The following is a 248,139-nucleotide window of genomic DNA, read 5'->3' on the forward strand; positions in this document are numbered from 1 at the left end:
TGCACTGTGCACTGGTAGATCGCGATCGACTTATTGGGCACCCCTGCTCTCAGAGGTCACAAGAGCTAACAAGTGCAAACATGGAAAACTCATTTGCAAAATGGCAGGAATCTCAAGATACACAATCTGCTGCTGTATTCATCATGTAACCACTAGCGCTGATATTCTACCTTCTGCACCTTGTAATGAAAACACTTAAATGTTTTAAATGTTAAAAGTTGTAATTCATGCCTTGGAGCTCCAAATATCCTTTGTTTTTTCACGTCAATAGTGTGCAAATGTAGTCCTGGACTTAATACGTGTGATTTAAACACCCCTGCTGTATAGAATGTATATAATAGATATTTTAAAACCTGTTTTTCATTTGTAATGGGTGTAGGTGAAACACCTAAACTCGGGCGGCATGGTGGCTAAGTGGGTAGCACTGTCGCCTCACAGCAAGGTCCTGGGTTCAGGTGGGGCAGTCCGGGCAACCTCGTGTGAACTGATGAATCTTGTGTAATGAGTAACTACCGTTCCTGTCATGAATGTAACCAAAGTGTAAAACATGACGTTAAAATCCTAATAAACAAACAGTGTAACTCCAAGAGATTTTTTTTGCTGCTGTACATCCTTTTTGATAAGGAGCATCTTTCTAATATTGTACACAGTGCATGTTTAGTACTAAAATAAAGCAAACTGTGGTTAAGTGTCTGAAGTTGCATGTGTGATACTGGTTTATTATTTCACTTACAATGATAATTTTTTCATTTTTCCCCCTAAATAGTTGTGTTTATCCGAGTTGTTTTTTACTTCTTTAATAAGTGTGAGTCCAGTGTATTATTTATATGTCCATAAACAGATTCATCCATTAAAGAAATAATACACAATCTGCACCATAGGCAACTGCAACATTACTATTAACAATAATAAAAGTAATGTTTGAAAAAGAACCAATGAACACTGATTCATTCAGACTGGGTCAAGTCAAAAATCTTTAAACACTGAGAATCAGAAATGGGATTATTTAGCTGTTTAAAACAGTGTTCCCTCAACACACTTTTATATGGGTTTTTTAATAGTACAGATGTAAAAGATAGAACAGATAAAACAGTGTAGCATGCCTTCCAGTGATTACTGCTCTATACATTCACATATGATGAACACTGTACCCAGAACAGTTAAGTTGAAGAAGAAACAGGGCTTTCGGTTTTCATTACCATTACATTGCATTTACACCATTAGCAGACGCTTTTATCCAAAGTGGCTTACAATTGTGACTGAATACAACTCAAGCAATCGCTCATGGGCCCAGCAGTTGCAACTTGGTGGTGGGGTTTGAACCAGCAACCTTCTGATCACTAGTCCAGTACCTTAACCACTGAGCTACCACTGGTTTTCAGATCAAAAGTAAATTAAACATGGACAAAGATGTGGTAAAGCTGACAGGTGATGATTACACCTCTCAAATGTATAAAACAGACTAAAATGAAACAAGTTGTAAATACACATACCATAAACCTTAAAACATAAGTAGCTGCATGTTTCTTGACCTATACCATCACAATAAAAGTTTATATAGACATCCCGGCAGATTATATCATTTTATTGTAACACATTTATTAAGTGCAGTTGAGGATGAAGGTAATATTTAGTTAGTGAAAGCATTACTGTGTATCATGAAATGACTGTGATTATGTATGCTTGTGTATATGTGTAATGGCTTTGTATTCGTTCGGTTCTGATTACTAGTGCTAAAGCTCTGTGGCTCACGTTCTTTTTCTTTTTTTTTTTTATAAAGAATTCTGATCATGTCTACAGTACAGAGACAAGCAATGACTGCAGATAACAAAAAATGGCTCTTTTGAAAATGTAATATATGTACATAAATATAGAGCAGATGTATTAAAATTATATATTAGGAACTTACTTAAAGCAACCACAATAATATAAGAAATAGATGACAAATATTTCAAGTTCTTTTTGGTCACAAAACACAAAAAATGATGATAAAAAAAAAAAGAAAAAAGGCATGTCACATGGACAAAATCCAACAAAATATGGCTATGATTAGAAATAGCTACATCATTGCTGTTCTGATCGTCCCTTTGTCCTGTCAAGAGACATTGTCCTTTTAAGTGACTCAGCTGAAAATAAAAAACAGCAAACAAGCTTACAAGACAATATCTGACATAAAAACAGAACACATACCATTACAAAACTTAAGACGATTAACGCTTTTCACATGGACTATCCAGCAGCGCTGCATTGTTTTATGTAAAGTACAATGAATATTTTTCTGTCAAAGTAATGCATTATCATATTATTTTACACATTTAATACATTATCAATGTCTTAACTAATGACATCTCTGTATAGTGAAGAAAAAGTGTTAGCAAAGCACTGTGCAGTCAGTTGAAGTCAGGTGACCTCGAATTGGCTCAGTTGTAAACAATGATGGAAAGCTAAAAGTTAAGCAGTGAGAATAGGACCAGTCCAGCAGGTCCACTCTACAGCAGGTGGATCACATATAGTTGAGGGATTTTGCTTTGGCAGACTTACTCATTGCACTTTTTTTTTCTCATATCCCTCCATCCTACTCATCCATAACCTCTTTTTATATTCTGATCACAATCGCCGACGTCTTTCTCTCTTTGTTCAGAGAGCTTTCACAACAACATGGTTCTGAATACCAGCTTCAGCCTGTATGGTACTCGCTCTCCAGTTCACACCATGAACTCTTTGCTGCCGTACAGCACTAGAGGCTGCACTGGGCTAAAGTCATTGTCTCTTCTTCTCCCCTCCACTTCTTCAGACTCTCTGGGATGAGGAGGGCAGCTCTGGTTGCCTCTGGTCCTCTGCCGTGTTCTATCTGTGCTAGAGGCGCAGCGAGTGGTTAGCATTGCACGCTCGGTTTCCTCCTGCTCGGGAAGGAGCAGCTGCTCACCCCCTGAAGGTAAAGAGAACAGAGGGCCAGAGGATAAAGAGCGGAAGCGGTAGTGAGGAGTGGAGGAACTAGAGGAAAGAGAGGCAACAGCAGAATCTACAGAGTCCAAGGACTCAGGCTGGCGTCGCAAAGCACGTCTGCTTTTGGTCTCGGATTTTCGTGAGTGCATTATGGAGCGCATTTCTGCAGGAAAAAATAAAAAAACATGTTTCATGTAAGACGAGCAGAAATCAGTTTAACTAAGTTTTTAAAAAGCTGCACATTTTCAATTAAATCTGTGGCAATCACAATTCCTGCTAATAGCTGTAATTATTACTATTAAATCCTTGTAGCTAATTAACCGAGGGATTTTGAAAAAGTTTCTGCACTTTTATAATTTTGTTGGAAACGGTGAGGGTGGGAGGAGTAGTAATTGGTCGTGTCTAAGAGACAGAGAGAGAGAGAGAGAAGGCTTATAGTCCGGATTTAGAACCATCTGATTTCCACCTTTTTGGACCGCTCAAGCTTTAAGGGGAAAAAGATTTTCATGTGATGATGTGAAAAACATTTTTGCTGATGGCATTAAAAAGGTGGTATTATGCTTGGAAAATTCATCGGAAGGTGACTGTAGAAAAATAATGTTAAAGTTAAAAAAAAGTGCGGAAACTTTCTGAAGAACCCTCATATTTATTGCTTGTCATGGCACTAGGAAGGGTTTTCACATTTTTTTACATGGTATTGTTATTAATGTTGTAAAAAAAAAAAAAAAAGTACTATAAAATATATCCTAATTTCTTTCATTTTTGCATATCCGCTGCTCATATGTTTCAGATCATCATACAACTTTTAATATTAAAGATAAAAAAGACAAAACATTTAAATGAAGGTTTCATTTACTGAAGGGAAAATGCTGTTCAGCCCCTCCTGGTCATTTGTCTAAAAGTAATTAGCCCTTAGTTACTAAATCAACCAGTTAACCAAATTAATTTGACATTTGGGTTCTATTTCACTAGCCACGCCCAGACCAGACCTGTTGAATCTAAACATCACTTAAATAGAACCTGTCTGGCAATGTGAAGCAGCCTATACAAAGTCATTAAAATCTACCAGTTTGGTAAGGTTAACAAAGCCATTGCTAATGCTCTGAGAATCCAGCCAACCACAGTAAGAGTCATTATCCACAAATGAAGAAAATCCGGAGTAGTGGTGAACCTTTTTAGGAGTGGCCGGCCTACCCTTATTTCACTAGGAACAAATTACTGATTCATCCAGAAGCTCACAAAAGAATAACATAAAGTCGCATGGTGCAAACCACTGCTGACCAAAAAGAGCAGGAAGGCTCGTCTCACATATGCTAAAAAAACATCTAGATGACCCCCAAGACTTTTGGGATAGTAGTCTGTGGATGAGTCAAAGGTGAAACTTTTTAGAAGACATGTCCCATTACATCTGGTGTAAAGTGAACATCGCATTCAACCATAAGAAAAATGTACAGTCAGGTACTAGTTGTATATTGGTCTAGGGCTGCTTTTTTTTGCAAGAATTGGACAATTTGTCCAATTTATTTATTGGTAAAACCTTGAATTCTGCTCTCTATTAGAAAATCCTGAAGGAGAATGTCTGGGTGTCAATTTGTCTTAAAGGCACAGTTGGGTTATGCAGCAGGACAATGATCCAAAGCACACAAGCAAGTCCCACTGAGATGTTGTGGCAAGACCTTAAACAAGCAGTTCATGCTTAAACAATCTCCAGTGTAGCTGAATTAAAACAATTATGCAAAAAAGGGTGAGTCAAAATTCCTCCACAGCAATGTAAAAGACTCATCACAAGTAATGACAAACATTTGATTACAGTTGTTACTGCCAAGGGTGGCACAACCAGTTATTTGGATGAGTTAATGGGCTTTTAAAGCTGCATCCTGTGATTAACATTGCTTTATTTTTCTTATATTAAAATAGTTAAAAAATCTGAATGTAAAACACTAACTGTCGTTGTAAAAAAGTAATTGCCCTTAAACTTTTACACCACGTGTATAAATGTCTACTAGAGCATAAAGTGCTGCTTGTTAGACCCTTAAACATACTTTACACTGCAGTGATGGGCTAGCATAAAAGACAGATGCGCCATCCGAGCACCTTTAAAAAAAATAATTCCACAGATTGTACTTTCCACTGGGGTGTACACACACTTATTCTTACTGAGAATGTAACTAGATATGAAATTTTGCATATTATTTAAAATAGTCTTGAGCACAATATATGTATGTCAAGTATGGTATATATTAAGCTATTAGATTAATTATTATTTATTAATAGCGATCATATTTCTTGCTCGTCTGCACAAGAAAACTTTACATCAATTTTTTATTCTTCAGCAAACACAATTAGAAAAGTTCAGTCATGTTGGGGTTAATTATGTATGCATATTTACCCCAGGCCTCAGATGTTGCTCCTTCATGTTCTGCTAATAAATTCTCTGAGCTGTCTGCTGTTCCTATAGAAGCCTCAGATTCCAGCATCTCATCATCAGATGTTCGTGCCTCCAGTGCCAACATCTCATAAGTCAGCTCCTCCCTGCAGTCACAGAACGATTGTATAGTGTATTACTTAGTAGTCAAAATACACAAATCAGTGTTTATTTGATGATTACAAAGACATTGTGATCCCCCTTTTTATTACAGAGTATTGTCTGTAAAAATATGATTTTATTTTGCGCTCCTTCTAAAATAATGCTTTACAGTGAACATACTTAACATACAATATTTGATCATAAGTATGTGGACACCTGATCATGAGATTGTTGGCTGTCCCGATCCAAAACAATGGCATTTATACAACTGGATGCTATATGAGATATCTATATGATCTCTCATATACACCGATCAGCCATAACATTAAAACCGCCTCCTTGTTTCTACACACATTGTCTACAGGGTGGGCCATTTATATGGATACACCTAAATAAAATGGGAATGGTTGGTGATATTAACTTCCTGTTTGTGGCACATTAGTATATGGGAGGGGGGAAACTTTTCAAGATGGGTGGTGACCATGGCGGCCATTTTGAAGTCGGCCATTTTGGATCCAACTTTAGTTTTTTCATGCGTCATGTTGGTGCTTTCGGCGGTGGACAGGGGTCAGCATGGGCACCCTGACTGATCTGCGACTATGCAGCCCCATACGCAACAAACTGCAATGCTCTGTGTATTCTGACACCTTTCTATCAGAACCAGCATTAACTTCTTCAGCAATTTGAGCTACAGTAGCTCGTCTGTTGGATCAATGAGCCTTGGTTGACCCCGTCGCTGGTTTACCACTCTTCCTTCCTTGGACCACTATTGATAGATACTGACCACTGCAGATCGGGAACACTCCACAAGAGCTTAAGTGTTGGAGATACTCTGACCCAGGCCTTTAGCCAATTTGGCCCTTGTCAAACTCGTTTAAATCCTTACACTTGCCCATTTTTCCTGCTTCTAACACATCAACTTTGAGGATAAAATGTTCACTTGCTGCCTAATACATCCCACCCACTAACAGGTGCCGTGATGAAGAGATAATCAGTGTTTATCACTTCACCTGTCAGTGCTCATAATGTTATGCCTGGTCGGTGTATGATTGGGTAATTAGATACGACTAGATTGGGAAGAAAATTCTACTGATAATTGAACTGACAACAGTGACAAAAAGTGATACTGACTTCTCCTTCTGTAAGTTTTCTATTTGCTGGGTCAGCACTTTTTCTTCTTGATGCATGGATGACTCTTGCTGTTCAGTCAGGCCTGAAGTTGCTCCACCTTCATTCAGTCCCTCCTCCACAGGGCTAACCGGTGACTGCAGGCTTGTGGGTGGAGACAGGGCACGAGAACTGCTTTTACACAACTGGCTTTTACCCTAGTAAGGAAAGAAAGAGTGAGAGAATTAGAGAAAATCCAAAATGTTGAGATATATGCAGTGATAATTAATTTAGGAAGCAGAATCAAATTAAATAATTATATGGACACTTAAAATGACAATCCATTTAAAACCTCAACCTAAAGCTATGGCCATACGAGGAGTAGCATTTATGTCAGTATTACCACAACAAGAAGTATTATGGTGAAGTAAAGTGAAGTATAGTACAAAATGGTAACATGGCCTGCCACATATCAGAATATTGCCTTAATTGTCTGAACTAATCACAATTATTTCAGATCACTGGAATAACTGAGAAAAAAGTAAGACAAATTGAGAAAAAAAACCAACTGACCATTGTAATAAAAATAATTGCAATTAATTAATGTGTGATAGCTAGATAAAACCCATGGTAGACTGCAGCTTCCATTATAACACTAAATATCCTACAATATACACTACAATCCTACAAGCATTTTAAGCTTTTGCAATGAATTGCTGTACATCATTAAGCAGATACGCAAAAGTATGAAAATACATAAGCAAACACATAAAAGAATTAGTAAGGTTAGAGCAGCACAGCATGCACACTAGCCTACTAGGAAGAAGTAGTACAAAGCTGGATTCTTTGGTCACTAAGGGAAATTATGCTTGGCTAAATTATACTTAGCTTTATTACACTAATTAAACTTAAATTAGGACTCAAATAAATAATTGAGTTCAATGCAAATATTTAGTACTGCTTTAAATAAAGCTTAATATAATGATGTCTTATACCTAAACACAGAATTAATAAAGAGGACCGTGATTAGCAGGAAAACCCATAAATCCAGCATTGTTGCTAAGCTTTCTGCTGCAAGACAGACCATGAGGACAGTGATAATCATCTGGCTTAGACATGTAACCTACAGATCAAAATGCAGTAATTCTTCTATATGTACAGTTGCTTAATTTAACAACCAATTATTGCATGTAAGATGCTTTGTAGTTGCTACAGACCAGACAGGTGACAAAACAAATGGTTTGTAACACTGGCAACGAAGCTACATTGATGTTAATTAAGACTATATAGCGGCAGGACATCATATTGCGCGATCATACATACCGATGTGATAGTTCGGCTTATGCTCAAAAACCTAACAGCAATTAGTACTGGTTTCTGAAGGGGAGGAGGTGAGGGGAAAGGGTGAGAGAAGGGTTATTGAGATTGTACTTTTTCAAACACATGCATTAAAAGTGACCATTTCTGTAGCCAATATATAAAAATGCTTAATCAGTTTAGGAATTAGTAAATTAGAACATGTGCAATAATCTGCATGGCCCATCTTAGATCTGCTCTACAGTTTGGAAGTTTTGCTCTCAATGATTACACATACCAAAGACCGTCTGATGTGTGTGAGGCGGAGCTTGGCTTTGCTCTCGGCAAACTCCAGAGTGTTGATGTCTTTCAGTCTGGCTTTGTACTTATTCACCTGCTCACAGATGATAAGCTCCACACAGCTATAAAGTAAATCAATTACACTTTAAGATTAAGTAAAACATACATTTTTCATTTAATTTTAATGTTTTAAATCAACAGTTTATACTGGTCAGGATCATGGTGGGTTTGGAATCCCCTGAATCATTGAGTACAATGCAGTAACACACTCCAGACAAAATGCCAACACAATGCGGGGCCTTGAACATCTTTCACTTAGACACAGCTAATCGTGTTTGTAGACGTATATGTATTTGAACCCAGCATCCCAGCAATAGTGGACCACTGCAATTTTTCGCTGTGTGACCTAAGCACCCGTAAACATGCATAATTCATATAAAATCAGAACCAGATTTTTGCTTATGACCTTATTTGAACATTATATTACTTAGAATTGAGGTTTCAGAGGGTTTGTTTCCAGAATGTAAAATCCTCTATAAAAGAGCAGTTGTAGCCAAGCGGTAAAAGTACTGGACTAGAAAGCATAGGGTTGCTGGTTCAAACCCCACCACTGCCAAGTTGCCACTGTTGGGCCCTTGGGCAAGGCCCTTAACACTCAATGATTAGACTGTATACTGTAAGTCACTTTGAATAAAAGCATCTGCTAAATTCCGAAAATGTAAATGTTTGTATTACATATGATGGTGTGAAAATTGTATGAATGTATAGCAACATACTGTATATTTACTGATCATGTGTGGTTTGCTTTTAGATCAGCCTCAGTTCTTTCTGGTGAAAAGATTTCTTTAGTATTTTAGGACATGTTGACATGGAAGCATTTTGTGACTTACATGCAAACCTCTTATTATGCCATATCACAAAGGCGCTGTATTAAATGTATGTCTGAAGTGAAGCAGAACTGACTTATGCTTTGTGACATGGTACAATATTATGCTGGAAGTAGCCATTATAATATGGATAAATTGTGGCCATGAAAGAATGCAACAATACTGATACTAAACTAAAACTAAACTAAAATTGCCCAATGTGCACCAAATAATATTTGATAACTGTTGACACAAGCCAGGTTAGGCCCTTAAATTAATGCTGTGTACACATAGTTCAAGCATAATTAAAGCATTCAGCATTTTTTCAATCTTAAAAGCATTTAGTTTTGATGAATCTATCATCACTGTAGCCTCAGACTCCTGTGTTTGACTAACAGGATCGCCCACTGACTCTCTAATACAATGAAGAAAGTACTGAGTATCCATCACTTTGTGATTATTCATTTGTAAATAGGTGCACGTACAAAAGGCAGAATCTGCCTATAAAAACCAAGAAAGTCTATTCAAACAGATCTAAAATATTTAAACCACCCTTGATTCTACTAACCACATTTTGTAGAAGTAAAAGACATAATGATACTGCTGATCTAACTGGAAATAAAAATCCCATCCCTCCATGTAAAACTTATACTGTGTGATATCTTACGCAGTAGTCTTGCCAATGTCCTGCACACTTTGTAGAGGATCAGTGGTGTCGGGACATCGTAGGACACAAGGAGCAAACACAATAGCCAGAGCATTAGCAGACATCCTGTTTGTTTCCTCCTGCAATGAGATCCTGAAAAATATTAAGAAAGCATATAAAGATTAAAGGGTTATAAGAAAAGCAATGTGCAGCTATTTGTCGTCATTAGAATGATGTGTTTGGATTTACCTGACCAGATGAAAGATGAGTCTCTCCAGGGTGCTGAGGTAAGTCCTACTGAGCAGATCAATTACTGTGTACACACCCCCCACCACTTCTTTCTTGTCCTGCAAAGCTGCACCAAGCAACCATGCCAGTACACAGTTAACAGTGAACAAACCAAATACATAAAGAATGTGGATACGTCTGATAGGAAGAAAAAAGACGCATTATCATACCTGCAGCCCTTAAAAACTCCTCATAAAGCTCAAAAGTCATGAGGGGATTGGGGAGGTCCCGTAGCCACTGCTTTAACACACTGGCAATGACGTGGATGTTATAGTCATCCAGAATAACACTGTTTACATCTGAAATAAGAGGCAGAAAGCAAGCTGACTAAACATGATGCCTCCTATACTGCATGTCACACTAAATGATGTCAGATCATTATACAAACAATCAAATAAAGAAAGAAAACTTTAAAAACACATGTAATACAGTACTCTTGTGGGAAAAATGCCACATTACATTTAATCAAAAACACTGCATGTATGCATTTGACTATTTATAATGCCTATCAAGCACTACTGTTTCTCTAGGCCAGTAGTGGTGTTCATTTGGCCATCAAGACTGACCTTGCTAGAGACAGCTATAGTTATGCTGAGCCCTTGAAGATACCTCAGCAAACCAGCTATGTCTGTGTAGATTCACCACAGTTCCCTTCATAAAAATAGGCCCTAAACACTTAGAAATTGCTTTGTACCTATACAGACTGCTATATTTTAAGAACTTCTATTCATTTTTCCAGTACATTTCATGTCTCCAGTTTCACTGTCTAGGACTTTTTATTGCTACCATCTTTTTCCTTTGTTTTTATTTGTAACCACTACTAACATGCTGAAATAATAATACACACGCTCAGACTTTCTGATAACTGTAAAGCTATGGTCATATTAGATTTTAGCCAGTAAATTGGAATGGAGCTCTGTGAAATTAAGAAAATTTTCTTGTGAATTTAGCAGGGCCCTAATCATAGGCTACGATACTGCTTTGGTTTTACATTACAGACTTTCACATCATAACAGAATTCATATTTGAAACTTAAGAAAAGTTAGTTTTAATAGCACACCTGCTATGCTCTGTTGACCTCTAAAGGGGGTGTACAATGCATTCAAAATAACTTTAGCAGTGTGCAGGCATGAAATGGATTACATGCAGAAATTATAACTCAATTATAACATTTACTATGTGCATCAGGACAGGTAGGCAAGCAAAGCGGATTGCGGATTTTTTAGTGTTCTTGGGAAATTAATATGTAGAATGTCTAAATTAATTCTAAAAAGGTGGCTAAAATCAAAACTGAACTGCACAATAGTGAAAGACATTTTCTTTTGGCAAACCAAGCTTGATCATGCCAACATGTTTCCTGTTCTGACTAGCTAAAACATATCAGTTTACCAATTACAATACAAAGACATATCACAGCACAATAGTAATTAAGGTTTTAGTGAAATGTAACTGTTGATGTATGTATAGTTTGCTAGATTGGAACGTCTTCACCAGAAATACGACTCACCTGTGTCCAGCCCCAACTTGAGCTCTTTGATTTTATTAGTAGATCCAGACTTTCTGTAAATGCCCTCTGTATAGAGACCATGCATCTCTATGTAGTTGATTAGCTTCTCCACTACCAGAGGTACAGCCCGGTCATCACTGGTCAACTGGGACAGTTCTACGCCAAACTGCCGAGAAGATAGTTCTGGATCAAACTGCATAAGCACAGACATACATACAATTTATAGTTTAGAATGAATACATTCTTCTGTCATGTAGAAGAAACATGAAACTTGTCTTTTTCTGTTCCACAATTTTCTTACCTTCTTGCTACATTTAGTGGTCATCCTTAAGCAGCATTTCCTATGACATGCATAGCGACACACTGGGATAAAAAAAAAAAAAAAAACCCAATAACTTATTTAACCAATAACACAATAAAAGTCTGTTAGAATTATTCAGAATGTGAAAAACATAACACCTATCTATTAAGCATTGTCAAAATAAGTAGGGGAAAGAAAGGAGGAAAATAAAGAAAAAGAGAAATCTACATATGTATTAGCAATTTCCATTTTTTAAAGTAACTGAAAATTTGGTGATTTTATATAGAATATGCACGCACATAACTATTTGTAAAACAAGCCAACCACAATATTTAGAGGGAGCTGCATCCCTTACAGTCTATGTATTAGGCAGCTAAAAAAAACAGTAGGCAATTTGCCGACACCTGGCAAGCTACTCACTTTTATCAGAGATATGAACAAGTAAGAATCAATTACATGATTATCGTTGGAAAGCACTTCAGTGAGAAGTGGATGATATTACAAAAAACTAGTTATTATTACATACAAAACTATGCACAGAATTAGATAAAAAAAACAAAAAAACTTACATTTGCAGACGCATGCTCTATCCATCATCCAAATGAGAGAGGAACAATACTCGCAGTATGTGGGAATGCTGTACTGAGTGGATTTGAAAATGTGGCCCAAGTGCTCCTCTACCTGCAGAGTGCAGCAGATACTGTTTTAGGATCAGCAGATAAACATGTAGACTATGCCTTATAATCCTGGTTGATATAGCTGGTTATGTCTTGCTTTGGTAATTAATTTATGATACAAGTATATAATAAATAAGTATAATGTGGATAAATTGTATGCATAACATTTAAATCTAAGTTGTGCTTGTTTTAATAATAAAGGATCAATACAAAAGGCAGGATCATTTACAATAGTGCTGAACAAACTACAAGTGGCAGGTGAAAACTTACAATGTCTGCCTCCTTTTTTCTTCTTTTCTTACGTTCTGGTTTAGGAGCCTGTAAAACAAGGTGTCACACAAATAAAATAAGTGAGGATGTCCTGACAGGAAATCTTTCAGGATAATAATAAATTTATAAACCTGACCTTGCTTATGGTGCCATCCATGGGCTTGTACTCGGTCATAAACTCATCCAGGAAGACTTTAAAGGTGTTGACCCAGACTTTAACAGGTGATTCAGACCAGTCTCTTTGCTCCAGGCGCATGCCCTTCTCCAGGATGTGCTCAAAAAGTGCATACAGGTCCTTATATCTAATACTCTTTCCATCATCCATCTGTGAGGAACATGAAAAAGAGGAGAGTGAAAAAATGACAGCAGTTTGTATGAGTGTCCAAGGGAGGTGATGTGATAGCAATTGACTGATAGCAATTTATAGCATTTACTAAATATACAAATAAATTGCAGTCAAACACAATGTAGAAATGAATGGGATTGACAGTAAGATGCTCACAGCCAGAGCAGTGGAGTAGGAGTTGAAGATATTAAGGCGAAACTCTCTTAAAGCCTTCTTAAAGACCACATCCACAGCAGTGTCCTTTTTACTGTCCTCAGTCTCCAGATCATTTATCTGTTAGACAAAAATATACAAAAACAATATTGAAAAGAGAAAGTTCTAGAATGTGTTTACATTGTAGATTATATGTGGTGTTGAGTTTTTGATGAGTAACTTCAATGATTTACAGGCAGATGGTGGAAAGTGCCAGTAAAGCATTGGAATTCCATGTTGTTTCATGTTGACTTAATTAGATGGTGGATCATTCTCAGTGCTGCAATGACATTAACATGGTTATAACACTGTAGTGTGTGTTGTTTTGGTATGAATGTATCAGGTGCAACAGTGTTGTTGGGATTTATAAATACTCCTTAAACTGGCCTCTTTATTAACAACACATACCCTGTTGGCACTAGTACAGCTTTTTGCTGTTGCACAACGTGTGTTAATCTTCCTCTAGTTCATCAGTGGACACATTCTGATCATGCTGTGGATTTTATACGTGTTTGGAGCTGTATTCTCCTGACAGCATTGACACTGAGATGCTTTAAAACTCCCAACAACATTGTGACACCTAATACACTCATACCAGAACAGCACACACTACCATGTCTTTACTACATTTGTATCATTGCTAAGATGCAAATGGTCAGTAAGATTCTTATGGGGGGTCCATTTTGATTAATAAATGGGGTACAGTTGTACTACGGCTAGCAACAAATGTATGAATAAATGTTGACCAGATAGGTGTACCTAATAAAATGCTTGCTAAGTGTATATTCAAACATCTGGCATTTATTGCAATACGAGTGCACTAACCTGCAGACATTATATTAGTCAATAAATCATAACACAACTGACTTATACATCTTTGTCTATTATAGTAAAAACTTAAGGAATCCTGAAGCTACCTTTTTCATGAGGAAATCGTTCATGCTGAGATAATCTGCAGTGCAGGTGAGTATGTGAAGAGAGTCATTCTGCCATGCAGCCGGTTCCTGGGTCACACTGCTAATCTTTACACTCCGTCTCCTCTTCATCGTCATCATCCGAATTTCTGGCTCCCGGTTCTCCTTACTGTCCCGGACACGCTCAGGGCTGCCAGAGGGAGAGTCTGATAAAGAGGAGAAACAAAAAATGAGAAAACCACATTGTAGGAGTATGGGACAGCAGTAATTTCAGTAATATACAACATGACATAAATCATTCTCACCATGCACAGTATGTACACTAAATTTGTTCCTAGGTTACTACTGCGTTAGCATGTCTAATAATAAGCTAGTATGGAGGTTTGTAAGGGGGATGTTGAAAACGGTTGGTCGTTTTTAGCTTTATGCAACCATTTCTTTTTCTGAATCACTTGAAAGCCCACGTACCGTTGCGTGTTTTTGTAAGATCTGCATCTGCTGAGCGCCCTCTTATGGACAACTTTTTCTCACTTTGCTTTCCCTTTGCCCAAAATCGCATCTTACGACTCACCCTGCTGAGCAGGCCAAAAAAGAGCAAAACATTACACAGCTGTGTATGGACAAGAGAAATGTCACACTTACGCTGATGAGCCAAAACATTAGGGGACCATCCCCCAAAAATGTACTGCAATGCTTATTTCATAACGATTGTGCAGGTCATGGTGAAGGTGTAGTTACTCGTGGTACACATGCTAAACACAGCAGATATGATCAGGCATAAAAACCTGAGTGACCTTAATAAGGGACAAATCCTTGTGGCCAGACGAAACAGCAAGAAGGTGCTCAGAGGCAGCCATCATAAAAACTCACTAAGGAGGGACAAGCCATGAACAGCCGACAGGTTGTTTGGCGGCCAGCACATGCCAGAGGACATGAAGGCTATGGGGTCTGGTATAGACTAACAGAAGAACTGCTCCTCAAAGTGCAGATAATTTGATGCCTCGAACCCTTTTGTGTATGGGGCTGCATAGTCACAGGCCAGTAAAAGTGCCAGTGCTAACTTCTGTACCCCCTTTAAAGCACTTGCAATGGGTATCAAAACAGGACATCAGAGCAAGAGAAGGATCAAAAGGTCCACCAAATCCAGTTTTATCCAAGATCGAAAAAAACGGCACCAGGATGCACTGTGGGACAATCCAACTCGCAACATACAAAAGTTGAAGGACCTGCTGGTAATGAAGGACCGGCTTTTACCCGGTACCAAAGAACTCACTCTTTCAGTCCATGTCCCGGTAGGTCAGAGCTTTTTTGCCAGCATAGTAGGTCCTAATGTTTTGGCTCATTGTGTATCTAAGAATAAAAAAAGAAAATACGGCCTCTAACCTGCTATCCGGTTGTGATAAAGACTTCCTCAGTGCATCTACCTTTCCCAGATCTCCTGAGGACATGGCCTTCTGCAGTCGCTTCTGTTCTTTCTGAGAGGGCTGCAGAGAAATGGGGGAGGAGTATAAAGAATTACATTCACAAAATTATATGCCATCATGTACAAAGATACAATGTACTGTTTATGTTCTGCAGTGTGAGCACTATCTAGAATTTTCCATAAAGGATTAGTCTTGTATTAATAGTGAAACAAACTCTACATTCGAAAGAAATTTTGAGACATTTCCTAAAGGAATAGAGGGGTACTAAGTGCTTATTAATATCTACTTCATGCAGGTTATCAGTGTCAAAGTGCAGAGCTGTTAGGTTCTCAGTGTAGAGTCCTTATCCTAAAAAACAAGTGAGGTGAGCATATACATTGGAAGAAAGGATGGGTTGGCCCTTATTAGAGTAGTAGAGTTGGCCATATTTCCCAGTTAATAGATCAGAAATGCCTACAACATTCCCAGCAATCAAAAGAGGTTGACCAGCCTGGAGGAGGTTAGGAGAAAAAATGCCTACACACCAAACCAAAATTTCCAATTAAACAAAGCAAACCTAATGTGAAGCATTTATATATATATATAGTCCGAACACAATAAACTAAATAATTGTAAATGCATTTTAATCCCTCAACTTTCAGTTTTATGTTTAACATATGTGTACCTAATAAATAGGCAAACGAAATGTGACCATATATGGAATAATATCATCCTAAAGGTCACTTCCCACTAAGAATGTATTCTAAGGACTGCTTGTATAATTGTAAAAGTAAATGCTTTTAGAATTTTACAAGTGTTACATTAAGTTTGGCATGATAGAAAAAGTTAAGTTAGTATCAGCTGTTAGAACCAGTGCCCCGAAGCAGCATACTAGATTGGACGGTGCAATAGACTTTAGAAAGAAGATGGTATCTCCGCTGTAGTTTAGTTTACCATCTCAGAGTCACTGTGGGAGGCCTGCTCAAGGCTGGGAGAGTCTGGGGACTCTGGGAGGGGCCGTGTATGATGGAGGACAGGTGTGTACTCATACTCTTCATCATCCTCATCGTCAGAATCAGCCTCTGTGCTACAGGCCCGGGTCAGGAAGTCGGAGCGGGTTCTGGCCATGCGAGCTTTCTTTGGGCGGCCGGCTCGGGCCACCTGATCGTTTAGTGTTTCAAACCATTGAAATCAAAGCAAAACATAATGAGAAAGCTGTTGTTTCTTAAAAAGTGTAACAAGAATAAATATGTGGAAATGCATGCTTTTACAAGTCAGTTCAAGTAAAACATACAGGCCACTAATCATTTGGCATTGTGTTTCATCTTTGTGTACTTTGTGTTATGATCATCATAAATATATGAGGTGTTGCTTTTAAACATAGTCTTCTAATACTGTGTTCTTCCCATTGCCAAGCAAAAGGTCAATGCTTTACATATTGCACAGGTATATAGCAAAGGGTAGATTTATTTAGCCATTGACGCCAAACAACACTAATGCATCAAACATAATATGGTACACTATAAGTTTAAAAGTATCAGTACATCTGACCACAAACTTGTTTGCCATCCTATTTCAAAACCACAGGCATTGATACAGAGTTGCCTGTGACAGACTAACATACGAGATAACAAAGGGTGTCACTATTATACAATGCAAACCAGGGTGATAACATGTTAAAGCAACCCCAAGTACCCTAAGATAGCATAGTATAAAACTGTGGCTGTGTAATAGTTACAGTTGCAATCACAAATATTCAACTCCCTTCACCTAAAAAGATATTGTGGTAATGTGTATAGAATTAAAGTCTCAGTAATCAGCAAAAGACTATTTATACACAATTTTAAGTTGAAATGAAAAACATGTACTTGGTGGACCATCCTTTCTTGCCTCGCTCTAAAAAGCGATTTTAGTAAGTGATTTTGATATGTCACTTCATAGTACTGCGTACAGAATTCTGTAGGCCTATCAAAATTCCTTCTGACATATTCCAATCAACCCTTCTTGTTCAAGAGTGGTGTTCATCATGGTGTCAGGCCATAAAGCCCATGGTTGTTAAGTGATCATCATATGGTTGCCACCTACACATTTGTCCCAGCCCTCATCAGGTCATCAGTAACATGCATGTTTTTCTTTGTGGTCCTGATGAGATTGCTAATGCCAAGTTCACACTACACGACTTTCCAAGTCATCTGGTCACTGTACAGTTCACACTACACAGCTGGATCTCTTGTAATCGGGAGTCTTTCAAGTTGGTGTGGCTTTCACACTACACGACTGATCGGCGATAGGGTGTTTCACACTACACGCTCCATCACCAACTGGAATCGCAGGCGAGCTTCTCTGGTCTCCCAAACTACGTTTCGTCACGAAAACAAACGCGAGAAGTGACGAGGGGTTTAATGATACCACGTCCAGAAATGCACGTCAACAAGTAGCGAGCGATCAAAGTTTGTGCGCTGATGTGCAGCGTAAAATCAAGTAGGAAAAATAGGAACAGCATGGATTGTTCTATAGAGAGTTGGAGGTTAATAAATATTTTTTGCAATGCAGCATTGGTGTTACGTTTTGTAGAGAACGATTGTGTATGCCCATGTATTCTGATATAAACTATATTATGCCCATGTCCCACCTTTTTACAACTCCTCCCCTGCGTTTCCCCTCACACCGTATCTTGCGTTCTCATTGGCTGTTCGACATAGCACTCATTGCCAGTCAGGCAACTCAGATCCAGATATTTGACAAGCTAGAAATCTCTCTTCGGCGAGCCGCTCGGATCGAGTTGTTGGATAGTTCACACTTAGGGATTGAGAGCTCAGTTTCGATCACCGAGCGAACACCGAGTTGCTCCCGAGACGGCAAATCTAGCACTGACCAGTCGGCAAGCAAAGATCAGGGCAAAAATCGTGTAGTGTAAACTAGGCATAAGGCCTCTGGATGAAATTTTGAGCTTTCTCCGACAGCCAGGCAGGTTTGCTGCTGCGCCATAAGTTGAAACTTGCAGACAATACTCCCAATTGTGTCTCTAGGAATGTTTAAGGTCTTGGAAATCTTCTTACACCTATTGCTCTTTTGGTGCAATAAGATTATTTCCTTTCTAAGCTATTTGTGGCAGCTTTTTAGTTTTCACCATGGTTGCAACACACTTAGAACACTTGAATGTCTGGGTGGTGTTTATATAACACATCACAGCTGGAGCAAATGAAGGGTTGTTATTAAGTTACCAATGATTTAATCATGTTGAAACCCAACTTTAGGTCTTACAGACCTGCATTAGGATTTAAGATCAGCAATATTATGTAGGGGTTGAATGACTGTAACATGACATTATTAACAAAATGTCCAGCTTCTCTACGCTATAAAATAAATTTACTTTGTTTTACTTCATTTAAAGCAAGTTTAAAATTATGAATATTGTGGTTAAATATTTTGATTGCAACCGTAAATATGTTTAAAAAAAACACATTTACTATGAGGCACCACAGAGTGGCACAATTAGGAGTAACCTTAATGTATTAGAGTAAAACAAAAAATCTGGAATAGGTAACGGTAAATGTATTTTGAAAAAAAGAATAGTGTGTATGTGAGATATTATCTGCACCTCTTTGCTTTTTAGAGATCTGAAACCTGATGTCCTCTCTCGCTGCAAGGCCATAGATCGCTCCTGATTCACCAGATCTTTATCAGACCTAAGGAGAAAAAAAAAAATAAAATCCCTGTAACTTAAAAGAAGAAAAAAAAAATCACAACACACAATAACCCTTGTATAATTCCAAGTATGGCTATTACCTACATTTCTGACAAATTGTGAGTGTTTTCCGAACTATACAAACTACAGCCAAAAACAATTATGAGGTAATCACAAACTAATGTGACTTACAATCCTAAATGATTTTTAAACAACTTAAGTACATTTAGTACTGGTGCTATTCTCCCTAAGAGTGGGTGTCTGACAAAATGCCCAAGGAGTAAGCGTACCTTTAAAGTCTGGCTACTTCTTTACAATAGGGCAGGAAAAACATGGATAGGATGCCAGTCCTTAATAGGGCTTTAGCCACACCCCAGACATAGTCAATGATGTCTATGTAGACTCCTGCACTGGATGATCTGAACCCAGATCTCAGCAGTAGTGAAACAGCGTAACACACAGCTGACACCAAATGCCTAATGAAATTTTATCATTAATTAATACAAAATCCCAGCCATTCCAAATGGTTCTCAAAGTGTTTAACTGCAGCTGGATGTCTGTAGTAGAAATACAGATTAGCTTTATTGATAATGTGTCTGTGGAGCATCATTATGCTTTAGTACACATCATCACTTACTTAGAGAAGGTCAGTCTGCTGCGTTTGGGAGAGAAGGCCAGGCTAGTAGCTTTGTCCTTCATGCTGATACTGAGAGTCACTGCCTTTTTCGGAGTTTGCATTTTAACCACCTCCTCTTCTTTCCTGACTTGTGAAATCGCTCCCTGTGCTGTACCTCCTGTGGGTGTACTCGGTGATGGAACTGGAGATGGCTGAATGGTTGGATGATTAAAGCGAGTGCTTTCTGGTTGTCTGCTTGATGAAACCTTCTTCTGCTTATCAGAGCTTGCTCTGCACTCTGTTTCTTTCTCTAATTTTTCCAGAGCTTCCAGACTACTCTGGTCTACAGGACTCTCCTTCTGCATGCTGATGACAAACACTAGAGACTCCTTTCTGTCTTTGCCAGACTTTTTAGATGGTGTATGTGGCTCATGGCAAGGACTGCTAGCTTCATCTGATATATAGAACAGAGCCTTTGAGGTCCGTTGGCCTGCCTGAATCGGACTTGATGGTTCTGTTTCTCTCCGCTGTGCCTTCTCTGTTTCCAGAACCGTTTTCTTATTCACTTTAGTTGGTGTGGACTGTTTATTAGGGGACAGATCATGATGAGGAAGGTCACTTGTCTCCAGCTCCATGTCATCAATGTTAGGGGGGTCAACGCTTTCATGGCTGTCCAGAGAACTTTGAAGGGAGAGGGAAGCAGCATCTGAGGAGACTTTATTTTCAGTAGAGTGGGATAAAGGACTGGATCGCACCTTTAACAGTTTTAGGCTAAAAGAAGCCTGCTCAAGCTCTCTTTTCCTCCTGCTTTCTCGCTTGGCTCGGCTCTTTAAAGTACTATCATCAAAAGACTTGGAGAGTTCCGATGGCAGAATGTCGCTTACATCCATTCTGCACTCTTGTGAGGCTTCAAAACTTTCATGTAATACTGGGGACTCCTGACACCTGGACTGGGCATTGGTACAGATTTGCATGTTTTGTAAGCTTTCTTCTGTGTCATCCTTTTCATGGTTCTGTGTACTGTTTTTCATCTCTTTTCTCAGGCATCCACACCTTGGGAAGAACAGTAATACAAATCATTTAATAGAAAAACCAAATATTTCCAGAGTTTCAGTATTTTCAGTATTATGCTAAGTTGCTGGGCTCCCAACACATACAATATGAACTTAACAGAAATATTTATTTTATTGAGTGTGCACGTGAAGAATCACTCTGGTCACTGTCTGTGAGGAGGGTTATATATCAGGTATATAAAACAACTTATATACTTCCAACTTTGTGGCAGGAGTTTTGAAAGGCTGTTTTCTGTGCAAAAAGTGGAGTCTATAAAGGCCTGCACAAAACCCTGACCTCAACCATGATAACCATCTTGGGTATAAATTGGAAAATTAAACGAGAGCCAAAGTTTTTTTGTCCAGCATTAGTTCCAAACTTGACAAACGATCTTTTGACTAAAAGCCTTTTTTTTTTAAGTCAATTTGTCTTCCGCTGCTGGGGGATCCCTGATTGCAGTTGAGGTGGGTATATTGCTGCTCACACTTCCTCCGACCCACGTGCAGCACTTAGCAGAACCCTTTTTCACCTACGCACTCTGCACAGGCGCCTCTCTATCTCCCAATCAGGGTCCTTGCACAGCGTTTGAAGACCCTACCCACATAGTCCGGTCATCCCGCCCTAGCAGAACCGTGTCTGCTGAAGGCACTGCCAATTATGCCCACTGGATGGTTCCCAGCCGACCAGTGGCAACGCCGAGTTTCAAACCGAGGAGTTCAGAATCTCGGTGCTGGTGTGCCTTTACAAACCCCTATTTATTTATTTATTTTATTCGGATTTTAACGTCATGTTTTACACACTTTGGTTACATTTATGACAGGACAGGTCATTACTGGTTACACAAGATTCATCAGTTTTGAACGTAAAACACAGTCATGGACAATTTTGTATCTCCAATTCACCTCTCTTGCATGTATTTGGACTGTGGGAGGAAACCGGAGCTCCTGGAGGAAACCCACACAGACACGTGGGGACATGCAAACTCCACACAGAAAGGACCCGGACTGCTCCACCTGGGAATCAAACTCAGGACCTTCTTGTTGTGAGGCAACAGTGCTACACACCAAGACACTGTGCCACCCCACTAAACACCTAAAATAATGCAGCTTTATTCAATATCACTCTAAAAAAAGCTGTAGCCTAGTGGTTAAGGTACTGAACTAGTAATCAGAAGGTCACTGGTTCAAGGCCCACCACTGCTAGGTTGCTGCTGTTGGGCCCCTGAGCAAGGCCCTTAACCCGCAATTGCTCAGACTGTATACTGTAACTGTAATGTAAGTCGCCTTGGATAAAGGCGTCTGCTAAATGCCGAAAATGTAAATGTAAATGTCAAATCTCAGCTTAAATTAAAATCAAGAAGATCTTATCTGCTGATAATGATATTGGTGGGTAATTTTTGACCCATACAACAACACAAGGGTTAATTTACAAGAGTGGATGCTGTTATAGCCATAATGGGGGAATTCCATATTAATGCCAATAGTTTTGAAATACAATGTCCAAGTGTTCACATACGTTTGTATCAGAATTAGTTGGAATTGATTTTATGTATGTTTCTATTAACAATTTCTCTTTTTGTGGAAAGGTGTCAAAATTTAACATACTTGTTTAGAAAGCTGCCTTTAACCAAATGTAATACTTTTATTTTAACAAAAGTACTTAGACCTGTCTGACATAAAGTCCTCTCATTTCCATTCTAAAGCAGTCATGAGAAGCATGTTACCTTTGCCGAGCCTTATGCCCCCTCCAGGCTGCCTGCAGTGTTATGACAGCTCTGCACTGCCGCTGGTATCTCTGCCTCTGTCTGTGTGCTCTCCACAAAGCCTGGATTAGACATGCAGCTTCATGTCTCCGTCTCTGTGTACATCTCCTCCAGCTTCTCTGCAGCAGCAGCACTGCATCCCTCTGCAGGAGGTAGAGTTTTCTCTCCCTGTAGCCTCTCCACGCTGCCTGCACACACACAGCTGCTTCATGCTGCTGCTCAGAAACTTCATCGCTCTCGCTGCCGTGGGTTAGCAAACACTTGCGCCACCAGCGCTGTAAATGGACAGACACACAAAAGGAGACTAAGATATCTACAAACATGCAATATACGTTCACCTGGGCATGTTCATACATACGGTAGTAATTAATTTATTGTTTTGGTTCTACTCTTGCACACAGGATGCTTGATCCCATTATAAACTAGACTTATAATGAGTTACACATTAATATTAAAGCAGTTGACAAATTTCATCATGTATTATTAATCAAATGCTTGCATAATTAACATACTCATCTATGCTTTCAAAAATGGAATTTAACCCAGTAGCTGTTTTGACTGCATGTATACACTTAAATATACACCGGTCAGCCATAACATTTAAACCGCCTCCTTGTTTCTACACTCACTGTCCATTTTATCAGCTCTACTTACCATATAGGAGCACTTTGTAGTTATACAATTACTGACTGTAGTCCATATATTTCTTTGCATGCTTTGTTAGCCCCCTTTCATGCTGTTCTTCAATGGTCAGGACTCTCCCAGGACCACTACAGAGTAGGTATTATTTGGGTGGTGGATCATTCTTAGCATTGCCGTGACACTGACATGGTGGTGGTGTGTTAGTGTGTGTTGTGCTGGTATGAGTGGATAAGACACACCTCACTGTCACTGCTGGACTGAGAATAGTTCACCAGCCAAAAATATATCCAGCCAACAGTGCCCCGTGGACAGCGTTGTCCACTGATGGAGGTCTAGAAGATGACCAACTCAAACAGCAGCAATAGATGAGTGATCGTCTCTGACTTTACATCTACAAGGTGGACCAACTTTGTAGGAGTGTTTAATAGAGTGGACAGCGAGTGGACACAGTATTTAAAAACTCCAGCGCTGCTGTGTCTGATCCACTCATACCAGCACAACACACACTAACACACCACCACCATGTCAGTGTCACTGCAGTGCTGAGATAATACCTGCTCTGTGGTGGTCATGTGGGGGTCCTGACCATTGAAGAACAGCATGAAAGGGGGCTAACAAAGCATGCAGAAAAACAGATGGACTACAGCCAGTAACTGTAGAGCTACAAAGTGCTTCTATATGGTAAGTGGAGCTGATAAAATGGACAGTGAGTGTAGAAACAAGGAAATGGTTTTAATGTTATGGTTGATAAGTGTATTTTGTAATACTGTAACCGAGCATGTAGTAAGACCATTGTTGGTGTCCTACAAATACCATAAAAGACACAAAAAACATTAATGTTTTCTTTATACTGGACAGGGTCAGGTTTCCCAAGAATTACTAGACACAATGCGGTAATACATCCCACTCCAGATAGGATGCCAATCCACTGCAGGGCCCCAGCCAACCCCCCTTCCTCAGACATAGCCAATCATGTCTATATGTAGATGTCCGACAGGCTGATAGCATCGCTGGGATTTAAATCATGGATCCCAGCGGTAGAGGGCTAGTGTAATTTACAGCTGTGCCATCCAAGCAAAAAAAAACATACACTATATAAAAACATACACTTTTAATGTTGTTGTATTATTTGCTTCGGTTGTGGCAACATACTAACAAGTGTATTGTCGTTTATTTAAAACCGCTCAGGCTGTCCAAATTTGCATGCTACATTACAAAAGGTTCAGGGAGAACAATACAAGTGATATAATTACTATGCTAACATACTTTTTAGAAAGTAGTGCACTGCATTTGGGACACAAGTCTAATTCACAGACTTTTTGCTTGTTTACATTCTGCCTGATGAATCACAGCACTTTGTCAAATACTGTCAGAACTTTATAAATATTAGTCTTCCATGTTATATGATATCATTAACTTCTATTAAACATCTGTCTTATTTGTAGGCCTGTTAAACAGTATGTTTATATTGTTGCTCTTTAGGTGTCACTCACATTCACTCACTAACTCACAGCCGTTATTCAGAGTAGCTAATTCACCAAAATATCAGGGTTTTTTGTAGAACTGGGGCACACACCTGGAATATCCAGTGGAAACCCATGTTGATACACAGAGCACATGCTGAGCTCTTTACAGACAGTGACAGAAGGAAAGGTTCAAACACACTATTTATCGTGGCAGTGTGGTTTGGAACAAAGACCCTACCGCCTCTCCTTTATTAATAAAAACGAGTGTGTAGGAGGACAGTTTTGTACAACTTACAAGTGCAAATGATTTTTTGTTATCTGGAACAATGAGTTGTGTTAGACTATTAAGTGCCCAGTGCTTCAAATACACAAGCAAAAAAATGATGCTTCGACTCCTACAGAAACATCCTTTCATGTGCAAGTCTGTGAGGATGCGTTTTGTTTCCAAAATGTGTCACTGCACAAGCTAGGTTTGTTTGTGTTTATTGCCATTCCAGCTCAGCACAAGCTAGGATCAATTCCATAAAAATAAAAACAGAAAATATAGAATTAACTGTGAACCAGGGTGATAAGACCAAGTAATACTGGGGATGCCTAACAAATGCAGCATTAAATAAAAATGTTAAAAAATTAATTAATCTCATTGTAGCATGACACAAAGGTTTCTTTTTACACATAAGTTTATTCAGGCAAGCAAAAGAAAGTTTCACTTCCCATAAAGTGGAATTTTTATTGTCAGTGGAAACTCCCTGCTCTCCTTCCCCAAATATGTCAAGAACTACACGTGTTTCTACTAACTCTGTATTTTTATTATTGCCTTAGCAAACCTCGACAATCTAATTATTGAATTACTTGTTAATTTTTGTGTACTTTGTACTAGAATGTTATTAACAGCAGTCTGTTCTAAAAAATAAATGACCTCATACTGAGAAGGGGCATTTTAAAGTCAAGTCTAAGTTCTGGAACATTACCAAGAATGTGAATTACACATTTTAATCTTAATTAAACTGGAATTCCTTTATGATTTGTGAGCAAGAAGCCAAGAAGGCTGTTACGCACCTGTAAGATGCATGCAGCACGTCTCTGGCTGGTAAACTGACGTCTCTCCAGCACGGCTCTGAATCTCCTTTGCAAAGCCACAATCCTCCTTAGGACTTCTTGATGAAGCACATTCTGCAACTTCTGCCGCTGTGCTTCTCGCAAAAACACCTGGACAAAAAAAAAGAACAAGATTTTAAACACCAAAGCCTGAAATGTTAGTCTTAATGTAGTCCTTTTATAAGGGAAAAAAAGTCCTGTTGGCCAAATTTAGTAGCAAAGATGCTTTATAAATCCATGAAATGAAGGGGGAGAACACAGCTCCCAAGAACCAACATGAAAAAAGCAACAGGTATCACATCATTTCAATCCCCCTATTATTCATGTAACATTAGCTAGTTTCAGATGTGAGATTGACTAATGTTCTGGTTGTGTAAACTCATGTGTATGGTTAAAGGCAGGTGCATTCATCCAGTGCCATCTACAGATGCAATGGTTTGTCCAATGACATTGAATAAGCCATAGCTCGCACAGTGGCAATTATTGCCCTCACTTGTGCCGGAGGGAGTGTGTTAGCCTTGTTTTTCCATTATTGGTGATTGTCCTGGAAAGACTCAGTGGGTAGGAACAGTCAATGTCCAAACTGGGAAGAACATAGAGTAAATATCCAAAGCATTAATTAAATTAGTTTAAGTAATGCTGATTTTAGCTCCTGCAGATTAGCTGTATTGATCACTTCTGAGTCCACAAAGTTGAATCAGTTCATCTGGACACAAGTTTGTTGTAGAGATACGTTTCGTCACTCAGTCCGAATGACTTCTTCAGTCTGAAGAAGTCATTCGGATTGAGTGACGAAACGTATCTCTACAACAAACTTGTGTCCAGATGAACTGATTCAACTTTGTGGATTTGTGTACCTGGATTATTGAGCATGCATCAACAGATCACTTCTGAGTCTGGAAGTTTGGCAATGTCTTTTGTAAAAGATTGTAAAAGAGTTTGTAAACGATTTCGATTTGTGAAGAGGAGACAGAGGAGAGATGAATGCACCAACAGACCAACAAGGCCGTGAAGTCCAGCTGCACCAATAACAAAGACCATTTAAGGCTGAAAGCTAAAATGTAGGTGTTGTCAGAAATACTGTGGGTCTAAAACAACTAGCCTAACTTATCACTAAAGTAGTTCTAGCAAAATTGTAACTTCTGAGGGCATTACAAATACAAATGCCTTAAATAATATCTATTTAAAATTATATATGTTATAAGAATGCATTACGGATAAACAAAAGTCACACCATGGTGTTGCCAACTTGATACCCATCTGGGTCAAGGTCAGCTCCCTTCAGGAACTCTTGAATGCCAGTCTTACTGGTACTCACACCGCTGGGCAACAGGACATGAAAATGATGAGCAAAGTCCTAGAAAGACATAAATACAATAATCAGATCTGACATAGAAAAAAAGTTCATTTCCAAGATATCAGAAATGTCAAAACTATCGCATTAGTGTAAGCATGTGTGAGTGTATGTTGCACACCTTAAAGGTGTACTTGATGCTGTATCCAGACTGTCGTATTCTTACTGTCTCTAGCATACCAGTGTACCGCAGCTGCCTCAGTACTAAAGCATCATTAAATCGCAGAGGAAGCTGAAAAACACACACACACAGAAAAAGACAGTTAGATGTCATACTGAAATTCCTTCTTTCTATAGTAAAGAACAAAATCGACCAGCAGTACCTTTTCTGCGTTTGAGCGAATGCATTTCACAAAGTAAGGCTCAGACTGACCCAGGGTGTCCATCAGTTTGTTAAGTGAGGCCTGCACAAAAATGGACAAAAATATTGCGACACTTTTCTTCTTTTCTTCTTTTCATTGACTTGACTTAAAAATAATTCTTAGTTCTGCAGAAAAAGGAATGGAGCTGGTGTCTATGACTGACCTGAAACTGTGCACTGATGCTGGGAGGTTTCTTCTTTTTGTGCAGGTGCAGGAGTGACTTGGTGATGCGGTCATGAAGTGTCAGGCTGCTCAGGTACTTCAGGGACTTTACGTTTAACAGATGCTACAAAGAAGTATCAGAAATAAGGAAAAATAAGCACCCAGTTGGCAAATCTTACTGGTAGACTGGTGGACTTTCGAATAGGTCACTTTATTCATTTTTTTTAATTTTTTTTATGCATTTTCTCCCTTTTTTCTCCAGATTTTTAGCGCGTTAATTTTAACTACAAATTAAGTATTATTGCTGGAGGTGTGCTTATACCTTGGGAAGGGCGAGCTTGGCCTTGTAGTTTTTGTTGCGCCTGTGCAGACAAAATACCAATCAGTACAGTACAGAAAGGCACTCAATTAAATTTTACTATGTACCAAACGTCTGACCAACACTTACATAAGAATGCCCTGTGCTCTTTCTAACAGCTTGCTACTCATGGCGTTAACAAAGATCCCATCATCTTCGTGTGAGGAGCAAACGGAGGTCAGACGACTAGGCCTTGAGTTACGATTATTACACCCAGAGAGCCCGTCTCTAAGAACAGAAGAGGAGCACAGTTAAGCAGTAAGAGAAAGAGATATTAATACAGTCATTTGTATAGTTTGTGCATCATAAGGGCATGCTATTCATTTAAAACAACAAAATGACTATGTGATGACCGTACCTAGTGGATTTTTCATTGACCGTGTTGGTGCCCTGAAGATTTGACAACGAGCTGCGTTGATTTTTCCATGTGGTGCAAGGATCTGTTAAAGGTTAAATCATAAGCAATTAAATAGTGAGTACAGCGCATTCAAACTGGCCTTAACTAAAAGCAGACTATATTAGTAAATGTATGTAAGACATTTGTGGGTACAGGCAGGATGTATCTGTTCCAGTTTCCAACCTCGCTAAAGCTCTTGTAATTAAACAGAAGTGATATTATGCAGAAGTGCTCCAATATGTAGTGAAAACTATTCATCAGAAAAGTGTAGGCGGATTTAGCAGCATACTGGGAATCTAAATAAATGCGTAACGTTTTGGATGAAATGTTCAACAGGCATATATAGATGTGGTGGCTGCATATTTTTGGCTAGTTAGTGTATAAGAACAGTAATTTACAGACTGTAAACAATATTGTGAAATACACTAATGGAATTAAAGCAGATTTGAACTTAGAACACCCTGCTGAGACCTACTGTCTACAGGAAATAATTCCAGACAGTGTATAACCTCAGGGTTACAGGGGGTGATCTGTATTGTGTTCATTGCCCATCTGACACATCAAGTAATTTCCTCTGAAAATTCTTGACTAGATACAGCAGCAGTTACAGGAAAAATCATTTTACCAAAATGCCCTTGTAAAATTTTTTATACAAGTCAAATTATGACATTATGAATCACCTATAAATACAACTTTGGAATATTTGTAAATAGGACATTGTGTGAGTATGTGTGTGGATAAACCCAATTCCCAAAAAAGATGGGACATTTTAAAATGCAGTGAAAAGAATCTGTGAATTGAAAGAAAACATTTCCAGTGCTTTCACTGATCAACTTTACTGTATTTTATAAATATAAACACATTTAGAATGTATTGCCTGCAACACACTTAAAAAAGGGGACAGATAAATTTTCCGCACTGCTCTACCAGCTTTCCTATTAATGAGACTATTCATGGTTTGGGAACTGAGGACACTTAACTTTTGCAGTTTTGCAAGTAAATTTTTTCTCCATTCTTGCTTGATACGAGACTTCAGCTGCTTAACAGTCAATTGACCAATTCTTTACTTCATGCTACACTATACATTTTCAATAGGACACAGATCTGGACTGCAGGCAGGCCTGTCAAGCACACACACATTGTTGTAGTGCAAACAGAATGAGGCCTGGCATTGTCTTCCCAAGAAAGGACGTCACTTAATAGCAGCATGTCTCTCTAAAATCAAAATTGACGCCTTGCATCAATGGTACCTTTACACATATGCAAATCACCCATGATGTGTGCACGGATGCATGCTATACCATGACAGACGTTGGCTTTTTCAGCTTTTGGATAAACATTGCATTTCTGTTTTTTTTTAACCATGGACCACAAAACACAATTCATTTGTCTTTCAGTCCATCTGAGATGAGCTCAGGCCCAGAGTGGTGTTTCTGGACAGAATTAATATTTGACTTTCTCTTTGTAAGCAGATTTTCAGGTTGCATTTTCCTGATGTGGTGGTGGAACATGTTCTCCTGAGTCCATGTGGCTATATTTATCACAGCGACATGATGGTTTCTCACACATTGTTGTCTGAGGGCTCGAAGATCACACACATTTAGTAGTGGTTTGCGTTCTTGCTCTACATGGACTGAGATATCTCCAGATTCCTTGAATCTTTTTACAATATTATGTAAAGTAGATGGGGCGGCACGGTGGCTAAGTGGGTAGCACTGTCGCCTCACAGCAAGAAGGTCCTGGGTTCGATTCCCCAGGTGGGGCGGTCCGGGTCCTTTCTGTGTGGAGTTTGCATGTTCTCCCCGTGTTTGCATGGGTTTACTCCGGGTGCTCCGGTTTCCTCCCACAGTCCAAAGACATGCAAGTGAGGTGAATTGGATATACAAAATTGTCCATGACAGTGTTTGATATAAACTTGTGTACTGATTAATCTTGTGTAATAGTAACCGTTTCATGTCATGAATGTAACCAAAGTGTAGAACATGACATTAAAATCCCAATAAACAAACAAACAAACAAAGTAAAGTAGATGGTGAAAGATACCTTACTTAATATTGTACATTTACATAAACACCTGTTTTTACTTTCATTTGCACCAAAGCAGGTGAAGCAAATCACAATCGCTTATGCTTGCTAACTAGAAATCTAGATTCCAAACTAGATTGATAAACTTAGTGACTTGGTTTTATATTGTGATGTTAGAGTGTAAAAGTAGAGGTAGCTCAGTGATGAAGGTACTGGACTAGTAATCAGAAGGTTGCTGCCCATGCCATGTTGGGTCTCTGAGCAAGACCTTTTACCCTCAATTGCTTGAATTGTATTTAGTCATAATTGTAAGTCGTGCTACAAATGTAAATGTGTTTCCTTTAATGTTTTGAGCAGTGCATATTAAATGTCAAGAGAATAACTTGTAGTCTTACTGTATTTGTCGTCTTTACATCTCTGAAGTATCTCAAGGCTTCGCTGGTGCACAGGGTGATGCAGAAAACTAAAGCTATCCACACGTTTCATTACTGTACACTGCACTGCAGTGTCAGATCCCACTGAGAGAGAAGAAAAGAGGCAGAGACAGCTATTAAACTCTTTAATTAAATCTTTAACATACAGGCATTTTACAAGTCCATGCAGGTAATGCACATGGTGGTAGTATATCATCCACTCAACATGTGTAGAATTACAATTGTGTGAGTATACATGGACTTACCACTCTTCTTCTCCCCATGCCTTTTTCCAGCTGCTCTGAATGCCACTATAGCTCTGAAGTACGCTCTGAGCACAGCCCAGCGGAAGGTGGCCACAGGATCAATCCCCATCAGGCTACAGATAAAGCCGATTTTACTGCTCTTCAGCAAAGCTACGATGTCCGGCCGCATGTGGTCTGTGTTCTTCTCCCGAAAATCCTATTCATAAAGATAAAGGAAGTATAAAAATATAGATTAGATATATAATAGAATCTATGTATAAGCAACCTGGAAATGTTCCTATGTATTTTGGCTGCATTTCAAATGCCATTCTATTGTAATAAATAGTACATCAATTTAGCAGTTGGCATTCTAAAACCCTATGTAGTATGTGGTACAAGACTTCTGTAGGAAGCAATGTTTAGCACAGAATACACATATTTAATAAGTCCGTTTCAAAGTTTTCCAGGAAGATTAAAGCAAAAAAAAACTTGAATTCAGATTTTTTTTACATTTAGAAATGAATGGAATTCTGCTACCGGCAGGATGGGCACCTACCCGAACAATGATTTACTTGTTCAGGTAGGGTGCTGGAGGGAATTCCTCATAACTGATGCAATTACAGCCTCTGCTGGCTAATTGATGGCCTGAACAGAGACGAGGGATGATGATATCAGGGTGTGGCTAAGCTGATCCACATATGAACTCGCCTTGCGAAAGTGAAAAGATGCAGTCGGCTACTGCACTCATGTCGGAGGGGGCGTGTGTTAGTCCTGGCTCTCCTCAGTCAGAGTAGAGATCAACATCAGTAGAGAGGATGCGTAATGCAATAGGGTAATTGGATTCGACTAGATAGATAGAAAAATGTAGGGTGCTCGTGTGGTGCAGCAGTGTAACACGCTACCCAACCACTGCTGAGATCTCAAGTTCAAATCTCAACTCTGCTATCGGCCAGCCGGGCACCTACACAGACACAATTGGCTGTGTCTGAGGAAGGGCGGGTTGAAGGGATTTCTCATTGCTGCTCCAATTGCGGCCTCTGCTGGCTTGTTGAAGGCACCAATACAGACAGAATAAATAATGGAGATCAATGCATGACTCTTCTTAAGTGATACTGATCTCTGTGTGATCCTGCCTCATGCAGGTGAAACTGCACACATGCTGAGTGGGCGTGTTTTAGGTTCGACCCTCTACGTTCAAAGTCAAACAGTCTGTGTGAAGCTGTGAAATTAAAATACAGACCAATGCAATATAACATAAGTTAACATAATATAACAGGTAGTTACACCAGATTCATCACTTCACAAGTTTAATGTCAAACACAGTCAGGGACAATTTTGTATCTCCAATTCACCTCACTTGCATGTCTTTGGACTGTGGGAGGAAACCAGAGCTCCCGGAAGAACACAGGGAGAACACTGTTCCACCTGGGAATCAAACCCAGGACCTTCCTGCTGTGAGGCAACAGTGCTACCCACCGAACCACCAAACCGCCCTGCTGATTAGTTAAATTAGGCGTGTTAAATAAGACATGATGTTGATACTCCAGCATAGAGACTTGCATATTAGTGTGGGGAACGTGTTACCCAAAATAGCGGCAGCAGCATGTGAAGAAATGTAAGTGCAGATGGGAGATGGATAAAACAGACATAATAGCTAAATAACATAAAATTGCTTAATGGTTATGTGTTATTGTTACATGATGAAATAATCAGTACAGCCTAAAAAGAGGGAGAAAACAGAATATTAGAGTTCGATTTGTCCATTAGTTTCAGCACATGAACCCGGCTTCCTCTGCTTTTTGCTGCTTATGCCACGTGTGGCTTTAAAACACTCCAGCAATAAAGGCTGTTAAAACAAATAAATGCAAATGTAAAAACTGGAACATGTATTGCAGCCAGCTCAGATGCTAAACATGTGCTTCAAATAAACTCACGGCTAAAGGCAATTTCAGCCAATCAGATTAAAAAGCAAAAATAGGTCAGTGGATGTGGTATGTGCACTGCTTCCTTCCTAAAAGACTCGTTTACTTACGTGCACACACAACATGGAATGCACAATACAAGGTGAACTGGTATTGTTAGTATTTACTCAGGTAAAAAAGTGCTCTTTGGGACAAACAGAGAAGTTTAAAGCAAATTCAGAAAGACTCACAGCACAAAACACAGCAATAGAGTACAATACAGCTGCACTTGTAAATCCTGATGGCAGCAATGAGGTTTAGGATTAAAAAAGATTTTGCATTAAGATATTTTACCTTGACACTGTATTTGACCTTGCCGGCATAGTGGCGAATGATGAAGGCTGGCTCCATGACTGCAGGAAACTCAATGTAGCTGTTCCCTTCATGTTGCCTCTTGAACTTATCCAGTAGAGTCTGGTTACTTGCCTGGGGGAAGCTAAAGAACCAGAAAATAATCTATTAAAATATTCCCTTCTTGTTGTAATGCATGATGTACTGTACTAACAGGTGTGCGACTAAAAAGCTGTTTGATTATTTTCATCTAATTTCCATGTATTTTGGTGTGCTGAAAACGAAAAAAATATTGAACAAAATCCTGGACGTCAGGATTTGCCACAAAATGAAAAATTCTCTTCAAATTTAGTAAATTTTTCTCAATTTTTGGTATTTTTTGATCTTAGGGTTTTTAACCAAATTTAAAGTCAAAATTACTTTTAATTAATTCACATCAGTGCATTCAAGATATACAATGCCAAAAAAATATAACTTTCAAAGAAATGAACTTTCACAGTGAGCTAATGAAACCAGCATCAACATGTTGCAAGCTGAACGCGCAGGCTCTGACATGCCCGGGCTTGATTCAATAGTTTTTTCTTGGTTCTCGCCTGTTCACACTTTTTTATCTCAGTTCGTGTTAGCTCGTCATTATTCAACCATGTTTCTTAAAATGAGCATTATGGCTCAGCAGAAGTGTATTAATTCGCCTGACAGTTTCTGTTACATTTGTGGTGAATATACAGTGTTGAAGCAACAGCTGAATATTACAGACTTTGTGAAAAAAGTATACTTCGCATACTTCGGACTAAAGCTTGGAGATCAAGATAAAGCTTGGGCGCCTCATAAAGTGTGCAAACGGTGTGTTGAGGACCTCCGAAATTGGTTCAAGGGTAAGAAAAAAGCTTTCCGCTATGGGATTCCTATGGTATGGCGAGAGCAAAAGAACCATAGTGACGATTGTTACTTTTGTTCATGCGATGTGAAAGGGTATAATTCAAAATGGAAGCATTCCATTTCATACCCCAATCTTCACTCAGCAATTCGTCCCATCCCCCATGGCACAGATATACCAGTACCCAAGGCCCCTGCTACCTTGGAAGAGATAACTAGCTCCGATGAAGATTCGGAGTCATACCTGAACCAGATGATGAATCAAGTTCTGACTTTGAAGATGATACAAGACCAAAATTGTTTTCCCAGGAGGAGATGAATGATTTGGTAAGAGACTTGAATCTTCCCAAAGATGCCGCTGAGTTACTCGGATCAAGGCTCAAAAGCAGGAATTTATTGTTGCCAGGAGTGTCTTTTTCATGGTTCAGACATCGTGAAAAGGAGTTCGTTCCTTACTTTGCCCAGGAAGATAAGTTGGTTTATTGCATCGATGTCGAAGGTTTGATGGGTCAATTCAAAATCCAATATGATTCAGCGCAATGGCGTCTTTTTATAGATTCTTCAAAAAGAAGTCTCAAAGCAGTTTTACTCCACAACAAGAGCTTATCAACACAAGAGTTTATCAATACCATGACAGATCCTCAAAAAGAAGGGTGGATTGCATTTACAGAAGTCATAAAGACATTTTTACGCAATAACAAAGATCCTGACTACAAAAAGATCGTCGGACGAATGCTGAAATCATTTCAAGCTTTAGGTTGCCTGATGAGTTTGAAAGTGCATTTCCTCCACTCCCACCTTGACAACTTTCCTGAAAATTTGGGAGCTTTGAGTGAAGAGCAAGGTGAACGATTCCACCAGGACATTAAAGAGATGGAAAGAAGATACCAGGGAAGATGGAGCATTACAATGATGGCAGACTACTGTTGGACGCTTCAGAGAGACATTCCAGATGCTACTCACAAGCGTAAATGTACCAAGAGGAGCCTCACAGGGAAGAAGAATCGATTTTAGTGTGTGTTAGTGAGCTCATTCCAGTTAAAAAAATGATTTTCATGAAAAATTTGTAATAAAAAATTAATTTTATAAGTCTACTTTCATTTATTTCGAGGTATTGCCTTATTTAACATAGTTACCTAAATTGTCAGAAAATGTGATGTCCTATGACAAAACGGAGGTCATTTTCGGATTCAGCGCACCCAAAAAAAAAAGATTACGTGGAATAACCAAAACAGCTCTTGAAAAAATTTTTTTTGCAGACCTGTGAGAGTGACAGTCCAAGTATCCAATTATTAAGCTAATATTATGATAAACAAAGTCATTCTTGGCTTTTTTTTCCAAAATGTAAAACATCCTGTTTTAAAAATCTTAAAAAACATTTTAGACCAGGGGTCTATTATAAACTGTTAAAACAGTAAGAATGCAATCGACATGCTCTACTGCACTAAATAGCAATCCATGATTTATTCAATGATATTATTTTATTGTATTTTCATGTTTTACCACTGCTTTATCATGATCAGGGTCACAGTGGGTCTGCTTTCCCCTTAATCACTGGGCACAATGCAGTAATACACACCAGACAGGATGCCAGGCCATCACCAGGCCTTGACCATCCCCCTTTCTCCCTTAGACATAGTCAATCATGTCTGTATATAGACAGATGCCTGGCCAGCCGATAGCACTGCTGCGCATTCAAACCCTGGATCCTAACAGTAGGGAGTATTATCCCTTTTATTGGCCTTGCAAAAAATTTTGTCAGAAGATCTCAAACCATATGTGTAAGTATAAATACAGTGAAAATAAGACTGCTAGTAGAAATGCAAATATTTGGTAGTTTTTTATAAGAATATCAGAACTTCATAGTATTTGCTATGATTTCCCTATTTCTGTAATGCAAGCATACGCTGGAGCTGGTCACCATAATTAACCTCCCTATAAATGCTTAACAAAGTTTAAGTCATGTGAGGAAAATTCACACAGTCAGCACACCTTGGCATACTTTTGTCATAAGGTGGGTCTGAGTCATAATCCTGCTACAGTATGACCCACAAGGATCCAAACCAGTGGGTATAGAATGTCTTTAAATAATGGAGTGGTACTTCTCTTTGTCAGAGTATAGATGATTCTGTACATGTGCTCAAATCCAAAGTAAGTTAAAAAAAACTTACACCAAAAACTTTTTTTAATAAATCAACCCTTTTGTACTGCCCAGCATCTCAAACTTCATTTGTCAGTAAATGAGCCTTGTCAAGAATTTTGCCTTGTTTATCTTGATGGGCAGTGGTTTAGATCCTACTTGTCCTTTAAAACCAGTACTACATGCCTTCTTTTCACAATAGTTCTGATAATTGAAAGAGATGTGGTCATAATTGGTCTGCCTAATTGTGAATTGGATACAAATGGTGTAGTTTCAGAAAATGCCATGCACTGGAACCCTCAGTTCAGCCACAATTTGATACTGAAAAAACCCTCCTTTTTAGAAGCACTATTTGATTTCTGTCACATTCACTTAATTCTGATTCTGTATTCTTTACAGTCACAAGACAACTTAAAGAGCACCCTTATATATAGTAAATGAACACTGACTGCAAATGTATTAAATTACATAAGCAAGTGTCTGATGAGTAGATCAAATTCACATACTCAAATTAACTCAATAATATCCTACTGCTTTTCAGCAGTGTCAAATACCAAGTAAGTCTTTTTTAGTAACACCTGTTTTTTCTGTGTTGTCCTAATGAGATTGCTAAGACCTCTGGATAAAATATAGGGCTCTCCCACTAGGGTGCAGGGTTGCTGCTCCACTATAAGCTTGAAATTTCAATAATGTCTCTTGGAATTTTTTTTATACCCTTTGCCCTTTTGGTGTAAGGAATAGATCAGCTACTTAGTTTAGGACACATCTTGAACACTTGAATGTCTGGGCGGTTTTTATATAACACATCACACATCTTTATTTACTTGCTGCAATATATTTAAAAACACCCACAAGTTTCAAATGTACTCACTTGCACTCCTCGTCCAGCAGGTGAAGCAGTGCTGTGGGTTTCTTGCTGATGAGATTGATGCAGCTTGTGTTGTCAATGTACTCAATCATATGCCAGCTGATGCCCTCTGCACGATATTCCTCCTGTACACACAAAATATAACTTTCATTAAAACACTGACAGCCACATAAATACTGCACTGCTCTGAAAGACACCATTTATAACTAAGGCATCTTGACAGAACGTTGTTTTTGGCTGAAATTACCTTTCACCCAAATTCTGCCTTGCTTACATGCAGACTCTGATCGACCAAGATTTTATTCCTTGGGTACTGCAATGAAATGAGAAAGGTTGCTGCACCACGTAGCATGTAATTCCCTTCACACCACAGTCCGAGACACACCAAGTCTTTCCAATGTCAATATTCAAGTTTTCTTAGTCATAGTTTCAATCCTTCAAAGCAGTGGGTAATTAAATGTATTAGTGGATGTATAATTTTTGTGTTAAAATCTGAACTGTAATCTAATATGGGTTAAAATATGGGCATAACATTTTAAAATCTGGTGCAACATAAGTGGCACAAATACAATATATCAGCAAGTGCTAGTACAACCTTTTGTATTACTTAAATATTTGTCAACACTACTTGCCACTCTTGACTACAAATGTGCATACTGTAGCTTTACATTCGGTTAATACCAATCATATTGATTTATTGTCAACTGTAACTAGTGTTTTTAATACATTTAACACAAATCTAGACAGAGGGCCAACCCTACTGAGATCACAAGCTTTTAATCTCAGCTATGTTATCGACCAGCCAGGTGCCCACACAAACATGATTGGCAGTGTCTAAGGGAGGGTTTCTGTGCAGTGCTACTGAACTGATGGTTGGGATGGTTGATTCACGAATAGCAGTGCGTGAGACCTCTGCTCTGTAACCTCTGCTGTCAGGTTGAGGTGACTGCACAGGAGATGGAATGCATAGTGTCTGGTGTAAAAAGTGGCTAGTGAGAACGCATGTGATGGGGTACATGCTATTCTGTGGCTCTTCTTGACAAGATGGTCTAACCCAGGGGTTTTCAACCTTTTTGGACATGCGCCCCCTTCTGTGTGGCAACCTCGAACTTGCGCCTCCCAACTCAACCCCCCCCCCCCCCCCCCCACCACCACCACTTAAAACTTGCCCATTAAACCTGCGTGAGTGTGTGGTAAGCGAGACAAATGCCCCCTGGACAGGTACTCGCGCACACCACAGGTTGAAAACCCCTGGTCTAAGCAACAAAGGAAGTCCAATTAAGAATTGTAAACATCTATTGGCATAAAAGTAAATACACACAAAATAGCAACTGATGGCTGATGGCAATTGATATCAGTGATTTGCAAATACTTTTGAAGTGTATTTAACTGAATAATCAACTGCTAGCAAGAAATCATCATACATACAGTGGGGCCAAAAAGTATTTAGTCAGCCACTGATTGTGCAAGTTCTCCTACTTAGAAAGATGAGAGAGGTCTGTAATTTTCATCATAGGTACACTTCAACTATGAGAGACAAAATGATAAAAAAAATCCAGGAAATCACATTGTAGGATTTTTTAAGAATTTATTTGTAAATTATGGTGGAAAATAAGTATTTGGTCAATAACAAAAGTTCAACTCAATACTTTGTAACATAACCTTTGTTGGCAATGACAGAGGTCAAACGTTTCCTGTAAGTCTTCACCAGGTTTGCACACACTGTAGCTGGTATTTTGGCCCATTCCTCCATGCAGATCTCCTCTAGAGCAGTGATGTTTTGGGGCTGTCACTGGGCAACACGGACTCCACAAATTTTCTATGGGGTTGAGATCTGGAGACTGGCTAGGCCACTCCAGGACCTTGAAATGCTTTTTACGGAGCCACTCCTTCATTGCCCGAGCGGTGTGTTTGGGATCATTGTCATGCTGGAAGACCCAGCCACGTTCCATCTTCAATGCTCTCACTGATGGAAGGAGGTTTTGGCTTAAAATCTCACGATACCTGGCCCCGTTCATTTTTCCCTTAACACGGATCAGTCGTCCTGTCCCCTTTGCAGAAAAACAGCCCCAAAGCATGATGTTTCCACCCCCATGCTTCACAGTAGGTATGGTGTTCTTGCGATGCAACTCAGCATTCTTCTTCCTCCAAACACGACGAGTTGAGTTTTTACTAAAAAGTTCCATTTTGGTTTCATCTGACCACATGATATTCTCCCAATCCTCTTCTGGATCATCCATATGCTCTCTGGCAAACTTCAGACGGGCCTGGACATGTACTGGCTTAAGCAGGGGGACACGCCTGACACTGCAGGATTTGAGTCCCTCTCGGCGTAGTGTGTTACTGATGGTAGCCTTTGTACTTTGGTCCCAGCTCTCTGCAGGTCATTCATCAGGTCCCTCCGTGTAGTTCTGGGATTTTTGCTCACCGTTCTCATGATCATTTTGACCCCACGGGATGAGATCTTGACCCCAAGGGAGATTATTAATGGTCTTGTATGTCTTCCATTTTCTTACAATTGCTCCCACAGTTGACCCCACTGTAGGTTTTATTATCATGGCCAGTCTCTACACCATGGTATTTCTTTTAATGCATCACTAAAAAGCAGTAAAAGGCAACAAACTGTGCTTGTGATTTGTAACTTTTATTGTCAGCCTATTGGTAGTGCTCCTCCTTGGTACACACAAAACAGCCAAATTAGAGAGTAATTGGCAATGGGAGTGCAAACACTGGACTGAGGCTTTACAGCCTGTGGCAGGGAGGTTTGTGTGTATTTGCTTTGGCCACTATCCAAAGGGTACACACTATCTTAAGATAAAAGTGGTTGTGTGTGTGTGTGGGCAAAGGCATGATGTTCACTCCTCTGCATGTGCTTCCTACACTATCTACTGATACGACTGAACACCCTGTGTAGTTCCTCTACAAACAGAATACATTTGCAGATGTAGTGAACAAAAAGTAAAACTGTTCCAAAAAGTCCTACATATACAGTATCAATAAAACATCAATAAAACAGACACAGAGTCACGCCTACCAGTTCTAAGATTAGTTCGAAACACTCACTGTTGATATAAATCTTCCACCTAGAGTGCAGGTAGGATGATGATGATCTCACACTAGTGTCACAGAATCAATCACCCCTGAGGTAGTAATAGATGTCCCCATTAAAAAAAAAGTGTCAGAACAACTTGGTTAAATATTTTATAGATTTAATGCCACCTTTGGTAAGGACGAGTTAAAAAAGCTTATTACAATGTATTAACAAGTAAAACCTAATATTACACTGACAACATAAGAGAAAGCTAACCTTTATCTAATGTAATTTATACCAATTTTTAGGAATTTTTAGGAACTTTTAAGAACTGTTTAAGCAGCCAGCTATGACTTTCTATTTCCCTGGTCATATTTATATCCTAGTGAAACAGTAAATTATTGACAACTTCTTCAGTTCCTAAACAGTGAAATTAAATAAAAAAGCAAAACATAAAAACAGAAACATGCTTCATGGCATGAATTATTATTATTATTAAAATTATCATTACTGCTAAGTGCTAGATTCCGACTCCTGGCAGCCAAAGGATAGTGTTTCTACAGAATATCTTGTCTTCTGTTTGGGCCTTCAGACTTCTTTATGGTTCGTTTATTATTTCTCTGTTATTTGTTGATCATCTATGCCATCCAAGATACTCCTTCATTAGCACCAAAGTTTAAAGGCTTTTTTATCGTCCAGCATAGTGTAGCCAATCACGATGTTTGTTTGGAGACAAATCTTATACTTGAAGATCTTTTCCAGTTTCTTCGTTCTCTTAGGTGCCAGTCTATGTCGAATTTCCCAACTGCTGTATCCTTTGCTGTTAATAACTGATACAAGTAGGCAAAAATATGTCTCCCACTATAACATGTTCTCCATCACTGATAAAGTAAGTGATCTTTCCTGTTGTCATGACTTTTGTCTTCTTCATATTGAACTAAAGTCCCATCTGTTCACTCTGTTTTTTAACATTACTTACAAGAGTCTTCAGGTTTTCCTGATTTTCTGCTGTGAATGTTGTGTTATCCGCATATTAAAGGTTATTGTTGTTTCTCATCCTTATGCCAATCTTGAATCCTCCAGTCCAGCAGGACTTTATCCTTCAGTGTTAGTCCCCTTATTAGATGTTTAGTGTACAGGTTGAAGACAGAATCTTGACAGAATGCAGCCTTGTCACCCGTTGCTATTGTGAAAACAGTCTGTTTATTTTCTCTCATGACTGTGGCTTGTTGATCAGAGTAGAGACTCCTCATTAGAACAATGAAATGCTCTTGTACTTCCATTTTCTTGAGGATGTTCCATAATGCTGAATTGTAATGGGACCTATTTTTTTGTGTACATTATTGGGATATATATATATATATATATCATATATATATATATCATATATATATCATATCAATATTTCATAGAGCAGCATTTATATATATATATATATATATATATATATATATATATATATATATATATATATATATATATTAGGGCTGTCGAAGTTAACGCGATAATAACGCATTAACGCAATCTCAATTTAACGCGATTTAAAAAAATAGTGCCGTTAACGCAAATTCTAGTTCATGTTGAGACTTGACTGGTAGAACCAACGTTTTAATGTCGGACTTGCCACCGTTGTTCATTTGCGGTTTGTTAAAATAATATAACTGAGCGTCGTAGGGATGCACTTGCATAATAAAGAAATAAATACACGGTATATTCACAAGTTGTCGGGAGCAAAACACTTTATTAACTTAATCTGTTACGGCACAGAATACCGGAGTCAAGCACGCTAGTCCATGAACTATGGAAGCCCCAAAAGGGTCAAAACACACTCACTTCGTGTAGAAACGTCCACTTTTCACATTTCACTTAAAAATCCTTGTTTTCTATAACATTTACACAGATTTTATTTAATGCGATTAATCGCGATTAACTATATGAAATTCTGAGATTAATCGCGATTAAAAAATTTAATCGTTTGACAGCCCTAATATATACAGGGGTTGGACAAAATAACTGAAACACCTGTCATTTTAGTGTGGGAGGTTTCATGGCTAAATTGGACCAGTCTGGTGGCCAATCTTCATTAATTGCACATTGCACCAGTAAGAGCAGAGTGTGAAGGTTCAATTAGCAGGGTAAGAGCACAGTTTTGCTCAAAATATTGCAATGCACACAACATTATGGGTGACATACCAGAGTTCAAAAAAGGACAAATTGTTGGTGCACGTCTTGCTGGCGCATCTGTGACCAAGACAGCAAGTCTTTGTGATGTATCAAGAGCCACGGTATCCAGGGTAATGTCAGCATACCACCAAGAAGGACAAACCACATCCAACAGGATTAACTGTGGACGCAAGAGGAAGCTGTCTGAAAGGGATGTTCGGGTGCTAACCCGGATTGTATCCAAAAAAACATAAAACCACGGCTGCCCAAATCACGGCAGAATTAAATGTGCACCTCAACTCTCCTGTTTCCACCAGAACTGTCCGTCGGGAGCTCCACAGGGTCAATATACACGGCCGGGCTGCTATAGCCAAACCTTTGGTCACTCGTGCCAATGCCAAACGTCGGTTTCAATGGTGCAAGAAGCGCAAATCTTGGGCTGTGGACAATGTGAAACATGTATTGTTCTCTGATGAGTCCACCTTTACTGTTTTCCCCACATCCGGGAGAGTTACGGTGTGGAGAAGCCCCAAAGAAGCGTACCACCCAGACTGTTGCATGCCCAGAGTGAAGCATGGGGGTGGATCAGTGATGGTTTGGGCTGCCATATCATGGCATTCCCTTGGCCCAATACTTGTGCTAGATGGGCGCGTCACTGCCAAGGACTACCGAACCATTCTGGAGGACCATGTGCATCCAATGGCGGTGCCGTGTATCAGGATGACAATGCACCAATACACACAGCAAGACTGGTGAAAGATTGGTTTGATGAACATGAAAGTGAAGTTGAACATCTCCCATGGCCTGCACAGTCACCAGATCTAAATATTATTGAGCCACTTTGGGGTGTTTTGGAGAAGCGAGTCAGGAAACGTTTTCCTCCACCAGCATCACGTAGTGACCTGGCCACTATCCTGCAAGAAGAATGGCTTAAAATCCCTCTGACCACTGTGCAGGACTTGTATATGTAATTTCCAAGACGAATTGACGCTGTATTGGCCGCAAAAGGAGGCCCTACACCATACTAATAAATTATTGTGGTCTAAAACCAGGTGTTTCAGTTATTTTGTCCAACCCCTGTATATATATATATATATATATATATATATATATATATATATATAAATGCTGCTCTATGAAATATTGTTTCTGCTGTATGTAAAGATGTTCAGCTCTATGAGTTTTTAAAACACACTTTTAAAATGCACTTAATTTTATCACATCAAGTATCTGTGAAATGACGCATCATTTCCATAAAGAAACCCTACTGCAAGTCTCAGTGGTTTAGGTGTAATAAACTGAAAAAACCCTCTTTAGGTGATTTTAATAGCTCTTTTCCCAGGCTTGTAAAGAAAAACCACAAATGGGTTTAGGTCACAGCAGAAAGCAAAGAGACACAGTGTCATTTGTCACTGGCAAAAGTGCATCAATGTCACTGGCAGAGTGAGTTATCTTCCTTGACAGTTAAACCACACATAAGTCAGATAATGCACCCACTCTGCCTTTAACCACACACTGCAGCTAATGGGACAATGACGCACAGTCATTATTCCTCCAAGGCATTTTAATAGACCCAGGGTGTATAACAGTGTTTGTCTGGAGAGTTCCATGTAGCCGTGGTCCTTAGAGCAGCTGTCATCATGTGTCTGGTCTGATTAGAGCCTCTTGAGGATTTCTGCAGTCATCCATGCTTTATAAAACCACTGAGGCTAACTGTAATGAAACTAATTCTAGCCTAATAAAATTAAACAGCACTGACAAGGCAAGACAGCAAACATGATCAAGTGGTTGTTGAGAATAAAATGCTGTATTATTAATCTTTTATTAATTTTTAAACAAACACAGACATGAATCTGTTGTGAAATGTACTGAGCTACAAATTTCATGGATAACATAAAAAAATGCATGAATCAGAAGAAAAGCAGTACTTTCACATACTGTAAGGACATAAAAGCCTACTACACCTTTCACAGCAAATTCCTACACATCCCTACTGTTCATTTTTAAAATCATGCATCTTTATCAGTGCTTTAACAATGCAATTTCCCAGATCATCAATTCTTCTCTCTCAGCCTCTCAGGAGGATTGAAATTATATGTTATGTCAATCATGTATTGTGGGCTTCCAAACAATCCCAGTGAATTTCAGCAACAGCTAATGAATGCAACATGGTCATAAGTTAGAGATATTTTGTAACCTGGTGCCACACAGTCCCAGGGATGATTTGTGGTTTTATTCACTTCTCTTGATCCATCGAATAATTTTTACTAACAGGGATGTTTAAGTTTTTTTATTTTTTAACTCTGTTTATTATGAAGTTCAAAAACAAACGCCATCACTTTTCTACAGTCACCTTTTGATGCATTTTTCCCAGCACCATACCAACTTTTTAATGCCATCAGCAAAAAATTATTTTGGGTGAGCGCTTAGCCACTGATGCACCGCTGCTTTCACATCATCATCACATGAAAATCTTCCTCCCCTTAAAAAAGCTTCTTTGAGCAGTCCAAAAAAATGGAAATCAGATGGTGCTAAATCCGGACTATAAGCTCTCTATCTCTCTCTCAGTCTCTCAGACACGACCAATTACTACTCCTCCCGCCCTCACCATTTCCAATGAAAATATAAAAGTGCTGAAACTTTTTGAACATCAATCGTAGTATTCTTTCATCACTTTGCCTATAGAACTTAGCAAAGTAAAAGGTTAAATGTTAAGCCAAGATTCTTCCATTCCAAAACGACTGAGGCCAGTGTAATCTTGGGAACACACCTTAATATTGTCTTGATTTCTTGTCTGCATGGTTAGGTTTTTGTCCTGACAATTTTGATACCCAAATTTAGTTTGAAGCAGGCTGGGGTAAAGAAACTGTATGTTGTCAGGATTGATGATATAGGGATGGTGCAGTTTGTAGCACCTTAAACACATTAAGTAAGAGATTACTCATATTTCAAGACAGCCAACCGACTGATAGACCCGCTGAGGATTCAAACCCTGAATCACAGCGGTAGTGGGCTAGTATAATAAGCAGTGCCACCCATGTGCCTGCATTCCCTATAACGTCAGGTTTAAATAAGAAAGTGAAAGGGTTAAAGACAAGAGAGAGACATACCTGCTCTAATTTAAAGACGTGTTGGTTAAAGTAGTGTTGCAGTCTCTCATTGGCAAAGTTGATGCAGAACTGCTCAAAGCTGTTGTTCTCATAGTCCTCAAAGCCAAAGATATCCAGCACCCCAATAGACAAGAGCTGAAAGAGAAGTTATTGCAAATAAAGTTAATAACAATGACTTAGTAATAATTATATACTGCATCCATTAAAAACTGTATTCTTAGCTGATTCACCTTTTTAAAAGATTTCTTTAACAAATCCATCATAAATGAAGTTGTGAGGACACATCTGATATCACTATATTTGATAGAGTTTAAATGAAAAACAAGTAAAAACTTAAGTTATGTAATTAATGAGATAAACTCTATAAAAAAATCATAGTTCAAATAACGTGCTTGCCTTGTAAAACAGCCTTTTATTCCACTCTAAACTAATATTAGTTTTACTCAATTATCATACACTCTATGGCCAAAAGTATTTGGACACCTAACCATAAGCTTGTTGGACATCACATAAAAAAAAAATTATATTAATATAGATATTAAATCCATGTGATCCAACAAATGTAAGAAGTCACTCTTCTGAGAAGCCTTCTCACAAGACTTTGAAGTATGGCTGTGGGAATTTGTGTCAGTTTAGTCAAAACAGCATTAGTACGGTTGGTCAAGAAAGCCTCAATTGATGTTTCAGTTCAATCTAAAGCTGTTCAGTGGGGCTGAGGTCAGGGTTCTGTGCCGGTCACTGAAGTTTCTCTAATCCAAGCTTTTCTTCATGTCTTTTTAGAGCTTGCTTTGTGCACATGGGCACAGTAACCCTAGAACATGAAAGGGCCTTCTATAAACTGTTGCTACAAAGTTGGAAGCATATAATTGATTTATTACACCTGTACGCAACTGATGTGGCTAAAACACATGAACTCAATAATTAGAAGGGGTGTCTCAATACTTTTGTCCATATAGTGTAGAATTCACATATCTGTGTAATAAACACAGCGTAGGCTAATCCTTTAGCTTTAACCTCTCTTTCCCCAGCATGATGACAAATACCACAGTACTAGGAAATCCCCAAGCTGTTCACAAAGAAAAAGTACAAGGGGTCATAATGACTATTCCACAGACAGAGGGAAACAACCACAAGAGAGGAGAAATGGTTTTGTCCACCGGATGCTCACTGAGCATAAATCGCCACACACGTCTGCACATCTGCCTGGAATTAAGTTCAACTGATTAAGGTATTATGTAAAGCAAGACATAATAGCCAGTGATAGCTCAGTGGTTAAGGTACTGGACTAGTAAACAGAAGGTTGCCGGTTCAAGCCCCGACACCACCAAGTTGCCACTGTTGGGTCCCTGAGCAAGGCCCTTAACTCTCAGTTGCTCATTGTGTAAGTCGCTTTGGATAAAAGCGTCTGCTAAATGCTGAAAATGTAACTGTAAATGTAAGCAAGACAAGAAATAGCTAAAAGGGAAAAAGGCATAATGGTGCTGAAAGAATTGCATAAAAATCCTCAGCATAACAGATGTCCCAGCTACAAAAGATCAGTATGAGGGCATGTGTGTGAATATTTAAATAAATTTACTTTTAATAAATCATTATTATCTACATTAAGATAGCTGGTTTCTAATCCAATATAATGTTTCCTTATTCAGTTTACACTGGTGTTGTGTAGAAGTGTCTAACAGCAGCGCTGCTGTGTCTGATCCACTCATACCAGCGCAACACACACTTACACACCCCACCACCATGTCATTGTTACTGCAGGGCTGAGAATGATCCACCACCTAAATAATACCTGCTCTGTGGTGGCCCTGACCATTGAAGAACAGGGTGAAAGCAGGCTAAAAAGGTACAGTAGTGTTCAAAAAAATAGCAGTGATTTTAAAAAAGCGAATAAAGCACAAATTCATTATAATAACTTTTATTTCCATAAATGCAAACACACTGAAAATACTACACTTTCAATTCTAAATCAAAACATTAACAACATTTAGCCAGTTTGTGTTCATCCTTTACAGAAAGTTAAGAAAAATGAATATTAGGCTGTTCAAAAAAATAGCAGTGCAGCATTTTTCTTTAAAAACTCTTGGTTTTTAAAAAAAGTTTATAGAAAATTATCTATAAACTGAAAAAAATGTTTGAGGTTTCACTTTACTTTAAATGACTGAACTAATATTTAGTGGCATAACAATTTTTTTCTGAGATCTGTGTTGCATGGCGTCGACCAACTTCTGGCACCTCTGAACAGGTATTCCAGTCCAGGATGATTACACTACATTCCACAGTTCTTCTGCATTTTTGGGTTTTGCCTCAAAAAACGCGTTTCAGATGTCATAACACCAGTTCTCTCTGGGATTGAAGTCAGGGGATTGGGCTGGCCACTCTATTACCTCAATCTTGTTTGTCTGTAACCAAGATGTTTTGGGTCATTGTCATGTTAAAACACCCATTTTAAGGACATTTCTTTTTCGACATAGGGCAACATGATCTCCTCAAGTATTCTGATATATTTAAACTGATCCATGATCCCTCGTATGTGATAAATAGGCGTAACACCATGGTATGATAAACATCCCCATATCATCATTTTGTACCACTACCTTCACAGTGAACTTTGGCTTGAATTCAGTGCTCGATGGTCGTCTCACATACTGTCTACGGCCACTAGACCCAAAAGGAACAAGTTTGCTTTCATCAGTCCACAAATGTTGAGCCATTTCTCTTTGGACCAGTCAGTGTGCTCCTTGGCAAATGTTAACCCATTCAGGGTGTCTTTTTCTTAACAACGGGACTTTGCAAGGAGTTCTTGCTGGTAACTTGGCTTCACTTAATCATCTTCTGTACTCACTGGTAACTTCAGATGTTCCTTGATCTTTCTGGAGGTGATCATTGGCTGAGTATTTGCCATTTTGGCTTTTCTTCGATCCTTTCGAACAGTAGTTCCACGCTTCCTTCTGCATCTTCCAGGTTTTGGTTGTCACTTCAAGGCATTTGAGATCATTTTAGCTGAGCAGCCTATAATTTGCTGCACTTCTCTGTATGTTTTTCCCTCTACAATCAACTTTTTAATCAAAGTACACTGTTCATCAGAACAATGTCTGGAACAACCCATTTTACCCAGTATTTCAGAAGGAAATGCGCTATGACCAACCTGTGCAACATTTGCCACCCTCCTACATTAATTAAATAAGGGCCAAAATTGACACCCGTTCTTCTGCAGAATGAATGACTTCACCAATTGAACTCCTCACTGCTATTATTTTGAACAAGCCCCTTTCAATCAATGCTTCGATTACTCAGAATGAACGGCATGCATGTCCTAATTGTTGGGTTTGTTTTGTTTTCATTACTCTACTACACTTTCAAGTGAATTTTTTGCTATGTAGAAATATCACTTCTACTAAAAACAGTGATTTGTCAGGTTAATGGCATTGGACTGCTATTTTTTTGAACACCACTGTATGTAGAGAGACAGCTGGACTACAGTCATTAATTGTAGAACTATAAAGTGCTCCTATATGGTAAGTGGAGCTGATAAAATGGACAGTGAGTGTAGAAACAAGGCACCTCCTTTTAATGTTATGGCTGATCGGTGTATACTGGTGACATATGTTGGCTGTGTAGTAGCGTCATCTGATTTTGCTAGTGGTGTAATACAGTTAGCTGTTTGTGCTGGTGGTGTACGCTGGTGGTTAGCTGAATACTGGTAACAGGTGCTAATAGAGTAAACTGTGCAGCTGTCTCATCATTTAAATTATTTTAACCATAGAACTACAATTGCCAGATACTCATTATTTTTGTATTTGGATTGAGATTGGGACAAAAAAATAATTGGGGCTACTTCATGTAATTAAAATAAATCCCCTCCTATTTGACACAGTTGTTATAAAAGAGATTATGTTTCTATGTAAGTTGCAGGGCTAATTAACTGAATTAATTAATTAGGAGATGAATGAAACAGAAAAGCATTTTTACCTTGGCCGAGTCCTCCAGGGCTTTGTTATTAAGAAGTGCATGATTAGTGCGAAAGACAATCCAGTCAAAGAGAGCTCCATACAGAGATTTAGCCATGGAATCTCGCACTGTAACAGCCTATAACACAAACACAGCATGCCTGTTAATATAATTTTTAAAAAAGTTAAAAAGATAAAGAGCTGTAATCGCTAACCGTGCGCCTTACCTTTTAGTTTGCCTCCAATTCCTTCCTACATTCATACTTCTATAGCACTACCCATCAACTCAACAATGCACAAACCCCCCTGCTCATTTCTGGATTGTGGTCAGTCACATTCATCTGAATTGTAACAGCTTTTTTAACACCTCCCAAACATGGGGGAGATTTTAAAACACTTAAAATAGTAAAAACAGACCACGGTCTTCTGGATTATGTCTATTATTTCTCTCTCTTGCATTCCCTTTCATGTTTTTAAGGTAAGATCAAAGCTGTAGAATTTAGGAGGATTTAATCCGATCATATGAACATTCTAAAAATTAAAGAGACTGAAAACTAAGTTTAAATGTGTGATTGAACTTCAGGATTTATGTCATTGCCATTCTGTTTATCTAAGACTCCCCTGGCTTTAAGTTTAGATAGACATACAAAACACCTTGTGGACTGCTGAGCAGCATTAACTTGCTAAGTTACCACACACCCTTCCTTTTTACAAATGATAAAAGAAGAGCTGAACTATAAATAAAGAAGTAAACTGAAATAAGAATCTGCCCGATCTTCTTTTTTGCCCAAGATAAAAGAAGATGAGTAATGAAAGACATGAAGATAACTATACTGAGCAAGTCATTTAGAAAACATAATAAATAAATGGAAAGTTTCAGTATTGTGTGTTGTGTATTAGTATGTGTGGGCATCCTATAAATATCTGGGTGTTCACACTGATGCCAAACCTGGATAAAGTAGGGGCACAAAAAAATTAGAGAAAGATTTTTAGATTTTTATGATTTACCAAAGTGTAATGAAGTTTACTGTTTTAACTATATCTTTTAACTACTTTTTTTTCTCCTGCCCTGTCACATTTTTGGTTTAGGTGCTGCTACTGGCATTTTATTTCTCCCTATTACTTAACAAAGTATCTATCTATCCATCCATCCATCCATCTATCTATCTAATTCCTGTTGTAACAAAATTAGTTTTTAAATAGGGTAGTAATGTAATGAATACTGGAGTATCTCATTTGGCTGAATGGATGTACCTCGTTGACCAGAGCTGTTAAACAAATATAACATTTAGTCTCTTTGTCCTGTCAGAATTATTTTGGCTGCTCTCATATTTAGAAGTTGTCACAGTGTATTATTCTGGTCCACATACCTGACAGTTTTTACATTGGATACCCTTCCTGGCGTAACCCTCCTTTTTTATCTAGGCTTGGGACCGGCAGTGATAACACAATGACAGGTGCACCTTCCAGTGGCTATACTAGTAATAATAAATAATACATTATTTAATATTAATTACATGCTTTAAACAGATTGTGATAAAGTAAGGTCCATAAAGACATGGTGTGATGAGTTTGGTATACAGGAACATCAGTGGCCTGCACAGAGCCCTAACCTCAATACTATTGGACCATTAATAAATCAGTGCTTGACCTCAAAAATACTTAAATTACTTAAATTGACACACATTTCAACTTTCCAAAATCTCACAGAAAGCCTTTTAAGAAAAGTGGAGCCTTATTTAGCAGCAATGAGGGGGTAAATTTCATATTATTTCCTATACTTCTATAATGGGCTGCCCCTCATGATTTGCTGTCCACATACTTTTGGACTACAGTGTATCTTCCTTTGACATTTAGTGAAGATGTCATGTACTGGGTGGAAAAGTGTTTGGTGCATACTGTGCATATTGTTTTGTGGTTTAATGAACATTTTTGTTATTTTATTCAACTACTCAATTTGTTCTTGAGAACATACTCAGAACAAAATCTTTCCAACTAATAGTAACATCTTTTATGATTAAACATATTCAACCTTCACACCCAGACATTTTTAAAATGGCATTGCTTTTACTGTCTATTAATTTATAATGACATGCTGTTTAACAAGCATTATTCACAGCACTTTATTCATTATTTACTTTACCGTTCCAGATAACAAAAAAATCTAACGTTTTGATGTGGGTAGGTGCACTGGAAGTACATTAACATACCAAAACAACAGAGGTTGAATACGGACCGGGCAAAGGAGCAACCTTACATGTGGCTTCATGTGAGCTATTGTGTTCCTAGCTGGGGCACAACCTACAAAGCGATTACAGACATGTAGCATACTAATGATCAAGGCTGTATGAACACAAGCCCTTCAACAAACCATTACTCGGATAAAAGGCTAGAGTAAAGTACTGTGTGATAGTGTAGAATTACAGTAAACCTTGTAAACAGAGACACCAAGCAAATTTACAATGAGAGAGCCATATTTAAAATTAGAGATGCAGTTTTGAGACAGAGATTGCTAGGAAAGCAACAGATCCCTAAGCAACTCTCAACCATTAAGTTTCTCAGCCTTAGTTTGGTGTGGATTTACTTCATGTAACAGGATTGTTAGACTCTATCCCAAAAAGACTGAATATTAGATTTTATGCAATGAGAATAAAAAGTTTGGCAAAGACAATGTAGCAATACAATAACCTAAGAGTCAGGACAAACTGTAAGCCCACCTTAGCTGGCAAAGCCAATCTAGCTAGGACTCATGTCACTTGCTTAATAAGTACCCATATGTGTCCAACAATTTTTGCAGAATCAGAATCAGACTTTTTTGGCCAAGTATGCTCACACAAGGAATTTTGTGTCTTTTACACACACACACAGACACACACACACACACACACACACACACACACACACACACACACACACACACACAGACAGACACACAGACACACACATACTCTCTCTCTAACACACACATTCATACCTGTAAACATTAGCATGTGTAATTCACATCATGGGTTAAAGGAGCAGTGTTCTGTGCAATATAAAAACTATAGAAAAATATATAAATAAGAAATGAAAAATGAATGTGAAAGACCAGTGCATGCAGTGTTGTGAGTCATTATATAAGTTAAATAAGTAATTTGAAGATTTACAAGTGTCCCGAGGATTAACAGTTCTGTAGTGTTCAATTGTTCATGAGTAAAATGGATTGTGGAAAAAAGCTTGTTTGTAGCCTGGTCGCTCTGGTTTTTATGTGGCTGAAGGGTCGGCCTGATGGAAGGCGCCGAAACAGGTTATGGCCAGGGTGATGATTTTAGTACATGGTTTAGTTTAGTACATGGTAGAGGAATAAAAAATGTGGCCAATCAAATGTACCTGGTTGGAAACATGGTATTTAGGAGGATATGTAGTCATTCATTCTAGTTCTCAACAGCCTATGATTACATTATGTTGGCAAGCCAACATGTTTCCTTCACATAGAATCTTTCTTAAACTGGCTGAATCATTATAATCATTACAAATGTCATTACAAAACCCTTGGCAAAAACATTTGCATTTAAACGTTTGTGATGGGTCTTTTACATCACTGTGTAGAAATTTTTGCTTACTCTTCTTTGCAGGGGTTTTGAACACAAACTGCCCTATTAAAGTCTTACTACACCATCTCAAAGGGATTTCAGTCAGGACTTTGACTTGGCCACTCTAAAACCTACATTTTGTTGCTTTTGAACTATTCAGAGATGGACCTGCTTGTGTGCTTTGGATCATCGCCCTGCTGCATAACCCTACTGTTCCTGAGAATAAAACCAATCTGACAGCCGGACATTCTCCTTCAGGATTTTCTAATAGAGAGCAGAACTAATGGTTGCATCAATCATGACAAGTTGTCTAGGACCTGGAGGAGCAAATCAGCCCCAGACCATCATTCTACCAGCCCCATGTTTGACTGGTGGTATGATGTTCTTATGGTGGATTGCAGTGTTAGTTTTAAAAATGGGATCCATGTCTTCCAAAAAGTTTCATCTTTGACATATTGGTCCACAGCATACTATCCCAAAAGTCTAGGGGTCATGTAGATGTTTTTTGGCAAATGCAGGACAAGCAGTTGTATTCTTTTAGGTCAGCAGTGGTTTGTGCCTTGCAGCTCTCCCATGAGAGGAGAGTCGAATGGGAGAGTTTGCCCAGTGTCTTTCTAATTGTGAAAATGTGTGTTTGTAAGGTCATGTATGTACATCAACTGTGAGGATCTGCCATGAACTAAAAGCTGCTGAAAAACAGGTTACACTCTTTACTAGAAAAACGATCTTTACTTTGCCGTGGGCTTAAAGGCTGCTGCACAGGAGAAATGTTTATGTCCATGTGATTAGCAACAAACGAAACAGGTTAAAATTTAGCCGTCCATATATTTAAATCTGCAATATTGCCGAGTAATAGTAAAATAAGACCAATGCTCCAATATTCAGCTTTGCAGATTCACAAAGGCACAATTTTGTTTAAGCTCAAGCAGTTCTGCTGCCGTATTTATTTTTCTATTTTCAGCTGAACTCTGGAAGCCAACCATGCCACATCCACCCCTGACATTACATAAAACGCCCCCCATTGTGAGTCAGTACCTACAACTTTAACATCAAGGTTTCAAATTATTTAATCAAATGTTCAGAACTATAGAAACACTCAACATCATATTATGTACTGATTAAACTACCAATTTTGTATATAATGCATTGTTAATAAATGAGGGAACATTGTTAATCCTCCCACTCTACATACACATTTTAGAGTTAAAAATAGTAAAAGCAATCAGTTTAATATTCAAACCAAACACAGAAGCCTTGATTACCATGTGATTGTAAGTGCATGCTTGAATCAGACAGGCTAGTGCTGGTTTTCACTGGACTGAGAAATGTGTAGGTTCAAAAGTAACAGTGCCGTCTATAGTATTTTTTCAATTTTTCAATTTTTATTGCATTTTCCCATCTGCCGCCATTACCCTGAACAATTACGCTCAGCCTCTGACATAAGCACAGTTATCTACCGCTTCTTTCATCTGGAGTCTCACAGACAGCGTCATGTACTGAGAGTCACACACTACTTTTCGTAATCAAACATCCCTCATGCAAAACCTAGGCCAGCCAGCAGAGCCAGCAATTGCAGCAGCAATGATGAACCCTTATGACCGTTCTTCTCCTCACACATTGCCAATCATGTCTGTGTAGACACTGGACTGGCCAACAGCACCACTCACATTCGAACCACAGATCTCAGCAATAGTGGGCAAGCGTGATTTACCACAGTGCCACAGAGCTGCCTAATAACACATTGTATTATTAGTCTTTGCATTCTCATGCTCTTTAGTGTGCCGTCATCTCTCTCCAGGGAATCGGTCAATGGATCGCTGTTCCACCCGAAGCCTCGACCGAAGAACAGCAAATAGATCGTAGTGCTTCGGCAGCGGCATCGCCAGTCACCGTGGCAGATCATGGAGAAGAGGCAGGGCTTATACTTCAAAAGTTGGACTGGCATCCATTCTGTGGTTTTGGGTCATTCTGGCGTTACCTCTGCTTTCCTTGTGGTTTGCTTTAGTTGATTAGTTGCATTTCGTGTTGTTTGTGCTTTCTGTGTATCTAGTGTTGGGGCCTGTGTTAGTGTGAGAGAGCCTGTCCTGTCATCTGTCTCCTATTAGTTATTTGTTTTATATAGCAATTGTAAACAGTCGTCCTCTACCCCCCCCCCCCCCCCCCCCCCCTCTGTAAATATCTGCACTTATCACCCATCTTGTTATTGCCTTCCATTATTATTTACAGTTTGAAAACCTGTTATATTTAAAACATTTCCACATCACCTTCACATTTTCCCTAGACTGGGTCGTAACATTATAAAATAATATTGCATTATTATGAACCTATAACAATTGTGGAACTTCAGAAAAGCCATTGCCAACATGGGACTTTATAAGAATCCCGTCATCTCTTCAGATGAAACTCTAGATTTTACTCAGAATGCATCAGTGTGTTGGAAACCATTATCTTTTCTGTTACTAATTCGATTGCTGATAGACTCACAAAAAGTCTAGGATCCATTTCTTTAGGTGTGTCTACAAGACTACAAGATATTTCTAGTCTACTGCTAAAGACTGCAAAGAAGCTCACTCAGCCTGGTGCCATTTTTTTTGTCTATTATTGGACCTGCATGTTTTCCACCCACAAAAAATGTCATCACACCAGTCCTAAAGAAACTAAGTACAGTTGACAATAATTAATACTGACCTTTAGCTTGAACGTCTGTCATAATAAAGTGTTCAGTAAAATACTGTACAAAGTGTCCATAGTCAAAGTCAATGTAAATCTGTCTTTAGACCTACTTCAGTTTGCTTATGGACAGTGGCATGACACTGAAGCAAATAGCAAAAAAATATCACTTTTTTGATCATGCTTTGTAGTTGCAAACCCACGTATTGTTACTAAAACTCAAAGAGATGAGTGTAAACCCTTTTGGTTTAGAAATGGGAATTTTCTTCCTAACCACATCCAGCATATAAACGTTAACAATTGCCCCTTTGACTCTAAATCTATCAGCACCAGTGCCATCCATGGTTATGTGAGCACCTGTTCTATTTATACTGTATATAATATGACTGTATAAACAGGTACCCACAATTACAATTGATACAAAGACTGTGGCAAATCAGACTAGTATGATAAAAGAGATAATAAAAGAACAGGTTCTGCCTAGTCATGTGATCCCAACAGTCTCATTCTAAACTTAAGCAAAATGAAGCATATAATCTTAGGTCAGTGGGTGACTGCAGTACAGTTATTACCCATGTCACCTATTAATTAGGCATGTTCTTATATATAGCTTAAAGTGTACATAGCTAACTCTTTGGCCTGTAACTCTAATTCTGAAAGGTTTCCTAGGTAACATCAGATGACATATTTTTTAAAAGACTGTAATAAATTGTCTAACATTGTCTTTTCGTTCTACTAAGTAGTCTTAGGGCTTGATCAGTGATGCTGCACAGGCACGTAATGACCGTTTATTTATTCTCCAGCCACTACTCATTTTTCCTTATAAGCTTTATGGCAACATTTACAAAAGTGACAAGTTTATGAACCGACATGGCTCGCCCATCTTATGCACTTTACCCCGTCAACTCCTACTCCCTGAAAGAAGGTATATAGTGACAAAGTGTTACCATTTTAAAAGAATTGTGTGTGCTTGTTAAATATTGTGTATTGTATAATACTGTACAATCTAGCAGGAATATAAAATGTATACACTTTTACATGCATGCATGTTTGTATGCATGTCTGTGTATGGGTGTGTGTCTATGTATGGGACTGTCTAATGTAGCAATTCCAATAATCTTTTCCCTAACTGTAGGAGCTAATTATTACCACTAACTAAGAGTGTGGGACTTTCTCTACAAATTTTACGTCATGTCCCAAAGCAACTTTAATTAGAGGTAGAGAAATATTTAAATTATTTTTGAAACTAACCCTAACAGTATCATCATAGAGGTTTGAATCCCAGCCTAGGCTTACAAATACAGAAGTTGCAACCTGAGCGCCGGTCCCAAGCCCAGATAAAAAGGAGGGTTTCATTAAGACAGGCATCTGGCGTAAAAACTGTGCCAAATCAAATATGAGAATGAATGGTCTGCTATGCTGACCCCTAATGGGAGCAGCCAATGGAATCACTTATTTATTACTTATATAATTTCTAGAAATAATACCCAAGATGCTGATATCTGAAAGTACAATAACATGTGGTGTTAGTTATTTAATACAGGGTGCAATGCAGAGCTGAATAAAGAACATGAATTAGGTTTCTGAATAACGGCTGACTAAAATACTTAGTAAGCCACAGGAGGTATTAGATCATACAGCATGGGAACAGTCTACTAATGGCACAATACAAAGACACTGCACACTGTGGACTAGAAACCATTACGGTTTTTTGAATTTATTGCGTATGTGTGCATCTAAAAGCTTATATAAACCTTGTGTCTGTGTTCTTTGAAACTGGTTCAGACTTTAGCAAAAGCATCAGTCTAGGACTGTCTGGGAAATTAACAGTTGACCAGAATAGTAAAAAGATGCTTAGCTGTGAACAAACAATTAAAAGCATAATTTGTGTGTATCATAATGTTACAAATGTTTAACAAGTGTTTTAAATTCCTTTTAGGGTAGTGGGTAATACTGCATTTTACAGCTTGGAATGCAGTATGTAATACTGTATGTCTCAGCTGCATTTATATAAACACAGCAGTGGAGAGGAAGCTCCACCCACACTGCTTCAAACACCACTCAGTGAGATGGGTAGTGAGTTTGAATGTTTCCTTTTCAAAAGTCCCATTTTGTATCAAATAAAAGAAGAAATATATAACTGTACCTCAGCTAGTTTATAAGGAACAATGAGACGCTCTCCCACTGTCACTGTCTTTCGTGTGGTCAGGGCTTCCAAAAGCATCTCTTCTTTTACCTGTATAAAGAAATGCATTCATATGAAACAGAGATACATACAGCCTGGTCATTCCTGCAGTCACCTTATTTTATAACAGTGAAATGTGATAAATAAGAGCAGGGCATTGGTAGCTCAGTGGTTAAAGTACTGTACTAGTAATCTGAGAATCGCTGGTTCAAACTCCACCACCACCAAGTTGTCAATGTTGGGCCCCTGAGCAAGGCCCTTAACCCCCAGATGCATGCATTGTACTCATTGACAATGTTTTCTAAATGTCATGTTTAAGGAACAGTTTTTTTTTAAATACATAATGAGGAGAAAATCTGTAATAAGAAATTACGCACAGATAGTCTCCTCAAAAATTATTGCCACTCCTGGTAAAGAAGGGTATTAGGCATATAAGAAATACACAAAGAAATTCACCTTTGGTGATTAAGCCTAATATAACATTAAAAACATGGGAAACATCCAACCTTTAATTGAAGTGAATTTATTCCAAGGCAATCATGGACTAATACCTGGAAATTTATATTGAATCTGTCTGCCGCTTAAAGTAAACCAAAATGTGTCACCATTCCAGCAGGACAATGATGCAAAACTAATGTCCAGATCAACACAAAACTGAAACTGACACTCAAAATTAAAGTTCTTTTCTCTAAAGTTCTTTCTTAGATTAATTAAAGTTAATCTAAAGTCTATAGAAAACCTGTGGTGTGAGCTAAAGAGTTCAGAAGAGAGGACCTAGGAGCCTAGACAATCTGGAGCAATACTGTAATTAGGAATGTCTCAAATTCCCTGCATTTGAGTATTTTCCAACCTAAAAAATAAGTGAGAAGGAATAAAGGAAATAATTAAGTGTTGTTATTTTGGCAAAGAGAGGTTGTACAAAGTAATTGCAGAGGTGCCATTAATTCAGACACGTGTTTTTTTTTTAAACATAATTATTGTTGCTTGCTTTATCTCTTAATAAACTGACTTTAATTAAAGTTAGTATGTTTTAAATTTTTTCAGTGTGATATTATGGTAAATCACCAAAAGGTGAGTTTCCTGGCTCTCTCTGCTTTGTTTTTTAGGCACCTTATTAATATTTGTCTGTGGCCTACAAAGTACTCCTTTAGTCAAAGATTTGTAGGAAACTTGGCACAGTGCATTTCTGTGGCTGGCATAAGAGGGAATTTGAAAACAAAAATTGTGCAAAAATGAAAACAACATACTGCTCAAGCTCCAAAAACATTTCATTTATCTAAAAAATATTTAAATATTTATATAATAGTTCAGACATTCTGGCCATAAATACAGCACTGGTTTTACTGCCTGGAGTGCCTAAACCAAAATGATGCCAACATGCGTAAAGCTACCAGCTTGTGGTAAATTAATAATAAGAACGATGTGCCCTATAACGATGTGCCTGGAAAGCACAAAAAATATTGCTCTAATTATGCTGAATGATTTCAAATATTTTGAACCAGTACATTTTAAAGGATCTTATAAATGACCATCATCAAAAACTCAGCATTTACAAGCCTAGATCATTTAATGGCTTCAACAACTTACATAAAAACATGTAAAACAAAGTTACTCTCAACTCCTTAATTAAAGCTAATTAAATAAAACTAAGATAGCTAAACAAAATGAAAATGAAATTAGGCTAGTGTCAAAAAGTGTTGGTAAAATGTAACACTGAATAGCCTTTATCACATAAGCAGCATATATAGCTCCACTGTATGCAAAGCCATGTAAGAGTGTCTTATTTGAAACATAAATCTGGGGATCTGTTTAATTCATTCCATTTTCACCAACTGCTTTATCTTGGTCAGAGTTAGACGTCAGCTGGAAACACTGACTGCAGGGCACGAATACAAGCCAGACAGGGCAATGCATTTCCTCCAATTTTCATGTTTTAAAAGGTATGGAAATATCAAATACATGTGGACCTACGTGGACCTGAGCAGAAAATACAAAATGCTTCTCAGATAATAACCAGGGTTAAGGAACCTTCTCTGGTAATAAGTGTTAAGATTTAGTTTTTGTGGGATAACAATATTCTAAGTTAAATTATACAAATTAGATGGTGAATTACTGTGGAGAAAAGCCATTTTCTTCTTCATTAAACCCAAATGTTTTACATTTAGTATTATATACGCCTGCATAATTTTGTTTCCATTTATGACTGTTCTAAAATGTACATCTGACCCAGTATAGCAAATAATGCATTTACTTTTTGAGACAATTTTTACTATACTGAAGTTAATGACTTCATCCTGAGTAACATTTTACTGCTCTTTTACACACCCATTAAAATACCAGATTAAGTTGGGTTTGGATATCTAGATGTTTCAATTAGCGTGTCCATTCTGGAAACACCTGAGCCAGGATCAAAGCACATCATAACAGTATATAATTACAACATAAATACATCTTACCTCCAGCAGTTCAGAAATGGTTGGAAGCACTTCAGAATTACAGATATCAATGGAGTCATCTCTGTAGGTCTTTTTCTTGTAGCGTATGTTCCCCAGAAGCAGAATAGCAGAGAGCAGTGAAAATATTCTGACAGAAAACAAGAAATAATCAAAATGAAGAAATACAGATTAATTATTGGATTATATTATACTGCATCAATCTGATACATGTCAATCACATCCTTTAAGAATAAAATAACAACAATATACATTAAGTAAGTCCCGAATTTTGATAAACAGTGATCTATTTATTTATGTTAATTGTGCACTGGATCAGAATATTTAATTGTTCCTAATAGTACAAATAACAGAAAACATAGGGAAATTGAGGAGACTGAGAAGAGACCATCTGAAAACAGGGCCTGGGCTGGCTTGTTTACATTTCTTCTGTTAGTCAAGATACAGACAATTTACCAGTGCTTAAGACTTGCACTACATTTTAGAACTTTAATGTAACTTTGTTAGACAGATTTTGTATGCTAATTTTTGATTGGATTTTTTTGTTGGCACGGTACTGAGCAGGTTAAAAAAGGGCAATTTAATATTTACTCAGACTGCTGTACTGATGTAACAATGGTAAATATAACATCACAAACATTGTGTTATCTCAAAAAATTAAGTATCATAATATGCAGAGCCTGCCATGTTTTTATTTGTGAGCAGCAATAACTGTAGTGGAGTGAAAGATTTTTGGGTGCATGTCTATGACCCGGCAAGCAGGAAGAATGTAAATAAGCAAGTCCAGTTCTGTCTTTTTTTGGATGCTGTTGTCTTAGTGTTATGAAGCACCTCCTTCTGACATATTTAGGCTTTCTTTTATTGCATTTTATTGTTTCAAGACATTTAAAACCCTCAGTGGTTAGGGTACTGGAGTAGTCATCAGAAGGTTGCTGGTTCAAGCCCCACCACTGCGACCTTAACCCTCAATTGCTCAAACTGTATTCAGTCATAATTGTAAATCACTTCAGATAAAAGCGTCCACTAAATGCTAGAATTCTAATGATATGTGAAGTTAAACACAAGTGGTGATGTGTATTGAGTGACGAACAGTAACTTAAGTTCTTCCTACTGTTTACGGGTGGCTGGCAGGAAGCCCACCATCTCCATAGCTAGCTGAAGCCTCTCAAAGTCGTGCTTCAGATCTTCTCCTTCCACAGTGAAACAGTCCTAAAAAGCCAAAGAGTTAACACATTAGAAGAGTTCAAGCACTATCTACAAATGTTTCATGTCTACTGCCTGTTTAATGATTCTCCTGATTCTTGAAATTGGATTTGTAAATTTTTCTATATTTCAAAAATCTAAAGATTTTTAAACATACCAAAGTCCTTCCATTGCTGTTTTTCGGTTACTATGTTTTAAAAGGTCAGTTTGGTTGCTGAATATTACATCAGTATTACATCAGCATTGGTATCAGTCAATAGTCAGAGAGTGGAAGAGTCTGTGAGAGTGTGTGTGTGTGTGTGTGTGTGTTTTAGCAGCATTTTGTTGCTTAACATTAGTTAGAGCATGTACATAAACAGTGAGTGTATGTATATGATTGCACATTTTCCTCAGATGGCTTACCCACCCAGGTTATCATTATCACATACCAGGGCTCCTGTTAAAGCTTGAGCTCTGGCCCAGAAACCTTTTTACACCTCATCAAAACCTATTCATTTTCTCCTTTCATGGCGTAACATAGGGAAACCCAGTTCTGTTAGTTTATACATACTCTTCCAATTTAAACGCTGACTTGCAGAGTTCGTCGGCCAACTGACAGTATTGCATACATTAAAACGTGTTGGAAAAACAAAGCCTGTGTGTCTGGGAGAAAGAGATTGAGCTACTGGCAAAACACCAAACCCTAATAGTAGTTTATCAAAGAGAAAGAAGGGAGGTTCTTGATGTTTATGTTGGTGCTGAACGCTATGTTCTTCTTTCATTCAATCTTTTCTTTTCATGCTTTTCTTTCTTTTTTCACTTTTCCTATCCACAAAGACGACTTCTTTTAAACCTTAACCTGGTTTAAAGACTTGGATTTAAAGGTGACATGAGAATATTAAAATAAAGAAAACATTATTATTGTACGACACATATATTACATGGCCAGAATTATGTGAAAAACTATTCAAATATTACAACTACCCCCACTGCTAACATTGTCTTAAAAGCATGCATAGAGTCACACAAGCTTGCTTAAAGAAAGCAACCTTCAAAAAAGCAAAAAACCCATTAAATTAAATGCATACCAACAAGTTCCAAATTGTGCATGTGGACCATGCTGTATTATCTTTTCTTGACTGAGCAAGCCACAGAAAAGCCTAGGTGGCATAAAAGCACACTGCTACTGGACCCTGATGCTGATAAACTAGGTTTTCAGAATGATAAGTCATGCTGGTGAGGTGGATGCCAAAAGGCTAACCTCTTGTAGAACAGAAATGTGACTATTGAGTTACAAACTTTTTAAAATTAGAAGTTCATAAGCAAGTATGGCTGTCAAACATGCATCAGTGTCTACATACATCTGGCCATGTATTTATTTATTTTCATTTAAATTTTTAGCACTGCATTATCCTGGCCAGGGTCACGTTGGGTTTGGTTTCCAGTGGAATTAATGTGTGCAGTGCAGAAACACACATCAGGCAAGATGCTAATCCACTGATCCACTGCTGGGCCTTGCCCTCAACCCCCCGGGCATATCCAATTATGTGTACACACCCAACTGGCCAATAGCACCACTGGGGATTTAAACCCTGGAACCCAGTGGAATTGGGCTATAACAGAATTACTGAACCAGACTAAGGTTAAAAAGAAATCGTCTTTGTGGATAATACACAGATTATTATAAGTATTTCATCACTTTTGCTCTGGTGCTTTCCACAATGGACAGGACGGGGTTTGTGGCTTCTCTGTCCTAGGACCACTGTCATAGAGAACTCACAACGGCTGTCTGTGAGCACCTCTTGTTGTTTCAATGGTATTTCAACTCAAGCATCTGGCCGGGATCAATAAAGTATTCTGATTCTGATTGATTCTGATAATGAAGTCTCTCAGGTCTTTAATCTGATCATATCTGCTGTATTCACATGTGTACTATGAATATCTACCATCACCCCAACGTTTATAATATATCTGTGACCTTGACATGCAAAATTATTATAGGCAGAGCAACACCCAATTATTTATTTTTTTGGTGTGGATATATATATATATATAGACTTGGCTAAGAGCCAAATCATTATGGCCAGATGCTTGAGTTGAAATACCATTGAAACAACAAGAGGTGCTCACAGACAGCCGTTGTGAGTTCTCTATGACAGTGGTCCTAGGACAGAGAAGCCACAAACCCCGTCCTGTCCATTGTGGAAAGCACCAGAGCAAAAGTGATGAAATACTTATAATAATCTGTGTATTATCCACAAAGACGATTTCTTTTTAACCTTAGTCTGGTTCAGTAATTCTGTTATAGCCCAATTCCACTGGGTTCCAGGGTTTAAATCCCCAGTGGTGCTATTGGCCAGTTGGGTGTGTACACATAATTGGATATGCCCGGGGGGTTGAGGGCAAGGCCCAGCAGTGGATCAGTGGATTAGCATCTTGCCTGATGTGTGTTTCTGCACTGCACACATTAATTCCACTGGAAACCAAACCCAACGTGACCCTGGCCAGGATAATGCAGTGCTAAAAATTTAAATGAAAATAAATAAATACATGGCCAGATGTATGTAGACACTGATGCATGTTTGACAGCCATACTTGCTTATGAACTTCTAATTTTAAAAAGTTTGTAACTCAATAGTCACATTTCTGTTCTACAAGAGGTTAGCCTTTTGGCATCCACCTCACCAGCATGACTTATCATTCTGAAAACCTAGTTTATCAGCATCAGGGTCCAGTAGCAGTGTGCTTTTATGCCACCTAGGCTTTTCTGTGGCTTGCTCAGTCAAGAAAAGATAATACAGCATGGTCCACATGCACAATTTGGAACTTGTTGGTATGCATTTAATTTAATGGGTTTTTTGCTTTTTTGAAGGTTGCTTTCTTTAAGCAAGCTTGTGTGACTCTATGCATGCTTTTAAGACAATGTTAGCAGTGGGGGTAGTTATATATATATATATATATATATATGTAAGTTTACCCCCTTACAAAGACTTGAACAGTCTATAATTTTTATGGAAGGTTGATTTTAACAGAGAGAGACAGAATATCAACAAAAAATCCAGAAAAAAAACATTAAATAAAAGTTATAAATTAATTTGTATTTAATTAAGGGAAATAAGTATTTGATCCCCTACCAACCAGCAAGAATTCTGACCCCCACAGACCGGTTATGTGCCCATGAGGCACACAAATTAGTCCTGTCCCTGTATAAAAGACTACTGTCACAGAATCAGTTTCTTCCATTCAAATCTCTCGACCACCATGGGCAAGACCAAAGAGCTATCAAAGGACGTCAGGGACAAGATTGTAGACCTGCACAAGGCTGGAATGGGCTACAAGACCATCAGCAAGAAGCTTGGTGAGAAAGAGACCACTGTTGGTGCGATAATTCGAAAATGGAAGAAATACAAGATCACAGTCAATCACCCTCACTCTGGAGCTCCATGCAAGATCTCACCTGGTGGGGTAAGAATGATTCTGAGAAAGGTGAGGTCAGTCCAGAATTACACGGGAGGAGCTTGTCAATGATCTCAAGGGAGCTGGGAGCAGAGAAATGCTGGATATGACCCCAAGAACACCACCCCCACCGGGCATTTCTTTGCCTCCAAACACGGCGAGTGGAGTTGATGCCAAAGAGCTCAATTTTGGTCTCATCTGACCATATCACATTCTCCCAAGCTTTCTCTGAATCATTCAGGTGTTCATTGACAAACTTCAGACGGGCCTGTACATGAGCCTTCTTGAGCAAAGGGACTTTGCGGGCACTGCAGGATCTCAATCCATTACGGCGAAGTGTGTTACTAATGGTTTTCTTGGTGACTGTGCTCCCAGCTCCCTTGAGATCATTGACAAGCTCCTCCCGCGTAATTCTGGACTGACCTCACCTTTCTCAGAATCATTCTTACCCCACCAGGTGAGATCTTGCATGGAGCTCCAGAGTGAGGGTGATTGACTGTGATCTTGTATTTCTTCGAATTATCGCACCAACAGTGGTCTCTTTCTCACCAAGCTTCTTGCTGATGGTCTTGTAGCCCATTCCAGCCTTGTGCAGGTCTACAATCTTGTCCCTGACGTCCTTTGATAGCTCTTTGGTCTTGCCCATGGTGGTCGAGAGATTTGAACGGAAGAAACTGATTCTGTGACAGGAGTCTTTTATACAGGGACAGGACTAATTTGTGTGCCTCATGGGCACATAACCGGTCTTTTCTGGATTTTTTGTTGATATTCTGTCTCTCTCTGTTAAAATAAACCTTCCATAAAAATTATAGACTGTTCAAGTCTTTGTAAGGGGGTAAACTTACAAAATCAGCAGGGGATCAAATACTTATTTCCCCCACTGTATATATATACAGTGTATCACAAAAGTGAGTACACCCCTCACATTTCTGCAAATATTTCATTATATCTTTTCATGGGACAACACTATAGACATGAAACTTGGATATAACTTAGAGTAGTCAGTGTACAGCTTGTATAGCAGTGTAGATTTACTGTCTTCTGAAAATAACTCAACACACAGCCATTAATGTCTAAATAGCTGGCAACATAAGTGAGTACACCCCACAGTGAACATGTCCAAATTGTGCCCAAATGTGTCGTTGTCCCTCCCTGGTGTCATGTGTCAAGGTCCCAGGTGTAAATGGGGAGCAGGGCTGTTAAATTTGGTGTTTTGGGTACAATTCTCTCATACTGGCCACTGGATAATCAACATGGCACCTCATGGCAAAGAACTCTCTGAGGATGTGAGAAATAGAATTGTTGCTCTCCACAAAGATGGCCTGAGCTATAAGAAGATTGCTAACACCCTGAAACTGAGCTACAGCATGGTGGCCAAGGTCATACAGCGGTTTTCCAGGACAGGTTCCACTCGGAACAGGCTTCGCCAGGGTCGACCAAAGAAGTTGAGTCCACGTGTTCGGCGTCATATCCAGAGGTTGGCTTTAAAAAATAGACACATGAGTGCTGCCAGCATTGCTGCAGAGGTTGAAGACGTGGGAGGTCAGCCTGTCAGTGCTCAGACCATAGGCCGCACACTGCATCAACTCGGTCTGCATGGTCGTCATCCCAGAAGGAAGCTGACGCACAATAAAGCCCGCAAACAGTTTGCTGAAGACAAGCAGTCCAAGAACATGGATTACTGGAATGCTCTGTGGTCTGACGAGACCAAGATAAACTTGTTTGGCTCAGATGGTGTCCAGCATGTGTGGCGGCGCCCCGGAGAGAAGTACCAAGACAACTGTATCTTGCCTACAGTCAAGCATGGTGGTGGTAGCATTATGGTCTTGGGCTGCATGAGTGTTGCTGGCACTGGGGAGCTGCAGTTCATTGAGGGACACATGAATTCCAACATGTACTGTGACATTCTGAAACAGAGCATGATCCCCTCCCTTCGAAAACTGGGCCTCATGGCAGTTTTCCAACAGGATAACGACCCCAAACACAACCTCCAAGATGACAACTGCCTTGCTGAGGAAGCTGAAGGTAAAGGTGATGGACTAAACCCAATTGAGCACCTGTGGCGCATCCTCAAGTGGAAGGTGGAGGAGTTCAAGGTGTCTAACATCCACCAGCTCTGTGATGTCATCATGGAGGAGTGGAAGAGGATTCCAGTAGCAACCTGTGCAGCTCTGGTGAATTCCATGCCCAGGAGGGTTAAGGCAGTGCTGGATAATAATGGTGGTCACACAAAATATTGACACTTTGGGCACAATTTGGACATGTTGACTGTGGGGTGTACTCACTTATGTTGCCAGCTATTTAGACATTAATGGCTGTGTGTTGAGTTATTTTCAGAGGACAGTAAATCTACACTGCTATACAAGTTGTACACTGACTACTCTAAGTTATATCCAAGTTTTATTTCTATAGTGTTGTCCCATGAAAAGATATAATAAAATATTTGCAGAAATGTGAGGGGTGTACTCACTTTTGTGATACACTGTATATATACACACACAATTTTGTATGTCAGGATTAGGCATGTACACTTGGGATGAATTAGAGCGGAGACTGCGAGCCCGGCCTTCTCGTCCAACATCAGTGTCTGACCTCACAAATGCGCTTCTGGAAGAATGGTAAAAAAAATTCCCATAAACACACTCCTAAACCTTGTAGAAAGCCTTCCCAGATGAGAAGGGTGGGTTAAACCCTATGGATTAAGAATGGGATGTCACTCAAGTTCATACGCGTGTGAAGGCAGACGAGCGAATACTTTTGGAAATATAGTGTAGATTGTTAGACATTGTGAGTACTCACAAACATTGGTCCTAGAACAGATATGTCACAATCCACTGACATCACTGCTATATTCAGTATTAAAGGTTTTTTTTTTTTTTTTTTTCATTTTAAGGCAAAAAAACTCCTTGCAGCAGATTTTTTAAGCTATACCTGCAATGAAGATGATGATGTTATACAGTGACTAATTTTAGCCCATGTTTTTTATGAAATGGGGTTGTTTCTCTGCAAATTATAACAAGTTATAATTGTTTTAACAAGACAACAAGCCCAAACATAATGCCAAAATAACTTTACTTAAACCCTATCAAGTCCATCTCAGGGGAATAAAAGATAATTTCCCAAGAGAAATTGATCAAAATTGAACCACAATGCTACAAATTATTGTAATTTTTGTTTAAACATATCTTTGATTACACGTACAAAATCAAAAGACAAGATGTGTGTGTGTGTGGGAACTAGAAGTAGATAAACGCTCTGGAGGCATGTTCAGCAGCAAAAACAAAAGTGGTTGAGTACTTGTTTCCTCCCACTGTATATACAATGCATGATAAAAGTAGGTGATAAAGAAAATAAGCATGGTGAAGAAGCTTTTTATTCAGTTTAAAAGCACACACAAAGTACATGCACATTGAGACGATACTGACCAGCTCACTCTCATAGTAATTTTCCCAGTGTAGTCTGTGCACTTTCTTTGTCATCTGAAAGTACATAATTAGGATACACAAAATCATATTTTCTTTTTTCATTACGCACACTTGAACATGAATAGGTGTATAGGTGTGTGTGTGTGTGTGTGTGTGTGTGTGTGTGTTTGTTTGTCTGCCGGTCTCTATACATGCATTTATAAAATAAAGATTGAAGTGATAGACACACTGGCACCATTAAACTATTTAAGGTCATTTTACTAAGAAGGAGAAATATAAATATATAAATTGTACTGCAATACTTAGAGCTGTGGTAGCAAAGTGGTTAAGGTACTAGACTAGTAATCAGAAGGTTGCTGGTTAAGAACCATAATTAACAATATTAAAATATTCAAGAATCCAGAATTATCTCTGTGCTCAAAGCACAAGACCGAAAACCAATAATGAGGACCCTGGACTGTTTCAATTGTTAAGCAGCTGATATCTCTGTTTGTCAAAAAATTACAAACATTTGGGGGGAGATTTTGGGAGGAAACCAGATTTTACAGCTATAGCAAATGGTGTCCTCAGTTTTCAAATGAATACAAAATGTTGAATACAAATCTAAAGGTGATGTAACAGTGGTAAACAAGCCCCTGTCCCAACTTATTTTGTTCTTAGAATACAATTTGTAATAAGCATACATTTACAAAATATACTCTTTTTTCAATTAAATAGAGATTTAAAAAAATTGCCTTGGTTTTCACAATCAGCAACTTAGAATTGATTATTACTAAATATGTGAAATGATTTTGAGCCAATCATAATTAACAGGCAAATCCTTATCCAATTATGACGCCCTTTCAGAGCTGCAATGCTAATGTGCGCTAATGCAGGCGTTCAGGTGGTGCAGCGGTAAAAACACGCTTGCACACCAGAGCTGACATCTTGAACTCATGAGTTCAAATCTCAACTCTGCTACTGGCAGGATGGGCGCCTACATGGACAAAGATTGGCTTGTCCATTGAGTTGGATGCCAGAGGGGATAATGAAGATCAGTGTGTTACTCTCCATACAAAAGACTGAGCCACATATGAACTCGTCTCATGCAGGTGAAAAGATGCTGTCACGTACTGAACACATGTCGAATGGGGCGTGTTAGTCATGGCTATCCTTAGTCAGGGGTGGAGATTAGCAGCAGTACAGAGGAAGCAAAATATAATCGGGTAATTGGACATGAATAGGAAAAATAGGGGGAAAAAATCCCAGTGTGCTTATGCTATCTGTGTAGAATATTTTAATGTTTGCATACTATTAAGTAAATCGCTTGCAGTTATTGATTTGAGGGAGAACGTTTTGTATATACACCGATCAGGCATAACATCATGACCACCTTCCTAATATTGTGTTGGTCCCCCTTCGCTCCCCACGTGCATCAAGGAGCGTTGGCTGCCCATGATCCTGTCGCCGGTTTACCACTGTTCCTTCCTTGGACCACTTTCGATAGATACTGACCACTGCAGACTGTGAACAATCCACAAGAGCTGCAGTTTTGAAGATGCTCTGACCCAGTCGTCTAGCCATCACAATTTGGCCCTTGTCAAACTCGTTCAAATCCTCACGCTTACCCATTTTTCCTGCTTCTAACACATCAACTTTGAGGATAAAATGTTCACTTGCTGCCTAATATATCCCACCCACTAACAGGTGCTGTGATGAAGAGATAATCAGTGTTATTCACTTCACCTGTCAGTGGTCATAATGTTATGTCTAGTCGGTGTATTTTGGTATTGTTCATGTAGTTTTAGATGAGAAGACGATGATACATAAACCAAGGTTTAAGTTTCAGCATTGCCATGAGCATGGTTGGGAGCTCTACAGAAACAATTTTAAATATGTGGCCATAGTCGAATGGTACACAGAGAACACGTCATGCTGCAATATCAGTGGGGGAAACGTAACTGGGAAGTGAGAGTGTGTGGCTTTGTATGTTTGTAGCTATTTGTCATGACTGGAAAGGCAGTTAGTTACCCAGCCAGAACGCGACCAGTCACACGCCCCAGCTCACACTTATTCTGCCCCTGTTGTCGACCAAGAGTATTGTCATGGCAACAGAGGCACCCAGCAACAGGGAGCGTCATCCCGTTCTTTGTGTGGGAGGGATTATAGGGCGTGTGCCGTAGCAACAAATATCTGAGAAATAGCTTTTCTTTCTAAAAATAAAAAAGTAATAAAAAAAGATTGAATTCACTCCAAAGTTTACATGTGTGTGTGTGTGTGTGTGTGTGTGTGTGTGTGTAGCCCTAAAGAAGGTAAAAAAAATAAAGAGGAGCACTGTAATATTGCCTATTGTTATTTCCATACAAAAAAAAACTCAAAATTAATTGTTCTCAAATAATAAACAATCACTTTTACACTACATTGAACACTCCTCCATTTATCTTGTCCTGTTCTGCAGTAGAAAAGAAGAGAGAAGGTCCTACCTGATTAAGGTAATGATACTCCTCTGGTTTAAGCAGGTGGAAAGCTTTTCTTTCGTCCTCACTTGCTCCAGCCAAAAGGTAATAAAACACATGGTAGTTCCTGCAGGGGGAAAAATTAAAGAAAAAAAACCAAGATGTGTAAGTAAAAAGTAAAATTACTCAATACAGTTTGGAATGATTTAGAGAAAGTATATGCACAGATATCAACCAACATTTTTCCACTCTGAGAGCTATGTTAGGATTCCATCCTGTTACATTCAGTAAATGTGTACAGAACTTTAGAATTGGAAATGTGCTGATCAACAAACGCAATTTCCAGACAGGTTAGGATGTTTTGTAAAACACAGTAAAAACATTCAATTAAATGTTTATTTAATCGTCAAAAGTACTTTTCACTATTTCCACTGATCATTTTCACTGTAGTTTGTAACAATAAACACATTAAGAATTAAAGGCCTGCAACACACTCTCACACATACTAGTAAAAAGTTTATAGAATACGTTGATGGGCTTTGGCTCATTGTGTTCCAAACTTCAGGAGAGAATTGCCAATCAGTTAAAAAAAACACTTCTCAATGCAAGATGGCAAATAATTTAGGTTTTTCACCATCTACTGTACATAATATTGTGAGAAAATTTGAGGAATCTGGAGAGATCTCAGTATGTGTAGGGCAGGAACGGAAACCACTACTGAAAGTGTATGACTAGCAAACCCACAGACGACACTGCGTGTAAAACCATCACAATACATTTACATTTTCAGCACTTAGCAGACGCTTTTATCCAAAGCGACTAACAGTATTGTGACAGTATTCTGTCTAAGCAATTGAGGGTTAAGGGCCTTGCTTAAGGGCCCAACAGTGACAACCTGGCAGTGGTGTGGCTTGAACCAGTGACCTTTTGATTACTAGTCCAGTACCTTAACCGCTAGGCTACAACTGCCCTGCCACATGGGTTCGGGAGTACTTTAGAAAGCTGTTGTCACTTAACACAGTCTGTCACTGAATAACACAAAGAGAAAGCCAGACATCAATTCCATAAAGACATACCACAGAGTTTTCTGGGCAAGAGCTCATCTCAGATGGACTTAAAGACAGTGGAAATGTTCTGTGGTCAGATGAGTCCATGGTTTAGCTTGTTTTTAGAAAAAGTTTTCTGTGATAAGGATGAAAATGACCATGCAGACTGTTATCAAATCTGAAAAGGCCAACAACCGTCATGGTATGGGGTGCACCAGTGCTTACGACATGAGTCACTTGCTTATGTGTAAAGGTACCAGTGTTTGTTTGTTTGTTTATTTGGATTTAATGTCATGTTTTACACTCTTTGGTTACATTCATGACAGGAAAGGTAGTTACTCATTACACAAGATTCATCAGTTCACAAGGTTATATAGAACACAGTCATTGACGATTTTGTATCTCCAATTCACCTCACTTGCACGTCTTTGGACTGTGGGAGGAAACCGGAGCACCCGGAGGAAACCCATGCAGACATGGGGAGAACATGCAAACTCCACACAGAAAGGACCAGGACCGCCCCACCAGGGGATTGAACCCAGGACTAAAGGTACCATTGATGCAGAGCCATGAAATTTTGATTTTAGAAAGACGTGCAGCCATCAAGGTGACGTTTTTAATATATACACAAATGTTCAAAACGGTAACGTTTTATTTAAAGATTTATCTCATTTAGGGATCATAACAGCAATGATAGTTTTTTAGGGGGGTTAACTATTTAAAACAGATCAGACAATCACAATCAGTATCTGCCATATTGTTCTTAAAACATGCAATCTACAGTTCATCACTTTATATTTTAAATATAATATTGTTTTACAGTTTGTGATTGTAGCTTCTGAGTGGTGCAACAAATAAAAGAAGCTTATTACATACACTTTACATAATGTGGAGTATATGTCGTATAAATAAATCCATCTACAGTTCACCTAACTTAACCTGTAAGCTACGTGTTGTACAAAAGAATGTGTTAGGTTACATTTTGGAGCACACTATCTTTTCGACTGCAATAGATGCATTGCAAGGTTACTGTTTAAGCTTATCTTGTTAAATCATTTAAAAAGCTGGCATGTCAGCTTTAATAAAAAACAGATTTCAAACAGCCTGCCATGACTTTGCATTTAAGCACAATCTGTTAAAAGAAAAATGCATGACACAAAACAGAATTGTACAACCTTTAATCACTGTTAGTTGTAAATGTTATTTGTTAAATACACAGCCAAAAAGCAAATATTAGTTAAAGACTGTGTTTAAATATTGTCTCAACAGGCTAGAATAAAATAATACAATACAGAGATTATGGTGGAATGTCAACAGCTGTGTGTAAAGACATCTGTATATAATTAAGCACTAACAGCAAAGTTTTTACTGACCAACTTCATCATATTTTGTAAATATAAACACATTTTAAATTTCAGGCCTGAAACGCCCTCAAAAAGTTGGAAAAGAAGCATGTTTAGCACTGTGTTTCATCACCTTTCATATTAATGACACTTTTTAATTATTTTTTAAAAAGTTGTTGCAGGTTTGCAAGATAATTTTTGTCCAAGCTTGCTTGATACAAGACTTTCAGTGGTCACCATTTTCCGATTCTTCTCTTCATGATGAAGGCAGGCTAGTCAAGCACTGGCACTCTTTGTCTATGAAGCCATGCTGTTGGAGTCTGTGTAGAATAAAACCTGGCACTGTCCTGCTGAAATAACTATTTCCTCCCAGGGAAAGGACGTCTCCTTGATGGTAGCATATGTCTCTTTTAAAATGTCAATATCAGTGGTACCTTCACATATATGCAAGTACCCCATGTCATGAGCACTGATGCACTCCCAGACCATGACAGATATAAAATTGATGAATGGCAAATTGTAAATTGTTAACAGGTTTGGGGACCATGATTTGGGAATAAACGAAAGCTCAGTCAGTACAAGCAATAATGGGTTGTGGCTCAAGATTTCATGTCAAACTTCATAAGAGAACATTTCTCAATGCAAGGTTGCAAATAGGTCTATCACCATCTACTGTACTCAATATTGTAAAAAGATTCAGGGAATCATGAGAGATCTCAGTCTGTGTTGGACAAAGCTGGAAACTACTGCTGAATGTTCTTGACCACTGAACCCTCAGATGGCAGTGCATAAACACCATCATGACACTGTAAAAATATATAGCCACATGGGCTTGGAGGTACTTCAGAAAACTGTTGTCACTCAAAACAGTCTGCCACTGCATTTTTACATGAAGAGAAAGCAAGATGTAAATTCTATACAAAAAACACAGCCAAGTTCTCTAGGCCTGAGCTCTTGTAAAACTACAACAATTATTGTCCTCAGTTCCCAAACTAGTGTTAATAATAGAAAAGGTGATGGCACACAGTATTAAACATGTTTCTGTTCCAACTTTTTAATAGATGCCAGATCTTCATTTACAGTTAAATACAAAACCACGAATTCATGCTGTGTGTGATATTAATGATGCATGAAGCTTAGCAACTTATAATGAATGTGAAACTTGAGACCGTCACAGTACTGCAGGTTTTATCAGGCAAAATAAACCAAGTGAATGTAAGTTTTCCTTCTTTATACTGCACTCAGTATATAATGTATGCTGCATACTGGTCGCTACAGTATTAAGCAGTACAGTATTGTGTATGCAACAAAAACATTTTTGAGTATTTATTTATGCATTTTTTTTTACCCCCCTTTTCACAACAATTGTATCATGGTATATTCGCCTGACACACGCTCCTACCAATGTGTGCGTAGTTCACCAATCCCTTCTTATTTTCCCATACTTTGGTGGATTTGCGCATGAGGTCGGCTTCGCGTACAGAGAGCCACGCCCGATCTCTGTGCTCCTCCACTTTCTGTAGAGGCGCCCTGGGAAATCAAGCCAATTGTGCCTGCTAGAGGGCTCCCAGCTGGCCTGTATAAGAGCCGAGACTCGAACTCGGGAGCTCAAAATCTCAGTGTGGTGTGATATCAAATTATTCTGCTGTGCCACCTGGGCGCCCTGTGTACTGGAAATTTTGGCCAGAGTGAGAGCATCTTTCGCATTCTGAAAAAAAATAATAAATTTGGTGGCATAATGTATACTCTATACTGATTTAAGGCCCCATCAGTACGCAAGCAGTATGTAATAAGTAGTATGTAAGAAATACTGAAGAAAAGTGAAAAAGCGAGGTCATCTTACCTCTCGTTGTACTCCTGATAAACCAATCGAGATTTCTCTAGTAGATACTTTTCAACGTAGGCCCTAAAACAGACATAAATATCATATACATTACAAATCAACTAATGAATACAGTAGTACACAAAAATAGGCACTTTAAAGTGTGGAAAGAGTGAAGCAGAAGTGGCAGAAGAAGAAAGGCAACAAATAAAAGTAGAAACATGAGGACAGTGGCCGTGTGCTTGCTTACCCTCTCACTGTGCCGTTCTCTTGATAGTTCACTTGGATAAATTTGCCAAAGCGACTGGAGTTGTTGTTGTGGGCTGTTTTAGCATTTCCAAATGCCTGTGAACAAAAACACATTTAGAAAACAGGTCAATCAAAACATCAAAAAAGAAGCAAAGAAAAGTGAAGTGAGTGGGGATTTATGCATCATAAACACTGGAAAAGTACAGTGTGTGTAGTGAAAGTGTGTGTGTGGGTCAGGAACTCTTTGGCCTGTATAGATAATGTGGCCAGAGATCGGAAGTGCTTGCAGACAGGAATGTGTTTACTGACCACAGAGTTCACTGATCTGAGAAAATTATGCTCCGGCATTCAAGCTACAGCATGTAACCACAGACATTCAAACAATCATATACACTTCAAAAAATTAGGTTTGTAAACCTTTAATTGTGCATTCACATGATCAGCGGCAAAACTGTGCTGACTGTAACATTGTTTCCTATGGAGCGAGGTGGTACCATTTGCTGTGACCCTGCGCTACCTTAAACTCTACTTTTCCCGATTTTTTTGAACAAAATGAAATTGAAGACAAATTATGACAAAGTTTCCTTTTATTATTTCTCTTTAAAAAATAAAATACTGTATTTGTGCTTATCTTTTATTTATCTAAATAATGAATGCCCTTATATTTCTGAGGTAGGTACAAACTATGCCAAATAATGCTTATTGTGTAAAAAAAAACTGAAATAAAATTTTAAAACAAATCCAACATTATATAAATAAATGAATAATACAAATAAATTAAGTATTCTCACATAAATACATTTGGCTGGAAAAATCCCCTACCTGGCAACTTTGTGAAGTGCCGTCAACCAGGCAAGGTGAATAGTGCCAGTGCTCTCTGCTGTTTAAAGTGAATATTGATTCATCTTGAATAACCGATTCGAATCGATGCACATGTGCACAGATTTTTAACTGTCTTGTGGTGCATCGTTACATCCCTAGTTTTTACCACTTGTCACTGCTCTTAGAGTTTCATCTGCTGCTGACCTTTTCAAACTGGCGCCTATGAGACAAACTTTATACTACATAGACAGAAGTGAAGCACAGACATAGCAAACCAAAACTGATTCTCATGTTTTACAGAACTCTGAACTGTTGTGGTCTACTTTCATTAGCACAATGACATTGTGAGAAAAATATGGCATGGAGACTAGTGAGCCGTAATATATAGAGAACTGGTTTGCATTACAGATAGCAAGTTTCCTAATCCCAGCATGTAAATAAACTGTCAAGATGGTCAGTCAATATCGTCAATATTGTATATTATTTCAAGCTCAGACCTGCCAACCTTGAAAGAATTTTATGAGTACAACCCCCCGGGGCTCAACCCAATGTTTTAGTTTGTTTGTTTGTTTATTAGGATTTTAACATCATGTTTTACACTTTTGGTTACATTAATAACAGGAACAGTAGTTACTCATTACACAAGATTCATCAGTTCACACAAGGTTATATCAAACACAGTCATTGGACGCAGACACGGGGAGAACATGCAAACTCCACACAGAAAGGACCCGGACCACCCCGCATTTTGTTTTTAGTAACCAAGCTGAAGATCCTTTCACAGTCTGCGCTACTGTGAAAAATCACACAGACCCCGAGCATAACTATGGGGGGATTACCATTTGAACAACATATTTTACATCATTGATAAAATCTGATAAAAACCTCAGGAACAGTTTGTAGCGTCTTTCTCGCAATTGGTTATTGGCGACTTTCAGAAAGTCGCCAACTTTCTGCAGAGTCAATCACTACAGACCTCCAAACTTCATGTGGCCTTCAGATTTGCTCAAGAACAGTGTGTAGAGAGCTTCATGGAATGGGTTTCCATGGCCGAGCAGCTGCACCCAAGCCTTACATCACCAAGCGCAATGCAAAGCGTCGGATGCAGTGGTGTAAAGCACACCGCCACTGGATTCTAGAGCAGTGGAGACGTGTTCTCTGGAGTGACGAATCACGCTTCTCCGTCTGGCAATCTGATAGACGAGTCTGGGTTTGGCGGTTGCCAGGAGAACGGTACTTGTCTGACTGCATTGTGCCAAGTATAAAGTGTGGTGGAGGGGGGATTATGGTTTGGGGTTGTTTATCAGGAGTTGGGCTCTGCCCCTTAGTTCCAGTGAAAGGAACTCAGCTTCAGCATACCAAGAGATTTTGGACAATTTCATGCTCCCAACTGTGTGGGAACAGTTTGGGGATGGCCCCTTCCTGTTCCAACATGACTGAGCACCAGTGCACAAAGCAAGATCCATAAAGACATGGATGAGCGAGTTTGGTGTGGAAGAACTTGACTGAGTCCAGACCTCAACCCGATAGAACACCTTTGGGATGAATTAGAGCGGAGACTGTGAGCCAGGCCTTCTCGTCCAACATCAGTGTCTGACCTCACAAATGCACTTCTGGAAGAGTGGTCAAAAATTCCCATAAACACACTCCTAAACCTTGTGAAAAGCCTTTCCAGAAGAGTTGAAGCTGTTTTAGCTGCAAATGGTGGGCCGACATCATATTAAACCCTATGGATTAAGAATGGGAGTCACTCAAGTTCATATGCGTGTGAAGGCAGACGAGCGAATACTTTTGGCAATATAGTGTAGATTCTATCATTCTTCTCAAGTGCTGTTCTTATATTTTGTTCTTTAAAAGGCCTTTTTTTCAGAAATTAAGGATTGTTTTCATTTTGGCTTGGTTAAAGATACAGTATTTGTCACAGTCTTTGGTATTGCTAGAAATTGCCGTTCCTGTGAGTATTTAATACATTCAGTCAGTATGTATTTAATAGAAACAGGTATACTGCAGATATCACAGAGTGGGGAATACCTCCCCATTACAAGATATTAATACGTTAATCCTGTATGTCCAATGCGGCATCTGGTACAGATTCGTTTCTCTGATTGTGTTTTAGTTGGTGTACAATGTCAGGGCATATTTCATGAAGTTTATTTTCACTTTGTGCGTTCCATTCTATTTGCCACATATTTTAATGTAAAGAGATATTAGTGGTTTGGCATCTGATGGGGAAAGTTTACAGTCTGTTGTTTGTTCTCCTGCTGTGCTTCTTGCTAATATGTCTGCCTTTTTATTACCAACAATACCGCAGTGTCTTTTAATCCAGTAAATTTTTTTTTTTTTTTTTTTTTACTGCATGTACACTAATCAGCCATAACATTAAAACCACCTCCTTGTTTCTACACCCACTGTCCATTTTATCAGCTCCACTTACCATATAGAAGCACTTTGTAGTTCTACAATTACTGAATGTAGTCCATCTGTTTCTCTGCATGCTTTGTTAGCCCCCTTTCATGCTGTTCTTCAATGGTCAGGACCCCCACAGGACCACTACAGAGCAGGTATTATTTAGGTGGTGGAGCTCTCCACAGATGTGCAGTGAGGTTTAAATTTGGGTTTTGGCTTGGCCTATTCAGAGACTTGTCCAGTGTTGTTTTGACTGTATGCTTCAGTTTGTTGTGGTGTTTAATGTTCTAATCTAAGTTTGTGTTTTGTGTGCATGTTTCGCCACAGGAATGATGTAGCCAGTTGTTTTTTTTGCCATACATAGTGCTTACTGTTCTGCCCAAAGAATTAAATTTTCCTCATAATGCCAACGTTGTTTAAATACTGTCCTCATTGGCTTCTGGCAATTACGACCTCTGCTGGCTAATTGATGGCGCCTGCACAGAAATGAGAAAAGAGTGCTGTCAGGGTGTGTCTCTCCGTACACAACGCTGAGTTGCACTGCACTCGTCAAGGTGTAGGTGATAAGATACATACGGCATGCTGGCCATGTGTCGGAGGGGGCGTAGGTTAGCTTCGTTCTCCTCAATCAGAGCAGTAATTGGCATTGGTGAAGAGGAAGGATCATTCTCAGCACTGCAGTGACACTGACATGGTGGTGGTGTGTTAGTGTGTGTTGTGCTGGTATGAGTGGATGAGACACAGCAGTGCTGCTGGAGTTTTTAAACACCGTGTCCACTCACTGTCCACTCTATTAGACACTCCTACCTAGTTGGTCCACCTTGTAGATATAAAGTCAGAGACGATCGCTCTTCTATTGCTGCTGTTTGAGTTGGTCATCTTCTAGACCTTCATCAGTGGTCACAGGATGCTGCCCACGGGGCGCTGTTGGCTGGATATTTTTGGTTGGTGGACTATTCTCAGTCCAGCAGGGACAGTGAGTGTTTAAAAACTCCAGCAGCGCTGCTGTGTCTTATCCACTCATACCAGCACAACACACACTAACACACCACCACCATGTCAGTGTCACTGCAAAGCATGTAGAGAAACAGATGGACTACAGTCAGTAATTGTAGAACTACAAAGTGCTTCTATATGGTAAGTGGAGCTGATAAAATGGACAGTGAGTGTAGAAACAAGGAGGTGGTCATAATGTTATGGCTGATCGGTGTATATGCTTAACTGGATTTCTACAACTGTACATGAGAAGAAACATTGTTAATTTGAGACTGCTTTCCAAACCGTACTAAATGTAAAGCTTTTTTTCGCCAACTGCATGCCTAATTCAGCTCAACTCACAAGAAGAAAGTGTTCAGACCATGAAACTTCAGATAAAAGCTGCCCACTGATGCTAATGCCAAAACCAGAAACTTGACTGTTATGAGCCAAACAGTAAGACAGCTTCACAGTAACCAGAGCTTAAAAAGAGATTTGATGCCTACATTATATTTATTCATAATAAATCTCGGAAATAAGACCTACTGTTGCTTAAAAAAACTAGCGGTGGATCCACACAGCCAACAAATACACATACTATTCCCACAGATTCTTGGTGCTTTCAATGCCCAGTCAGCATATGTGCTGTTCAAAATAACTTAAAGGATAAATCTCTCTCTCTAAAAAAAAACACAACCTTTTCCTGGTTATCCATCTCCTGTACTGACAGGAAATGCCGCCACTCAGATCCAGCAGGCCTGTTTCAATTAACGCTTCATGGTGTGGAACCACAGGATCATATCACTCGTATCATGGCGGCTATGTTGATTCTGCATATCATGCAGAAAGACACAAGCATAATCATGGCTCGACGGCCTCTGGGAAGTTTAAAAACGGCTGCGGGAAAATTCTGAGAAGAGAAAAACAACCAAGTAGAGCAGGGTTTACATTCTATTACACTGTAGGCAAATTCACCAAAATTTTTTGGCTGAACCACCAATCAGGGGTAAGTAGCAGCACTATAACAACTAGCAACTCTTTAGTGTCAGACCACCTGCTGCTCTGAAAGCTTTCCATGTTTCCCATCAGTGAAAGTGTGTCCCACTGCATGTGAGCATGCTGTTTAAAGTGACAGCAGGTAGTTACGAGTAAAAGCTGGAGGTGAGAACATGTGGTAAAAGTAAATCTTGTAAAAACAGGTTCCTCAGTAAAGAAAGGAGTAATTAATAGCAGGGAATGTGTGGATGGATTCCAGTGGACCTGAACAGGGCTATAAAACTCTCCAGAACCTTCCAGAGGGTAGGAGACAACTGGGAGTCATCAGACGTGGAGCAGGAGGTCGAAGCCGGTCCACTCTGGAGTACTGTACTGTAAACTGTGGTCTTACTGGTTCTGGTATGTTTAACTGTCCATCTGGGACTAATAAAGCCAGACAAGTCGGGGGACAAGAATGCCATAAGAAACATGTTTTCTTTAAACACTTCTAACAGAAATTGATGGTGCAACCAATGTGCTGTTTTTACGAATTCAGCAAAATTGTGGATTGAAGTATAAAGAGTTTCACACTGGTTAAAAGTTTATATTTAAGCAATAGAACACGAGAGGATAACACACAACCTCAAGTGTTCTATTGCTTTTATACAACAGTTTTTACAAAATAAAGAAAGAAAATAAATCAAAGAAGCCCTGAATTTCATATGAAATATGCTTTAATATTGACAATACCTTCCACCAAAAAGTAGTTCCACAAGGAATATAAAGTTTAACACTACAAAGCAAACATCCCAAGTTGCAAAAACTCATTTCAGAGAGGTAAGAACAACAAGAAGAAGAAGGCAAGAACCACCGAAGGGAAAAAAAAGAAATAAAAAACCTCTTGCACACACCAAAGGATATGGGTGATAACAGAACTTTTAGGAGCTGCTAACTGGGCTATTAAGCTAACTGTTCGCGTTACAAACACATTAATGTTCCCTACATAGTGCACTAGAATGTGTATCAGATCACGCATTCATGTTCACTAGGGATGTCCCGATCCGATCTCAAAGATCGGGATCGGGGCCGATCAAGGCATTTTTTAACTGATCGGAATCGGCTTTACTAAACCCGATCTTAATCCCGATCTTTTGTGTTACGTCAGCATGTCCGCTGTGTGGAAATACTTTAAATTGAAAAGTAAAACAAGTCCAAGAGTGAAGTGTAACGTCTGCACTGTGAGCGTTTCACGAGGCGGTGGGAGCAGAGCGGCGTTCATGTGTGAGAGTGTGTGTGAGTTAAGGATCACACCGGTTTACAAAACAACGTAGTGATGCACTCGTTTAATAAAGAAATAAATACACGGTATATTCACATATTGTCGGGAGCAGAACACTTTATTAACTTCTGTTACGGTACCGAATACCGGACAGTTGTGTCAAGCACGCTATTTCATGTTCTATGGAAGGCCTAAAGGGTCAAAACACACTCACTTCGTGTACAAACGTCCATCAAACCATTGTCACAATACAAGCACTTTAAAAACTGGCTTTCCTTCATAACAAAAGAGCCTTTCCATTTTATTTTGGTATTCAGGTTTTACTGTAATGCTTTTAAGTAACTTTTTTTCTTATATTCAAGTTAAGCTGCTACACAGATTTCTGTTCATTTTTAGTGTATCACTGCATTAAACAGATTTTTTTTCTTCGAATGTAAAGTTTAAAGTAAAACTGTAATTATCTCACTCATTTTGATTGATTTTGTAAAAATACAAAAACATTCAGCAATAGCTTGGATGCAGCATTTTTCCCTACAGCACTGCAGAGCTATTTAGTTGTTAAACATATAGTACATTGGATTAATTTGAATAATTGTAATGTACTTGAAGTGTGCACTGTGTGAACAGTATTATCCAGTTCTTATCTAGACAATATCTAGAAAATACAAGTATCGGTTTGAGACTCGGTATCGGATCGGGATCAAAATTAATAATCGGGATCGGTATCGGGAACAAAAAAACGTGATCGGGACATCCCTAATGTTCACTACATAGTGCACTAGACAATATATTACACAATTGATTCATGTTCACTACACAGTGCGTTAGATTGTATATCAGATAACGGATTTCATACGCGATCGGGAAAAAGGCTGTGTCGCCTGCGTGCGCGTTTGTGTGCATGAAGATTGTCGTTATTGGCAACGCGTCAGCGGAGTAATACATTTGTGGTGTGAAAAGGCCGTGCTGTTATCACGAATATCAGCACGGTTAGAACGCTTCTCAACCAATCAGATTGTAAGGTCACAACTAACTGTTGTATAATACAAAGTAAAGCAACAGTGACTCCATTATTACTATTTATTAGGATTTTAACGTAATGTTTTACACACTTTGGTTACGTTCATTACAGGACAGATAGTTACTCATTACACAAGATTTATTAGTTCAAGTCTTGTAATGTCAAACACAGTCATGGACAATTTTGTATCTCCAATTCACCTCACTTGCATGTCACTTGCATGAAACCGGAGCTCCCGGAGAAAACCCACACAGACAGAGGGAGAACATGCAAACTCCACACAGAAAGGACCCGGACTGCCCCAACTGGGAATTAAACCCAGGACCTTCTTGCTGTAAAGCGACAGTGCTACCCACCGAGCCACCCATGTGACTCCCTTATAAATGCAACAGGTTTTTATTTTGGGCATAAATGAACAGCAATACAAACAGCATGACATAGGGCCGTCACAATGTTTTCACCCACATACACAAATGGGCAAAAACATTAGGAATACCTGCCTAATATTTTGTCAGAACGGCTTTGACCCCCTAAGACATGGACTCTGCAAAACATTTGTAGGAGTTCTGTGCTATCAGGTAAAAGCACATTACAAACAGATCCTTCAATTTCTGTAAGATAAGAGGTGTATCGTCTGAAAGGGCATCCGGTTGGGTTGCACATGTGCAAGGCTATTCACACAAAACAGTATTCATGAGCCAGTCAACTTTCTTCCAATGCTCCGATGTGCAGTTCTGATGCCTGCATGCCCTGTGTAGGTGCTTTCAACAGGACAGGATTTAGCATGGGCACTTTGACTGGCCTACAACTAAGCAGCCCTATACATAGAAGAGTTTGAAGCACTTTGTGTTATCACCAGTATTCAAATGATCTGCAATTTGAGGTACAATAGCCCTTCTATTGGTCTGTACCAGACACTATAATCTAGCACTCATGCGAATGAAGGGTGAGTAAGGGTGTGTTTCCAATCGGCGCTCTTACTCTGTACAGACTGTAGCTGCACTTTCAACTGGAATTTAATTGCTATTTTTAGCATCAAATGCCTGCTTCTTTGTCAGATATCAGTTAACCAGTATATCACTGACATCCATAATGCAAACATTAAAAAAGCTGATTTTTTTAGCAGTGTGGCCTTGCAAATTAAGTGTCTGTGCTATGCTGGCTTAAGTTGGTTTTAGTGATGGCTCAGAACAGCAGAAGCTAATTGTGTTAGCTGGTAAATTTAGCTAAAATCTTTGATGGGTTAGCTACTTATTAAACATTGGCTGATCTACTAACTGATCTACTGTTTTGGTATCAGGACAGGTAAGGGCCTAAAATGTTGGCTACTAAGGGGTAGTGGTTAAGCTCATAATTGGAAGGTTGCTGATTTAAGCCTCAACACTTCCAGGTTGCCATGGTTGTGCCCCTGAGCAAGACCCTTAACCCTCAAATGCTAAGATTGTATACTGTAACAATTGTAATTGGCTTTGCATAAAAGACTTTGCATAAAAAAAATAACTGTTAAAGCATACAGTATAAATGTCTGTAATATGTTACATGCATATACTGTAGAAAATTATTATCAGTATATCTTAGCAACATATCAAATGATACAAAACTGATACAAAAACATTAATACCGGAATGAATCTAATCAAAAGATAATCAAAATGGACCATTTCTATGTCTGTAAAAGACATATTTGACTTGAGAGTTACTGTGGTAGTTTGCTGTTAAGAACACTGCATTTTTGCACAAGTGCTAACGTTAATTAAGCCTATTTTTCAAGTATTTTTTAAGAATGTGAATGGCCACAAACACGGCACAAAATAGGTCACAGAGAGACAAAGCGAGATCATTTCTGGCCCTGCTGCTCCAAAAACGATGAACTAATTCCAGAGCTGAGCCGTAAGTTATTCAAAGAAGCAGAAATATGTGGAGGCCTAGTCATTCTCTCCCATTGGGCAGTACACAGCAACAGCGCCTTAGGAGCTCAAGGACATTTGGAAGGACAGGATGCCAAGGCTATCTTTCTCTCTTCCTCCTGCTCATACACTTAGTACAGCTGAATCATATAAGGAATAGGATATTACCAAAATAATGAAAGAGAGACTATATAAGAAATGTCACCAACACCAATTGATTTCGTTTTTTCTCAGATGGTCCCATATTTAGGGGTGGCCACATTTCTGGTTTGCATACCTGATTAGGCACAGTTTTATTCCGGATGCCTTTTCTGATGCAATTTCTCCCTCCTTATTTTTATCTGGGCGCGGCAACAAGAGCGGCAACAAGAGCACACTGACAAGGTCTAAAAGGTCTAAAAGATGACCAACTCAAACAGCAGCAATAGATGAGCGATCATCTCTGACTTTACATCTACAAGGTGGACCAACTAGGTATGAGTGTCTAATAAAGTGGACAGTGAGTGGACACAGTATTTAAAAACTCCAGCAGCGCTGCTGTGTCTGATCCACTCATACCAGCACAACACACACTAACACACCACCACGTCAGTGTCACTGCAGTGCTGAGAATGATCCACTATCTAAATAATACCTGCTCTGTGGTGGTCCTGTGGGGGTCCCGACCATTGAAGAACAGGATGAAAGTGGGCTACCAAAGCATGTAGAGAAACAGATGGACTACAGTCAGTAATTGTAGAACTACAAAGTGCTTCTATATGGTAAGTGGAGCTGATAATATGGACAGTGAGTGTAGAAACAAGGAGGTGGTTTTAATGTTATGGCTGATTGGTGTGTATACACACTCTCTCGAAATGATGCAATATCCACATAAACCACATTCATACAGATGCTAAATAGTTTGATTTTCTGAAATTTTGATGCACATTACTTCAGTTGTTCAAATTTAAATAAAATAAATGCCAAACAAGTTATCTTGTTGGAATAAGAATCTTCAAAGGTGCCTGCAAACATAAGTGGGCCTTAGCTCTGAGCATGGGTGAGGGTGTGTTTCAAATCAGCACTCTTTTTCTACAGAGATTTGTAGCTCTGCTCAGTTGAAAATAAACATCAGTTACTGGAAATTAATTTAACTAACTTTAACAGACAGCAGTATTTCAACAATGACTTATCAGGTAACCATTGATATTTCGAATATACTACAATTTTTCTAAATCAATCTGAGGGATAAATTTCTGTGTGAATAAGTTTAATATAAGTCTTAGGGTTAACAAATCTTTTGCCTTAAAAAAAGGGGAGTCTGCTAGCTTGAGCAAGGCCCGTAACCCTCAATTTCTCGAATTGTACTCAGCCATAATTGTAAATTGCTTTAGATTAAAGCATCTGCAAAATACTGCAAATGTAGATCTGTAATGTAATCTAAGAAATGTAAACAGATATGTAATCTAAGAGGCTTGCTCTAAATACAGAGTCATTCCAAAACTCCATTCAAACTAGGGCTGCACGATATTTCGTTTCAGCATCGTCATCGCGATGTGTGCATGCACGATAGTCACATCGCAGGACGTGCGATGTTTCTTAATGCAAATTATATCAAATACGTCATGCTACAACTTTTTTGCTGCTTGACACAAAACAAAAATTCACACCGTTCTCATTTTGAATGACGGCTCACACGCCTTGTGTACTGAGCAGCAGCCAGTCAGAGGACTGGACATTGAGATTTCGGACTCGTGATTCCTGATTCAGTACAAAGATTCAAATCATTAACCCGGGTGATTCAGGAACCGCCCAGCTCTAGTATTGAACAGTCTAATCTGCAGCATTTCTCTCCCATTGATAAAAATACGGAACAAAGTGCATCCCGTATCAGTTCAATACGGAACGCGACATTTAGTTTTCAAATACGGAACGATTACGTATTTTGCGGGACGGTTGGCAACCCTAGTCACAGCGCTAACATGTCAATATAACATCTCGATTCGTGTACAGAAAATGCTAATAAAAACACTCAATAATTGTTTATTTACATTTGAAAATAACTTTGTCCGCTCCGTCAGCCATGTTTATTTTTCTGTGAGAGAAGAGATATTGAAGCTTTCTTAGTTTAATGCTCAGTTTCAACCAAGTACAAAGATGTAGCTTGTCATAATCTTTTGTATCCCTTGTAGGCACCACCCTTTTTCACAGATGAGCCCCTTATTTAGAGTAAGATACATGCATAATTAATATTATTAATAATGTGGTGAAAATTCCTGCATTTTTTTAATATCGCAATATATATCGCAGGGGGAAAAAAAATCGCAATGTCAGTTTTTTTCCAATATCGTGCAGCCCTAATTCAAACCTTAAATTAATCATATGGCCCTGGCTGGTATGATACTTTTCATTACTTCAGAGTAAGTGTAGGGTAGACAGAATGATGTCTAGTGCCATGCAGCACAGGAACAGGTGCATTAGTAAGGCTGACAGGTTATTTGTGGAGTATGATTACCATTACATCTTGCTTTGGCAGACTTCCTATGCCACACTTTTAAACTGTGGCATGGCCAGGATTAAATGCTGTTAACTGCACACACACACAAACACACTAAGTGATGCTATAAGGATCTCTGCCGGGGGGAGTGTCACTTCTGTTTGGGCTGTAGAACATGTATGTGCATGCCTAGGTTTGTGATCTTGGAGAAAATTGCAGCAAGCTTCTGCATCTGTAATTTGTTAATAAAAGAATCAGGTGAAAGGCTTTTATGACCCCATAATTCATACATTATTCATACGCCAGACGTAATGCATTAGCATTGCAAGGCTTTTACCATCCACAGTAAGACAATTAATTACTGCTGCAGATCATCTAACAAGCTCAACACTGACTGCCAACTTTTTCATTCCACATTTTAGAAAAATGCTTACGAGTATAAACCATCAAATGAAAGCAATGCATGGCATAAAAATTACATTCCAAATTCCTTTTTTTCTCTTTCAGCTGCTCCCATAAATTTAGTGTGTGACACAGTGGATCATTCTGGTCTGCATATCTGATCTGGCACAGTTTTCATGCTCATCCTGACACAACCCTGTTTCTTTATTATTATTATTATTATTCAGACATGGGACCGGCACTCCTAATAGCTAGTCTGTTTGGCCATCCCTTCCCCTCAGACACAGCCAATTATTTTTGTCTGGACATCCGACCACGCCATAGCACCACTGAGATTCGAAGCCCGGATGTTTTACTGCTGCACAACCCAAGCTACTATATGGGCCTGTGATGAATCAACAGTCACTTAGCTCTTTGTTTAGCAGTATGAGAAAAATGCTAGGAGTTTACTTCAAAATGAAACTGGCACAACATACCAATCACCTGCTCATGTGTTTATATTACGCAGATCAGTAACAGGTAAGTAGGTGTACGATGCTATACTAAATGTGGGACTCATCATAGGGCTTCTCACTGGAACCTTACAAGCACAACTGTTCTTTATATTCTCACTTCTCACTTTATATTCAATTTGGTTAGTTAAAGAAAATGCTTGGCAAGGCCTTAACAGCTAGCACAATTTTTCATATGTTCTAACACATTTTCAGGAAAAATGAAACTTCAATGGGAAGTAACTCCACCATTCCAAGAGAAAACCATGGGTCTGTCTGAAAACCTAGTGATCTCTCTACATGGACAGCATTTTACGTCATCATGTGCTCTCCCAAGAAGAAGGCTGTCCGAATTCTTAGATACCTTAAAATGCTGCCTAATGAGGTACCTTATTTTAAGTGATAATCTGAATGAATAATGAGGGGGCATCCGATGCTTCCTTAGCGGTGAAGGCAATCCCAGCACACAGTGCGGCACAACTTTCCTCACAACAAATTATAAATATGGTTGCTGGATGCAGAGCAATAAACAGGTTTCTTTTCAAATGTACATAATTTTTCATTGTTGTGCTAGCATGTATTAGCTTAGTAAGGGAAAACTGCGGTGACATGATCGCCATAATCACTGTCTAAGTAGTGTGTCTAAAAAACCTGCCTGATGAGTGTGATGTCTTATTAGAATCTTATTATAACAAGTCAGCTCACTAGGTTTTTAGACAGACCCCATTTCAACCATAAAACCCCTATATATAAGCTTAAGCAAGCTGCACTGCCTGGTACACAGACATGTGATGATGAGTATTTTAATTGGAATAAAATTTGCTAGCTTCCAGATGTATAGTCATTTGAAAAGTGGGTCAATGTTCAGGTGTATTTGGTTGGAAATGTCTACTTACACATGGTTAAGTGGATGCCTAATTGGTGGTTTAATAAAGATGTAAATATGTGTCTCATCAAACTCAAATTTGGAACTTAACTAGACTATCAGCTTCTTTGTGGTTCTTTATTTATATAACATCTGGCCAATAAAAAAGCACTTGATGACTTTTGATAGTAACAAACAAATCAAACCTAACCTCTAACTTCAATCCCAGATAACCAAACCATAGTTCTCTTATTTTGGAACACATTAAGAACCATTTCATTAGAAGACACTAATGCTTAGAAGAGCTGAAGGTAAAAGAGGAAGCCGACAGCCAGTAAGAAGTTAGACTGATACAGCTAGAGGAACATTAAATGAGCCATTATGAAGCCTGAAGAACTGAACAGAAAACAGGATGTTCTAGAGAAAAACTATCCATATGGCTGCCAGGAGTCGGAACAGACTTGGCGGCACTTAGGAAAGGCCTAAAGGAAGGAAGTGATGCCATTTTAGGCCTATTTTACTCATTCATTTACTCTCTTTAGAGTTGCTCATGAAAGCAAATTCCAGAATCACAACTGTCTCACATCACTAAGCTGCCTGGCTTGCGATTGTGATCTGACTATACAGAGCAGAATGTCTCTAAGCTCTCCTCAAGCAGTCCTTCCTGCTGCATTCCACTGGCCAACAATAGTGCTAGTGTTTCCTGTCCACACAGTTACAAGAAAAAGTACAGAGACGTCGAGAGATAAAGTATGCTCAGGATACATACCCTCGCTTCACTAACTCACTTCAAAGCGCAAAGATATGGACACTTTTAAAAATCCTCATCCCCTATGTTTTGAAAAGGAACAGACCAGGGGTAAAGCTCAAGTTAAAAAGCCTGGCCGCGGTGGCACAGGAGGCAGCTGCCAAACTCAATGACTAAAGTTATGTAATAATCAAAGATAGCTTAACTCCAAACACAATGGCTGACCTGTGCCATGTACTTCAGGGAGGCTCAGAATTCACATGGATCTAGCGTCTCTAGGTGCTGACATGGGATCAGATTTCTCTCAGGCTTTAATAAGCACAATTAGATTGATGTTGGGTTGGTCCTACAATAAGTCATCTATTTACAGGGGGAAAAAATTAGAACTGTCAGTCAGATAAACATCGTTAAAAAAAACACCAAAGCCTTGCGATGGAGTGGCTGGGTATAGCCTAGTAGGATGAAGAGGTTATTAAAAATGAAAGAAAATTTTAAAAATACTTCACAGTGTGCACTTCAGACCTTCTATAAACTTTACATTATAATAAAATCAGATTCAATCAGAGTGATCCTGGTGTTCATCAAACTACTCCTAAATCATTTAAGTGTAATCATGGTGGAGGCATTGTTGTACTAAAATTTAAAAACGTCATTAAAGACAGAGAAGGCAATCACTGGATCAAAGGACTTTCACTAAATAGCTGTCAATGCCATCATGGATCAACCATTGCAACTTTTTTCCTTAAATGCTTCATCCTGGTCAGAGGATGCGACCGGTTCCACATGGGCCGGTTCCCATGTACCGGTTCCACATGGAAACCCTGGGCATAAGGCAGAAATACTCTGGACAAGAAGCCAATCCATTACAGGGCTTTGCCACCCCCCCATGCCCCAGACATAGCCAATCCTGTTTGCATGGACGACCAGCTTAAGAACATGACATATGTTGTATGATGTGTCCAACAAATTTAATAATCACAAGGTCCAAAAAAGTCCAAAGACTGTAGAAAATTGTATAAAACAACTTTAATGGGAATTAATAACTGAAGAATAAACAAGGTAAAAGTAAGAAAAGTAAGATTGCAAGTTAGCATTATTCTGTACAGCACTGTACTCAAACTGCTGAGTAAATCTAATCATAAAAAAACTTGATTCATGCTTTACTTGAAGCTGTTGGTATCTCAGTAGCACAGTAAGAAATGATTTGCTGCTGGTTCCACTTTTGTATTCTGTTCCAATACTCTCACCTATTCACCAGCATCAACCTGTGCTCTTATTTCCTTTCCTAGCCCCAGCTTATAGAAGAAAAGAGGAAGTCAAAGTCACAATAATGTCGAGCCCAGCTGGACTGCAAATACTGGATTACAACGTAGTTCAGACTTTTTTTCACCCTGTGCAGTTCATTTGCAGGCTTCAACCTAATTTCCTGGTTGTATGCCACCGAGAGTCTGTGACTGTGAGGTACTCTCACAAAGTGGAAGGGGCTGGCCTGAAAATTAGAGCAAAGGGTGCTGAGGTGGCGAGAATTGCTAATCTGGGGTGTACATTTTTTTTAAAATGGGAAAAGGTGCTAAACTGACCGACATGATCAGACACAATCACGAGTTTGTGGTACAAGCTGTAAAGTGTTGTAGCAGCTCTGCCAAAGCAAGAGAAGTGAGACAGGAAAGCAGAAGCAATACAGATGGATATAACACACACACACAATATATATATATATATATATACAGTGTATCACAAAAGTGAGTACACCCCTCACATTTCTGCAGATATTTAAGTATATCTTTTCATGGGACAACACTGACAAAATGACACTTTGACACAATGAAAAGTAGTCTGTGTGCAGCTTATATAACAGTGTAAATTTATTCTTCCCTCAAAATAACTCAATATACAGCCATTAATGTCTAAACCACCGGCAACAAAAGTGAGTACACCCCTTAGTGAAAGTTCATGAAGTGTCAATATTTTGTGTGGCCACCATTATTTCCCAGAACTGCCTTAACTCTCCTGGGCATGGAGTTTACCAGAGCTTCACAGGTTGCCACTGGAATGCTTTTCCACTCCTCCATGACGACATCACGGAGCTGGCGGATATTCGAGACTTTGCGCTCCTCCACCTTCCGCTTGAGGATGCCCCAAAGATGTTCTATTGGGTTTAGGTCTGGAGACATGCTTGGCCAGTCCATCACCTTTACCCTCAGCCTCTTCAATAAAGCAGTGGTCGTCTTAGAGGTGTGTTTGGGGTCATTATCATGCTGGAACACTGCCCTGCGACCCAGTTTCCGGAGGGAGGGGATCATGCTCTGCTTCAGTATTTCACAGTACATATTGGAGTTCATGTGTCCCTCAATGAAATGTAACTCCCCAACACCTGCTGCACTCATGCAGCCCCAGACCATGGCATTCCCACCACCATGCTTGACTGTAGGCATGACACACTTATCTTTGTACTCCTCACCTGATTGCCGCCACACATGCTTGAGACCATCTGAACCAAACAAATTAATCTTGATCTCATCAGACCATAGGACATGGTTCCAGTAATCCATGTCCTTTGTTGACATGTCTTCAGCAAACTGTTTGTGGGCTTTCTTGTGTAGAGACTTCAGAAGAGGCTTCCTTCTGGGGTGACAGCCATGCAGACCAATTTGATGTAGTGTGCGGCGTATGGTCTGAGCACTGACAGGCTGACCCCCCACCTTTTCAATCTCTGCAGCAATGCTGACAGCACTCCTGCGCCTATCTTTCAAAGACAGCAGTTTGTCAGGATGTGACGCTGAGCACGTGCACTCAGCTTCTTTGGACGACCAACGGTCTGTTCTGAGTGGACCCTGCTCTTTTAAAACGCTGGATGATCTTGGCCACTGTGCTGCAGCTCAGTTTCAGGGTGTTGGCAATCTTCTTGTAGCCTTGGCCATCTTCATGTAGTGCAACAATTCGTCTTTTAAGATCCTCAGAGAGTTCTTTGCCATGAGGTGCCATGTTGGAATTTTCAGTGACCAGTATGAGAGAGTGTGAGAGCTGTACTACTAAACTGAACACACCTGCTCCCTATGCACACCTGAGACCTAGTAACACTAACAAATCACATGACATTTTGGAGGGAAAATGACAAGCAGTGCTCAATTTGGACATTTAGGGGTGTAGTCTCTTAGGGGTGTACTCACTTTTGTTGCCGGTGGTTTAGACATTAATGGCTGTATATTGAGTTATTTTGAGGGAAGAATAAATTTACACTGTTATATAAGCTGCACACAGACTACTTTTCATTGTGTCAAAGTGTCATTTTGTCAGTGTTGTCCCATGAAAAGATATACTTCAATATCTGCAGAAATGTGAGGGGTGTACTCACTTTTGTGATACACTGTATATTACTGACTGTAGTCCATCTGTTTCTCTGCATGCTTTGTTAGCCCCCTTTCATGCTGTTCTTCAATGGTCAGGACCCCCATAGGACCACCACAGAGTAGGTATTATTTAGGTGGTGGATCATTGTCAGCACTGCAGTGACACTTGCATGGTGGTGGTGTGTTAGTGTGTGTTGTGCTGGTATGAGTGGATAAGACAAAGCAATGCTGATGGAATTTTTAAACACCTCACTGTCACTGCTGGACTGAGAATAGTCTACCAACCAAAAATATATCCAGCCAACAGTGCCCAGTGGGCAGCGTCCTGTAACCACTTATGAAGATCTAGAAGATGAGCAACTCAAACAGCAGCAAAAGTCTCTGACTTTACATCTACAAGGTGGACCAACTAGGTAGGAGTGTCTAATAGAGTGGACAGTGAGTGGACACAGTATTTAAAAACTCCAGCAGCGCTGCTGTGTCTGATCCACTCATACCAGCACAACACACACTAACACACCACCACCATGTCAGTGTCACTGCAGTGCTGAGAATGACCCACCACCTAAATAATACCTGCTCTGTAGTGGTCCTGTGGGGGTCCTGACCATCGAAGAACAGGGTGAAAGGGGGTTACAAAGTATGTAGAGAAACAGATGGACTAGTCAGTAAATGTAGAACTACAAAGTGCTTCTATATGGTAAGTGGAGCTGATAAAATGGACAGTGAGTGTAGAAACAAGGAGGTGGTTTTAATGTTATGGCTGATCAGTGTACTATAGTAGCTATTTTATAAAAACATTTACCTTTATATATCATGATAAACAGTTTTGGTTTAAGTGGTAGTAACAGTTTGTTATAGTAAAAGTTTATTGGGCATAGTATGAATGCATGGATCAGTCTTTTCAAACATTTTGAACTTTCACTAGAACAAACTATTTTTAGCAATAAAACCAAATGTTTCTAAGAAAATAGCTACTGTTTGTATTTGCAATTAAGCTAATTACTTGTGATGTAATATGCAGAATGCTTTAATGATTCTAGGTGGGCTAGCTCACAGCCCAACTAAGAATAAAGACCCCTGGTTCTAGTGATACACAGTGCATTTTAATTTCATCATGGACTGTGTTCTTGTGTTGGAGAAAGAAAAAAAACTCTTAATAGCAATACTATGGCAGTTGTATCACTCACACTGAGAGCTGTTAGAGAAGCAATGGACTATTAAAAGGAAGAATTTATGAAGTGTTAAAAGATTCTTAGCTGATATGCAATGGAGGCAATGAAAGCTAGAAATAAGGGCAGTAACAGGCAAAGCATGAAAAAGGCCCAGGGCCTTTGGGAGTGTGTGTTTGTGTGTGTGTAGACTAATGACAGCATGTAGAGCAGATTTGCACCAGGCAAGAGAATAAACAGCATCTAATTACAACGTTCAGAACTGAAAAGCAGTGTCAACCAATATCTCACGACACCAAAACAAAAGCTCTCTGAAGGTAAAGCATACCTCTGTGTGTGGTGCATGTGGAAAAGCTTCTTTTCTCTTTCTAAGCAATGTCTGAACAGGCACAATCCTATATATAATCCATATACATACAAAACACAGAACCCTAGCTGCTCCATGTATATACATAGTATATATTTTATTCCTTTTTCACTTTAAAATGTACCTTTTAAATAATGCAGACCCAGATCCATGTGTTTTCCCTAAGCATATACATCAGGTGCATTATTTTACAGTCAATAAAATGGTCAACACATGTTTAATACACTTAAATACCACTTATTTGGCTTCATGAACCGCATTATTTTGGTCAGGGTTGTTATGGGTTCAAAGCCTGTTTAGAAAAACAATGAAGCACACAATGGACGGGGTAGAAGTTCATCACCTTGGTGAACAAAACTGTGTGTGTTACTCCTTTGTTCTTCAATAACACATGTAACACTTCAACATGGTGTTCAAGCATTTCATACCCACACACACACACACAGTAGTTAAATATAAGTTGACAGGTATTGGTAAGCTTGTTGCCTGATCTGTGTTGCGTTGATACTACTGAGTATGGTTGGGAACCGAAACTCCGGTTCAAATTTAGAACTGAACATAAAACGACCGGTCCCGGATACAAACAAAATTTCGGTTCTACTTATCGGTTCCTAAATGCGACAATCCTTTATTATTGCAAACATTAATTAAGTCATTAATTCATTAATTCACTGTCTTTTAGTATCTCCAATTAACCTGACTGCATGTCTTTGGGCAGTGAGAAGAAAACCCGCACAGATACGGGAAGAACACGCAAAACATGCTTGTCCTAATTTTTAAAATCTGGATCTAAAAGATTAAGCTGAAATTAATAGGTTTAGTCAACTGTTTATATTTGAAATCAGATATAACTGAAATTAGATATACACACACTTTATTCATTCATTCTTGAATCTGGTTTTCCTGGAATGCAATAACACACCCCAGGCAAGACAAGACGCCAATCCACCGTGGGCCCTAGGCCATCCTGACATCCAAACCCAAACATAGCCAATATATGTCTATATGTAGACGTCTGACTGGCCGATAGCACAGCTAAGAATTTGAAATTCTGGAAACACTGGAAAAACAAGGGCAGGCAAGGCATGAATACCCTCAACAGTGTGCCAATTGATCTTTTAGGTAAGTCGCTTGAGTGGGGCAATGATCTGTCATGCTAGCTTTCCACCGCTGAGATGTAGTTTTAAATAAAATGTCATACTTTGATATATTTTGACAAAATAATAATTGTGAACATTGGCTGATAGAAAGTGGCAGTGGCAGTGGCATTTGGCAGTTGTAGCCTAGCGGTTAAGGTTGTTGACTAGTAATCAGAAGGCCCTTGAGCAAGGCCTTTAACCATCAATTGCTTAGACTGTATACTGTTCCAGTACTGTAAATCGCTTTGGATAAAGGCGTCTGCTAACAGTTTAAATTGGTTTGTTGGGCGTCTACATACACATCTCAGAGAAGGGACGGCAAAGACAGCAGAATGGATTGACGTCCTGGGCATTGCACTCAAAGATTCAAAGGAAGCCGTACCTGCCACAACCATGACCAGCATAAAGAGATAATACAACATTTTTGCTTGTTGTTTGTGTTTACAATTAAAATCTTGGTATTGTGACATTTCATGTTTGTTTGTTTAATTCTTAATGCCATGTCAGCTGCTTTGGCCATTATCATGGCTGAATATATCAAAAATGGCTTTAAACTAGGGATGCATCAATACCATTTTTTCCAACCGAGTACAAGTACAAGTACATGTATTTTTGTACTTGCTGATACCGATACTGATACCAATACCTCTTGGATCAGATATCTGACATGCTAGAAAACTCGATCCGGTCGCCGAGCGCTCAGTGAGCCGGTCGGATCGAGTTGTTGGATAGTTCACACTTAGCGATCGAGAGCCGAGTTTTGATCGCCGAGCGAACGCCGAGTTGCTCCCGAGCCGGCAAATCTAGTGCCGACCAGTCGCCGAGCGAAAATCAGGGCAAAAATCGTGTAGTGTGAACCAGGCATAACGCAGCAACTTGCACTAGGCACACGGTATCGGATGTTTCGTATCGGAGCCTCGTTTGCGAGTACGAGTACGAGTTAATGAGCGCGGTATCGGGCAAATACCCGACACCAGTATCGGTACTCATGCATCTCTACTTTAAACATTAAAGTAGGGGGTTGATTTGCTTTCTTTTCTTGTGTGTATAGTGGTTAGTGACATTTTATGTAACATCATAAAGTCCACAAAGTAAATGAAGCAAAGTATAGTACAGGAAGCAAAAGATAAAAGAAATAAATTCCAAAGGCTTGTTTCAGACTAGAGCAACAATTTCCTCTCTGGCGTGACCCCAGTGGGAAAAGAGCTTCTGTTCCACTTTCACTAAAGGAAGTGATAAAACTAACCAAACTAGCAGCAAGGGTTTACAGGGGTAATAAGACTTAAACTATTTAAAAGAGGAGATACAGTTCATTTGTGTCTGTAAGTGTTTAGACAGACAGACAAACTGCCAGACAGACAGCAACTTCACCCTGACCCACTTCTCAAAGCAAGCAAAGTCTTTGGGTTTTAAAGTTCCATTACAGCATCATGACTACTTATTTAAATACTGCTAACATGCATGTGTGTGTGTGTGTGTGTTCGAGTGTGTGGTCGGCTGCACATGTGGTCAAGTATTTGAGGTTGGACATGACGCGCACTCTGAGCAATCTAAAATTCTGATCTAATTTGCCGCTGCAAGCCGATCCCTTTCACTTCCAACTCCCTTGTGCAGTTGCTCACAGTCCCGAGAGATGAGAAAGAGGGGAAATGGAAAAGCAGCAAATAGAAAGAGAAAAAGAGATACCATTACTGATCGTGCACCGTTATTGGACAGCGCTAATCCTACAATTCTGGATGTTAATGATTTACTGATTAACCACCAAGCAAATAAAGCAAATAGTCTAAAAGTAAGAAAAGCAGCATGATGGGGTGTGCAGTTACAGTCGTAATAATCAATGACCTGGTAGCATGAATAGCAAATTACAAATAATGCCACATTTTTACTTTGCCAGAAAACAAGTAATTTGTATTTGTTACTTTTAATGCCAAAAACTTAAAAACTACTTTCAATTTCCTCGTATATGTCCCTGAAAAAGTAACAGGCCCACTGTGGCACCTGTCAGCCATCACTAGAGAACTGCCCTGTATGACCAAGCTGCCTCAGTATGTGACATCGAGCTCCACATTTGGACCCTTGCTGGACGTGGACTACGCCAGTGGGATGCTGCTCATGCACTGCTGTCCCTGTCTGTCCTTTACTTTTCCAAGAACTTGATTGTCACAGGTGCTCTAAGCAGTTTGATATAATGTGAGAACCAGTTTTCATTTCTGCTCTGTCCCTTTTCTATCCACTTTCTCTGCTATGAGCTTTTGTGTCTTTCATTTATTACTATGTTTCTGTTATTTTGGTCACTGCGTTTATTTTGCCTTTATGTTTTTTAGTCTCTCACTGTCTTCAAAAGACGATTAAAGACCCACCACTTTATTAAGCACTTACGCTGAGCAATAACATGCACTTCTTAACCTTCTATAGCATCTCATTTTAAAAAGAAAAAAAACCCCACCTTTGTTCTAACAGGGTTTCAGCAGATTTGTATCCTTGGACTGTTGTCTACTTACTACTAGGGATGCATCAATACCATTTTTTCCCAACCGAGTACAAGTACAAGTACATGTATATTTGTACTTGCCAATACCGATACCGACACCAATACCTCTTGGATCAGATATCTGACATGCTAGAAAACTCGATCCGGTCGCCGAGCGCTCAGTGAGCCGGTCGGATCGAGTTGTTGGATAGTTCACACTTAGCGATCGAGAGCCGAGTTTTGATCGCCGAGCGAACGCCGAGTTGCTCCCGAGCCGGCAAATCTAGCGCCGACCAGTCGCCGAGCGAAAATCAGGGCAAAAATCGTGTAGTGTGAACCAGGCATAACGCAGCAACGTGCACTAGGCACACGGTATCGGATGTTTAGTATCGGAGCCTCGTTTGCGAGTACGAGTACAAGTTAATGAGCGCGGTATCGGGCAAATACCCGATACCAGTATCGGTACTCATGCATCTCTACTTACTACACAACTAGAGTAGGTAAATGCTTACTGTGGCAGCACTTCTGTAAGTCATTAGTCACAGTATTGTTCTACCTTGTTTGAGCATCCTGCAAATTGGGCTCATTTTTTATTCTTGCAGGTGCTGGGCTACACCGTGCATCTCAAAAACTATCCTATTTAAATACAACTGAGGTTTAAGCAGCTGGTAAAGCCACTGCTGTCATTTTTAGGATTATTTTGGTGCAAACCACTGGCTGCCTCAATGCAAAAGAATTAAAAAAAGACTTCAGTTAGAAAGAGATTAAGAAAGCAAGTGATGGAATGTAAGATAATTATCAAGACGACCTGCATTTACACTGATGCTGGTATTACGGTTATTAATAAGTGAGCTGCTTTTTTGAGCTTAAAGGCCAGAACACAATTTGTGTTACTATCTCCAAGCACATGCTTCGTTGAATATGAGTGCATAAATTGTGTCCTGTCTAGTCATCCTGTAATAAAAAAAACTCTCTGACCAACGAAAGCAAGCAGCTGCTAAAGATAACTGTTAAGTAGAGCACATTTTTCACCTTGATGTTTCCCCCATCGCTGTTTGCTCAGTTCCTCTGAATGAGCAGGCTAAAATGAGCAGGGTTGGCGTTACAGTTATGGTAAAGCTGATATTAAGTGTATTTAGCTAGTGCTCTGTCTGTGTGATTTTATTTCTGAGTGTACAATGTTTCTTCATACAATAAATACAGTTTGTACAATCTATCTAATATGTAAGTCTGGGGTATAAGATACAGAATAGTGGTTTAATACAACTAGAGTCTGTTACTGGCTGTTTATGCGGTCATCAAGCTAACCTGACTGCATGTCTTTGGACTGTGGGAGGAAACTAGAGGTCCCGGAGGAATCCCACGCAGACACGGGAAGAACATGCACACTTCACACAGAAAGGACCTGGACCACCCCACCTGGGGATCAAATCCAGGACCTTCTTGTTGTGAGGCCACAGTGCTGCCCCCAAACATTATAATTAAGGCCCTACCTAATTTACGGCTGTAAAAATCACATCACGGACCATGAAATGAGGCTTTTCCCATGTAATATACAATTTGCTTTGAAATTAAAAATGTAAGGTTAGTGTTTAACCATTTAACATTTTTATTTGCGTAGCATTCAAGTACCTTACCTAGCAAGCCTACGGCAATTCAGTTAGAAATCGGTTAGTCAAAAATGTCCAAGATGAAGTGTAAAGCACCTAATAACTTTACTCAGGTAACTGAACTTGGAAAACTCCCAGACAATTCTGTGTACACAAGGGGGTACGTCAAAACACGGATGAGAATTTTCATATTTGAGACAACTTGAAGCCTCACACTGTTGCTGGATGTTCTACTTTACATTCAAGCGTTATGGTAGGCTGTGCTGTATATTGTAGCTTCCATTTATTCTATCATTCAATTTATTAATGTAATTTAATGACTGTCGTATAATGTGGCACTTTTCTTAAAACATCCATGAAATCTGTGATTTTTAAAAAGTGGTCCATGAAATTAAGCACACTTTCTTGTAATATTTGATTGACTCAGTGCAGTAATTTGAATAGCTTCTCCTCCAGAGGAGAGAATATCTACTAGGATTATGGTTGTTAGGATTATTTCTGAACATTAGGAATCATCACTGAACATTCAAATTGAAACTGGCAGAGATAGAGCAAAAGAACAAAGAGAATGTACGAGCATGTGCTAGTCACAAGGCCTAGAGACATATCATGCCACAAGAGCCTTCAAGCAAAGTCTAAAAATACAAACACATTCATCATGTCTAGTTTTGTTTTTAGCCGTGGTCGGCTAATAAACCAGGAAACTGAAAACTCATTTAATACGTGTCACAACACAAAGCTTACGTTTCCCACTAGAGTAACAAAATTACTCTCCAGTAACCTGCTAGTCTTTGCTTGCCAATTGTAAATTCCTGCTTTACTTTTCTTCTCATACTGACTCATGTCACAAGCTTTACATCAGCAAACAAGACAGAATATGTGACCTTTAAGAATGAACACAGACTAATATTGAAAAGTCAACTGTAATATAAAGCCTTACTTATTTTGGGATAGATCTTTACTAGGTTAAAAAAAAAAAACTTTACTGCAGTACTGCTTTACTGCTGGGTGATAAGGCCTAGCTCTCACTCAGCATTCAAATTCATCCCATAGGTGCTGGATGATTGTTAAGTTCAAAAGCCTTATGCAGCCCAGTCAAGTTTGTTTTCAGAATTGAATTAAGCAAATCATTTATATATGGAATGTATGGAATATAACATCATATAGCATTATAACATAAGATCATTAGCATTATTCACTAAAACAAATGTGCCCAGCCTAAAGTCCAAAAACTTCCTCAGACCGCTTTCTTCCTTCACAAAACTTTTAGTACTGGAGGGTGAGTGGGAGAATAGGAGATTATAAGAAATAGATGAATGTGGGTGTGTTTAATACGAGGAGCAGATGTTTTAGCATTGCATATTTTGTGTGGACAAACGTAGATTATCCAGTGTGATGATAAGAGATGAAGATTTGTGGAAAGATTTGGTATACACTGATCAGCCATAACATTAAAACCACCTTGTTTCTACACTCACAGTCCATTTTATCAGCTGTAGTAGTTCTACAATTACTGACTGTAGTCCATCTGTTTCTCTACATACCTTTTTAGCCTGCTCTCACCCTGTTCTTCAATGGTCAGGACCCACAGGACCACCACAGAACAGGTATTATTTAGGTGGTGGATCATTCTCAGCACTGCAGTGACACTGATATGGTGGTGGTGTGTTAGTGTGTGTTGTGCTGGTATGAGTGAATCAGACACAGCAGCGCTCCTGGAGTTTTTAAATACCGTGTCCACTCACTGTCCACTCTATAAGACACTCCTACCTAGTTGGTTCATCTTGTAGATGTAAAGTCAGACACGATCGCTCATCTATTGCTGCTGTTTGAGTTGGTCATTTTCTAGACCTTCATCAGTGGTCACAGGACGCTGCCCACTGGGCGCTGTTGGCTGGATATATTTTTGGTTGGTGGACTATTCTCAGTCCAGCAGTGACACTCCATCAGCATTGCTGTGTCTTATCCACTCATGCCAGCACAACACACACTAACACACCACCACCATGTCAGTGTCACTGCATTGCTAAGAATCATCCACCACCTAAATAATACCTACTTTGTAGTGGTACTGGGAGAGTCCTGACCATTGAAGAACAGCATGAAAGGGGGCTAACAAAGCATGCAGAGAAACAGATGGACTACAGTCAGTAATTGTAGAACTACAAAGTGCTTCTATATGGTAAGTGGAGCTGATAAAATGGACAGTGAGTGTAGAAACAAGGAGGTGGTTTTAATGTTTTAATGTTATGTTCAAGATATTTCTCTTCATTGGAATGGATTTATCTTCACATACAAGACGACTATGTGAATCTTCCTGACTCTAGCCCCTCCACCCAACAGTTCCCTGCAGCAATGAGCATTGACAAGCAAATACGTGCACAGGTCTCAGCTGTTTAATGATTTTGTTGTCAGGACCAATACATTTTCTTTTTGCCCAGGAGTGTACTCTGTAAGCTTTTAGCACATGTGAACACACAAACACCGATATTACAGACACATCAACATTCTTCCAACAGCTGTCTGACAGATCCTATCATTCCCTCACCCACATACCCACCCACACACCCACATTTATCTAAAGTCTTGAGAGACAGAACTGGTCCAGAGGACTCAGCTTAGTGACATTTCCATTCACACCATCTGCTAAAGCTTTAGTAGGTGTCAATGAAGAAACAGAGGAAAACATCAGAAACAGAGACATCATTGAGCCAATTACACCTAATAATACACATTAGTGAATTATTCCTGTGTAAATGAATTACTAACAATAAATTCAGTAACATCTTAACGCTTTATTGGCGCCAAATGAGCATTAAATGATCTCAGAGCATGGACATTTAAACCATAACAACAATCTATGTACAATATTACATTGTTTAGTATGTATCTTTCTGTATCTAAATGGCAACTTGGCATTTAGCAGCGTAGTCATTTTCATTTCCACAATTGTAACTGTCTCTGCTGGAGATCTTAACATTTACGGGCTAGTACACCTTGGTGCCACCAAGCCCGCTGGCTCTAAATCTAAAGATTTCCAATGTTTAGCTTTCCTATTAATAAGACTTTTTAATCATTTGGGAACTGAGGACACTAACTGTTGCAGTTTTGCAAGTGAAATTTTTGCCCTTTCTTGCTTGATGCTCAACAGTCAGTGGTCAATGTCGTCTGATTCTCCTCTTTATGCTGCACCATACAATTTTAATAGGAGACAGATCTGGACTGCAGGCAGGCCAATTAAGCACACACATTACGTGTCCTTGATTGTAGCTCATACAACTCTTTCAGGAAAAACATTGCCTTAATGGCAACATGTGTTTCTCTACAATCCCAACATACACTTCTGTGTTAATGGTACCTTCACACACTCTGATTCACCCCTATAAGACAGATGTTGGCTTTTAAACACTTCACTGATAATAGTCTGGATGATCCTTTTTATCTTACGCATATTGAAAACAAGCTGAAACATGGACTTATCTGGTCACAACACACATTTCCACATCTGAGATGTGTTTGGGCCCACAAAACTCTAAGGCGTATCTGCATAAAATTGACGTGTAGCTTTCTCTTTGTGAAATAGAGTTTAGGTTGCATTTCTTGATGCAGTGGTAGACTGTGTTAAGTGACAGTGGTTTTCTGAAGTACCCTCAAGACCATATTGCTCCTTTCACAATATCTTGAGCAGTAGATGGTGAAAGACTAAATTATTTGCAATTTGACTGGCAATTCTTTCCTGGAGTGTGGCATAAAGTGGTGAGCCATGACCCTGATCCTTTGGTGGATCCTTCTTTTATACACAAAAATGATTCCCTTACTTGTTACCAATTTACTTACTTGGTAAGGAATGCTGTAACTTAAGTATTTATAAACTTTTCACTCTTTTTTTGGCCTTTGTCTCAACATTTTTAGAGTGTGCTGTAAGCGTCAAATTCTAAATAGTTTTATATTTGCAAAACACAATGAAGTTGATTGGTAAAAGATTGGAAATCTTTTCTTTCTGCTTTTGTTACTTAAATAAAGATTCAGGGTTAACAAATCACAGATTCTTCTTTTCACTGCATTTCAGTTTTTCGGAAGTAGGGTTTGTATTTCTAAATACAATTATTAAATTAAAATGATCCTGAAATAAATATTCTAAATTAAACCAAAGCATTATAGAGTGTGTCATACAATACCATTAGATTTCCACTCACATTAAAAAAAGAATGTATGAATATTTAATGACCATAATTTTTTTTAAATGCCCCTCTGTCCCTCTATTTGTCAAATGTATAAGTGCAGCTATGAGTGAAATTTTAGTACTGTATCTAGCAACTGGTATCTAACTGGCCCTGTGTAAAAAGTAAATGCACCCTTAGATACCAAATCAATTGACAATTGGATTCAATTTCACTAGTAACACTAGGCATGATTACTGTCAGACCTGTTCAATCTAAACATCTCTTAAATAGAACCTGTCTGGCAATGTAAAGCAGGCTAGAATGTCTCAAAAAGCAGCACATGATGCCACATGACGTCTGACGTCTAGATTTGAAGAGCGGTGCTATCGATCAGACAGAAGACCCTGACCAGGACGAAATAGTTGCTGAAATTACATTAAATTCAAGTCATGCCAAGTCAATTCAAAGTTATTTGTGTAGTGCTTTTTACAATAGACATTGTCTCAAAGCAACTATACAGCATCCAGGACCAACAGACCAAAAACCCCTGTTAAGCAAGCCAAAGGTGACAGTAACAAGGAAAAACTCCCTTAAAATTACAGGAATAAACCTGAAGAGGAACCAGACAAATGAAACTAAATATATGACATGCCAAAAAAAATTGAGACACTAATAATAAAGCATGTTAGATTAAACTGAGTCATCGGGGGATGGGGAGTAGTCTCAGAAAAAAAAGAAACTGCTCTCATATTCCTGTAAAGCAATTGATAGATTATTCCAGTCAGCACTGTAATACCCCCCAGACAGAGATTTCCAACTGCCCCAGCAGTTAGGATGAGATCAGATTTACCCATTAGAGTTCTACAGCCACCACAGCCTGAGTTAGAAGACTTTTATAGAAACCAATGATGGCTGGAATTAAATACGATCTGAGAGGACAGTTAGATGTTACGGTAGGAATGATGTCATGTTGATGGTAGCAGAAGCTTGGGTATACGTATTTCCAGGGCATACAAGAACAAAGGATGAATAAGCACAGCATAAATTGCAAACAAAATGTGAAGGCGAGAATGTGAGACAAGGCTGTGTCCACTATGTACAGCGGCAGACAAAATACTAAACACCACATTAAAAAGAGCTTCACTTTGAAGTGGCTAAATCCCAGTTTGAGAAAATGCTGTACAGACGGCCCTTTTAGGCTGATAGCAATTACCAGCCCGTGTCACCTTTCAAGGACTTTATTTTTTGGCACAACAATTAGTATTTATATAGTAGAAGCAAAATTACTTGTGAGCGGCACAAAACCTGGAAAGTTTGGTGGTGAATCTGCACAGATTTGTAAGAATCCAAAGATCTTTTATTTATTTATTATTTATTAGGATTTTAGGGTCATGTTTTAAACACTTTGGTTACATTAATGACAGAACAGGTCATTACTGGTTACACAAGATTCATCAGTACAAGTCTTTAATGTCAAACACAGTCTTGGACAATTTTGTATCTCCAATTCACCTCCCTTGCATGTCTTTGGACTGTGGGAGGAAACCGGAGCACCCGGAGGAAACCCACACAGACACGGGGAGAACATTCAAACTCCACACAGAAAGGACCTGGTCGCTCCACCTGGAAATTGAACCCAGGACCTTCTTGCTGTGAGGTGACAGTGCTACCCGCTGAGCGACTCTTCAAACCACAAACTGCTGCAAACTGGTAGGTACAGTGGGGGATCCATTATGATATAAACCTGTCCTTTGGTAAAAAAAAAATCCTTAGGTCTGTCGATTGTTCTACATGGTCATTTAACAGCCAACAAACATGAGGTAATAAAACAGGACCAGGTACACCCAATGGTGTAAACAATTTGCCCCAATGCTGCTCTATATATTCCAGGATAATACATGTGCCATCCCACCAAATGGAAGCCATTTGCGTGTAGTAACTTGATGAAATTAAACCCAGGTGGTGCAGCGGGATATTCCTCTAGCACACTCGGGGTTGCCACCGGTCAGCTGGGCACCATCTAGCGGGCATAATTGGCAGCGCCTGCAGCAGACAAGTTTCTGCTAGGGCGGTATGACCGGACTATGTGGGTGGGGTTTTCAAACACCGTGTCGGGAACATGATTGGGAGATAGAGAGGCGCTTGTGCAGAATGCATGGGTGTAAAAAGGGTTCCGCTGAGGGCTGCGTACAGGTCGGAGGAGGCGTGAGCAGCAATATACCCACCTCGACTGCAATCAGGGATCCCCCAGCAGCGGAAGACAAATTGACTATGCTAAATTGGGAGAAAATGGGAGAAAATGAATAAATAAAATAGAAAAAAAAACACTGAATCTAGTAACACTATAATACAATATCCTGGGGATGGAAATGGCACTGACTCAGCGGAATGACCCACAGTTCAAAAGTGATTCAAAGAAACACAAGAATATAGTCATGTGTATGCTTTCACCTCCCTCACCACATCTTAACATCACTGGACCTTTATGGGAAGTTCTGAACATGAACAAGGCAGATCTCCACCTCCTTCATCTCTTAAAGAGCTGGAGGACTTCCAAATAAATGGGGGGAAAAGCCCACCCAAACAATTTAGGGACCATATGACAGCATTCATGATTAAAGCTGCTCTAACCCATATAAATATTAGCTCATAGATAAAACTATACTATTAAAGGTTTCTGTACATTTTTTTGTACATCCACAGTATCTACTTTTTATTTTTCAGTGAACCAGGGTAACCTTCTCCCACATGATGACTAACAAGATCTGCACAGCACTGTGCAATATAAATAGAATGACACAGTAATTTGAAGAGATGGGTTGCCATAAAGGCGAGGGAGAGAGTCATGTTTAAAACATCAGGGTGTGAGGCCGATGGTCCACAGGCACGTTGTTTTTTCAGGAGTGTAATGTCAGCAAAGTTGAACCTCCACTGAGAAATGAAAGTGTCAGTTCATGGCAACATTAAATGCTCCAAGAGTTTGCAGTGTGTTTGTGTATGTGTGTAGGCATGGTGCAGTATAGAAGATGGCCAAGATTTGATCCATGAATCGCACCATATTATGACTTGATATCAATGATGGACGAGCAGGCAGAAGAATAACATTCATTATTTTTGGTTCTGTACTTCCAAGAACATAAACTATATGATATATGGCCAAACGGATAAGAACACCTGAGCACAAGCTTGATAGAACTCTTGTTTCAAAACCATAAGTATTGTGTAGGGTTTATCCCCTCATTATAATAGCCTCCACTCTTTTGGAAAGGCTGTCCACAAGATTTGAGTACGTCTGTTGAAATCTGTGCCCATTTGCCCCGACAAGCCTTTGTGTGGTCAGACACGGATGTTGGACAAGAAGCTCTGACTTTTAATCAATGTTAAGGTTATATTTACATTTTCAGCATTTAGTAGATGCTTTTATCCAAAGCGACTTACAGTGACAGTATACAGTCTGAGCAATTGAGGGTTAAGGGCCTTGCTCAAGGGCCCAACAGTGGCAACCTGGCAGGGGTAGGGCTTGAACCAGCGACCTTTTGATTACTAGTCCAGTACCTTAAACGGTAGGCTACAACTGCCTCTTAGGGCTCTGTGCAGGCCACTGGAGTTCCTCCACACCAAACTTGACATACAACGTTTTTATAGTGTCTGTCCGAAAACCAAGTGAGCTCTCTAAATAGATGCATTTTATGTCATCCTACTCGTGCTCCTGATAATAAGGCTGTCCAAATTCTTAGATACCTTAAAATGCTGCCTACTAAAATGCCTTAAACGAGGGAGCATCTGATGCTTTCTTAACAGTGAAGGCAATCCCAGCATTCAGTGCGGCACAAATTTTCTCACAAAAAATTACGATATGGCGGACAACGCGGAGCAACAAACGTAGTTCTTTTTAAATGGAAATAAATTCGCATTAATTTTTACTAGAGATGCATGAGTACCGATACTAGTATCGGGTATTAGCCCGATACCGCGCTCATTAACTCACACTCGTACTCGCAAACGAGGCTCCGATACTAAACATCCGATACCGTGTGCCTAGTGCACGTTGCTGCGTTATGCCTGGTTCACACTACACGATTTTTGCCCTGATTTTCGCTCGGCGACTGGTCAGCACTAGATTTGCCGGCTCGGGAGCAACTCGGTGTTCGCTCGGCGATCAAAACTCGGCTCTCGATCGCTAAGTGTGAACTATCCAACAACTCGATCTGACCGGCTCGCCGAGCGCTCGGCAACCGGATCGAGTTTTCTAGCATGTCAGATATCTGATCCAATAGGTATTCGTATCGGTATCGGCAAGTACAAAAATACATGTACTTGTACTCGGTTGGGAAAAAATGGTTTTGATGCATCCCTAGTTTTTACTTTGTATTAAGGTGCAGAAGTGTCATTTTTTTGCAAATTTAGGAGTGTCAGTGACAATTTAACCATTTTCGGTACATGGAGGGAGATGTTAGCTGGCATGCTAGCATTTTGTGCTGCCTCAGCCCATTGGTTTGAATATCCTGAGACTAACTGTGTTAGCTTAGTAAGCAAAAACTGCGGTGACGTAATCACCGTAATCGTTGTCTAAGTAGTGTGTCTGAATAACCTGCCGTATAAGTTTGAAGTCTTATTAGAATCCTCTGTACTTAGAAAGTAGAAAGGTAGAAAGTAGGCAGCAAGGCAGCTTACTATGTTTTCCAACAGACCCATGGACTTCTTCATGCTGAAACAGGAAAAGGTCTACTAAATTTAGAGGCATATTTTATTTTCTATAATCCATTGCAGGTGTGGCTGAAACAGCAGAACTTAATTATCAGCAGGAGTGTACACATACTTTTGGCCATATAGTGTACATACACTCAGTCATGCTAGCTTGACTTTGCCATGGGCTATAGACTTTTGTGAAAGCTTCAGCTTCTTGTCAAGCTTTAAGGTGCGGATTATAGAGTAGGGGCTTCTTCCTTGTGCATCCATGGCCATGAAAAAGTAAAGCCTGCTTCACTTTGGACAGTGTCACCCATGTTCTTGTATCATCTAACTCATGGCAGACTTGTTTTTATTTTGTTTATGGCCATATGGGTTTCCCTCCTGACCTGCCAAAAAAGACCACTGTTCCTATATTCTATCAAATTTGCCCTATTTATATGAGCACAGAAAATCACCAGCTACAATCATAATTACTGACAAGAGAAATTAGGAGGCCCTTCTTTAGCACAAAATGAATAATAAGAATTTCTGATATGCAAACACTCAGATAAACAGTGGTAAATTACGCTAGCCTACTTATTCTGGGATCCATGGTTCGAATCCCCAAGAGTAGAGAATGTATGGAACAGGACTGGCAACAAGTGTCAACTGCTTTGTGCCCTGTGATTCCAAGGAAACCACACACACTGGGACCCTGACCATTAAAATGGAATGAAATTTCAATGTGACTTCAAATCATCTCCTCCAATTATTCAATCACAGACAAAAAAACAGTTGCAGAAATCAATGACATCCCAAAACTGGCATGAGTAACTTTCAACTTGAGCTATGTGAATTAAGTGTTCTAAAACTAATGCATCAATAGCACACACTACTGTGGCAAGTATTAATATTAGGGCTGTCAAACGATTAAAAATTTTAATCGCATTTTTTTTTTTTTTAAAGGAGGTGGTTTTATTGTTATGGCTGATCGGTGTACATACACTAACATACACAAAAACTCATTCACAATCAACACAGTCTTGTTCCCTGGGTTCTGACAACTCATACTAGTGACTATATTACTTGCATCTTTGCACAATATTGCATGTTTTTGCTCCTTATTCTCACCTTATTCTACCTGCTGCTATATAAACCCTACGCTGCTAACTGGATATCAGAATACGTTTTTATTAGTGCTGTCGAAGTTAACGCGATAATAATAACAACGCGTTCCAGTGTTGCCAGATTGGGCGGTTATCCGCCAAATTGGGCGGATTTTGTTGGAAAACAATTTAATAGCATTTAAATAACACTTCTGTTTAAAAGAAAATATTCAGTTTTAAGAAGCACCAGCATTGTAGAAGGCTATTAAAAGTAAAGTAAATTTTCAATGCTGATTTGGCTTAATAGTGTTGGTCAGTCTGTATCATATTCTTGAAATGATTCTTGAAATATTCTTGAAAGTATTGCAAAGGAATATCTTTGAAATTCTTCCTCATAATGTTAAGGTTGCTATATTTAGTTTTTCACTTGTCAGGGAAAATTAAGAGAGAAAAAAGCTTATTATTATCATGCGTGTGATATATATCATTTACGTGATCTGCGTATCACGTTACCACTGTGTTGTACAGGGGTTGGACAAAATAACTGAAACACCTGTCATTTTAGTGTGGGAGGTTTCATGGCTAAATTGGACCAGTCTGGTGGCCAATCTTCATTAATTGCACATTGCACCAGTAAGAGCAGAGTGTGAAGGTTCAATTAGCAGGGTAAGAGCACAGTTTTGCTCAAAATATTGCAATGCACACAACATTATGGGTGACATACCAGAGTTCAAAAGAGGACAAATTGTTGGTGCACGTCTCGCTGGCGCATCTGTGACCAAGACAGCAAGTCTTTGTGATGTATCAAGAGCCACGGTATCCAGGGTAATGTCAGCATACCACCAAGAAGGACAAACCACATCCAACAGGATTAACTGTGGACGCAAGAGGAAGCTGTCTGAAAGGGATGTTTGGGTGCTAACCCGGATTGTATCCAAAAAACATAAAACCACGGCTGCCCAAATCACGGCAGAATTAAATGTGCACCTCAACTTTCCTGTTTCCACCAGAACTGTCCGTCGGGAGCTCCACAGGGTCAATATACACGGCCGGGCTGCTATAGCCAAACCTTTGGTCACTCGTGCCAATGCCAAACGTCGGTTTCAATGGTGCAAGGAGCGCAAATCTTGGGCTGTGGACAATGTGAAACATGTATTGTTCTCTGATGAGTCCACCTTTACTGTTTTCCCCACATCCGGGAGAGTTACGGTGTGGAGAAGCCCCAAAGAAGCGTACCACCCAGACTGTTGCATGCCCAGAGTGAAGCATGGGGGTGGATCAGTGATGGTTTGGGCTGCCATATCATGGCATTCCCTTGGCCCAATACTTGTGCTAGATGGGCGCGTCACTGCCAAGGACTACCGAACCATTCTGGAGGACCATGTGCATCCAATGGCGGTGCCGTGTATCAGGATGACAATGCACCAATACACACAGCAAGACTGGTGAAAGATTGGTTTGATGAACATGAAAGTGAAGTTAAACATCTCCCATGGCCTGCACAGTCACCAGATCTAAATATTATTGAGCCACTTTGGGGTGTTTTGGAGAAGCGAGTCAGGAAACGTTTTCCTCCACCAGCATCACGTAGTGACCTGGCCACTATCCTGCAAGAAGAATGGCTTAAAATCCCTCTGACCACTGTGCAGGACTTGTATATGTCATTTCCAAGACGAATTGACGCTGTATTGGCCGCAAAAGGAGGCCCTACACCATACTAATAAATTATTGTGGTCTAAAACCAGGTGTTTCAGTTATTTTGTCCAACCCCTGTACGTCACTGAGCTGATATGTGTATCAGGTGACCGGCGGGTAACGGCGTGTTATGTTTAAGTGTGATGCTCCAAGTTGTGGATTAAGCAATAAAGACAACACGTTCTCCACATAACTAGTGTCATTTGTATTTCGTGGTTAAGTACAAAACATAACAATGCAGGTCTTCGTGATGTAATTCTACATGGCACTCACTGCCTGTATAGGTACATTTTTCCTGTGAACACTCTGCAGCGATGTGCTAGCATGTTCGACCGCTGTGCCACCAAAGCGATATTTTTTTACCAGTGGTCAAACGAACAGGGACAGTTCATCATGCCTACAATGATTTATTAATTTATAACTAATTGTTAACTTGAAACTAATGTTCATATGCAGACATTGAGGATCATTTATGAAGTTCTTTAAAAATGAGGCCTAGGATTGTGTTCTGTCCTGTTTATAAACCTCTGGCTTAGTGCTTGTCAAAAGTATAAATACAAGCCGAGTTGCTTTGTCACCTAAATAAACTTGACTCTTGCTAATGCCAAACAGGAAAATAATTAGCAGGCTATCTACCCTGTATGTTTGTTTCTGGTGTTTGTTTCAAGACTTGCTCATTAATTATTTGGGTCTTTAGCTTGTCTGGGAATGTATACAGCCCTCCTTCATGTCATGGATGGCTTTGTCACTGGAAGCCAGTGTGTAATTCCTCTGCAGCAACTACTGCTATATACCAACCAGCCTTATCGTTCCCACGCTCTCACGACAGCATCTCAGCTGTGTTACAGGTCCGGCCCTTCCACCACCTCCAGCTCGTGGAAAACCTCAAGCTCTAATTACAGCGCCTGGCTGGAATGTGCTGTTTTCCACACTGAGAATATAATAATGTTAAATTCTTAAATGCATCTCAAAAATAATAGCAGAAAACTCCAACATGGGCAAAATATTCTTTAATCTTAAAATAAACATGAGGTGTTAGCATAATTAATCCTAAAACAATGTCTCCACAAATACCTCAGTCATAGGAAGCAACAACCAACCCAAAATGAGTGACTTAACTGTATGTAGGAAGAACATGTGGCGTCTTTTTGGTGTGTTTTTATAGTGCATGGTGGGCCACACACGTTCACACACACAAGTCAGAAAGCTTCACACTAGCAAAAGAAATTCTTAACCAATTAGACAAACAAGTAGCATGTGCAAGCAGCCAATCTCTTTACACAGAAACACAGACTCTTAACAGCTGAACCATGCTGGGAATTTAGCCTGTTGTAAATCTGGTTTAGGTTCTTTCCCCCCAAAAAAACACAAGCTGCTAGCTGTCTGCAGTTCTGGAACAGCTGGATCTGTGGCTGCTTGCATTGGCCCAAGGGCCTTAAGCAGCTCACAAAGAGACAGTGGGACTGTGACTGGGCAGTGTGCTCAGGGATTTGGGGTTGTGTGTTTGAGAAAACGCAGCAGACCCATAACCAACTTGATGACATTATTTAGCACTTGCACATGAGCACTAGTTTATTTTGTGATCTGGAATTCTAAAAGCTAACCACATAGACTGAAATGCAAACCGATCAAAGCTGTTGTCTGATTAGTCAGCCCTTATGTTGTATATGAGAACCTTTTTCTTTTTTTACAGCATAAATGTCTAGAACGTATGTTATCGTAAATAATACTGCTATTGGTTCAGAAGATTTCACACAATCATGGTAAAGGTAAAGGACATTAGTAGAAACAAAATTTTTTTTTAGAGATAAAGCAAACATTAGAGGCATAGCAAACACCTTATAAAATCCCTGTCGAGGCGCCTAGATGGTGCAGTGGGATAATTTGCTAGTACACCACCGCTGAGATTCTGAGTTCCCGAGTTCGAATCTTGGCTCTTCTACCGGTTGACTGGGCACCCTCTAGCAGGCACAACTGGCTAATGCCTGCAGCAGACAAATTGGCCTCCAGTTTGATGGGTGAGAAAGAACTTTTGGTTGGAGTTTGGTTATGAGTGATGTAAAAGAACCTTGGTTGCCCAGGGCAGCTGTACAGAAAGTGGAGGTGCGCAGAGATCGGGGCGTGGCTCTCCGTGCGCAAAGTCGACCTCAGGCGCAAATCCACCGAAGTATGGGAGAACAAGAAGGGATTGGTGGACTGCGCACACATCTGAGGGAGTGTGTGTCAGGCGAGTATACACCTGCTTGTAACATACATTTCTAAGGTGTAGTGTGCTGACAATGTTTGGTATGTGTATTTACATATTGAGTGCATTTTGTCACTTTGGGGATTAAATAGTCAATAAAAGTGGTAATTGGTCATTGGTTACAGGTTACAGAATTTCTATCTGTGTGTTGTGAAAAAAAAAATGTCTAAGAATGAGTGAGGCATTGCAGTTAGGCCCTTAAAGATTGCGTACAAAACAAAAGGTTGGTAGGACTTACCTCCAGGACAGGTCCAGCTCCCAGTATGATCTGCTCTACTCCACTTGCAAAGCCCTTTTGGCTAAGTGCGGTGAGGTGATGGATCAGAAAGTTAGTGCTCTGGGTCTTGCCTGAACCACTCTCTCCGGATATTACAATACACTGATTGCTGTGCTTTTGCAGCATGGCATGGTATGCCACATCAGCAACAGCATAGATGTGTGGCTCCAGCTTGCCCAGCTGATGGTTGTCATACATTTTGACATATTTGGGATTGTATATAGGGAGAAACTTGAAGGGGTTAACAACGATTAAGATTCCACCAGCGTAAGTGTAGATCTTCTCCTGCCTGAAGCGCGAGCGCAAGTTTTCGAGTAGCGTCTTTTCGTTTAGGTCCGGTAAAGTGCAGAGATCAGCAGGGAGCTGTTCTGCCGGGGGCTGAGGAAGAAGTCCGCGTTCAATCAGCCGCCTCCTTTCCTCCGTGACCCTGAGCCACATCTGCACGTTGCCGTAGTGAATCGAGCCATCGATGTTTTTCTCGCGCAGGAGGAAGCGGTAGTCATCGCCGCTGAAGCGGTTCTCCAGTGCTGTGCGTGGCCACAGCATCATGCGCTGCACAGGGCAGTCATTAGGGTTCAGGATCCATTCCTCGCCGCCAAACTCCTTGACCTCTGCCAGGACATAGAGCCTTGTGCGGTCCAGCCGCAGACGCTCGATGACCTGCTCGATTACCTCGGCGGCCGACGTAACCTTGCGTGCCGATACCGGGCAGTAGACTGTGCCCTCAGCCAAGGCGCCCGGGTACACGCGCACGGTGAACTCCGAGTCTTCGAAACGCCGGCGATGCCCTCCAGCGCCATGGCAGCTCATCATGGAGCAGCAGCTCCCATCGGTGTCCACCTCAGCGCCTCCTATACAGAGCTTAGGGGGTGGAGTCACGACATTCCAGCTGGAGAGAAAAAAGAGAGAAAAAGTTGTTACTTTTAGATCTTTCATACAAGCTACATTTATGTTATGTACATAATACATAATAGCAATACCCATTCAAATGTAGCAAAGGCCGACCTTAGGGTCCAGGTCTCTATACACAAAGACACCCACTAATGTTGTTATTGTGTTAGCGCCATTGCAGTGCTGGTCAGTGGGGGCCCTAGGGGGTCCCATTTCAGTGATGGATGGAGTAACAGTGTACAGTGTTTAATGCTTATAAACTCTGTGCACTGTATTAGATGCAACAATCTGGTGCATACATTTATTCAATATTTAATAAGCTATATCTACTGTAGCCTGATCTGTTGCCCTTTACACTTCAGAAGACCCACCATTATATGCCTTTTACGTAATAGTAGATTCTATTTTGTCAATGTGCCATAAAGGCCTGATTTATGGAGTGCTGTAGAGATGGTCGTCTTCCCAACAGGTTCTCCAATTTCTGCATGGGACTTTTGGAGAGACTGTTGGGTTCTTTCGTACCTCACTGACCAATTTGGCCAGACTTAAAACTTAAGAAAGGTTACACATTGTGCCAAGCTTCTTTTATTTCAAAATAATTGAGGCAACTGTGGACCTGGGAACACTTAAAGCCTTAATAGTGTTTTATATCTCTGCTCTGATCTATGCCTTGCGACAGTTTGCTAGTGGAGATCCAAAGACAATTCTCTGGACTGCATGGCCTGGTTTTTGTTTTGACGATGCCGTGTGAATTGTGGGCTCTTAAAGACCCAGCTGTGTGACTTTTAAAACTATGTCAAATCAATTTAAATTTCAGCCGCACATATTGCTAACAGCTAAATAAAATTAATTACTTGGAATACAATTGTAGTACTCTGGTATCACAGTGGTCTAACATGCTAGCACAACACTGCGGAGTGTTCCAACTCCCGAGTTCAAATCTCAGCAGAGCCACTGACCCGGCCGAGCATCCACACAAACACAGTTAGGTATGTTTGAAATAGGGAAGTGCGGCCAGAGTCTCCTCCGGTTGCCGCTGCGATATGCGATCTCCAGCACTGGTATCCTGCACCAGCAGGGGTGGGGGGTGTTACATGAAGCTTGGCGTGGCTCTGTGTGGAGCCCCTACGCTGCGGCCGCAGATTGGACATGTCAGAGGAGGCGTGTGGGGACCTGGCTCTCCTTGATCAGATCTGAGGTTGTGCAAGTGGCAGTGGATTCACAATCGGGAATTGGAAATGGCTAGGCTGGGAAATAACGAAGGAAAAATCTGGTGAAAAAAGTAAAATGATATGTTTTAACACAGCTATGCCCCTGTGCACAAAGCAAGGCCCATAAAGACAAGATGAATGGTTTAGGGAGTTTGATTTAGTGGAAATCCAGTGGACTGCAGAGAGCCCTGAACATTCTAATGACTTAATAACTGTAAATAAAAAGATTTGTTATATGCACTTATTGATGGTAATGTGTATTTGTAAGTATATAATGGCTTTATTTGTCATATATACATATACACGTGTACAGTACAACGGAGCTCTTACTTCAAAAACCCAGCTTGTTTGGAAGCTGGGGTCACAGAGCAGGGTCAGCCGTTGTACGGTGCCCCTGGAGCCGAGAGGGTTTAGGGCCTTGCTCAAGGGCCCAACAGTGGCAGCATGGCAAAGCCGGAATTCGAACTCTCAACCTTTCGACTGATAGCCCAAAGCTCTACTCACTAATCTACCACTGCCCCAAAAGTAAACACCATCAGCAGCGACACGTTGGCTATCTTTATCTTATTATAAAAAAAAAAAACATATTTGTAAAAGGGTTGAATATGAACAGATTCATATAGTGTGTGATGGCCTATGTGTTTTCTCTAGATATCTTCAGTAGTTCTCCATCTGCAGCCAAGTTCTCCTTCTGACATGGTCTACACAGACATGTCTCTCAGTGGCACAATACTGCAATTCATATACGTCCTGTTTGTGTTAAGCCTTAGGATCAACATTCAGAAACTAAAGACTGCACAGCACGGCTAGGCTTCCTCTCACCAAAAAAAAAAATCACCACTATAATTACACAATGTTATAGCTGTTACAGATTTAAATGATACTATGATTTTAAGAAAGAACAGAACCATAACTACAGCATATGATCTTGTAATAACCTGTCAGACCATTTCAAAACGCACGGTACTTGAATTTGCTTTAATAAGCTTTTTGCATGCATGCTTACAGCAGAATCCACATTTCATTCTTTCCGACGCCGCAGAACAAGTTGAACTCAATGACACAGACGAAGATATAGCACGCCAGTCTCTCATGCAGATCATGACAGAACTGGCTCTCCTTACTGGGACATAATCCATCAACAAAATGGACCGTCTGTGTTTCTTGATTTGTTTTAACTCTCATGCTGTTGTGCCATCTTTGACATACAATCCACCTCAGAAACAGGGCTTTAGTTATTCTTAAGGCCCTAACTAATTCACGGCCGTGAACATTCCATCACAGACCGTGAAATGTTTATTTATTAGGATTTTAACACTTGTTTCACACTTTGGTTACATTCATGACAGAAACGGTAGTTACTCAGAATTATCAGTTTACAAGTTTAATGTCAAACACAGTCATGGACAATTTAGTATCTCCAATTAACCTGACTGCATGTCTTTGGACTGTGGGAGGAAACCGGCGCTCCCAGAGTAAACCCACGCAGACATGGGAAGAACATGCAAACTCCACACAGAAAGGACCCAGATCGCTCTACCTGGGAAGCAAACCCAGGACCTTCTTGCTGTGAGGCGACAGTGAATCCCACTAAGCCACCGTGCTGTGTAATATGCAATTTGCTATGAAATTCTAGATTTAGGGTTTGTGTTTAGCGATTTAATGTTTTTAATTCGCAGAGCATTCAAGTGCATCATGTTTACTGGTTAATTTGCACTATAAGGCAGTTCTAGGAAATCTTACAGCAATTCAGTTAGCAATTGGTTAGTCTAAATATCCAAGATGTTGAAGTGTAAAGCAGTTAAAACTTTACTCAGATAACTGAGTTTGGAAAACTCCCAACCAATTCTTGGGGAGGGGCAAAACACAGAAGAGAATTTTTGTATTTGAGACGGAGCCTTGCACTGTCGCTAGATGTTTTAAGTTTACATTCAACCATTAAGGTAGGCTGTGCTGTGTATTGTAGCTTCCATTTATTCTATCATTCAATTATTTAATGTGTTATTAAATGACTGGCATGCAATGTGGCACTTTTCTTTAAAAAATCTGTGAAAGGACATATTTAGTAGGGCCCTAATTATACTAGATATGCCTGTGGTGCCCTGCAAGTTTGAAGTTTCATGGCTACCCTGCTCTAAACAAAAAAATTTTTTTCTAAAACTAAGACTTAAACTTGACCTACTATTAGCTACAAGGCAACATAATACATCCAATCTGAATGTACTCAACCAGTTGTAGGTTTGACATTGCACAAATCTCATGCCTATCCTTTTTTTTCCTATCCTCCTTTCTTCTTTTATTCAGAACTCTTTTGACTCTTAATCTAGCTGCATCCGGCTCTGGCCCAGAGCCAGCTCTTCCAGGTGTCAATAAACCAGACAGACAAAGATATAAGCATTCCAAACACATCTCTCCTGCACATATATTGTGTGTGCACCTGAGGTTTCCGGTGCAGCAAACAATACACTACAGCGCTTGAGATAAACAACCAAGTATGTGTTACTTTGTTAACAAAACTATTCACAAGTTTTAATCATGCTTTGGTATCACAGCTTTAATACTTCAGCTTCCATCCCTGTCAGTCAAAGGGTGGTTTATAATACTTTAAGTACGGCCCTACTAAAGTAATTGGAAAATGTGCTTAATTTCACTGACCTCGTTTTTTAAAAATCACAGATTTTTTTTACACATTTTTAAAGAAAAGTGCCACATTTCATGGTAGTCATTTAATTAAACTCATAAATTAAATGATAGAATAAATGGAAGCTACAATACACAGCACAGCCTTCCTTAACGATTAAATGTAAACCTAAAATATTCAGCGACGGTGCAAGGCTTCATGCTCCGTCTCAAATACGACACACCCCCTCTGCGTCCACAGAATTGGTAGGGAGTTTTCCAAACTCAGTTACCCGAGTAGCGTTTTTAGCTGCTTTACATCTTTGACTTTTTGACTATTCAACTGCTAACTGAATTGCCGTAGGATTGCTAGGAGAGCCTCATAGTGCAAATTAACCAGTAAACATGAGGCACTTGAATGCTATGCAAATGAAAAACACAAACTTGAAATTTTTACAGCAAGTTGCATATTACATGGGAAACGGCTCATCTCACGGTCCGTGACGCGATTTTCACAGCCGTGAATTAGATAGGGCCTTAACTATGAAATATGAATGATCAATAAAATATGCAGATGCAGTCATCCTGAAAGCAGTTAACACACTGCAGGACAAGAACCAGATATACAAAGCAGTACAGCCCACTAGCAAGCCAGGTATTTTTGCAAGAAAATAGCATGTGTCCGGGCACATCAGAATCCTGAATTACTAAATCAAACATTATTAGAGGCCCAACATGGAAATATACCATCACAATCACAATTGTACGTATCAGGCATGAAGCAAGCAGAGCAGGCCTACTAATTAATTCTCAGGTCACAGGTCTCCAGGGAACCTGTCAAACTCCTTAGAATTGTAGCTGAGTTGTGGAGCTTCGAGTTAGAGAATCTTAGGCTGACATATTGCTTTGCTGATCATGCAGTTCAAATTCTGTTTTTGACTTTTGATCATTTATAGCTACCCTTTACCTAACAGTAAAAAAAAACTTTCCTTCCTAATATAATAAATCAAGACTGACTGAGAATCAGGTAAAGTATGCAGGTTGTGGGAGCAGTGGATATGTATAAAATCAGTGGCATTTTTAAAAGCCCTCTGGATGTTTGAAAGCAGAGCATATATATGTACACGTATGCACTTTTCTGCTTCTGCTTAAGGTTCCTTAAAAGAAGCAAACTGAAAACTGAGTCAAAGGCCAACCTAATACCAATAAGAACTTCGCTGGGTGGCTGAAGATAATGATTCATGTCAGGTGAAAGGTCAAGTTAGGGCGCTGAAGGGGAATGCCAACTCGGCCTCGACAGGCATTGACATCACACCCTGCTCTCAGAGCTACCAATCAACATCTCTTAAGTGCACAATGACTTCTAAGTAGGTAATCAGCAACCTTTACACTTCAGTTAATGGGCCATTGGAATGAGGTGCATGTATGTGCAGAAACTAAATTAAGCGCATGTGTGGACAACAAGACGTCCGTTTGGTCTGAAAGGGTGGAAGTATGGGAATTTTGGTACCTTGTTTGGTTAGAGGCCACACAATGAAGAGTGTATGAACATTTTCTAAAAGCACTGAAAGCTAATGCATCATAAATGATACTGTTTATGGAGGTGCAGGTTAGAACACAATACACAGTATTTAACAACCAGTCAAGCCAGTTAGAAATCATGATGTGCTTAATGAATGGGCAAGGACTAATCACTTAATTACTTTATACGTAATAATTTGACTAGAGACTAGCAGACACTAATTTTCTTCACAAATTTGTAAGTCACACATGTTGTGGACACTGATGTACTGCCACACCATTACAGATGTTGGCTTTTGCAACTTTCACTGATAACAGTCTGGATGGTCCTTTTTTTCATTGGCACAAAGAACTCGACATCCGTTATGAAGGAAAATTTTGTTTTTGTTTTATCTGATGACAGCACACATCTTTCGGGTCATCTGAGATGGGCTCGGACCCAAAGAACTCTAAGTAGGGATGTAACGATACACTCTACCCACGATGTGATGCGATTCACGATACTGGGTTCACGATACGATTTTTTACCGATTTTTTTAAACTAAAATTGAAGACAAATTATGACTTTTATTATTTCTCTTAAAAAAAAGAAAAGAAAATACTGTATTTGTGATTATCGTCTATTTATCTAAATAATGAATGCCCTTTTATTTCTGAGGTAGGTACAAACTATGCAAAACTATTTCGAATTAAGCCAAATTTGGCTGAAAAACCCCGAATTTGGCAACCAGGCATATAGCGCCAGTGACGTCAACAAGGCGCTGTATATAGCGCCAGTGCCCTCTGCTGTTTAAAGTGAATATTGATTCATTTTACATGTCAAATTGATTCGAATCGTGGAATTTTTTAATCGGTTATTACATGTATTGTGGTGAATCGTTACAAGTCTTTTTTTGCATAGACTTAATTTATTTATTTATTTAACCTTTATTTAACCAGGCAAGTCATTATATGATGATATCTGTAATGCATGGCTTTCTCCTCATGTAACAGGGTTTCAGGTTATATTTCTTGATAAGGACTGTGTTAAGTGACAACAAAAGTGGGCGTGACAGTCCCCTCCATACAAGAAATTGTCATTAAGCTTTACTACATTTATCATTGCATCTTAGACAGCCTTCACTTATACTGGAGGCTTCATCAAAACTCACATTCTATGTGCTACCATTGGTAGTTGACAAATACTGACCGCACCCATTCATGTGTCTTAACTGGCAGGTCATTAAGGCGGTAGGCAAATAGTTCTGATTATTCTATTTCTGAGCTTGACATTTTTATTGCTTTACACCCGGCAGTCAAAAGAACATCTCTAACAATTAAAAGGTTTTGAATTTCTGTTACTCCTGAAGAACAGCGCAGTTTTTGATCATTTTTTCCCCAAAATAGTTGTTTTAAAGTTTTTAAATTGATTTTTCACCAGGCAACTTTTTTAATGAGCTACTTTGGTTAATGCCAAGCATGCTTGTTTTTATGATCTAGCTCTGTCTTCTGCTTTTTGCCTTGTGTATAAATATGGAAAGAAGGAACTTCATAAAAAATGCATTTATAAAGGCCTGTTTGTCTAAAGAGGGTGACACGGTGGCTAAGTGGGTAGCACTGTCGCCTCACAGCAAGAAGGTCCTGGGTTCGATCCCCAGGCGGGGCGGTCCTGGTCCTTTCTGTGAGGAGTTTGCATGTTCTCCTCATGTCTGCGTGGGTTTCCTCCGGGAGCTCCGGTTTGCTCCCACAGTCCAAAAATATGCAGTCAGGTTAATTGGAGACACTGAATTGCCCTATAGGTGAATGTGTGTGTGTGTGTGTGTGTGTGTGTGTGCGTGTGTATTTGTGTCTGCCCTGCGATGGACTGGCACCCCGTCCAGGGTATTACTGTGTGCCTTGCACCCATTGAAAAGCTGGGATAGGCTCCAGCACACGGTTAAGACAGTGAGTGAGTGGGTGAGTGAGGGAGTGTTTGTCTAAAGAGATGCATATACATCTGAGAAGAACATGAAAGTGTACACTCATTACTCACTTGTTCATTATCTGTTAACATATTCACGACTCACTATTGGTGTACACTGTTTATAACACATTAGTAATGCAGTCATTAATTGATAATAATACAGCAATTCATTGTGAGAAGTCAACAGATGGTCTCTAAATTGTATTCTCATCCCTCCAACAGTAATAAACACTCAGTCCCAGCATTTCACTGCTTCTGTCAGCGTGTCAGAAAGTCTTTCTGTCAAATTGTCATCTATAGTGACAGCTTTTTTTTTTTAAATACATTTTTACGCTGACAAATGCAATGTTTTTAATAGATCTTTCCTTATTAGGATGTTACAGCAGTAAAAAGGGGTAAGTAAATGGAACAGAAACACCTCTAAACACTTTTAGCTGCAAAAATCAAGCAAATAATAAGTTATAAAAATGTAAATTATAGAATAAATACATTTAATACATAATACATAACGAATTTAACACATAAAGAAATATTACTATGAGCCTGCTGCCCAAGCAAAATTCAGTGCATCAACTTACCCCTTGACCTGAAGGGTAATTACAGGCATGGACAAGAACTGTAACCACGTTGACACTCCAAGAGATTTCAGTTAGACCTAGTAAAGCGTTTATAGTTCCTCTGGACTATAAAGTTATGGTCTGTAAAAAAAAGCTCCCAGCTCAGGCTTACATCAGCTTTGAAAAGTCATATTCATAACTGCTACACATTCCGCAGCCCAGAAAAAACACAAACACACAAATACGACACAGCTCTTGCTTGACTGGGAACAGTCAGTATGACCCTGGGTCCAGACACTTCAGCCTGGGCGGAATAAATGCTGATCCTGTTTGCTGAGCTCCAAACCAGGACGGACAAACGATCCAATGAGCTCACCATCCTACAGCTGTCCAGTGAGATAAGCGTATTTCTGTTTTATGCCTCACTGAAGACCCTATGCCAATCATTTCATTCCACTTAACCATTAAAGAAAAGCAGAAAAAGAAATGTGCACTATATCTGTGCACGTCCGTATCAGTTTCTGCAAGAAACAGCTCCCGAGCTCATATAAACCACTCCCTGTCTTCGTCCGTCCTTCATTCTGTCCCTCTCAAATCCAGCCAGTCCTCTAACCACTGGGTGCAGAGGCAAGCTGAGGTTTGTGTATGTGGTTTGGCAGCTGGGACAGGGAGGGGGTGGAGGAAAAGGCGGAGAGGAGAGGGGGTTGTTGTTTCCTGAAACGTGATCACAGCCAGAGAGAGGAACAGGGTAAAAGACAGGAGGGGAAAGAGAGAGACAGAGCAAGAGTCAGGGGGTGATGGCAAAACTGCTAATGGCCACAGAATGACCAAGATTTTTGTTAGGAAAAAACACACACAGGAGTAAACAAAACTGTCTGACAGAGCAATCCTGAACAACTCTGCATCTGATCCATCTCATAATGGCAGTGCAGGAGAAGTTGGAGAAGAAAGAGTTTAAATATTTACAGAAAAATACATATCAGCCTCCAGTGTATTCATAAATCTTCTATGAGGTCAGTGTGTCAAAAGAAATGCTTTAAGAAGGTGATGAATCACTAACAATTACATTAAGAGATCATCAATCTGCACTTCCACGAAAAGCAGATGGTCAGTCCTGGGAAGAACTAGAATCCCATAGCTAAGATTAACTGATGCAACAAGAACTAAAGAGTATATTGGTTGGTTCTGACCGCTACAAGACAGAGGCTTTTGTCTGAGGTGCTTCTGAGAAGCCCTGAAGGTACTCATTTTTTAGCCTTTTAAGAATGTCTGTTGAGTGGCGCCCAGGTGGCGCAGTGGTCTAACGTGTGAGTTCAAATCTCAGCAGAGCGACCAATTGGCCGTATTTGAGGGCAAGAAGAATAAACAGGCTCTGTTCCCATTAGGCATGGTCCAGGTTCAGTGGTAGCCTAGTGGGTAGAACGTTGAACTACCAGTCAGAAGATTGTCGGTTTAAATCCAGCCTCTGCTATTCAGCCACTGTTGGGCCCTTGAGCAAGGCACAACCGTACAATGTCTGACCCTGCGCTCTGACCCATGCTTCCAAACAAGCTGGGATATGTGGAAAAAAACATTTCATTCTACTGTACACTTGTAAATGTACAGGGTGGGCCATTTATATGGATACACCTAAATAAAATGGGAATGGTTGGTGATATTAACTTCCTGTTTGTGGCACATTAGTATATGGGAGGGGGAAAACTTTTCAAGATGGGTGGTGACCATGGCGGCCATTTTGAAGTCGGCCATTTTGGATCCAACTTTAGTTTTTTCAATGGGAAGAGGGTCATGTGACACATCAAACTTATTGAGAATTTCACAAGAAAAACAATGGTGTGCTTGGTTTTAACGTAACTTTATTCTTTCATGAGTTATTTACAAGCTTCTCTTTGTTTACAGCCATTGACATGTCGCAGAGGTTAACACGTGAGGAGCGGATAGAAATTGTGTTGATGTCTGGTGAACGCAGTACCCGGGTCATTGCAGCAGGGGGATTTTTTTACTTCTAAAACTAAAGCTATTAATTTTTCACCCACGGGAGACAGATTGAATTATTCTCACTGACCACGCTCACACGCACGTTTAATGTTATTTAGTTCCGTTTGAAAAAAAACAACAAACCTTCAAAATAGAGCTAACAGCGAAGATAACCGGTTACAAAAGCAGCGACCGCTGTTATAGGACGTGTGTGTGTCTTTAATACTCTGTTCACAGTGTCGATACAAGTGATTTAGGAGTCGACTCATTTTAAGCGCAGTTTCTTTTCTCAGTCATCTCTCCGTTTTTACTGTTATAATGAATGATGCGGTTGTAAATAAACACCAACTACTACAGAGCATTTTGTGTGACTCGTTTACATTATAAAGCTCAGGCTTAATTATACTGGTTTTTACCACAGAGCGGGAGCCGACTCAGAGTCGTTTACGATTTACCGAGGTGAACCACGAATGTATGTGCTGATAGAATCGGCTCAGATGGGATCGGACTGTATTATCCTTTTAAAGTAAATATTTCAATCAGCAGAATCGCATCGCATGTATGATGTGCACAACGTTAATTACGTGCGTTTATTAATTCACGTTAGCTTGTCAGAAGCTTTCTCAATGATGTCTGTGCGGTGTTTTTTTTTTTACAATTAGTGATGGCAACCCAAGCAACTACACTATTCCATAATGCTCCAGATTGCATCATTCTAAATAGGTATCGGTATCGGCGAGTACAAAAATACATGTACTTGTACTCGTACTCGGTTGGGAAAAAATGGTATTGATGCATCCCTAGTTAAAACCAAGCACACCATTGTTTTTCTTGTGAAATTCTCAATAAGTTTGATGTGTCACATGACCCTCTTCCCATTGAAAAAACTAAAGTTGGATCCAAAATGGCCGACTTCAAAATGGCCGCCATGGTCACCACCGATCTTGAAAAGTTTTCCCCCTCCCATATACTAATGTGCCACAAACAGGAAGTTAATATCACCAACCATTCCCATTTTATTTAGGTGTATCCATATAAATGGCCCACCCTGTATATATAACAAATAGAGGCATTCTTTATTCTCAGGTGCCTGCATGGTAAAAAGGGGGTTCACATGGAGCCTATTGCGGCTCTTCATATGTAATATGACTCTATGTGTGAATGCAATACTGACAGGTGATGAGAAGTGGCTACAGACTGGACACATGTCAGAGGGAATGTGTAGTGATCAGGCTCTTCTTGATCAGATGGAGATTTGTACAAGCAGCAGTGGATTCACAGTCAGGAACTGGAAATGACTAGATTGGAAGATAAAGGGGAAAAAATTCCAGGGAAAAAAACAATGTCGGTCGGGTTCAGACCACAGGATCACAAAGATATACAACTAAGCAGTAGTACATAATCCCAGCCAAACTGCTGTACCTGAAAGCACTGCCCACATACACTACCATGTCCTTACAATGTCATTGTCACTCATTTTAGTGAGCAAATGAAAAAGTGAATAAACACAGGTCAGTATTTAACTTATTTATATTCAGTAACTTTTTGTTATACATTCTCTAAATCCATCCAAAGTACACAAATCCTTCTCATATGAAGCATGTATTAGAAAAAGAAAACCTACATCCAAGCTGAAATTAAAGAAGATAATATTAGATTAGAACCAGGGAGGCAGAATTTGGTTGGTCAGGTGTCTGGGGAACGTTAAGAAAAAGAAGATAAAGAAGAAGAATGTCTTTATGGCCAAATATACATATACAGTGTATCACAAAAGTGAGTACACCCCTCACATTTCTGCAAATATTTTATTATATCTTTTCATGGGACAACACTATAGACATGAAACTTGGATATAACTTAGAGTAGTCAGTGTACAGCTTGTATAGCAGTGTAGATTTACTGTCTTCTGAAAATAACTCAACACACAGCCATTAATGTCTAAATAGCTGGCAACATAAGTGAGTACACCCCACAGTGAACATGTCCAAATTGTGCCCAAATGTGTAGTTGTCCCTCCCTGGTGTCATGTGTCAAGAACCCAGGTGTAAATGGGGAGCAGGGCTGTTAAATTTGGTGTTTTGGGTACAATTCTCTCATACTGGCCACTGGATATTCAACATGGCACCTCATGGCAAAGAACTCTCTGAGGATGTGAGAAATAGAATTGTTGCTCTCCACAAAGATGGCCTGGGCTATAAGAAGATTGCTAACACCCTGAAACTGAGCTACAGCATGGTGGCCAAGGTCATACAGCGGTTTTCCAGGACAGGTTCCACTCGGAACAGGCTTCGCCAGGGTCGACCAAAGAAGTTGAGTCCACGTGTTCGGCGTCATATCCAGAGGTTGGCTTTAAAAAATAGACACATGAGTGCTGCCAACATTGCTGCAGAGGTTGAAGACGTGGGAGGTCAGCCTGTCAGTGCTCAGACCATACGCCGCACACTGCATCAACTCGGTCTGCATGGTCGTCATCCCAGAAGGAAGCTGATGCACAAGAAAGCCCGCAAACAGTTTGCTGAAGACAAGCAGTCCAAGAACATGGATTACTGGAATGCTCTGTGGTCTGACGAGACCAAGATAAACTTGTTTGGCTCAGATGGTGTCCAGCATGTGTGGCGGCGCCCTGGTGAGAAGTACCAAGACAACTGTATCTTGCCTACAGTCAAGCATGGTGGTGGTAGCATCATGGTCTTGGGCTGCATGAATGTTGCTGGCACTGGGGAGCTGCAGTTCATTGAGGGAAACATGAATTCCAACATGTACTGTGACATTCTGAAACAGAGCATGATCCCCTCCCTTCGAAAACTGGGCCTCATGGCAGTTTTCCAACAGGATAACGACCCCAAACACAACCTCCAAGATGACAACTGCCTTGCTGAGGAAGCTGAAGGTAAAGGTGATGGACTAAACCCAATTGAGCACCTGTGGCGCATCCTCAAGTGGAAGGTGGAGCAGTTCAAGGTGTCTAACATCCACCAGCTCCGTGATGTCATCATGGAGGAGTGGAAGAGGATTCCAGTAGCAACCTGTGCAGCTCTGGTGAATTCCATGCCCAGGAGGGTTAAGGCAGTGCTGGATAATAATGGTGGTCACACAAAATATTGACACTTTGGGCACAATTTGGACATGTTCACTGTGGGGTGTACTCACTTATGTTGCCAGCCATTTAGACATTAATGGCTGTGCGTTGAGTTATTTTCAGAAGACAGTAAATCTACACTGCTATACAAGTTGTACACTGACTACTCTAAGTTATATCCAAGTTTCATGTCTATAGTGTTGTCCCATGAAAAGATATAATAAAATATTTGCAGAAATGTGAGGGGTGTACTCACTTTTGTGATACACTGTACATACATTTCCACATATCCCAGCTTGTCTGGAAGCTGGGGTCAGAGCACTGGGTCAGCCATTGTACAGCACCCCTGGAGCAGACAGGGTAAAGGGCCTTGATCAAGAACCAAACAGTGGCTGCATAGCAAAGCCTGATTTTGAACCGACAATTAACTAATTGAGAGCTTAAAGCTCTTCCCACTAGGCTATCACTGGCCCAGCCCTAAATAAAGAAGCTGCTTTGTTCATGTTTGGTCACATAATGCCAAAAGGCAATCAGTATTTCTAGTGTAGTGAGTCACATGTCAATTGCAACTTGGTTTATGAGTCAAATTTGTCTCAAATAGGCAAATCCCCATTATATATGGAGATGTCCATGACCCGGACTTAAGGAGTCAAGCTTTCTTCAACTCTCTGAAAGCTTATACTAACAACCACTCTTAGTTTTATAATACCTCCATGGTAAGGGCACACATTTTGTTGTCTGTTTACTTTACACTCAGGTATGCTCTTATTTTGCCATTTTTGCTATAAGAGAATCGTCCAGTTTTAGAAGCATTTGGCTGCTTGCTTGAAAATATGCAGTTGTAATTGCTGCCAAGCAGTCGTCTACAAAGTATTGAATATAGGGTCTGAATACTTTAGATTAAGTCCCGATGTTGAAAATTTCCAACATTGTCATTCAACTTCAATACAACCTTCCAAAAAAGTTTATATCCACAAAAAAGTTTTCAATCCACAATGTAAAGGGGCACACAAAATCAAGGGGTCTGAATACTTTCTGAATCCACTGTAGATGTTCCTCACAAACATATGTAACTATGACTTTCAGTGTAGTAAAGTGGTCCTGCTTTTTATGTTCAACCCAATTCACTTCAGGCTTTTCTTGGGTTTTCTTCACCTCCAACATTCACCCAGTTGCTAGCCACTTCTTATTACCTGGCAGTGTTGGGATCCCACACATACCCGTATCACATACGGAGAGCCATGCTAAGCTTCAGTTGACCACCCCCCACACACACACACACACACTTGTGCAGGGGGCCTGGACCAGTCACAGAAATCACACCAAGCGCCCCAATGTGGCTTTTTTAACCACATCCTTTTTTATATGGAATGTTTACTACTGAATAAAATAAGCCAATTGAGATTTGGGGTCTGTGCAATCATACACAATTGAAAACATTTTGTGAAACTCGGAGACAATGGGGAGGAAAAATAAAGACAAGTTTTCTCCTCAAGCTCTGTTTCAGCCAATAGCAACACCATCATATGATAGAAACAATACTGCATTGCCCAGCCAAGAGCTGAGTTCTGACATCTAAGCTGCACTTAAATACGAGCATTTTCATACAAACGGAAACTTTATATGTTCGGTACCAACTATGCCAAGCCCGCCATATATGCCAAGTTACAGCCAGCATCAAATCTCAAAAAACTGCTACACATGCTGTAAAGTATGACAAAATCCATGCAAAACTGGTTTAATGGGATTTAGGTATTAAAATTTGCTGCAACCTCTCTCTCGCTTGGAGCATTTTTATTTCTGATTTACTCCAATAACATTGTTCTTGCCAAAGTATTTATGTGACTTTTAATCTCCTTTAACACCTTTTTAAAAAGTAGAAACAGGGCATGTTAACTACTGTGTTACATCATCTTTCCAAAATTTGTTTGGGAATCGAGGACACATTGCTGAATTTGTGAAAATGGACTGCAGTTGTGCAACAGTCCAGGTTCTCCACTGATCTATACTGTGCTTAAAACAGGTCTGAACTGCAGGCAGGTAAGTCCAGCACCTGCAATTTCTTACTGAGAAGCCACACCATTGTAAACTCTGAATGTGAATTGGCACTGTCTTGCTGAAAGACATTGTCTAGATAGTAGCCTATTAGCACATGCAGCTACTAAGCATGGTGCCTTCACAGACGGTTACCCGTCACTAAAAATTGGAATTGTTGTTTTGGACCTGGAGGCTGTTATTTTAAAAGCTATTTAAAATGTGGATTGGTCAAACCACTCACTGCACATGTTTCCACTTTGCTGATGTCTCTAATTCTAAGATCATTTTAAATGGACTAAAGCAGTTCTCAGGGATTGAATGTCACAGACATTTAATATTCTTTTTTTGGTCTTGCCCTTTATAAACAAAAAAGTCTCTAAACTTTATAAATCTTTAAATAATGTTATAGATTGTAGGTAGTAAATTCATAAATGCCTTGCAACTGTACATTAAGAAAAATTATATTTATTTATTTATGTTTTATGCATTTTCTCCCTTTTTCTCCTGATTTTTAACACGTCCAATTTTTACCCGATTGCGATATGCTCTCTCTCTACTGGTGCTGACCCCCGTCCCGATTGAGGAGAGCGAGACTGTCACACGCCCCCTCCGATACGTACGTGTGCAGTAGCCAACTGTATCTTTTCACCTGCACGAGGCGAGTTCATATGTGTATCAGCCTTGTGCACGGAGAGCCACACCCTGATTGCATTATTCCTCTGCTCTGTGCAGACGCCATCAATCAGCCAGCGGAGGTCGTAACTGCACCAGTTATGGGGTCCCTCCCTGGATCCAGCTCCCTCCCTGGATGAACAACAGCCAAACGTTGTTCATATAGCCACCCAGCCGGATGTATTCGAAATCCCAGCTCTGGTGTGCTAGCGTATTTTACCGCTGCGCCACCCGATCGGCCAAGAAAAATTTAAAACTGAATCATCCTAGTGTCTAAACTACTAGACTTTTACAGTAATGCTGCTTTTACACCCAATTATGACAGCTTCACCAAAAATGTGCAATAGGTTGCACAATCGCAACTTGACACACCTATACAAACTATGACGGGTAACAACAGACAACCCGTTTTTACCTAGCCCATCACAGTGAAGGATTATGATTCATTATTGAGCTAGCACTGAGCTATTTTTGAAGGAATCCTAAAAATGATACATTTGTCGAAAAGGACGGCACGTCATGTGCAAGTCCTGAGAGCCTGTACACAAATTGTAAAAGCTAATATAAAAGCATAGCTCAGGAAGCTTATTTTGGTTAACACTTCCTCGTAAATTGTGCACATGCTTACTGATTACCATGACAAGTCAACTGCTGGGATCAAAGCAGAGTCTGGCTTTAATAATGGACCTGACCTGCTTGTGCCAGAAAGAAACGAACTACCAACTGCATACAAAGAGAGAACTCATAAGTCACACGTTCAGGTAGGATTCAGCTAACCTGATCTTATTGAATGCTGACAGCCTATGCAGGGTCAAAGCTATTTGCAGTGTGCACGCTACATGATTACAAACCTGCGTCCCTAGTCAACAACCAATTTAAAATGCATGAGAAGGGTAGAAGTGTGCTCTCAGTGTGATGCAGTAAGACTCGCAAGCTACATTCGAATGTTTTATATTTAATCCTACAACAGTTAGTTCCTACCTTACAATCTGATTGGTTGAGAAGCATTTTAACCATGTTGATATTTGTGAAAGCAGCCCTGGTTTTTATTTAAAAACGGTATCACTTAGCCTATGCCCGGCCAAGTAACGAGAGACGTGTGGCCAAGTAACAACAAGCTCTATTTGTTTTGCACTTGTATGCTTATACAAAACAAGAAATTGAGAAAATGAGTGGCTTTAAGATAAGATCCTGCAGTCCGTTTAGCCAGACTCAGGAGAAGAGCATGACTGCAGATGTACATCAAATTCTGAATCTGCCATTACCATTAAAACTGTTGGGTCAAGGCCCGATTCATTGCATCGAATCTCAGCTCTGCCTGCCGGCTAGGCTGAGCGGCCACATGAACAACGATTGGCCTGTTGTTCAGATATGGGTGGGATTAAGCCGGATTGTGTCTCTCTCTCATAACTAATGCAATTACGACCTCTGCTGGCTGATTGGTGGCGCCTGCACAGAGACGAGAAAAGAGTACTCTCAAGGTGTGTCTCTCCGTACACAGTGCTGAGCTGCACTGCACTCGTCAAAAGTGTAGGTGATAAGATGCATACGACATGCTGCCCAGGTGTCGGAGGGGGCGTGGGTTAGCTTCGTTCTCCTCAATCAGAGCAGGGATCGGCATTGGTGGAGAGGAAGCATGACGCAATCGGGCAATAGGATGCGCGTAAGGGAGAAAAAATGAAGAAAATGCATAAACAAAATAAAAAATAAATAAATAAATAGAAAAAAAACAGAATACAACATAGTTGAACTGTACAAATGAACATATACAAATAACACAATAACGAAACTAATAAATAACTAAACTCTATCTTTTTTTTTAATTCCACCCCACTTGTCTCCCAATCTAGTCGTATCCAATTGTCCGATTTGTATTTTCACCCCTGCTGCAGTAGACCATCACACCCCCTCAGACACGTGTGCAGTAGACAGCCACCTTTTTTACCTGCACAAGACGGGTTTATATGGAAATTCGTAATGCATACGAAGAGTCACGTAACGATCTTCATTATCTCCCGTCTCTGTACGGTCACCATCGATCAGCCAGTAGAGGTCGTCATTGCAGCAGTTGTGAGGGATCTCTACGGCCTCCCTACCTTGGACCAGCCAATCATTGTCCATACAGGAACCCAGCCATCCATAGTCCAATCATCTTCACTTATTTGCACTAACATTACTTGGTAGTGATATAGAAAACATATGCCTTAATTGTTAATTGTTACTGGTGCATAGCAACAACTGTTTGTTTTGAAACTACTTGTTTTGGTGGAAGTCTTGTCAGTATTAAAGCATACTTAGTATTAAATAATGGGTTTGTTTGATTTATTTTGTTTCTTTATTTCATACAAACTCTTGTATTAAAGCAATAGAACTCTTAAGAGAAAGTGTGTTATCTCAAGTTTATCAATAAATTTTTGATTGATGAATTTGAGATAACACACTGTAATACACTTCACACTAAAATGAATTTTTTCGAGGCTATAATTAAGATAACATGTTTAGAAGATAGGAGGGGGCAGTATAGATAATCAGCTGTGTTGTGGGCATGTTTGCATTTATTCCTTTGACAGTATGGGCAAAAATCCAAAGTGAAATATATGCCCCTAATCATGTATGCAACACTTTGTCTGGAGCTGATTCCTGTAAGGGTTGGTCCAAGGAAATTCAAGACCTCACCTTCAATGTCAATGCCACTTCAGAGTGCCTCCAACAGCTTTTGACGTGACAGCAGCAACAATGCAAACAGATGTGCTGACCCATTTTGGCTTTCAGTTTTTCTATGGTCAGCAGACTCAGCCAGTTTTCAAGGGTAACATTTTATATCAGACAAGCTTGAGTACAATCCCAAGGCCGTTCCACTTAAACACGGCAGCACTTTATTGTCCGGTACTTCCTGAGAAAACTATCAGCATGGTAAAACTGTGTTTAGTCAAATTACTTTGTGTAAGCAAGTCCAGGGTCACAAAAATCTCTCGTTTCTTTTGGCATACTTTCCATGCTTAAGAAAGTTGTCTGTTACAAAATATGCCATCTATCCGGACTTCTGACTTTCAAAGCTGCATCGGTTTGCAAAAACAAAATACCATTATTAGGAGAAAGTATTCATAACTTGAACTTTATGAGCTAAATACACTGCGATAGGTAGTAGGCTGAGATAGATGCATACTCATATGTCCATAAAAAGGGGAAACTCCTAGCTGCTGCTTTTAAATTGAGTCACAACAACCTAAAAGAATAAACCAGGCTCATTTTATTCATTACTCATTTTATTGTTAATCAACCAATTAGGGTTGTGCTGGGTTTGGTAAGTAGTAAGTAGGGTACAGTATTATTAGGAACACAGACAAAGGTTCAAAGCCAGTGAAAACCAAATGACAGGGAAGATGATTCATCAAAATAATTACTTACCCAATGTATTTTATTTATTTACTGTATTTTAGAATTTTAAAGTCATGTTTTACACACTTTGGTTACATTCATGACAGAACAAATAGCTAGTAGTTACACAAGATTCATCGAAACACAGTCATGGACAATTTTGTACCTCCAATTCACCTAACTTGCATGTCTTTGGACCGTGGGAGGAAACCCACACAGACACGGGAAGAACATGCAAACTCCACACAGAAAGGACCCTGGCCGCTCCACCTGGAAATCGAACCCAGGACCTTCATGCTGCGAGGCGACAGTGCTACCCACCGAGCCACTGTGCCGCCCACCCTATGTAGCTTTGGCATTAACAGAACAGTTGGTGCCTTTGGTGTCTAAGCAGTTATGTGTTTGGGGATCCTATTTCAAAGTGCTGGACAGTCAATTCCTAGTTCTGATAAACCATGTACAGACAAAGAATAAACTAGGCTTAACATTTTATATCCTACTACTAACCAAACCCAAAAGCACCTACCTAAATTTAATTTTCAGCAGTGGCTCAAGTCGGGATTAACTAATAAAGCAGCATTGCACTTAGTAAGACTCACACCCTTTATACAATATATTCTTCCAAGAACATGAATAGAAGCCTTACATAGTGAGAAAAAAGACAAAGATACAGTGGTCATTCAGTACAATTGCTGTTCCTACTTCTGTTTCAGTGCTTATTCTCAGTGCTCAAATAAATGGCTACTTCATGGCGCCTTCGATAGACGCTGGTTGTTTTACACAATATTCCATTATGCACTCTGGCAACAGACGATGCTAGTTATTAGTCCACATCAGAACTTTTGTGTATTCTAGAACAACAAAAATAGACAGAGGACTGAATGTGGTATAGTAGTTTTATGTTTCAGTACTCACTGTACTGACTACCAGTGTTTTCAACCACAACAACAAAAGAAAGTTGTCTAAATTAGCCAGGGTTTATGATAAACCTTAATTATGTAGAGCACAATAGACAATCGTCTCTCACAGTTTAGCAATATTCCCTACTGTTTAACTACATGTTTATATTGTACATGCTATATAAAAAGCTATGATGATAAATGTGGTGCATTGTAGTCAGATATCCCATTTCACTAAAGTGAGCTAGTCTAAAAGACACAAAATTAAGTTTAAAGCACTAATTTCATACAGGCTTGCCAAGCCTCCCCCCCCAAGAGAATTACCATGAGTGCTAACTTGGGTTGAGGCTTTTAGCAGCTCTGTTCATCTCCAACAGGATCCAAACAACACAACCACCTCCTGTTCTGTGGGCAGATCAAAGGCTGTTTATAGACTGAACATGTCAGTACAGCACATCGACAGACAAAAACGTCCAGGGCGGCTAAACAAAAAAGAAAAACAAAGCTTTGCAGGATTTGAGCAGAACTATATACTGCATATGATGAACAATAATTAAAGAAAGCAAGGTGAATAGACTGCTGTTATAAAAAAATATATATAATTCACAAAATAACTCTTTTGTTACATAAACGCTCTAATGTGATGGGAGCAGGTTGTGTGGTTATGCAGGAACACAAAGAAGCTCCAGTTTTTGATGAATTTAAATATAATATAATATGCTGGCTAACCTACACATCACCCATAGGCTCAGCTTTGACAGCCACAAAGATTTATTTGATTTTAGATTAAGCATTTAGGAACTGTCAAACAAACTGTACAAACCTAGCATGTAGGATAAATCCTTAAAGGCTTTGAATAGTGTGTTAGTCTGTAATGCTCAATCTTATGTAGCTCATGAGAGTATACCATTGTGTCTCACTGTGGATAGAAAACTTTAGGAAACTGACTATGTCCCAAACACATTTACTTTTTCAGCATTTAGCAGACACTTTTATCCAAAGCAACTTACAGTACACAGTCTAAGCAATTGAAGGTTAAGGGCCTTGCTCAAGGGTCCAACAGTGGCAACCTGGCAGAGGTGGGGCTTGAACCAGCGACCTTTTGATTACTAGTCCAGTACCTTAACCACTAGGCTACAACTGACCTGTGCCAACTGTCAAACACAGCACTGTGGAGGGTTCAAACTTGGCAGTCACCGACCTGGTCGGGTGTCCACACAAACACAACTAGCTGTGTTTGAGGTAGGGGAGGTCGGACGTGGCCTGACCGCTGTTGATGTATTCAGGCTTACTAAAGGTTTTTAAAGCATAGACTGCGTGTTTAAGATCTAGCCACAGAATATCAATTGAGGTTTAAGTCAGGACTTTGACTACACCACTTCGAAAGCTTAATTTAGTTTCATTTCAGCTATTTAAAAGTGAACTTAATGATGTGCTGAGGATTGTTGTTATGTTGCCTAACCCAATTGGCCTTATGTTGCAGTTTCCGGACTGATAACCTGAATTTCTTCGGTAGAGAGCAGAAGTCAGCAAAAACATAAGTGTTACATAACTTTTAGATGGAATCGCTGTTAATGGCACAGCATGACTCCACGTAAGCCACATATGACAGTCAGTTCCCCTACTGTGCTAGAGGAATGCTGCTGGGGTTCATATGCAGGAAGAATATGTTGCTGCTTGAAAGAAAACATTGTTCAGCAGGATTGGGTAACAGCAGATTGTAGACTTTGTAACTGAATCGTTTCTCTTCCCACTCACTCAGTGTCCATCTCATATCCTTTACTGTAAAAGTGGAGAATGATTGGAAAAGGAACATCGTCTGGCATGGCTAGAGTATTAACTAAAATGTGCTTTAAATATTCTCCGCATTTACATTAAAGGATATGAGATACACACTGAATGAGTAACATACACTGATCAGGCGTGACATTCTGACCATCTTTCTAATATTGTGTTGGTCCCACTTTTGCTGCCAAAATAGCCCTGCAACTGTGCTGCACTGTGTATTCTGACACCTTTCTCTCAGAACCAACATTAACTTCTTCAGTAATTTGAGCTACAGTAGCTTATCTGTTGGATCGGACCACACGGGCCAGCCTTCACTCCCCACGTGCATCAATGAGCCTTGGCCGCTCATGACCCTGTCACCGGTTTACCACTGTTCCTTTATTGGCCCACTTTTAAGAACACCCCACAAGAGCTGCAGTTTTGGAGATGCTCTGACCTAGTCCTTTAGCCATCACAATTTGGGCCTTGTCAAATTCGCTCAAATCCTCACGCTTACCCATTTTTCCTGCTTCTAACACATCAACTTTGAGGATAAAATGTTCACTTGCTGCCTAATATATCCCACCCACTAACAGGTGCCGTGATGAATCAGTAAATCAGTGTTATTCACTTCACCTGTCAGCGGTCATAATGTTATGCCTCGTCGGTGTATATATAACATTTCATTTATTTATTTATTCACTCATATATGTTTTACCACTACTTCATCCTGGCCAGGGTTGGGCTAGGATACAAATGCACCACTCAAGCACCCCAAAACATTTGTAAACCCCAATTTATAAACTTTAATAACTTTTTGAACATTAGTTTTTCACAGCGCAGGCAGGAAACCATAAGTGAAACTCAAGACAAATAACTTTTCCAGTATTGGTTTGTAGGTGTCCTACCCACAAACCCTGAGTCTGCTCATCTTATTTAAATCTGTTTACAAGAACCCAGTTTAATACAAATTTTAGACGATCCAAGCAAATTACAGAGATGTATTAAGTCAGAAAGTGGCTACAAAATCATTCCTTAAAACTATAGGATTCATGAAGTTACAATCACAGTGTCAAAAAATAAGAACAAATGAAGCAACAAATGAAGCAAGCGGGATAATCCGCTAGCACACCAGTGATGGGATTCTGAACTCTCTGTTATGTCCTAGCGGGCATAATTGGCATAGCCTGCAGCAGACAAAATTGGTCATTAAAAGTCTGCCGGGTGGGAAAAGGCCAGACTGAATAAGTGGGTAGGGTTTTCAACACTGTGCAAGGACCCTGGTTAGTAGCCTAAGGCACCTGTACGGGAAGTGGAGGAGTCTGGAATTCAGGGTTTGGCTCTTTGCAAACGGATTCTGGCATAACGTGCACATTCGCAGAATGTGTGGGTTATAGACTGTGCACAAGTCGGAGGCAGTGTGAGGCAGGCAAAACTACCCTCCTTGTACACGACCAGAGTCTCCATCAGCGGAAGACGAAATGACTAACTAACTAAGAAATTTCTGAAAAAATGTAGTGAAGCAACATGAGGGTAGCTTTAGGGTAGCTTTGTTTGGGGTCTGGATAGCTTGCAATTAATAAATGGACAATTGATAAAGAAAACTGTATAAAGACCCTGTGTTAGAGGATGACCGGATAGCTGTCCATCCCCTAGAGCAGGGGTGTCAAACTCATGGCCTGCGGGCCAGATCCGGCCCGCCGCGTCATTTGATCCGGCCCGCGAGAGCTTAAACGACTGTATGATTGTTGTGATGGTTCGAGTCGTTACAGAGACGCACTTATAATTTAATGCGCTCCTGCGCCTTTAAGAGACAACGTGACATCGTAGTCATGGCAACTAACTTTAACCTTCGCTAAGAAGCCATGTGACTTTTACAGCAAAAGAACGCGGGGTAGCGTAGTCAGTAATGTAAACAATAATAAATAAATACAAATAATTATATTGCAGTATAATACCCACGAATCGTCTGTAAGTAGTGGCGTTTATATTCTCAGCTGTTAGTAAATGTTTAGTGAGTATATCACAGCGTTTTAGTTACAAATTTACCGTAATTAAATACTGTTGTTACGTTACTATAGCAATTAGTAACTTTACACACAATTTTAACTCCTTATTTTACGTTTGGTTAAATCTCATATTGTACCAGATGTAACACTTGACTACAGCTGTGTGCTTTTACTGTATTAAGTTATTTATTGTTTTTATTGTTTGTATTTTTACTTCATTCTGGTGCACACAGTGTATCACACAGCTGGGGAGCAAATAAACCGACTGTATTCTGAAGGGAGCTGTCTGTCTGTCTGTCTGTCTGTCTGTCTGTCTGTCTGTCTGTCTGTCTGTCTGTCTAGCTGAGAAAGGGGGATAAACTATTAGTGAGGGCAGAATGATTGTCTTAAAAATACACTGTAAAATCCTAAATAAACTGCATCTTTCAAAATGCAGGCTGATTTTGTGACCTGCAAAGTGACACATCCCGCCAGTAGATGATGTTACACATATTTACACATGATCCTAAAATGTACAAGAAGATAAGTAAGAAAATTAAGCAGAAGGAGGAAATTTAATGAAAGTGAAAACAAGTTTGTGATTCAGGAAGAGAAACCGGTGCGTCTCTTGTGTTATGAGGCTGAGTCTGTGGTAAAGTAGGACAATATAAATGAAGAATTCAGCCTCCAAGAAAAACAGCAATGTGACTGCAATCACAGCAGGATACGTTACAATCGGCCCTTTGAGGGCCACCATAATGCCAATGTGGCTCTCGGTGAAAATGAGTTTGACACCCCTGCCCTAGAGCTTAACAGCAGATGAACTATGCAACAAAACAATTACACAAAGGAAATTAACTACATAATGGCTTAAGAGGCCAGAAACATGAAAAAGAACCAATGAGAAGTAACCCAAGGATAGTCATTAGGTTGAGGAGGCAAGGAGCCTCTGAGGTGAACAGTGTCCTCGATTACTTACATACTCCATTTAGTATCAGACACAGACACACACACACACACACACACACACACACACACACACACACACACACACACACACACACACACACAATTTAAATTGTTGTGTTCAACAGAGAGCAACCTATAGGGGCAAATGCTTCAGTTATGTCTGCAAAAGATGCACAAATCATACAACATCATACATACATACAAATACAGCTAATCAGAATTGTTCAGTGTTGTACTGCTACAGCCAGTGTAGTCAATGACAACAACACTTTTTGTTATATAATAGCAATTTGTTATATAAACCAGCAAACGAGCAATGCCCGAGCTGGGCACCGTGTTTGCTGTCAAGCTTTTCTCCTGTTTATGTTATTGTGGGTAGGTTATGTTTAGTTTTGGATTTATTTAGTCTGATAAGTCTTTGTTTGTATTTGACCAGGTCCACCCACTTCCTGCTGCACAGCACTATAAGAACAGCACACATAATAAACAGAAACGAATTACAGTGTGTGTATATTAAATCCTGTGTGTTCATTTTTGTCAGAAGTACATTTTCAAGTTGTTTACAGCAAAGGCAGACTGGGTTTGCGTGAACGGACGCCAACATATACAGACAGAAACCAAGACAAGGTCATATTTGGCAAGTTGCTGATTTTCAAAACTTTTCAATACAAGTTTATTACCACTAAAGTGTTTACACAATGGTGCGGAGCGACTCTAATAACAAATTCCAAACAGAGTGGCCCTGATCGTTTTCATGCTGAAGTAAGTCATCTGCTGCTCCAAAAATATAAAGTTTAAGCTTTATAAGAAATACTTTCAGCTTTTTACATCTAATCATGCTTGGATAATACATATAACTACTAGAAATGATCATTTGCACCCCAAAATGTGTGCAATGGCACCAATTTAGAGCAAAGCCCCATACACTCAAGCAAACATGCCACATATTTTTTATTTTAGTTTGTTTTCTGGTTTTTTTTAATGCATTTTCTTCTAATATTTTTAGCGCATCCAATTGTCCGATTGCGTCACGCTTCCTCTCTACTAATGCCGGCACCGGCTCTGATTTAAGGAGAACGAAGCTAACCCACGCTCCCTCCGACACGTGGGCAACAGCCGTATGCATGTTTTCACCTACACTAGACGAGATCAGCTGCGGATCAGCTCTGTGTACGGAGAGACACACCCTCATCCCCGCCTCTATGCAGACGCCATCAACCAGCCAGCAGAGGTCGTATCTGCAGTTTTTTAAGCATTTTGCACACACTTCTATCCAAACTGACTTACAACTCTATTCCATAATTGCTTGCAATGTATTCGATGAAAGGTCTTGCTCAGGGGCGCAACAGTGACAAGTTGGCAGTGATGGGACATGAACCAGCAGTCTTTCAGTTAATACCCCTGTACCTTAACTGCTGAGCTACCGGTGCTGAGCTACCACTGCCAGTCAGAAAGATCAAAGTTTTTTAGTCATAAGTCTAAGAAAATAATCTTAGAAATTAATTTGAATACAGTCTGAATCATTCGTATGCTATTTCCAACACAAAACCAAAATTAGCTACCTATATACAGAACTGTGGGTTTCTAAACAACAAGTTAACTTACTATATGCAGTATTTTGACTCTCGGACCAGAGGTTCTGTACTTGTATGTGGGTGTTGGGCTGCAACGTTTAATTATTTTAGTAGCTGAATTATCTATAACAAATGTGACTTTTTTTGACAATAAAAGACATGAGGCCATCTAGAATTATTAGGAGTATTACTTTGGGGCGGCATGGTGGCTCGGTGGTAGCACCGTTGCCTCACAGCAAGGAGGTCCTGGGTTTGATTCCCAGGTGGGGAGGTGCGGTCCTTTCTGTGGGGGGGTTGCATGTTCTCCCCATGTCTGCATGGGTTTCCTCCAGGAGCTCCTGTTTCCTCCCACAGTCCAAAGACATGCAGCTGAGTTGAATTGAAGATACGAAATTGTCCAAGACAATTTCGTGTTTGACATTAAAGACTTAAAATGGTGAATCTTGTGTAACTACTGTACAGTAGAATGTAACCAAAGTGTGTAAAACAGGACGCTAAAATACTAATAAGTAAATAAATTATTACTTAGACTGTAAACATAATCTGGATGCAGAAAGCGTACAACTAGCTTTACTGGCAACAAGAACACCCCAATCACGTAATTCATCAACATGCAGAATGTTTAAGACACATGACTAATGGCCTGTACCAACAGAGGTTGGGCCTCTATGCACCACATCAAAAAGCATGTGCATTGGGTGATACTGCTGTGCGTAACCAAATCATTTGCCACACTTCTGCAAACGCACTTCCGATTACAAACACAATTCCCCTGTATCTCTTCAACTATTGACACTTGTCACTGCACTGCTGACTTTATTTGCAAAGCCCATTTCTGGGATGACAAAAGTTCTTTATCATGACTCGTTTTACTGGTAACGTTTGTCTATGAAATTTGCATGACTGTGTAATTAATGTAATGTACCTGTCAGTAATATTTCAGGTGTGGCTCTAATACTCTGATCCCCTAGTTAGAGCAAGGTCAATGCACTGTGATGGACTGGTGCCCAGTCCAGGGTATTCCTGCCTTCCTGGGTACACTATATGGCCAAAAGCTGACCATCCTTCTCATTATTATGCCTTTTGTTGTTTTAGCCACACTCATTGCTATGATATGAGTCCTACCATTTGGCAACAGTTTTGGCGTGCATCAGCGATAATGATCTCAGCAAAGCGATAATTTTCAATGTTAGTATTCAAAGAAATCAAGTTCTAATATAGCCAAATAGCGAATGCTCAAATCTGTTGATCTAATATTACTATATGAACTACTGTTACTATATGAATAACACTGACAATGGGTGTTACAGCTACCCAGTTATACCCAATTACAGCTACCAATAATCTGCCGCACTCCTCACACTACAGCAATTTCCCCGGAACAGAAATAACAATATACATAGTGCTAAAATTTGCCAATGGTTTGTCAAGCACTATATGCATCCTAGTCACCATGTGTATACATCACCGAGCCTTAATTTCAGATTCCCGAACAACTTCCGGAGGGTAAACTGTGACATAACTTGTGTATCACAGATTTTAACAAATCATGACTGTCCCCTCAAGTCAGCTTTAAGCAGCTTTCTGCTTATATTCTCTACAAGCAATTGTCTGTAAGTACAAAGTACATGGAACAGAAGTCCTATTGTCAAGGTCAGGAGAAAACTAAATGTGACTTTATGCTGAAAGGTCAGATGAAATCCACAAGTCTTCCGTAACTACGAAGCTGCTGGAACTCAGGTGTCATTGTCAACAGTCAATCAAGCTTCACGTCGCCATGGACTTAGAGGCTGCAATACAGAAACCTATGTTTTAAAATGAGCACCTTAAAGCTGGACTAAAGTTTGGTGCTGACCATATTGTATCTTAGAGGAGGGTTTGTGGCAAGAAGAAACAAAGGTTGAATTGTTGGCCACATGTCCAGAAGTATATTTGGAGGAGCAAAGTAGAGGCATTTAAACTTTGTAGGGACTGTGGTTCTGTTAATGCAGAACAGACAGAACATCCTGGTGAGAAACAGAAAAGGATGGGCGATCACAAATATGATCTATCTATAAAATGTATGGTAAAAGGCATTATACTCTCTTCATTTTGACCCTGGTGTTCAAGTCATTGACCACTGACAACTCTGTGGCAACAGTTTGGGGAAGGCCCTTTTCAGTTCCAGCATGACTGTGCCAATGTGCACAAAACAAGGTCCACAAAGACAATGTTTCATGACTTTATTGTGGCCTGCACTGACCTAACATCTGTTAAATCTGTTAAAATAACATTCACACCAGTTCACATGTGCAGAGATGAGCATGCAGTCAGACATACTGACAATGACAAAACTGTCACCGGATAATAAGCACCTCACAACAGAAGCACCAAGTGTAACCCTGTACCAGCGAGATGTTACAGGAATGAACCCAATTGCAAGATACCTTACCAAGACATAGCAATACTGTAGCTAAAAACCCAGAATAATAGGGACATAATGGCTAAACAAGTACTAAAACTTAATATAAACACAGAACACAAGCAAGCCATTAGCTGAGGTCTGATGCGATACTAGAGAACAGCACAGGCAGGTAAACATACATTGCAGGAGCGGTATGTCTAAACTCTCAGCAATTACCAAAAAAAAAAAAAAAACATACAGAACAAACAATCCCACTACAGCAGTCTAATCAGCAACCAAAAAAGAGACAGCATGGATTGCGACTTGTGCCAGCTACTCAATCCACCAGCCAATAACAACCCAAGCTCTCAAAAACAGAACCAAGAAAGTAAAATACACAATACACCAGTAACGAACAATAAAATATACAAAAAGACATAACAGGATGGGTCTCTCATGACAGCCGTACACAGGAAATGCCACCATGCCACCTCTGAAAGCAGCTAGCATCCAGGATAGTTCTCTTGTGATTGCTATATTTAGAAATGCAGAAACAATGTACAAAAATACAATTTACAAAGGAAAATGAATAAGTGCAAATTAAACTAAATACTGAAAAACAGTTGCTTTTATTCATTTTGAAAACAATCATTGATATTTTACTGGCTCGCCAGTCTTTGTTATTAACCAATAAACATTAAAGCCAACAGCTTAATGTTGTTTTTTACACTTTTCAATGTGGTTCTTTCTATCTGTGGCACAGAGAACTCAACATCAGTTTTACTTAAAAGAAGCTGAAACAAGGTCACATTCTACCACTGACTGGATGATCTGAGATGAGTTTGCGTTTATGCACAGAATTGTACAGCATTCTTTTTGTGTAAAAGAGTTTCATCATGCATTTCTTGATGCAGTGGTGGACTGTGTTAAGTGATAATGTTTTTTTCTAAATGACTCAAGTCCACAAGGCTATATTTATTACTGCAGCATGAGTTTCTCACACAATGCCATCTGAGAGCACAAAGGTCACACATATTCAACAGTGGTTTCTGGTTTTGCCTTACAAACACTGAAATCTCTCCATATTCCCTGAATCTTTTCACAATGTATAACAGTAGATGGTGAAAAACCATCATTTGCATATCATTTGCAGTCTTGCATTAAGAAATGTTCTTTCTGAACTGATTGGCAATTCTTTCCTGATGTTTGGCACAACCCATCATTACTTGTAAAGCAACTCACCTGCTCATTGTGGAACACTGTAACTTAAATATTTTAAAAACCATTCACCCTTAGTTTGCCTCTGTCCCAATTTTTGTGTGTTGCAGGCATCAAATTCTAAATGTGTTTTATTTATAAAATAAAATGATCAGTAAAAACATTGGAAATATTTTCTTTGAACATTTGTCAGTTAAATAAAGATTTAAGAGAAATAACAAATGACAGATTCTTCTTGTCCCAACTTTTTCGGAAATTAAGTTTGTATGACTTATAATGGTAGGTGGCAAGTGAATCTGTATTGCTTTTCAAATAGAGTAAAGTATCCAGTTATTTTAGCTGTTTTATATCATTGTAAGGAGCTTAGAGAAAATGAATGCATGTATTGTAATAGATTGTAATCTGTATTCTTTAAACAATACTACGGTAACTGTCACATCCTACACCATGACTAAGAAGGATATTGTCAAGCCGTAACAAGCCTACACAAGTATAAGCATCCAGCCATTTACTGTCAAGATAATTAATTGCTGTCACTTTGAAGTACTAGCAAATACACACTAAACCTCAAACCAAGTCAAAAGACTGGTCTGTTTTAGCTGACCAGCTGGGTTCCCTCTAGGTAGTCCAATTTCCTTTCATTTTCCATTTCTTTTCATGGATAAGTGAGTAGATGGTGAGTGAATCCTACAATGGCTTTTTTTGCCATAAGACCAGTGTTTGTTAGGTTGGACCAATTACAACTCAGACAAAGGATTAAGCAGTTAGGAGGAGTAAATGAAATAAATTAAAAACCAAAAAAAGCTATTTAATATGGTATAAGCATGAGCTTTGCAGCATACACTGCAGTGGACAAGAAGCAAAATGATCACTCAGGGTTAAAAGCTAGGACAGAATAAAAAAAGCTTAGTTCAATGTCTGGCCACAGATCTGAGCAGCCATGCAGCCCTCGGCAAAAGACATAGGAGGACAGACCAGACAGCAGTGGAAGAAAGAAAGGCGGCAGCCCCACCCTGTCTGTCCCACTGTCCCTGTAATCACCCTCTGTTCAGCACTGGGAGTGTCTGAAAGAAGAGTGATATCAACCTCTTTAAGACCACTCATTCCAAGCTAATCAAAATCGGTCACAAATTAACACATTTCTTAAAGAAAAGCATCTTTTCATTAAATAGGTTTACTTAAGTTTATTCTTGAGTCATGTTATTAAAAAAAATGTTGGCTTTGTGACTTATTTGTGTGGGGAAAAGGTCGATACATTTTTTAATATGCGTCTTTTCTGATACACACTGGCAGGCAGTCACACTGAAAAGCCAAGAATATCAGTTCAGGCAGAACTTTTAGGTCAGGTTTACCCATTTTTGTACTTATGCAATAACAAGTACTAATAAAACCATATGCACTGTTATAAAACTTGAGACTATGGGGCAGCGGTGGCTTTGCAGTTAAGGTACATTCATTCAGAGGAATGAGAATTCAGGCCTCACAACCACCAAGCTTTTGGTACTGAGCAATTTAACAAAGCCTATTTGAAGCAAACAAGTTACTTCTAGTTTTTTCAAGACCATGAATAACAAATATATTGACTGAGACTTAGGTATGAGTAGACATAAAAAGGGCTTTGAATCAGACAGACCAGAGTTGAGAAAGAAGGCATAAAATGATCCGTCCTGGACACAACCACATTCAAATATTCAGACATACACACAGAGAGAAACGTATTACTTGTGAATCACATGAATCACCATTTTTAACAATGTGTTGCATACAATTATTATATAAATTAATATTAGACAGAAATACAGAGACTTCCTTTATATACTGGATAATCAAAGAGACATTCTTAAACTAGGAGAACCTAGTTTCTAACCATAATGTTGAAAACATTTCTCTCTAAAAACTAGACAATCTTTGGGCAATGAGATGGCACAGAGGTAAAAACACATTAGAATACCAGAGCTGAGCCACTCAGGTGGCGCAGCGGTAAAAAGACACGCTGCAACCTGAGCTGGATTCTGAGTACGTCGTATTGAATCCAGCTTTGCCTTACCGGTTCGAGGCTGAGTGGCTGTATGAGCAACGATTGGCCGGTTGCTCAGTTGGGGGTGGGTCAAAGAACCAGATGTGGGTCTCTCTCTGTCAGAATGCGATTACGACCTCTGCCGGCTGATTAGAGGCGCCTGCACAGAGATGAGGAACAGTGCCCTTAGGGTGTGTCTCTCCACATGCAACGCTAGGTGGCACCACACTCATCGATGTGCGAGTGGCAAAAATGCATCCGGCTGCTGCCCATGTTTCGGAGGGGATGTGGGTTAGCTTCGATCTCCTCGGTCAGGGCAGGGTTTGGCATAGACAGAGAGGAAGCACGATGCAAATTGAACAATTGGATGCGCTAAAGGGGGAAAAAAATTATTTAAAAAAGAATACCAGAGCAAACATCTCAAACTTGCAATAACCACCATAAACTAAACGTAAACCTAAATCTAAACACTGATCCAATAGAATAAATAGCCTGTTTTAACTTAAAAATGCAATGTGCCACAAACAAATGCTGAAAATAATATTATTATTTAAAAGATTTTAAATGTATGAATGTGGAAAGAAAACAATGTAGCACGTTGCTAGTCGGTCAATCTGTGTTGGGATATTCTGGTGTAAATAAGGTAAGGTTAAAAGCTTATTAAAAGGATAATATAAGTGTGGTTTGTAATGAAAAACACATTTAATACAGTTTGAATTTAACATTGAATTTATTCTGTTATTGAAATGGCCAAGTGTATTTCAGTTAGGAATTTTTAAAGGACAGGCAATAAAAAAAAAGTGTTTGAACCCAGTTGACGTGTTTGAAAAAGGTAGGTCAACTGGGTTCCTAATAGTTGCTGTAAACGCAGCCTCTGCTGTCTGGTCTAGATTTCTGCACGAGCTGTGGTGAAATCCTGGAGCAATCACTCATTATAAAAGATTTTCCTTGGCTATCACTAAGGATCTGTGGGCTTGGAACACACAATGTGACATGCTTCCCGGCAGCCGTTTTAGCGGTGCAGACAAAAAAGTTCTGGCAGCGTCAGACATATTGGGTCAAAATCTATCAGCATACCCGCTGCTACAGGGCTTGTCTAAAATCCACCAATAGAAGAAATACAGAAAATGGCACAAAATTAATGTATGGAACACACTGCCTTTATTATACTATTATACACCGATCAGCCATAACATTAAAACCACCTCCTTGTTTTTACACTCACTGTCCATTTTATCAGCTCCACTTACCATATAGAAGCACTTTGTAGTTCTACAATTACTGACTGTAGTCCATCTGTTTCTCTGCATACTTTGTTTAAGCCTGCTTTCACTCTGTTCTTCAATGGTCAGGACCACCACAGAGCAGATATTATTTAGGTGGTGGATCATTCTCAGCACTGCAGTGACAACGACATGGTGGTGGTGTGTTAGTGTGTGTCCACTCTATTAGACACTCCTAGTTGATCCACCTTGTAGATGTAAAGTCAGAGACGATCGCTCATCTATTGCTGCTGTTTGAGTTGGTCATCTTCTAGACCTCCATCAGTGGTCACAGGACGCTGCCCACAAGGCGCTGTTGGCTGGAAATTTTTGGTTGGTGGACTATTCTCAGTCCAGCAGTGACAGTGAGGTGTTTTAAAACTCATCAGCGCTGCTGTGTCTGATCCACTCATACCAGCACAACACACACTAACACACAACCACCATGTCAGTGTCACTGCTGAGAATGATCCACCACCCAAATAATACCTGCTCTGTGGTGGTACTGTGGGGGTCCTGACCATTGAAGAACAGCATGAAAGGGGGCTAACATAGCATGCAGAGAAACAGATTAACTACAGTCAGTAATTGTACTACAAAGTGCTCCTATATGGTAAGTAGAGCTGATAAAATGGACAGTGAGTGTAAAAACAAGGAGGTGGTTTTAATGTTATGGCTGATCGGTGTATGAGCAAACAATCATTTATATTGCCCACCTCATATCCACAAGCATAGGTTAGTGTTGTGGGCAGTTGTAGCCTAGCAGGTAAGGTACTGGACTAGCAATCAAAAGGTCACTGATTCAAGCCTCACCACTGCCAGGTTGTCACTGTTACGCCCTTGAGCAAGGCCCTTAACCATCAATTGCTTAGACCAGGGGTGTCAAACTCACGGCCCGTGGGCCAGATCCGGCCCGCCACGTCATTTTATGTGGCCCGCGAGAGGTTTAACGACTGTATGATTGTTGTGATGGTTCGAGTCGTTACAGAGACACGCTTATAATTTAACGGGACTCCTGCGCCTTTAAGAGACAACCGTGACATCGTAGACATGGCAACTAACTTTAACCTTCGCTAAGAAGCCATGTGACTTTTACGGCAAAGAGAACGCGAAGTAGCGTAGTCAGTAATGTAAACAATAATAAATAAATACAAATAATTATATTGCAGTATAATACCCACGAATCGTCTGTAAGTAGTGGCGTTTATATTCTCAGTTGTTAGTAAATGTTTAGTGAGTATATCACAGCATTTTAGTTACAAATTTACCGTAATTAAATACAGTTGTTACGTTACTATAGCAATTAGCTAGTTAGCGCTATTTTACGTTTGGTTAAATCTCATATTGTACCAGATGTAACACTTGACTACAGCTGTGTGCTTTTACTGTATTAAGTTATTTATTGTTTTTATTGTTTGTATTTTAACTTCATTCTGGTGCACACAGTGTATCACACAGCTGGCGAGCAAATAAAACCGACTGTATTCTGAAGAGAGCTGTCTGTCTGTCTAGCTGAGAAAGGGGGATAAACTATTAGTGAGTGCAGAATGATTGTCTTAAAAATACACTGTAAAATCCTAAACAAACTGCATCTTTCAAAATGCAGGCTGATTTTGTGACCTGCAAAGTGACACATCCCGCCAGTAGATGATGTTACACATATTTACACATGATCCTAAAATGTACAAAAAGATAAGTAAGAAAATTAAGCAGAAGGAGGAAATTTAATGAAAGTGAAAACAAGTTTGTGATTCAGGAAGAGAAACCGGTGCGTCTCTTGTGTTATGAGGCTGAGTCTGTGGTAAAGTAGGACAATATAAATGAAGAATTCTGCCTCCAAGAAAAACATCAGACTGCAATCGCAGCAGGATACGTTACAATCGGCCCTTTGAGGGCCACCATAATGCTGATGTGGCCCTCGGTGAAAATGAGTTTGACACCCCTGGCTTAGACTGTATACTGTCACAGTACTGTAAGTCGCTTTGAATAAAAAGTGTCAGCTAAATGCCGAAAATGTAAATGTAAATGTGATCCTTCATACAACAGCATAGCAGCCACCACAGAGGCTAACAGATGAAAATACCGTATACTTGTTCACAAACAGCTATGGCGTATTTAGCATCATTCAGGGGGCCAGTTTTGCAACACCACAACCCACAGATTCATGACTCAAATACAATGCAGAATATACAAGCATCTCAATAGTATCACACATGCATATATCCTTGTGATATCCTTATAACAAAATCAAAGAAATAAGACATCGGTTTCCATAACACATCTTTTGTTTTAAATGGATATCCAGTTTTAGCCACATTTTTATAGAGCCAACCCTCATGTTCACTTACAATCACTTTTCATTGGGAACAAACAGTCATACTTAGCCAGCTATGATGGACAGTGATGCAATCAAGTTTTACCATCAATAGAAATGGCCTAAATATAATAGTCAGTGGCTTAGCTCATCCAATGACAACATTCTGACAGTACAACCAGAAGTCCCTCCTTAGAAAAAAAAACCACTGTCCGGAAATTGATGGTTAGATCAGCAAAACTAATGACACACTTCTAATTTGAAGTTGTGCATTTACCACACCAAAACAGTCCGGGATTTTTAAACAGACAGCATTCATCCTGCTTACACTGTTCCTACTTTAGCTGTCATCCCAGTAAACAACTCCTTTAATCAAAGAGTGCAGAAAGATTTAAATTCAAATTCAAAAACAAAGCTGGATAAATTTCAATACAGGAACAATTCTAGACCTACATTCTGATCTGTCAGTAAATCAGCATACGTCTTCTGTGAACCTACAGAGGCAACTCTAGTAAAACAAAAATATAAGTACTGTATTTTTTGTAGCTTTGGCCAAAAATTTGCCAAATAATTGATTCTAGTCATGATTGAGTCGGGCCTAATTCCACTGGCAGGGCTCTAGACTAACTTTTTGCACTGGTTGCACTGGTGCGCCTAACTTTTTTTCTTAGGTGCACCAGCAGAAAAGTTAGGTGCACCCAAATTTTCAACCGCATCGCATTTAACACCTGTTTTACAGGTTCACTTATTTTTTATATTGACTTTGATTGATATTGATTAACTAACAATCTGGTCAACATAAAGTTCTTTATTTGAAGCACAATTCTACAAGAAAGGTAACTTACTGAAAAAGTGTTTGTGCTTAAAGTGCTTCACTGAGCTGAAATTTAAACTCAAGATAAATTAAATAAGAAGAAAATCTAAATTAAAGGTGCAAGTGTTTTAAGGGCTTTAAACTGAACATCTCATTTAATGATAAGAATATTATATATGGTTAATGCAGTAACGAGACGCATATTATTGACATAGGCTACATGACATGACATGATTACATTTTGAGTCAGTTTGCCCCTGATATTTTTAAAGTGCCTTAAAAAAGATGAACTGTGATATGACGTGGTAAAAGTTACCTGGACAGAACGAACAACGCTTAACGTGAAATATAAACACCACACGTGAAGTAAATCCAGCTAAATACAGATACATGTGGAGCTGTTAGACTGGATTTGATGGTTATTTCACACAGATGTTTGTTTGTATCATGGAACTTTAATGATGTTTTATCTCTCGAGTCGAGCGCTGAGCAAATCGGTTATTTACGTCGAGAGTCGCAATGAGAGCGAAGCGCAAAACTCTTCTCAAGTCAATAAACTAAAGAAAACAACAACTGAGACAAACACGTCACGTCTTCTAATCACCGATATTTAATTGATGTTTATACATAAAAACCAACATCTGTAACAGCAGCACAAATGCTCACACATATTTTACACACTCCGTCATGATATTACTACTCTTAACTTCCGCTGTGTAACCGTTGATGATGCTGGTCCCGCCCTTCACTATCTCTGATTGGTTAGACATATAGATATACAGATATGATTAGATTATGGGCCTAATGTGTGTCTGTTGTTGCACCGGAGACTTTCAGAGTCACAGAGACTTTTTTTCCCCTCGAACGGCTGGTCGCACTGGTGCGACCTCAGATTTTTTTCAGTCACACCACTGAGAAATTAGGTCGCATGTGCGCACTCTAGAGCCCTGACTGGTAAACACTAGCGCAAAGCAGAAGTACCCTGGACAGGTTGCCAGTCAATCGCAACCCCGTCCCCCCATCAGACACAGCCGATAATATTAGTACAGATACCTGACTTGCCGATAGCACTACTGAAAGTGAAACTGAGATTTCAGCAGCAGTGGGCTAGCGTAAATAGACCACTATAGAAACCACAAATAGAAAAAAGCACAGGAGCGACTCTACTTTTTAAGGACACTAAGAAAAGCCAACCTGTCCAAGCAGCTATTGGTGTCCTTCTATCGCAGAACTGTGGAAAGCATACTCACCCATGGCATTCTGGTGTGGTATGCCAGCTGCTCTGTGGCTGACAAGAAGGCTCTTCAGAGGGTCATCAAATCAGCTCAGAGAACCATCAACACTGAGCTGCCTTCACTGGAGAACATTTACAGAACCCGATGCCTGCATCGGGCCACAAACATCATTAAGGACTCATTTCACCCTTGTTGCAACCTGTTCTCCTTGTTGCCCTCTGGTAGGCACTATAGGAGTATCAAGGCCCGTACTTCCAGACTTCTGAAAAGCTTTAACCCCCTCTGCCATAAAAACACTAAACTATCAAACTTTACATGCTAGGAAATAATGTGCAATTCATAGGGACTGTGCAATAACCTTCTTCTTCTTCTTTTTTCTGTAAAGTTCTTAAAACCACACGTTTAATTTTGTATCTAGATGTGTATATGTTTATTTTGTAAATACATGTGTATATATATATATATATATATATATATATATATATATATATATATATATATATACACTGTATGTCTGTGTGTACATACATGTACCGTGAAGGAGATGCTCAAAAAATTTTTTGGTGCACTGTGCAATGACAATAAAGGCATTCTATTCTATTCACTGTACCACCCAAGTGCAACATATTTAAGCAATGTGTTTTTTTTTTTATTTCAGGTGTCTAATCAAATCAAGTCTCAGACGTTTTAGCACTGCTGTCCCTGTGTGAGTTTACTATGCCTATGTGAAATTAATCTTGGAAGGTATTTGACCTGATGCACTGGATGCAGATTACATCTTATAGATGGATCTTCCAGAAGAAGCCAGAATTTGTGGCCAAGAAGAGAGACATCTAAAATGATGCTCTAGGCCTACTGCCATCATGACCATCACAAAGAGAAGTGGTGCCGCTACAATGACTAAGATTCTACAGACATGATGTGCTGATTCCACTTTAAAGGGCTATTTATGCAAATTGCATGAGTCTTAACCTTAAGAAAACTAAGTAAAGTACGCTACAGGGTGCAGGGTACAGGGTCTTCTGATGACAAATCCAATTAGGTCGTGTAACGTTTCATAATACAAGAAGATCTTGTATGGCAGGATGTGGCATAAACAAAACAGAAATGGGTCACCATAAACTTGACAATCAAGTACATAATAACAGACCAGATGCTCTTTTGGCTTTGACAGGGACTAAGATTGCACAAAACCTATTCTATACAGGAAGGAATGTGGTCGGAAAAAAATCCTGAATGATCGTGATCGGCGATCACTTAAACGTTTGGTGAAATCAAATGGTAGAAAAACTTCAGTAGAACTCAGGGAAATGTTTAATAGTGAAAGTAAGAGCATTTCCACACACACAATGCGAAGGGAACTCAAGGGATTGGGATTGAACAGCTGTGTAGCCTTAAGAAAACCACTCGTCAGTGAGGCTAACCGGCAAAAACGGCTTCAATTTTCTAGGGAGCATAAAGATTGGACTCTGGAGCAATGGCAGAAGGTCATGTGGTCTGATGAGTCCAGATTTACCCTGTTCCAGAGTGATGGGCGCATCAGGGTAAGAAGAGAGGCGTCTGAAGTGATGCACCCATCATGCCTAGTGCCTACCGTACAAGCCTGTGGGGGAAGTGCTATGATCTGGGTTTGCTGCAGTTGGTCAGGTCTAGGTGCACCATCTGCCCTAGATTATATCTAAAAGTATTATCTTTATTGAGATACGTTACACAAAGTTGGATTTGAATAACTGGTATTTTCATCTAAATGTCAGTTTTACCTCTGGATATGAAGTGAAATGCAATGTATTAACTGAATCTGACAGCCACACTGATTCACATAAATCTAAAGCAGTTTGCTGGTGCTTAAGCTGTTACATCCCAAAGGTTAACCTTATCCATGGTGAGCTGGCTATGGAGGCTGTCTTTGTGTGTATGCGTGTGCATTTGTTGCTGGAGCCTAACCCAGCTTTTGCCGCAAGGCACACAGTAACACCCTGGACGGGGCGCCAGTCCATCGCAAGTCAGACACACATACACCCATTTACCTATAGGGCAATTCAGCGTCTCCAATTAACCTGAGTGCATGTTTTTGGACTGTGGGAAGAAACCCACGCAGACACGAGGAGAACATGCAAACTCCGCACAGAAAGGACCTGGACTGCCCCGCCTGGGGATTGAACCCAGGACCTTCTTGCTGTGAGGCGACAGTGCTACCCACCGAGCCACCCATGTGTAAACTATAAACACAAAAATATATTATATTTAAGATTATATTTGCCAAAAAATTGCATATTTGCAGAAAAATTATCAGTTTGATTTTTGCTTGAATGTACCTTAGCCCTCTAAGGTTTGGCACAAGATAAAAGCTAATGATTGTAACAAACTGCTGTGTTACCACCATGAGGTTGGTGGTGTTCAAAACCTAGTATCTCTATTCTATTCTATTCTATTCTATTCTATTCTATTTAATGTCAGTTGTGTTATTAAGAGATATGTCATAGTTAAAAGCATGACAATGAATTACCTTGTCTCCTAATATGATGTACTGAGTGTTCTGTCAGTTATTAATGCCACAACCAGTTTGGCTTTTAACAGACATGTAAACTGTGTATCTTTGTCGTTTATGGGTGATTCTTCAATTGTGGGCTCGTTTTACCATCTTAACTTTTGAAAAATAAAATTAGTAATAATTTAGTTTTAATTATGTCAAGATAATACTTACATGCTTTAGAGCAAAGACTTAATGATGCTACAATTGAGCTTATATAGAATTTTAATATTTCATATTTATCTGCGAAGTGGCATAGCAAAATGTCATTATGTGTTGGTAATGACGTGTTGTGGTAATGACAATTTTTACTTTTTTTAAGAAAAAAACTAGCTAGGCCATGGATTTGCTAAAGCTGGTCAACAGCTAGTACAAGATGCACTTTAAATACATGTAAATAATATGTAAATTTCTTTTTTTTTGGTAAAGTACTGCCATATTGATGTAAATGGTAATGACGCTGAATAAATATACTCTATGATCAGGAGGAATACATGATTAAATTACTCACATTTCCAGACATTAAAATGTCAGTCTTCTCTCATGGCTGGCATGTGCTTCCTTGAGTCTTTGTTTCCATGGTTACAACATAAACAAGTGTTACCTTCAAATGATTCCCTACAGAAACAATACACTGTTGCGGTAATGACGATAATGCTGGGGACAGTAATATATTGCTCAAGAATATGCATAGGTTGTACAAATATGAAAACAAAAATTACATTTTGTTTCTTTTTAAGTCATTATAAAACTCATATTGTGATTTTATAATGAATTTATCACTTTTTAGCATTTTATTAGAGCAGAGAAGTTTTAAAGCCAAAGTAGCAAAATATTGATGTTTAAATCATCATAAAAAATGGAAATCATAATTATTTTGGTATGTAATCTTTTTAATACCTAAAATATTTGTTTTGTAATAAAGTATTTTTAACATAAATTTATAACCTAGGGACGTAAAAAGTTCTCCCAATTGAAGAATCACCCTTATAATAACGCACCGGTACACGAATGCGCATAAACGGTCTCTTGATATTGAATTCTATCCTCATCTTGGCTTTAATATCGCCGTATAGGTTTGAATTACAGCGGTTTGCAGCTTCCTGTCCTCTGAGCTGAACTCACACTGCAGCTTTCATTCACTAATCATCCGTCAAGCTGAGAGGAAACCAGCAGAATGTGTTCGTGCTGCTGTAACCTACAACACCAGCGAAACATGAGTGAATGGGAATATAAATAGTGTGCTGTTAAATTAATATGTCTGTACACTGCACCACAAAGCGGGTCTGTTCTGGGAGACAAAACGTAGCCTCCTCATATGTCTCAGACAGCGTCGGTTAGCATAGCATACTGAGTCTTTCATGATGATGCTAATTCATCTGCAATGCCACAACTGTGTCTGCGCTACCCATGTGCACTAGCATCATACCAAACTGGCATTCGGTTCATTCTGTGGCCAGTAAATATTGGCCATGACACCAACGCAAAAAATACATAACGCAGTGCTGTCACAGAACCAAATACAAACCGAGTCATTTCCAATGCAGCTGCTCAGTTTCGCTTAAGCAACAAGGAAAAAGGGAAATACTGGCTAGTACATTCACGCCTTACATTTAAAATACAACGTAGAGATCCAAATAAACGTTATTTCATATTAAACCGTGATGGGCATTCCGAATCTTTTAATTGACTCGAATTAATTGGCTCAGCCTACCTATAGGAGTCGAGTATTTCGGTTCACAAACGATTCCTCCGCCGGTGCCATTGTTAGTGTCTTAAGTTAGCACTATCATGACCTACGACTGTTTATTTTTGTCTATCTATAAATTCATTTAAACAATATCTTACTCTACCTACTTAACAAATAACAACCTTTATATTGTTTGTTATTAAGACTAAATGTAAAACTGCAAGACGCCACATTATATAAATCATTTAAATAAATAATGAATACATAAATAAATATACACTCACTCACTTTCTTAACCACTTATCCAATTAGCCCATCCCAGCTTTTCAATGGGCGCAAGCTACACAGTAACACCCTGGATGGGGCGGCAGTCCATTGCAGGGCAGACACACATACACACCCATTCACCCGTAGGACAATTCAGTGTCTCCAATTAGCCCGACTGCATGTCTTTGGACTGTGGGAGGAAACCGGAGCTCCCGGAGGAAACCCACGCGGACACGGGGAGATCATGCAAACTCCGCACAGAAAGGATCCGGACCACCCCGCCAGGACCTTCTTGCTGTGAGGCGACAGTGCTACCCACCCAGCCACCGTGCCGCCCATAAATATACAAATAAATTATTTTAATAAATGACTTATTTACAGCTATATGAAGAAATAAGTGCCTTTTTTTTTTTTTACCGCTCCCGTATTCAGGGGTCGCCACAGCAGAACTGGTCCGCATATCAGCCTTGGCACAGTTTTTTGCCCAATGCCCCTCTTGACGCAACCTTTTGATTTTTTTTTCTGGGCTTGGGATCAGCACTGAGAGCGCACTGACAAGTGCACCTCTCAATAGCTAAGCTGTTTTGGCCACACACCCCCTTGGACATTAGCCAATCATGCCCATTCAGGCAACAGACAGGCTGACAGCACTACATAGATCTCAGCAGTAGTGGGCTAGCATACTTTTCCGCTGTACCACCCAAACGCCTTGCATATTTATCTTTTTAAAAAGCCAAAAAGAGGAAATAATTTAATTTAAATCATTTAAAATGTTTGACTTTAACAGAATGAATAGAATGCCTTTATTTGTCATATATTCATATACAGGTGTACAGTACAATGAAACTCTTTTTGAGCGCAGGATCAGCCATTGTATGGCGTCCCTGGAGCAGAGAGGGTTAAGGGCCTTGATCAAGGGCCCAACAGTGGCTGCATGGCAAGTGGAATTCAAACGCTCAACCTTTCAGTTGATAGCCCAAAGCTCTACCCACTAGGCGACCACTGTCCAAAATTTTACATCAGATTACAATATAAAGCATTAATTCAGTTTGTCAGTCTTTGATTTTCAGCTGATTGTTTATTGTCTAGAGATCTAAATGTCTTTCAATAAAATAAAAATAATGGCCACTTATACCTGAGAGTCGGTTCTCTATGTTCACCTAAAAGAGCCGGTGTTCAAAAGAACCGACTCACTCGGGATCGACACATCACTTCTATCAAACGAGGGGAGAAATGAGGCGCCTCGAAGCTTGACAGAAACCAGACCACCTCTAAGAAAAACTACCAGCGTTTCTCCAAACAAGCCCAACGGCTTCAGGTTTCTGTTCTCCATTTTCCTGGTTTTCGTTGCTAAATGTACCAAACATGAAGGTAAACACCCTCTTACCGTCAGAAGTGCCCGCTGTATCCAGTCCTCAGTGCTCCCACTGAAGGCACACGCCGTGTACAACCAAAAACACAGCCCTTCTGTCTGCAGCTTGCGGTACTAATTCCCCCAAAATACGACAACGTGGTTGTTCTTCTTCAGACAGGTTTAGCGTTTCTGAAGGACTATAATCCAAACAGGTTTCTCTGCAGGTACGTTTGTATTAGTACACTCAGATACGATGCGCTTATCAGAACTGCAGCTTTTCCTCCTGCAGATCAGCTCTGAGTGACGTGCACGCGCTTCATTGAGAGGCGTGAGGCGCGCGCCGCGCGCAGTCAGAAGGAGGAGACCATGACTGTGTAAATGGTATATGAATATACTGCATACTACAAAGAGGGCATTCCACCAATAGAGAGCCTGCTGGGCATAGCTAGGCATAGGCAAATGCTTAGGCCCAGGTCGCCACAAGCTCACAAAATTTGTGCTAGCAACTATACATTTAAATGTATGCCATTTAGCAAATGCTTTTATCCAAAGCAATTTTACAATTGTTCCAGAAAACACAACTATTCATTCATTCATTGTCTGTTTACCACAGCTTTATCCTATTCATGGACGTGGTGGGTCCAGTTCACTGGGCGAAAGGCAGGAAACACCCCGGACCGGTCGCCAGTTTATCACAAGGCAAACACACTGTCTTAACTGTGGGGTACTTCAGTATCTCCAACAGGGCCGGCGCTAGGGGGGGGCTGAGGGGGGCATTGCCCCCCCAAAATTATCTCTGAACCAATCACAAAAATGCATTTTGTTTTACAGTGTGAAGATATTTCCTTGCTTATTCCTGATTGGCTCTTTGAGTCATATAAAAATCGGCAGACTGCCCCAAACAGTTCAGTTCGGCAGTATATGTTCTGTTAGTGTGAGCGAGAGGCAGGTATACTGGTAAACACTTTTTTTTTACAGAATTAGTATTCTTTTGTTTTCTTTATATTTTAATTTCCCAATAATATAAATATTCTCACTCATTCCTATTTCCACGTTTGAATATTCTCAGTCTGTGTGTAGGTACATTTGTCAGCTTTGACTTAAATTTGTATTAAAGCCTTTCAAGAAATAGAGTTGTTCTATTAGTAATGGCAATTTAATTAAGGGGGCGTATTAAATTGAAATACAATTAGATAATCTTTTTTCTCTATTTACATAATCAACATGTATTTTTTAATCATTGGGTTTTAAGTTTAAGTTCGAAAACATGCATTTTTATTTCTTTACCTCATACATCACTTTAAGCCAGTATCAATAGCTTGGCTGTCATCATTCATGCACAAATCAAGCCTTGAATATATTTCTGGCTTCAAAAACATGACTATCAACATGCCCCCTCATTAGGTTTTACTGCCCCCCCAAGCAAAGCAGTCCAGAACCGGGGCTGATCTCCAATAACCTGACTGCATGTCTTTAGACAGTGGTAGGAAACAGGAGCACTCAGAGGAAACCCACGTGGGCATGGGGAGAACATGCAAACTCCACACAGAATGGACCCGAGCCGCTCCACCTAGGAATCAAACCAAGGACCTTCCTGCTGTGAGGCAACAGTGCTACTAAAACCAGCTCCTTGTTTCTGCACACACTGTCCATTTTATCAGCCCCACTTACCACATAGGAGCACTTTGTAGTTTGTTAGCCCCCGTTTAATGCTGTTCTTCAATGGTCAGGACTCTCCCAGGACCACCACAGAGTAGGTATTATTTGGGTGGTGGATCATTCTCAGCACTGCAGTAACACTGACATGGTGGTGGTGTGTTAGTGTGTGTTGTGCTGGTATGAGTAGATCAGACACAGCAATGCTGATGGAGTTTTTAAACACCTCACTGTCACTGCTGGACTGAGAATAGTCCACCAACCAAAAATATCCTGCCAACCGCGCCATGTGGGCAGCGTCCTGTGACCACTGATGAAGGTCTAGAAGATGACCAACTCAAACAGCAGCAATAGATAAGGTGGACCAACTAGGTAGGAGTGTCTAATAGAGTGGACAGTGAGTGGACACGGTATTTCAAAACTCCAGCAGCGCTGCTGTGTCTGATCCACTCATACCAGCACAACACACACTAACACACCACCACCGTCATTGTTACCACCTAAATAGTACCTGCTCTGTGGTGGTCCTGTGGGGGTCCTGACCATTGAAGAATAGGGTAAAAGCAGGTCAAAAAGGCATGTAGAGAAACAGATGGACTACAGTCAGTAATTGTAGAGCTACAAAGTGCTTCTATATGGTAAGTGGAGCTGATAAAATGGACAGTGAGTGCAGAAACAAGGGGGTGGTTTTAATGTTATGGCTGATCAGTGTACTTACTAAATAAATGTTTAGGAAAAAAACAGTTGGTAGTGGTGCTACATGTAGGTTCTAATGCAGAGTGTGAATTATACAGTGACAATATATGGTCACTGTATAACAGTACAGTTTCTGCAGTTCTTTCTATGTGGAGTTTGCATGTTCTCCCCTTTTCTGTGTGGATTTCCTCCGGGTGCTCCAATTTCCTCCCACAGTCCAAAAACATGCAGTCAGGTTAATTGGAGATACTAAATTCCCCCTAGGTATGAGTGTGTGTATGGATGTGTGTATGTGTAATGTGATGCCCTGTAATGGACTGGCAACCTGTCCAGGGTGTTCCCTGCCTTTCGCGACACTGAATAGGATAAAGCGGTGGTAAAACAGACAATGAATAAATGTGTCAGTGCTATATTATCAGTGCAGTATTGTGTTCCTTTTTCAGTTTAGGTTAAAAAAAAAACATGCTATGGTAAGGGTTTTTTAACCTTTTTTGCAATCTTGCCTACACATAGCCCAGTTGCAACCATGCAATGCCTCTGTAAATTCTGGTCCATACTATGCCAGCAGAGATAAATTGTGGTTGTGTTCTGGCAAGCAGATCCAGGTGAGCCTATCAGTATCAGTTCTCGGTGATATGTAAGCCAGATAAACAGCTAAGAAAAAGCTGGTACTGTGCCATTGCTCATTTACTATCTAGGTAGTACATTCAAAGCATAATTATGCATGGAAAGGTAAAACTAACAACCCTTAGCCTTTAGAGGGCATATATTTTAAAATATCAACCTAGGACTTTAAGGATGTAGAGGGTTGCCCATTGAACCTACATTTGCACAAGGGACAGACATGGTTGGTAGGCCTCAAGGACATTTGACAATAAATATTGCATTATCAAGTACAATAGAAACATTATGTAGAGTATATACAGTATATATGCATAGCATATACAGCATATAGTGTCTAGCTCCTAGCACTATGCTATCCTGGTTGGCAGATTTACTCCTCTGGCTTTATGCCATTCACTGGTTGCTGGGTGTCCTTTACCCCGAGCATATTGCATATAGCAAGGGTGCCACGTTAATGTTTATATCACTAATAAAACACTATAGAATGGTGCAAATACATTTAGTGCTCCATGATTTACAACAATAGTTGATGGCAGAGTACCAGGCAATTAAATTTAGAAGAAATAATAAAAAAGACATAGCATTATCACAAAAAGTATATGTATATTTGACCATGAGCTTATTGAACATTCCATTTTAAAACCATAGCCATTAATATAGAAGGAAAACCATAGCTTCCATCTTGCAGGTGTAACATGTTCTCTTTTGGGAATACTTTCCACAAGTGTGTCTGTGGGAATTGGGGTGCATTTGGTCAAAAAAGCATTTGTGAAGTCATGCACTGATGTTAAACGAAAAAGGCAAGGCTTGCAATCAGTGTTTTGAGGTTGAGGTCAGGACTTTATTGTCATCACTTAGTCAAGCTGGAACACGAAAAGGCATTCCACAAACTGTTGCCACAAAGTTAAAGGCATATATTGTCATTTTCTTGGCATGGATTGTCTCCACTTGATCACTATAATAGAACATTTCTGTCTTGATGGGAGGATGCTCTCTAAAATAGCAATTCTTAAATTAACAAGGCATGAGGGTACACTAAATGATTTAATCAGTATAAAAATATGTAAATAATAAGCTTATGACCTTTACAGTCTCCAGATATTAACACAGGTGAACACCAAAGGGTGATTTTACACTGACATGTTAGACAGCTCACCTTAATTGATATAACAAGGTGCATTGGCTCAATTAATTGTTGAAGTGAAACACATTATAGTGTTTTAAATTTTGTCCCACAGGTTCCCGAGCTCAAGGACAATGTAAAGTATCTGTTGCTGCCCAGGATCTATAAACAAAATAAATACAAATCATAACAACTGGACCACCAGCAATCAGGCAATACGAACAAGGTGTTTTTCTACTTGCCTGTGAATTATAAATAAGTTATATTATAAATAAGACACTTTTGCAGCCTATGCCTTATATGCATGTGCTTTGGGAGCAAAGGGTTAAGGGAAAATGAAATTATTAGTGGTGGTTGTTCAGCTTTTGAGTTCAATTATGAATTCAGTTCAACTTCAACATACAGCATACACTATAATGTACAGCATAAATTAAAATTAAAATCTTTGCATTGAGCAGCTTTTGATCATTTTAAAATATGAATCAAGTGAAACTTACACAACTACTTCAAAGGGTTATCTAGATATAATATGAGGGATATAAAACCCCAAATCAGAAAAAGTTGGGACAGTATGGAAGATGCAAATAAAATAAAAATACAGTGTTCCTTACAGTTACTTTGACTTTTATTTGATTGCAGACAGTCTGAACCCGAGACGAAAAGGACCATCCAGACTGTTATCAGCAACAAGTCCAAAACCCAGGGTCTGTCATGGTATGGGGCTGTGTCAGTGCAATTGCCAAAATTAATTTACACTTCTGTGATGCAGCATTAATGCAGAAAAGTACATTGAGATCTTAGAGCAACATATGCTGCCTTCAAGACGTCATCTTTTCCAGGGACGTCCATGAATTTTTTAACAAGACAATGCAAAACCACATGCTGCACACATTACAAAGACATGGCTGCAGAAGAAGAGGGTACGGGTACTGAACTGGCCTGTCTGCAGTCCTGACCTGTCCCCAATATAGAATTTTGAAATGAAAATTTTGACAACGACGACCTTAAGACGTGTTTGCAGGAAAAACAAGACTAAATAAAAGCTGAAACACTAAATCACTTGGTATCCTCTGTACCGAAACGTCTTTTAAGTGTGATGAAAAGGAATGGCAACATTACAGAGTGGTAAATGCTTTACTGCCCCAACTTTTTTTGTAATGTGTTGCAGGACTGAAATGCAGAAATGTTTATTAATAAATGAAATGAAGTTGAGCAGATAAAACATGAAATACCTTAGGTTCATCCTGTCTGCAATCAAATAAAAGTCAAAGTTAATGTAAGAAACTATGTGTTTTTTGTCATTTGCATTTTCCATGCTGTCCCAACTTTTTCTGATTTGGGGTTGTAATATTTTTCTTAACTATAAGAAAAGTAATTCTAGGTCCGTATCTCCATGCCTAAGGATAAAAGGTATTTGGTAAACCTATACATTAATAAAACAAAAGATGAGACAATTAAACTAAATAAGTCTATTAATTATTTTATTGGCTGACTTAATGACATAACCTTTTAACCTCGGTAAAGAAAACTGGAGTAATGACTTTGCTCTAAAACTAAACACAGCTCATTCAAAATAACCTCTATTTAAAACAACATTTGATCAAAAGTTTTCCTACTTATACACTACCTATTTAACATGACATAAAGACAAATTAAACCACCAAAGTGAAGCCTGACATTTATTATAACAAAGTCAAACAAGTTTAAAATGAAGGAATAGAGTTTATCCATATCTGCTCCACTGCATTGAGATAACTGATGACAGTGTAATTATAGTCTCACTAAAGCTACATCTTTGATTTAACTTGTAAGCCACCACACCAAAAAGCCTTTAATTATATCCAACACTGAAAAAGAACAACCTTTTGCCTCGTTTTTATACTTGAAACTAACTGTTATTTTGGGTAATGTTTACATTGTGTATTAACATTGCTTTTCTAGTTAAAAACATTGTAGTCAGTTTAAAACAGGATCATTAATTTTTCAGTCCAGAGAATGTCACATGGTGCAACCACACACCACATAATAAGATATAAATGTTATGCTAATCATTGGATTTTATAGCTCATCTTCTTGAATAACTCATCCTTTTAGCAGCTTTTTAAACCTACATTGGAACATTTGCCTCCCAAATGTTGCTGTTATATTTGTTGTTAATCTGGCAGTTAATCTGTGATAAATAAAGCCACATGGGCTTGGGAGTACTGCATAAAACAATTGTCACAAAACACAGTCTGCTGCTGCATCAGGAGCTGCAACCTTAAACTTTATTATTATTATTATTATATTATTATATTATTATTATAATCAATTTTAAGCAGAAATGTCACTGAGTTCTCTGGGCTCAAGCTCATCTTAAACCAAAATACAGTAAAAAGGTATGAAGTGGTCAGATGAGTCCATGTTTAACTTGTTTTCAGAAAAAAATTAAACATGAACATGAGCTCTCTGTGCCAAAGACAAAAGCGCTATATAAATAAAGTTGACTTGACTTGAGTTGACTTGACTTGACTTGACCATCCAGACTGTTATCAGCACAAGCTGCAAGTGCCATCGTCTGTTATGAAATGCGGATGCATCAGTGCCCATGGCATGGGCATGAGTAATTTGTGTATGTGTGATGTGTGAGGTTAAAGAGTGTTCTTTCACAGATATCACAGACTGTTGTTTTTATTGCATTTTACAAAATGTACCTACATTTTTGGAAATGGGGTTTATATTTACATAACATTTTTCTTCTTTTTATAATTCTAAAGCAGTAGTTTTAGTGTTTTAGTTTAATTATTACTGCCTTCTTAAATAATACAATCTTTTTCAAGTTTTTTTCAGATACGTGAGATGAATAGAGAGAAAACAGGCATCACATACATTGCAATTTAAACTGTTGAACATACTCCTTTTTTGAAAGTTCTTAAGGATCAAAATTAAATTGGTCTTCTTGCATATTGGAGCAGTTTAAGTGACATGGCATGCCTGGTGAACTTTCCTCTTTTGTTATTGCATAGAGCCAGTAAAGTCTGTGACATGCACACTCTGCCCAGGCTTGTTATGTGAGTGTGTATATACCTGAATTGGACTTGAATAAAGTGGTTATAAGGGAATTCCACATTTACTCAGAAGGTTGAATTTGATCTTCTTGACTACAAACTTGACTAAATAAAGTATGTATGTTCCTTTGGTTGAAAAGATTTAATAAACACAATGTAATGTGTTTGTAGCAGTTAAGCTACTGGACTAGTAATCAAACGGTTTCTGGTCCAAGCCCCACCACTGCCAGGTTGTCACTGTTGGGCCCTTGAGCAAGACTGTCACGGTACATTGATATAGTGTACTATTAGGTGTTTGATAGACATAGGTATGTCATTTTATATTGTTTAGAAAAAATGCATTAACAGGCTTCTGTAATGAATATAACCACATGGGCAATGGAATACTTACCTAAATGAGTTAACACAATTTGTTATTGCATCTACAAATGCAATTTCAGAGTTAAATATGTGGAAAGCGGGAGACATACTGTAAATAAACAACATCCAAAACAACGCCAACCTATGTGGCTCAAGCTCATCTGAGTTTAATGTAAAGTGGAAACATGTTCTGTGGTTTAACAAGTCCACATTTAAAATTGTTTTGGGGAAAAAGGGTATTCTTTGAGCCAAAGAGAAAAATTACCATCCACACTGTTACCAACACAAACAGTATGGGGCGTCTCTCATGGTATGGGAATGTATTCATGGCACTGCATGGCTTTAGCAATTTAGAATGTGTGTATATATACAGAACATAAAGTTAATAAGCTAAAACATTAAATATATTGTATCTGTATAACGCAGGGGTCACCAACCTTTTCGAGACCGAGAGCTACTTCAAGGCTACTGAATAATACGAAGCGCTACTTGGTGATACAAACTTCCTGAATAACACAAAGTTGCATGGTTCACCTTTAATGATATTATTATTATTATTATTATTATTATTATTATTATTATTATCATCAATATTCATATATATGAAGAGACTGTCTGATCATATGATAATGTTAATGATTCCTCAGAATAATTATTAACAATGATTTACCATGGTAGGAAACATATATTTCAACATGTAACATTATTTATGTCTATTAATCTAAATCTGTCAGAGCAGTCACATCTTTAATATTTTTGTAAATATCTTTCTTGACAGTTTTGTATGAATGAGCACATCTGTAGCATTTTGATCAAAATCAAAAAATTTTTTTTACAAATGATCATCACACTTATTATGGATTTACTGATCTTTATTATATTTTAATATAAAATAAATATAAAAGGATTTTTTTTAACTAGGTTTGTAGGAGGTAAGGGACATTAATTTTGTATATAAAAATAGTTTGACATTAATTCATGAAATGATACAATATAGATTTAATAGATTTATTTATTTGCACAATTAAATTATTTTAAAATAAATATAAAAATTAATTTAAAAACAAGGTTTGTAGTAGGTAAGGAAGATTGATTGTATATAAAAATGCTAAAAAAAAATTTGAGATCTTTATAGATTTATTCATCTCCATTATAAATTTGTGACAAATTTTTTCATACTTTATTGATACTTTAAAATTAATGGAAAATAAATACAAACGTTATTTAAAAAAAAAATATATGGTTTGTAGTATTGAATGTGTTTGTATAAAAATAGTTTGACATTAATCCATCAATACATGACAAGACTTTAATGGATGTATTTGTGTGTAATAAGTGCAGAGTAAATGTCTCCTACGTTTCTCTGTTAGTTTGATGACGCTCCCTAACTCATTAGATGAAGTGAGAGCTTGATCAGCGGTTTCATTATAACCTTACTGTAAATAAATACAATGTAATATTAAAATTACCATCAAATAGTTTTTGTAGTATGTTGCCCAAATGTATCTGTGTAAGAAATCATAAATAAAGTGAGTGTTAGGTGTTTTTTCAACCATTTATATAGATCGAAATGATCGAATGTCAAACGAATGTTGAATATTAAACTTTACCGCAGTCAAATACTGTCCTGTTTGTACTTATCACCTTTACAACAAATCATGTTTATTATCAGTTATGTACGATGTACAGGGAAGTTTTAGTGACACGCACTGAAGCGTCTCTCCACATTCCTCCCAATCATTGTGAAAATATGAAGTTCTCTTTTGCTTTTCTTGTGTTTTTAATTTTTTATTTTTTTCAGGGTAAAACCCGCATCTCGCTCCGCATCGCAGCTGCGCATGCGTAGCTCGCTTGTCTCAGCGTTATGCGCACGTTTTAAAACTCCGCTCTCCGAGATCAGAGCTCAAATAAACATCAAACAGTTTTGTTTTTTACATTTTATATTCACTATTGTCTACATCAATGCAAGTGTTATTCATTTAAAAAGAACAGCAACACAAATATATTTTTAGACGGAGCTCTATAGTCACTAGTGCTATTTTGGAACATGCCCTGCGGGCGACTCACGTGGTCCCTGCGGGCGACCAGGTGCCCGCGGGCACTGTGTTGGTGACCCCTGGTATAGCGTAATCATGAATACTAGAAATGCAATCAATATATTTTTTAATTCTTTATCTACTCTTGATTGTTCTCATTAGGGGTCTCCACAGCTTATCATTCATCTCCATCTTGCCATACATATCCTGAGCACTGTGAATCATTTGTCTCCATCTTGTCCTGTCTTGCCTTGCAAACATTAGTCCATAGAGACTTCTGCCTAATATTGTCTGTCAGCCTGTCCATGACCATTGCAAACAAGAAAGGACTCAGAGCTGAGCACCACTTATTCTTTAAACCTGTCATTCCTACTTTATATTTCTCTGCTGTCACACTGTCCTCATACATTTCATTTCATTTTCATTTTCAGCATTTAGCAGACGCTTTTATCCAAAGCGACTTACACAATGAGCGGAACACAATGAGCAATTGAGGGTTAAGGGCCTTGCTCAAGGATCCAACAGTGTCAACTTGGTGGTGGCGGGGCTTGAACCGGCAACCTTCTGTTTACTAGTCCAGTACCTTAACCACTGAGCTATCACTGGCCCTTGTACATACATACCTTGTACCAACCTCACATATTTCTCTGCCACTTCTGATTTGCTTATTCAGTACCACAGCTCCTCTCTTGGTACCCCATTTTAAGCTTTCCTTAGATCTACAAACACACAGTATTTATATCTATAAATACACTGACGAGGCATAACATTATGACCACTGAGAGGTGAAGTTAATAAGGCGGATTATCTCTTCAGGCGGATTAGCTCTTGTGGGGGTGTTCCCGGTCTGCAGTGGTCAGTATCTATCAAAAGTGGTCCAAGGAAGGAACAGTGGTAAACCAGTGGCAGGGTCATGGGCGACCAAGGCTCATTGATGCATGTGGGGAGCGAAGTCTGGCCCGTGTGGTCCGATCCAACAGACGAGCTACTGTAGCTCAAATTGCTGAAGAAGTTAATGCTGGTTCTGATAGTAAGGTGTCAGAATACAAAGTGCATCACAGTTTGTTGCATATGGGGCTGCATAGCCGCAGACCAGTCAGGGCGCCCATGCCGACCCCTGTCCGCTGCTGAAAGTGCCAGCAATGGACACGTGAGCATCATAACTGGACCACGGAGCAATGGAAGAAGGTGACCTGGTCTGATGAATCACGTTTTCTTTTACATCTTTTTGTGTTTATGCAAAGTTTATGTAAATATTAAAAACGACCAGACTATGTTTGAATGAGCCTAGCAGGTTATAAAAACAATCTTGTCGGTTATAAAAACAGAAGTGGATTCTGCACCTTTTTTTTTTATCAGTGTATCTTTTTTTAACTAATAATTATTGTTTAAATTTCAGGCTCTTGAAAATTTTTGGTGGAGAAAATGTAGTTTTACTAGGGATTCTTAACTTCCTAACTACACAGAAACCAACTGTGTTTAACTTTTATACTGTGTACAACTGATAAGTTTTCAGTATGTCAACACATTTTCATCAAACTTAAAGTGGAATCAAGGGTCAGAAAAAACCCTAGAATGTTGCGCCCTCTCCTGGACAGATAAATGCACAGCATGGAAAAATTAAACTGGTTTAATAAAAAGAAAACCTCCAGTCATTTTATCAGCTACACCTACTGCCAAAGTGAAAATATCAAATTACTGACTACAGAGCATTTGTTACAATAAAGCTTTCCATTCACGTGTTTCATCTGGGGATAAATAAAGAGGGATAAATAACACAAGCCAAACAAAAAATAGAGAAAACACACACATGCTACGTTTGTGTATTTATGTACATTATGTCCTTATCAGCTCTGCCTTATCATTTGTAAATAATTGTATGATAAACCTGCATCATTCACTCACACACACACACACACACACACATACACACACATACAAACACACATACATATTTCTTTGAGCAGTATACCATGTCATGACAGATCTTGGATTTTACACCTTTTGCTGATGACAGACTGGATGTTTTCTTCTTTGACACAGAGAACTCCATGTCCAATTTCCCCCAAAACAAGCTAAAATGTGGACTTAACTGACTACTGTCTTTTAACCCATCTGAGTTTATCTTGGGCCCAGAGAACTTGGTGCCGTTTCTGCATAGAAGTAACAACGGTTTCCCCAAGTACTTTTAAGCCCATGAGTCTATATTCATGACAGTAGAATGATGGGTTCTCATGCAATGCCACCTGAAAGGTCACATCCTGTGGTTTCTGTATTTGTTTTTACAATATTATGTACAGTAGATGCAGTATAATTAAGCAATAGAACACTTGAGGTCGTGTGTTATCGCGAAAAACATCACGGCTGTGATTCCGTCGCATCACAGCCGTGATGTTATTCGCGATAACACACGACCTCAAGTGTTCTATTGCTTTTATACAACAGTTTTTACAAAATAAAGAAAGAAAATAAATCAAAGAAGCCCTGAATTTCATATTAAATATGCTTTAATATTGACAATACCTTCCGCCAAAAAGTAGTTCCACAAGGAATATAAAGTTTAACACTACAAAGCAAACATCCCAAGTTGCAAAAACTAATTTCAGGAAGGTAAGAACAACAAGAAGAAAAAGCAAGAACCTCCGAAGGAAAAAAAAAAAAAAAAAAAAACATCTTGCACACACCTAAGGATATGGGTGAGAACAGAACTTCTAGGAGCTGCTAACTGGGCTATTAAGCTAACTGTTCGCGTTACAAACACATTAATGTTCCCTACATAGTGCACTAGATTGTGTATCAGATCACGGATTTATGTTCCCTACAAAGTGCACTACATAGTGAATTAGACAATTGATTTATGTTCCCTACACAGTGCGCTAGATTGTATATCAGATAACGCATTTAAAAAAAGTCTGTGTCGCCTGCGTGCGCGTTTGTGTGCATGAAGCTTGTCGTTACTGGCAACGCGTCAGCGGAGTAATACAGTTGTGGTGTGAAAAGGCCGTGCTGTTATCACGAATATCAGCACAGTTAGAAGGCTTCTCAACCAATCAGATTGTAAGGTCGGAACTACCTGTTGTATAACCAACATTATTAGCAATCTTGAATTGAGAAGTGTTTTTTCTTTTAACTAATTCTCTTACCAAGTTTGGCACAATGACCAGATCTTTCTTGTACCGACTGAGCCTTTGTCGGATCGTCCTTTTACACCCAATCATGATTCCCTCACCTGTTACCAATTTACCTGCTTATTGTGGAATATTTCAAAATGGTCTAACTTTGTGTTACAAACTTATTGTGCATCTGTCCCAACTTCTTTTGAGTGTGTTTCAGGAATTAATTCTTAATTTGTTTATATTTACAAAATACAATCAAGTTCTATGTACTTTTGGTAGTTAATTAAAAGGGCAGTTGTAGCCTAGTGGTTAAGGTACTGGACTAGTAACCAAAAGGTTGCTGGTTCAAGCCCCACCACTGTCAGATTGCCACTGTTGGGCCCTTGAGCAAGGCCCTTAACCCTCAATTGCTTAGATAATATACTGTCGCTTTGGATAAAAGCATCTGCTAAATGCCGAAAATGTAAATTAAAAAGAAATAAATAAACAAACATGAACTGGTTAAAACAGTTTAATGGTCATATTGCTGTATAGTTGCTCTTTATTTGACAGTTAAAAATCTAGACTGTACAATCTGAGCATATATTGTATTGAAAAATTGATCTATTTCAATAATTTATCTCAACATGCATGTATGTGAACTTCTTAAATTAGGCCTATTGTTATCATACATAAAATCTTAAATAGGTTAAAAACTGCTGCTTGATGCCTCGTTAAAACCTGTTACAAGATAAATACATTAAATCTATATCCTATGGCACATTGTACCTCTCTTAATTTTTAATTTACAATAAACTATGCAGTAGCATATAGCACTACTTGCCACATTTTCTACAAAATGTGCAGTACTTGGAGAGCAAAATAGCAGATAATTGTACAATTCCAAACAACATAATCTTGATTATAAATAACATGACTGTTTTGTTTGTGTATTTGCCATAATACACATAATACCACACTACAGTCTCACTTTTGCTATGATCGACTCACTTAGCAGACTTTCTTTTTCCAACAACAAAACAACCACCATTAACCACAAGAGATGCCCCAGTCACATCTTCCCACTTGAGTCACAGCTCTTGAGTAACGGCCAATACGTAAACTGATCAAATAGTGACATCATCTTAGGTAAGACAATCACTATATGAGTGTCTGTATCACATATCATTTGACATGCAATTTGAGAAAGCAGCAGGGCACAATTGGTTCTCTCATTTTTAATTAAGCTGTCAGATCATCAAATGTATTTTGTACAGTTTTGGATGGAATGCTAAAGTGGTTGAGCAGTTCAATGTGTTAGCCCACCTCTACTGCACATCAGCCATAGCTAAAATGTGTTAGAGCTAAATTGTGACCTTCTCCTCAATTGTGGATATTTTCTGGCTAAGGGTCTTACCCTGATATCAACCAATAGGACAAAGATGAACAAAAATTTTGTTTTGCAGTAACTCGATCAAATAATAATTTTGGCCAATATCAGCCCAAAACTAATATTTAATCTAGGACTGGAACATCCCTTATGTCCTGGGTTTGATCCCCAGGTGGGGCGGTCCAGGTCCTTTCTGTGCAGAGTTTGCATGTTCTCCCCGTGTCTGCGTGGGTTTCCTCCGGGTGCTCCGGTTTCCTCCCACAGTCCAAAAACATGCCACCAGGCTAATTGGAAACACTGAATTGTCCTATAGATACCTAGCCGCTAGATGCAAAAACCAGTGCATTGTAGTGCCGGTCCCAAGCACGGATAAAATAGGGAGAGTTGTGTCAGGAAGGACATCCGGCGTAAAAAACTGTGCCAAATCCCGCCGGCGACCCCTAACGGGAAGAAGCCGGAAATGCCGACCCCGTAACCGAAAAAACGGGACAAAGGCTGAGGAACAAGACTGGAACATCCCTTATGTCAACGAATTAAACCTTATCCATTTTAGCCTCTATAATTCAGACTTATCTTATCTAAAATATATTTTTGCTATGTACTTTCCTAAGCAAAGTTCCTCTGCCACATACACTTCCACAATGACTTCCTTTCAAAAGCGAGTCTCTAGACATAATTGACATGTTAAATATGGAATGAACAAATACTAAACACCATCATCAAACCGGTCTGGAAGCTGAATAATTTGCATCTTGGCATTGACTTCACTTAAAGTGCTAGAATCCAGACAAAAGCTTTGTTAATGGTTCTTCTTTATACTTGTTAGTCGGTAGTCGATGCTCTGCAACTACTCCAGTTCAAGTCCAACTGTGCTACATTAGTACAGCTCCTACAGTGGATCAGCAAACTTCCTGTCCAGGACTGATTACTCACAGCTGGTAATTGCTGCACTGGACAAGAGCAGCAGAATGTTAACCTGTGTTACCTGTAGACAGATATACATAAAATCATGAACATGTTTATAGTTCAACATAAACCCTCTTTTACACATACTCCTACCTGGGAATTTACTAGCTACAGTTCTAGGGTACCTACCAAATCAGTTCAGATGTGAACTAAAGCAAATGCAGTCAAGTGAATATTATTATTACTATGAATAATAATAATAATACTCATTATTATAATAACAACACCATTAATACTACTAATGCGGTTACTACTACTAATAATCACCATGATCTTTAATCTTATGTAGCATATTTTATTAAAAAAATGTATTTTACTGGATAAGCTAAAATCGATTCTAAGGATTAATAGAAGTCCTGCATCAACTAAAAAAGTTAGGTAAGTTGGACTACATAGCATTACAAAATCAGTACGATACACAGAGAAAATAAAATATTACAGTAAATATTTAGACAAAATATATTTTTGTATTTACTCTATGTACCTAGGAACACAATAGCTAACAATGCAGGTACACAGTCTTATTGTCATCTAGATCAGTGATACCGGTCCGTGGGTCATTTATTACCGGGCCGCACAGTAAGAATAAATAATTAGAGATCGCTACAAAAGCAATGAAAACACTGCTTCCATTTCCAACAGAAGTGGGATTAGACTGAGCAGACTGGACATAAGGAACACACTTTGGGTGTAACTGAGTCCTATCACCCCTAGGTGGGAGCGTCTTGTTGCAGCAAAAAAAAAGAGTCCCCACTGATTTGCCATCATTGGTGAGTAGAATCGATATGCACTTTGTGTTTTTTATTATGGTTGTTATATAATTTTATTTTAAATCCTCCTGCCCCCGCCGGTTTGTGAAATTATATCTTATATGAAACTGGTCCGAGGTGCAAAAAAGTTTGGGGACCGCTGACCCAGATTGAGTTACAAAATTTTAAACAGATTTTTCAGTATTTGGAAAAACAGCAAAAAAGTGCAGAACAACAAAGCTGAGATTACAACTTATGAGAATTTATGAGATGTCAGATCTGGTTTGCTTTGTTGTTACATTGCAAGACATTCATATATTACTTATTTTTTCAGTAATAACTTCTTCCTGAACAGGTGGCAGTAGGTCTGGAAGAATTAGACACAATGTCTAATTCTGAGTGCTGATTGTTTTGCACTTTGAGCTGTTTTTTTGCTACACGAAAAAGAAAACAAAAAACAAAGAGGAAATATTTGTACTTTTTAACCAGATCTGCTGTGTTTTGTGTTGCTGTTTTATTTGTGCTGCTGTGGTACACTATATGGCCAAAAATATGTTTGACAATGAGCTTGTTATAAATCTTATTTTAAAACCATAGGCAAATAAACTGCCATGAATGTACTGAACTGGACTTAAATTCCAGAGAAAAGCACTAGAGTCCAGTCCACTAGAGTTCATCAACATCAAACATCTGCACGGGGCACAGCTGCAGTTCATGCTGTTCATGCCAAAGCAGAAAAGTATCCTCTCCAAACTGTTGCAGTTAAAGGCATATCATTTATTTGAGATTAATGATTTTATACATCTGTTTAAAGCACCTAGATTTAATCATTAGTAGAGGTGTCCATTTAATTTTGGCCATTTAGTGTATATGCTAAATTAGTTTGTGTGGGTTTGGTAAGTGAGCTCACCTGTCTCTCATAGGTAAAGCTGGATGTGTGTTTAAAAAGGAGAGTTGTTGTTCCAGACTGCACACACGAAAGGCCAGGTAACATGAAGACATGATGAGCAGGATAATACTGTAAAAGCACACAAACACACACACACACAGCCTCCTTGTGAGAATGTAATTATTATAATAACTAAATAAATATTTCTCTTTGTTCAGTTGTAACTGTAAATCAAAATATATAAAATATAATTACTGTTGAAAAAAATTATAACATGATGACAATACAATAGACTGGCCAGTAGATGGCAATATTATACACAAATAAAAAGATTAAAATAATAGAATTGAGTACACAAAAATGAGTACACCCCTCACATTTCTGCAGATATTTAAGTATATCTTTTCATGGGACAACACTGACAAAATGACACTTTGACACAATGAAAAGTAGTCTGTGTGCAGCTTATATAACAGTGTATATTTATTCTTCCCTCAAAATAACTCAATATACAGCCATTAATGTCTAAACCACCGGCAACAAAAGTGAGTACACCCCTAAGTGAAAGTTCCTGAAGTGTCAATATTTTGTGTGGCCACCATTATTTCCCAGAACTGCCTTAACTCTCCTGGGCATGGAGTTTACCAGAGCTTCACAGGTTGCCACTGGAATGCTTTTCCACTTCTCCATGACGACATCACGGAGCTGGCGGATATTCGAGACTTTGCGCTCCTCCACCTTCCGCTTGAGGATGCCCCAAAGATGTTCTATTGGGTTTAGGTCTGGAGACATGCTTGGCCAGTCCATCACCTTTACCCTCAGCCTCTTCAATAAAGCAGTGGTCGTCTTAGAGGTGTGTTTGGGGTCATTATCATGCTGGAACACTGCCCTGCGACCCAGTTTCCGGAGGGAGGGGATCATGCTCTGCTTCAGTATTTCACAGTACATATTGGAGTTCATGTGTCCCTCAATGAAATGTAACTCCCCAACACCTGCTGCACTCATGCAGCCCCAGACCATGGCATTCCCACCACCATGCTTGACTGTAGGCATGACACACTTATCTTTGTACTCCTCACCTGATTGCCGCCACACATGCTTGAGACCATCTGAACCAAACAAATTAATCTTGGTCTCATCAGACCATAGGACATGGTTCCAGTAATCCATGTCCTTTGTTGACATGTCTTCAGCAAACTGTTTGCGGGCTTTCTTGTGTAGAGACTTCAGAAGAGGCTTCCTTCTGGGGTGACAGCCATGCAGACCAATTTGATGTAGTGTGCGGCGTATGGTCTGAGCACTGACAGGCTGACCCCCCACCTTTTCAATCTCTGCAGCAATGCTGACAGCACTCCTGCGCCTATCTTTCAAAGACAGCAGTTGGATGTGACGCTGAGCACGTGCACTCAGCTTCTTTGGACGACCAACGCAAGGTCTGTTCTGAGTGGACCCTGCTCTTTTAAAACGCTGGATGATCTTGGCCACTGTGCTGCAGCTCAGTTTCAGGGTGTTGGCAATCTTCTTGTAGCCTTGGCCATCTTCAAGTAGCGCAACAATTCGTCTTTTAAGATCCTCAGAGAGTTCTTTGCCATGAGGTGCCATGTTGGAACTTTTAGCTGTACTACTAAATTGAACACACCTGCTCCCTATGCACACCTGAGACCTAGTAACACTAACGAGTCACATGACATTTTGGAGGGAAAATGACAAGCAGTGCTCAATTTGGACATTTAGGGGTGTAGTCTCTTAGGGGTGTACTCACTTTTGTTGCCGGTGGTTTAGACATTAATGGCTGTATATTGAGTTATTTTGAGGGAAGAATAAATTTACACTGTTATTTTAGCTGTACACAGACTACTTTTCATTGTGTCAAAGTGTCATTTTGTCAGTGTTGTCCCATGAAAAGATATACTTAAATATCTGCAGAAATGTGAGGGGTGTACTCACTTTTGTGATACACTGTATATATATTTATAATCTTATTAAACATATGTGTTTACTCACAGCAGTATAAAGAATTTGAGAAGCTGATATTCAATGTGGCCCAGATCTGATACTGGCTCAGTCAACAGAATCTTCTCTGTCTCCAGATGCCTCTCTGTACAACACAAAATTGCGTAAATTACACTTCTTACTTTATATTTCCCCATTTTGCCATTAAAATACATACAAACAAGTACCAATATATCCTGAAAAGTACAAAAAAGTCATTAATAATGAAAAATGTAAAGAATTGTTTGGTCATAATATATTTCTTTAAAACAGAAATAAAAGTTTGCTGGGTGGACATATTGGCAGGACTGGGGAAACTACTTGTCTACCATGAATAACCGGCTATAATGCTTGACTTTGCTTGACAAAAGTATTGGGACACCTAGACAATAATCCTACAGGATCTTTTATGACATCCCATTCTAAATCCATACACATTAATATGCAGTTGGTCCCACTCTTTGCAGATATAACAGCTCCCACTCTTTATGCTGAAACAGAGAAGTTGGAAGCATAGAATTGTCCAATGCTGACGCATTAAGATTTCCACTCACTAAAACACACTAGCCCACCATAGCTGACATTTCGAACTGGCAAATTTAAATCTCAGCTCTGCTATCAGCCGACGTATAAGGACAATAACTGGCTTGTCTGGGAAGAGAGAGGGCTGAAGGAATCCCTAATAACTGCTGCAATTATGACCTCTGCTGGCTGATTGATGGTGCCTGCACAGAGACAGGGGAATAATGGGGATCAGTGCTTTGGGGATCACTTTCCATGCTTGATATGAATCCCCCTAAGAAAAAATGCATAAATATAGAAAAATCCTTTTTCTAGAACTAAGGGGCCTAGACAAACCCCTGAAAAACAATCCCATAGCGTTTACCAAACCCAGAGTCATCCATCACACTGCCTAAAAAAGAAGCATGATTTGTCACTCAACAGAATACATATCCACTGTCCAGTGGTGGCAATGGGACTGATGGAAACACCTGATTTCAATGATTAAGACACGTGTCCCAATACTTTTGTCCACATAGTGTATGTTTGAGTAGACGGTGAGATTTTTCTGTGATGAAAAATGAATTATTGTAAAACTCTGGTCAGCTGTTCACATCATATGTACAGGACCATTGAAATAGGAGATGACAGCTGTATCATGAGATAGTCTTGTGACTAGTCTTATGACTCCAGATATGTATGCTTAGTGTACAAAATACACATTCATTCTGAATCTTGGGTTAATTTAACATTTATGATAACATTATTAAATCATTATGTCCTTGGCCAACAATTAAATTTCACTTTTACAGGACCGAATGCATCCTATAATGCAAACTTCCTTACCTGCTAATGCATTGCAGGGAAAGTTCTATTTAAGTGATGTTTAGATTCATCTGGACTAGTAGTATTATGACTGTGGACCCCAATTATCAATTAAATTTGGTGAATTGGTTGAATAACAAACTTACATTTTCTTACTCAGTCGGTGTTGGATATCATTTTTTGTTTGTTTTAGCAGCAATGTCACTGTACATGCTATAATGTGTGTTCTGTACCCTGCATTGGAGTCTCGCTGCTAAACGGAGGCTGCCCAGCATTAAGGCTATTGGTGGAGTTTCCCAACAAATCAGGTAGAGAGGAGGACACAGTCGGAATTGATGGCTTCCTGCGCCATTTCAACACTGGGGTGTAATCACTGGCTATTTGGAACTCATCCTGCAAAAACAAAACAAATATGATCATTACTATGACCATGCAATGTCAAACTGTAGGTAAACACATCTCGGTCAGTGGACAGTGAGCACCACAAAACTACCACAGACAAGATATGATATAGGTGGTAAATCATGTCACTGTAGTGTGTGATGCTGATACAAATGTACAAGGCACATGATTAAAAACTGACCACCGATGAACAGACACTCTATAAACTGTTAATTTATAAGCTAATAAACTGTAGACTTTCTTTACTGTGTAAGAAATGTACAAAAAAATGACTACATAACTTATTATAGAATAATGCATTTTATTCAGTAATTAAAAAAATCAGTGTTGGGGTGACAATTAGAACATACTGTACATCATACACCACCATAACTAGCCATAAAAACTGTAACAACCCCACAATATGGTAGGTTACCTCACACAGTGGACAATGAGTGAAGATACAGGCAAGTTACCTAACAAGCTGACAACTCATTTATATCATTCTGGCACCCTTGGTAAAAATGGGTAAAAAAGTCATGAGACTTGTCTTTGTTACATGAATCTAACCGTTCTCCAGATGACTTTTTTTACCTAATAGGTTTACCCTAATTATTATGAAACTCTTTAAGTGGTCATTCAAGAATTAGGGTGCATTCCAATCACCCCAGCAGTTTTCTGTGAAGTGAACTGCACAGCGAATTTGGCTATTTTAAGTAAGATTCCAAACTGCAGGGGGTAAATGCATTTAGTTCAAAGAGAACTTTTAAACTGTGTAGGGAAGAGTGAGGAACGTGTTATCACTACACAGGAAGTTGACAGTAACTTTTTCCAATCAATCACTGAAGGTCTTGTGGGTTAAGACAGCTGGCGCATTATCAGCAAACAGTATAGACAGGATGTTGAACTAATATTTCATTAATCTTGGCTGAAAACTACCAACAATGTTCAAAAAACACTGCAAAATCCACCAGAAAATTAATTTAGCTTGTTTACTTTTACATAGTTAATTACAAGCAATACAACACAATGTATACATGAAGCTTCCCATTTTATATATACAATATGATACATGGCTAGTTACTTTAAAAAGCAAATGGCATTTCAAAGAGTGCTGTCAATGTGACGCTCTGATGTTACATGATGATGTTGCAGGCCATTCCTAATAAAGGAATTCAACCAATTAAAGTTCCCTTATGCCAAGTTCACACTATACGACTTTCATAGCAGTCAGATCTCTGTACAGCTACACAGCTTGATCTCTTGTAATCGGGAGTCTTTTAAGTCGTTGTGGTTTTTACACTAGTCACTATCACATGATTAGTGTGTAGGGAATACAAGAGCACTATGTAGAGACCCTGTGGAATGGAATCCAGCATTTGTGTTTAACTAAAGAATAAAACAAAGGTGACACAATTTCCCTAGTCATTTGTCGGCACAGGAGAGACTGAAGAATGCACAAATAAAATATGCCAAACGTTTGTTGACCTTCATAAATTAGGCAATGGTTACAGCAACAGATACACTATATGGCCAAAAGTATTTGGACACCTGACCATAAGCTTGTTAGACATCCTGTTTTAAAAACACATCGGAATGTTGCCACTGGTCGGCTGGGCGCCATCTTGCTGGCATAATTGGCAGTGCCTGCAGCAGATACTAATTGGCCACCGTATCTGCAGGGTGGGGGTCGGACTATGTGTGGGTGGGTGGGTCTTCATATGCTGTGTAAGGACCCTGATTGGCGGAAGAGATGCCTGTGCAGAATGCAGGGGCGAGAAGAATGCGCTAAATCGGGAGGAAAATGGGGAGAAAATGCATCAAAAAAGAGAAATTATTACAACAAAGTGACCACTAAGTGATCTTTACAGCTATAAGATCAGCAACTATTCTGAAAAGGCTTCTAACAAGACTGTGGGAATTTGTGACCATTCAGTAAAAAGAGCATTTGTATGACTGGTCACTTATGTTGCTCAAGAAACCTCAACTGATGTTCCAGTTCATTCAAAAGCTGTTCAGTGGGGCTGATGTCAGGGCTCTGTGCTGGTCATGGGAGTTTCTTTAAACCAAGCTGTTTTTCATGTTTTTATAGATATGACGTAACAGTAAAGGGCCTTTCCTAAACTGTTGCTGCAAAGTTTGAAGCATATCATTTTCTTTACATAACTGATATATTGCACCTGTTAGCAATTGTAGTGGCTGAAACATGAATTCAAAAATTAGAACGGGTGTCCCAATACTTTTGTCCATATAGTGTACATGCAAGTAAATGCCATTATGCACCGGTAGGTCATAATGCAGAATAAGCTTTTTTTTTATCTAACCACAAACATAGCCACCTGGTTCACATGCTGGTGTGCCAAACAAACAATTCAGTCCTCAGTGTTATGTATGGTGAATGATCTGTGATATTTGGAGCTGTTTTAGCTCCAAATACAGTATAAACTTAGCTTAGTACATGGCATCGTAGATCAAGTATCAGGAAATTCAACAAAAAATAATTTGGCTTATCTTTACCAAAACGCTAAAAACGGGTCATGAGTAAATCTAGCAGGATGAGGATTCAAAACATACCTACACATTAACACAGAATGGTTCAATGACCACAGTATCAGGCTTATGCAATGGACATCAAATTAAACCCCTTAAAAATAGCATAAACTGAAGAGTTAACTTTATGATTTAGAAATCATTAATTGCAGAACTGTACTTGAATAAAACAGACCCACTATTTAGTGCTAGTCCCACACAAAAACTCAACCAGATGTATAAATACACACATGAAAGGTACTGTTTGGGTGTAGTTCTTTGAATTGACCTATGTCAGTGCCAACTCAAAAGGCAAACAAATACCACTGAACCTAGACTAAGTCAACAGTGTTGTGTAAAGAGTAATACGATGTTCTACAAATACAGAACAGAAACAGACTTTAGTGTGTATGTGTGTGTGTGTGTGAGAGAGAGAGAGTGAGCACGTGAATATAACACACTATTTTTTAAATAAATAAAAACTCAGCAGATGAGTTTCTTACAGTCGACAGTGAGCCAGGCTCTTCTAGATACTGCTTCAGACTGAGACTCTTCTTACCATTTACCTGTCAAACAAAACATTTGACTTTTAATCATAACAATGTCTGCAATAGGCTATAAGAAACATCACACAACAGACAAGGATAAGTAGCATTAGTCTACAGACAAGGATATACAGCATCACACTATAGACAGGGATAAGCAAAATCACACTACAGACAAGGATAAGCAGCATCACACTACAGACAAGGATAAACAGCATCACATTAGAGTCAAAGATAAACGTCAAAGATAAGCGGCATGATACTACAGACAAGGATAAGTAGCATCACACTACAGACAAGGATAAGCAGCATCACACTACAGACAAGGGTAAGCAGCATCACACTACAGACAAGGATAAGCAGCATCAAAATACAGACAAGGATAAGCAGCATCACACTACAGACAAGGATAAGCAGCTTCACACTACCGACAAGGGTAAGCAACATCACAATACAGTCAAAGATAGGTAGCATCAGACTACAGACAAGGATAAGCAGCTTCACACTACAGACAAGGATAAGCAGCTTCACACTACAGACAAGGATAAGCAGCTTCACACTACAGACAAGGGTAAGCAACATCACACTACAGACAAGGGTAAGCAACATCACACTACAGACAAGGGTAAGCAGCATCACACTATAGACAAGGGTAAGCAGCATCACACTACAGACAAGGGTAAGCAGCATCACACTACAGACAAGGATAAGCAGCTTCACACTACAGACAAGGATAAGCAGCTTCACACTACAGACAAGGATAAGCAGCATCACACTACAGACAAGGATAAACAGCATCACACTACAGACAAGGATAAGCAACATCACAATACAGTCAAAGATAGGTAGCATCAGACTACAGACAAGGATAAGCAGCTTCACACTACAGACAAGGATAAGCAGCTTCACACTACAGACAAGGATAAGCAGCTTCACATAAGCAGCATCACACTACAGACAAGGATAAGCAGCATCACACTACAGACAAGGATAAGCAGCATCACACTACAGACAAGGATAAGCAGCATCACACTACAGACAAGGGTAAGCAGCTTCACAATACAGACAAGGATAAGCAGCTTCACACTACAGACAAGGGTAAGCAGCATCACACTACAGACAAGGATAAGCAGCTTCACACTACAGACAAGGATAAGCAGCATCACACTACAGACAAATGTAAGCAGCATCACACTACAGACAAGGGTAAGCAGCTTCACACTACAGACAAGGGTAAGCAGCTTCACAATACAGACAAGGATAAGCAGCTTCACACTACAGACAAGGGTAAGCAGCATCACACTACAGACAAGGATAAGCAGCTTCACACTACAGACAAGGGTAAGCAGCTTCACAATACAGACAAGGATAAGCAGCTTCACACTACAGACAAGGGTAAGCAGCATCACACTACAGACAAGGATAAGCAGCATCACACTACAGACAAGGATAAGCAGCATCACACTACAGACAAGGGTAAGCAGCATCACACTACAGACAAGGATAAGCAGCTTCACACTACAGACAAGGATAAGCAGCTTCACACTACAGACAAGGATAAGCAGCATCACACTACAGACAAGGATAAACAGCATCACACTACAGACAAGGATAAGCAACATCACAATACAGTCAAAGATAGGTAGCATCAGACTACAGACAAGGATAAGCAGCTTCACACTACAGACAAGGATAAGCAGCTTCACACTACAGACAAGGATAAGCAGCTTCACATAAGCAGCATCACACTACAGACAAGGATAAGCAGCATCACACTACAGACAAGGATAAGCAGCATCACACTACAGACAAGGATAAGCAGCATCACACTACAGACAAGGGTAAGCAGCTTCACAATACAGACAAGGATAAGCAGCTTCACACTACAGACAAGGGTAAGCAGCATCACACTACAGACAAGGATAAGCAGCTTCACACTACAGACAAGGATAAGCAGCATCACACTACAGACAAATGTAAGCAGCATCACACTACAGACAAGGGTAAGCAGCTTCACACTACAGACAAGGGTAAGCAGCTTCACAATACAGACAAGGATAAGCAGCTTCACACTACAGACAAGGGTAAGCAGCATCACACTACAGACAAGGATAAGCAGCTTCACACTACAGACAAGGGTAAGCAGCTTCACAATACAGACAAGGATAAGCAGCTTCACACTACAGACAAGGGTAAGCAGCATCACACTACAGACAAGGATAAGCAGCATCACACTACAGACAAGGGTAAGCAGCATCACACTACAGACAAGGGTAAGCAGCATCACACTACAGACAAGGATAAGCAGCTTCACACTACAGACAAGGATAAACAGCATCACACTACAGACAAGGATAAGCAGCATCACACTACAGACAAGGATAAGCAGCTTCACACTACAGACAAGGATAAGCAGCATCACACTACAGACAAGGGTAAGCAGCATCACACTACAGACAAGGATAAGCAGCATCACACTACAGACAAGGGTAAGCAGCTTCACACTACAGACAAGGATAAGCAGCATCACACTACAGACAAGGGTAAGCAGCATCACACTACAGACAAGGATAAGCAGCATCACACTACAGACAAGGATAAGCAGCATCACACTACAGACAAGGGTAAGCAGCTTCACAATACAGACAGCAATTCCTTCACCAAGGTCTTAACCTCACACGATAATATTGTTATTGAAAATTTGTAGACCAGTTTCATTAGGCACAGTGTAATACATTTCTCGTGCACATGTGCATGTTTGTTTTACCTGCAGGTGGGTGCAGATTCTCCTGAGGACGTCGTACACACTGTCACGAGACAGGAGTGACACAAAAACATACTGCAGAAACAAAAGTAAAGAGCTGTTAACATCAAATGCTCTGGCATATAATTATGATTTACAAATTAACTTAAGCTCATAAGAATCCTTTATTTTAAGCTTGTAAACCAGAAAAATTTGAAGGCCACTTTAGGAACACCATAGTAATACTGGGTTTGTCCCATTCAACCATATTCCAAAGATGTTTGTTTGTGTTTATGTTTAACTGGTGGATTGTGGAACATTGTATTATCCTGGAATCAGCATTAGAGCAAGAAACATTGTGGCCATAAAATGCACATGCTCAGCAAAAATGTTGAGATAGGCTGTGGAATTCCAACAATGTTTATTGGCAAATTGGCAAATTTATCATCTCTGTCATCTTAGAATCTTGTTCCTGGCGTAAAGGAGTGGAACCTGGTATGGTCTTCTACTGTTGTAGCCATTCTCAAGGTTTAATGTGTTGAAGATATTTGTACTCCTCAACACACTTGTAAAGAGTGGTTGTTTATGTTATTGGAGCTTTCCTGCCAGCTCGAATGTGTCTGGCCATTCTCGTCTGAGCTCTCTCATTATAAAAAAAAAACATTTCTGCATGCAGAACAGCTGCTCAGTTTTTTAATTGCACTATTTTATAGAAACTTTAAAAAATTGCTGTACGGGAAAACCCCAGGAGATCAAAAGCTTCCTACATACTTCTGGTCATTCTTAATTCTTACCAGTTCACATTTTCCAGTTTGAACTGTGAACGATCAATTAATGTTAAAAATAAAGTAATGTTGTTAAATAAAGACATCATGATCAAACCGCATAGATAGATAGATAGATAGATAGATGGATGGATGGATGGATGGATGGATGGATGGATGGATGGATGGATGGATGGATGGATGGATGGATGGATGGATAGATAGATAGATAGATAGATAGATAGATAGATACAGGATGGAGGATACAGAAGGTTTTTAAGTTTGTGCTTGAAAGTTTGTGAACCATTTAGAATTTTTTATATTTCTGCATAAATATGACCTAAAATATCATCAGATTTTCACACAAGTCCTAAAAGTAGATAAAGAGAACCCAGTTAAACAAATAAGACAAAAATGTTGTACTTGGTCATTTATTTATTGAGGAAAATGATCCAATATTACATATTAGTGAGTGGCAAAAGGATGTAAACCTTTGCTTTCAGTATCTGGTGTGATCCCCCTTTGCAGCAATAACTACAACTAAATGTTTCCGGTAACTGTTGATCAGTCCTGCACACCGGCTTGGAGGAATTTTAGCTCATTCCTCCGTACAGAACAGCTTCAACTCTGGGATGTTGGTTGGTTTCCTCACATGAACTGCTTGCTTTAGGTCCTTCCACAACATTTCGATTGGATTAAGGTCAGGACTTTGACTTGGCCATTCCAAAACATTAACTTTATTCTTCTTTAACCATTCTTTGTAGAACGACTTGTGTGCTTAGGGTCGTTGTCTTGCTGCATGACCCACCTTCTCTTGAGATTCAGTTCATGGACAGATGTCCTGACATTTTCCTTTAGAATTCTCTGGTATGATTCAGAATTCATTGTTCCATCAATGATGGCAAGCCGTCCTGGCCCAGATGCAGCAAAACAGGCCCAAACCTTGATACTACCACCACCATGTTTTACAGATGGGATAAGGTTCTTATGCTGGAATGCAGTGTTTTCCTTTCTCCAAACATAACGCTTTTCATTTAAACCAAAAAGTTCTATTTTGGTCTCATCCGTCCACAAAACATTCCTCCAATAGCCTTCTGGCTTGTCCACGTGATCTGTAGCAAACTGCAGACGAGCAGCAATGTTCTTTTTGGAGAGCAGTGGCTTTCTCCTTGCAACCCTGCCATGCACACCATTGTTGTTCAGTGTTCTCCTGATGGTGGACTCATGAACATTAACATTAGCCAATGTGAGAGAGGCCTTCAGTTGCTTAGAAGTTACCCTGGGGTCCTTTGTGACCTCGCCGACTATTACACGCCTTGCTCTTGGAGTGATCTTTGTTGGTCGACTCCTGGGGAGGGTAACAATGGTCTTGAATTTCCTCCATTTGTCTGTCTGACTGTGGATTGGTGGAGTCCAAACTCTTTAGAGGTGGTTTTGTAACCTTGTCCAGCCTGATGAGCATCAACAACTCTTTTTCTGAGGTCCTCAGAAATCTCCTTTGTTCGTGTCATGATACACTTCTACAAACATGTGTTGTGAAGAGCAGACTTTGATAGATCCCTGTTCTTTAAATAAAACAGGGTGCCCACTCACACCTGATTGTCATCCCATTGATTGAAAACACCTGACTCTAATTTCACCTTCAAATTAACTGCGAATCCTAGAGGTTCACATACTGACGAAGCCGGTTTTGTTTGTTTTTGTACTTCAGCGCATAAACATCTTAATTATCCAGAATTAAAACCGTTTTCGGTCCGCACGAAGCGCGTTTGTGTTTGGTTGTGTTCTGTATTTCAGCTCTTAAAACACCTCTGTTTTGTGGGGAGTTATAACTGTTTCTGTTCGTAGGAAGCGCGTTTATTTGTTTTGTACACCAGCGCATAACACCGTTCTCCTTTAGAATTACAGCCGCTTTTGTCCGAACGAAGCGCGTTTGTGTTTGGTTGTGTTCTGTATTTCAGCTCTTAAAACACCTCTGTTTTGTGGGGAGTTATAACCGTTTCTGTTCGTAGGAAGCGCGTTTATTTGTTTTGTACACCAGCGCATAACACCGTTCTCCTTTAGAATTACAGCCGCTTTTGTCCGAACGAAGCGCGTTTGTGTTGGTTTGGTTGGTGGTTTTTGTATTCCAGCTTATCATCGCCTGTTTCATCCGGAATTAAAGCCGTTCTTCTGTGACTACCAGCAGAAGCGCCGGTGAATCCAACATAAACATCATCTCCAACTCATCTTGTAAAGCTAAGTACATTTCTTTGTTATTATGGCCCCAGCAGGAGCATTATATCCATGTTCCGAGTGTAATATGTTCAGTTATTCCTTCTCCGTGTTTAGTGATAACTTTACATGTGATAAGTGTAGATTAGTTGTTAGTCTGACGGAGAAGATCTCAGTGTTAGAAGGGCGCATTCGGGCTTTAGAACAGACTACTACTAGTGAGGACTTAGATTCAGCTGTAGCAGCCCCGAATGCCAGCAGTTCAGGTATAGAACCCCAGACTCCGGCATTAGAGCCCTCACAGCGGGGCGACTGGGTGACGTCTCGGCGACATAGTCGTAGGGCAAAGCACCGACCATCTCAGTTGCACGTGTCCAACAGGTTTTCCCCACTCAGTGAGCCACCCGCTGAGCAGCCTGTTAATGTAAGTGCTCTGGTTATAGGAGATTCTCAGCTCCGACACGTGCGTATTGCAACCCCCATAGAGACACCAGCAACCATAGTCACCTGTATTCCGGGGGCCAGGGCGCCTGACATCAGAGCAAACCTGAAAGTGCTGGCTAATGCTAATCGTAGATTTTCGAAGATTGTTATCCACGTTGGCACTAATGATGTTCGTTTACGGCAGTCTGAGGTTACTAAGAGTAATGTTAAAGAGGTGTGTGAGTTAGCTAGGTCGATGTGTGAGTTAGCTAGGTCGATGTCTGAGGCAGTAGTGTGCTCTGGTCCCTTACCGATTCGACCCAGTGGCGAAACCTACAGCAGGTTGTTGTCGCTGAACCGCTGGATGTCTAAATGGTGCTCAGAAAACTGCATTGATTTTGTAGATACAGTGTATCACAAAAGTGAGTACACCCCTCACATTTCTGCAAATATTTCATTATATCTTTTCATGGGACAACACTATAGACATGAAACTTGGATATAACTTAGAGTAGTCAGTGTACAGCTTGTATAGCAGTGTAGATTTACTGTCTTCTGAAAATAACTCAACACACAGCCATTAATGTCTAAATAGCTGGCAACATAAGTGAGTACACCCCACAGTGAACATGTCCAAATTGTGCCCAAATGTGTCGTTGTCCCTCCCTGGTGTCATGTGTCAAGGTCCCAGGTGTAAATGGGGAGCAGGGCTGTTAAATTTGGTGTTTTGGGTACAATTCTCTCATACTGGCCACTGGATATTCAACATGGCACCTCATGGCAAAGAACTCTCTGAGGATGTGAGAAATAGAATTGTTGCTCTCCACAAAGATGGCCTGGGCTATAAGAAGATTGCTAACACCCTGAAACTGAGCTACAGCATGGTGGCCAAGGTCATACAGCGGTTTTCCAGGACAGGTTCCACTTGGAACAGGCTTCGCCAGGGTCGACCAAAGAAGTTGAGTCCACGTGTTCGGCGTCATATCCAGAGGTTGGCTTTAAAAAATAGACACATGAGTGCTGCCAGCATTGCTGCAGAGGTTGAAGACGTGGGAGGTCAGCCTGTCAGTGCTCAGACCATACGCCGCACACTGCATCAACTCGGTCTGCATGGTCGTCATCCCAGAAGGAAGCTGATGCACAAGAAAGCCCGCAAACAGTTTGCTGAAAACAAGCAGTCCAAGAACATGGATTACTGGAATGCCCTGTGGTCTGACGAGACCAAGATAAACTTGTTTGGCTCAGATGGTGTCCAGCATGTGTGGCGGCGCCCTGGTGAGAAGTACCAAGACAACTGTATCTTGCCTACAGTCAAGCATGGTGGTGGTAGCATCATGCTCTTGGGCTGCATGAGTGTTGCTGGCACTGGGGAGCTGCGGTTCATTGAGGGAAACATGAATTCCAACATGTACTGTGACATTCTGAAACAGAGCATGATCCTCTCCCTTCGAAAACTGGGCCTCATGGCAGTTTTCCAACAGGATAACGACCCCAAACACAACCTCCAAGATGACAACTGCCTTGCTGAGGAAGCTGAAGGTAAAGGTGATGGACTAAACCCAATTGAGCACCTGTGGCGCATCCTCAAGTGAAAGGTGGAGGAGTTCAAGGTGTCTAACATCCACCAGCTCCGTGATGTCATGATGGAGGAGTGGAAGAGGATTCCAGTAGCAACCTGTGCAGCTCTGGTGAATTCCATGCCCAGGAGGGTTAAGGCAGTGCTGGATAATGGTGGTCACACAAAATATTGACACTTTGGGCACAATTTGGACATGTTCACTGTGGGGTGTACTCACTTATGTTGCCAGCCATTTAGACATTAATGGCTGTGTGTTGAGTTATTTTCAGAAGACAGTAAATCTACACTGCTATACAAGTTGTACACTGACTACTCTAAGTTATATCCAAGTTTTATTTCTATAGTGTTGTCCCATGAAAAGATATAATGAAATATTTGCAGAAATGTGAGGGGTGTACTCACTTTTGTGATACACTGTAACTGGTCCACCTTTGAGGGAAGGCCTGGTCTTTTGAAGCGGGATGGTGTCCACCCCACGTGGGAGGGTGCTGCTCGCATTTCTTGCAGCATAGGTGACAGGCTTTACCACCGCGTTAGTGTAGCGGCAGATAGTGTTAAATGACTATCCAGAGCCAAGACCAGGCAGCAGACTAACAGGCCTAACCGACTGTCTGCGAGTCGCCATCGGACGTCACCCGGAATCCTTAGGTCACAAACCATTGAGACTGTGTCTGTTTACCGTGGCAGGTGTAAGCCAAAACAAAATCAAAAAGTATGTCATAATAACTTAATTAAAATTAATCTAAATGAGCATCATGAAAACCATAGTAAAGCTAAACTAAAGTTAGGACTTCTAAACATCAGGTCACTTGCATGCAAAACAGTAATTGTAAATGAATAATAATAAGATAATAGTCTTAGTGCACTTTGTTTAACTGAGACCTGGGCTAGACCTGATGAGTATCTAGGTTTAAATGAAGCATCTCCTCCGGGTTACAGTTATGAACATAAGCCACGTCTTAGTGGTCGTGGTGGAGGAATAGCCGCAATTTATGACAAGGACAAAGGTCTCACTGTAAAATCAACTCCCATAACAAACTCGTTTGAAGTTCTTATCTCTGACATAACCAATAAATGTTCATCTGATAAAACTAGTATGTTTAAGCTGGTTACTGTTTATCGACCCCCTGGTCCTTACTCAGAATTTCTTAACGAATTTGCCGATTTTCTTTCTAAATTAGTTTTATCAACTAAGAAAGCTTTAATTGTTGGTGACTTTAATATCCATTATGAGGATAAATGTAATCCACTCAAAACTGCGTTTGATTCTATTTTAGAATCTTTAGGCATCACCCAAAATGTAACAGGACCCACTCACCGCTGTAAACATACCTTAGATTTAATACTTACTTATGGTATAAACATAGACAACCTGGAAATTGTACCACAGAATGACTTAATCTCTGATCACTCTCTACTAATTTATGAAGTGTCCCTGTCCAATAATATACAGCAACCGCATAGTTTTAAATGTAAGCGCACTATTACATCTGCAACTGCAGCAGCGTTCATAAACTGCCTACCAGAATTACCAAATATACCAGCATCAGAACCTAAAGAACTAGATCAGGCAACTCAAAACCTAGAGACTGTATTGCGCACAACCTTAGATAACGTAGCCCCACTCAAAACTAAACTGATTAGGGAGAAAAAACTTGCTCCTTGGTACAATGACCACACATGCGCACTTAAACAAGCAGCACGGAAATTAGAACGCAAGTGGCGTCACACTACACTAGAAGTGTATAAGATTGCTTGGAAAGATGCTCTAACTGAGTATAAACATGCACTTATAAAAGCTAAATCTTTATATTATTCATCCCTAATAGAGAAAAATAAAAACAATCCCAGATTCCTTTTTGAGACAGTGTCCAAATTAACTAAAAACGTTAATGAAACTGAATCTAATATACCGCCTGACTGTACCAGCGATGATTTTTAAAAATTCTTTAATGACAAGATAGAAAAAATACGACTTCAGAGTCAGAGTGTGTCACTTGCCAATGTTAAGTATGGACTCACTCCGAGCAGCATTGGTGATAACAGTGGTGATAATAGTAACGAGTTAATCCAACTAAATTCCTTTAATCCAATCTCCCAAAATGAACTAACTGTGTTGATTAAATCATCGAAGTCATCATCGTGTATACTCGATCCTGTTCCAACTCGTTTACTTAAAGATTTACTCCCAGCTATTGTAGAGCCCCTGCTTACATTAATCAATGCATCCCTTAGCCTTGGGTACGTACCTAAATTGTTTAAAAGTGCTGTTATTAAACCACTGATTAAAAAACCTAATCTTGATCCACATGTACTAGCTAATTATAGGCCAATTTCAAACCTTCCTTTTGTCTCTAAGATATTAGAAAAAGTAGTTTCCAAACAGTTATGTTCTTATTTGAATGAAAATTGTATTCATGAAAAATTTCAATCAGGATTTAGACCCAATCATAGTACCGAAACCGCATTAATTAGAGTAGTTAACGAGTTGTTAATGTCTTCTGATAATGGATGTGTCTCTTTTCTTGTTCTATTAGATCTTAGCGCAGCGTTTGATACGGTCGATCATAACATTTTACTGGAGAGGCTAGAAAATACAGTAGGTGTTAAAGGACTCGCACTCTCTTGGTTTAAATCATATCTGACTGACCGCTCTCAATTCGTTTATGTAAATAATAAATGCTCGGAAACTACAAAAGTAAAGTATGGTGTTCCACAGGGGTCGGTACTGGGACCGCTATTATTTACACTCTATATGCTTCCACTAGGTGAAATTATTCATAAACATGGCATAAACTTTCACTGCTATGCAGATGACACACAGCTGTATATATCAGCCAAACCAAATGATACTGACACAATCAGTAAGATAGAAGATTGTGTAAACGACATAAAAAACTGGATGTCGTGTAATTTTCTTTTACTTAATTCAGATAAAACAGAGGTTTTACTTGTTGGCTCTAAAGCTGCAAGAGACAAGTTGTCTAACCTGGTGCTAAACTTAAACACGTTCTCTGTTACTCCCAGCCCAGATGTAAAAAACTTAGGTGTCACAATAGATTCAGATCTCTCATTTGATACACACGTTAATAATATTACTAGAGTTGCTTTCTATCATTTGCGTAACATTTCTAAAATAAGAAATATACTATCTGTTAATGACGCCGAAAAACTGATCCATGCGTTTATAACTTCTCGGTTAGATTATTGTAATGCTCTTCTAACTGGATGCTCTGGTAGATCCTTAAACAAACTCCAGTTAGTTCAAAATGCAGCAGCTCGAGTGCTAACTAGAACTAAAAAATTTGACCATATTACTCCTGTTCTATCATCTCTACACTGGCTGCCAGTTAAATTTCGCATTGATTACAAAATACTTTTACTAACTTATAAAGCGCTACATGGTCTGGCTCCACAGTATCTGAGTGAACTTATTAATCACTACAGCCCAGCGCGTCCACTTCGTTCACAAGATGCAGGGTTACTTATAGTTCCTAAAATTAAAAAGATCACGGCTGGTGGAAGAGCGTTTTCCTACAAAGCTCCACAACTCTGGAATAATCTTCCTGCCTCTATTCGGGATTCGGACACAGTCTCAATGTTTAAGTCTAGACTGAAAACATATTTATTTTCTCAGGCTTTTGATTAATATAGACAAAGGCGCAGAGCTTGGGGGTTCTTGGTCATAGAAACTTGTGGTGATCAGGGATGTTGGGTTGCTGTCGTTCTGCCTCTCTTGTCCGATCACTCAGGTTTGGTGACGGTGGGGAGATGGGCGCTGATGTCCTGTGAAAGCCTTCATGACCTTGTTACCTGCTTGCTCTCCCTTTTAGTTATGCTGTAATAATTAGGGCTGCCGGAGTCTAAAACTCTCTGTAAAACTGTTTGTCAACTAGCATTGTACATTATTAACTACATTCTCTGCTGTTTTACCCCGAGGGCATTCTGATGGAAACCTGTTTACCCGCCGAGGTTAAGGATTGAAGTCGAGACTGCCGGGACAACGATGCTGCTCCTGTCAGATGTGACGGGTCTGGAGTAATTGCAACGACAAGAAATCACTACAGACTTTATTGAAGACTAGAGCGGATAACAACTCTATTATTATTTAATTGTTTATTTATCTATTTATTACCAGTTATGACTTTTAGATCATTTAATTCTGTGTTTGTATGATTTGTGTAAATCGTGTATTTATTTAAAGTATCCTCCAGGCCACCCATGAAGGATGGGCCCTGCTGAATCTGGTTCCTCTCAAGGTTTCTTCCTGTAATTTTCAGGGAGTTTTTCCTTGCCACAGTCGCCCTCGGCTTGCTCAACAGGGGTGTTTGTATCTGTTGGTCCTGGATTTTGTAAAGTTGCTTTGAGACAATGTCTATTGTAAAAAGCGCTATATAAATAAAGTTGACTTGACTTGACTTGACTTTTGCCACTCACAAATATGTAATATTGGATCATTTTCCTCAATAAATAAATGACCAAGTATAATATTTTTGTCTTATTTGTTTAACTGGGTTCTCTTTATCTACTTTTAGGACTTGTGAAAATCTGATGATTCTGTCTGGTGATTGTGCTGTACATGATCAAATTGTACTATTGCAGAAATCTAGGTCAATCCAAACAGTGGTTCTGTTAAAACAACAGCACAATAGTTTAAATGACTGATATGGTACTGATAAAATGAGGGTTTATAATCCAGCAGTTCAAATAGTATTTGTGTACAATGGTGCATCTTTGATCCCAAAGCACTGCATTACCGGTGACTGACTTTTTATAGTTACTCATTTTCTTTTAGTCATCGTTTTGAGAACTGCATAGTTGCTAATACTGTAATACAGAACAAAAATGCAGTTTGTCACATTAAAGGCTCCTGTGTGCCACACACCCCTCTCCGTGAGCACACTCTGTCTTTTGCCATGCCTCTCACTGATTGGTTCATTTGGACTGATTAGCTCCAGCTGCCCTCTACTTAAGAGGGGAGCTGGAGAACAGACTTTGGAAGCTATTTTCTCTGCAACTCTTGATGTGGTTAGGATTCAGACCTGGTTTGATCAGTTTTTGTCTTGTTGCTCTTGTTTGACTTGTTACTCTTGTTAGCCTGTTTAGCCTCTTTAGTCCTTGTTAGCCTGTTTAGTTCATGTTAGCCTGTTTAGTCCTTGTTAGCCTGTTTAGTCCTTGTTAGCCTGTTTAGTCCATGTTAGCCTGTTTAGCCTCTTTAGTCCATGTTAGCCTGTTCAGTCCTTGTTAGCCTGTTCAGTCCTTGTTAGTCTGTTTAGTCCTTGTTAGTCTGTTTAGTCCTTGTTACCCTTGTTAAGTCTTGTTAAGTCTTATTAGGTTTTGTTTAGTTTTGTCAGTCTTGTTTGCTCCGTTTGTCTCGTGCTGTTTAGTTAATAAATCTTAGTCTATTAGTACATCTCTGCGTGTGTGTCCGCCCCTTTGTCCTGTCTTAGCCCCACGTTACATAATAGCTTCCCTTTTTAGGACACAGCGAGATGTCGTTTGTTCAAAAATTCCCTGAATTTGACTCCATGGGGTTTCCTCAGACCGTCCCGCTCTGTAGGCCAGATCCTTATGATGGAAGCGACCCTTGGGCCTTGGGCTTCCTTCTTCAGAGACTGCTCTACCTGCAGCACCTTCTGGACCCCCAGCCAGCTGAAGCAGACAAGGTCCTGTTTATGATGTCTAGACTGAGGGGTGCAGCTCGTGAATGGGCTAAAAAGCTCTGTTGTGAGAAGGGAGCTGAGCTGAACTCGGTTAAGGTGTTTGAGGGCCTTATGAGTCAAATGTACAGGAAAGAACCCCTATGAGTTTGGTATAGGGAAGTTTGCCCAACCTCCCGTGCCCATTGGAGACGCTCCACGCAGCAAAGCGCCCACTGTAGCTTATGCCCGGCATCCAGTGCCTGCTGGGGATGTTAAAATTCCCCCAGTGCCCACTGACTATGTGGTCCGGGTGCCAGTGCCCGCTCAAATTGCTCATGACCATCCCAAGTCTAGGTTAGGAGCCACTAAGGATAATTTGATTAGTCCTGTGCCTTGTAATGACCCCAAAGGCTCTGGGGGTCCTTCTGTTTGTTTGCCGGCTCCAGTTCTGTGTACTCAAGTTTGGGTCAGTCCTCTGCCGGTTCCGTCTGTTTCATTGACTCCTAGTCAGTCTGAGTCTTTGTCTGGTAAAGTCTATGTCCATCCTCTGCCAGTTCAATCCATGTCCTGTTCGCCAGTTCTAGCTCGTCCCACAACTATGTCGAGTCCAGTTAATTCTGTCCGTCCATTGATTTTGCCTGATTCAACTAGTCCTACTTTGTCTGGTCATACTTGTTCTGTCAGTCAGCCGGTCATGTCTTGTCTTGTCCTTGTCCGTCTGTCCAGATCCATCCTGTTTCATTGTCAGATTCCATTAGTTCAAGTTTGTCTGATCCAGTCAGTCTGTCATGTCCTGTCCTGGTCTGTCTGTCCAAGTCTGTCCTGTGTCTAAGTCAGTTTCCATGAATTCTAGTTTGTCTAGTCCTGTTCTGTGTTCGTCTGTCTCTATCGGTCGTAAGTATCAGTCAGCAGGTCAGGGTTTCAGAAGTGGTCTGTTTGTGCTTTTGGGCCCTCCTGCCACCCAGGCAGAGTCAAGCAGTTCCAAGTTTTTGCCAGTTGGTTCTCCCTGTACTCTGCTGCTACAGTCACCAGTTAAAACTCCAGGCTTCAAGCAGCTGATTCAAGATGCCTCTTCAGGTTCCAAGCAGCTGATTCAAGACGCCTCTTCAGGCTCCAAGCAGCTGATTCAAGACGCCTGTCCAGGGTTCAAGCAGCTGATTCAAGATGCCTCACCAGGCTCCAAGCAGCTGATTCAAGACGCCTCACCAGGCTCCAAGCAGCTGATTCAAGACGCCTCACCAGGCTCCAAGCAGCTGATTCAAGACGCCTCACCAGGCTCCAAGCAGCTGATTCAAGACACCTCACCAGGCTCCAAGCAGCTGATTCAAGACGCCTCACCAGGCTCCAAGCAGCTGATTCATAAAGATTCTCCAGTGTTCTCGCAGCTGATTCATGAAGATTCTCCATGGTCCAAGCAGCTGATTCAAGAAGTTTCTCAAGAGTTTTCGCAGCTGACTCCGGACGCCTCTTCTCAAGGGTCCTCGCAGCTGACTCTGGACGCCTCTTCTCAAGGGTCCTCGCAGCTGACTCCGGACGCTTCTTCTCAAGGGTCCTCGCAGCTGACTCCGGACACCTCTTCTCAAGGGTCCTCGCAGCTGACTCCAGACGCTTCTTCTCAAGGGTCCTCGCAGCTGACTCCGGACGCCTCTTCTCAAGGGTCCTCGCAGCTGACTCCCGAAGCATCTTCGCCAGGCTTCACGCAGCTGGCTTCTGTTCTCAAGTCGGCGCCCCCCGATGGCGCTTCTGTTCTCAAGTCGGCGCCCCCCGATGGCGCTTCTGTTCTCAAGTCGGCGCCCCCCGATGGCGCTTCTGTTCTCAAGTCGGCGCCCCCCGATGGCGCTTCTGTTCTCAAGTCGGCGCCCCCGATGGCGCTTCTGTTCTCAAGTGGGCGCCCCCCGATGGCGCTTCTGTTCTCAAGTGGGCGCCCCCGATGGCGCTTCTGCTCTCAGGTCGGCACCTCCGGATGGTGCTTCTGAACTTTCGTTGGTGCCCCAGATGGCGCTTTTGCTCTCAAGTCGGCGCCCCCGATGGCGCTTATGCTTTCAAGTCGGCACCCACAGAGGGTGCCTCTGAACTCTCGTTGGCGCCCCAGAGGGCGCTCCTGCTCGCAAGTCGGCGCCCCCAGAGGGCTCTTCTACTCTTAAATCAGCACCTCCAGAGGGTGCTTCCGGCTCCTCGTCAACACCCTTTGATGGCGCTTCTGAACTCTTGTTGGCACCCCTAGAAGGTGCTTCCAAATCCTCGTCAGTGCCCCCCGACGGTGCTTCTGAACTCTCATTGGCACCCCCAGGCGGCACTTCCGTTCTCGTGTTGGCACCCCCAGCTGGTGCTTCAGTCCTTGTTTCAGCGCCCCCCGACAGCGCTTCAGGTATCAAGTCGGCACCCCAAGTTGGTGGTCCTCCTCAAAGGCTCCTCACAGCGTTCCAGGTCTTTTGTCTGCGCTTCCAGACAGCACTTTTGGTATCCGGTCGGCAGCCTGCGTTACAGCACTTTTATCATGCCTGCCTCGGAACTTACTGAATTACTTTAAATTTGCCCCACAGGGCCCAGGACCTCCTTGTTTTTGGTTTATAAAGGCACGCCAGGAGTAGTGCCTTTGGGAGGGGGGCGGGTTTGGGGGTTCTGTCACATTAAAGGCTCCTGTGTGCCACGCCCCCTCTCCATCCTGCCATGCCTCTCACTGATTGGTTCATTTGGACTGATTAGCTCCAGCTGCCCTCTACTTAAGAGGGGAGCTGGAGAACAGACTTTGAAAGCTATTTTCTCTGTAACTCTTGGTGTGGTTAGGATTCAGACCTGGTTTGATCAGTTTTTGTCTTGTTGCTCTTGTTTGACTTGTTACTCTTGTTAGCCTGTTTAGCATGTTTAGTCCTTGTTAGTCTGTTCAGTCCTTGTTAGTCTGTTCAGTCCTTGTTAGTCTGTTCAGTCCTTGTTAGTCTGATTAGTCCTTGTTTGTCTGATTAGTCCTTGTTAGTCTGTTTAGTCCTTGTTCATCTGTTTAGTCCTTGTTACCCTTGTTAAGTCTTATTAGGTTTTGTTTAGTTTTGTCAGTCTTGTTTGCTCAGTTTGTCTCGTGCTGTTTAGTTAATAAATCTTAGTCTATAAGTACATCTCTGCGTGTGTCTGCCCCTTTGTCCCGTCTTAGCCCCACGTTACACAGTTGCTCTGCAGAATAACTATTGTCTTTGATAAAGACGAATAAAGCTTATAAAAATATATAAAAAATGAAGTCAATTCAAGTAAATATTTATGTTTTGATCTTTTTTTTTTTTTCTTAAAATAAATGGAATTTACCTACAGGTTATTTTTTTCTACCACACTTTTAGTGTGAGGAGCTATTTCAGAACGGCATGGTGGCACAGCCAGAAAGAATAGGTGCTACAAAGCAACCTGAGCCTTTAGCCACTGTCTGTTAAGCTTCTTATCTTCTCTCTGAGTAGCTTTCCTTTCACCCACCCAGGTTTTTTTCCATCTCCAAAAAAACATGCAGAAGTGGAACAGACTGGGTGCAAGTGAATGAATGTCTTAGTGTGTATTGTTCTGTTGATAGATTGACTCCCTGTTGAGAGTATATATGTTTCCGGGCACACCACAACCTTAATAAAAATAAACAAATGAATCATGATTAAGCAAATGAATATATGCAAATACATGCTGTGAATCTTCTGTTCTACTCTCTCTTAAAGGTCTTTTATTGGATTCAGATTTGTTGAATATTTGAATGAATGAATAAGCTCAGTTGATGTTCTAGTTCATTCCAAAGCTGTTTAGCGGGGCTGAGGTCAGGGCTCTGTGCAGGCCACTGAAGTTTTTAAAACCAATATTTTCGTCATGTCTTTATAGAGCTTGCTTTGTGCACAGGGACACAGTCATGCTGGAACAGGTAAGAAACTTTTCTAAAATGTTGCTGCAAAGTTGGAAGCTTATTTCCTTTATATATAGATTTCTTACACCTATCAGCAACTGTTGTGGCTGTCCCAATGCTTTTTGTCCATATAGTGTATTTTTTCACCTAAAACTGAAACTTTTGACCAGTGTTGTGTGACTGTGTGCCCTACTGTTGCATAACTTGGTTAATAACATGATTCAGTAATTACATGAATAAGCAGGTGTACCAGTGTTCTTAATTACGTAACAGGTGAGTGCATGTTCATGTATTATAAAAAACCTTTTGACTAGTGTCTGTGGTGATAGCCAGGCCATTAGGAACCAAGCCAGCTGTTTTGTGCTTCTTCACAAGACGAACTGAAACTACAGGGATAGCCACCTGAAACAGACACAGAAGGAAAAAATGATATTTAAGATAAGTGTCATTTTTAAATGTAGCAACTGTGAGCAATTTCCTGTAACATGCTCCAGGGCTCATCCCATCGTGATGTCGTTGTCCTCAGAATGAAAACAAGGTAAAACTAAATAACAATTTTGCCAAGCAGAAAAGTAAATATACAAAGAGAGATTAGGCAGTAGGTCAGAATTTTAGGATGTACTGGGTCTGTGTTCTACTGACCTGTGCTCCTATTGATCTGAATAAACTGAAGGCCTGATTCAGGATCTTATTCAGCTTAATAAATATGGACTTTGATTTAATGGGGTAAAGTATCAAAATGAAACTACTTCAGCACTGCAGTGAAGTACATTTCTATGTATCTAAAATTCACATACATATTTCTTTTGCTCAGTTCTATTCAGTGTATTAAAACAATCTATACCTAGCTATGTTTAGACATTTTTCTTACTGTGTGTGATCAACTGCCAAAATTGGTCAAGTTCACAAAGTAGGGCAAAGAATCTGATTCTAAACACTGATAATTGACTTAATGCCAAAGCTCTGAAGTCAGTTTTACACAGCAAAAAGCATTCACCTCAGTGATTCTTTAGAACACTTCTCTACAGTACATACACGGGGTTATTTATGTATGAATTATATTTATATCAAGAAACCTTCTGTGTGTTTTATACCATATAAAAGAGCGCAAGTGTACCAGAAACAGTATCTATTTAGTAAGTCTAGCAATCTTATTTTGTATTAAAATCCTACTGTAGCCACTGTTTCATAATCCAGTTAAAACTCACTCACTCACTTTCTTAACCGCTTATCCAATCAGGGTCGCGTGGGGGTGCTGGAGCCTATCCCAGCTACTCAATGGGCGCAAGGCACACAGTAACACCCTGGACGGGGCGCCAGTTCATCACAGGGCAGACACACACATACACACATACACACCCATTCACTTATAGGGCAATTCAGCGTCTCCAATTAACCTGACTGCATGTTTTTGGACTGTGGAAGGAAACCCACACAGACACGGGGAGAACCTCCAAACTCCACAGAGAAAAGACCCGGACCACCCCGCCTGGGAATCGAACCCAGGACCTTCTTGCTGTGAGGCGCCCCAGTTAAAACTGAAAAATTAATTAAATGATTTTTATTTAAAATAAGTGAAATTTTATTTAGTATAGTATTTTGTAAAAAAGTATTAATCCTTTTAGATATAAGCTGTTCTTAAAAAACTGCAAACCACATGCTACTGTACAAGGTATTATGTCAAAATAGTGTAAAACTGGTGGTGTAAATCTAATATGGCACGCTACTGTTGCCTTTTTGGCATCCAGCAGACGCTTTTATCCACAGAATTGTAACAGTATACAGTCTAAGCAATTGAGTGTTAAGGACCTTGCTCAAGGGACCAGCAGTGACAACCTGGCAGTGGTGAGCCTTGAACCAGTGACCTTTTGATTACTAGTCCAGTACCTTAACCGCTAGGCTACAACTGCCCTACACTACATAGTGCATAAAGTTGACCTATACAAGACAGTAACCTGATTGCTGGAGCTGTGCATCACTAAATACAATATTATGCTTTCTACAGTATTTAAATGGAGCGTTGAACCATGCTGTTTTCACCCTGTTTCACTCCACTGACTGAGTTGATAAATAACAGTAACAACTGTTTAACCATCGGTTCAAAAACTCATAAAACCAGCTTAACAGGCAGTATGTATTTTGCTTAGCTTCTGAAGAAGGATGTGACATTAACAGGGTAAATGCTAAACCTGCTGTTGATCATAAACCAATATTTTGTCAGCCTGCCACAGACAATGCACTGATAAACACTCCAATGCTGAAGCAATGCTAATGCTTATTATACTACTTTAATGATAAGATTTTAATGTATTTGTGCACAATTAAGCAACATGTACATATTAACATGTACAAGCAATATGTTAAAAGGGATATAGTATGTAACTTTTCTCGTATTTCTCCCATTTTGCCCACCTTCTCACTGCAATCACAACATTCTCTGTATACACAATGCCTGTTTAACCACAGAATGGCAAAGGCCTTCTCTGCCACAAAGGCATCAAACCAGCCCTCTTGCATGCCAGGAAAAGTAAAAATTACTTAAGCTATGTCATAAAAATGACTCCCCATCTGGTCTTCCCTTTCTCAGACAAGACTAATCGTGTCTGAGATAACTTGGGTCTCTGCAAAGGTGGGCTAGATCATTGAAAGGCAGTATAAGAAAACCAAAATTAGATCCCTTAATAATACCAGTACACACTGATTAACATTTATAATCCTTTCAGCGTTCGTTTATATACTTGCTACTTGTATAATTGTTTTTCCAGCCTTCTGTTCTATTAAAGTATCATTTTATTACAAATATGATATTTTGTTGCATAGAACTAAGCCACTATTATATAGCTTATATTGCTATTTAAAACTTATTGTGATTTTCTTTGTTACACTTCACTGTTTTCAATTTTAGATCGAGATTAAATAGTGCTGAGTACATGTGAAGAGAATTAGCACTAATGAGAGCACTATCCCTTGGGATGTGCGAATTTTTCAGAACTACAAAGCACTGACATGTGGTTCCTGCTGCTGGAGGAAACAGATTGACCCATTACAGCTGTATAATGGTACTATAATAGCAGTTGTGGCCTAGTGCTTAAGGTACTAGACTAGTATTCCGAAGGTCGCTGGTTCAAGCCCAAACACTACCAGGATGCCAGTGTTGGGCCCTTGAGCAAGGCACTTAACTTAATTGCTTAGACAATATGGTGTCACAGTACTGTAAGTCACTTTGAATAAAAGCGTCTGCTAAATGCCGAAAATGTAAATGTACTGAAATAAATAATCAAAACAGTGGATATAGGCTATATGATCCACTGCATTCCATGGCTCACCTTAATATCTTTGCCAAACAAGTTTGCGTAGAAACACAGCCAGTTGCGGGAGATGTAGAGTCGTCCTTGCAGCAGGATATCTCTCAGGAGAGCACATGAGTACACTGACAATTTGAACAAGAACATACATGACTTATGAAGTTGTTTTAGGCTTTAAAGTAGCCTAAATAAACCCCAAACAATTCTACTTTTCAATTTTCAATAGGGTTCAAGTCAGGAGACATTGAAAACATTTGCATAAATAATAAATAAATTTGCATAAAATCTAGCATATTGGTCATGTTTTCATGGTAGTTCTGTCTCTTCCAAATGCCTTTTAATGTTGTAGGAAACTGTACTTACTTACACTACAGTTTTCTTTACAATTTCTCTATTAGAAAGACTTATTTCACGAGTTATAATAGTCTCCTTCTTTTGTCAGCTGCATTTTTCTCATTACATCATTACAATAGAAATATACTACATCTTGCAGTGTAGGCAATGTCCTGACCCAGAGAGTGCAGTAATTGTCTGTTCAAACATTGCTTTTAAACAGATGGGGGGTTGGCCCACCAGCCAATAATCTAGTAAACTGTTCTAATTGGTAAATTAGGTATAGGAGGCTGATGAAGTTTACACAGCAACAGATGGGCTCCAGTCATTAAACCTGTACTTGCAAAGTTAATTTATGGTAGGAGTAGCTGAACATGAGTAAGTGAATAATCTTGTACTATACCTTTCATTAGGATCTCCTCTGAGGGAACACTCTGGAACAGTTTGTGGTACTGAGAGTTGTACTTGCTGACAGTCTGTGAAGGGGGGGACAGGGTTGCTTAGTTAGCCAGAAATTGTTGTTATTGCCTGTCTGCTTTAAAAGAGCTAATGTCCTTATTAGAAAGATTAGATTGTGGAGCAGGCTAGACATCTTCCCAGTATAATGTGTCTACACTCTATCAGCACTCCATTATAATGTGCCAAGTATTAGCTGAGTTTGAGTGACTTCCAGTGATTTCACCTGATAAACACATTCATTCTGCTTTTTATTTGAATGAAGTTCCATCTCATATATTTAAATACATTGATATCAAATATAATTTGATTTGTACAACCTGGGGTTAATATAAGTACTTTGACTAATCAAAAATTATGTAAACATAATTGAACTATCTACAGATGCCCCACAAGACAGCTTATGATACATTACCCCCTTAACTTAGAACCCAATTTCCTTTAAATTTAGTTATGCTCAGTGTCTTTCTTTTAACCCAACATCCCAAGCATCCTGATTCTAAAACAATCCTAAATTTAAACCCTTCTCAGATCCTGTTTCCCCTGATCCTGTACTGCTTTATCTCTCCAACATCTGCTAATTAGCATTCCTTGGGAATGGAAAGTCTCATGCCTTCATCTCAAATGGAAACAAGCAGATTTCCACATGATAAAAACCTTACTAAACACTATCAGTGAACTTTATTTGTACCCATTACTTAATGTTTAACCATTTAATTGCATAAAAGGAGGTGAAGCACTAACTCACAGAATAGTGGTGTGGTGAAAGAAAGGAAACACAACAGAAGACAAGAACAGGATATGTGAAAAAAATGTTGCAACAAAGAAAAACATGACCTAGCTGCATCATTCTGTAAACACATCTGTTAATTTTTTTTCATGTGTCTTTAATAACCACACAGTAGCCACAGTAAAATTTATATACATTGTTTAGAAATACAATGTAGTATTTAATTAACTGTTAACCAACAAATAGGTAAATGTTACTTGTGGAAAAAGAGAATGTACTGTGACCAAATGTTCCTTGAGCATACTCAGCCTACTAGTACCTGAACAGCTGGTACTCATATAATATAAAGACTGCATTATTTTTTTGTGAGGTTAGGTGATTGTACCACCTGGGATTTGTATTAATATGACTAAGAACTTAAATTTTAGTCAAAATGTAAGACAAAAAACACTTAAAAGAACAATAAAATACAGCTTAGTAACCCACTGTTGGCAGCTGTTACAGCCTGTTGTCTGTATTATAAATTGGTGTAACAAGCCCATCTTCCATTGAACTAGACTGGGGGCCTCAGTTACAGAATCATATCTGAGAACTTGGTTATCACAGGTGCTCTGAGCAGCTTGCCATATTGTGACAGCCAGTTTTTTTGCCCTACCCTCCATCGCAGACCTGAATGCTTTATGTATTTCATTTGTTATTTTCGTTCCGTTATTTAGGCCATCTCCAATCTTTTTTTCCAAGTTAGAGTTTTATTCTATCTTGGCTAAGCATCCTGTAAATTGGGTTCATTTGTAATCCTTTATGTGCAGCGGTACACCTGGTGCCTCAGTGGTGAGACACGATCTGCTTTATTCACAACCACTGACTTCTGTAACATAGTCACATAGTGCTGCTTGACATGGAAGTGTGGCTGTAGTTTTATGTTTTTCTTCATGATGGGCTAAGCAAAGTATTAGGTATGTTCAGTTAATTTGATAAAGTCTTTTTTTCTAGATCTGTGCGTCTGTAAGTAAGATCAGTAAGATTCCTGATTTGTTTTAAATATTTATTGACTTCATTTTAATTTGCTTAAATCACTGGTTGTTTAAGACACACTAAGCATAAAGCTAATTATTAACTATTTAACTGTCAGTTAAAAATCTCAGTTAAATTAATTTCCATCAGTGGAGGTTTGATTGCAATTAAAAGCGCAGCTACAGTCTAAACAGAGTAAGAGTAATTTTTTTTTTAACCAAAATTGCAACATACCTTGAACACTTGAACCTCTGGGTTGTGTTTATACAATGCAGCTGAACAAATTAAGGGTTGTTATTAAGTTCTTAATGGTTTAATTATGTTGTAACCCAACTTTAGGTCATATAGACTAGCAGTAGGTTTTAAGATCAGCAATATTATGTACAGGTTGAATAACTGTGACATGGCAATACAATATCCTGCTACTTTAAAGTGCTCCATCATTCATGAAATGCAGGAATGGATGTTTAGTAATAAATGAAATGAAGTTGACCAGACAAAACATGAAATGTCTCAGGTTCATCCTGTCAGCAATCAAATAAAAGTCATAGTAAATGTAAGAAACTCTTTTTTTTTTCTTTATTATTAGCATTTTCCATGCTGTCCCTTTTCTGACTTTTTCAGATTTGGGGTTGTACATACAGCTATGTTTAATGTGCAGTTAAAAATAGGCTGTGCTGAAGGATAAGGATTGTTATCAAATAGCTTTATTTAAAATCTTACACTAGTGATAATAATGGTTTGCATCCCTTTGAATTTACATGGCTTTTATTAAATAGCCAGCACAGTTTCAGTGTAACATGATATAAGTGATGTTACATACTAGCTCCATGCAAAAATGACTGACCACCCTTAAAGCCAGCATAAGGAAATATGTAAAAATGCAGAACATTTCCATCCAGGCCCACAGTACTTTTTCTGTAAAAATTTTTGTTGTTGAGCAGGTTTAACTACAAGGTCTATAGGATATGATTGTTTACTTTCACTCTCAGATTCCAGTAAAGACTGAATGACATTTTAAAGGATGAGGAAATGTCTGAGTTTTTGTGGTTAATGTCATTTGTGTGCCAACTTTTTTTTTCCTTAAAAAAAGGTTAAGAAACACTGCCTTGAGGTGTCATGTAAATGACAAGTACTCACTGATCCCCGGTAGCACTTTTTCACATCTTCATATGAGAGATCATCTATCAGCTGCAGCCTAGGAAACATAGACACACACACAAATAAAGATTAATAACTTACATTAAATAGTTTTTCACGCAGTCTTTTTCAGTAAACCTTATATTTGTTTCTTAATAAAACAAGGCTGGAAAGTGGGAAAGGCCTATAGGGAGAATTTAGCTACTAATCTATGCATTTAACATGCTAAATTCCACACAGACAGTAAGGCAGGTGGTGATCAAACACGGGTCAACACAACCTTCACTTTCACATTATTCATTATGAGTAACTGCTTCATCTTCATCGCTGTTGCTGTGGGCCTTTCTCAAAAACATTACACACATGCTCTTATTTCCACTCACTCACACACAGGAGCAACTTGTCTTTCTGAGGTGGCATGCCAGCACAGCAGGTAGTGTGGGTGGCACACAGAACCAGGGTCCTGAAGTATGGATTAAAAGCTAGCCTCCGGTCTGCTTTGGTTTCTTTCAGTTTATTTGAACTTCATATTCCTCTACCTACAAAAAACACTTGATTGCCCCTAGGTGTAAATAAGTGAGATAATTAGGGAGTGTGTCATAACCCTGTTTATTGTGTATTTCTTTCTTGTGTTTCTGGGTGGTGTCTGACCCATCAAGTGGTCATTAAAGGTGATAAAATGAACTACACCTATTGGCATGCTTTTAAAATGTACAAAAAACCTACCCAGACATGGGAAGAAAATCACATTATCATCATCAAGGTGGTAGCATGTAGTGTTGGTGTATATTCTAAATATTTAAAAGTGAATTGCTATCATCACATCCACTGAATTATTTTAATTCTATTAATGCAATTGTATCCAGTTACCCTAGTTATCTCTCCTCCACTGCTGCAGACCCTATCCTGGCCGAGAGGGCCGTAACAAACACAAACCCACATGTGAAGTTGCCGGCTGCTTTTTCTCACCTGCACAAGGTAGGCTCATACTGTATCGTTTATGGAGAGTCATAAACTGATCACCTTTATTCCCTCTGAGCAGGTGCCTTCAACCTGCCAGCAGAGGCCATTATTGCAGCATTAGCCAATCATGTCTGTGGCAGACATTAGCCAATCATGTCTGTGGCAGACATTAGCCAATCATGTTTGTGGCAGACATTAGCCAATCATGTCTGTGGCAGACATTAGCCAATCATGTCTGTGGCAGACATTAGCCAGTCATGTTTGCGTGCAAGCGCCTAGCTGGCCGGTAGCAAAGCTACACTTACAAGCTTGAGATCTCAACACTGGTGGGCTGTTGATTTACCGCTGTGCCACCCAAGCAGCCTCATCCACTGTGAATTTTGAGTGCCCTACAGCTTGGTTTTACTGGTGGGCCATTGTCTTCATGCCCAGGAATACAAATCTAACCATAATGTGGGTAGTCAAGCAAGTTGAGGCAAGGCCTGGAGCTGGAATAAAAAAAGCCCACACACTATCCTGGCTACAAAAGATGAAAATATGATTCCCATTTACACACTATTACTCACTAAACACATGAATATGGTCATTAGCATTCATCTGTCCCAAATGTTTCTTTTACAGCTATATAGTTTTTGGTATCATGTGAGGATGCAAGCAAAGATGGATTGTAGCTCACTACTATGTGCCAAGGTCTGTGAGAGAATAAAAAAAAACATTTAACAAGCACAATTGCAAATAATTGAATTCTCTCTCACCATCTAGTATGCATAATATTGTAAAAAGATAAATATAGCTACAGTGTATCACAAAAGTGAGTACACCCCTCACATTTCTGCAGATATTTAAGTATATCTTTTCATGGGACAACACTGACAAAATGACACTTTGACACAATGAAAAGTAGTCTGTGTGCAGCTTATATAACAGTGTAAATTTATTCTTCCCTCAAAATAACTCAATATACAGCCATTAATGTCTAAACCACTGGCAACAAAAGTGAGTACACCCCTAAGAGACTACACCCCTAAATGTCCAAATTGAGCACTGCTTGTCATTTTCCCTCCAAAATGTCATGTGATTTGTTAGTGTTACTAGGTCTCAGGTGTGCATAGGGAGCAGGTGTGTTCAATTTAGTAGTACAGCTCTCACACTCTCTCATACTGGTCACTGAAAGTTCCAACATGGCACCTCATGGCAAAGAACTCTCTGAGGATCTTAAAAGACGAATTGTTGCGCTACATGAAGATGGCCAAGGCTACAAGAAGATTGCCAACACCCTGAAACTGAGCTGCAGCACAGTGGCCAAGATTATCCAGCGTTTTAAAAGAGCAGGGTCCACTCAGAACAGACCTCGCGTCGGTCGTCCAAAGAAGCTGAGTGCACGTGCTCAGCGTCACATCCAACTGCTGTCTTTGAAAGATAGGAGCAGGAGTGCTGTCAGCATTGCTGCAGAGATTGAAAAGGTGCGGGGTCAGCCTGTCAGTGCTCAGACCATACGCCGCACACTACATCAGATTGGTCTGCATGGCCGTCACCCCAGAAGGAAGCCTCTTCTGAAGTCTCTACACAAGAAAGCCCGCAAACAGTTTGCTGAAGACATGTCAACAAAGGACATGGATTACTGGAACCATGTCCTATGGTCTGATGAGACCAAGATTAATTTGTTTGGTTCAGATGGTCTCAAGCATGTGTGGCGGCAATCAGGTGAGGAGTACAAAGATAAGTGTGTCATGCCTACAGTCAAGCATGGTGGTGGGAATGCCATGGTCTGGGGCTGCATGAGTGCAGCAGGTGTTGGGGAGTTACATTTAATTGAGGGACACATGAACTCCAATATGTACTGTGAAATACTGAAGCAGAGCATGATCCCCTCCCTCCGGAAACTGGGTCGCAGGGCAGTGTTCCAGCATGATAATGACCCCAAACACACCTCTAAGACGACCACTGCTTTATTGAAGAGGCTGAGGGTAAAGGTGATGGACTGGCCAAGCATGTCTCCAGACCTAAACCCAATAGAACATCTTTGGGGCATCCTCAAGCGGAAGGTGGAGGAGCGCAAAGTCTCGAATATCCGCCAGCTCCGTGATGTCGTCATGGAGGAGTGGAAAAGCATTCCAGTGGAAACCTGTGAAGCTCTGGTAAACTCCATGCCCAGGAGAGTTAAGGCAGTTCTGGGAAATAATGGTGGCCACACAAAATATTGACACTTCAGGAACTTTCACTAAGGGGTGTACTCACTTTTGTTGCCGGTGGTTTAGACATTAATGGCTGTATATTGAGTTATTTTGAGGGAAGAATAAATTTACACTGTTATATAAGCTGCACACAGACTACTTTTCATTGTGTCAAAGTGTCATTTTGTCAGTGTTGTCCCATGAAAAGATATACTTAAATATCTGCAGAAATGTGAGGGGTGTACTCACTTTTGTGATACACTGTACATGAGCTGGGGAGTACTTCAGAAAACCATTGACACTTAACACAGTTCAGCTGCTGCATTTAGAAATGCAACATGAAACTCTAACACACAAAGAGAAGGCCATGCATCAATTCTATGCAAAAGCACTAGTAAGTTATCAGTGCCTGAGCTCATCTCAGATGAAACAGAAGACAGTGTAAATGTTTGCTATGGTCAAATAAGTCCATGTTTTAACTTGTTTTCAAGAGAAATGGACAGCCAGTTCTCATTGTGAAAGTAAATTGGTTTTGTTTATTAAGGATTTTGTAACCATGCGGAAAAAAGTTTAAACATTTAAAAGTTGAAGGTGTGAAATTCCTGATTTTACTAACAAAAACCTTACACCTTAAAGCAGAGAAGAAACAGGAAACAGGTCTGAAGTAAGTAAGGCTGAACTAAGAATTTTGTAACTTTAAGAATTGCAAAGCAAAGGTTAGTACAATTTAGTACATCAGAAATAAATTGCACTTGCTAGCCTACTGTCCACTATTTACAGTATTTGTAACTGAGATTGTGTATTTTAGTTGTAGATTTCTTTTCATTAACCATGTTGATTTTGGAAGATGGAAGGAACCACAAAAAACCCAGTGCGGACATGCACACTACCTGCTGTAAAAACATTATGGCCAAAAAATAACGAAATTGACCCAAAAGAGTAAGCTTTTATTTTTTTTTATAATTAATTTTTCCCACTTTTTTCCCCCAATTTTCTAGTCGTGTCCAATTACCCTGAATGCGTCCTCTATACTGATTCGACCCTTCACCGCGGACTGAGGACGTCTCTCAACTGACATACGCCCCCTACGGCACGTACAATCAGTACAGACTGCATTTTTCACCTGCACGAGTCGAGTTCATACACCGACGGGCACTGTGTACGGAGGGCCACACCCCCATCAGCATTATTCCTTAGCCCTGTGCAGGCGCCATCAGTCTGCCAGCAGGGGCCGCAGTTGCAACAGTTATGAGGACCTATGATCCGACTTTTTACCCCTAACCCTGAACAACAGCCAATCGTTGTTCATGCTGCCACCCAGCCCAGTTGGAAGGCAGAGCTGGGATTCGATACGATGTATTCGAAACCCCAACTCTTGTGTGCTAGCGTACTTTACCGCTGCGCCACCTGAGCGGCAGAGTAAGCTTTTTTAATAAACAGCACATCAAATATAAACATACACCCAGAAACCTCCCATATTCACTTATGTGCATACACTTTCACACTTGTAAAGACCCTTTTAAACAACATTTAATATGGTGCTAATAGATAAATTCTGTCATTGGAAATAACATCTTTTTTAGATGTCTATAATAGAAGAGTTGCTTTTAGGTTGAATACTACTTCAGATCAATTTTAGTGCAATGACAATCATGTTTATTTAGCAATATAATAAAGAGAAATATTAATTGACAATTTTACAGCAGCCTGTTTTTAGTTGAAGCTAGACCATTTAAAAGTCATCAGCCATCCAAAGTCAGCACTATTTGCCAGTGTTCTCTCCAAAGGCACACCTCAAAGACCCATCCACTAACTCTTCTTCTTCTAACTCTCCATTGTGCTCGGTGGTTTCAGTCTGCCTGCCACTTTTTCTACTGTTTACAGAGCCTGGGGGAGAGACACAATTGTTTTTCCTAAACCTACAGTCCTATACAAACATTTGAACAGCCCAATTCCACGTTTTTCAAAAGTAAAAATAATGCAACACATTCTTCACAGAAAACACTTTAAAATATGACATTTTTCTATAAAAAATCTAGAATATGAAACAATCGATCCCCTATAATTTTAAATTTAGAAAATAAAAGTAACTGTTCATTAAAATGTGCAGAAGTTTGAGTAAAATGATAAATTGTTAAGGTCAGTTAATTTTTTCTAAGCAAATAAACAAAACATAGGATTTGACAAGGAGTGTAAATATTTACATAACACTGCCCGAAAAAGACACCACCCCAGCATTTACATTTACACTTAAAGCATTTAGCAGACATACTTTTCCAGAGTAATGTACAGAGGTTCTTTAAATATTCTATTATAAAAATTTTCTCACTTACTAGTACATACAGTAGTACAAACAGGTAACAGTCTAAGAGGGCAATTTAGTTAACACCCTTTTAGAAGGAGATTTGCAAAAGAGCAGAGAAGTAAAGCAAATGTGTTTCTTTAATATATGTGAGTGTAGGGCTGTGCGATATAACTAAAAAAACCTCATATCTCAATATGCTTTTGAGATGTGGCGATATACGATACGATTCAATGTAAACTTAATGTACAATGGCAGGCCACTGCCCGTATTTTACCTTATATTGTTTATAAGTTATCTTAAAAACACAAAACATTGTAGTTCTGATCAATTCTGACAGAATTACAGTGTTTATATGTTGTATTATTACAGGCTGTATTTGTATTAATATTGACAATATTTATATTAAACCAACCAGCAGAATCTCACAATCACATTTCTGCTCCGTTTTACTTCAAATAAATGAGCATCAAAAAAATCCAGAAAAAGTCCAATATTTGATAATGCTTTGCTATCATTGCAAAATGAAAGCACACGGTAAACAGCAGCACCGCAACCCAGATCAACCACACAGCAGCATAAAATCATAACCGCTGCTTACCTGAGCTTCTCTTCTTCAAATTGAGATCAAATCTATATCTGTGTGTTGTTCCATTAGGGATAAAATCTACATTTTTTCTTCTTGGCGACCATCTTGTATATCTCCAGAATATTTCTAGAATATAAAAATCCATTTCCAACTGTGTTTGTCCACATAACTAATGAAAACCATCTCAGATAATTTATTCACTCGGCTTTCCTGGTAAAAAGCTGAAACTGGTAATTCATGAATCTCTTTAACAAATGAACTGATTCATTGAGTTGTTCACACACAACATCATAATGAAATAGAGTGAGCATAACAAATGAATCTTTACCATAGATAAGAGCACAGCTTCCTGATTTGATTCCAATGAATAATTTGTTTGAAAAGAGTAGTTTTTGACTCGTTTTAGTGATTCAGTTTGCATGTGCACGCGCCCACCCACTCATGCGTGAAAGAAAGCGTGCTGAACACTGCTTTTGTGCTCTGTTTTAAATGTTCTCAAATAGTAACCTGTGTATCGTAGGCATACTCGATATATCGAATATGGTCATTTTCAGCATCGTGTAAAAAGTAATATTGAATATATCGATATTTGCGATATACCGCCCAGCCCTAGTTTACTTATGAATCCGGTAAAGTTGTTGAAAGATTAAAGTTGTTCGTTCAAACAGGCAGAAATTTATTCCACCACCTGAAAGCCAGAGAAGAGTCCTAAGGCTTATTTTCTTTTAGTCTTGAGGAATGAGTCAGGCTGTGTCAGCCGTGTGTCTCAAAATGCTTGTGTTGGCAAGCCTCACTGATTTCAATATAACACAAACACCTACAGAATTCTAGTGAATGGAACTCCACAGTGGGATGATGTGGCAGTATTTGGATAGAGTAAAACCAGGTGTGCAGCTACATTTTAAAATTAGTTAGAGGGGGCTGAATTTGGACATGGTAGGACTTGCCAAGAGGAAGTTGCATTAGTCCAGTTTCAAAATGATAGAGAGAAATAATTAAATCCTTCCTATGTTGAACAGGACAAACCTGAATAATTTGGTCAGGTTACTAACATAACCATGTAATAACAGAAATGATTAAATGATACAGAACTACTCCAAGGTTTTGACATTATCAGACTGTGTGATCTAAGAGTTATTTAAGGTGAAGTCACGATTTTGGCATATGTGAATGCATATTCAGGAACATATAAGCTCAGGCTTGCTTAGGTTAAGCTTTAGGTAATTAGCCAGCATCAACAGATATCTGCCGCATAAGATGCAAGCCTAGACCTGAGCGTTAGAGTTGAATATCATTAGATATGACTTCACAAAACTAGTGGGTGTATTGAGAAGAAACAGACCATGTACTGAACCCTTTGGAGGTAGGTGTACCTTGTAACTCAAAAGCATTTTCAAATGGATTAGTAAATAGGAGCCGATTCTGATTATTATAGAATGACATTTGGGTCTTTTTTTAACAAAGTTAAAATCAGTCAAAGTTGGGACAGTATGAAAAATGCAAATAAAATAAAAACACAGTGTTCCTTACATTTACTTTGACTTTTATTTGATTGCTGACAGGATGAACCTGAGATATTTCAATTTAGTGCTAGTAATGAGGTGAAAAAACTAAATAATGATGTGATTTCAAACAGGTGATTGTAATCATGGTTTGGTACAAAAGCAGCATCCAGGAAAGGCTGAGTCTTTGATGAGCAAAGATGATCAGAGGATCTCCAGTTCGTCAACAAACGTGTGAAAAAAGGAATCAGGAGGAATTTCAGTGCATAAAGGCCAAGGGCGCAAGCTTAAGCTGAACACCCGTGATCTTTGATCGCTCAGACGACACTGTGTCAAGAACCGCCACTCAACATCCTAGATGCTCTGAGGCATCTAGGATGGACCATCACACAGTGGAAACGTGTATTGTGGTCAGATGAATCAGCATTCCAGGTCTTTTTTTGAAAAAATGGATGCCGTTTGCTCCGGACCAAAAACGAAAAGGACCATCCAGACTGTTATCAGCAACAAGTCCAAAAGCCAGGGTCTGTCATGGTATGGGGCTGTGTCAGTGCCCTTGACAAAGGTCATTTACACTTCTGTGATGGCAGCAGAAAAGTACATTGAGATCTTAGTGCAACATGTGCTGCCTTCAAGATGTCATTTTTTCCAGAGACCTCCATGTATTTTTCAACAAGACAATGCAAAATCACATGCTGCACACATTACAAAGGCGTGGCTGCGGAAGAAGAGGGTACGGGTACTGGACTGGCCTGCCTGCAGTTCTGACCTGTCCCCAATATGGAACGTGTGGAGACTTTTAAAACGAAAAATGCGACAATGACGACCCCGTACTGTTGCACATCTTAAGACGTGTTTGCAGGAAGAATGAGACAAAATAAAAGCTGAAACACTAAATCACTTGGTATCCTCGGTGCCAAAACATCTTTTAAGTGTGGTGAAAAGGAACAGCAACATTACAAAGTGGTAAATGCTTTACTGTCCCAACTTTTTTTGGAATGTGTTGCAGGCCTGAAATGCGGTTATGAATGTTTATTAATAAATGGAATGAAGTTGAGCAGATAAAATATGAAATATATCAGGTTCATCCTGTCTGCAGTCAAATAAAAGTGAAAGTAAATATAAGAAACTCTGTGTTTTTTTATTATTTGCATTTTCGATACTGTCCCAACTTTTTCTGATTTGGGGTTGTAAAAAAAATAGGGAACATGATGTTTAATCTCCAATAGTGATGGGCATGTGTATATGTGTTTAATCATTCTAACATTAAGCCAATCACAAATGATTGTCAGTTTATTAGCAGTTCACTAGCTGGCCGGTACTGATACCATATAGATTTTTCTATAGTACTGCATTGTTGATAATAATAGACACGTGCTTGGTTTACAGCCATATACAGGTCCTTCTCAAAAAATTAGCATATTGTGATAAAGTTCATTATTTTCCATAATGTAATGATAAAAATTAAACTTTCATATATTTTAGATTCATTGCACACCAACTGAAATATTTCAGGTCTTTTATTGTTTTAATACTGATGATTTTGGCATACAGCTCATGAAAACCCACAATTCCTATCTAAAAAAATTAGCATATTTCATCCGACCAATAAAAGAAAAGTGTTTTTAATACAAAAAAAGTCAACCTTCAAATAATTATGTTCAGTTATGCACTCAATACTTGGTCGGGAATCCTTTTGCAGAAATGACTGCTTCAATGCGGCGTGGCATGGAGGCAATCAGCCTGTGGCACTGCTGAGGTGTTATGGAGGCCCAGGATGCTTCGATAGCGGCCTTAAGCTCATCCAGAGTGTTGGGTCTTGTGTCTCTCAACTTTCTCTTCACAATATCCCACAGATTCTCTATGGGGTTTAGGTCAGGAGAGTTGGCAGGCCAATTGAGCACAGTAATACCATGGTCAGTAAACCATTCACCAGTGGTTTTGGCACTGTGAGCAGGTGCCAGGTCGTGCTGAAAAATGAAATCTTCATCTCCATAAAGCTTTTCAGCAGATGGAAGCATGAAGTGCTGCAAAATCTCCTGATAGCTAGCTGCATTGACCCTGCCCTTGATAAAACACAGTGGACCAACACCAGCAGCTGACATGGCACCCCAGACCATCACTGACTGTGGGTACTTGACACTGGACTTCAGGCATTTTGGCATTTCCTTCTCCCCAGTCTTCCTCCAGACTCTGGCACCTTGATTTCCGAAAACAGTACTTTGGACCACTGAGCAACAGTCCAGTGCTGCTTCTCTGTAGCCCAGGTCAGGTGCTTCTGCCGCTGTTTCTGGTTCAAAAGTGGCTTGACCTGGGGAATGCGGCACCTGTAGCCCATTTCCTGCACACGCCTGTGCACGGTGGCTCTGGATGTTTCTACTCCAGACTCAGTCCACTGCTTCCGCAGGTCCCCCAAGGTCTGGAATCGGCCCTTCTCCACAATCTTCCTCAGGGTCCGGTCACCTCTTCTCGTTGTGCAGCGTTTTCTGCCACACTTTTTCCTTCCCACAGACTTCCCACTGAGGTGCCTTGATACAGCACTCTGGGAACAGCCTATTCGTTCAGAAATTTCTTTCTGTGTCTTACCCTCTTGCTTGAGGGTGTCAATGATGGCCTTCTGGACAGCAGTCAGGTCGGCAGTCTTACCCATGATTGCAGTTTTGAGTAATGAACCAGGCTGGGAGTTTTTAAAAGCCTCAGGAATCTTTTGCAGGTGTTTAGAGTTAATTCGTTGATTCAGATGATTAGTTTAATAGCTCGTTTAGAGAACCTTTTCATGATATGCTAATTTTTTGAGATAGGAATTTTGGGTTTTCATGAGCTGTATGCCAAAATCATCAGTATTAAAACAATAAAAGACCTGAAATATTTCAGTTGGTGTGCAATGAATCTAAAATATATGAAAGTTTAATTTTTATCATTACATTATGGAAAATAATGAACTTTATCACAATATGCTAATTTTTTTAGAAGGACCTGTACTTTGCAAACATCTAAAAGGGCTATGACATGTCGCAAGTATGAATGTGAAACTTTCCTGTTGTGTTTACTGACATGTTTTTCACTTATACTGCAGCCTTAAATCTAAGCAAAGTGAAACTAGATAGGGCCCTTAGTAAATTATTCATAAGCAGCTAACAGCAGTAGAAAACCAATCAGAGTTTCACATAGCATGCCACACTTACACACTTGTTCACAGCTGACACATACAAATGACACAGAATAAAGTTAATTTATAACAACTGAGCGCATCAATTACATGAATAATGCCTCAGCATGCAAAACAGTTGTGATTACTGGATAAAAATAAGAGACTACGAAAGTTAAATGCCATTTTCTCTTTTTTTCACCAATAATTGAAAATGCAGCATTCACTGGCATGATAGATTGGGTGCATATGTTCCTGACTGCCTGTAGGACGTGTAAATGTCCATATGTGAAAAGCTTTTTATTAGAAATCCATATCTGTGCGCACACTGGTGTTATAACTGCTATAATGTAAACAGCCTGCTCTGTGCCAACTTTCTCCCTTGGCACCAGGACTTAGTAATAGAAAAATACAAACTGCCACTGGGACAAGAATGATATAATGGCTATTTATATTATTATATACAACAGGTAGTTCCGACCTTACAATCTGATTGGTTGAGAAGCGTTCTAAACGTGCTGATATTCGTGATAACAGCACGGCCTTTTCACACCACAACTGTATTACTCCGCTGACGCGTTGCCATTAACGACAAGCTTCATGCACACAAATGCGCACGCAGGCAACACAGCCTTTTTTTCCCGGTCGCGTTTTAAATCCGTTATCTGATATACAATCTAGCGCACTGTGTAGGGAACATAACCAATTGTCTAATTCACTATCTAGTGCACTATGTAGGGAACATATATCCATGATCTGATACACAATCTAGTGCACTATTTAGGGAACATTAATGTGTTTGTTACGCGAACAGTTAGTTAAGCCAGTTAGCAGCTCCTAGTAGTTCTGTTTTCATCCATAGCCTTTGGTGTGTGCGAGAGGTTTTTTTATTTCTTTTTTTCCCTTCGGAGGTTCTTGCTTTCTTCTTCTTCTTGTTCTTACCTCCCTAAAATGAGTTTTTGCAACTTGGGATGTCTGCTTTGTAGTGTTAAACTTTATATTCGTTGTGGAACTACTTTTTGGCGGAAGGTATTGTCAATATTAAAGCATATTTAATATGAAATTCAGGGCTTCTTCGATTTATTTTCTTTCTTTATTTTGTAAAAACTGTTGTATAAAAGCAATAGAACACTCGAGGTCGTGTGTTATCGCGAATAACATCACGACCAAATCACAGCCGTGATGTTATTCGCGATAACACACTCCCTCTCGTGTTCTATTGCTTAAATAACCTTCATTAAACATATTTTTTAAGTAAAAGGATATACATTAACTCTTTAATGCTGAAACATCCAGGCTCTCTGAATTTAAATCAGCCCTCATGTATTAAAATTTTTTTAGGATTTTTTGTTAAGCACTTGGCACATGAAGCATGTATTGGGTTCATCCAATGCCAGCATTAAATAAATTGTGTTGATGGGGCCAAGATTTTAACTAGTTATGTTCTGAAACAATTGAATCAAATCATTTATTCATTTTCAGTCATGCTTTATTCTGATTAGGATAATTGCAGGTACACAGCTAACCCAGAAAAATTATCTTAAAATGTAATCTGGGCATCACACATTCATCTTACACCCATCCCATCAGCAAGTATTTTTATAAGATGCAAGTAAAAAAACTAGAGTATCTGGATGAAACCCAGACAGACATAAGAAGAGCATGGAGAACTTGCAGATGGTGAAAAGATCCTGGAGCTTTGCAGCACCCACACTACCTGCTGTGCCACTAAGCTCTGCTGACGATAATACCGTCGACACGCCAATGGCAATGCAAATCACTTTAGTGTGGACAGTCTCACCTGTGCTTCAGTGAATCCAGACAATTTTGGCTCTCAGCATAAAGTGACTTTGGGGGTTTTGTTTAACACTGGCAAGAGATCATAGGAAATAAGTGCATTTAAACCATCTATTTATTTATTTATTAGGATTTTAATGTCATGTTTTACACACTTTGGTTGCATTTATGACAGGACAGTTACTGGTTACACAAGATTCATCAGTTCAAGTTTAATGTCAAACACAGTTATGGACAATTTTGTACCTCCAATTCACCTCACCTGCATGTCTTTGGACTGGACATGCAGAGGAAACCCAAACAGACATGAGGAGAACATGCAAACTTCACACAGAAAGGACCCGGACCGGCCCACCTGGGGATCAAACACAGGACTTTCTTGCTGTGAGACGACACTGAGCCACCGTGCCGCATGGTCAGGCCACAACATTAAGTAACATTATAGAATTTGATGGACTATACTTTACAATGTAGCTTTGTTTTTAATTGTTCATTCCCTTCTGTACTACATATGTTAAATCTCATACAGATCAAAGTTAAAGTTTGTCTAAAAAGATGTATAGTTACATCAAAAGATGTCTCATAAGTTAAGAATTTAGGGTAATCCTTTACAATAAAAAACAGAACGCCACACCTTACCTTCTGACTAAACTGAAACAGTCTGCTATTGCTGTTACTACAAAACAGAAAACAATGTATGTTTTGAAAAATAGCTTTTTCTATTATTTAGGATTATGCAGACTCTGAGACTGATAATCTGTTAGTCACCTAACATTGAAAAATGCTTCCAACACCAGTAAATTAAAATAACTTTGTTCTCGCTAAACAGGCTTGGTCTTATGTAAGAAAGATTATTGAGGTGTATGCAAAAAGAAAGAAAACATTAACATTAAAATTAAATGTGTGTATGTATGTATATACATTAAATTTTAACCACGTGCAGAAAATTAGATGTTCTCTATTTATCATATTTTATTATATATGCTTTTTTATTACTTTGCCTGGTCTTCCTTAAAGTCGCTTACATCCTTACGATGGCCCATTTTTCTGCTACCAGCACATCAACTTGCTGCCTTATTTATACCACCGACTGCCAGATGCCACTGTGACAAGATAATTAATGTTTTTCACTTTACCTGTCAGTGGTCATGTTATAGCTGATTAGTGTAAGTGACTTAACGCCTATTTTGATCTCTGTGTATTGCCATACTATGCCTGATGCAGTCATTTTTGTCATTCATGTCTTCAAAAAAGTCTTAATCCCATATATCCATTAAAATCAAAAGCCGCATTGTAGGTCTTTATAAAGCAGAAAAGTCATATCCTGAAATTTATGAAATACATAATCAGGATATCAAGATTCACTTGTCTAAAATTAAGAGAACTGACCACACTTTTCAAGTGACAGGTTCTATAGCACAGAAAGCAGGTTCTAGAAAACCAGTCATAAAAACTCTCATAAAATTACCACAAGGAATTCAGAACATCAAGTTGTTTAACTGAGAACCATTACAAGAAGCTGTTTTCATCAAAACAAAAAGAACATTGCAGACAGATTTTTGGCCCTTTATGGCCAGAATGATTCTTAGTGGTTTGAGCGTGTTCTCTGCAGTGGTAAGTATGCTTTGAGCTGTCTACTGATGCTTCAGAATGCTGTCTTCATAGGTCAATTAAAACATTCAACCCAGAATGCCTATCCACCACTGTAAAACATGGAGGAGGTGGAATCATGGGGTGTGTTTGCTGCATCTGGTGTTGGTGAGCTAATGTATTGTGAAAAGACCATAATTGCAAACAAGTACCAGAAGTTATTACAGAAATGGTTGCTTCCAAGCCTGAACAAGTTGTATGGTAGAAACAGAAGATAACAGACCATTTTTACAAGACAACGCATCAGAACACACAGCAAACACAACACAGTCATGGCATGAGCGGCATTCTTTGTTGGTGATGTTTTGGTTAGGTCAGTCACCAGATCTTAACCCCATAGAGAATATATGGGTGCAGATCATGGACAAATTGGCTTGCACAAAATACACACAGGTGAGTTATCAGCCAGCATCTGTAATGGCATGGGTGATCTGCATGTACAGTATATGAAGGTAACTTTGATGTGGAGGCTAATATTGGTATTATGAAGGACATATGCTGCCTCTATGTCTATTTCAGCAGGACCTCATTCATCATTTAGATTCAGATAAGTGCAATTCGATTCAGCTTTGGTCTCTGGCTGGAATATTTCAAAACTTTTTTTTTGGTGAAGCCATTTTCGCTCTGGTTCATTGTCGTGCTAAAAGGTAAAAGTCTCCTTAGCAGTGGCCTGAAGGTTTTGTACCCAAATTGGCACATACTTAACAAATTCCCTCCACTGTGACTAAAGTCACAGTTCCAGCTGAGGAAAAACAGCCTCAAAGCATAATGCTGCAACCACTTTGTTCCTAAATCTAGAAAGGGAGCCTCTAATTGTGCTTTGGATTCCTTTATTTAAAAAAGAGGGTGGATTAGGCAAAAAGGCAAAAAACTGCTTTACATTTTATTAACCATAAAGTGTTGTAATAGTAAAATGTTCAAAAGGAATTTCAATGGTCACAGAAAATATGTTAAGAATTTCTGACCAGAATTTATGCAAGGAGGGACATGTCCAAAACGTGTATATACGAGACCTGTTTGCATCTGTCACAAGTAGGATAAATATTATTGTCAAATTTGGATAACCTGGCCTTGGTTAGGTGAGCTTGATGAAGAATTTTACATTAAATCAGTCCCAGTTTTGCACAAATAGATGAAGAGTGAATCTGATGTCTCTTCACGTCTCCTCTGAAATCACACATTCCAAATCCTCCTCCCACAGAGTTTTGTTTTTAACAATGGGGTTGGGTATAATGAGTGACTAAGATTATGAATAATGGATATTGCAGCCTTTAAGGTTGAAAATGGTTTCAGAATGGAATCAATAGGTATGGCTGCTGGGAATTTTAGAAACACTGAGTTTACATTACAAACATAGCCACAAATCTACAGATACCAAAAGTAATTCTGTTTAGGGATAAAAGATTTCTGACAGCTGATGGAGGGACACAAAGATATCCTCAACATAAAGGTCTCCTAACATGTTAATACTCAGGGTAGACCAAGCTTAGAATGTTTTATCCATCAAGAAGGGGAATAAATGATGCGAAGTCCGTGTTGAAGTGTCTTCCTGAATGAGACGCAGGCCTAACTTAATTAAAAAAATTAATCTCTTTAAATGTTAGAAAACAAAAAACTTGCGTACAGTACTATCAATACTTACAGTACATGTATGTTACCAATAGAGTTAGATTATAACTTGTGTATAAGAATAAGTAAAATAATATCAATAGTAATAACATTAATAACTACCAATATTACTAATAATAGTAATAACAATAACAATAAAAGCCATAATTATAATAATTATATTAATCATTATATCAAACGCAACACTGGATGAACTAAATATTCGCACCAGTTCCTTGTAAGCTGGTACAGACAGAGGTCATAGCAGCATTCGAGTCATCAAAGGTGTGTGAACTACAGAATTGTTGGACATAACAGTCCAAATCTGATACCAGAAAAGGTGCGCAGCTGTTGTTTCACAGCCCCAAACACAGCCTGTTTCTTGGTAACAGAAGTAATCAGCAAAAATGAAGAGATTATAGTTCTGGTACCTCAACAGCAATGAACAGTAGACTGAACCCAGTTGCCTATGTAGGATCTCATTCTGGATGTGGAAAAGGCAACTCTAATCGTGTTGTTGTGTGATGTTCTCTGTCTAGTAATGGCACATCATCTCGGCCAAGAAGATCCGTTAACAACTGTGCAAGTTAGTCGGACGTTGGCCTTCCAAACCCTCCGGTAATCCAACTAGATGGATGCTGTTTTTACCAGATCTCCTTTCCAATTCCTCACATTTGTCTGATAGCACACATATCTGAGATTTCAAAGCACTGACTGTACATCTGAACATGTATGCTCCGGGTCATTAAATGTTCATATGCGTCACTCTTGAGTCTTAGAGGCTCAGTTGTGCTCCTCAGTTCATTTTGAACCAAATGCCAGCAACATTAATGACGTTATCAGCGTCATGGGCAATGGAGTAGCTTCAATGAATTGCAAGAAGATTGCAGGGTGATGGCTCTGACACCCCACCTCATTTTCACTTATTGATGTAGATGTTTGTTCAACCCTTTTTGCAGGTGATCATTTATCACTGTAGGTGTTTATTTAACACCTTGTTAAATAAATACCTACATAGTTTTCTGTTCTGTCTTTTGCTGCAAAACCAGTCAGTATGGTACAGGCTTAGGCCTGTATTACATTTACATTTTCGGCATTTAGCAGACACTTTTATCCAAAGCGACTTACAGTATTGTGACAGCATATATTGCCTAAGCAATTAAGGGTTAATGGCCTTACTCAAGGGCCCAACAGTGGCAACCTGGCAGCGGTGGGGCTTGAACCAGCGACCTTTCAATTACTACTCCAGTACCTTAACTGCTAGGCTACAACTGCCCTATAGAATAGAGAATGGCTTTATTTGTCATATATACATATACAGACGTACAGTACAACGAAATTCTCTTTTTGCGTATCACAGCCTGTTTGGAAGCTGGGGTCAAAGCGCAGGGTCAGCCAGTGCACAGTGCCCCTGGAGCTGAAAGGGTTAGGGCCTTGCTCAGGGGTCCTACAGTGGCAGCATGGCAAAGCTTAGATTCGAACCCTCAACCTTTCAGTTGATAGCCCAAAGCTCTACCCAACAGGCTACCACATGTCATATTAAGGCCATATTATTGAGAACATCTGTCTAAAAGAAGCATGGTATAGCATTAAATGGCATTTGTGTGTGGGTGCTTGCAGTTCTCACATGATGCCTTGTCTGAAGTTTGGATGTGGGTCATCCTCCTTTTGGGGCTCACTGATCTCTGGTGGAATTACAGAGGCTGCATCATCACTCAGATCCAACTGTTCCGCCATAATCCTTGGTCTGGAGAATTAGAAAAACATTCCAGGTCATTGGCGGATATCTGCCACTACTAACATAAAAATATTTATTATATACATGTTGTAAAACCATGTATTCAACCACTTTTTTATGTCTTATACTTTCTGTGCATATGTTTACATTGAATGTACACTCAGAATAAACCTGACCAACAATGACTTATGTAAACACACATTTTGTGAATCAATATTTTAGCATTTAAAACTATACAAATGTCAAAGGACACAACTGCCTGACCACTATACTGTACAGATAAAGTAAAATTTAACAAAGATATATTTACTATAAATGCAAAGTACTACAAGTAAGCTCAGTGCTATTGGCTTTTCTCTCAACCTGAATTGTGTTTCAGCAATTCACTCCACTACAGCCAGAAACCTTAAACTCCACATACCGTTTCCAATCTTACTTTAATTCTGTCTCCAAATCAGCCATCACCTTAGTAACACTGCTAGTCTCCATGTCTCTCTTAGCTTTCATGATGCAGAGATACTAGTCCATGTGTTCATCACTTCATGTCTGGGTAATTGCAATTCACTTTTCTCTAGTCTCACTATTAAATATCTAAACAAACTGCAAAGCATGCTAAACTTTGCTGGCGGGCTACTCACACTAGGAAATCAGCCCATATCTCTCCTGTTATTCAACAACTTCCCTTCTATTTAATTATTATTGTTTTCTTGATGCTACTTTCTCTTTTATTTGCTTGCAAAGCAACCCTGTCTGTGACATGTACTCTAGAAATATGTTAAAAATGAATTCTTGAGTCCTTGAGATTTGAATTTACTGTCTTATTTCGGATCACTGGTTTGCTGCCAAACACAAAAACAGTTCAGATTCTGATAATAGACAGATAACCTCACCTTCACCTCAAGGGTTTTTTTTATAGAAAGTGGAATTCACCACCTGGTGCTAGTACAGAGATACAGTAGTGTTCAAAAAAATAGCAGTGATTTTAAAAAAGTGAATAAAGCACAAAATCATTATAATAACTTTTATTTCCATAAATGCAAATGCACTGAAAATATTACACCTTCAATTCTAAATCAAAACATTAACAACATTTAGTCAGTTTGTGTTCATCCTTTACAGAAAGTTAAGAAAAATGAATATTAGGCTGTTCAAAAAAATAGCAGTGCCAGCATTTTTCTTTAAAAACTCAAAAAATGTATCTATAACATGAAAAAATGTTTGAGGTTTCACTTTACTTTAAATGACTGAACTAATATTTAGTGGCATAACAATTGTTTCCAAGATCTGTGTTGCATGGAGTCGACCAACTTCTGGCACCTCTGAACAGGTATTCCAGTCCAGGATGATTACACTACATTCCACAGTTCTTCTGCATTTTTGGGTTTTGCCTCAAAAAAACACGTTTCAGATTTCAGCCCACAAGTTCTCTATGGGATTGAAGTCAGGGGATTGGGCTGGCCACTCTATTACCTCAATCTTGTTTGTCTGTAACCAAGATGTTTTGGGTCATTGTCATGTTAAAACACCCATTTTAAGGGCATTTCTTCTTCGACATAGGGCAACATGATCTCCTCAAGTATTCTGATATATTTAAACTGATCCATGATCCCTCGTATGTGATAAATAGACGTAACACCATGGTATGAAAAACATCCTCATATCATAGTTTTGTACCACCATGCTTTACTGTCTTCACAGTGAACTTTGGCTCGAATTCAGTGCTCGAGGGTCATCTGACATACTGTCTATGGCCACTTGACCCAAAAAGAAAAATTTTGCTTTCACCAGTCCACAAATGTTGAGCCATTTCTCTTTGGACCAGTCAATGTGTTCTTTGGGAAATTTGAACCCATTCAGGACGTCTTTTTCTTAACAACGGGACTTTGCAAGGAGTTCTTGCTGGTAAATTGGCTTCACTTAATCATCTTCTGTACTCACTGGGAACTTCAGATGTTCCCAGATTCACCTTTCTGGAGGTGATCATTGGCTGAGTATTTGCCATTCTGGCTATTCTTTGATCCATTAGTTCCACGCTTCCTTCTGCGTCTTCCAGGTTTTGGTTGTCACTTGAAGGCATTTGAGATCATTTTAGCTGAGCAGCCTATAATTTGCTGCACTTCTCTGTATGTTTTTTCCCTCTAAAATCCACTTTTTAATCAAAGTACGCTGTTCATCAGAACAATGTCTGGAACAACCCATTTTACCCAGTATTTCAGAAGGAAATGCGCTATGACCAACCTGTGCAACATTTGCCATGCTCCTACCTTAAATAAGGGCCAAAATTGACACCCGTTCTTCTGCAGAATGAATGATTTCACCAATTGAACTCCTCACTGCTATTATTTTGAACAACCCCCTTTCAATCAATGCTTCGATTACTCAGAATGAACGGCATGCATGTCCTAATTGTTGGGTTTGTTTTGTTTTCAATACTCTGCTACACTTTCAAGTAAATTTTTTGCTATGTAGAAATAGCATTTCTACTAAAAACTTTGATTTATCAAGTTAATGGTGTTGGACTGCTATTTTTTTGAACACCACTGTATAGTCTTGATGTCTGTCTTGACTTGTGGGATGAAGGATGTATGGTACAGAACAGGGTTTAATAAGTGCTCTAAGGTAGATCAGGAGCAGTCAATTTTTGGCTTTGTAGGTAAGCATCATTGTTGTAAATTTAAAGCAGGTGGCTACAGGAAACCAGTAAAGAAAGAACAGCAGTGAGGTGTACATGTATCTGATAGTGGACATGGGAACACCTGCCAGGAGGGAGTGACAACAGTCCAGCTTGGAAATGATTGACAAGAATCTTAGCGGCTTTTATACAGAAGAATGGCCAAATGTTTTTGATGCTGTAGAGTAAGAACCACCATGATAGGGTCGGGTTAGCAACATGTGCCGAGAAGCACAGCGCCAAGGCTTCATACATTTTCAAATTTGAGAGTCACTAAGACAGCATTTTGGCATGGATACAATGAATATACTGTACATCAGCTCAGTCTTACTGGGATTAAGTTTTACATGATGAGCTGTGAGCTGACATTCATAATGAGACATCTGCCAGACATGATGAGATGCAGGCTGAGTTCTGGGTGTTAGAGAGAGGAAATGACAAGATGAGCTAAGTATCACCAGCAAATGAAAAGTAAGAGAAGCCATGGGAAGATATGACCTTACTAAGAGCAGGTATATACTGTAGAGATAAAAGAACCCTATGACACCTGGTAAAATTGTACTTTCTGGTACAAAGTCATTCACTGCCATGCTGAACCAGTTATTCCAAGGTTTGAGAGGGTAGTCAGGAAAATGGGGTGATTGGCTAATATAATTTGTTTACCTCGAACTATAAAGTTAATATTGCATTAAACAATTACTTTCACCAACTTAACAGCTATAGAACTATCAAATACATTAAGGATACCACAACAGACATAAATATAGATTTGAAATTAAATTAAACACTACATTTGTAAGTCCATATGAAAGTGAGCTGATGATTTAAGCTACTTGATTAGGAACCTAATATTATACATATTATTATGAACTATAACAACACATAATTTACTCAGTAAAAAACTGGACAGGGTAACAGTATTACCTAAATCTTGTGAGTGAGAATTCTATTAATGCAACCCAGATCACCTAAATCCCAACTAGTTTTAATATCTTTAATACAAAACTCACTTTTTTTCTATTATTTTTATGCATTTTCTCCCATTTTCTCCCAATTTAGCGTAGTCAATTTGTCTTCCGCTGCTGGGGGATCCCTGATTGCAGTCGAGGTGGATCTATTGCTTCTCACGCCTCCTCCGACCCGCGTGCAGCCCTTAATGGAACCCCTTCCACCCATGCACTCTGCACAGGTGCCTCTCTATCTGCCAATCAGGGTCCTTACACAGCCGCCCACATAGTCCGGTCATCCCGCCCCGCAGGCACTGCCAATTATGCCCGCTAGATGGCACCCAGTCGACCAGTGGCAATGTCGAGTTTCGAACCGAGGAGTTCAGAATCTCGACGCTGGTGTGCTAGCGGAAAATAACGCTGCGCCACCTGGACGCCTGTAAATCACTTTTATTGAGCAATTTAAAAACTCTATGCTACAATCACCAATGCAAAATACCTTTTTTGTCTTATAGATAAATTGTTTAGATTTTACACTCTAATAAAGATCTTTGAGGCAGGCATTACTTGACATTTATTTCAGAACTACTTTCTGTTAGCAGTTCAAAGATTAGAAGAAACTTAAAGAAGATACAATAGTATCTCCACACAAGTGGTTCAGACTTCTCTAATAGCTTCCCAAGCATGGGAAAAAGCTCTGTCATGTGTATTGCTGAACAGGCTGATAACAAGCACTAAATATAGAGGTGAAAATATCAGAGAAAGCAAGCAAGCAGACAAGACTCAAATGCATTTCCAGAGCCTGTAAGGGCTTCAGCTTTTAAACCTTAGCACAAAATACACAATATGATGAATATAATAATTATGTGTTGAAAACAACACATAAAACCCAAAATAAATATATTTACATTATATAAGATGTCTTTAGACAAGATTACAGTGGGATAAAGGTACAGCCAACAAAATAACTATGTAATTTCCCAAAGCTGGATTTAATCACAGGGCACCTTTTCAAAACCATTTAAGTATCAAAAGCCAAAGTAAGAACTTATGAGCCTTGTAAAATATAATTCGATTTGATATATCAATTTAATTGATTCCTTACAAGATGGCAAAGAATGCCTTTACAATGCATCCGGAAAGTATTCAGCACTTCACTTTTTCCACATTTTGTTATGTTACAGCCTTATTCCAAAACGAATTAGATTCATTCATTTTTCCCTCAAAATTCCACACACAATACCCCATGATGACAAAGTGAAAAAAGTTTTTGAACATTTATTAAAAATAAAACACAAAAATATAACATGTACATAAGTATTCACAGCCTTTGCTCAATACTTTGTTGAAGCACATTTGACAGCAATTACAGCCTCAAGTCTTTTTGAGTATGACGCTACAAGCTTGGCACACCTATTTTTGGGCAGTTTTTCCCATTCTTCTTTGCAGAATCTCTCAAGCTCCATCAGGTTGAATGGGGAGCGTCTGTGCACAGCCACTTTTCACTTTGTCATCACGTGTGTAAAATTTTGAGGGAAAAATTAATCCAATTTAATCAATTTTGGAAAAAGGCTGTAACATAACAAAATGTGGAAAAAATGAAGGGCTGTGAATACTTTCCGGATGCACTGTAACTCACAATGTGACCTGCCAAGTTGTGTGCATAATTTATTTATTATTTGCATGGTCACATAACAGCCTATAAATATGAGCTAAGTTTACAGGACCATATGCACACTATTTCCTAATGATTTTCAGAGTGGTAATGTCCATATACAGTACATACTGCTAAAACTATTCAAAAGTGTTTTATTTTAATCTAAATTAAAGTCATGTACCATATATGGCCTCCCTAGTTATCAGATTTAAACATTATTGATCATTTTTGGAAAGTTAACAGGCCTGCTTTCATCCCACAATGAACAAGTACACTTTCATCTTAAAGAATGTGTAAAGAATTAAGCTCCAACATCCTACCGCAAACCATTCCAAGCCTGTATGACAGCATTCCAAAAGGATCAAAAGCTGGAGCTGTTATGGAGTCAGTCAGTATTCCTATTCTTTGCTAGTATTAATAGTACAGGTTTCTGTTCTGTTCATTTTCTTAAATAGATGTGATGAATCGCTGAGAAACATCTTTCATACTAAGTTAGAATTATGTTTAGGTTTGTTTTTAGTGTCAAATTCCAAAGGCGGAGCACTTTTTAATCTCTGTCCATTCATGCATCTCAGAACATGTATTTGCATGCCAAAGCCCAGCACTTAAACATGCAACTCATACCACAGGTATACATGAATAACCATCAAACAGACTAAGTGAATACTAAAAGCAATACTACGAAATATAAATGGATGTCTTATGCTGTATATAATAAAATTATGCATTTCACATTTTGCTGTTTGTAAAATCTAAGTTGTTTATTCTTGCTTGATCTTAGACATTCTTTTTAGTCCTTATGTACAACGTACTGTATCTGTAAATTCCAGTGCTGTGCTACAGTCCAAACACAGAGAAGACAGTGAGGAAAAGTGGTTGTTTTGCTGGAAAGCATCCAGCATGTGGGCAAACAAATGGCTCTCCAAAGAAAGCGTGCAGCTAGTCAGAGAACTTGGCACTACGTTTGAAGATGTGATTGGAATCAGGAGATGGAGAATAAGCTGGCACACATAGTGCCAAAACCCCACAATAACCTTTTATGTCTTTTAAGTCTTGCCTGGATCCACGAAAAAGAGTACATACAATAAGACTGAAATGTACATTGACAAATGTCCATGTTCTAAATGCCACACTATAACTTTGGCATGGCCTTGATGTTTGTTTAACCAGGGATGCATATTTTGCTAATTTCTTTTAATAGATCATTAGATCATTAATAGACAAGCTTTAGCGTGCCATTTAAGTATAAAACATCATTGTTTCATATAAAAAAGCTATATTTTTACCTTTACTTAATAAAAACAGTGTATCACTGAGAGTGGCAGTAATGTAAAACAGTAACAAGAACGTAGATTTTAAACAAAGTCTGCAGCAAACAGTTCATTAAAAGGACTAATTAAAATAGAGTAAATCTGTATTTTAAAGCTTTTAATGACAGCACTGGTGAAGTTTTTATAAAATGATAAGCAGAGTTTTACTTTTATACTGGGACATGATGCAAAATATCCACATCATTTCACATGTGCAGAGTTAACATGTAGTTTAACTCCATATTGACTTCTGTTTGTAATGTTAATGTGTAATACTTCCATCAGTGATTTAAATAATATAGACATTAAAAAAGCTTTCTTGTTTAAATTAGAACTGTAGAGCTCTTCGCGTTTGTAAAAATAGGTGGCACATGCACACTGAATCTGAGTCTCGAATCAGCTACCGAGAGAGACCTCTCTAGCACCACTCTCAATTCAGATTAAGTGTCAACTGTTGGAAATGAATTGAAAAGACATTTTTAACTGACAGCATTTACCAAACAATAATTTCCTGGTTGGTTATTGGTTAACTGTTTAACATTCCTAACAATCTCTCATTAAAAATCAGCAACATTTTGACAGCTCCATAGTTAAACAATAAAAACATAACAGTTTACAAAGAGGTAAAATGTAAATGTGAATGTATAATTTGTGGCTCATATATTTCAAACTATTAAAAGCAACAATGTTTCAAACAGCATACCATCATACTAAATCCTGTTTATAATTGGAAATATTGTTTGTAATTAGTAGCCCCCAAATGGTGTCATTGCAAAGACAGTATGCATCTTCAAATGCAAAACAGCCCATTTAAAAGTATGCAAATGCCAAGCTGCTAGGTAACTTTTTTAATAGTTGCTGTATTAGTGGTATTCATAATAAAATAGTTTAAAACATTTGTCTAAATTCATCACACACATCTATCAACTCAGAAAGAAAAATCAATAAAGTACAGAGAGACCCAGGGACTGGCTAAATAGTACTAATAAATAAGATTTGCCAGGTACTTTTAAAAAAATGTATTTAAGCATTTTCTCCCATTTTTCTTCCAATTTAGTGTAGTCAATTTGTCCCCCGCTGCTGGGGATCCCTGATTGCATTCGAGGAGGGTATATTTACTGCTCACGCCTCCTCCGACCTGTGCACAGCCCTTAGCGAACTCATTCTTTTTCACCCATGCATTCTGCACAGGCACCTCCATCTGCTAATTAGGGTCCTTGCACAGCGTTAGAAGACCCCATCCACATAGTCCAGTCATTCGATAGCCACACGATAGCCAATTAGTGTCTGCTGCAGGCACTGCCAATTATGCCCGCTAGATGGCGCCCATCCAACCGGTGGCAACACCGAGGAGTTCAGAATCTCTGCGCTGGTGTCCTAGTGGAATATCCCGCTGCACCACCTGGGTGCCCAGGTAGTTTTGACCTGCTTTGTCATAAGTGTAATCTGGCAATCACAGTCATTAAGTCACCAAGCAACCAGCAGGACACCAGCCAGAAACCACCTAGTAGCAACAAGAAAACTGCAAATTGGGTGAACACTGCAGCAATTATGAATCTGCTGACCGGCCGACACAGCCAATTGTAACAGCCACGGCGCTCCTCAATTATAGGTGGGAGTGGCGGCAGCTATGAAAAAGAGATAAGCTTCAACTGGCCATGATTGGATTAAGTGAAAAAGGGGAAAAACGAATATAATTAATTGGTTAAGAAGAAAAAGAAAAAAGTGGTGCTTCCAGAACTACCATTTAGAGATCAATGCCAACAGTTATTCCCATTTGAAAGGAGGATATTATAGACAATCCCACATGACATCATTGAGAAAAATTCTAAAGGAAAAAGACATTTCCATAACTTATTTACGTATAGCCACAGGTTAACAAATGACCACATTATGTTTTAACAGAATACAACAGACAGAAAAAAACGGTGAATTATACAGGAGTTCTGTAAGTAATTTCATGCTTAATGTGGCAGCAGAGAACTAAAAACTGTGCACTGGTTAAAAACTACATTGGTTTATTTGGTAATACTTAATAATAGTTAATACTTTTACTTAATTTGGCAGGCAAATGGACAAAGCAGCCTATGGTATTCGTTCCAGTGGCCTATAGTTCTGCTATACTTTTTAAAGTAAGCTGTACTTTTATATAAGATCAGTAGTGACTTTCAGTATATGGTTACATTTAAACATGCAATTTTGTCTAAACTTAAAGGCTGCTTTATTGAATTTTACAAACAGAGTTGTACATCTAAACAATAATTATTTGGGAGATGAATCACTAAATGTTTAGAAAAATTAAAGTCTATTTTAAAGGACTTTATAGGAATCAAGAATCATTACCCTTATTTATGACCAAAAAGCACAATACTGCTCTTTATGGAAGCCTGAAACATGTTGCTCAGCTGAGACAGTTCCCTTAAACATCTTGTCATCTGCAAGAACACACACACACACACACACACACACACACACACCTCAATTTGGTCAGCAGAGTAGGGTTAGCCTGTGGATTAAGCCCACTGGTGGAATATGCAAATAAAAGAAAATGATCTATCCACTAACACATTAACGAGTCATTCTTCTATACAGACAGTCTATTATATATGTTTGCTATAAAGGCAACTACCTACTATCCATTACACTAAAAGTTACGGAAATTTTTACCGGACATCTGTTGAGCCTGTCTTTGTAGATGTCCAAACACAATTCTATCCTGCAATGCAGGTTCATTTACTCAGACTAACAGAGTCATTGTGCTTGCAGGCCTCTCAAAATAAAAAAGAGACATTAGAGAGACTGAGAGAGAGAGTCAGGCCTTCAATGGCTTACTTGTTCTCATGTCTCTGAATGGTCACTGGACTAGAACAGGGACTGGCATTAAGAATCCCTTACCCTTACCAATGACTGTGCCTGTTTTTTAGTCTTATAGTAATCGTTAAATACAAACATATTTATATTGTAAAACTACACTAAAATAAAAAAAATATCTTAAGTAGCAAAAGTTGGCTATGTATGACCCACAAGCTTTTATTAAGTTTATTCCACAACATTAGCAAAACAATGTTTTTAACCTAAGTAAACAACCTAAAATCTTACTGCAAAGTTAGTTCTAATAATACATTTCAGTACACTGAATAAAACAATATCAAAATAAAATATAAAACTACAAACCCAATTTCCCAAAAGTGGGGTCAATACAGAAAACTGTCTTTTCCATGTGTTTTACTAAAAACAGCACAAAAATAGACATTTATTCTTTTATCTATTTCACAACCACCAATTTTATAAATATGTGCATTCCTAATTTAATACCTGCACCACATTCCCAAAAAGCTAGAACATGGGCAATGTACTACTAGGAAGTAAAGAAGCGAATAGGTAACAGGTGTAAAATGAGCATTAACAAAAGGCTGAGTCTTTTGTCAGTGAACAGTAACACTATTATATTTCACTTTCCATAATGTTCATAACATTTTTAAAAGGCTCCAGAGGAATCGCTGTGCATAGAGGCCAAAAAATGCATCCTGAATGCCTTGACCTTCAATCCCTCAGATAGCACTGGATAAAAATCTGACATGAATATAGACACAAAGGCTCAAGAATATTTCACAAAACCCTTGTCAGTAAACACGGTTCACCTCTGCATCTGCAAATGGAAGTGAAGAATATCCTATGCAAATTAAAAAGCCATGTACATAAAAAAAAAAACCCCACCAACTTCTCTGAGCTTAAGCTCAGTTTAGATGGACTGATGCAAAGTAGAAAAGTGTGCTGTGTCCTAATAAGACCAGTTTTTAATTTATTTTTGGAAATAACGGATGTAGCATTCTAAAAGAGGTCTAGTACTTGTCAGTGCACTATCAGTGCTGGTCCCAAGCATGGATAAAAAATAGGAGGGTTGATTCAGGAAAGACAGCTTATTTCAGATGTAATACTATAGTTACATTTGACATTGGATTTTATACCATGGTAATATTTAACTTTAGATATACTAACGGATGCATTTACTTAATATAAACTATTATACTATAATGTATTTTAGCTATTAAATAGTAGTTAAATTAACATCAGATATTTTATAGTTATATTATTGTAAACTACAGTCACCTCAGATATACTAGTTACTTAAGATATTATACTATAGTTATTACGTAATTACTTGTGTAAATTACAAAATATGACACTATTGTCAAATTTCAAATGAGATATTATTTGTTAGATTTTACTTAAATTAAACTTGACTTACATTCACATCCAGTATTACACTTTAATGGCATTTTACTTAAAATGTTATACTTAAATTTTATTTCACATTAGATATTATACAATAATTAGTTATTATTTAAAACATTATACTTTAGTAATATTTCACATCAAATACTATATAATAATTTAATTTTACTGAAGATATTATTCTATAGTTCTTTATACATTTTAATTCAGATATTAAACATTAAGTACATTTGATTTCAGATACTATAGTGATTACACAACTGTTATGTTTCAATTGACTAATTATATTATGGTTAGATTTTAATTCAGCTATTACATTACTTACATTTTACACTTACAGTTATTACAGTAGTACAAAACTACAATGACCCAGTGAATGGGGTCTAATGGCTTTGTTTTGGGTACAGCTAGTCTTCTTACAGGACATGTTTCATAATCTGATCAATAAGATGACATTTCGATTCTGATAAAAATGCTCTCTTCTCTTCTCTACGTAGAGAAGGAGGGGTCAATGAATTACCTATGAAATTGGGGTCAGCATATTACCAGTATTAAAACAGCTTATGGAGGAATTGTGTTTCTTTTCTTTCATTGCAGTTCTGTAGGATCTATGTCAGTGTGAACTGAAGCTGGTCTGGTAGATGGAGTTGACCAGCCATCTGTACTAGGCAATTGTGTGTGGTTTTCTTCTAAATGTTGACCCTGACTGGACGACAGGGCCGGCGCTAGGGGGGGGCTGAGGGGGGCATTGCCCCCCCAAATTGTGTCTTTGCCCCCCCAAGCAAAGCAGTCCAGAACCGGGGCTGCTGGACGATATATGTTTCTTCTGTGTTTCTATAGTTATTTAAAATGTAAAGACTAATACAAGTCTTTTTTTCATGGTCTTTTCTTCTAAGCATAGCTTGATGCAGTATATTCAGCATAATTGTAATTAATCATCCAACGCTGTTCAATTACTTAACCATAAAACAGTCGGTCAAGCTCGGATTTTCACTAGACGCTTTAGTTTTGTAAAACTAATAAATAAGCTAATGAGTCGGGAATTAAAAGGAAATAGTTCATCAATAAAAGATCTAACAAGATGACTAAGATCAGTGTGTATTATGATCAGCTGATTGAATAAGTGTAGCCTGTTGAGAACAGCAGGTACAATGAGTAATAATAACAAGAGAACGGTTCACCAACCTTTAACCGTAACAGTCCATCATTTCACAAGCGTCGGGGCTGTCATCACTCCAGACTAACCGAGAAAGTGTTCAGAAATATGTAGTAATATATTTACATGTATTTTCTACACAATACATTAATAAAACCGTAACTCCGGCTCCTACTTGTTGCTGCTTTAGTCCGATGGGTTTGTTCTAAAGCAGAAGGGGCGTGCTTTGGTACCCGCACCACGGAAGAGGCGTGTTTTAGCTTACATCGCCCCGCCCACTAAACATCATTGAGTGCTTTTACATGCACAGAATGATCGATTAAACAATCCGTTTTGATAACAAACTGATTTCTCAACGACGTTGAGGGATCTAATCATGGGAAACGCAGAAGATCACGAGTCAGTAGGTGATCCAGTTTTCCAGAGTGATTACCTGTTAAGAAGCCATTCATTTTCCAGTGAACAGATGGTATAAGATGGTAGCATCGCCTGACACTCCTGACAAATAACGATTTTAAATAATATACATGTGATTTTTTCAGCATCCACATTGTTTGCCAAAGGGCATTTGTATTATCTAATAAATTGATAATTTTCTACGTTCCTATTTAATTAATTAAAAAAAAAAAATTAACGTAATTGTTTTATGTGTATGTGTGCGATGGACTGGCACCCTGTCCAGGGTGTTACTGCGTGCCTTGCACCCATTGAAAAGCTGGGATAGGCTCCAGCACCCCCCACGACTCTAATTGGATAAGCGGTTAAGACAGTGAGTGAGTATAACTGCATAACTGACCCACAAAGAAAACCTACCTACCTACCTCAGACCAGCAGACAAATGCTACATTTATTTATTAGGATTTTAATGTCATGTTTTACACATTCAAGACAGAAACGGTCATTACTCATTACACAAGGTTCATCAGTTCACAAGTTTAATGTCAAACACAGTCCTGGACAATTTAGTATCACCAATTAACCTCACTTGCATGTCTTTGGACTGTGGGAGGAAACCGGAGCTCCTGGAGGAAACCCTCGCAGACACGGAGAGAACATGCAAACTCCACACAGAAAGGACTCAGACCGCCCGACCTGGGAATCGAACCCAGGACCTTCTTGCTGTGAGGCGACAGTGCTATCCACTGAGCCACCGTGCCACTCCTATATCTTTGTGTATCTTTATGTAGCCCGACAAATGCTACATAATACAAAAGTGGACTTTCTGTCTAATAATTTACTAGTTGATCTGTCTATTTCAGCAACATCCAATGCTAACAAGTGCATAAATTCTGTCTTACATACAGACAATCTCTATAGACAAACATTGATAGTAGGAGTTACGCAATGTGGCACAATCATAGGATTCCAATTTTCAAACAAGTCAGTTTGTCAGATGTATCCACTGCCTAACTGCTGCATTAAAATGTAAGTGCTGTTGTAGTGAAATCAAAGTAACAGACAGTGCATATTTATATATATCCCATATTTATATATATCCCATGACAAATAAAGGTTTCCATCAAACATTTAGTTCATGTGCCCTTTGTTACAACATTTTCTATTGAATTTCAAACTACTGAAAGCAATATAAATGCAAGAAGAGGTAGCTGAGAGCTTCATAACCTGGGGGTGGGGTTTTCATAGGCCAAAAAAGTTGCACATATGTCTCCTAGTACAATGCCAAATGTCAGCTGGAGTGGTGTAAAGTGGTGTTTAAGGTTTGTTGGAAGCAGAAAAAAACATAAAACTTTGCAGGACTGTTGAGAAAACCTGGTGTAAAGCACATGACCTCTGGTCTCTGGAGCAGTGGAAATGCGTTCTCTGAAATGATGACTCATGATTGACTCATGATTGATCTGGCAGTCTGACACAAGGATCTTTATGGTCCTTTTACTAAGAGAATACCAACTGCCTTAACAAACTGTGCCAACTGTATAGGATAATACAGTGCTGGGATATGTGGGAAAAACCTGGGACACAGACACACAAACTAAATGTACTGTTCAGTGCCTTCAAGATTTTCTTTCTCACAGCATTAGTTCCATATTATTAATTTCCACTACAGCTATTGGCATGTAACCTCCTCTAGTCTCACGTGAAATCTCTGGCCTGAGGCTTTTTTCCCTCTAGCTGGTCACCTGATCTCTAGAGAAAGTGTTAAATGTTGGTCATGCCTGTTAATAATAACTCAAGGGCAATTTAAACATATTTATTTTGACCTGTATAATGTCATATCCTAAGCTATAAAAGAGACAGCTTATATCAATGTTCAAACAGATCCTTTTGTCAGTGTCTGCCTTTGTCAGAGTTCAATAAGCACATTATGAAACTTTACCTAACAGCATGTGAACAAGATCCCCCTTGTGGAAAAGGAGCTGTACTACAGGGTGCACTAACTAGCCTGAAGAACAGGCTACAGACCAATCAGACCAACATGTACATTTCATGATCAAATTAAACATGTTACACTTACATTAACTCCCCTTTTTCTTGGATATAGTCACCATGTAGCTGACAAATGTACATGTGAAGATAAATGAAAGTGCAGTATTTTGTTTATTTATGTATTTATTTTTATTGGGATTCTAACACCATGTTTTATACTTTGGTTCTATTTGTGGCAGGACAGGTAGTTACAGGTTGCATATGATTCATTTGTTAAATTTTAATGACAAACACAGTCACAGGCAATTTTGTATCTCCAATTCACTTGCATGTCTTTGAACTGTGGGAGGAAACCAGAGCTCCTGGAGAAAACCCACACAGATGTGCACAGAACATACAAAGTCCATAAAAACCCCAGACTGCGCCACCTGAGAATCAAACCCAGGACCTTCTTGCTGTGAGGCAACAGTGCTACCCACTGAGCCAGTAGGTGCAATATGTTGGTGAATAATAATTGGCGGTAGCCCGTCTATATGTAAAATTTAACAAACCAAAACTGTGCAAAGGTATAGGCAATCAAGGCTATAATTCCATCTCTAGAGAATTAATGTTCCTGTGTCCACTGTGTGCAATGTCATTATAAAGTTTACAGCCCATGGCACTGTAGTTGATGACCTTTGACTTGGACTGAAAAAAATGTAATGAAAATCACAGCAAAGAATTATTCAAATGTTGGATGAAGAATATCAATAAACAAATTCATAGATACACAAGGTGCAACAGTGTCAGCTCACACTATCTGTCATCATCTGAATAAAATGTGACACTATAGTAGGACAGTTTTTTGGTAAAGCACATAATTGTACCATTTACAGAAAATGAGGTGGTCAAACAAGAAGGTTTTTTTTGGGATGCTAAGCTGCTTTTAGCAATGGATGCCCTGACTGTGTGCATGACACCATGAAATCTGAAGACTACCAAAGAATTTTGGAGCACAACGTAGGGAGCTAGGTCTTCATCAGAGGTCGTGTAGGACAATGAGCAAAAACCTTAAAAAATACCCAGAAATGGATTAACACAAAGCGCTGGAAAGTTCCGGAGTGGCCAGCAATAAGTTCAGGTCTATATGTCATCAAACACCTCTGGAGAGATCTTAAAACTGCAGTTGGGAGAAAAGTTATCCAAAACTCCAGTAGAAAAGTGTAAGAAACACCAAATATTACATTGAGGGTGCCAATCATTTTGTCTAGTTCATTTCTGAAGTTCTTTGTGGAATTATATATTTGTATTGTTTCAATGCAAACAATATTGATGAATATTGAAACAATAGCTGTACCTATACTTGGGCCTGAACTGACATTTAATGGCTAGAATTGTGTTAACCTCTGATCACAGGCTTGTTGGACCTTTCATTCCAACACCATGGGCATTAATATGGAATCGCCCCCTATAACTTATTATTTGGAAATGCCTTCCACAAGATTTTGAAGTCAAAATATTAGTCAAAAGAGCACATTTAAAGTGTTAGACGATAAGCCTGGGCATTCAATAGACTTTTCAGTAGGTGATTGGTGGGGTTGAGGCCAGGGCTCTGTGCAGGCCAGTGTAGTTCACCCAGACCAAACTCATCAAAACATGTCTTTATGGACATGTGCACTGGCTATAGTCATGCTGGAACAGGAAAGGGCCTTTTTCAAACTGCTTTACAACACTGAAAGCATGTTATTTTACTTTTAGTATAACATGAATTTATACTTTGTTTATTATTATTATTAAGTAATTTTATACACCTGTTAGCAATGACAATAATTTGGAGAAGTGGTCACACTTTGGGCCATTTAGCATATATCCAGTGCTACTAATGCACCATGTAGATAAAGATGTTAAAGATGTTAAAGATTGTTAAAGATTCAGTAAACAATGTGGTGTTGTCAACACACTGTCACATTGTTACTGCAGTGATGGAATTGTCCATCATCCAGATATCATACCATACAGCTAGAAAGAGGTTTTAATGTTGATTCATTTTTTCCTCCTAACAACGTTGGTTTAATTTTTTCCTTGCAGAAGCATTGTGCATAAAAATATAAAAGGTGGTCATTTGCAAAGCTGTCACATGATTGTGAGTGTGGTGGTTTTTTTTGTGAATACCTTCGATTAATACCATTTTTAACACAGTTTTTTACAGTTAACATATGAACTTCAGCAACTTGCAGACATTGGTGCAGATTGTGTGCAGATTGTGTTGCCTCTAGGGTCCTTTTGACCTTTTTTAGCATTGACTTTAACCTGGAAAACCTGGTCTGGTAGTGAAGATGTGTAAACCACTTGTGTAAAACAGAAGCTAATAGGATACCATGTGAAATATCTGTGATGGCCAGTGATATTGTATTTATTTGTGTTTTACAAATAATTACGTGATTTATGGCATGATTACATTTTGACTTTATTGTGGTTACTGTCAGCAGTAATAATTTAACAGTTCCGAGTTCAGAGTCTAAGACTAGTCGTATTTTAGTAGTATAAATATTGACCTATGAAGCTGTTGGGAATCTGTCTGAAAAACATTTATTACACTTGAATGATTAAAACAAAATTTTAAGCATAATTGCAATCAGTCTGTCTACTGTATACAGCTTGATTTTGCTGCTTATACAATTTAAACAGAAAATCAATTGAAATTGGGAACACTTAGTGCCAGAACATCATGTCCAAAAACATAAATATGCAGATTCCACCACTTTGCTGCTATAAAAGCTTTTTGCCAATAAGGCCTGTCTTGTTTCATTTCACCCTTCCATACCCATTTTCCTCTCAGTTGGGAGTACCTTTTGCATATTTCTGGGAGGTAAAGAGCAATGTACTGTTTATAATCAGTAGAAAATGTTCTCATCAGCAAGGAAAATACATTTTAGAGAGAAGAAGTTCAACAACCCATATATATAAGGGATGTCCCGATCACGTTTTTTTGTTCCCAATACCAATCCCGATTATTAATTTTGATCCCGATCCGATACCGAGTCTCAAACCGATACTTGTATTTTCTAGATATTGTCTAGATAAGAACTGGATAATACTGTTCACACAGTGCACACTTCAAGTACATTACAGTTATTCAAATTAATCCAGTGTTTATGTTTAACAACTAAATAGCTCTGCAGTGCTGTAGGGAAAAATGCTGCATCCAAGCTATTGGCTTAATGTTTTTGTATTTTTACAAAATCAGTCAAAATGAGTGAGATAATTACAGTTTTACTTTAAACTTTACATTCGAAAAAAAAAAATCTGTTTAATGCAGTGATACACTAAAAATGAACAGAAATCTGTGTAGCAGCTTAACTTGAATATAAGAAAAAAAGTTACTTAAAAGCATTACAGTAAAACCTGAATACCAAAATAAAATGGAAAGGCTCTTTTGTTATGAAGGAAAGCCAGTTTTTAAAGTGCTTGTATTGTGACAATGGTTTAATGGACGTTTCTATGTGAAGTGAGTGTGTTTTGACCCTTTGGGGCTTCCATAGTGCATGGAATAGCGTGCTTGACTCTAGCTGTCCGCTATTCGGTACCGTAACAGAAGAAGTTAATAAAGTGTTCTGCTCCCGACAATATGTGAATATACTGTGTATTTATTTCTTTATTAAACGAGTGCATCTCTACGTTGTTTTGTAAACCGGTGTGATCCTTGACACACACACCATATAAACAGTAAAATTCTACAGTAATGAACGCAGCTCTGCTCCCACCGCCTCGTGAAACACTCACATTGCAGACATTACACGTCGCTGCTGGACTTGTTTCACTTTCCAATTCGTAAAACAAAAGATCGGGATTAGGATCGGGTTTAGTAAAGCCGATTCCGATCAGTTAAAAAATGCCTTGATCGGCCCCGATCCCGATCTTTGAGATTGGATCGGGACATCCCATATATATATATATATATATATATACAGTGCCTTGCAAAAGTATTCAGCCCCCTTGAACTTTTCAACCTTTTGCCACATTTCAGGCTTCAAACATAACGATATGAAATTGTAATTTTTTGTGAAGAATCAACAACAAGTGGGACACAATCGTGAAGTGGAACGAAATGTATTGGATATTTTAAACTTTTTTTAGAAATAAAAAACTGAAAAGTGGGGCGTGCAATATTATTCAGCCCCCTTGCGTTAATACTTTGTAGCGCCACCTTTTGCTGCGATTACAGCTGCAAGTCGCTTGGGGTATGTCTCTATCAGTTTTGCACATCGAGAGACAGAAATTTTTGCCCATTCTTCCTTGCAAAACAGCTCGAGCTCAGTGAGGTTGGATGGAGAGCGTTTGTGAACAGCAGTTTTCAGCTCTTTCCACAGATTCTCGATGGGATTCAGGTCTGGACTTTGACTTGGCCATTCTAACACCTGGATACGTTTATTTGTGAACCATTCCATTGTAGATTTTGCTTTATGTTTTGGATCATTGTCTTGTTGGAAGATAAATCTCCGTCCCAGTCTCAGGTCTTTTGCAGACTGCAACAGGTTTTCTTCCAGAATGGTCCTGTATTTGGCTCCATCCATCTTCCCATCAATTTTAACCATCTTCCCTGTCCCTGCTGAAGAAAAGCAGGCCCAAACCATGATGCTGCCACCACCATGTTTGACAGTGGGGATGGTGTGTTCAGGGTGATGAGCTGTGTTGCTTTTACGCCAAACATAACGTTTTGCATTGTGGCCAAAAAGTTCGGTTTTGGTTTCATCTGACCAGAGCACCTTCTTCCACATGTTTGGTGTGTCTCCCAGGTGACTTTTTATAGATATCTTTGAGAAATGGCTTTCTTCTTGCCACTCTTCCATAAAGGCCAGATTTGTGCAGTGTACGACTGATTGTGTCCTATGGACAGAGTCTCCCACCTCAGCTGTAGATCTCTGCAGTTCATTCAGAGTGATCATGGGCCTCTTGGCTGCATCTCTGATCAGTCTTCTCCTTGTTTGAGCTGAAAGTTTAGAGGGACGGCCAGGTCTTGGTAGATTTGCAGTGGTCTGATACTCCTTCCATTTCAATATGATTGCTTGCACAGTGCTCCTTGAGATGTTTAAAGCTTGGGAAATCTTTTTGTATCCAAATCCGGCTTTAAACTTCTCCACAACAGTATCTCGGACCTGCCTGGTGTGTTCCTTGGTCTTCATGATGCTCTCTGCGCTTTAAACAGAACTCTGAGACTATCACAGAGCAGGTGCATTTATACGGAGACTTGATTACACACAGGTGGATTCTATTTATCACCATCAGTCATTTAGGTCAACATTGGATCATTCAGAGATCCTCACTGAACTTCTGGAGTGAGTTTGCTGCACTGAAAGTAAAGGGGCTGAATAATATTGCATGCCCCACTTTTTATTTTTTTATTTTTTTAAAAAGTTTAAAATATCCAATAAATTTCGTTCTACTTCACGATTGTGTCCCACTTGTTGTTGATTCTTCACAAAAAATTACATTTTCATATCGTTATGTTTGAAGCCTGAAATGTGGCAAAAGGTTGAAAAGTTCAAGGGGGCTGAATACTTTTGCAAGGCACTGTATATACAGTGTATCACAAAAGTGAGTACACCCCTCACATTTCTGCAAATATTTCATTATATCTTTTCATGGGACAACACTATAGACATGAAACTTGGATATAACTTAGAGTAGTCAGTGTACAGCTTGTATAGCAGTGTAGATTTACTGTCTTCTGAAAATAACTCAACACACAGCCATTAATGTCTAAATGGCTGGCAACATAAGTGAGTACACCCCACAGTGAACATGTCCAAATTGTGCCCAAATGTGTCGTTGTCCCTCCCTGGTGTCATGTGTCAAAATCCCAGGTGTAAATGGGGAGCAGGGCTGTTAAATTTGGTGTTTTGGGTACAATTCTCTCATACTGGCCACTGGATATTCAACATGGCACCTCATGGCTAAGAACTCTCTGAGGATGTGAGAAATAGAATTGTTGCTCTCCACAAAGATGGCCTGGGCTTTAAGAAGATTGCTAACACCCTGAAACTGAGCTACAGCATGGTGGCCAAGGTCATACAGCAGTTTTCCAGGACAGGTTCCACTCGGAACAGGCTTCGCCAGGGTCGACCAAAGAAGTTGAGTCCACGTGTTTGGCGTCATATCCAGAGGTTGGCTTTAAAAAATAGACACATGAGTGCTGCCAGCATTGCTGCAGAGGTTGAAGACGTGGGAGGTCAGCCTGTCAGTGCTCAGACCATACGCCGCACACTGCATCAACTTGGTCTGCATGGTCGTCATCCCAGAAGGAAGCTGACGCACAAGAAAGCCAGCAAACAGTTTGCTGAAGACAAGCAGTCCAAGAACATGGATTACTGGAATGCCCTGTGGTCTGACGAGACCAAGATAAACTTGTTTGGCTCAGATGGTGTCCAGCATGTGTGGCGGCGCCCTGGTGAGAAGTACCAAGACAACTGTATCTTGCCTACAGTCAAGCATGGTGGTGGTAGCATCATGGTCTTGGGCTGCATGAGTGTTGCTGGCCCTGGGGAGCTGCGGTTCATTGAGGGAAACATGAATTCCAACATGTACTGTGACATTCTGAAACAGAGCATGATCCCCTCCCTTCGAAAACTGGGCCTCATGGCAGTTTTCCAACAGGATAACGACCCCAAACACAACCTCCAAGATGACAACTGCCTTGCTGAGGAAGCTGAAGGTAAAGGTGATGGACTAAACCCAATTGAGCACCTGTGGCACATCCTCAAGTGGAAGGTGGAGGAGTTCAAGGTGTCTAACATCCACCAGCTCCGTGATGTCATCATGGAGGAGTGGAAGAGGATTTCAGTAGCAACCTGTGCAGCTCTGGTGAATTCCATGCCCAGGAGGGTTAAGGCAGTGATAATAATGGTGGTCACACAAAATATTGACACTTTGGGCACAATTTGGACATGTTCACTGTGGGGTGTACTCACTTATGTTGCCAGCCATTTAGACATTAATGGCTGTGTGTTGAGTTATTTTCAGAAGACAGTAAATCTACACTGCTATACAAGTTGTACACTGACTACTCTAAATTATATCCAAGTTTCATGTCTATAGTGTCGTCCCATGAAAAGATATAATAAAATATTTGCAGAAATGTGAGGGGTGTACTCACTTTTGTGATACACTGTATATATATATATATATATAATGTCCAAAATTAAAAAGATGAAGATTTCTTTTGGAAAGTCTATCAGAGAGAATCTCATAATTTTTGAGAATTAAACACCAAGTTAATGATTTCCTATGTCTAAAAGCTGTATCTATTTACAAAGTTTAGTTTAACATAGATATACATAGTTGTCATATTTATAAGTACAAAGATGTGTGCAAATTTAAAGTGGATATATTCATTGAAAGTATATAGAATAAAACCAAAACAGTTACTTTTTTACATCACAATAATGAAACATACATTTACATCAACCCAAACTAAACCTATAGTATTAAAATCTTTAAATGGTTTAGCACTGGCATATTTTGCTATTTTCTATAAGCAGTATAGCCCATTTTGAGCATCTGGTTTGGCTGAGGCTCTTCTTTAACCACACTCACATCTCGGCTCATGTTAGTGGCACCATCAGTCCTAAAATAATTTAAACTCCAGCTTCCAGTCACCCTTACAGAGCTGCGGTTATCTACTACCACTATGTCCACTCTTATGTTTGTTTATAAAAGAAAAAATATACTGTAATCCTGAAAAAAAAATTAAGACATCTTAACATTTAATAACACAGCAATCTATTGTAAACAATATAAAATGACGGTACAGATGAAGCAGAGCTCCAGGAGTGATTGTCTCATAAAAAGATTTATTTTCTGCCTAAATGTACAAAGGCCAGTTAGAATATTGTATAAAAAGGACAGTGGCAATGTACACTTTACATACAACAACCCCGGGAAGAGAGTGAGGGACAGAGCAGGGAGAGAACATTGCAGAGCTTAGACACATGGGAGGAGGGACAGGGAGGTACAAGAAATGCATCTTAACACACAAATGGAAAAAAAAAACTGTAAACATCTTTCTTTCAAGTACCAATGACTGATAGTGAGCCATAGCTCTTAGACTGAGCAAAACACTGGGGATGAGAATAAGAGGGAGATCAAATAGACCAGAAAAGGAAAAGGGAAAAAACAACAAAAAGGCCCTAAAGATCACTTCCTTTAGTCAAGGACTGTGCAGGACTAGCCAGAGTAGCACCATTTGAGACAAACATAAATGTCTGTTAGGGTAAAAAAGCCCAATGACTTACTCTCACTTAGAATAAACAAGTAGTGGAAATGCTTTAAAAGAACTAAGTTCAAGCGCTTTGCCTCTAAATCGTTTAACCATGTCACCAGATAGCTCAAGAAACTTGATTAACAAACATAAAACAGTATAATTATGTCAAATGTTTCCCACCCATATGGCCAAAAGAAGCCAATTTTGCTGGTTTAACATTAAATCAATAGGGTTTGGATTTGGAAATGAAAAAGGGTCATGCACAAGCTTGATAGGACAATTTCTAACCTGAGCCACACTGTGTGGGGGATAAAAACATTTGAAAGTAAATTACTTAAAACATTAAATTTAAATAAATTTGCTTGTAATAAGCAAATGTTTTAGTGTTTAGGGTCTTAAATAAGTGTCTAGTAATCTTCAAATAAAAGTACTTTTCTTTAAAGCTGCAGTATGTAGCTTTATTACTGTAAAACCCTTAAAAAGAGTTGCCCAGCCATCACATAATGTTCATTTCTTATTCATTACAGATCAATATAAAATCATCAAGCACTACTTAAATACTACTTAGACATGTATTGATTTAACATTAATTAACCATTCATCTGTGCAGAGAATCACTTGAAGTAATATTTTTCTACCAGCAAGGTTCCTACAAGTTACAAGCTGCAGCTTTATTATGTAAAAAACAATGGTGTGCGTACCCTGTTTCACACCTGTGTACCAGAACAAATGTGCACAGCAGCTGTATTTAAAATAATTATGTGACATAGAGGGGTGCATACTTCACCTAGGTAAATGTGATAATCATCAACTGTTATAATTGTAATGCTGAGACTGAATTGTAGTGCAGCTCAGCGTTGTGTACGGAGAGACACAACCTGAGAGCACTCTTTTCTCATCTTTGTGCAGGCGCCATCAATTAGCCAACAGAGGTCGTAATTGCATTCGTTATGAGAGAGAGACCCTATCCGGCTTAATCCCGCCCATATCTGAACAACAGGGCAATCGTTGTTCATGTGGCCGCTCAGCCTAGCCGGCAGGCAAAGCTGAGATTCGATACGATGTATTCGAGATCCCAGCTCTGGTTCCAGCGTGTGTTTTTACCGCTGCGCCACCTGAGCGGCCGTTTAATAATCTTGGCATACCATTATGACCACCTCTTTGTTTCTACACTCACTGTCCATTTTATCAGCTCCACTTACCATACAGACACACTTTGTAGTTCTACAACTACTGACTGTAGTCCATATGTTTCTCTGTATACCCCCACAGGGCCTGGGAGAATCCTGACCATTGAAGAACAGGGTGAAAGCAGGCTAAAAAAGTATGTAGAGAAACAGATGGACTACAGTCAGTAATTGTAGAACTTCAAAGTGCTTTTATATGATAAATGGAGCTGATAAAATGTGAGTGTAGAAACAAGGAGGTGGACATAATGATATGCCTGATTGGTGTATGTTCACAACACTGTAGAGGTTAGTTTCAAGACACATGAATCATTATAGTTGTTCATTTAATGCACACAATAAAGGATCATTAGATGTTTAAGTGTGAAACAGGGGGTAGTATTACTGGGAATTAGGGTGTTTTTAAGTCAGGTCTAAAACCTTAAACACAGTTTTGATTTTGAGCATAATCATCATGACAAATGCCTTGTAAATGCCACAGCAGCAGTCTAATTCCTGATTGTCTGCTGTTTGTAAAATTGTAGCTGAATGGGGGATAAAATGTATACATATTAGTAATAATAATGTTTATTTAATCATTTCCCACATTTAAACAGTGCTTCTTTACTTTTGCTTACCATTGAGCTATTCAGATGAAAGCTGCTTGCTTAAATTTAAAACAGTTTGGCTTTTTAAATGCCTACTTGTTTAATATCCTTGTTTATATATTTTTTATTTATGCATTTTCTCCCCTTTTTCTCCCTTTTAGCTCGTCCAATTGCCCGATTGCGTCATGCTTTATGCTTCCTCTCCACCAATGCCGATCCCTGCTCTGATTGAGGAGAACGAAGCTAACCCACGCCCCCATAGTGCAGGTCAGCACTGTGTATGGAGAGACACACCCTGAGAGCACTCTTTTCTCATCTCTGTGCAGGCGCCATCAATCAGCCAGCCGAGGTCGTAATTGCATTAGTTATGAGAGAGAGACCCCACCCGGCTTAATCCCACCCATATCTGAACAACAGGCCAATCGTTGCTAAT

At 39.3% G+C, this 248,139-nt stretch overlaps 2 protein-coding genes across 9 annotated transcripts; both read right to left on the bottom strand.

Annotated features, from left to right (window-relative positions):
- Positions 1–1,036: 1,036 nt before the first annotated feature.
- Positions 1,037–158,371, bottom strand: myo9ab (myosin IXAb). 4 transcript variants are annotated; one of them, XM_062993052.1, is made up of 43 exons: positions 158,282–158,371; positions 114,045–114,972; positions 75,454–75,548; positions 75,225–75,287; positions 71,020–71,119; positions 68,558–68,611; positions 61,606–61,703; positions 60,498–60,624; positions 58,003–58,092; positions 49,637–49,753; positions 45,668–45,802; positions 37,367–37,488; positions 33,483–33,624; positions 31,249–31,444; positions 30,965–31,087; positions 28,506–28,587; positions 28,238–28,375; positions 28,112–28,151; positions 27,791–27,913; positions 27,589–27,669; positions 27,387–27,497; positions 27,146–27,268; positions 25,873–26,022; positions 22,667–22,980; positions 19,912–20,943; positions 19,188–19,275; positions 16,541–16,747; positions 15,567–15,667; positions 14,652–14,758; positions 14,187–14,389; positions 13,234–13,350; positions 12,868–13,056; positions 12,732–12,779; positions 12,354–12,465; positions 11,785–11,846; positions 11,484–11,676; positions 10,147–10,275; positions 9,938–10,043; positions 9,710–9,841; positions 8,175–8,298; positions 6,605–6,798; positions 5,336–5,478; positions 1,037–3,109 (listed from the first exon to the last, which is right to left on the bottom strand). In XM_062993052.1, exons 2-43 carry the CDS (start codon positions 114,894–114,896, stop codon positions 2,706–2,708), a joined length of 7,167 nt encoding a protein of 2,388 aa, XP_062849122.1. In that variant the 5' UTR covers positions 114,897–114,972; positions 158,282–158,371; the 3' UTR covers positions 1,037–2,705. The 4 variants fall into 4 exon arrangements, with proteins under 4 accessions (XP_062849122.1, XP_062849120.1, XP_062849115.1 ...); XM_062993050.1 differs by lacking the exon at positions 158,282–158,371 and adding an exon at positions 122,846–123,372 and having other exon boundaries at positions 14,652–14,755; XM_062993045.1 differs by lacking the exon at positions 158,282–158,371 and adding an exon at positions 122,846–123,372.
- Positions 158,372–171,401: 13,030 nt separating this feature from the next.
- Positions 171,402–235,488, bottom strand: LOC134321360 (GRAM domain-containing protein 2A). 5 transcript variants are annotated; one of them, XM_063003104.1, is made up of 13 exons: positions 235,338–235,488; positions 232,260–232,351; positions 223,221–223,340; positions 205,861–205,918; positions 202,924–202,996; positions 202,209–202,312; positions 199,186–199,284; positions 184,420–184,491; positions 181,611–181,673; positions 178,431–178,590; positions 176,884–176,977; positions 174,901–175,008; positions 171,402–173,260 (listed from the first exon to the last, which is right to left on the bottom strand). In XM_063003104.1, the coding sequence occupies exons 3-13, from the start codon at positions 223,328–223,330 to the stop codon at positions 173,257–173,259; spliced, it is 945 nt and encodes a 314-aa protein (XP_062859174.1). In that variant the 5' UTR covers positions 223,331–223,340; positions 232,260–232,351; positions 235,338–235,488; the 3' UTR covers positions 171,402–173,256. The 5 variants fall into 5 exon arrangements, with proteins under 5 accessions (XP_062859174.1, XP_062859151.1, XP_062859165.1 ...); XM_063003081.1 differs by lacking the exon at positions 235,338–235,488 and adding an exon at positions 232,584–232,651; XM_063003095.1 differs by lacking the exon at positions 232,260–232,351.
- Between the last annotated feature and the right edge of the window lie 12,651 nt (positions 235,489–248,139).

The sequence above is a fragment of the Trichomycterus rosablanca genome, chromosome 1, assembly GCF_030014385.1.
Source record: "Trichomycterus rosablanca isolate fTriRos1 chromosome 1, fTriRos1.hap1, whole genome shotgun sequence".
Lineage (NCBI taxonomy): Eukaryota > Metazoa > Chordata > Actinopteri > Siluriformes > Trichomycteridae > Trichomycterus > Trichomycterus rosablanca.

Bases quoted from the DNA above. Each gene is read 5' to 3' on its own strand.
- myo9ab (XM_062993045.1), bottom strand. From the start codon at position 122,874: ATGCCTGTAATTACCCTTCAGGTCAAGGG. The intron at 75,549-114,044 runs GTAAGTCCTACC...TTTTGTTCACAG, and splicing joins GAGCTGGACCTGTCCTGGAG to GCATTTGGAAATGCTAAAAC. The intron at 13,057-13,233 runs GTGAGCATCTTA...TGTTCCTCACAG, and splicing joins CCTACTCCACTGCTCTGGCT to ATGGATGATGGAAAGAGTAT.
- LOC134321360 (XM_063003095.1), bottom strand. From the start codon at position 223,330: ATGGCGGAACAGTTGGATCTGAGTGATGATGCAGCCTCTGTAATTCCA. The intron at 205,919-223,220 runs GTGAGAACTGCA...TATGTTTCCTAG, and splicing joins AACTTCAGACAAGGCATCAT to GCTGCAGCTGATAGATGATC. The intron at 202,313-202,923 runs GTATAGTACAAG...TCAAATTGTCAG, and splicing joins AGAGGAGATCCTAATGAAAG to TGTACTCATGTGCTCTCCTG.